This window comes from Mesocricetus auratus, unplaced genomic scaffold (genome assembly GCF_017639785.1).
Source record: "Mesocricetus auratus isolate SY011 unplaced genomic scaffold, BCM_Maur_2.0 Super-Scaffold_100025, whole genome shotgun sequence".
In the NCBI taxonomy this organism is placed as follows: domain Eukaryota; kingdom Metazoa; phylum Chordata; class Mammalia; order Rodentia; family Cricetidae; genus Mesocricetus; species Mesocricetus auratus.
In genome coordinates this window covers 10,658,660-10,935,000 of record NW_024429206.1, presented here as the reverse complement: position 1 = coordinate 10,935,000, position 276,341 = coordinate 10,658,660, and the positions used below count along the sequence as shown (strand labels likewise).

The 276,341-nt window shown below is 47.8% G+C and overlaps 1 protein-coding gene and 3 long non-coding RNA genes across 9 annotated transcripts; 2 read left to right on the top strand and 2 right to left on the bottom strand.

Annotated features, from left to right (window-relative positions):
• Positions 1-44,144: 44,144 nt before the first annotated feature.
• Tbx3 (T-box transcription factor 3) lies at positions 44,145-57,189 on the bottom strand. 2 transcript variants are annotated; one of them, XM_040731151.1, is made up of 8 exons: positions 55,520-57,189; positions 53,621-53,888; positions 52,662-52,721; positions 52,211-52,357; positions 50,091-50,167; positions 49,642-49,799; positions 47,674-48,344; positions 44,145-46,175 (listed from the first exon to the last, which is right to left on the bottom strand). In XM_040731151.1, the coding sequence occupies exons 1-8, from the start codon at positions 55,906-55,908 to the stop codon at positions 45,714-45,716; spliced, it is 2,232 nt and encodes a 743-aa protein (XP_040587085.1). In that variant the 5' UTR covers positions 55,909-57,189; the 3' UTR covers positions 44,145-45,713. The 2 variants fall into 2 exon arrangements, with proteins under 2 accessions (XP_040587085.1, XP_040587086.1); XM_040731152.1 differs by lacking the exon at positions 52,662-52,721 and having other exon boundaries at positions 55,520-57,181.
• On the top strand, positions 56,539-146,870 carry LOC121133924. Of its 5 annotated transcripts, none has more exons than XR_005870937.1 (5): positions 56,539-56,668; positions 113,039-113,153; positions 132,505-132,561; positions 138,115-138,567; positions 146,668-146,870. It is a non-coding gene; the product is annotated as an uncharacterized LOC121133924 (long non-coding RNA). The 5 variants fall into 5 exon arrangements; XR_005870938.1 differs by lacking the exon at positions 146,668-146,870 and having other exon boundaries at positions 138,115-138,184; positions 138,344-138,598; XR_005870936.1 differs by lacking the exon at positions 146,668-146,870 and having other exon boundaries at positions 138,115-138,215; positions 138,344-138,598.
• LOC110342594 lies at positions 75,558-85,912 on the bottom strand. The gene is made up of 3 exons (XR_002384714.2): positions 85,765-85,912; positions 78,404-78,557; positions 75,558-75,607 (listed from the first exon to the last, which is right to left on the bottom strand). It is a non-coding gene; the product is annotated as an uncharacterized LOC110342594 (long non-coding RNA).
• Positions 146,871-263,442: 116,572 nt separating the features above from the next.
• On the top strand, positions 263,443-272,655 carry LOC121134039. Its single transcript, XR_005871048.1, has 5 exons — positions 263,443-263,587; positions 265,187-265,397; positions 268,383-268,481; positions 270,112-270,204; positions 271,811-272,655. It is a non-coding gene; the product is annotated as an uncharacterized LOC121134039 (long non-coding RNA).
• Positions 272,656-276,341: the final 3,686 nt, after the last annotated feature.

Below are 276,341 nucleotides of genomic sequence, written 5' to 3'. Positions count from 1 at the left end.
GTCACCAACCTAGTGAGAGACCCTGTCTCAAGGGAGTAAAGTGCAGGGCGATGGGGGCAGGACACACAGCGCCATCCTCTGGCCTCCATAAAACAGTCCTTGGCCCACCCCGCCACACCCACACACAGGTACAGAGACTCACAAACACCAGTCAATCAACAAAATAATTTGAAACAATGGCCTGGAACACTGAAGCTACGTGTGTGTGTCTTAAGCCTTTGTGTTTTGTTTTTGTTTTTGTTTTTTGCTTGTTTGTTTGTTTGTTTTTTGGAACCAATAGCTCCTAACTAGTAAGCACCCATTTTATTACGTTTACGATTGAATTATTTTATTTGGCTTTCAAAGAGTACCAATGTTCCTTTCATTAAAGTTTTCTGTTACCAAATATTTATATAAAGCAGAGTTCATTTAACTTACAATCTAACTATATGATCATTTCCTATTTGTAATAACAAACTGTGTGTATATTTTATGTTTTTAAAGAAGTACTGTGGGGCTGGAGAGATGGCTCAGTGCTTAAGAGCACTGACTGCTCTTCCAGGGGTCCTGAGTTCAAGTCCCAGCACCCACATGGTGACTCACGACCATCTATAATGAGATCTGGTGCCCTCGTCTGGAAAGTAGGCAGAACACTATATGCATAATAAATAAATAAATCTTTTTTAAAAAAAGTAATGTGACCCTGACACCAAAGCAGAGTTCCTTTAACATATAATCTCAATATGTGATCTGCTTGTGTTTATGGAAATGAACTGCACATATTATATCTATATTAAAATCATTCTGAAATATTGACTGGCATCCTGTTATAGAAACATTGTTTAACTTTTAGTCAATCAAGTCACTTAGTTACACAAATTTTCTCTCTTAGCTGACTCAGAAATGGCCTTTTTTAAAAATTAATTGATTTTTATTACAGATACAGTGATCTGCCTGCATATACACCTGCGTGCCAGAAGAGGGCACAAGACCTCACTATAGATGGCTGGGAGCCACCATGTGGTTGCTGGGAATTGAACTCAGGACCTCTGGAAGAGCAGCCAGTGTTTTTAACCTCTGAGCCATCCCTCCAGGCCCCAAAAACTTTTGTAAGTGACCACATGAAACTAGCTTACATATATATATATTGGCCTGTGCTAAATGCAAGGGAGTTTCTGTCTAGACTGTGAGCAGCTTCCACAGGCATGAGATAAATGCATTTATTAATATATATTAATTGCCTGAAACAATAGCTTTCATTGTGTCATTTTCAGACACATATTATTTTCATGAGACCAGGTCTCCCTGTGTAGCCCTGGCTGTCCTGGAACTCCTTCTGTTAGAAGAGGCTGGCCTTGGACTCATAGAGATCTGCCTGCTTCTGCCTCCTGAGTGCTGGGATTAAAGACCTGTGCCACACCCAGACTACATGAGGTACTTGTCCCTCTTGTCTTCACTGTCCACACTTACCGCCCTCACTTCCTAGAAGTCCCTTCTGTCCCCTAATAGTCCTTTCTTCTTCCTCATGCCAACCGCTCCCCAATTCTGCACCAAGAGAAAACACGACATTTCTGTTGTTACAGATCTGGTTTGTTATACTCAGCAGCTCAGTGGTCTGCAGCTCCGCCCATTTCCCTACAGATGATGTCATTTCTCTCTCCATTGTGGCTGGTAAACCCCCCCTTGCATGTATTTTCCTCCGTGTTTTCTCTGTCCTTTCTCCTGATGATGGTGGCTAGGTCGATTCTGTAACATGGCTGTAGAAAACGGTGCGGCAATGATTGTGGGTGTGCAGGTGTCCACGAGGTGTATGAGCTCGGTTTCCTTCCGGTGAGCAAGGTGGCCTGCTGCAGCAGGTCATGAGGTAACTCCTGTGTTTAGCTTTTTGACAAACCTCTACATTGATTTCCATAGCAGTTGCACTAATTCACACTCCCACCATCGGTGAATGAGAACTCCTCCTTTCCCACCTCCTCGCCAGCATCTGTTGGTTGTTTTATTTTTATTTTTTAAGAATTTATTTTAAGTGTACAGGTATTTTCCCCACCTATATGTAAGCGCAGCAAAATTCTGTAGTACCCACAGAGGCCAGAAGAGGGCACTAGATCCCCTGTAATTGGAGTTACAGTTGGTTGTGAGTGCTGGGAATTGAACCCAGGTTCCCTGCAAAAGCAGACAGTGCTCTTAACTGCCCAGCCATCTCTCCAGCCCTTGTTCGCTTTCTTGGTGATCACTATTCTGACTGGACTGCGAGAATATAGATGTAGCATAATTTGGTTTTTCTGACAGCTAAAGACGCTGAACATTTTTCTTATGAACTAACTGGCAATTCTTATTTGAGAAAAAGAAATCTGCTCAGTGCATTTGGCCATTACTGGATTATTTGTTCATTTTTTGAAATGTATTTATTGGGACACTTACACACGCATTTCAAAGCTTGTGTGTGGAAGTCACAGGATAACTTACAGGAGTCAGTTCTCTCCTTCCACTATGTAGGTCCCGAGGCCTGAACTCAGGTCCTTTTAGTAACAAGAACCTTTACCCACCGAACTATCATCTTCTGGGTAAACCAAGCTGGCCTCAAACTCACAGAGCTCCTCCTGCCCCTGCCTCCAAGTGCTAGGATTAGGTCATGTGCCCCCATGAGTGGCTCTTTCATTTTCTTCCCTTTTTTAACATTAAAATCCTAGATGTTTATTATTAATTACAAAGGTTAAACCCTGATCCTTGAGATGGGTTTATCAGTAGGACTTCTGGTATCGAGCACGGGCTCCAGGACCTTATCCACATACTTCTGGTAATAAGCCACCAGGGCTTTAGAGACGGACTGTCGGATAGCATAAATCTGGGCCACGTGACCACCACCACCCTTCACACTGACCCTGATATCCACACCAGTAAATTGCTCCTTGCGGAGAAGCAGAACAGGCTCCAGTAACTTGTACTGCAGCGTGCACGGCTCGATCATCTCCAGGGGACGTCCACTCACCTTGATGAGCCTGTTTCCCGTTTGCAGCGCCTCACAGCTGTGGCCGTCTCCTTGCCTCAAAGACCTGCACAGACTGCAGTAGACCCTTGGACCACATAGCTGTGAGTATGAACAGGAGCTCCTCACCTGGTTCTGCGCCACCATCAGAAAAGGCGGCTCCTTCATTTTCTGTGTTCTAGATATTATTCCCCTGTCAGCTGACTAGCTGGAAAAGATCTCCCATTCTGCAGCTGCCTCTTTGCTCTGTATTTCCTGGACCATACAGCTCTTCAGTTTGCTGCGAACTCACTGAGCAGCTCTTGTTGACATTTCCTTGTTGTGGAATATTTGTCGAAGTTAGGACACGTTTGTTTATGCTGTGGAATATTTGTTTAAGGATGCAAAGATGTGTTGCGTTCTTCGGCGTTGAGTTTGTTTAACTCCGTGAAGCTGTGTTGCTTTGCCTGTCTCAAACACCTGATTGGTCTAATGAAGAGGTGAATGGCCAATAGCCAGGCAGGAGAAAGAATAGGAGGGGCTGGTAGGCAGAGAGAAATCTGGTAAGAGGAGATCGAGGAATGAGGAAAAGAGGAGGACACCAGGGGCCAGCCACCCAGCCACACAGCAAGTCATGGAGTAAGAAATAAAGACGTATAGAATGAGAGAAAGATAGAAGCCCAGATGCAAGAGGTAGATGGGGTAATTTAAGTTAAGAAAAGCTGGCTGAAAATAAGCCAAGCTGAGGCCATGCATTCATAAGAATATGCTATTGTGCGATTTATTTGGGAGCTGGGTGAAGAGGAATGAGAGAGAGAGAGAGAGAGAGAGAGAGAGAGAGAGAGAGGGAGGGAGGGAGGGAGGGAGGGAGGGAGGGAGGGAGGGAGGGAGGGAGGGAGGGAGGAGAAACAGCAAATCAAACAAATAAAAAACCCAACATTCCCTGATCTGCTGGAGTCTTAGCTGAGCCCAGTGCTATGTCCTTTCCTTGCACCCCTGGGGCAGTAGTGATGTCTCTGCTTCTCATGAAGCTGTCTCTACAGGAATTATGTTGCCGTGAGAGTCCTCATTTTGCTGCACCTCTGCACGTCCATTGGAAGGAGGAGGTGGGAGGAGGGGCAGAGAAAATGGCCCCGGCAAAGAACTGGAGTGCGCTGAGGAAGAGGTGTGCAGAAACGTGAGCAGATGGTTTTGCTAGCCCGCCCCCACCTCTTTTTTCCTCCCTAAGATTGATTTGGGAGGGGGGGATTCAAGACGGGGTTTCTCTGTGTAACAGCCCTAGCTGTCCTGGACCTCACTGCGTAGACCAGGCTGGCCTTGCTTGAACTCATAGAGATCTGCCTGCCTCTGCCTCCCCAGTGCTGGGATTAAGAGCTACCAATGCCTGGCTCTCCCTAAAATTGATTTAATTTTTAATTACGTGCATGTGTCTGTGTGGGTTTGTGCATGTAAGTACAATGCCCACGCAGGCCAGAAGAGGACCCTGGATCTCCCAGAGATGGGGTTACAGATGATCAAGAGCCCCAATGTGAGTGTTGGGAATTGAACCCAGGTCCTCTGGAAGAGCAACCACTGCTCTTAACGTCTGAGCCAGCTCTCTAGTCCCAAATACAATTTGAAATCCTGTCTTCCTTAGAACAACTAAATACAATGATGATTAAAAGTATAAAAGACGGAGCCTGTGAAATGGCTCCGCAGAGTAAGGCACTCGCCGCCAGATCTGGCAAGCCGGGTTTGCATCCTCTGGGCCCACATAGTGGAGGGAGCGAACTGATTCCTGAAAGGTCTCCGATTACCTCCACACGTGTGCCATGGCACACGGGCACCCACATATACACACATACAAACAAATGGGTATAATAGCTAATAACCAACCAACTAAATAAAGCATAGACTAGAAAGTCAGGCTTGGTGGTGCACACCTGGAATCCTAGCACTCAGGAGGCTGAGGCAGGAGGGTGGCAAGTTCCAGGCTAGTTTAGGGGACATACGCTCCCTTGTGCCTTTGTGCACTGAACTTCACGGCAGCAGCATCAACGCGGTGTGAGTCTTGCTCTATGGCAGCTGTGATGTCCTTAGTCATGTCACAGCTCCTGGGATGGCTAATCATGGGCAACTTGACAGTCAGTAGAGTCACCTGGGAGACACTGCGAGGCCCACATCCAGGAATGTCTGTGAGGACAGAAAGGATTGGCTGAGTGTGGAGGGGACGTCCCACCCTTGGTGTGGCTGTCTTCCTTTCTGTTGCTGTGATAAACACTATGACCAAACGCAACTTAAGGGAGAAGAGGGTTCTTTGTAGCTCACAGGTCACAGCCCACAAGTCGGGCAGAAGCTTGAAGCAGAGGAGGCCGGGAGAGTCAGCTCAGTGGTTAAGAGTACATGTCTGCTCTTCCACAGTATTGGGGGGCTGTCCCCAGCACCTACATGGTGGCTCACAACCGTCTGAAACTCTGGATTGAGTGCATTCGACACCTCCTTCTGGCCTCTCTTAGCACCAGGCATACATGTGGTACACAGACATATGTGCAGATGAAACACCTATGCATGTAAAATAAAAATAAATAAATCTAAAAGCAAAAAAAGAAAGAGTGGGACATGGTGGGTCACGCCTTTATCCCAGCACTCTGGAGGCAGAGGAAGGTGGATCTCTGTGAGTTCAAGGTCAGCCTGGTCTATAGAGTGAGTTTCAGGACAGTCAGGACTACACAGAGAAACCCTGTCTCAAAACAGACCCACAAAGGAGTGCAGACCCTTGCACTCTGGCTCACATCCAGTCTTCTTTTTATTTATTTATTTATTTATTTTGGTTTTTCAAGACAGGGTTTCTCTGTGTTGTTTTGGAGCCTGTCCTGGAACCCGCTCTGTAGTCCAGGCTGGTCTCGAACTCACAGAGATCCGCCTGCCTCTGCCTCCCGAGTGCTGGGATTAAAGGCGTGAGCCACCAAAGCACGGCCAGTCTTCTTTCTTATACAACTCCAGACTATGTATCCGCCCATGAATGGTCCCATCCACAGTGGGCCGGGACATCTACATTAATCATCAATCAAGACAATTCCACACAGACACGCCCACAGGACAGACTGATGGAGGCAATTCCCCAGCTTAGGTCTCCTCTTCTCAGATGACTCTAGGTTGTGTCAATTTGATGATAAAAACTTACCAGCACAGGTGTCACCCCAATGGCCTGGAAGCGTGGGCAGGACTGAGGGAACAACAGAAAAGCTGTGGGGTTCTGGCCAGCCTCTCTCTCTGCTTCCTGGGTCAGTGGCACTTGATACGACTCCCCCATGTCCTCCAGCTGCCTTGCGATGGAGATCTGCCCACACCACCTGTGCTGCAACAGACCCCGATCTTCAAACACCATGAGCCAAATTAGCCCCCTCCTCCTGATGGCTATCTTCTAAGATACTTGACTCCACCATAATCTCCTGGATATATTGACCCCACCTGCCTGCCACTGATTGTGGTGCCGTTAGGTAGCTTGGGACTACATCACTATCCTATGCACTTGCAAGACATTAGAACAGAGAGATGATGTCATTATGCAGAGGTAAACGTCAGTCTGTGGTCCTGTCATTGATACCCACACGGTCAGGGCCCGCTGAGAGGACATTCCTCACTTGTGTACATGAATGTAACGGAAGTGAGCATATTTTTTAAATATTTTATTTAAATTTTATTTATTTATTGTGTACACAGTCTTCTGCCTGCATGCCAGCAGAGGGCACCAGAACTCATTCAAGGTGGTTGTGAGCCACCATGTGGTTGCCGGGAATTGAACTCAGGACTTCTGGAAGAACAGTCAGTGCTCTTAACCGCTGAGCCATCTCTCCAGCCCCAAGTGTGCATATTTTTAAAGTTATATTTATTATTGTGTGAGTGTATGTCCGTGTACTACTGAGCCCACAAAGAGGCCAAAGGACGGTTTTCAGAGATTGATTCTCCATTTCTGCCACGAGGGTCCCGGAGATGGAACTCGGTGTTTGACAGCAGGTGCCCTTACCTGCTGAGCCATCTCACTGGGCACCGCGTGTGTAAGTCTGCTGTTGTTGTTTGCTTGTTTTGCTTTTTGTTTTTCAAGGAAGGGCTTCTTTGTGTAGCGCTGCCTGTCCTGGAACTCACTCTATAGACCAGGCTGGCCTTGAACTCAGAGATCCTCCTGCCTCTGCCTTCCGAGTGCTGCTGAGATTAGAGGCCTGCGCTGCCACCACCCTGTGTGTGTATCTTTTAAAAGCCGCTCTGGTGCTAGCTGAGGCCTCAGTAAAGTGACGTATGGATTTGACACTCAGCAACTCTGCTGACACCCCGTGTTTCTCTTTTCATCTCCGCTGAAGGAATTTAATTTTCTCAGACATGTCCCTTTTTGCCACCAGGAAACCACGAGGTGACAGAACTTTGGCAGAGCTGCCTGAAGGCTCCAGTAGCTGGGACTGGGTTCAGCCTGATACCACAGAGGGCAGGGGAGTCCTGAAAGTCAGGTACGGCAGACATCCGATGCTGGCATGGTGCCAAAGCTCCTTGTCGAGGCTCAGGGCCCTGTGGCTGACTCTCACCTGCTCCCGTCTTCCTCCCAGCTTCACCCCGATATCCATCATCCCTCCTGTCATTTTCTGCCTCTCCCTGTTCATAGCATTCTTACCTAGGTGTCTGTTCTAAACACACCCACTCCGCCACCACCCAAATCAATTATTCCATAACTACATAATCCATGGCCATCAGAGGAGTTCAGGGCTCTCTGTCAGCACTGTCAGGAAACCTCAGACTTTCTGCTGTTCCGTGATGGTCTTCTTGAACCATCAGGCTGGCCTGTGGGCAGTCCCGGGCTATAAACCCTGAGATCCTGCTGTGAGATGGGACACAGCCACAGAGATGAGACTCTAGAAGCCTTGGGCCAGCTAGTGTGGCATTCACAGCAGGAAATAACAATGACCCTGTCTCAGACAAGGTGGAATGGGAGGGCTCACATTGGAGTTGTCCTCTTACCTCTACATGGACACTTAGGCATTCAAATGTACTCTGTCTGTCTTTCTGTCTCTCTCTGCCCACACATACACACACACACACACACACACACACACACACACACACAGAGGAGCTATGGCTCAGTTGATAAGGGGTTTGCCTAGCCCATACAAAGTCCTGGTTTTCCATCCCCAGCATCACATTCAGGCATGAAGAAACCTGTGATCCCGGCACTCAGGAGGTGGAGGCAGGAAGATCAGGAGATCAAGGTCATCCTTGAATGCAAATGGAATTCAAAGTTAGCCTGGGCTATGTGAGCTCCTGATCCAAGGAGCGTCTTGGCTCCTAGCCACTAGAAGTAATGTTGGTGGGTAGCCCTCTCTCTTTAGAGTGGGTTCACCTACTATCTCCACACTAAAACAAACTGTACGAAAATTGCTGCTTCTGTAGGTTAAAAATATTCAAACATCAACAATTTCAGACAGCTTGTCCTAAATGGACTTTTTACTGGTTGGGAGGAAGTAGTAGAAGACTTGAGAAAAGACAAACCGAGTGTCTTGAAAGCTGGGGGAAGTTGTTTTGCTATGAATACTTTGCTCAGAGTCTGCAGTCCACCAGCTTCCCTATACCCCCTGTGCAGCTGCAGAAAACCCAACATTCAAACCCAAGGGAGGAAAGACGTGGGCCTTTAGGAGTGTCACAACATGGTTTTATGTGGCCATAACCAACACTGAGCCAATGGCAGAGTTTGGTTGGTGATCTGCACTGAATCTTGCTTTTAAAGCATCACACAGTGTGTGAGTTCTGGCTATGTAGCCCTGGAAGTCCCTATGTAGACTAAGCTGGCTCCAAACTGCCTGCTGAGTGATGGGATTAAAGGTGTGTGCCACTCAGTCATTTTATATAATATGGATATAGAACAATATCATCTCTGTACCGCCTATGAACCTTTACTTTCTCTTTTACATCATAGGCTGAAAACTTGGAGGCCCACCATGGGCTGTTGAGAGGACTCACCAAGTTAATGAATGGAATCGTTAGTAGGAAATGCTCGGTATAAAGTGTTTCATCATACACCCATCTGCTCTATTGGGAGCCATAATCCAAACTTCACATATAAACATATATCTGCCAGCTACTCCATAAAACATAAAGGCACTCTCTCTCTCTGTCTCTCTTACCCTGTCTTTCTTTGTGTATCTGTCTGTCTCTGCGTATCTCTCTCTCTGTCTGTCTCTGTCTCTGTCTCTCAGTCTCTCTGTCTCTCTCTCTCTCTCTCTCTCTCTCTCTCTCTCTGCTCTATGTGAAAACATTACATTCAGAAAGGTTAAGTCACCTGCCTGGCATCCCACAGCAAGAAGAGGACCAGGTAGTCTTTGACTAGTAGGTGAGGATGTGACCTAATTAGGAGATCAGTATTAACTACATTCATCTCATTGTCTTTGTGACTCTGGGTGCCAGCCCAGGGACACCTGCACAGTTTCTCCTGTCTGGACACACTGCCAGGTTTCCTGTTAGATGGACACAAGACAATAATCAGGCCTTACTTTTCTCACTTTTGTGGGAGGGCTGTGAGGTCACCTCAGATCCTTACACATGTGACAAGGCTCTGCAGCTTGAGCTCTGGTTCAAACCCTTCCAACTTTGTATTTTTATCACTTTCTCTGACCGATGAGTAAACATTTTTAAAAAGAAGACAACACCTGAATGAAAAGAAGTATGAAGGATGCCTCCATGTGTTCCTATAGCCCCATGATAAAGCTTCTAGAATGTTCTAGGAAGGAGGATTGTTTTTAGTAGCCGTTGCCACCCACTTGCTCTCTACGGAAAGAAAAGAAAAACTCTCTTGCCTGTTGGAGAAAGTTCTAAGTCTTTAATTAGTTCACTTTTATAAAACTACTTTCCAGAGGTGTTGGCTTGACCCAAGTGAGGTTACTCCTGACTCCGGTGTGCAAACTTAGAGGACTAGGACAGTCGTTAACGGAGCCTGCTTTGCCCACTTTGCCCACTGAAAGTACTAAAACAGGCAGAGAGATACACAAGCAAGCCTCCTACCTCAACCCCCCACATACCCTCTACTTCTCACACCTATAAAATTACAACCAGGAACCATGGACTCTTAAACTACCCACACACCAAACCAGTTTCTCATGCCTACTTGTTGGACGGCCACCTCTGGCTCTCCCACCTCTCTGTCACCTTCCTGCAGGGACAGAACGGACTTCCTTTCAGCCATCTCATTGCAAGATGTACCCTGTAGCATTAGAAAGGAAATCTAGTCTCCTGCTATAAAAACCTTGTAGTCAGAAGAATGCCACATTGCCAGTTTTATATGTAGGTTTTTTTTTTATAAAAAACTTCCTTTGCTGCATATTTTTATGGAGTCAGGGTCTGGTTATATACACATCTGTGTGTATGTATATGCACATATATAGAATTCACTGCAGTTATATGTGTGTCTGTAACTTTAATTGACATTATTATATTTTTAGACATACAGTATAATAATCTGATACCCTGTACAGCATGTAAGGGTAGAGTGCTGTGGGGTGCACAGGGGTTCTTTGTATTATGATTTCCTCTTTTCTGGTTATTTAGTGATTTGTGACAAACTATTTTAAGTTTAACACAGCAGTTCAAACCTGTAATTCCAACAACTGGGAGCCTGAGGCAGGGGGATTGTGAGTTTAAAGGACCAAATAAATAGATAAATAATAAAACTGAAAAGTAAATCAAGGAGAGTTTTGTTTCGTTGTTGTTGTTTGGGTTTTTTCTTTTTCTTTTTGTTTATTTGTTTTTAGATATGATCTCTGTACACAGCTCTGGCCATCCTAGAACTCACTTAGTAGACCAGGCTGGCTTCGACCTCACAGGGATCCACCTGCCTCTACCTCCTGAGTGCTTGGATTAAAGGTGTGCGCCATCACTCCTGCCTGGGGAGTTCTTATTTAAAACTTCCATTTTGTAACAAAAGATGCTGTAGGCACCATCCCCCTGTAACTGATAATATACAAATTCTGTCCAGCCACCATTGGCAACAACTAGCAAACTGGTTCCATGAAAACTTGAAGGTGAGCTTTGTCACGGAATCAGACCTTTGAGGGACAGCAAGATGGCACAGTGAGTGGGTCAAGGTCCTTGCCTCCAAGTCTAGTGGCCTGAGTTCCACCTCTGGGACCCACAGGGTAAAGAGGAAAGAGGAAAGAGGCAACCCTTCCAAATTGTCCTCTGATCCCCATGAGCATGCCTCACCACACATGAGTATTCCTGCATCCCCCTACACATACAAACAAATAGACAAATGCAATTCAAATATATTTTTAAAAAAAACAGACTGAAGATATGGCTCGGTGGTTAAGAGCACTCTAGAGGACCAAGGTTCCCAGCACCCACATTTCAACTCACAACCATCCATTACTCTAATTCTAGGGGCTCTGATGATCTCTTCAAGCCTCCACAGGCATGCAAACAGCACACAGACAAACATGAAGCAAAAATGCCTATACACATGAGATAAAAGCAAATACATTAAAAATCTAAATCCAAAACAAAACAAACACATCTTTGGCTGGGTGTAGTGGCACATGCTTGTCATCATACCATGTGGAAGGCAGAGGCAGACTGATCTCTAGGTTCCAGGTCAGTCAGGGCTACATAGTGAGACCCTGTCTCAAAGCTAGTGTACTGGAGATACGGCTTACAGAAGATCAGAGGACATGGGTTTGATTCCTAACGCCCATCTGATGGTTCACAACTTCCTGCAACTCCAGCTCCAGGGAATCCCATGCCCTCTACTGTAGTCTGAAGGCACTGCACTCATATGGCTCACACACACACACACACACTCACACACACACACTCACACACACACACACATACACACACAGGAATACAGATAGAGATAGATAGATAGATAGATAGATAGATAGATAGATAGATAGATAGATGAGAACTTTTATGCAAACTAACTCAGACACGTGCAGCAACAGTTAGTCCATGTTAGCGGAAGGGTGGAAGTAGGAGCAGTTTGCAGTGGGTCCCAGGCAGCTGATGACCTGAGGAAGGACAGGAGGAATAAATGGGTAGTGAGAATGGACTGTGACCCATTTAATAATGGGACAGCTCTTAAGTATATCATCTTCCTCAAGGACACATGAGAAAATCAAATTCAAGGATGCTTTGTATGGAAGGAAAAGACTCTCCTGGGGAGGAGCATGTATGTGCATGCATATGTATGTGCGTGAACATGTATGCATATCAACATGTACATGTATGCACGTGCCTTTACATGCACGGAAGCCTGATGGGAACATCAGGTGTCCTGTTCCATCCCTTGTTACTTTGAGACAGGGCCACTCATGATCCTGGAGCTACACCAGCAAGCTTCAGTGACCACCCACAGCACTGGGGTTGCCAACGGCACCATAGATGCTTTTACATGGGTACCTGGATCCAAACTCAGGCCGTTATGGTTGGGTAGCAAGCAGACTCTAAGCCACTGAGCCATCTCTTCTCCCCTTGAGGGATTCCCGGTGGTGATAGTGGTGCATATTAGGACGGAACTATCTCACCATGAGGGCATAAACCATGGGGACTAAGAGTGTGCAACTGAACTGCCCTTAGGAGACTATGCCTGCCGGGCCCTGAAATAGCCTCAGCTATGCCCAGTGGCATCTGCGGTGATTCTCACCTCATTCCCACCTCCCCAACCTGACTCAAGGAGCCACCAGACAGGACATCCACCCACTGAAATCGTCCACCCACCTGCCTTTCTCTTGGCTTTATCCCTTGCCGTCCCTCTGCTGTGGCTTGGCTTTGGCACTGGTGAGAATGAATCCTGTATTTACGCAAACCTGTCATCGGACACTGCCTACTTTGATAGGCACCTGGGAGATGGTGGCTATTGAAGGTCGCAGAGAAAAATATGAGGTTTCGGGATATGGTGGGAGTTTCTGGGCATCATGATGGGTGAGGCTCATTCCTGGGCAGTGAACACAGGGGGGTGGATGGAGTGTTTATTTAAAGGGAGTCCTTTCTTTTTCAGACTCGAAGTTTACACAGCCTCAGAGAACTATTTAGAAGGAAATAAGACTGGCTGCCTGCTGTGCCCACAGCCTTACGCAGCTCCCTTAGCTCTGCCCAGCTATGAAAACCAGAAAGGGTGCCCACCTCCTTGATGCACCCGCCCCCACCAGAACCAACAACCACCTTCCCATCTCCCTAGTAAAAGTAAAACCTGCACAAAGGCAATTGTGTTGCAAAGGGCTCTGCATTGCTGGCTCACACCACCCCACTAAAAGGTTAAAGGCTGACTTTCAGAGGTGTGGACCAGTCTGAGAAGCCAGGGAGTCTGGCAGTAAGGCTGGGGCCATACGCTGCAGGCTGCTAAGGTGGAAGACACCTCATCTGCCCGGTGTCCCTCACCTGCAATGTGATGACGACCCTCAGTCTCCCCATTCACAAATAGAACAGTCACCAAGATTCCTCCCAACTCTATCCCTGAATTTCAGGAAATAAAATGCAACAGGGAAGGGACAGCAACATGGTTTGATGAGTAAAGGAGCCTGCGGCCAAGCCTAAGGATCCAAGTTCTGTGCCTTTGACCCATGTAGAAGAAGGAGAGAGCTGACTTTTAAAACTTTTTGTCTAACCTCTACCCATTCAACATGCTAACACACACACACACATACGTGCACACATGCACACACATGCACGTGTACACACTCATGAATGAACACACATTCATGGACACACGTTCACACATACATATGCATGCTCACACACACACTCACTTTCACACATGCACATGCATGCAGACACACACGGACTAATAAACACATAAAAACAAAAAACAAAATGAAGAGATTACCCCAACCCATGGAACGCTGTTGCTTACATTTAAGGTGGATCTTCAATGAACCTAATCTAGAAAATTCCTCACAGACACAGCCAGAGACTGGTTTCCAAGGTGAGTCCAGCTCCAGTCATGTTTAGTGTTAGCCCATGACAAGCCATGTTCTGGCTTTAATGTGAAAAACCCACCCCTCACCCAGGCTCATGTGTTTGCACTGGGAAGCTGTAGAACCTTCCAGAGTTGGGGCAGTGCTGGAGGAAGGGGTTCACTGGAAGCCAAACTGGCATTGCTTCTTCACTGCCTGGTTCCTCTGTTTCGCAATCCACTAAGATACCCCAGCTCCAAGATTCAGCCCCTTGGGACTGCCGCCTCAAACCCTGGACCAGAGTAAACCCTTCCTTCTCTAAGCTGTTTTCTTCCAGGAATGTGTATTGCAACAAAAAGAGTAAGCCGTATTAGGTAGGGCAACATCTATTACATCGGCTGTATTAGGCAGGATGGCACTGCTATCAGCTGTTTTGGGCTGGATGGCATGGGCATTGGCCATATTAGGAGGATGGTGCCGGTATCAACAGCCTCCATGTTCCTGATTGTGAGTTGAAGTTGACAGTACATGAATAGGGGCATTGATAGAGACACCCAGGAACCTAGCTGCTCTTGCAGAGGATCTGAGCTCTGTCCTCAACACCCACTGGCAGCTCGGGTGGTCTGCCTTGATTCCTGGAGCACAGAGACCACCAACTGCGACTCTAACTTTACTCTCCAAATTGTCCCTCCATCCCAGGACACCCACTCTGCCTTCACATGCAGCCTTCTTCTTATCTGGCATCTCCAAGAGACCAAACTTGGCTTATTTTCCTGTTCACTTTTATCTGCGATGACTATTTTGATTGCGCAAGTACATACTTGTCACGGATGAGACAGAAAATCGTCAAGAAAGAGAGTGGGGGGAGATGACTCCTGGTCAGGTGTGGCACATGCCACAGGCCTTGTCATCCCAGAGGCTGAGAAAGGCCACTGTTGGGAATTTCAGGCCAGCCTGGACTACATGGTGAGAGCCTGTCAGGTGCGGGGAGAACATCAGGATGTGCATTGTTTTTAGAGTTCAAACATCAGAATCCTTCAAAACCCATGCAATGGCACAACCTGCAATCTCTGTACTTGGGAGGTAGAGGCAAGAGAATCGGAGCCTCAAGTTTGGGGCCAGCCTGAGCTACATGAGACCATGTCTATCGAAAGAAAACTCAAATCCCACACTCAGAGGTTTTGATAATAACATACGTAAATCTGAATATGCCATGTGATCCTTAGTGAAGTGTGCTGCTCTCTTCATACCACAGTGTGTTACTGCTGGCATCAAACTTGGGGCGAGCCTCCTGCCTCTGCCTCCAGGGTACTGAGACAACAAACCAGGACACAATATTTGCCTTTGTTTGTTTGTTTGTTTGTTTGTTTGTTTTGTTTGTTTGTTTGCTTTTCGAGACAGGGTTTCTCTGTGGCTTTGGAGACTGTCCTGGAACTAGCTCTTGTAGACCAGGCTGGCCTCGAACTCACAGAGATCCGCCTGCTCTCTGCCTCCCGAGTGCTGGGATTAAAGGCGAGGGCCACCACCGCCCGGCCCAATACTTGCCTTTTGCTAAAGATTTCCTAGCTTAGAATATTCCGACTGTATCTGTAGGTCAGTAATTCAGCTGCACACAAATTTTTTTTTCCAGTCAGTATTTCTTCTAAACAGACCCTGATAGCTCCACTTGTCCCCACCTGCTGGGTGTCCTGTTAGCATCAGGTACCCTGTCTTAAGAAACCTGTGAATTCCCTTACCCTGCTCCTGCTGGGGTCCTGAAGGTCAGACAGGGTGGTAGGGTGACAGGGCCTCTGTGGATGTTTATTTAATGCCTAAGACTTTGCTTCTGGTCCCAATTCTTGCTTGGGGGACATTCTCACCTACTCTTTGTAAACACAGGAGGTCAGGAAAGGGTCACAAGAAAGCCTGCCCTGATGATCCTGTTGGGGCTGGCTGGCCTTTTTAGTAAAGAGAAGGGGTCATTAGTCACCAATAACCTACCATTTCCTGGCGATTCCCGGCAAGCCGAAGAAAAGGCCCCGGTAGTTAATATAATGAAGAGCCTGGTGTGCTCTGTGCATGGCTCATGCAGGAAGTAAACAAATAAAGCCAGGAAAGGGAGCTTTGCCCCGGTGCTCCAACGCCCCCCTCACCCCGGCACCCCCCACTCCCATTTTCCTCTCATTTGCCAAGAAAGTGAGTGCCTGGATGCCTCACCAGCCTCCCCTCCACCCAAGGAGCTGTGTACCACCCCGGCTCCTGGACGCTCTGACACACTTCTCATGGCGCAGCCGGGACGGGAAGTAGAAATCAGTCCACACGGTATCCACTGAGGATACCCAGAGAAGCCTTATGCTTCCCACCCTGTGTGACGCAGGCAGGGCCCCCTAGAGGAAACAGAGAATGTCAAGCCCCTGCCATCAGTGAGTCGACAATGGATTTTTAACCCTGAGTGGCAGTGGCTGACCTGTACGTGTGTGCGTGTGTGTGTGTGTGTGTGTGTGTGTGTGTGTGTGTGTGTAAGGTGTGTGTGTAAGGACAGCTTTCAGGAGTCATTTTTTGCCATCTTCCACCATGGCAGTCCTGGGAATTGAACTCAGGTCATTGATTTAGTGGTAGGTGCCTTTACCCACTGAGACATCTCCCTGGCCCCTGATTTTTGTTTGTTTTGGTGTTTGAAACAGGATCTCACATGGCTCAGACTGACCTTGATCTCCCAATGAAACCAAGGACTATGGCCTTGAACTTCTGATCGTCTTGCCTCTGCCCCAGTAGTGTTGGGATTATAGATGAGTTGCCTTTGTGCTCTGTTTATATGGGAGGGGGGTGAACCCAGGACCTCCTGCATTCTGTGCAAGCTCTGCATCAACTGAGCCACGTCCCCAGGTCTCAAACATGGCTTTGGAGCCGATGGAGGATTATATCTGCAGGACAAGGTGGCCGTGTCGGAAGTACGAAAGCAGAGGGAGGAAGGGAGCGCTGGCCGGAAGTACCCGGAGGTGTGACCACAGTTGCTGATAGCTTCCGTGTTGGGTGGCCCCTGCCCAGAAGATATGACATGCGAGGAACTGTCGGTGACTAAGCCCTGGTGATGGGGAAAGCCGTGGGCCTCACACGGTGCTGCCAGGAGCATCCGCCAGCTCCAGTGCTCATTTTTGTCCTTTTGAATGTGTGGCAAAGTGGAACGAGACTGGGGCCAACAAGATGGCTCAGTGGATGGGGGTGCTTGCTGCTAAGCCTGATGACTTAAGTTCAATCCCTGACGACCGCAGGGCAGAGACAGAGAACCAACTCCCTCCTCAAAGTTATCATCTAACCTCCTGTGAGTATGTAACATGGGGGGAGGGGGAGGGACCCACATACAGGCGGCTGTGTGAGTGCGTGCATATGTATGTGTATGTGCCTGTGTGATGTATGTGTATATGTGTGAGTGTGTGTATATGTATGTGTGTATGTGAGCATATGTGTATGTGTGTGTGAGTATGTGTGTGAATGTGTGCATGTAGGTATGTGTGATGTATGTGTACTGTGTGAGTGTGTATGTGAACATGTATATGTGTGTAGGTGTATATGTGTATGTGAGCATGTGTGTATTTATGTGTCTGTGTGTGTGTGATTTTTAAACTTGGATATTCATTCACTTTACTGACTCCTAGCCATGCGGCATTCCAGTGAGACCTCTGGGAACGCTGACCTCACCAGGCCTCAGTGACCTCTGCCCTCTGCCCTTTGCTTCTTTCTCCCTCAGAGCGGACATCTCAGACCTTTCCACAGGGACTTGGCAAACAGCCTCTTCCTAGCACAGGTCACCCAGCTCTGGTCCCTGGTCACTCTGCAGAGGGGTAGATGTCAGCCCCCAACAGTAAATTCACACAGAATAAATAAATTAATGGAAAAAACGATCAAGTCTCAATGAGTAAAAGCCTGCCCGTGTGTTTATGATCTGAGGGTGGTAGGCACAGCGGTGTCCTCCTTGGATCTGGAACTCTGTGAGGACAGACTTCGATGGGACATTCTTCCAGAAGGATTCTCAGCAAGCAGGGAACAGTAAATACTGAGAAACCCACAGGACTGCCAGAGAGAGAGCTCATCTGCCTGCCTATATCACTGAGAGTTCACGGAGACAATGGACATACGTGAGAAACTGTCTTCACAAACTGTCCTACTAACCTGTCATTCAGAAATACACCTTAGTCTCACCACTCAAGGCAGACTCAGAGGCAGACCAATCTCTGTGAGTTCCAGGCCAGCCTGATCTACAGAGCGAGTTCCAGGAGAGGCTCCAAAGCTAAACAGAGAAACGCCATCGCAAACAGACTAACAAAACAAACACACAAACAAAACAAAAAAGAAAGAAAAGGAGGGAGAGGAAGGAAGGAAAGAAGGAAGGAAGGAAAGAAGGAAGGAAGAAAGGGAAGAAAGAAAGGAAGGGAAGAAAGAGAGAAAGGGAAGAAAGAGTTACATTTTGGTTTTGTTTATTTAAGGCAGACCCCCATGCAGCCCAAACTGTCCTCAGACTCACGAGGTTATGTAGCCATTGACTAACGTGGACTCCTGATCCTCCTGCCTCCACCTTCACCCAAGTGCTGGGGTGGCAGGTGTTGGTCACCACACCTGGCTTATGTTGTTTTGGGGATGTGGCCCAAGGAAGGCTTGCTTCATGCTGGGCAAAGCTTTCTACTCACTGAGCTGTCTCCCTGGTCCACACAGAATTGTTTATAGACAATAACAGAAAAGGGACGCATCTCCACTTCCATCAGCTAGAGGCTTGTGAAATCAACTTTGGCATGGTCATGCTGGAAGACACTTTCTAGGGAAAGATGGATGTTGTACACTGTATGTTAAAAAACACAATTTACAGAAAAACTTTTGAGAAAGTAAAATTATGTGATGTTTCCTATTTCTTTTTTAAAGATTGTTTATATATGTATATATGTTTATATATGTGTGTATGTATATGTATATGTATATGTATATGCTGCTTAACCTCTCTGAACCATCTACAAGACACAGAAGGCCATGCTGGGAGCTTCCCATGGTCCTGAGGATGAGCTGCAGGTATATCCCCCCAAACCATTTAGTGACCAATTCATGTATTCCAGAAACTTCTCATAGATGACTTGTAACTTTCTAGTTTTACTGTGAAACAGGCATTGTTTTATTCTTGTCTTTGGGATCAGGAAATATATGAATGGTAAAATACATGGTATATGCCTGAGTCTCCACACTTGGGAAAGCTGTGGGAGGAAGACTGTAAATTGGAGGCTAGCCTGGGCTACATGGTGAGACTGTTGAACAGAAAAATAAAAAGGGAACTAGCAGGATGGGGGAGTGGAGAGGGAGGGAAATAGAGAGGGGGGCATTAAAATAAACAAAAAGAGAGAGATGTGCTGTCTTTGTCTTTGTTTGGCTTTTATTAAAAGAAACATTTTTTTCCTAAATGGATATACATCACTGTGATCCAGAAGCAAGGAAAACATAGGAAAGTGTTGAGACAGGATATGTATGCCTCCAACACACACCTCACCCCAGCTAGGTCCTGTCACCCACCGACAGCCAAGTCCCTAGGCCATCATGTCATGAACCAACCCGGGGACAACTCCCTTTCAAGTCAGACCACACACACACACACACACACACACACACACACACACACTGAATCATCTCCAGATGTGACATCCTGACACACCCAGGGGTATCCTCAGCTAATTCCCTAGGAACTTCTCAACCGGACAAAACTGAGTGGCCCAAGCTAGATTAGCCATGGCAGGCAGAGTTCCTGCCTTACCTTCTCAGACGAGGAGGAGGAGCTACCAAGGAGATGGCGAAAAAAAAAATTCGGGAGAAAACCAGTTTACAAGGACAAAAGGTTTATTCCAAAGGGTTCCTGATCACAATCAGGTGGTATCCTTCGTTGCTTCAGGAAAGAGCTCCTGCTGTGGGAAAGCTGGTCACCCCATCCTGAGCCTGGACACAAAGGACAGTAAAGAGGGACAGAGACCCATAATCATCCTCTGTGTGTGCGTGTGTGTGTGTATGTGTGTGTGTGTGTGTGTGCGCGCGCGCGCGCGTGCAGATGCATGCATACGTGGTGTATGTGTGTGTACATCACATGGGGGCCAGAAGTCAATCTTGGGAGCCCTTCCTCAGGCGTAGCTCCCCTCATAACCGTGGCCACTGAAGGGGAATCCTCAAGATGGAGTCTACAGACTTAAGTCTTTCCCCTTTATCGGGACTCATCTTCCCAGTTTCTGGTCAATGGCGGAGCATCTTGGAGTCGCCCTACACAGTGGGACTCATTTTGGTTCCCTCACACTACCGGATTCCTATTCCTTGGAGAGGTCTAAGATTGTGGGAACCAGCCTTGTTGAGTGTGGGAAGACTGGAGTCCTAAGGGCTTATGGGGATTCTGTCCTCTCTGGGGACACACAGCAGTGCCCTGAGCCCCTGATATCCATGCTGCTTAACCTAGAGAAAGGTTCATGATGGGAAAATTCAACCCCAGGCATTTCCTTCTCCAGGCCACCTCCTCTCCTGAACCTTGACCATGACCCTAAAGATACTAGGGCAAAGAAAAAAAATAGCCTGTGAGATAAAACCCATCCACTAGTACTGAGAACCTGACCTGCCCCAGGACTTAACCGAGTCATGTCAACATTCGTATCCTGGGTGCTTGGTCTGCCTGTTTTAGGCTTGGGGAAACAGAGGTTCTGAGGCACACGTGGTTTAATCTGAAGAGACATCTGCTCTATGAGTTAAGAGCCTCTTTTTTGGGTCACTATAAAACTGGCTGCCTGGAGGTAAACCAGGTGGAGAAACAAAGGCAGAGAGAGATAAAGCCAAGGTGGACCAGACTTTACCAATCTAAAGGTAAAAGCCACCAGGACAGAGGAGCTGTGGTGGCCCATGCCTGTCACACCAGCGCTCTTCAGAGTCAGAGGCAGGAGGATGGGGAGTTCAGGGTTATCCTTGCCCACTTAGGAAAAGTCAGCCCAGCCTGGGTTACACGAAACCTTGTCACAAACGAAGCACAGTGAAACACAAGGTTGGAACGCAGACATGGTGGTGATGATGCAGAATGCATTCATTAAACCAGGTGTGCTCGTACACTCAGGGCCGGCCTGGGCTACACAGTGAAACCCTGTCACATAGATGTAGGGGAAGGAGGAGGAGAAGGAGGAGGAAGAAAAAAAAGATACCAAATGACAACCATTGTAAAAATTCACAATTACTATTATCTTCCTTCCTTCCTTCTTTTTCTCTCTCTTTCTCTCTTTCTTTCTCTTTTTCTTTCTTTCTTTCTTTCCTTCGTTTTTTGAGACGGGGTTTCTTTGTGTAACAGTGGTGGCTGTCCTGGAACTCTATCTGTAGACCAGGCTGGCCTCGAACTCACAGAGATCCATCTGCCTCTGCCTCCCAAGTGCTGGGATTAAAGGTGTACACCACCAACGCCCGGCCAGGCTGGTCTCAAACTCACTGAGATCCACCTGCCTTTGCCTCCCAAATTCTGGGATTAAAAGCGTGCACCACCACCACCCACTTAAAAATCCATGATTATTAATATTATGATTTTGCTATATAATTATTAATATTCTATCTCTGTGTATGGTTTGCATGCACACCAGCGAAGACCAGTGTTTGTAAGAGAATAACAAATGAACAAAAGCCCAACTGAAACAGTCTGGGAATGGATGGGGCCTCCCTGGTCTGGGTCCAGGCATCTCTGGAGTCTCTATCATTCACCATTGTTCTTCCTCACTGTCTGCCTCATTTTGATCTTTAGCTGAACTTCTCTCCGTCACAACATGGTGACATCACTGTAGCACCCCCCAACTAAGAGAAGGCAGTATTTCCCTCCAGGACCTAGGGACACAGTCCCTTGGGTGTGAGGGTCTTCCTGGAGCCAATCACAGAAGCCAGCCACAGAAAGCTTTCGATTGGAGCCTGCAAGATGGCTCAACAGGGAAAGGGTCTTGATGACACAGTTATTTCTTTTTCTTCCTTCCCGGAGCGTGCAGACTGACGTGGCCACGCGTGGCCACCAGGGGACAGCAGAGTCCCAGAGGCGTCTGCCCTCCTTGGCTGTTGGTGGCCGCCTGTCCTCCAAGGCAGGAAATTGCAGGCGCCTCTTGGTTTAAGCAAAGCTAATTGTTCAAGAGTCCCAGACCTTTCTGGGATCAGATAAAGCTGGCTGTGTGACTTTGAACAACTCATTAACCTTTCTAAGCCCGAGCCTCCTCATCTTAAAACTATAGATAATGGCCAGTGCCTACGCCAATGGCATTGTCATAAAAGTTAAAGTGCTGCAGGCAGAGAGAGGATCAAGAGGAAACAGTGGTGAGGACCAAGGACTTGATGTTTTTCACAACAAGTTTATAAAACTTAAAAAAACTTAGTGCTTGCTCAGAGACTTAAGGAAAGTCCTTCGTGAGAAATGAAAATGAAAACTGAACCCAATATAACGGGGAGACACCAACCAAATGGGGGGCTGTTTACACTAACGGGTTTGCATGCCCAGGAAGGCAAACAAAGGAAGCTGGGAAGCCCTGATGTACAAATGTGAATACGCTTGATGCACAGTGCGATGTGTGCATGTACATGCACGCGCGTGTGTGTGTGTATGTGTGCGCACGCATGTGCGTGTGTGCATTAATGTAATGTATATTCATTCATGTGTACATGTGCGTTCCTGTATGCTCATGCATGTGTGTGCATGTGCGCTCATGTGTGAGTATGTGCATGTGTGCACACGTGTGTGCATTTGAGATTGCACATGTGCCTGTGTGTGTGCCCGCACGCACAGGTGTGTGTACTCCTCTGTGTGTGTGTGCGCGCGTGCGCGCGCGCATGCTTCACACTGGCCAACAACAGAAAAGCCCTACTTCAAACAAGGTGAGATAGAGTCTGCTATGTACCCAGGCTGGCCCCAAACTCACAGTGCTCCTTCTCTGGCCTCCTGAATGTGCAGGATCACAGGTGGTCACCTCCAAGCCTGGCTATGGAGGCTACTTTGAAAAACTATTAGGAAGTAGATTGATACCTTCCAAGGTGGGCACACCTATGATCCCAGGAAGAAGTTAAAGTAGGAAGCACAAAAGATGCAAGTAACCAAAACAGTGTAAGCAGAAAGATCACTGCTGGGTCCTAATGTGGGATCTCAAATTATACTACACAGTTAGAGCAGCAAAAGCAGCTTGATTTATAGGGGACTTGTCCTAATGTATGTACGCAGTGCGCATGGGAGCCAGCGGAGAGCATCGGGTCTCCTGAAACTAGAGCTACAGATGGTTGTGAGCTGCCATGCGGGTGCTGGGAACTGAACCCAGGTCCTCTGGAAAAGCAGCCAGTGCTCTAAACCCCTGAGCCATCTCCCCAGCCCTCCCCCCTTCTGTTGTTTGCTTGTTTGCCATTGTTTTCTTGTTGTTTGCAAGAGGGTCTCATTTTGTTGCCCTGACAGGCTTGAATCTCACTGCTATATAAAACAGGTTAGTTTCAACCGCACAGAGATCCAACTGCCTCTGCCTAGACAGTGCTGGAATTAAAATGTGTGTCACCCTTTTTCTGGCCTCCCCCAACACCAGGCACCCATGCAGGCAGAAGACCCACACACATAAAATAAAATAATAATTTGTAAAAATTGAAGGAAAAAAGACAGTAAAACAAGTGAGGTGTGGAGGCTGAGGCAGGAGGATTGCAAGACTGAGCACAGCCTGGGATATACAGGAAAGGAGATGGGAGCTAGTTAGGAAGCAAGACGATCTGAGTTCCAGTCCCAGCACCCACGTAAAAGCGCTGGGAGTCAGAGCCAGGCAGATGGGTCCCAGGAACTCAATGCCCATCCAGCCTAGGCAAAGGCAAGCCTCAAGTTCAAGGAGAGACCCAGGCTCAAAGCATACAAAGAAGCACGATAGAGAAAGACACCTGGCTTGTGCACATACACACACACATACAAAACACATTGTTTAACCGCTCTGTCCCACTGTAAGTGGCAAAGGAAAAATTCATTCTATCCTAGCTGATTTTACTCATCATCATTGTGAAGATTAAAAAATTAAAATAAAATAAAAATTCTGGTCCTGGGGACTTTGCGCTTGCTCACGGGTGTTCTATCGCGGGGACACGCCTACAACCTGGGACTCGGGTGGTCATGGGCTCGAGACTCTAAATTCAGTTGCCACCCCAACTCTAGTCAGCAGGTTCCCTGGGCACCTGGACCCTGCGCAGCCATTCTAAGTCCTAGGAAACCAAAGCAGAGGGGGAGGACGGTTGGGAAGGAGTCTCCGGGAGGTAGAAACTGGGGCGGGGGGGGATTGGGGAGGGCCCGCGGTTCACGATCAGCTGCTTTTCAGCCAGACTTTGGAGAAGAAACTGAAGCTGAGAAGAGAAAGTGCTGAAGGCCGGAGACCCCGAGGCTGGAGAGGTCACCTTCCAGCCCTGCAGGAAAAGGAATTTGCTCGCCTCTCTAAGACCCGCAGGCCAACCGGGAACTGTTACAGTCAAGTGCTCGGAAATCACGCCAGGTGTCTTCGCTTGTTATGCAAACAAACAAGATTAGTATACAAAAGCCTCAGTTTCCCTGTTGAAGCAGTCCTGACCCTGGTGGACCAACTGGAAATCCCTAACTCACTGACATTCCTGGTTTCACCTCCTGCTCCCTGTGTGACTAGGAACAAGTTGTCTATTCTCTCTGTGCCTCTGTTTCCTCAGGCTTAAAATAGGTCACATTGTAATGCTTATTTTATAAACTTGTGAGCAAGAATTTAAAATAGCCGGACTGGCCGAGCGTTGGTAGCGTGTGCCTTTAATCCCAGCAGAGGCAGGTGGCAGAGGCAGGTGGATCTTTGAGTTCGAGGCCAGCCTGGTCTACCGAGCAAGTTCCAGGACAGGCTCCAAAAAATACAGAGAAACCCTGTCTCCAAAAAACAGGAAGCAAAAATTAGCCGGGCTGTGGTGGTGCAAGCCTTTAATCCCAGTCTTCAGGAGGCAGAGGCTGGATGATCTCTGTGAGTTGGAGGCCAGCCTGGTCTGCAGCCTAAGATCCAGGACAGTCAGGACTACACAGAAAAACCTTGTCTGAAAACAAACAAAAAGGAATTTAAAATACTGTGGACAGTACTTTATTGAGCACTTAACAGCTGTGTCAATCACCACTGGAATCTGGTTCAGCCATAGAGCATTTCTCTGGAATCCTCCAGAGGTCTGGGTCTGAATTTCAGGGGCAGAACACTGGCCTAGAATTCAGCAGTGAGGCTGTGGAGTTAGGGGAATCTGATGCCCTCTTCTTGGCCTACACAGGCACATTGGAGCATACACACACTATATTATACTGGGGAATAGTCAATTATGTTAGAATCGTAAGTTTTAATTTTTTAAGATACGTATGAAATCTACCTGGAGACAAGGGAAAGCACACATTATTGAGCAATAACCAGAACAACTGACAAGTAAGTTTCAGAATACATCTCTAGGACCATGGCTGGGCAATGGTATGCAAATATAAATGTACAGAAGAGGGACCAGGGTGTAGAAACAAAGAGGCTTTTGCAACATGTAACTATATACCATCAGATCACCTGGTAGAGTGCCCCGATTGCTGTATGTGTAACTATATGGTAGAAGTAGCTCTGTGTGTGTCTCTCTGGCCACACTGAACTCTGAGCAAACGCTAGTGACAGCACACTCTCTGGGCAAATGCTTAAGGAAGGGCTTCCTCTTGTTTTTGTGAAACTAGACCCCTTGAGGATCCAGGAAGACCTGCCATTCTCCTTCCAGGGATAAGTAAAATCCTCAAAGGTAGTGGCACCCGGTTCAAGGACTAGACCTTCCACCTCAAACCCAGAGGCTGATCCCCTGGGACACACAGGCTAGGAACCCCAGTGCTGTCATTGAAGAGTGTCTTCCTCCCTAGGCTAGCCTGAGCTACACAGTGCGAGCATGTCTTTCCCTCCCTGCTGCCTGTATTTGTAAGGAACATACTGTGAGCCAGTACACAGAGGACTAAGTTCTGGGTCATCCTAGGAAGGTGTCAATATGCCCCTGCTAGCAGCCTCTTGCTCACTCACTTCCTGTCTCTGTTTCTGTTCTCTAGTGAAGGGAGCAGGAGAGAGCGAACCATGTCTACCCAGACAGGTGGTGCCCATAGGGAGAGACTGTTCTGGGATCAATAGTGTGAACCTGTGAGGTCTGCCTCTCAGAGATTTACAAACCCAGTGATTTTACAAAGGTGAGCGTCCACTTAGGATGGGGAGACAAAGGGAATGGGGTGTGTGGGGGGTGACGGACGACTATTCATCTCTAAGCTATGGAGACAAAATTCTGGACCAGGGGTTTGGAAACACACAGATCACATGGGATTCTAAGAGAACTTAATCTCTAGGTGGGAAAGACCAGGCAGGGTTTGAACTCAGACTCCAGGAAATGCTGTGCACTCTTGGTGCAGACCTCTCTGCACCAGCATTTCCTTCTGCAAGTACACAAAGAGGAGTCATAAGGGCTTGGTAACAGAAACAATAGAACAAATAAGAAAGGAGGGTGTTCGTCCACCTCACACCAGTGCCGGGAGGGGGTGAAGAGGTCGCCCTTTCCACGCTGGCTATGGAAGGACTTAGCCTGTCACTGGCAGAGCGAGGGCTCAGAGAAAGACATCACGCCATGATGAAAGGGAGGGGGGTAGGACCTCCTTCCTTTAATGTGGGTTTTCTTTTTCTTTTTTCTTTTTTGCCTTCACTAGCGGGTGGGCTGGCTCGTGACACTCCCACCTTTAACCCCTGGGGTCCGACAGCCATTGTCTTAAGCATTCTGGGGGGGGGGGATGGCTTTGCTTGGTCAAGGTGTCATTTTACATATCTAAAACCAGGTGATCTAAACCCAAGGCACAAAAGATGCCGTTCCTCAGGTGACTTATTGGCCTGGGGAACTTGCCTGACCTAAGGTCAACAAAGTGCAGTTTTTTCATCCAAATGCAACTATAGCTTGGAGAGGCAGTCCCCACCTGATAGAAAGTTGGGGGCCAGCCTGGGCTACAGAATAAAACTCTGTGTCAAAACAACACAAGCAAACCATAGTTGGTGCATCTTAAGACAAGGGAGAGGGGGTCTCCAAAATCAGAATAATTAGGCAGACATAATACTCGGTGTGTGTGTGTGTGTGTATGTGTGTGTGAGTGTGTGTGTGTATGCCTGTGTGTATGTGTGTATTGCCTAAAAATCATGATAATTGTGAAGTTGACTGATAGGCACTGGGTGGGGACATGTCATTATATTTGGACTTTTATGGTCCCAGTTCCAGGCTGTCTTGCATTCTTTGAAGGGGCTTGAATTCCGGGTTTGAAGACTTCCCTCCCAGTCACTTCCTCAGACGGCTCGATCTTGAGGTGGCTCGAGATCTTTGCAGACAATCTGAAGAATGAGTAAACAAATGTTTGTTTTCGCCTCTTTTAAAATTCCTGAAGGCACGAGGCAGCCAAGGAAGATGTGAACAAGCCTTTGGCCCCGGTGGCCCCAAAGCGGCTGCTGACTCCAGCAGCCTCTGCTCTTTGTTTTCCTAAGACTCTGGGCTGTTGTCCCCACCGGTTAAAAAGCCATCCCTGGCCCTACTTTCAAAGACAGCCGGTTGCATTTCAATGTCCCCTTCCCGGGCGGGGATTCCCCGACACGGTGGCGTCTAGCAGTCCTGAAAAAGACGCGAAATCATTAGCCCTAATTAAGTCCTCCCGGGCTGGCTGGCTGGGTCGGCGACTGCATTCCCAGCCTCCCCAGAATGAAAGGGGTCGGGTGGGGGGCTGGAGAAAGGGCTCCCCAGCTTTCTCCTTCGGAGTTAGTCGAGAAGATGGGAAAGGCGATTTGGGGACCAGAGTCCTAACCTTTAAAACAGGCTTGTGTCCTGTCTATGCAGTCTTAGGAGAGGAGATAACCCTAAGATGGGGGAACAGGACTGAGGGGACTGGTGAAAATTAAACATCCATTCATCAGCAGGGGCGAAGGAGCCACACAAGGCAATATTTTGCCAGACTTTACAGATTTTTTAAAAATAGGTCAAGGAGGGCATTGTAGATATAAGGACATGAAAGAAAGGGATCGAGTTAACATTATAAATAAAAATTCAATTACAAAATGATGAGCAGTATTTTTTAAGAGAGGCTAGCCCGTACCCCCAGGCTAGCCCTGAATGCCAATATAGCTAAGGATGGCCTTGAACTTCTGATCTTCCTGTCTCTACCACCAGAGTGCTGGGATTGTAGGTGTGGAACACGATACCTAGTTTTAATATTTTTTAAGATTTATTTATTTATTTATTTTGTATACAGTGTTCTGCACACATGTATGCCTGCGCACCAGAAGAGGGCGCCAGATCTCACTATAGATGGTTGTGAGCCACCATGTGATTGCTGGGAATTGAACCCAGGTCCTCTGGGAAAGCAGCCAGTTCTCTTAGCCATTGAGCCAACTCTCTAGTCATGTGTTCTATATTTTATTTTATTTTTATTTTATTTTATTTTATTTTATTTTATTTTGGTTTTTTCGAGACAGGGTTTCCCTGTGGCTTTGGAGGCTGTCCTGGAACTCGCTCGGTAGACCAGGCTGGTCTCGAACTCACAGTGATCCGCCTGCCTCTGCCTCCCGAGTGCTGGGATTACAGGCGTGCGCCACCAACGCCCGGCTTATTTTATTTTTAAAAATGAAGGCATACAGTGTTCTGCTTGCATGTATGCCTGTACACCAGAAGAGGGCATTGGATCCTTTGAGTTACCAATTGGGTGCTGGGAATTGAACTCGGGGCCTCTGGAAGAACAGCCAGTGCTCTTAACTGCTACTGAGCCATCTCTCCAGCCCATGTTCTGTATTTTAAATAGCAGGTAACAAAGTCTGCGTGGGTGTGGTAGCACACACCTGCAATCACAATTCCTGTGTGACTGAGATAGGTGATCACTGTCAACTTGAGGCCAACCAGGACTGGAGTGAGTGAGTTAGTGACCAGGAGAGTGAAGGGCTATTAGTACCAGATGGTAGCTGGTCTAAGTAGGGGTGAGAGTGCTTTAACCAGCACTAAAGATGAGTAACAACGCACACCCTTTATCCCAGGACTAGCCTGGAAGCAGAGGCAGGAGAATCTCTGTGAATTTGAGGTCAGCTTGGTGAGTTCCAGGATAGCCAAACCTACACAGATAAAACCTGTCTTGGAAAACCAAAAGAATAAAAAAAGAAAGAAAACAAAAGAAAAGAAAACCAAGGTAAATAAATAGATACATTTTAAAAGTAATTAAAACTGAGTATAGTGGCCCACACATTTAAGCCCAGCATTTGGGAGGTAGAAGCAGGCAGATCAAGGTCAGGGTCGCCTACATAAAGTTCCAGGGCAGCCAGGACTACACAGTGAGGCCCTGTCTCAAATAAATAGATAAAGAAAGAAATAGATAAATAAAATTGCTTAAAAAGAAAGAGTTTGAACAGAGGTACCCTGTATGGGTGAGCAATGTTATTTCCAGACGACATGGGCTATTAAGCAAAAATCCCAGTGCCAGGCAGGGGACACCTCCATTTGTTACTGGTCAGGGAGCCTCTAGAAGCCCCACAAACAGCACAGGCTGCTGTCATTGCCCTGGGTTGCACACCATAACTATAGAGTAAGACCCTGTTGCTGAAGATATCACACATTTCGGTTACAAGACAGAGAAGGCAGGTTAGAACTGACCCGGAAGTTTCCTCCCTGCTGACTGGCTTTGATAGTGCTGGGAGGCGCTATGCAGTCGCTAGGAGAGCAAAGCCACCAGCGGTCTTGCTCAGAGCTGGATCCTGCATGATGCAATACAGATCAGCCAGGCAAGGTTTGCCCACTGGCATGAGTGTTCTGTGAGTAACCAGCCACTTTCTGGTGGCATTTGCGCCCTGCTGCACAGGTGGGAATTCACGCCTGTTGTATGAACCTGTCTGAAAATCCATGGCTGGGAAGGTCACAGACCCTGGGAGGACCCCGCCATAGATGTGTTGCTACAAGGTCAAGCTGTTCAGTTGCCCTTCTAAACATTTGTGTTCATCCCCCAGGGATTAGTGCTGTGCTCAAGTCTGGTCCCGGAAACGGTGTCTGCTGAGGGCAGCAGTTAACGCTGAGAGTCATAACTGGTCCCAGGGCTGAGGACAAGTGACTGTGAGTGCTCAGCCCTGGATGGAGCATCCACCCCTCACCAAGGCTTAGGGATCACTGGGGAGACGGAGGAAAGAATGTAAGAACCAGAGAATGGGGAGGGGGCTTGCGAAATATTGTCTTCTAGATGTGACAAGGCCAGGTGGCATTCATGAACGCTCAACAGCTGAGGTGACACACCCAAGATCAAGCCAGTGAGATTTTCAGGAGGAATAGGGTGGGTGGGTGGGTAGGTACATGCATGCACTCAGAAAGCTTGGCCCCTAACAAGGAAGCTACGGACAGTTGATGGCTCTGGGAAGGGAAAGTCATGTTTTCCTCGTGGATATGGTTGGCTGTCCATGTTCCAGCGAATGTCCCCACACCCATGTGCATGGAGGGAGTTGGACTCTGTGAGTTGTAAAAAAAAAAAGAGGGATGGGGTGCTGAAGAGACGGCTCAACGGTTAAGAACACTGGCTGCTCTTGCAGAGGACCCAGGTTCGATTCCAAGCACCAACATGGCAGCTCACAACTGTCTGTGACTGAGGTTCCAGAGGATCCAACACTCTCATCTAGTCTCTGTGGGGGCTACACACAAACATGAGAGCCGGCAAAACCTTTGACATAAAAGGAGTAAGATTTATTTTCTTTACACAATCTTCGCTTGACTGAGAGCGTATACTCCAAACTGCTCCCTTCACAAACTGTCCACTGCCACTTATGCTTCTGCTCATCTAGTTTGAGGGTCCAAGGAGAGCTACTGTGTCCACCCTCCCATAATCAATGGCTCCCAAAAGGTGTTAGGTCTAGTGACATCGTCTGTATTTCTGCCCACACAGCCCAGTTTGACATCCTACCAGTCATTCATCGTGTCTTGAGATGATGGAAGCGGGGAGAACACATCTTCAAACAAAGTTGATGTTTTTATTTATTTAATTACTGATTCTTCTTGCTTTCCTGGCCTTACTGGCAGCCAGGGTCTGAGTGCAATGTTGCCCGCTTTCCGCTTACTTCAATTAATCCCCAGAATGCAGGGTCTGTCTGAAGTAGTCCACGGGCATTGACAGGGGTCCACTTGAGCCTCCCAGCATGCACAATGGCCCTGCATTCTTAAACCTGTTTCTGCTGGCTGGGGGCCTCTTCTGACCCTCAGGAAAGGGTGCCATAGATAACAAGTTTTACTGGAGGACTCTGCCTTTGTGGTCTCCCACAGTCGGGAGAGATTTGTCCCCACCTCCTGCCCAGCTCTCGGATACTTCCTCTCAACTGCATGGACTGATGTCAGTTCCAGAAAGTTTAGAGGAGTTCAGAGTATATGGTACGAGCCCCTGGGTCAGAGAGGAAGAGCCCAAGGGACGGAAACCCATTAAGCTCCCATCTCAAGCCCTATCGGGACTCTGCTCCCAGCTCCAACTGTTCAAGAACAAAGTGGAGTGAGGCATCTGCTGTCCGTTCTGAGCTCGTAAAATGAATCCTAGCATGGGAAGGAAGTGGAAGGCCCATGCGTTTTAAAACTCAGGAGGAAGAACAAGTGGGGTCCTTTGGCTATAAATGGACACTTGTTTTTCTTGGAGGACCCCATGGCTCTCAGATGTAGTTCAAGCAGTGGGCATGCTAGCCATGCGACATCTTCTAAAAAGAACAATGGATGCTGTTGCCAAGGGCCTTGATGACGACACTGGGTCAAAGAGAAAATAGAGACCCCCAGGTCAGGGCCAATTGTGAAGTATCACTATTCTGGAAGGTCTTGAACTCAGAGATCTACCCTCCTCTGCCTCTGTTGAGGTCACAAACATTCATAGCCATACCCACCGGAAGTGACTCTAGTGCCTCATTCATGCTAGGCAATCACTGTACCACTGAGGTACAGTACCAGCTCATGTCTTAGCTTTTATTTTGAGATGGGATTTTACTAACTAATGCAAGCTGGCCTTGAACTTGCTATGCTTGAGTTGCTGCATTAAGAGGCCTACACCACTAGCCCTGGATACTTTGTCCATTTTCTTATAAAGAGTCTTTCCTCCTAGCAGGGTATGATGGCATACACCTTTAATCCCAGCGGGTGGATCTCTGAGTTCAAGACCAGTCTGGTCTACAAAGCTAAATCCCAGGCCAGCTAGGGTTAGTTAGTAAACTAACTCAAAAAATACAAATCATAACAACAACAATAAGAATGAATAAATATTCTTTCTTCCTGAGACTGGGAACTCCATGAGCTCAAGCATGTACCTGCTTTGAATATGGTTGTGTTTGAGGTTCTGGGAGTGGAACCTAGTGCCTCTCACTAGTATTAAACTCTCTACCACTGAGCTACATCTCTAGGCCCACCTCTGTGCTCTTTTTTTTTTCCCCTTTCTTCCTTCTTCTTATTTTTTGAGACAGTGTTTCATATAGTCTAGGCTGGCCTGAAACCCAAAGTGTGTGTGTCTGTGTGTGTGTGTGTGTGTGTGTGTGTGTGTGTGTGTGTGTGTGTCCACATGTATATCCAAGGACAGCCTTTAACTTTGGAACCTCTTGCTTCCACCTCCCGGTACCAGGAATACAGTTTATTTGGAGCTGGGGATCAAACCCAGGATCTCGTGCAAGCTAGATAAGCACTCTACCAACTCAGTGCAGGGTTAGCACAGAAGAGAAAGTGGTTTAGTGTCAGTCAACAATGCGGGGCTGGAGATGGAGCTTGGAGGGGCAGCCAGTGATCAGCCTGTGCATTTCTCTCCCCCTTTCTGCCTCGGGTTTCATCCTAGGAATGCTGGGATCACAGAGGCAGGTTCCTGCAGCTGGCTTTTCTGCATAGGTTGAGGGGCCCACACTGAGATCACCAGGCTAGTGCAGCTTGTGCCTTTTCATGGGGACAAGAAGAAGTCAAAATGCTCAGCTTCAGGATATTCCTTTACACCGTGTGAATATACATCATTGTGATTGGTTTGATAAAGCTGACTGGCAATAGCTAAACAGAATGTTAGGCGGGAGAGCCAAACTGAGATGGCTGGGGGGGGGGGGGAGAAGGACAGAGTCTGAGGAGTCTTGAACAGATGCAGAGAGAAGCAAGATGGATATGCCGTATTGGGAAAAGGTACCAAGACACATGGCGAATCATAGGTAAGAAATACAGGAGCTGGAGAGATGGCTCAGTGGTTAAGAGCACTGGTTGCTTTCCCAGAGGTCCTGAGTTCAATTCCCAGCACCCACATGGTGGCTCACAACCATCTACAATGAGATCTGGTGCCCTCTTCTGGCCTGTAAGCAGACATGCAGGCAGAACACGGTACACATTAAAAAAAAAAAAGAGTTAGCTAGTAACAAGCCTGAGCTATTGGCTGAACATTTGTAATTCATATTAAGTCTCTGTGTTGGTTATTTGAGAACTAGCAGGTGGGAAAGAAATGCCTGCCTACACCCAGTTCCTGAAGTTCCTCCCTCCCAAACTCTGAGTCAACAGGTCTGGGTGGAGCCCAGGCAGGAACCCTTGGAGCCTCTCCAAATGAATCTGAGGTGAAACAGGATTTAGAACGCCTCACACATCTTCTATTTTTTTTTCATTTTGGTTTTTCGAGACAGGGTTTCTCTGTGGCTTTGGAGGTTGTCCTGGAACTCGCTCTGTAGACCAGGCTGGCCTCGAACTCACAGAGATCCGCCTGCCTCTGCCTCCCGAGTGCTGGGATTAAAGGCGTGCGCCACCAACGCCCGGCACGGCTCACACATCTTCTGCTCCCTCGTCCTCTTCTCTTTTAAGACCCACTGTCGCATTTCCCAGGCTGACCTTGCCTTCATGGTCCTCCTGACTCCACATTCTGCGTACTGGGATTCCATGCCCAGCTTGAGGGTGGCAGTACAAGACGGAGTCTGTGCACCAAACCACTGCGGCACTGCGCCTGTCTGAAAGCCACCATCCCTTTGGATTTGTGCTCTGCCTTCTAGCTGGCCGAGGTGGCCTTCCCCCTCCCCCTCCCCGCAGAATGCTGAGCTCCCCGGCCTGGAAATGGTTCTGCTAGCGTTCCATGTCATTCCATGTCCTAGTCTTTGCCATGAACAAGCCTGCCAACTGGGAGTGATGATCATAAATAAACAAAATGAGGACATGAGTGTGTGCACGTTGGGGCTCCTGGCTCAATTTGTTGTCATCAGATGTCACCAGCATGTTGCTTTTGAGCGAGTGTCTATAGAATCTGCAATCGTGGACTGACCATCGTTCTTGTGGTTGTGGGGACACCAGCTTTTTTGCTTCCCCACAGTGTGCTGCCCAGGAAAGAAATGAGGTGGAGGGCAAGGGGGTGGTGGCCTGACTGTTTCTGGGTGGCATGTGACCATTTTAAACAGACAAAGACTCAGGCCCACAACTACAACAATAACAGCTTGCGTCAGACTCCCTGGATACCCATCCCAGGACTGTGGGCTCTATCCAGGTCATCCCTCTGCACCCCTATAAAGCGAAGATGGTTTTATTAATTTCTCCTGCCAGTGTTAGAGATTAACCCCAGGTGTTTGTTCAGGCCAGGCAAGCTCTCTGCCCCTGAGCTACACCCCAACTTGGGCAGTCTTGTTTTAAGAGGAGAGGATAGAAGGTTCTAGAGAGTTTAAGCACTTTCCAGGGTTACACAAATCAAAGCCAAACTGGGGTTGCTTCCACCCAGTATCTGACTCCAAGGAGACTTGACAGTGTAGTTATAACCCCAGCCTCAGGGAAGCAGCGGGAAGGGGCTAGAGAGGTCTAGGCTAGCCTGGGTTACATAGGGAGACTCTGGCTTCAACAAGGCAAATTCAGACAACCTGAATCTCCCCCCCCCTAATTTTATTCTCTTCTGCTGAGAAGTCTCAGAAAGAAGGCTTTTTCAGATTCCAGTCTTAGCATAGTTCTGCTTAGTTTTATCTTTGCATACACATGCGCCAGTGATGGCTTTGATATTTTGCATGTCAGGCATAGTTTCGAAGAGCTGACCGTGGGGCTGAGTGAACCCCCTGGATGGGGTTTGTGGAAGCACAAAGGTTAATGACCTGCAACACAAATTGTCTGGCTGGAGTCGGCCGCCTCTCTGCCCCTGGGGCTTTGTTCTTTCTTGCCTTCTCTCCTTAGCTACAAGACCTTGTTCCGTGGGGACAAAACAAACAGGGGCTGTCAGGACCGAATTGGTCTCTTCAGCCACACAATGAGAAGCGGGAGTGGAAACAATTACTCCCAACACAGCCCCGAGGTTTACCTAAATTATCTGGGTAATTGCCTCCATTTTCAGCTTGGATTTGGGCTCTGAAAATCCTGTAGCTTCAAAATGATAAATAATGAGGTTCTCATTGAGGCCAAAGTCGAGAGGGAGCCAGGGGCACAGAGGGATGGAGGGGCGGGCTGGGGGAACTTGGGATGAGGTCATGCTTGGGTGGGAAGGTTTGGATGATTCATGAAGAGGCTTCTAGCCTCAGTTTCCTGGGATGGCCCTCAAAGGGATGGCTGTTATTTGGGAAAGGGGAGGGGAGAGGAAGAAGGTGGGGAGGGGAGGAAGGAGCGGTGCCAGGGAGGAGAAAAGGAGACAAGAAGGAATGGAGAGAGTGGAGGAAGGAGGAAAGAGGGAACAGGGGAGAGACAGGGAATGAGAGAGAAAGGAACACAAAAGCTCTTTGTGTGCTGTGACTTTGTGCAGGATGAATCATAAACTTCAGAAGGGAACAAGCACAGCTTCCTGTCTCCTCCACTGGGCCCAAAGAAAGTGCTTGCCCCTCTCGTGAAACACACACACACACACACACACACACACACACACACACACACACACACCAGGAGCTTCAGCCTTTGTCTCCAAGCTGTAGGCTAAACTAACCACTTCCCTTCATTTTTCTTCCATGTCTCATACTCTTTTATTAACCTTTGGCTGTATTTACTATAAAAGGAACAATATGCAAATGTACGGGTGTGGTCAGGTCTTATTTAAACTTGATAAAAGAGTACTAAAATGGTGGTACATACCTTTAATACCTGAATTTGGAAGGCAGATGGCAGAGGATCTCTCTGAATTTGAGGCCAACCTGGTCTACACAGGTAGTCCAGGACTACATAGAGAGACCTTGTCTTGCAAAGGCAAAACAAAATATAATTCCCCAGTCCGTTTGAAAGATTAAAGATGAGGGTGCTGATTGAGAGCTGGGAGTTCAAGGCCAGATGGGCAGTATAGCAAGATCCAGTCTCCAAAATAAAAACTGCTAGGGCACAGTGTCAACTTGATCTACAATCCCCAAATAAAAATAGAACAGTAAGAGAAGGACGGGGACTTGGTTAGTAGAGTACCTGCCTCGCCCGGCATACACAAAGCCCTGGGTTCCATCCCCCGCATCATGGCATGGAAACAAATGTCTCTCATCCTATCACTGGAGACAAGGAAGCAGGAAGATTTAGAGTTCAAGGTCATCCCCAGGCTCAAATCTGAGGCCAACCTAAAACTATGGGAAACCTTGCCTTTAAAACAACCAAGCAACTAACCAACCAGCCAACCAGCCAACCAGCCAGTCAACCAAATATAACCTTCCTTATCGGATGTGAAAGCCAGTGGTGGGTACCCTTGGCTTGTAGGTCATATTCTGTCTATCCTGTCAATGCCTCCTTGCACCCATAGGGAAGACAGCAGAGAGTGCTGGAGAGACAAGTGAAAAGGTTTCGAATGACCTGATGTTTTGAAGCAAAAGAGATACATTGGGGACAGATGTGGAGGGCAGCCTTCCCGCATAGCATACACTCCTGCAGGAAGCCTTTGCTTTTACCCCATCATGAGCAAGGAATCTCAGCTCAGTCCTGAGGTTCAACAAAAGCTTTCTGAATGAAGTGACATTGATGTCCCTAAGGGGAGGTGCTTGAGGGACACAGACTAAGGCACGGGTTCTTAACCAGAGCTGATGCCACTGACATGGTTCATGGCAACATCTGGAGAATCTTAGGTTGTCTCCTGTGGCAAAGATGCTACAGGCCGCTAGTGGGCGGATGCCAGAGATAAAGGGTGCTACCCCTCCCCAAATGCACAGGACAGCCCTGAACTCACAGAACCAGCCAGTTGACAATGTCACCAGTGCCCAAGTTTCAAAGCCTAGGCTGAGGGAGCATCATCGTGGGGAGTTGGGAGAAGGAAGGTGGCAATTTGGCCAATATAGTTCGCTCTTGAAGACTCAGAGGAAGCGTGGTTAGTAAAGAAGGGGAAGCCTGCCCAGGGAGGCTGTGGAAGGTGACACTGTTCTGTGACCACAGGAGTTTTTTGATACATGCTTTTGGCCAGGTCTTTGGGATCAGTCCCACTGCTGGATAACTGGTAGGTTTGAGGTAAGGCAGGTGATGAATTTAGGGAGCTCCAAAGACAAGGATTATGAAAGATGAGGCTTTGGGGATGATGGCTTAGGGCCATCCATGGGTGCCTTTTGGTCCAAGGAAGAACCTAGAGGTGACGAGGAGGGAGCCACCTGCACGCACATCATTCATCCTCCAAGACCCATGGTCGGACCCCAGGCTGGCAGATCTGTGAGATTCGGGTAGTTCTGTAGCCTGTCCCCACGCCCCATCTCCCCAAAGCAGTGCTGTGACTGCAGACGCATGCCGCCTCATCTGGCTTTTTAAAACATGTCATCTGGGGTCAAACTCAGGTTGCCAGGCTTGCTCTGCCTGTACTTTACATGCTCCTCCACCTCGTGGCCCAAGAGAAATTATGCAACTCACTCAAGGTACCAGGAGCATGAATTAACCAGGACTATGGTCCTCCATATGGTATTTTTTTGCCTTGGCACCATACTTCCTCCTTCCCTTACTTTATTTTTGAGGAACTGGGCACAGAATCTAGGGCCTGACTCATGCTAGGCAAGTCCTGTTCCATATACTTCCAGCCCTTTCCTTTCCAGAGGTCCAGGCATTCGAAAAACTCCATGCACTTCTCAAATGCAACCAGCAGATGGCAGCAAAGGAGCGGCCTGGAGATGCCGAGGGCCCCTGCCTGGCTCAGGCTGGCTGCAGCTAGCTCTCTTAGTTTTTCTTTTTTCTTTTTCCCCCCAGGGGAGGAACCCAGATACAGGGCAGGTAGAGTGAGGATCTCAGGCTCTGATTTGACCTGAAGACGCCAGGAGGCAGTCACTCCTGATTCCAGCCATTTCGAAAGTGATCCCGTTAAAAGACTGAGCAAAGGCCGCCTGCCCTCAGCTTCCAGGGAGGCAGACATCCATTCTTGTAAGACTTGCCTTCGAGAAAATCCTGAGGGCAGGCTTGGAGTGGACTAGAGGTTGGTGTGGAATTTGTCTTGAGGGGCTGGAATGGGGGTGTCTGGTAGCAAGCTGGAGACTCCCATCAAGGAGGCAGCTTACTGTTTCACGGATGGCCTTGTTTGGAATAAATCTTGTGGCTGAGCAGGACCCAGTAGGGTTCACTGAGTCTGGGCTCATTTTCAGGGTAATAGAGGAGCCTCCCAAGTTACTAGTATTCATAAGGAAATAAAGACAAATGAACGAGGTCCTCTTTGTTTCTTGATCCTTCCTCACTGCCTAAGGTGTTTCAAGTAGGGATTGCTTGGATGAAAAGTGAAAAATACACAGTAAAGGAGAAAACAACATACCCAGGGCAATCTCTGACTTCCAAAGGAAAGGAGTCCCCGGACATGTATAGACTAGGCCCATGCACAGGTCTGGGGCAGGTGCCTGCTTAGTTTCTAGCCAACGAGGTGGAAAGAATTGCATTGAAAGGGACCCTAGTTTTTTCCTTCTCCTCTTTGCACCGAATTTTGCGCAGGTGTCCCCCAGGCGCCAAGGTAACCCACCCCCAACATGCACACAGCCATTCCCCAAAAGCCAAACCCAGTGCTTGTTTTAGTGGCAAAAGTTTGGAGTCCCAGAACTCTAACACAAGAGGATTGAGATGTTGGGGTCCACCTAGGCTACAGAGGGAGAGGCTGTCACCAACAAGATAATGTCAAACACAAAATTTGAATTTCCTGAGGACAAAAAAAAAAAGGGGCAGAAGAAACTTGGCTATCCCCAATCTTGTCACCGTGATGTCCACAGAAGCAAGTCCCCACCCCAGATGGGACCCCAATAGCTCCCCCCAATCAAGAAGACCTCCCCTGTAGTTCCCTATTCCCTCCCTCCATCCTGGCATCTAGCGAGAAGTAATTTTGTTTTATGAAAAGTAGTTGCCTTTTATTGCCTGTGATCGCTCAGGGATGGTGACCCTCCCAACAGGAAATTAACACAGAACTCATTGGGGGTGATAATGATTGCTCATAATCATTTGGCTGATAAGTTAATATAATTGATTAATCAACTAATTATACAGTGCCTGAACACACTCACTCCCCCAGCCTTAGTTTCAAAATAAGCAGGGGAGTTGGAGGAGGAGGGGGAGGGAGTATTCTAAAGTATTAAATTCAACCTAGACAAAACCAGAATCATTGCTTATTGTCCCGGAGCAGTGAGTGGGTCTTTGGTCAGACTCATGCATCTCTGAAATTCTGAAATTCTAGTATCCTTCTGAAAAGCTGTGCACATCTGTAAAATACATTTTGTGTGTGATTTTAGGGGATCCTTGATGGGTCCCCCTAGACAATGGCCAGTGAGCTCAGCACAACTGACCCTGGGAAGAGTGGGAGGGGCTGGGAGGATAGGGGGTTGTTTTGCCTGTGCGGTGGCACCTGAGCTATTTGGACATGAAACTGTGGTCACTGGCCTTCCAAATCTACTCTCCCCGTGGCTCTCTGCCAGGCTGGGAGGATTGGGAGACAGCTACAGCTAGCTACTTCGGGGACTTAGAATGCCTCTTCGAGGCACAAAGAGGGCCTGAGATAAATGACAGTCTGTGAAGGTGACAGGAAGGAGGGTCCCTCCCAAGTGTCAGCTCAGTGCCCGAAGTGTCCTTGACACTTGGGGACCTTGGAGAGGGCAGAAAAACTCTGGTGTGAAGAAACACAAGTCTAGGGGTTGGCTCTGCCGGGCTGGGGAAGCCAAATCAAACTGCTGCTTTGCAATCCGAAACCAGAGGCTGGGTCATTAGCAGGAAACCGAAGTGCTGGGGGATCGCATTTCTAAAGCGTCAATTCTGCACTGGGGTAACTGGGTGCAGGGGGGTGGGTGCTGAAAGCAGGACTGAGCCATCCCCGGTTCTGAGGACACTTTCCAGGGCCCCTGTTTTTGTCTCCTATTCTCAAAGCTAAACCAAAGCTGGGAGACCCAAGATTAACAAGTCCTCAGTTTGGGTGCCCAGCACCTTATGCTCAGGGCTCAAGGCTGTATCCCCCAGGCAGGCAGTTAGTTGATTTACAGAGCTAGCCAGGCTGTGGCTCGGTGTGTGTGTGGAACCCTGGCCTCTACTCCCTTTCCACCACTTCTACTTCTAACTGGAGTCACATAGATGCAAATAGAAGACCCGAAAAGGCCAGCCTTTGCAGAGGTTTCTAGAAAAAGAAGAGGATGAGCCAGCAGAGAGCAGACACTACGCTCTCAGAACCCCCCCCGCAGATCTATCCAGTCCTAGGCGTTTGGTCCTGGCTAGAGAGAGCAATTGTAGACACCAGGGATTCTAGGGGAGCTGGGACTGGGAGCCTGGGACACTCAGCTGGTTCCCGGACCTGGCAGAAGGAAGCTAGGCTGTGAGCGCTGCGCCTGCTCAGATAACCGCTCCAGTGTTTGACTGAGGGTGGATTAAGTGCCTGTGGGAGTCCATTCACATGGAAACACAGGCCCTCACCCTAAAGTCTTCACCTGGAGGGAAGTAGACTTTCTAAATCAAAGCCGCTTTGGCGTCACACCACGGATTCACACCAAAATCACAGCCCTCTCTCAAGAACGAAAACGGGCCAATCCCAAACACACCCACGATTTCTCTGCATCCGAGACCGCAGGTAGCGACACCCGAATTAGAAATGAAGGTTGCTTAGGTTGGTTGACGTTTGGGTTCCATCCACCCACCCGAGCTCCGGCAATGACTTAGTCATTTGGTGATGTGTCTGCTTTGCGCCGCGGGGTTGAGAATTGAACGCACTTTACAGGGTTAATTGTGAGAGCGACTAAGGTCACTTCGTGGGGTACTTCCCCCCCAGGGCCAGGGCCTAGCGCCCCCCACCTCCAGCGCACACGCGCGCGCCCCTTGCACGCCATCGATTTCTATCGTGGTTATTATGTGTGCTTTGAACGCCCACATCTGTAACATATATTTCTTGATTATACGCATCTTGATTATAAAACAAGCAAGTGCATTTTACATCCGGAACTGTCTTGCGAATGAAACTCCTAAATCCAAATTGGAAGAGACACCCACAGATGGAGCACACACAAACACACGCAAACACACACATGGCTTCCTAGCACCTGCGGCTCCTGGCCTCAGAGTATCAGCGCCCACAGCTCCTTGTAGGTGCAAAGGTAGCTACATCTAGAAGACCTAAGCCACCACTGTGGGGGGGAGCAAATACTACCCCCCCTCCACATAACCATTTTCTTGGCTGGCTGCCAAGAGGCCAAATTCAGAAACCAGCGAGGCAGAAAGTGTACTGATGGGAAGGTAACAAGCCTCTTGTGGAGCGCCCCAAGGAGCCTGTCTGTTGGCTTAGGGGAAAGGTCAGAACTAGGGTTTTCCTTGAATGGAATTTTTCGAAAGGCCTACACGTATTTCGGGAACTTTCACGCACGTATGAAAGGGTGAGTCTCAGGACAGTTTGGGCCCAGAGACAGACTCCGTGTCAGCCTACACACTCACCATTTACATACGCCCCTCGCTACTTCAGGACAACCTAGACACGGGAGTAGGGAGGAGGCGTACCGCAAGGTCGCGACCCCTGCCTGTGCCCAAGCGCGCCCTTCGGCCCCTGCAATTAGACCCGGGAGGTCAGGAAGAACTCGGACGCCTCTACCCGCAGCTCAAAGACCAGCAAAGGTGACCCCGGGCCCCTCCCGTCGGGTCTCAGACGCCAGCGCAGCCTGGAGCGGGCGGGCGCCCGGAGGGCTCTGGCCAGTACCCGCATTCAACGCCACATACCCACCAATCTGCAAGCCGCTCGGCCCTGCAGGCCGCAGCAGCTGACCACTGCCGGGGGCCAAGAAGGCCTGGTGCTTCCAGAAATTCTGGCCTTCCTTTGTCCCCTCAGACGCGGCCAGAACAACAACAACAAAAAAAAAGAGTTTATATAGTACAAAGAGCGAACATCTAGGAAGAGGGAAGTTGGCTCCAGTTGCGTCTACGTGGGTAGAGTTTGATGGGAGGGGGTCTCTTTTTATCTGCAACTCCTCCATCCAGGTTACTGCCTCCTGTACGGAACCACGGTCCGCTCATTGGATTTCCAAAAATCCCTTGGAAATCTCATCTGAGGCCCAAACAGGAATGAAAGGGGTGAGGTGAGGTGGGGTGGGGCAGGGTGTCCGTGGGGAGGTCAGGGCAGGTGAAGGGTGATTCCATGAGAAGGGGTGCTAAGTTCCGGACACCCAAAGACTCTGGACTATTTATTCAGTTAGCTGCTGTTAGGCAGGGCGCATTCGTGGGTCAGACAGATAGGTGGCACTCGAAGCCTGGGAGAGGGAAAAAAAAAAAAAGACCCAGGCGCCGGCCCCTAGTGGCCTCGGCAGCCGCCGCCACCACCACCATAAAGCCCGCGGCGAGATTGCGACCGGCGCCAGGTGAGTAATAGGCACAGAAATCCAGAGAGATTGTGAGCGGGTCACCCCCGGTCCATCAGCGCCACAAGAGTTATACATTAACAGCACTATATATAAATAAGATACAGAGGAGATTATAAAGACGAAAGGAAAGAAAAGAAGGAAGGGAGGAAGACCTAGGAGGGGCCGGGGACAGGTTTGGGCACTGTCTCCAAATTTGGGGGATGGAGAAGGGAATAGAAGAGGAAATCTGCCTGAGACAGCCGAGCAGATTCTGTTTGGTTTGGTTCAGTTTCTGCTTTCTCCGCATTTGAAACCGAGCTATTTTCTCCCCAATTCGGGAGCTCGCGCAGCGGGAGGCCTTGAGCCAACTACCACCTTCCCCAGGCGGAGAGCGAGCGTTTTGGTCCCGGGGAGGACGGGCCTCTCGGGCCCCCTGGTCCCCTAAGCACTTTCCAGTCTCGTCTTTCTAGTTGTTTTCTCCTCCTCCCTAGACAACTGAGAGGAGGGGCAGTGGGGGTCCCCACGTGTCTGGGCTCGAAGAGGGGGTTTGCCCACCCCTCCAAAGGTCTAGAGCTGGGTTCTCTTCCAAACCCAGGAGGAGGGAGGGGAGTGGCCCCCCTCATGACCCGCCGTTCAAGAGGCCTGAAGGTGACAGGGACGTAAGGCCCGGCAGGCGGGCTCCGAGATGGGGGTTGGGGACAGTCAGTCGCCAGGCAGGCTCCGGCTAGGTCTTTGAGTCAAGGCCCCCAGGGCTAGAAGTCCTAAGGGCTAACTTTAGAGAAAGTATGTTTGCCCACCCCCAGAGGAGCCTGGAGGGTGGGGAGACCAAAAGACTGACAGAGGCTCCACCATTTTTCTTTCTTTTTTTGTATTGGAAGATTCAAAGATAAACTGAACTTCAAAAGATAACTTGCCTACCTCGGGACGGGTTAAGGGAAGTGTGTGTGTGTGTGTGGGGGGGGGTGATGCCAGCTTCCTGGGCGACTTTTGCCTTGGAGGTTCCATGTGGGCTCCCGAATTACCTTCCCTCTCATGAACAAACTTGGTGTACACACTGCAGGGTGGGGTGAGAGTACCCTCCCTGGCCTTGTCACAACCCTGAATGTCAGTGGGCAAGGGACACAAGGCTTAGCTTCCCCCCCCCTGCCAGAATCTCGGGAGTAGGGAGGATTTATTTTGTGATCCAAGTCAGAAAAGGGAAAGAAGAATTAAAAACGAAAACCCTTCTCAGCGCTCCCAGGTTATTTCTGGTTGGATTCCTAGGGGTGGGGGGGCGGGGGGGGGAGCCGACTTTGAACACAGGGTAAATCTTCCCCTATTAAAACTGAAGTATATGAAGTTCCTATTTACGAAATTTAATCAGTCCCCTTTCCCCTCTGGTTCCCTAAATTAAAGGGAAAATATTTTCAGATCTATTTGGCCCCCTTCACAGGAGCAAGGGACTTTTGTTTTCAGCTTTGTAATTTGAGTGACATCTCATTTTGGTTTGCTGGGGGGGTGGGGTGGTCTTAATTATTATTTAAAGACAAAGGAAGATCATCCCCTTCTAATTTTCCAACTTCGAGAGAGACACTCTTGAAGAAATCATTAACACGACTTCAAAACTCATTTCAATAAAAATTTATTGAAATTTCACTGATGTTTTTAAGGAGAATTACAGAAAACTCATCAAGGACTAAACACAAAATATGCCTTCATGGATTTTTTTTAGTTTTTTCTTTTTTAGTTTGTTTTGCCTTTCATGGTTGTGTGAGTCCCGCTGTGCACCAATCCAAAACACCGTCAAGATGAACAATCGCAAGAAAACCTCACTTGAGTTAGAAGATGCCAGAGCCGACTGAGTATGAACACTTAGGAGGGTTTTAAATGGTGGCCTCAGCTCCCACAAAATCTTATCCCCTCCCAGGGTGTCAGAGTTTAGGACATTTCAAGAGGAGCCTGGAAGGGCCAGTAGCTCCCCAGTTTTGGTGAAAATAGGAAACAGTATTCCCAACCCCGCCCCCCTCCACCAGCTTTCGGACATTTAAAAAAACTGCAGCCAGCTCTGCTTGACAGAATATAGATGCTCGTTAGTGTGCGTTAGCCATCTCTCTGACCTGGAAATAAAAACCAAAAGGCAAAACAAGAATAAAACCTGACAGACACACTCGTATTTACATCCAGCTATGTACAATTCAATAAATTAAAGTTTAACTTTCTGAGCGGTCATATTCCACCTATTTACAAGAGATATCAAATAATTACATAAATACTTTGTCCAATAGTCGTGTTTCCTCTTTATTATTTCTTTTAAAACCTTGTTATTGCATATACAGTTAAGAGAACTAATGGTCCGACAGGCACACGAAGCCCTCTACATCGAGCGCTTAGATAAAATAAACTCAATTGATTTCATTCCCATTGCTTCCCTTTCATCCCCACCCCGCCCCGCCCCCCCACTTCCTCGGGGTTGCCGATTGGAGCAGGGTTAAGGCTGACAGAGTTTTTGTTTTTCCGTAAAAGCCAAAAAAAAAAAAAAAATCCAAAAATAAAACCCAGAAAACTGTAACATGCGAAAAAGGCCGGTATCCTCCTTTAAAACGTCACGATATTAAAAAGACACAGGATTTCTCTAATATAGACCAGGCAAGGGCAAGGCCTCCTCCCTTCCCCAGCAACTGATTGAATTTTCAGTCTTAAGAGACAGTTCCACGGGGACCTCATTTGTCCCCGGTTGGGGTTTGTTTGTTAGCTTAGGGGAAAAATTATTTGTGTTTCCACTTGACACACGAAATGGGAAAGAAAGAGATTTGGGCACAGTCTCTCAAACACCCTCTCTCCTGGCCGGCCTGGCTACCTTGTTCTTCAGTCCCAACTGAAGTTCCACAGCAGCCTCCACAGAAGTCATTCTAGACACAAAAGCCAGTTTGCCACCCCCCCTAACCCGGCCCCACCCTGCGTCTTAACGCAACAGCAGCCTGTTTCCACAGCTCAGGAAGACAAGGCCTGTGGTTCTTTGGAAGGAGCATGGGGCTCCTTCCCAGACAAAACTCAAAGGATGGGTTATCACCCTGCGTGGAAGGCCTGTGGTTTATTTTTCCGTCCAACAAAGTGCACTGGCAGATTTGACCGATCTGGAATGGAGAGACCTTGGGGGGGGGGGGGGAGCGTTTGTTTGTTTGTTTTTGTTTGTTTTTAAGGGGACCCGCTGCAGGACCTGTCGGGCTTGGCTTCCAAGCCACTGACCAGCCGCTGGATGCTCTGCAGTTCGCTGGTAGCCGCCTCCTTCTCTGAGCAGAGTTTGGGTGACAAGGACACTGAGCTGGAGGATAGCGTGGAGGAGCGGCTGTTCAGTTCCGACCCGGAGTCCACCGCCACCGAGGCCGGGCTGGCTGCCAGAGCGGCTGCCTTGACGTCTAGGGGCCCTGCGGCGGAAGCCATGGATGGCAACGCAGTGGCCAGCAGGCTGCTGCTGTCAGGTACTGGAACCGGGATGGAATACGGACTGTAGCGCAGCCTGGGGCGCATGCTGTTCAAGTTGAGGAACGGATGGCGGTGCACCGAGCTGGAGGCGGCCGCTGAGGAAGCCGCGGCTGCAGCTGCCATGTATGTGTAGGGGTAAGGAAAGAGGCTCCCAAAAGGCGACATGGCCAAGCCCTGGGGAAGGAAGAGAAGAAACACAGGGAGTCAGAGGGTGGGCCACCCCTCTCACCCACCTCCTGCTATCTGGGGCAAACCAGCTTTCTTGGAGGAGTTGGGTGCAATACTTTCCACTCTGCTCCCTCGCCCTAGGCCACAGATCCCTTGTATGCTAAACCAAGGAGTTAACATACTGGGAACTTCGTGGCTATTAAATCTTCTGCAATATGTCATCCATGATGCCTGACCCTCGGGGCTATTAGCAAGTTCCCATGAGGGCTAACAACTGCACCTGTTGAGTGGACTCAGGGAGGGCCTTCACCAAAGGGGCTAGAGTTAAATTCTGGTGCACACATCATAAAATCTTCAATTTTATCCTTTTAGATCTTTCCCAAGTAGGAAAATGTAAGAATGATATGGAAGGAAATGGGGGAGGGGTGAAAAGGTGTTAATCATTAATTAAGACAGACAACACCCAGCCTCTAAGGCTTGTGTCTCCAGTGGGAGACTGAGGCAGATCAGGGAATGGGACAGGAACCCATACAGAAGCAGAATTTGCATGCAAGAACCCAGGGTGTGTCCTCTGCCTGGAGTTGTCTAGACTTGTCTGTTCTGGCTGACCCTCCTCCACCTGTCACCTGCCTGTCTGGGGGAGACCAGCGTGAGGTAGGAGGGTTGGAAGCCGGTTAGAACCTAGCCTGTTGTCTCATCTTCCTCTTCCCTCACGGGGGAGGGCTATGTGCCTTTTGGCTCAGGCAAGGGAGACGAATGTGCTCAGACAAAACAAAAGGTCAGAATAGGGCGAAAAACTCCAGAGAGGCTTCCCACCGGGTTCAGAGCTTTCTCTTCAGCCCCTCAGTGCCGGGGCACAGCTGTCTGAACCACACACACAGGCCCCGCCACAGCCAGGCCCCCTCTCCTTTGACATTTCCCACGTGTGCAAAACCCATTAACCCTTTGGAGATAGGCTGGGCGGCTGGCCTGTTTGGGGGATGGGGGTGGGGAGGAAAAGCTTTGAACTAGGTGAAAGGCTGGCTGACTCCAGACCAAATTCTCACCCAGGGAGTCAGTCACTTCTCCCCACACCTCAGTCCCTTCCTGGGGGAGTAGTGGCTAGGAGCCTCCAGAGAAACTTGTTGGCTCAAAGAAGAAATCAAAGAGGCCCCGTGAGTCAGACAGGCTCAAGCTCCACCGGGGACCAGCTGTGTGACCTGAGCCAAGGGATTCAACATCTCTGGGCCAGAGACGATACATCAAATGATTCCAACTTGTCACAAAGTTAAGTAGTGTGGAACTTAGCCATGCCCAGACTAACATACAGGAAGCAGTTTAAGAGGGACTTTAGGGGGTGGGGTGGTCACGATGGCTCAACGAGATAGCTGTGACACCCTGCAAAGGGTCAATAAAATATTCTAATGGTTACTAGAATGAATCACTGTCTAACGGTCCTAGGCAAGAGACTGGGTCTGAGAAGAGACTGGAGTGAGCGTAAGGATGGGAGGTCAGGCAGGAATACCTGGGAGGCCAGAACATGTTGCTGAAGATGGAAGGGCAGGGTCGCAGCCGAAGCCCCGGACAGTCCCTGCGCTGCGGCAGCGGAGGCCATGGCTGTGGAATCCAGGCCCGAGACGCCGGTGGATGCCCCGGATACTGTGGCCAGCAGGGGCCCCATGCCCGCAGCCATGCTGGAGAAGGCGCCGCCCATGGCGAACTGACTGGGGTGCAAGAAGAGAGGGTGCCCGTTGAAGAACTGCTGGCCGGCTAAGCCTGGGGCAAAACCCAAGCCCGGAAGGGGCCCCTGCGCCAGGTGCGCGGCGGCGTCGGTCTGCACTGACAGTGGCGCAAAGGCGTCCTTGGAGGGCAGTGGGCGCGCCTCATCCACCTTGACTGCGCCTGGACCTTCGCGTCCAGGGCTCCTGCGCTCGTCGGCTCCCGGGACGCGCGTGCTGGATGAGATGGTGGCCGGGCTGTGGCGCGAATCTGGCGATGCCTTGTCCAGGCGCGCGGTGTCTCGGGCCCGCCCGGGTTCCGCGGGGAACAGCTGCGCCCTGGTGGACGGGCTGCCCTTGTCTCGGCCAGGCTCCTCGGCGGTGGTGGTGGAAATCTTAGCTGCGTCGCAGGCCTCGGGGCCGTGCTCCTCCTTGCTTTCGGCCTCGGCGTCACTTTCGGCTTCGCTGGGACACAGATCTTGGGGGAAGAGAGGAAAACGCCAGGGGAACCGGCGGTCAATCTTGTTTTCTAATTTAAACTCCACCTCCTAGCCTGGCACGGTGGCGCAACTCCTGGCATGACAACACGGAGGCATCGGACGGAGACAGACAACCTGGAGTGAGACTATCTCAAAAACAAGATTCCCAACGGGCCGCTTATTGGCTGTATAACCCCGACTCAAACCACTCCTAGTCTCCGTTTTTCCTCTCTGCAAAATGGGAATGATGTAGCGCTTTTACAGTTAAATTCAAGAAACATCATAAGTGTTAAGACACGGTTCAACCTCCTCCAGGCAGGCCCTCAACGGGCAGCTTTTCTTATTGTAATGATTCTCCATTAAAACAAAACAAAACCAGAAACAAAGCTACTACAAACTTTCTCTTGCATTTCTCCCTTTGGATTGCAAATTCGCTTTTTAAAGATGAGACCTCAGAACTCGGCTGGAATACATTCCTGTCACCTTCAGGGTCTTTGGCTGGGAGAGCAAGGGAGGTCAGGCGCTTCCACAAATTTGTGAACATTTTGGATTTTTTTTTTTTGGAAAGAATCCTTACATCTAAATGGGCCCAGGCAGAAACTAACACCCCCCCACACCCCGGCCATCTATGTTCCCTCAGTTCCTACAAAGATGGGTGGTGGACAATCAGTCCACCACACCCTCCTCTGTGGGTGTCCTACCAGACAAAAAAGAAAAACGAACCCCACTTTATGTTAAAAGCTTAAGTGGATTGAAGACATAAAAAACTTTCCATTTTATTTCACTTTAAAAACAGGTTTCTTCCCGTTGAGAGCTGTCTTTCTAAATAACTGCTACTTGCTCTTTAAACAGAAAACTGGCTCAAGATTCAAACCACTTTTTCTACCCCTACCCCCACCTCCCTAAGGGCTTTGCCTCCTCCCCCAGATCAGCTGTGGCTTCCCTGTACCAGGTGACTGAGAATCCCTGGCCTTCTCCCTGCCCAACACTTTCTCACTCAGCATTCAATTGGAGGTTGACCAGCACCACCTGGATACTGTTGATTGGAAAGAGAAGACAGGAGTAGAGAATGAAGGACAGACAAAGCTTCAGGTGCTTTGTGCAACTGCCCTTGCCAAGAGGAGACAGGACACACACACACACACACACACACACACACACACACACACGGCGGTGTTCTGAGTTCTCCTCTTGTCTGCAGACTCCAAAGTGAGTCTACTGGCTCAGGACCTTTCCTAACTTCCAAGGCCAAGAAAACCTGGAGTCTATAGTCATCACAGAGGATGCCAGGCTTACCTTTGAGGTTGGATGTCCCCACAGTGGACACAGCCGGAGAGGAGGCCTGTGCGAAGCAGTTGAAGGCTGCCTGCTCACTGGAGGACTCGTCTGAAGTCCCTGTCTCCTTCTTGTGTCTCTCGTCGAACACCCTCATGGACTGCAGGGTGAGCTGCTTTCTGAGACAGAGGCACACACCCATCGTTAGAGAATGCCACATAACTTCCCTTCTCCCCCTCTCCGGAGTGGTACACACCTCACCCCACTGCCCAATGTGAAGTCTGTGAAATGTGCTGTGACCACACAACACAGACCCCGGCATTGTTCTTGACTGTGTAACTGGGAGGGGGCCTATGCATTAGGAAAGAACTTGGCCTGGGAAATCTTGTTTAAAATCTTGGGACAGAGGCTACAGTTGTCCAGGGACAGGGACACGACTGATTATCCCCCAAATTAAAGTTTCAGCTCACCTTTTTTCTCTCCTGCCATTTCCAGTGTCCCGAAAACCTTTTGCAAAAGGATTGTTGTCTATTTTTAACTGAGTTATCTAGAGAAAACACACAAGCAAGACAGGCATTAGCTTCACTTTCTAGAATGTTCTAAACGTACTCACACCCACACACCAACTCCTTATTCTTTCCTAGAAATATGACTGCCCAAGTAATCACAGGGATGGACCAAGTCAAAGTGAGAGGGAAGACGATGGCAGGGAGATGGGAAGGGGTTGAAGCATCAAAAGAGATTGCAGCCTGGCGGTGATAGCGCACCACTTGGGAGGCAGAGGCAGGCGGATCTCTGTGAGTTCAAGACCAGCCTGGTCTACAAGAGCTAGTTCCAGGACAGCCTCCAAAGCCACAGAGAAACCCTGTCTCGAAAACAACAACAAAAAAGATTGAATTAACATTTAATGTTTTGGGGAGCCAAGCAAGGATTCCACACTGAGATTATCTAAAGAAATTCCTTCCTTTGGATGGTTTAGGTTTAGAAATGAGACTGTCCCAATGTGGCCAAAAGGCACAGTCTATGGATCTGAGTTAGTAGGCTTCTGTTTTAATTTTTTATATAGCACAATTAATTATGAAGTTTGTTAAAATGCTATTTCCTGCTGTTTTCCAACCACAGTCATATACACGTGTGTATGTGTGCACATTCGCACATGCATGCGCGCGCACGCGCACAACACACACCATATACACAAAAACCTTTTCTGTGAATCTAATAAAATTAATTATGGGGCTTCACTACCTTGTAGTAGAATGACTCCCCCCCCACACACACACAAGAGTGGAGGTCAAGGAATTATAACACTGAAGACTTAGAGATTTAAAAGGAATGGCCACCGTAGCATGTTTTCATTTGTGAACTGTTGACGGTTATACCTGGCCTCTAGACCTTGTCTCTGTCTCTGTCTCTCTGTCTCTGTCTCTCTGTCTCTCTCTCCCCCCCCCCCCCAATTAGGAAGAGAAGGCCCTCAGCCTCTGATTTATTTAAAGCCATTAAAGTAACAATGTAACTTTCACAGGATTCTGGGTCTAGAAGAGTCAGTCTGCTTGAAGATTGTTATCTTTCAACTCTAGTCTGATAGAGAAAATATGTATCCAGTGACTAAGAGGTGGAAACCTGGGCTTTGGTTTGAGGTTCTGTTATTTAAAGGATGTCAGACATCGGGTTTACATGAAGCAAGAACAGCTGGTGGTGACTTAACATTCACACTAGGAAATGTGAGGATCAGTGTCCACAGGGACCAGGGACTGACCACGAGTTCAAAGTACAAGGTGTTGCCGGGTGAAGTGGCCTCTCCCTGAGGTCCAGAGCTCAAGTGAGGAACCACAGGGGTCCTCAACCTCTCCCCACCCACCCACAGCTGCCAAAGCTCCATACTGGTGAACCATCTATAGACACTCTTTTCTGGGCCTGAGTTCAGTTTCCCTGGCTTTACAGCTAGAACTGCAGACTCCAGGTGTGAACCCTTTTTAATCCCCAGCTTCAGGCCCAGGGAAGAAAAACTTTAAGCTAGTGACTATGAGGCAGTGACTATTCCCACCTCTAAGTGGGGAGCCTCAGACAGTTCAATCAACATAACCCTGCACTGGGGTGCAGTTTTACACACCACTACCATTATCAACAGCAGCATAAAAAGTCATTAAAGCAAATTATGTATTCAGGACTTTTGACTATGAAAGGACCGCCCATCTCTACTCAGTCTCCAGTCAGGGTCCCAGACTTTTTTTCACCTTAAATTGCTACCTGTTCCTTCCAGTACTGGTTCTCTCTCTCTCTCTCTCTCTCTCTCTCTCTCTCTCTCTCTCTCTCTCTCTCTCTCTCTCTCTCTCTGATCCTTCCTCCTGAAGAGGATGGACTAGGAAACACCTGGAGACAAGCCCCTGGGCCAGGGCAGTGACTAGAATAGCAGTTTTCAACAAGCATCAGATTCCCAGCTGGGGGGAGTGTTTTGTCGTGCCCCCCCCACAAGGAATCAGTCTTCTCCCTAGAAGGTTAAATCACACGGGACTTTTTGTCCAATGTCCTAATAGCTTTCTCACTGCTAGCAAGCAAACTTAAAGGTAGAGAGAAATGCCCTGTGGGTTACCTTGTCATTTTGGTAGGCAGTCACGGCAATGAATTCTGTTTCCGGGAACAGGTATGTGCGAAACGTACTATAAGGCAGTTTCAAAATATCATTGGCTCTGACGATGTGGAACCGGGGCTGGTACTTATGCATAGAGTTGAGTATGGTCTGTAGAAGCAGGGAGGGGGAACACACATCAAAACAGAGAGAGAGAGAGAGAGAGAGAGAGAGAGAGAGAGAGAGAGAGAGAGAGAGAGAGAATGGCTTAATAAGACATATTAGATCTTAGGTCCCCTGCCAAGCTGACATTGTCCCCACTACTGGGTCCAAAGACCGCCTCCATGGGGGTACATTTCACGCCACAGTATGTTATCTTCTGGAGACTTCCAAATTGTTCCTCAGCTTCTAAAGCGTGCCCCCCACCCCACCCTCACCATCTGCATATTCATTCGTACCCTGAACCCTAGCCTACCTGGGTCCCAAAACTATAATTCCCCTGCCAGGTTGCGTGATCGCTTGGGAAGGCCAAAGTCTTGAAAGATAGAGAAAAACATGCATTTTAATTTACAAAATGATTCAGTACTTTAAGCGCCCACTAATTGACAAGCCCAATCCACTTAAGGCCTTGAGAGGCCGCGCTCTAGAGAGGAATATTTATGCCCTAATCAAATCAAGGGCTTCAAATGCAATCCCTGTCCGCTTTAGATATTTCCGAGCCATTCACGTCTTCCTGGGCCTAATCTTTCTGCTTATTCCTCGCTTATCACTTTGTTTATTCTATTGAAATGCTGAGGAGGGGCAGGGAACAGGCAAAGGTCCCCCTGCCTCACTTTCACAGGCAATGCAAGTCTCCATAAAGTCACTAAGAACACTCACGGAACCCACATGTACTCCCCAGTGCACATGCACCACTTTCTTTTCAACACCAAAGGTTGAAGCTTGTTCCTATTACACCTGAGTTTCCCTCAAGCCCAAATCACTTTTAGCAAGAGAAGATACACTTTCAAAAATGTAGCCACAGCCTTGAGCCAACCCAGTAAAAGCTTCGAACATTCAAACTCATCCAAGATATGACAGGGCTGATTTCAACGAAATAAAATAATTATTTCTAAGCAAAACAAACCCTGTCCAACTACAAAACTTTAAAAATCGACATATAACTTTTTTGTTGTTAGTATTACTCTACAACATCCAGGTCCAGCACCTACCCAGGACCTTTGATTTCTATTCCGGTAAATTCTTCTAGAATGTCAGACCTTCCATTATCCGGGGAGTAAGATTCACCACCCCCCCATTCACTCTACAACTAGGTTGCAAACTGAACAAAGTTGGCTCATGTGACAACCAGCAGCCAGAGAGGAGCCTGGGCCCAATTCAGTTTACCAGTAAGCCATACCTCCCAGAGTCTTAATGATAGTCAAGGAAACTTACAAATCCGTGTTTATCCGATATGTTGTTGGTGAGTTTCAGTTTGTGGAAAGTGACGACTTTGGACATCCACTGCTCCCCCGTAGCGGGGCTGTCCGGGTGTATGTACATTCTCTTTGGCATTTCGGGGTCTGCCTTACCGGCCACCATCCATCGAGAATTGTGAAATTTATATCGACAGTCATCAGCAGCTATAATATCCATCAATAGGATATACTTGGCCTTTTTATCCAGCCCAGAGCACCTCACTTTAAATGGGGGGAACATTCTCCTACAAGAGCAGAGCACAGAAAAGGGAAATAGATAAATAAGATGGGGTACAGGGCTCAGGACCTCCGATTTGGCACCATCTAAAAGCATAAGGCTTTTGCCCAGACCAGGGAGTCTACAGGGTGGCTGTGAGTAAAATTGTTTACCTCCACACTGACATTAAAAATGCTCTATTTCCCATTGTTTTCCTATCCCAAGCCTCAAATCAAACCAATTACAGCAACCTCTTGTTTCTAAAAGGACCTACTATTGCTTTAAAAAACAAAACAAAAACAGCCCCCCCAAGAAAACCATGTTTGTCTGTGTAGCTGTTTAGATTGATTGCTCTCTGTAAAGACTAGTGAATTTTTGCCTAAGTTTTGTCTTTCTTTCTTTTTCTGAATGCATTTAGTTTGAAACAGTTAGAAGTAGGGTTCTAAGAAACAGTGGTTAATAAAGGTTAGGATTTTCCGCCCTCCCATTGATGAGAAAACATTAAAGCTTATCGAGGAAAAAAAATGCCCAGTTGTAAGCCTGAGGTTGGCGAAGTTCTCAGAATGGAGGCTGGAGGCAGACAAGCGACCGGCCTGGTAACCCATCCGTGATCTAAGCTATAAACCGCATTCCTCTAGTCTGTAGGCCACTGCAAAATCCTGCTGCTTAATTTCACAGAAGTGCTGGCTTTCCGTACTTTTGACTTAAAAGGAAGTACTCAGTTATGAAAACCGACTAAATGTCTTGTGGGTTGGAGAAAGATCTGATGCCAAACTTTGGCCTCAAGTAGTTTGCAGGGAGACAGATAAGTGGGGGTTTTATTTTCGTGCCCTTTCAACTGGTATCCTGATAAACCTCAATGCTACAGACATTTCTTTTTTCTTAAATCAGTGGTTTTAAATGTTGGTCCCAGAGTCCTCTCTTACAAGCTTGTTTGGTCAGTTAAGGACACTAAATGTTATGTAAAGTAATAATATTTTAGCACAAAAGCAGGGTTCCTCGGGTCTACACACATATCCTTAATTATCAAGAGTGCCTGCTCCGTTCTCCCTGGGCTTGCAGACATGCAAGATGGCCATGGGAAAAGAAACTCAAACGTCCTTCGCTTCTTCTTCGCCTTCCCATTGATTTCTCTCTGTCCCAGACCAGTCAGGCTTAGGCGGCCTTCAGCCCCAGAGACTAAGCTGAAAGACAGAGAGGACCGCAGGAATCCCCACCGGTCTCCCACTACCGTACAATAGGGGTTTTAAGTGTCTACCCTGGGAAATAAAACCAAACAGACAAAAACAAACAGAAATAAAGATATTTCACAATGGCTTTACAAACGGCCTTTCTGCAACAGGGTGCTTTACCAATAGCTGCACAAGTCAGTGTGTGTCTCTTTCAATGGAAAACACCTTCTATTCTGTACGGAACGGAACGCGGGATGCAGGTCCCAAAGAACCCCGCAGCGGGCCCAGGTAAACTGACATTTCGTGACCCTCGGACTGGGCCCAGGAGTCTACATTTTTGTGTGTGTGTGGTGGTGGGGAACTTTTCGTCCCAAACGTAACATACAGGCAGAATCTACTGTTTTAAGAGACAAAAAAAAAAAAAAAAGGATACGACACGAAAAACTTCAGATGGTTTGAGGGGGAGGAGTCCCCACTAATTTCTTACCTTCCCGACTTGGTAATGACCATCTCCGTACCCCGCTTGTGAAACTGGTCCCAAAGTTCCTTGGACTCCAGGTGCACCTTGGGGTCGTCTTCCACATCCTCTTCGGGTTCCATGGTCTTCAGAGGCCTCAGATGCGCCTGGGGTCCCAGGGATGAGAATGGAATGCCGGTCTCAGCGGCTCCCACCAACTGATCCATGATGGGCTTGGCCAGGGCTCCCGGCAGCGAAAGCGCCGCGGCGCCGTTGGGAGGCAGCGTTAGCGCGGGGAAGAAAGGCGGCTGGTGGCCCAGCACCGCGCTCATGGCGAAGTCCGGCGCCCGGTGAGGTAAGAACGGATGATAGGCCATGCTTGTCCCAGGAATAACCGGATCTCTCATGGAGAGGCTCATCCACTCCGGATAGGGAACCAGTCCGCAGCTGCTGGCTTGACTCCGCTTTTGTTTTTGCTTCTCAAAAAATCAATTAAAAAATTCAACAGCAACACATAGTTCTGTTTTGTTTAAAATAAAAGAGGAACAAATTACAACTAAAGTCTTTGAAAGGGAAGAGTAAAGTGTCTTTGGGGGAAGAGAATGAGGCTTTTAAAGAGGGTACGGCGACAGATCAGGAGACATAGCCTCTGCAGGGGCTGTCCTGGTGCGTGGAGTGTGTTTGAAAAGCCGCTCCTGGAAGTAGGTTGCAGTAGGGCGAGCAGCAAGCAGGGGCTCGACTGGCGCCCGAGCCCTGTGGCTTAGCTGGAAATAGACACAGCCTTTTCCCGGGGTGGCTCCCCGGCTCCCACGCTCTTTGTTGCCAAAGCGCAAGGTTCTCCGAGACTTTTTTTTTTTAACCTTTTTTCGTCTCCTTCCCCCGCCCCCTAGCTCTTCTCTGGCTTTCTCGCAGGAGGCGTCTTAGTTGAGCTAGATAGACTCTGGCTTTCACAGGGAGCGAGATCAAGGGGGAAGGAAAAGTCTCTCTTAAAAAAAAAAAACTGATTCAAGCCCCTTTCCAGCGACGTTATCAAAACTCGTAACTGCGAAGCTGGCTTCAGTTCGCGCTCCTCGTCTTCTCTCTGGCTCCGAACTGCGCGCAGTGTCTGGGTGGCGATCCGAATGGTGCCTGCGATCTTCTACCTCGGGGACTCGGCTGTCTTCCTTGTGCTAAAAAAACGTGAGCGAAATCGCTTTCCTAAAAATAATAAATTTAAAAAAATCAGCGTCCGGGAGCGCAGGGCGAGGGAGGATCGAGAAAACGGGTGCAAAAAAAAAAATAGGAAAGGAGGAAGAGACGGGAGTGATTGGGAGCTGGAGTAGGCGAGTAGAGGGAGGGAGAGAGAAAGAGAGCGAGCGAGCACCTCGCCACCCTCCTCCGCCTCTAGAATTCCCCGGGCGTCTGCTCGGCGGCTCTGGACGGTCGGGCTGCGCTGTGGGCTGCAGAAGCCCGAGGCTTGTTGATTGGCTCTTTGACGCTTTCGGACCAATTGTGTGGCTGCATAGGCGTGGTTTTCACAGGTCGAGTGCTGGGGGAATAGAGCCGAGTTATAAAAAGAAGGTGTCGGAAACTGGAACGTCGCTGCGCCGCGCGGTACTACGGCCTGTCCTGCGTTTATGTCAACATGATCAGAGGGGAGGGCGGGGAGCCACCAGGGCGCCGCGCGCGCACCAAAGTCGCCTCTAGGTGGCTGATCCTGAAGAGAGTTCTCAGCAGCCAGAGGAGCTCGCCCCGGCTCCTTCTCAGCTCAGCCTTAGTCTGAAAGGCCTCAGCCATCCAAGCCCCGGGGATCCGGGGAGGAGGCAGGGCCAGGGAGGAAGGGGGAGGGAGTGAGGGCGGGAGCCAGGCAGCCTGCCCGGCAACCGAGGCGCCGGGCAGGGGCGCTCGCCTCTCGCGCGCTCTGAGTGCTGCAGCTCTAGCCCGCAGCCGCTTCTCTGTGCAGATCTGCAGCTTCTTCCCTTTGCCGGCCCCGGGCTAACCAAGCCGGCCGCCGAGCCTCCCATTCGGCCAGTGAGCGTGAACAAAAGCTCCCCGCTTGCGTAGCTATGCAGCCCCACGTGGAGACGCCCAGCCGCCTCTAAGTCAAATCCTTTAGCTTGTGCGCCTGGGTGCCCCGGCTTCCCGAGCCACCGGCGCGTGGGATCTCACAAGTCTTTCTCTCCCCGGTGCGTGCTCCCCACCCGCAGCCACGTGCAAAGACCCAAACGCCCCCTGGGTATCTACCCGAAAGCGCGCCAACACACTGGGACCGAGCCCCACGCGGAAAAATACGCGAACACGTACAAGGCCTGAGCGCCCGCCCAATCTAAAGTCGCTCTGCGATACGGACTCAGTTTTTGTTTGTTTTGGTTTTTTTTTAAATGCATTTACTGACCCTTTTGAGCCCAGTTCCTCTTCCATTCGGATTGCGGATACCGGTGTTCCCCCCATGGGGGTGTGGGTGTAGAGAAAACGAAGCCTCTGGAACAAGTGAGTGCAGCGACTGTGGGCCTGGCTCCGGCTAGCCCCTGCCCTCACCTCCGGGCCCGCTAGCCGGGGAACTGCAGATCTGGTCTGGGAGAGCTGGTTGGGGGAGGTGCACCAGCCTGGTATCTTCGTCAGGCATCGCACTTATCTCTTGGTGCCTCAGCTCCTTCTCCACCCCGGGGACTTATCTTGGCAGAAGTCGGGGTGAATTTGTAAAACACACCGTGAAACGCACCCCTCTACCCCAGAAGTCGGGAGACTCTGTCGCTGTTCGTCCCAGGGTGGGGAGGAAGGCAAACTGATGAGACTTGGATCTGGTAACCCTGTTCCTGCTGGGGTCAGAGAACTTCCCCAACCCACAGTCCTTGTTTGAGGGTGGAGGATCTGGGCCACCCCAGTTTAAGTGGAGGGCAATCTTAGCAAAGTTTTTCGTTTTCCTGGGACAAGACCTTCTTTGCTAGGAGAGGGAACAGAAAAAGGGGCTGGTTTCCTGGCCTAGAGATTAAGCTTTGGGTGTTTCCGTGTGGACACTTTGTGCCTAGAGTTTTCCCTTGACGATACCCCCAACCCCGCAACTCCTCTCCAACCGCAGGTCCGAACTGGCAGCTTCTGGGTGAATGGGCAGTTCCCTCTTCCAGATAGGAAAGAACATTTGAGGCCACGAGCTTTTCCAGTTTCGCATGTTTTGATGCACAAGGCTAAGAGCGTTCGGCGCCAGTCCTGAGCTTTCCTGATGAGGCCAATGAGAATAGAGTCGTTCTGTGAACTTGGTCTGACTTGCTATCTCGCCCCTTTCTTTCCCGGCCTTACTCTTCTGTCTCCGTGTGTACACAGTTGAGAAGGAAGGAAAAGAGGAGGTGATGCCCACAGCGGTGGCTTATAACACCCCTTTCCCCGTGCTAGATCGCCGAGGGAGCAAGAGGCCGCAAGCACGGGCCACCGAGGTCACCGTTGAGTCTCTGCAAGCAGAAGGCTCCCCTCCCCCTCCGCGCCTTGCCATTTTAGCCAGAGCAGCCCCTAGAACACAGAGATCCGCTTTGCCAGCGTTGGAGGGTTAAACTCTGTGCGCCCTCGTGGAGTGCAGGAAAATAGTTGTGGAACTGCGGTGTGTTTGACCCCCCCCCCGGTCACCCACGCAATGCCCTAAGGGTCCACGGGCTAGCCGGAGAGACCTTGGCAACGGTTACTCAGCATTTTGACCTCGGGGTCTGCTCTGCAAACGCGAGGCGAGCTCGCTGAGTTTGCATGCAAATATCTGGCCTTGTTTTTTGGCTCCAGCACGGACCGAGAGCAATTTGTGACCCTCGTGTCACCCCCCACACAAACACCCTTCAGTCGCCTATTTTTGACTGTAGCTCTAACTTAACCCTGGGGTCACCCCAGTTTGCCACTTCTGGCTTCCACCCCTCACTCCAATGCGCTAGGGAAAGGGGGGGGTGTGGAGGAAAGTTTGCGGGATTCTGAATCGAAATGTCTACATGTTGCTAATGGTCTACAAACTTCCGCCAATTACGACTGACCTCCCAGACGCTGCCCCTGGAGGCTCGTGTTCTGTAAGGGAGGCCGCGGCAATGCTAGGATCAAAAGCGGGAAGGTGCGAACTCCTCTCCGTCTTAGCGTGCCCGCCGCGCCCCCCTCCTAGTGGGTGATAAACCCACTCTGGCGCCGGCCGTGCGCTGGGTGATTAATTTGCGAACAAACAAAAGGGGCCTGGTGGCCACTGCATTAGGGTTAAACATTGGCCAGCGCCTTCCTCAGGCTTATGACAGGCCTGGCCTCCCGGAGAAGCCACAAGGTTAGCACCTCGAGCTGCCTCTAACCCCTCATAAGCCTCCAGCTGCTCGGTGCCGGGCTGCTTTCTAGACTCTTTGATTGAATTTAACCAGTCTTTCCGACAGACTCGAGAACTGGAAGAAAGCTTTGAATCCGGTGTCCCTAGAAGAAATGTCCTACCTTTTGCAATTGAAGGATTTTTTCTCCCTTTGCACTATAGGGACCGGGATTTTGAACAAGATAAAAACCTTGTGATGCCTGAAGCTTCTGAGGCAAAAGAGGAGCCTCCGGCTTCCAAGTGGGAGGGGGAACGGGAGGGATCACGGGCCTCAGCCAACTGTCTCAGCGGGCATCTGCAATACTCCATTTTCCCAATGCACCTCCTCCTCACACTCTAAAGGGACAGATACACTGGCCCTTAGTGACCTAATGGTATTTATCTGAAATTTACCAAAAAAAAAAAAAAGGCACGGAGAGGGAACGGACATGGTGTGGGTGGGGTGGCTGGCTTTGGCAAATCTGCTTCACTTGCCTTGGGTGAGGTCTCCGTGAGAGACACTGTTATACTCTTATGCCCTCAGCCCACCATACAGCTTTATTCCGTCCGAGGTGTCGCTATATTGGACGTCTTGTTGACAGGAGGGCATGGAGGGTCTGAGGCCTGATTATGAAACTGAGAGAAATCGAGATATGAACTTTACTGGGAAAGAGTTCTTGGTAGTCTGGCAGGGTGGAAATGGCTCTTTGGGCCTGATGCCCTGGCTGGTTTCATCCTGGGATCTCAGCCCCTTTGACGCTGACGTACTTAGAAACTGCCTAGAGCAGAATATGGGGTTCTCAGCCTCCTTCTCCCTTGAGAGGCAGGGCTTCCTTATGGTAAGCTCCAACACTCTTGCTCACCTGGACGACCTTAACCCTTCGGGTCTCCTCCCCACCAACACCACTCCTACGCATTTAAGGGCTCCTGTCTACCTCAGTGGCACACCTTTCATCCTAGAGGAAGCCTGAATTCAGGGTCTCCCTTACCTCTGGTTCCCCAAAACTTGATGGGAAAGCTTGGCTGTCTCTGGACTGGGTGCTTGGTCCCTTTGAGAAGATGTTTCTTAGTTTGCTTGGCTTGTTGCTGAGGCAGGAAACGCCTCTTTTCTTTCCCTCCCTCGAGTTTCTCTCTCTCTTTCCACCTTCCCTTCTTTCCTGTCTCCCTCTCTATCTATGTCTCTGTTCCTGGCCACTCAGAGTTATTTGAATGCATGGGCCTGAGCTTTCTCTAGGTTTCCTCGCCTGTCCATTTTCCTCATCCTCGGGAGTCTCATGTTCCCTTTCTCTCTACCACCCAGCCCTTGCTTCTCTCGTTCCTTCGTGGTGGTTTTTAGTTTTTAATTCACTATCTTGTCTACCATTTCTTTCTCTGTGTTTTCCCTGGCTGTCTTGGCTCTTTCTAGATTCCTCCCTGTCATTCTAACTCACCCTCCCCGCTGCCATATACACAAACACTTTTCCAGTTACCTTGACAGACTAGAGGTGCTTCTTCCCTGGGGTCCTAACAAACACCTTTGCCTCCTTGCTTGGATGGGAGAGATAAAACAAACAAACAACACTTTGACTTGGCCCATTTGTCTGCATGTTTCTCCTTCTCTTCTTAACTTTTTGAAAGTCACCTTTTTCTTGATTTGGCCAGTATCCCTGATCCCTATGACTCGGGATTCCCTCCCCACTCTTTAGGGCAGGCTGGGCTCCAAAACAGAGCTCCTAGCCCCTGCCTTGCTCCAGCAGGACGTGTCTTTCCTGTAAGGTGCTTTTTTCCTCTGTCTTCTGACATCCTTTTACATTATTGATCAGGGCAATCCAGTTCAAGAGTCTGAGGCAGTGAGCGAGATAGACAGTGGTCAGCATTCTCCAGGCTTGCCTGGGTGCCAGTTACCTTGTGCTGTTTCTAGGGTGTCATTCTTTATGTATTTACTCTGCGTTTATCATACCCCCTGCTAATGTAAATATGATTCTGGAAGAGGGAAAATGTAGAGATTTCACCTTCCACATTGTTCTTATTAGCACTCAGCTCTCATCAAAGAGGACCACCTCTGACAAAATGGTGAATTTGTACACAGCTAGTAATTCAGATAAGTTGTACTGGAGGCAGTATGGAAGGAGAAATGAAGGTAGCTGGAGAAGGTGATACTTTTTATACATCTTCCAATGCCCTCCCCCCAGGAACTGACCTTGGTTTCCTAATTCCAAGCCCACCAGCATCTTCTAGATTTGTGTGTGTGTGTGTTACCCAATTTAAAATAAAAAAGGGTAACACAATGGATATTACTCTATCAGAAATGAATTCGCAAGGAAAGAGCTGGAATTTTTCCTCCTCCTCCTCCTCCCCCCTCCTCCTCCTCCCCCCTCCTCCACCCTCCTTCCCCCTCCTCCCCCCCTCCTCCTCCCTCTTCTTCTTCTTCTTCTTCTTCTTCTTCTTCTTCTTCTTCTTCTTCTTCTTCTTCTTCTTCTTCTTCTTCTTCTTCTTCTTCTTCTTCTTCTTCTACCTAGAATCCACAAGATACTGGCCAGAGTTAACTCCTACCCCAGGTGTTTTTGACCACCCCACACCTCTCTTTCTTCAATACCATCTTTCCAGATTAGGATATAAACAGCTCCTCAGTGATCCATGCCAGTGCGTGTGTGTGTGTGTGTGTGTGTGTGTGTGTGTGTGTGTGTGTGTGTGGCCTTTTAAGAGAATGAAAGGAAAAACAGCACATGCTCCACTTCACCTGAAGAAAGACAACAGAGCTCACTTTTTCTCTGTTCTTCTGGTGTTGCTTCTGTCATTAAATACCAGGGCTGTGGAGATCTCTGAATCTTAGCCCTTGGGAGCAGATGGGGCAGAGGGGACAAGAGAAGACTGTAAGGGAGAGAGCATGGCAAATTCAATGGCTGCTACTGTCAGGAAGGTTGACAGGCTGAAGAAAGATGGGTGCCTCCAAATCTGCTGAACTAACTGTCCCCTGGCTGCCCAGGACACGTTTTCTTAATCTGAACACAATATCCATTACTGTGCTCCCCCCTTTACTGGGTTTCAATTATACAGGGCCAGAGCCCAGAGTTCATGGGTGCCTGGTGCTGCCTCATTTATCTCTAAGGAAGACACAAATGAAAGCAGCAGAGGACACGGACGTTGTCCTTGTGTTTTTGAGGGGTCTCCCTCTCTCCCTTCCATGTCCTCCTTGTAACTTTCCCCTAGCTCCTTGTTACCACCCAGCTTGCCCATGGACCCAAAGGTAAGGACTGTGTGCCTCTCAAAGGTGGTTAGCATGACCAGAGAGGGAGCTCCCCCAAAGATGGAGCTGTCCTAGGTTAATCACAGCTTCAGAGATGGGATGGACACAGTCATCTGAAGGGTCCCACTGAAGAGCCATCTGGTCTTTCTCCCCTTGCATTTTCCTATGGAAATTAAAATCATCATCATCATCATCATCATCATCATCATCATCACCTTTTCCAAAGTTATCCTTTTGTAGTCCTAAGGCAAATCGTTGTGAGCCCTGGTTTGCTGATATGCCTGGCAGGTAGGAGCCTGGGAATATGGCTGCCTGCTCTTAGATTCAAGATCCTTATTCCAGGCTTGCTTTGTCCAGAAACAACTCTCCCAAAGCCAGGCAAACTGGCCATCTTTAGTCCTCACTAACATGGAATCAAGCAGCAGCCCCTAGGGCCACCTCTGCCTTCTATGCCAATGGACACTGTTCAGCAAGGGGAGAGTTACATACAGATCTTGGGTGAGACTTACCTCCCTAACAATCTTTTTCACCCCCCCCAGCAGGGATCCTCTACAATGTGTTGTTATTTCTACCCAACCACCCCATCTTACCATGCTTTAGCTGCCCTACATTTTTGTGTGGTATGGAAGGAGTGACCATGGAGGCCTTAGACAAGATCCTAGCATCCCTTAAAGGTTCTGGCTGGATTGAGGTTTGAATACACACAGCCCCGGAGAACTTTATTTCTTCCGTCTTGGGGGAGGCACACAGCACTCGGTGTGTGTGTGTGTGTGTGTGTGTGTGTGTGTGTGTGTGTGTGTGTGTGTGTGTGTGATATTTATCTTTTAGAGGAAGGAGAGGAAAACGGACCTAAGAGAATACTGGGGGTTATGAGGGCTTTGCTCAGAGTTCCTTTCTCAGACTCCGTACATCCCGGCTCCGGCAAGAGAGGAACCTGCGTTCTTTCCTTCTCCTCCTTAAGAAGGGGAGGGTGAAGAGCAGCCGAGGCACCCCAGAAGCGACTTTCAGTAGTTTCGTCGAGGGTGGGGCCTTCACCGGATGTCTTCCCCATCCTTACCCATGCTTCAAGCTCGCTCGGAAGGTACACCGGTTTCGGTGCAGAACCGGGCCTTGTTGAACGCGGTCCCAGAAAACAATCTTTGCCTAGGATTCCAACTGCACCCGAGGGTGGAGCAGGGGTCCTTGGACTCTCCTCAAAAACTATTCTGGTGCATAGAGGGACCATAGCACCCAGCTGCCCTTCCCCGGTGCTTCCAGTCGATCGGGACTGGAGAGGTCCTCTTGGGTCCAGGAACCCGCGCAGGTGAAGGACTGTGCAGGTTACCTGCTTGGTCTTTTCAGCAGCCGGCCTGAGCGACACAAGCCCTCACCAGCCGGATAAACTGGTCTCGTTTTTTTTTTTTTTTTTAAATCTTTGGCAACAAAAAGCGACATTGCAGTGATGCAGTTAGGAAACCTCCCCAAAGACTGCCACCATTTTAAAAAATCATTTATTTCAATATTTTTTCCCTTTTCATGTTTAACTCCAGCCTCCGCTTGCAAAGAACAAGTCGGGGTTGAGTGGAGGAAACCTTGTAGGGTGGGGAAGTGCGAAAAATGAGAGAAAATATTGGGAGAAATACAGGCGTGGATCTCCAGTCTCTCAGTGTTAGACAAACAACCGTGCTGTTGTTTGGGGAGAGAGTCAGATGGACCGCAGAATGGGGGCAAGTGGGACGCGGGGAGGATGCGGTGGAAGGAGCGTCTTTGCCGGCTGCTGCCGGGTGCTTTTACTGTTAATTCTTTTTGTGTTTTTGGAGGCCGCTAATTCTAGAAATAAGCCAACCTTACAGCTGGAAGCCCAAGCGTTACTGTATTGACGTCCCTGGATTCCTGCTTCCCCCACCCCAACCACAAACCAAAGGTGCACGGAGAGAAGGGGAGAAAGAGCCGGCGCCCTACTTTGGCTTGGCTTTGGAAACATCTCGTGGTCTTCGGAGGTCTCCACGTGTCTGCTGGTGCCTCTAGCTTGGTTTGGGGAGGGGGCAGGGATGGCTGCTCTAATTACCTCTGAGCTGGGTGGGGGTGGAGCAGGGGGATTGTCTCTTTTCAGCTAGGCCTTGATGGGGGTGCCCAGGACACATTATTAAACCCAGACGCACGGGGTCCAGGAGTTGGGACCATGAGGAAAAGATTTACAATTAAACCAATTGGGGCCGAATACAAGCATCCAAAGTTCGCAGGTGTAAATATCGCATCGTTTTTTTTCTTTTCATTCCAAGCGGCTTGCCCCCCCTCGCCCCCACCTCTACCCCCACCCCCGCATACACTGTAGTTCTTTTGAAAACAGGAGGAAAAGGAGGAAACACGGTCCAGTGGAGTTAAGATTTTTCTATTAGACAAGTTAAAATATGACGGGTTTTGTTCACTTTTATGTTCGTGCATTCATGCCCCGAATAACCCCAACAGGCTTCTCTGTTTCATTTCTCCATCTAGAATCTAAGAATTGTTGAAGTGGGTGAAAGGCCTTTTGACTGTAGGCTATGGTGTTTTTGAAGGACTGGAATAGATTTTTATATAACAGATATTAGAGTGAAAAACAAACTTTTGAAAATGTGTTTATCCATTTATTTTTGTGGCAGAAACGGGTGGGTGAGAATGTAGCCTTCCTGGCAGGAATAAAGGGACTGGGAATTGGGAATCAAGAGAATTCTCCTTGGTTGGGATATCAGACGACGGCTTCAGATTCAAATCTGGAGCAGTGGATCTGGCTTTTGGAGTCTGGATCCTTCTAGAACTTCAGCATAGATATGCCTAATTCATGCGAAGTTTACTAAGATGCGCGTCGGTGCAACTTGTGGTTTGTGTTCCATTGCGCTATTTAAACGTCACATCTGTATTTCTCAAATGTTCTTTGTGGGTACAAGTGTATACATATGGGCTTTCTAAGTAGCTCAGAATATGAAATTAAATCTCTGATTAAAAAACTCATTGCAATCTCACCCCACGGGCACACGCCTATTTGATCCATCTAGACAGAGTTAAATTAACGCTGTAACTACACACTTACTCTCTCTTGGAGCAATAAAGCCTGTCTGTTACAAATTACCAGGGAATTGGAGAATATGCCCTCCTCGCCGACCGTTCGATGTTTTTAAGTCTCCCACTAACCCGCTCAATAATATATGTAATGTGTGTGTGCCTAGGCACGTTTCCAAAAAAATTAGCGATAACATCCCTCATGTATGAAAGTAGTGTTTTTCCGCCTTTGCTTTTGGGATTAGGTTCAGGAAGAAGCTGCCTTTCGGGAAGCGCTGGAGCAGGGGGATGAAGTTTTCCCAGTCTCCATTACTTGTAAGGGCAGGACATCTAGGCGCCCGACTCCAACCAGTATAAGGTCATAGGTGTTACAATTAGGAAGACAGGACTTAACTTGTCCGCGTGCTGGGAGCTGCAAGCTTCAGGCAGCTCAAGCTGAATCCCCCAGCTGCCACAGGGAAGTCTCCAGGGAGTGGTGTTGCAAACACTACCACCCCCTCTTTTGAAACATTCTCTGTTCTATACGTTTTGCATAGATAATGGGGGGTGCTTGAACACACTCTGAACCCCTAGGCACAACAAGGACAAAAGTACCTTACTTTAGGGGAGAAGAGAGGGGGAAGGAACCGGTGCTCACTGGGGTACCATCTCCCCTTTTTGCTCTTGGAGAAGCGCTAAGGACCTCACTTTTGAGCCTCCCCGTGACTGTTCCAGAGGCCAAAGCCAGGAGGGCCAGGGAGGAAGAGGGTCATCTAATGAGTGACAAATCTGGAGAGTAAATCCGCTGGGCTGGGATGCACAGAATGGGGGTAGCGGAAATATGCCTCCCTCTTTGAGAGACTACCTGCTCTGGTGGTGAGGAAGAATCCCCAAGCGCAAAAGGCACTTGGTTTCCCGGTCCCCAGAACACCGCAAGCCTTTTTGCAAAGTTTGGTTCCCTCAGCCCCTCCTCACTCCTCACCTCTGGGCAGAAGTGAGGGATCTGCATGAGGTATGGCAGGAAAGTGGAGGGGCCAGGAGGAACGGAGGGGGGGATGCTGTACTGGATGTATCCACTCCAGACTAAGGATTCCTCCTGAGGGATCTAGGATGTCTTGGGGTCTGGAAACTGTGGGTTGCTAGATGGCTTCAGTGTTCCTAGGAAAGGGACTCCATCAAAGTGATTAAAACTTTACACACTGGAGAGGTGGTTCAGTGGCAAACAGCACTCATTGCTCTTGAAAAGGACTCGGGTTTAGTTCCCAGCACCCACATGATGGCTCACAATGATCCCATTCTAGGGGATCTGTCCTTACATACATGCAGGCGAAGTATTCATTAATAAATAAGTAAATAAGTAATATTAAAATGTAAACCTCTGGCTAAGCTAAGAATGGCTCTTGTAATCCCAACACTCAGGAAGCAGGGTCAGGAGATTCCTTACAAGGTCTGGTTCAGTCTAGTCCACCCAGGGATTTTAAAACCAGCCAGGGCTACACATCAAGATGCTGTCACAAAATCGTGGCTGCTTCACTCAAAGAGGGAAGCTTGATCTACCTCACTGGGAAGCCTTCCTGAGCATGTACAGCGAGCATCCAGTACTCTCTTGGACTTGAAGTCAAACGGGACTCAGGAGAGCAGGGAGAGACAATCCACCCTCACTACAAGCAACTATCAGTTTCCTGTGGTCTGAATAGAGACCTACCTGTTTTTCCTATTTCAATGGTTCCATCGGAACTGGGTCTCAGAACTGGCACTTGTTAAATATTTAGTAAGTGGCCATTTGGTGCTGGGGTGAAAGTCAAAGGAGAAAGAGAGGAGGGAGAGAGGCTAAAGAGGGAATTCTCCTTTGGGTTGCTCATGGTGCTACATGCTACTGAGGCAGGAGGATTACAGCAAGTTGGAAGCCTGCTTTGCTACAGAGCAAGGTCCATTCTCATAAATAAATAAACAAATAAATAGCAGCATCAGCAATGAAAACAGCAAAGGGCGGCGATGTCTAGTTCCAAAATGAACTTTAATGGAATTAGTACTAAAATATTAGGCATCTCTCCAAACGGATTCTAACATACAAAGCGAGACTAGAGAAAGCAGACCAATTCTAAGACGGTAAAGAGAAATGAAGAAGCTCGGTATATGGGATGGAAAAACCCACTTGAACATTCCACAAGTGTGCGTATACTGAGCAGATTCTAAGTAAGTCCCAGACATTGCACAGCACACGGTTGTTCTGGAAGTTCTCGGGAGCAAGTGCTCCTAAGGAGAATGCCATCCTGAGCTTTGTTTGCTGAGGTTAAACAAACAAACAAACAAAAAACCATCTTAGTCCATTTTGAATTAAGATCTAGGAAGCACAGAGGTGGGAGGACACTTCCCATCCAAGGTCTTAAAAACTAGAAAAGCATCGCTAAACTGTGGAGAGGTAAGTCTGGGTGATTTTCATTCCTGGAGAAGGTAGCTCCTGGGAACTTCAGAAACTGGGTCCAAAAGCCAAGTAGGTCCCTAACGAGTACAGGGCATTAGCAGATGTCACAGTCTAGACTCTCCCAGAGTTGTTTGCCCCCAGATTTGAGCTCTAAATGTCCTTGCGACTCTTCCACACAGCATGGGCACTTTTCTTACACAGTAGCTTTTCATAAGTGGATTGAGACCTTCTTCTAGATGTCTAAGGAGGTTCACTCCACAGCAAAGGGATTCCCATACCCCTCTCCCCACTCCCCATCCATGCCCCAATGCTTTAGCGCAACCTCTAGCACCGATAATTGTCGATAGACTGGATAGACAATTTTTTCTTTAACTTTTGTTTTTGAAAACAGATGAGAATGTAAAAACCGAATGAATAAGAGTGGATTTGGTGGTTAGGGAAGACATAGCTTTGATACCTTCAGGTAGCTGAGCAGGATGACGCTCACTTCCCAACAGCTTTGGGAAGCAAGGCATTTTGACTTCCTTTGTCTATATTTTTGTCCTAGACTTCGTTAGGATGATGGATGAAGGAGACAGGACCACCCCACTGTGAGGTCAACCTAATAGACTGGGACCTTCTCGCTCCACTGAGAAACTGATAGATCTTCCTCGTGGCTGCCTGCCGAGTTCCACCCAAAGGGTGGCTTTTCAAGTCTAGCTCCCTGGGTAGCTAAATGTTTAGCCCCATTCTGGCGAACCTTCAGGCAGCAGGTGATGGGAAATCACAGGCCCCCGCTTCCATCCTGGGCAAAGGGCTTCAAGGTACCACCCAGTCCTGAGGCCTCCCAAGCATCCCGGTATATTCCCTTCTTGACTCTCAGACCCTGGACCATCCGTTGGCACCTCAGCTCCCAGTGGCTCATCCCAGAAGTCAGTTTGCAAGCGACAACTATTTGAGCAATCCTCATGGGGATTTTCTCATACCCCTGTCACATTTGTGGGTCATTGGAGGAGGCAGGCAGGTGACTTCACAGTGAAGCTCATTTGTCCCAGGTGACCAAATGGACATAATGGGGCACCCAGATAAATCCCAGCCCCTATCTGCACAGCCAATCTCTTTCCAGACCCCTCCCACTCCCCCCAATGACTTTTGCTTATTTGATAATGATTGGACATTCCCCCCAGTGGCCTTAGAATCACACACTATGCAGCACCCTTGAGCTTCTGATTCTTCTGCCTCCACTCTATCTCCCCAGTTCTGGAGAGCAAATCTAGGGCCCCCTGAATACTAGGCAAGCGCTCTATCAATGGAACTACACCCCAATCCTATCTCAGTAGCTTTGTGTACCACCCAATAAGATGATAGAATTGGCTGGGGTCAGGCACGTGACAGAAGGACAGATCCTAAATTTTGGAAATGGAGATCTTCCAAGTTTTATTTTTAATGGAAAGAAAAGTGTGTGTGTGTGTGTGTGTGTGTGTGTGTGTGTGTCCCGCGCGCGATCAATATAGCCCAGACAACCCTTCACAAAGGGGCTCCAGGCGGCGCCTCCTCAACCCAGCCTCTCCCCACCGCCTGCGGCGAATTAATTGAGCCCTGAAAGAAGGGACTACGGAGCTTCAGATAATTAGTCAAGAAATGAATCAAGCCCCAGCGGTCGGACCAGGACTCCTGGGGCGCTGGTTTTGTGCAAGCCGAATGGGTCAATGGGTCGGTGGGGAGCTGGTCTTGGGCCGGGTGGGGCGCGGCGGGAAGCTCGGCTTGGACGCTTGGGCCTGGCGCCCTGCGCGCAGCACTCCACCTTCCGTCTGTCTGTTTCGGTCTGTTTCTCCCCTGGCTTCTTTCTTCCTCTCTGATCTTGGCCATCGCCACCACTCTGTCCTTTCCGGCTCTCTAGTTCCCTGGACTCCATCGGGATTATCTTCTTCCCCTGCTCCCTTTTCCAAACAACTCTCTCTGAGCCCTCGCCTTAGCCCAGAGACACCTGGGGTTCGAGATCCGATCCGAACGCTGGGGATCGTCCGAAGTCCCTGAGAAGGATACGGTGGTAACGCCCCCCTCCTCCTCCACCATCGGCTGCCTGAAGGCGGCCAGAGCCTGCTGTAAGTCCCTGGATGGAGTTCTTCAATGAGAGAGATTTTGAAGGTGCTTGATCACACTGGCCTGTGTCCTCCCTGTTAAGACGTCAAGACCTATGCACAACGCAGTATTATTTACCAAGGGCCTACTGGATCCCCATTGGACAAGCTCCTCAAACAACTTCAGTGGAGATCTAGGTATTCCAGTCTGAAGCAGATTCCTTGGGGAGTAGGACCAGGGGACACACAAGGCCCAAACCTCCTTGCTCCCAGAGAAGTGAGATCATTTTCCTGGAGTCACACATTAAAAGAGAGGAAAGGCTGAGTGTCCCACTATCTACCTATGCCCTTTCTTCTGGCATTGGTTTCATCAGGGACTTAAGACTGCAGTGTACTCCTGCCTTAGTCCGATACCAAATGTGTTTAGGGCCAAGAAGAGTGTCCCCAGAATCGCCTTCACTTCTTCAGCTAAGGACCTAATCTCTCTGTCTCTGTCTCTCTGTGTCTCTGTGTTTCTGTCTCTGTCTCTGTCTCTCTCTGTCTGTGTCTCTCTGTCTCTCTCTCTCTCTCTGTCTCTCTCCCTCCCCTCTCTTAAGTCTGTATCTCCCATGCAATTGCCTTTTCAACTGTTTTCCCCAAATGCACAATTTCTGATTCAAAAGCCAAGGTCAGAGTCCCTGCTGCTTCCTTCGGCCCATCCTCCATCTCCCGGGATATGCTCAGTTACCCACTTCCCATCCTGGTGGCAGAAGCATCCTTGGCCTCAGAGGGCAGCCCGAGCCAGGTCATTTTTTTCCTTTGTTGGTTTGGCTCAATGTTCCAAGGCACTTACACGGAATGGAAAGTGGAACTGGAACTTTGTGCACACTATTCAGGCGCTCTCCTCTGGGCTCTCCTCTCAGCTCTTGGGCATGGTAGACAGTTAGATCGCTTTGCTTGCCTTCTTTCCAACCCCCCTTTTCTCTTTCTTTTTGTTAGACTTCAGGACATCTGATTATATGTAATGATGAGATATTTTGTGGATGGGACCCAGGTCTAAAAATAAAATGTATTCATATGCATGTGTAGGCCAAAGGTAATTTGGATAGGTTTGGATTTTGCTTTTTTGTTTGCTTTTTGAGACATAGTCTCATGGTGCGGCTCATGTTAGAATGAATTCACTATGTAGCCCAGACTGGCTGGTGCTGAACTCAAGGCCCTCCTACATCGGCCTATTTGGAAATAATTTTTTATTAAATTTTTGGTATACTCCCAACACATGAGGTCAGGGGGGACTCTGCCATGTATGGTGTCATGTTTGTGTAGACTGTGTGTGTATGAGGGGGGGTCTCACTCTGTAGCTCAGGCTGGTCTAGAATTTCCTGTGTAGCTCAGACTGGCTTCAAACTCACACAATCCTTCACACTCAACTTTCCTTTACATATTGATATTTCTCTGATTGAACATCATCTTGCAATGTCTTTTAATTTTAGCGGGCTGCACGGTGTTGGATGCCTGTCATCCCAGGATGTGGGAGGTAGAGGTAGAAGGATTTCAGGTGTTAGGTGGGCCTAGGCTACAGAGTAAGACCCTGTCTTAGTAGGATATATTACATAAATAAATCCACTCATTGCTCTGAGGAAGCATCCACGGAGATCACCATGTCTGCCCATGTTGTCCGTGTCTGGAAAAGGCAGGTAGGCATCCAAAAGACCCTGGGCTCTGTCCTAGCATCCAAATACCAATTTTAGTACACATGAGGATATTGGAGACTTTGGTATCTGAAAAGAGTATTGGAAACCAGCTTGCCACGATATCCAGGAAAAATTGCCCAATACTTTCATCGTCAACCAACCATGTACTTTGATAAAGGGAGTTGGTCGTTTAAGTATGCGCAGAAGCTACAGAGATGGCTCAGTGGTTAAGAGCACTGGCTGCTCTTCCAGGGGCCCTAGTTAGGATACCAGCACCTATATGGACCAGTTCACAGCTGTTATATGTATATTCAGCTGCAAGGGATCTTACACCCTCTCTGACTTCTATGGGCATTCACGCATGTAGCATACACACAGACAAACACACATTTGAAAAGTAAATATTTTTTTTCTTTCTTCTTTTAGTGTGCTGGGCAATTGAGACATCCATGGTGTGCACATTAAAGTCCTTCCACAGACCTCCCATCTTACCGATGAGTCAGTGGAGGTCGGACCAGCATCCTTCTCTGATCCCAGCAAAGTATTAGGTCTCCCGCTGTGTCCTCTCTGGTATCTGGACAGTTTGTAATCTGGCCCCTCTCAGCCGTCCTAGACCTCTATGGGGCCTGGGACAGAGAGTCGGGGACTCAGAGTCCCCAATGCAGGTGTCAAACATCCCTTCTGAGTGCCCTGGCTCCAGGGTCCCCATCCTGAAGGGTTTCGCTGAGTGGGGCTTTCAACAGCCTCTGAGAGGTGGCAACAAGTTTCAGGCAGGGTAGTGCTGCCCAGGCTTCAACTCCTGCAGGCCAGCAGTGTGTGGGGACCAGGAGTAGGATTCCAGGGACATCTGGGTATTGTCAGCCACTCATTTGTCTAGACGGTAGGCCAGGGTGGCCGATGGCTGGAGTGGGGCCAGACCCAGCTCCTGGGGAAATAGAAGAGTGTCCCAGGAGCTGGCTGTTAGTCCTGCATAGAGCCCAGCCCTCAGTGCAAGGGAAAGTCAGTGCTGATAGGAGAGGGTTGGGTAGGTAGCTAGGCTGCCTGTATAGTGGGAGGCTCAGCTCTGGGGACCCTCATGGGGGAGGCAGACAGGTACAGGGAGGGCATGGGGGCTGGGCTGAGCTTACCCTCCTACCCACTTGAAGATTCTTGCTTCAAAACTCCCGCTGATGGCTTCCAGACAAGTCGGCACCAAGGGTCATTTCTGGAGGGCCGTAAGCGGCATCATAGTAGCTGCCCTCACATTCCTCCCCATCCCCGCCCAACTGTCTGTACCTGAAGCAGGTCCTTGTTTATTACCTGCTGGAGAGGCCTGGACACACACACACACACACACACACACACACACACACACACACACACAGGGCTAGTGCTTATCTGCCTACCCTGTAGGCGCCCCTCCCTGCGTGTTCTTTTAAAACAAACTATCAACTGTTTGTTAAAGCAAAACAAACATAAGTGTTTAGGAGAGAAAGAGAAAAGGATGAGAGAGAGAGAGAAGAGAAATGAAGGAATCTTTTAATTTGCTACCTTTAAAATCCCTCATTTAAAATAGTTCTCTTGGGGCCCAGTTAAAGACATTTGCAGTCAAACCTGATGACCTCTGTTCCTTCCCTGGGACCCATGCAGTGGAAGGAGAGAACTAACTCCTAAAGGTTAGCCTACATACATGCACAAAAATAAACAATGTAATTTTTAAAAATTAAATAAACAGAATAACTTTTCTTGGACCTATGAATTGACTCAGCAGATAAAGGGGCTTGCCACACAAGCCGGAAGATTTGAGTTCAATCCCTAGGACCCATGTAAATGTGGAAGGAGAGAACTTATTACACAAAGTCATCTCTGACCTCCAGAGGTGTGCTGTGGTACCCTGCCCCCAACACACACACACACACACACACACACACACACACCAATGAATAAATAAATACTTTAAATCATAAAATACTTTCTTAGGACACAGAAGTGGAGAATGGGACAAGGCCCAGCTCTCCACCATTTCACCCCATCACTCTAAAAGAAGCCTCTGGGGGGTTGGGCATCCCCTCCCCAACTGGCCAAGTGCACTCTGGGAGAAAACTAGGGGAGAGCCCTCTTCTGAGCCATCCAAATGCCCCCAGCAGCACTGCCTGCACCATAGGAGGAGAGTAACTTCAGTGAGGCCAGCCACAAAGGGAAACTGGCTTTCCTGCCCAAAGGCGGGCCACATACTGCTCGACCCTCTACCCCAAAGGCCAGCTTGGACGTACCAGGAAGTCCCCCACCACCACGTCCCCAGAGTCAACTCACACCAAACCCTTTCTAAGTTGCTAGCATTAGATTCTGTTGATGGTTTTGGAAGCCATGTCTCCCAAGGCTGGAGGCTGCTTTGGGAATCTGTCTGCTTGTTTGGGCAGCTCAACTGTGCTTTCACAGAGGGGTTTACACCCTACTATATAATCTTATACCTACATCCGAGTATGGGGCCTGCATCCTACTGCCCATTTGCCCCCTGCCCCTGTCCTGGCCTATTTCTTTCTTCCCACTGCCATCCTTGACTGACCTGCCTCACTATCTCTTTCTTCCTTGTCTCCATCCCTCTCTTCTCTCTGCCCTGACCCCAGGTCTCTCCTAGTCTCCTAGATGTCTAGAGTTCTTCTTCCTGGATGGATCTGACAGTCGGCTCCTTCTTACCCTGAGGGACTGGAGAAGATATGGGCATAACAGGGGTGGGGGGAGCAGAGAAGGCATCAAGTTGGACTTGAAATCAAACATCAGGACTCAAAAACCAATAGGGGCATTGACTCCGGGGCAAGGAGAGAAAGGGATGCCTTATCTCTGACTCGCCTACAGTTTTTGAGGTCATAGGATTCTGGTAGAGAAGGTTTTAATATATGCCGGGGAGGGGGGATTCCTTTGAGAGATAGAGAAAGACCCAGAGAGTGATTATAGAGATAGAGAGACGGCTCAGTGGTTAAGGGTGTTTACTGGTCTTTCAGAGGACATGGTTTACCTGCACCTGCACCAAGTGACTCACAAATGCTTGTAAGTCCAGCTCCAGGGGGAATCTGATACATCCGGACCTCAGACTCCCACAAAAATGCTCACATGCACACACACACACACACACACACACACACAGTTGAAAATAACAAAAATCGGGGCTGCAGAGATGGCCCAGTGGTTAGAGCATTGTCTGCTTTCCCACGTGGCAGCTCACGACTGTCTCTAACTCCAGCTCCAGGGGATTCAACACCCTCACACAGACACACGTGCCAGCAGAGCACTAATGCACAGAAAATACAAATAAATTAATCATTAAAAAGAAAAATAGGTATTTTTTTATTTACTTAGTTTTTTCAAGACAGGGTTTCTCTATGTAGCTTTGGATGTTCTAGAACTCCATCTGTAGACGGGGCAGTCCTTGAGCTGACAGAGATCTGCCTCCTGAGTGCTGGGAGTAAACGCATGTGCCACTGCTGCCCAGAAAAAAAAATTGTTTTTCAATACAAAGTTTCCCTGTAAAACAGTCCTGGTTGTTCTGGAACTCATTTTGTAAACCAGGCTGCCCTCGAACTCACTGAGATCTGCCTGCCTTGGACTCCCAAATGCTGGAATTAAAGGCATGCATCTTTAAAAAAGAAAAGAAAATAGAAGCAGAAGTATAAAATACAGTGTGTATTGACCAGAACAAACAAGAGCACACACACAGAAACAAAATGCCCCAAAAGCAAGAAAATGAAAAAAAAAAATAGGGCTAAGGGTATAGTTCTGTGGTAGATGCAATCTATAAGTTCACCCAGCACTGGAAAAGAATGCAATATGTCCAGATAATCTACATATGAAACAGGAGCAGGGCTGGAGGTGTAGTTCAGTTCATAAAGAGTATGCCTAGTAGGCAGGAAGCCCTGGGTTCCATCCCCAGAGCCACATAAATTGGATACAGAGGTCACACCTGTAACCCCAGAATTCAGAAGACAGAAGCAGGAGGCCATCCTCAGCTACATATCAAGACTAGCCTGGACTACATGAAACCCAGTCTCAAACAAACCCAAATAAAACAAACTGGGAGCTGGAGATGGCTCAGGCATCCAGAGAACTTGCTGTTCTTGAAGACGACCTATGTTCAGTTCCCAGCATCCACAAGGCTGTTCACAGCCATCTGTAACCCCAGCTCAGGGGGATTTCAGCGCTGTTGGCCTCCTTAAGCAGCACCAGAACTCACGTGCATATGAGCGTGTGCACACACACACACAGAGTTCAAAATAACGCTTTAGATCCAGATAACATGGTAGTGTACTCTTCCAAAGCAAGCGCTTGAGAGACTGAGGCAGGAGGATGGCCAGTTTGAGACCAGCCTGGGGATGTACAGCAAGACTCTGCCTCAAAAGAAAAGGTAACATAACATAAAAATTCCACCCCAGCTGCACCTGTGAAGTGAGATCTGAGCGTCCCTTCTGAATCTTTAATTTTCTGTCTTTATACAAGGCTAGCTTAGCTTCCCCTCCCCCACCAGACACCTTTCCAGAGCTTTTTGCCCCAAAGGATCTGCAGACAAGTCTTGCCTTAGCTCAGGGTAATCCCTTCACAAAGACTAGGGTCTGGCTAAGCCTTCTCCAAGGCCAAACTCAGTGCTTAGCCAAAAGCCTTTTCTGTACAGAGGGTTGCAAATGGCCCCGGGACAGCAATCTTAACTTTCAGTGAGAGGTAGCAGTTTAAACAACCTGGGAGGGGGGGCAATGGGGGCCTTGGGAGGTTGGTTTAAAGGATCACCAGAACTTAGAAGGAGGGAAAGTGTGAGAACACCCACAGGTAAATGGGGGGGCGGAGGTGGGGGGTGGTGGGATGGGGTGGAGGGGGGGGCCGTGCTCCAGTGTTAGCAGGGCAGCCTCAGGGGACTGGAGGTCCCAGCAAAGTGGAAGAGAGGCACCTGAGGAAAAGCTACTCCTTGCATGCCCTGGCTTCATCCTCTTGTTTATTTCCATGATGGAGATGGAACCGGGGCCGGGTGTGGAAGGATAAATTCTCTACCACTGAGTCACACCCTCCTCCTCCCCTTTTCTCCCCTCTCCTCTCCCCTTCCCTCCCCTTCCTGCCTTTTCTCTCCACTCCTCTCCTCTCCTCTACACCCTCTTTTTTTCTTTCAAGTCAGGGTCTCAATATGTAGCCCAGACTGGCCTCAGATGCAGATCATCTTGCCTTCACCTCCTCAATATATGTGTATCACTGTGCCCAGCCACGCTGTGATTGTATGCCTGGGTGCACAGTGTGTGTGTGTGTGTGTAGAGAGAGAGAGAGAGAGAGAGAGAGAGAGAGAGAGAGAGAGAGAGAGAGAGAGAGAGAGAGAGGACAACTTGTGGGAGCCAGATCTCTCCTTCCACTATGAGGGTCCTAGGAATCAAATTCAGGTCCTCAAACTTAGCGGCAAGCACCCTTACCTGCTGAGCCATCCAACCAGCTCTCTGCCTTATTTTTTTTAAACAGGGTCTCTCATTGAACCTGGAGCTCACAGATTTTGTTAGACTGTCTGACTCGTGAGCCTCAGAGACTCCCCTGTCTCGGCCCTTCCCCGGTGTTGGAGTTACAGTCAGGTGTTACCAGGCCCTTTTCATACAGGTTCTGGGGGTCAAACTCAAGTCTCCCTGATTTGTGTGGCAAGCATTTTACCAACTGAGCATCTCCCTAGCTTCAGGTTTCCTGTCTTTCTTTCTTCCTTCCTTCCTTCCTTCCTTCCTTTCCCTTCCTTCTTCCTTTTTTTAATTTTTATTTTATTTTATGTGAATTGGTGTTTTGTCTGCATTCATGTCTGGGTAAGGATGTTGAATACCCTAGAACTGGAGTTGCAGACAGTGATGAGCTGTCATGTGGGTGGGGAGTATTGAACCCAGGTCCTCTGGAAGAGCAGCCAGTGCTCTTAACCACTCTCTCCAGTCCCTCCTCCTCCCTTCCTTCCTTCCTTCATTCCTTCCTTCCTTCCTTCCTTTCTCCTTCCTTCCTTTCCCTCTCTCTCTCCACCCCCTCTCTTTCTCTCTTTCTCTTTGTCTCTTCAAGGCAGAGTTTTGCTATGTAACTTTTTTTGGAGCCTGTCCTGTAACTCCCTCTGGAGACCAGTCTGACCTCGAACTCACAGCTATCTGCCTGCCTCTGCCCCCCCTTTTTTAATGCAGTGTTTACAACATGAAAAAGTAGAGTGATTAGGAGAATGAACTCCTATATACTTACATGAAATCTACCTATGTACTACATGAAAGTTACCAACGCATCCCGTAGCTGACCTTGTGTCATTGGTATCTCTCCCCGATGGGTTGCAGTGATGTAAAGTCACACAGGTGTCATTTTATCTGAGATCCTTCAGTGAACATCTTCAGATGAGGAGGACGATGACGATGAGTGGACAGAACAAACCCAGCCACAGGAATCACAGGCCACCTGGACAATAGTGATTGTATGAAATTCCCCCAAGTACATCCACTTCCCATCCCCCCAGACCCAGTCTAGATCCAAGAGACATTCTGCAGCTCCTGCATCCACCTGCCTCCACCCACCTCCCCCAGTCCCTCTGCCCTGTGCTGAAGTCAATAAGCACTCTGCTGCTGAGCTACTTTAACACCCTTCCCTCTTTTCTCTTTTTGAAAACAGAAAAACAAACAAAAAACAAACAAACTCTGGTCATTTGTATCCCTAAGGGTCACCTGTGCTGTGCCTTGGTTGTTGAGCAATCAAGTCCCATGCCCACCTGGGCCACATAGCAAGCCCGTATCTAAAACCACCACTAAAAGCAAAACCCAAGATGGATATTAAGAAGGATAACATTCAAAAATAAATGTTCGCCGGGCGTTGGTGGCGCACGCCTTTAATCCCAGCACTCGAGAGGCAGAGGCAGGCGGATCTCTGTGAGTTCGAGGCCAGCCTGGTCTACAAAGTGAGTTCCAGGACAGCCTCCAAAGCTACAGAGAAACCCTGTCTCAAAAAAAACCAAAAATAAAAACAAAAAACAAAAATAAATGTTCAAGGTGGGCATGGCCTGTTTCTGTTCATCAGCACTTGGGAGGTGGAGACAAGAGGGTCAGGAGTTCAAGACCAGCCTGGGAAAGCCAGAAGAGTTTGTTTAAATTTAAAAAAGTCTGAGGGGGTGATGATGTAGCTGAGTTGGTACAGTGAGTGCTGAATTTGATCGATCCCCAGAACTGCACAAAACAGTTACACTCCTGTAATTCCAGTACTTGGGGCTTGGAGGCAAGGGGATGAGAGACGGTCGAGGCTGTCTTTAACCTCATAGCAAGTTCGAGGCCAGCCTGAACCACATGAGATATAGTTTCACAAAACAAAACAAAGGGCTGCAGAGTTGACTCAACCCTTAAGAACACTGGCTGCAGCTGGGCATTAGTGGAGTGTGCCTTTAATTCCAGCACTTGGGAGGCTGAGGCAAGCAGATCTCAGTGAGTTCGAAGCCAGCCTGGTCTACAAAGTGAGTTCCAGGACAGCCAGGACTGTTACACAGAGAAACACTGTATCAAAAAACCAAACCAACCAAACAAACGAAGAAAAACAAAAACACTGGTTGCTCTTCCAGAGGAACCCCATAACCTGGTGGCTCACAACCCTGAGTAAATTGGTTCTGAGGGACCTGACACCCTCTTCTGGCCTCTTCAGTCTTCAGGAACACCCAAGATGCACAGACATACCTGTAGGCAAAGCATTCATAAACATTAAATAAATTTTTTTTTTGGTTTTTTTCGAGACAGGGTTTCTCTGTGGCTTTGGAGGCTGTCCTGGAACTAGCTTTTGTAGACCAGGCTGGCCTCGAACTCACAGAGATCCGCCTGCCTCTGCCTCCCAAGTGCTGGGATTAAAGGCGTGCGCCACCAACGCCCGGCTAAATAAATCTTTTTAAAAAAGAAAAAGAAATTAACCCGGTGTTAGTGGCACACGCCTTTAATCCCAGCACTAGGGAGGCAGAAGCAGGTGGATCTCTATGAGTTCGAGGTCAGCCTGGTCTACAGATCAAGTTCCAGGACAGCCTCCAAAGCAATACAGAGAATCCCTGTCTCTAAAAACAAGCAAACAAAACAGAAAAAAATTTTTTTGGCTTTTTTCCCCTTGGTTTTTCTGAGACAGGGTTTCTCTGTATAGCTTTGGAGCTTGTCCTGGAATTAGATCTGAAGACCAGGCTGACCTCGAACTCACAGAGATCCACCTAGTGGCACCACCACACGGTCAAAAAATGTTTTAAATGAATCAATAAATACATAAGTAAGCATATATAGTCTCCCTGTATCTGGCCTGCCCATAAAGTGTCTAGGGCTGGTGAGGCCCTCACTATCACATTCTAACTCTATGCAAAAGCAACCCCTGCAGTTCTGTAATGCTGTCTCCTTGTCCCTCCCCATTCTGCTCTTCACGGGTCCTGCAAAAATCAAAGGCAGACTCCCCTGCCCCAGCCCCCCCACCTCTGTCCATTTGGGGGATCCAAAGTGATGATATGTACAAACCGGAAACTGCCCTAGGGAAGGGGGACATTCTTCTTCTGTTCACTTTCTTAGTTTTCAAGTCCCCACTCCCTGAGAGCAAACGGCAGGCTCGAGCAATGGCTCATCCAGAGACTTTAAACAAACCACATTGCCCGCAGCTCTGCCTCCTGAAGAAGGGGATTTACTTCTTATGCCTGCGCCCGAGGAGTGTTAACAGCAGAATTAAAGCTGGGGGATCTGGCAGGGGCTTGCTTTCTGCAGGGGAGGTGTGCCTGCACCTCATGGAAAGGTATTAATGGCCTGTTTGTACAGTAGAAAGAAATCACGTTGCACACCTGGGAAGAAGACTGTGTGGACTTCTCAGAATGCGGTGGTGCCATCCAACGCCTCCCATTCGAACTACCCCAGCTCTCCTAGACCTATGTGGGGTGAAGGCAGACCTCAGGAGGGCAGGGCTGCCATGGGGACATCTCCTGATTCCTCCTTTTATTTTAGTTAGCGGTGCTGGGGACAGAGCCTGTAGTCTATTGAACTACAACAAGCTGAACAATTTTCTTTGGTTATCTGAAGCATGCTTTTCATGCCAAAGGGTACAGTTTTTAATTGATTTCTTTCTTGTTTCTGCTTGTTTGTTTGGATTTTTGGCACAAGGTCTCTCTATGTAGCTTTGGCCGTCCTACAACTTGCTATGTAGACCAGCTTGTCCTTGAACTCATATAGCTCCACCTGCCTCTGTCTCTTGAGTGCTAGGATTAAAGGTGTTGGCCACCATACCTGGCTGATTTTATTAATCTTTTTTAAAAGTTTTTTTTAATTTGGTGGGTGTGATGTGTTGTACTGAAGTACACAAATTTGTCAGTGTGGGTATGTGTGTACATGTATGTGCCTGTCAATATTGTCTTTTCTCCGTTGCTCTCCACTATTTATTATTATTATTTAAAGGAAACAAAACAAAAACAGGGTTTCACTTTGTAGGCCAGGTTGCTCTTGAACTCAGAGATCTGAGTGGCTCTGCCTTGTGTGCTGGGATTAAAGGTGTGGGCCAACACCACCCGCTATTTCAGATGCCTTTTAATTGTTGGTTTTGATTCTAAGGTAGTTTTTCTCTTTTTTTCTTTTCTTTATTTCTTTTTTTCTTTCCTCTTCCTCCTCTTCCTCTCCCCCCTCCTCTCCTTTTTCTTTAGGCAGTTACAGGTTGGCCTCACTCTGTATCCCCAGCTGGCTTTGAACCCGTGGTAATCCTGCTGCCTTTTCCTCCCTGATGTAGGGATTACAGTTGTGAGCCACCGTGCCCCGCAGACGGCAGCTTTATTTGTTAAAAAGAGAGACCAAGTTAGACAACGTGGGCAGTCTAGAGGGTGATGGTAGCCAGCAGGCAGCTGCTAGAGCTAATTACAAATATTTACTGCATAAACAGTGGTGCTACTCAGATTTGAGCTAGTTTCCCCCCCCCTCCATCTTCATCAATAATAAATGAGGTACCCCATCAATCCAGACGTCTTCCTGCACTGAAAACAGAACTTGCTAAATGGACAGAAAGGGCTGGGCTGACCAAGAGCTACTGAGAACATTTTACATCTTAAAACCCTCAGCAATTTGGCCATGTGTTTAATAGCGTTGGCCTCCGAAGGTTCCAGCCCAATCCTTCTTCTCTGGCCAAGAACTCCACTTTACTGTATCCATGATACTGGATGGGTCTCTTAAAAAAAAAAAAGAGAGAGAGAGAGAGCCTTCTATGGCCCCTCCGTGGCCAGCACAGCCGGCTACCCTACTGTCTCAAATCCATTTGAAATGGCTGTAAAATACTTCAGGCTGAGCCTGGCAGTAAATCTTCCCCCTTTCATTCAGAAAGACTGACAAAAAGTGACTGCAAGATCTCTCCAGCTTGCAGGTTTCCACTCCTGCTGGGGCCAGCCTGACTTCTCTGACTTGTTCACCACATATATTTCCTACCCCGTTTCTCCCTGACCAGAGAAAACTTGAGGCATGTAGTCTGATGTGCGGTGTCTCGTCGGAGATGGAGAAACAATACGAGGCTGTAGGAGGCTGTACTTACTACTCCTGGCTCCCGGGGGAGGGGGGTGGGTTCGTGGTTTTTTTAAACCACTCAAGTGCCACTCTTTCTGTGGTGTCTTGGTGGAAAATAGTGAGATTCAGCTGGAAAACAGGTTTTTCTGGCTGATTAGGCTTAAGATGGATGTTTCTCTCGACAGAGGGGAAGCCAGGGACTGTCAGGAATGTTTCCAGGCAGGAAGGGCCGGGAGGATTCGATTGTGCTCCTGAACCCACCAGCTCTGAGGACAGTCGTCTCCCCACCTGGGCAAGAATTCTAAAAGACCAGCACATCCCTTAGGCTTATTGATTGGAACTTCATGGTCAAGGCAGAGGGACAAGCTGGCAGGAAAAATGAGCTCTGAGTTCAGAGTGAAAACAGCCAGCTTCAGACTCATCTATTCTGATAGAGTGAGCAAAGCCAGCCAGACGCTCTCCCAGTCCTCAGCGCCCAGCAACCGAGACCAAAGCTCCCAGCTCTCCCTGGGAGTGGGGCTTGGAGAAAACCCTTGGTTTGCTTGAAACTGTAGGAGATTTAGAAGCTGTTGTTCTCCAGTGGTGGTTATGACAATGAGGGAGACACCTCTTGGGAGTGAAATTAATTGGCATTGGCAGAATGTAGAAAGTATCTCTCCTCCTCTCCAGGCATCGTGGATAAGCAGAGAGTTTTTGAGATGAGGCAAGAGAATGGGTTGTGCTGGTTCCAGTAGATGCTAGATAAGCTGCTCTTCTGGGGGTGCTGAGAGACAGATTTAGGGGTCCCAGCCATTCCCCAGGAAAGAGTCAACCTTGGAAATGGGGAGGATACAACAGTGAACTCACACACACTCAAGCAGCCTCAGAACCCATGTGTGGCATTGCCATTCTTTCTCTGATGTGTTTCTGCACAATAACTATGGATTGTTTTAAAAGCTCAGATTGAAGCATCATCTACCACCCCAGCACTACTGGGAGGAAGACTTTACGTATAATAATTATTAGACTGGGCCCTCATAGCGCACAGCTTTAATCCCAGCGTTAGGAGGGAGCAAGCTCCAGGACAGACAGAGCTACACAGAGAAATCCTGTCTTGAAAAACAAGGGGAGTCAACAATTCAAATTACCAAAGGGTGAAAGTGTGTGTTGTGGGGGGAGACAGATAATGAGATTAATTGATGGGAAGAAGGAAATAATAAGATTTTGTAGGGCCTCCCAAATCTGATAACTTATTATTATTATTGTTATTATTATTATTATTAGTGTGTGTGTTGTTTTTCTTTTTCTTTTTTTTTCCAAGACAGGGAGACAGGGTTTCTCTGTGGCTTTGGAGGCTGTCCTGGAACTAGTTCTTGTAGACCAGGCTGGCCTCGAACTCACAGAGATCCGCCTGCCTCTACCTCTCGAGTGCTGGGACTGAAGGTGTGTACCACCATTGCCTGGCTACAAGATGTATTTTCTTTTCTTCTTCCTATTTATCATGGGTTGTCTGCCATGGGACAAAGGATAGTGTCTGGGGGATCCTCCCTCTTTTTTTGCTTGAGTGACTTTGTTTCATCCTTTGAATCTTAGCTCATAGCTTCTGCTATCAAACTAGGCGGGAGCCCTCCATCACATACCTTTTGAAGCATGCCTCAGTTTTGTAGAACTGATGAGAGTTATTGCATCATTGTGAGACCATTCCCTTGAGTCCTCCCTAAAGGTCTAGGCTAAGACCCTTCTGTCTGCTTTGTGTTAATAATGTTTTTAGCAACAAGTTCTTTTTGGTTGTTTTTGTTTTGCTTTGCTTTCCCAAGACAGGGATTCTCTGTGTAGTCCTGGCTATCCTGGAACTCACTCTGTAGACCAGGTTGAACTTGAACTCAGAGATCTGCCTGCCTCTGCCTCTGATGCTTCCGGCTTCTTGGGCATCTGTATTCTCATGCACAGATTCACACTCTCATTCATATAATTAAAAAAGAAATCTTAAGAAAAAGAAAAGGTCCCACAATAGATGGCAATCACTTGGTAGCTCGAACTAGGGGAGGTGAAGGAAGGTACAAAGGTCCCCACCTGATGCTGCATTGGCAAACAGTGATGTTGCATTTTGCTTGTTGCTTTGAGACAGGTTCTCACTATGTAGACCAGGCTGGTCTTGAACTCATAGATATCAGCCTATCTCTGACTCCTGAGTACTAAGATTAAAGGGGTTTGTCAGCATCCTTCACCCCATTTTTTCCCCGATTGAGTTTCTTGTAGCTCAGGCTGGCCTGAAACTCCCGATCCTCTTGCCTTCCTCTCCCAAGCCCTGGGACTACAGGTAATGAGTGAACCACTATATCTGGCCCAAATGTTCCTCTACTGTCACCGTTACCATGTCAGATACTTGATTCACAGTTGAGTGCCATTCCAGCCTTACATCCACCACCAAACACATCTTAGGGGTTTGTTTTTATTTTTACAGACAAGGAAATTTAAAAAACAGGCAGATTGAGTCCCTAACCCCAAGTAACAGATCAAAGAAGTCGTAGGGTCAGGATTGGTCAGTGTGGGATCCTCAGTGACTGACTATCTCTGTCAAGAGACCATGTCACCTGGGACCTACTGGTCCCTGGGCTCAGAGTCAAGACTCTGATCTTGAGCAATGTCATGCTGGGGAGATGTTTGCATGGGGGAGCAGGGTAGCTGGGCTGTGGAAGCCACAGGACCTGGGTGTGGGACGGTCATCTGAGGCACGAAATGGCTTAGAGCGAAAGAACAGACTTGGGTTCCCAGGGGTGATGAGTCACCCAATGGAGAGGTCAATTTAGCAAGCACCCCAGAGGCTCTGTTCAGTTCTCAGAAGTGGAGAGGAGATTGGCAGCTTGTGGGAGAAGCTGAGAGATGCTCAGCCAGAGATAAGCGGGACTAAGCAAAGGTCTCTGCAGCTCAGACCTCAGGGCTAATGGGAAAACACCCAACTCAGGGTTACAGCACATAAGTGGGGAGAAGGAGATGAGAGATACAGGCAGTGGAAGTGGGGGCTAATGGAAGACTTAAAAAGGCAATAAATCAGGCTTGCCTAGCTGGTTTCTACCCAGGAATTCTGCAGTGGGTGGTTAGCTCTTAACAACTGGATGGGGTCTCACCAGGCTCCCAGCAGGGGCAAATGGACTTACCTTGAGGGGATGTACTCCCAGGACAGGCTTGGCTCTGGGCTGGGAGGGGCCCTGGGGACACTTTGGAACCCCAACAAGTAGGAGTTTGGACTGGTGGTGGAGGCTGTCTCACCTCAGTCACTGGGGAACATTCTCCGCAAGAGTTAATCAGCCCACAGGGTGAAGAGACCACAGGACATTGTTTATTTACCTACTTCTAACAAAACCCTTCCCAGAAGGCCCGGGTGGTGATTCTCTGTAATTATATCTCTAGTGAGGTTCTGCAGGTTCCCTGGCGTGTTAACTCATTAGTGCCCGAGGTGCACCTGGAAGAAGGAAGGGCTGGGAATCAGAGCCATGCCCAGCTTCCACCTGTCACCTGGAGGGAAACTGAGGCACTTCTCTGGCTCCTACAGCTTCTCTTGCGTTCTAAGAGCTCAGGGACACAGAAGTTGAAGGTGTGTTTTCCCATGTATTAAGTGTTGAAAGGAAAATGAAGACTACCAGGCATCTAGGCGCGATTCAATTACTTTACTACCCAGGTATGCTGTGTGACATTGAAGAAAGTCACTCAACTCTTATGAACTTCAGTTTGATGGACAAGTGAAGAGCAGCGGATATGATGGGATGCATGCACTTCCCTCTGAGCTATAGAGAAATGTCAAGCTCCTTGTGACAACAAGAGTGGACTTAGGTTGAACTGTGGGCCGAACTTCACATTGTCCATAGCTGTGAGAGAACTAGGATTAGACTCTCAAGCACAGTGGGTAAACTGAGCCAAGAGTCCCACTTTCTTAACTCATACTGTGTTGCCAGTCCAGTCAGCCACAGGAAGTAACCTTGGTGGCTTCAAGAATGGTAGCAGAAGCTGGGCGTTGGTGGCGCACGCCTTTAATCCCAGCACTTGGGAGGCAGAGGCAGGCGGATCTCTGTGAGTTCGAGGCCAGCCTGGTCTACAGAGCGAGTTCCAGGACAGCCTCTAAAAGAATACAGAGAAACCCTGTCTCAAAAAACCAAAAAAAAAATGGTAGCAGAAATTCCCAGTATGTTCTTCTGCACTGAACTTCTGGCTCCCATTAAGGGCTGCAGTCTGTTTCCCTTTTCCTTGAATTTGGATAGATCCTGGAACCTGGTTGTACCAAAAGGACGTAATGCAGATATTGCCTGAAGTAGAGTATGGAGGGAACTTTCAGTTGGGACTGTGGCTCAGTGGATAAAGAACTTGCCTAGCTTACATGAAGTCCTGAGTTCAATTCCCAACACTACACACACCAGCAGTCCCAGTCCTGGGGAGGTGGAGGCAGGAGGATTAGAAATTCAAGGTCATCCTCAGCTACATGGGGAGTTCAAAATGAGTCTGAGCTTTATGAGACCCTGTCTCAGTGAAAAATAAATAAAATGAGCCAGGGTGTAGCTCAACGGTAGAATGCTACCTAGCATGCAAGATACCCTGGGTCCCTCCTCAGCATCTTTCCATTTTAGTTGCAATTCTCACTTAGGGCTTAGATTGGAGGAAAGAAACAACCCCTCCCCATCATCCATTCAGCTTGGATGTAATGCAAGGTTGCTTTTCTGAAGCTAGCAATCCCTCACCCTTGGACATCAGGTGCTTGATAGTAGGATGTTTGGATATACTTGTGAGCTGGGTCCAGAGATGCTGGGCTGCCCAGTGTGGAGCCCAGGTGGCTCACAACCCCTCTGGGGAGATGGTAGGACATGGATGCCCAGCTCCACTTCTCCTTAATCTACCCTCTTTCCTTGCCATCACCATCAATACTTCAAATAAACTGAGACCTGCAAGAAGCTGGAAGCCAGGTAGGTGGATTTCTGTGAGTTCGAGGTCAGTCTGGTCTACAGAACTATTTCAAGGCTACACGAAGAAACCCTGTCTCATAAAACCAAGAAGGAGAAGGAGAGGTAGAGGAAGAGGAAGAAGAAGAGGAGGAGGAGTCATCAGCTGGCAGCCAGGGTCTACAAGGAGTATCCTCATCATGACCCCCAGGGCAAATAGTAGAGAGAATGGAATTTGCATGGGGTCTGGGAACTAGACTGTCCCCCTGCCCTCTTGGAGGCTCCTATTGGAGTCATGGGTCTTGACTGTGACCTTGGAACTGATTTCTCAAATAAAGAGAACTTGGGCACATTTCAGGAGGTGCACAGGGAATTTCCTGGAACAGAGGCATGATTACCAAGCCTCGCACCAGACACTCTTTGCACTGTCAGCACCAAGATAGGCTCAAGTGTGCCGCTGTGGCACTTGGAGAAGAATTCAGAGCGTGTGTCTCCCAGCCACTCTCCCGGCCCTTCCCCCTACCACAGTCTTACTTTAAAGGAAGCATTAATTTTCTTAGTTGATTTTTATTATTTCCCAGCTTGGGTTTGGGGTGTGGGACAAGGGGATCTCTTTGCGTTTTCCTTTTCCTTGTGTGTAAACTACAAGATTGCTGTCCCAGTTTGCTTCCCTGTTGCTTTGATGAACACCGTGATTCAAGCAACGTGGAGAGGAAAGGGTTTAATTGGCTCACACATCCAGGTCACAGTCCATCACTGAGGAAACAGGGTAGGAACTCAAGCAAGAACAGAGTCATGAAAGATGGCTGCTTGGCAGTTGGTTTTTCCTGCCTTGTGCTCAGCTCCCTTTCTTACACAACTTAAGACCACCTGCCAAGGGGTGGGCTGGGCCCTCCTACATCAACCATCAATCAAGACAATGCCCCACAGACATGGCTACTGGCCCATCTGATCTGGGCCATCCCTCAGTTGAGATTCCCTGTTCCCAGGTGACTCTTAGCTGTGTCAAGTTGTCGATAAAAACCATCCTTACAATTGTCAATGGAATTAAGAATGTCCACACAGGGCTTGGGGTGAAGCTCAGCTGATATGTGTGCACACCTAGTACTCCTGAAACCCGGGTTCCATCCCCAGCACCACAAAGAACAGGCACAGTGGTTCTTGTCTGTGACTGGAGAGATGAAGGCTGGAGGATCATACATTCAAGATCATCCTTGGCTACCTAGGGAGCTTGAAGCCAGCCTAGGTTACCAGAGATCCTGTCTTAAAACAACAACATCGGCATGCCTGTGCTTAAATTGCTTAGGCTACTATCTACACACACGACTGATGGCTCTCTGTGTCTTCTTCATCTTCCTTTTTCTTGGTCCTGGAGAATAAACCTTGTCATTTCCACAGAAGAAAAGGGGGTTGGGGGAGGCCTGTCGGGTTTCTATTGCTGTGATAAAGACCACAGCCAAAGGTGACTTGGGGAGGAAAGGCTCTATTTGGTTTATGCAGCCAAATCACAGCCATTGAGGGAAGCCAAGACAGGAACCCAGAGGAATGCTGACCGCTGGCTTGCTCTCCATGGTTTGCTTAGCTTGTATTTTTATACAACCCAGGATCACCTGCCTGCAGTGGCACCGTCCAGAGTGGGCTGGATGCTCCCACATTAACTAGTCACTAATTAAGAACATTCCCCACAGGCAACCCTGGCTTGTGTCAAAAGACTAAACAGCGCAAGACTTTAGTGTGGAGATTCCTTTCCAAAAGCCAAAACAAACCTTTCCTTAGATTGCTTCTGTCCCATAGCCTGTCTCCGCAGCAGAAAAGAAACTAAGACATGCAGAAACCAGGGGTAGCTTGGCACGGCTGCAGAGTCTTGGTGGTGATGGAGGGAGGAGGTGAGGGCTTTGATGTCTCTTTGGATGTGTGGTCTTCTCTTTTAGAAACACAGAACACTTTACAAAATGTTATAGACGTGTGGTTAAGACAACACGTATTTCTTTTCCCATAGTCTAGAGTCCAGAAATCCAAGAACAAGGTCCTGAGAGGGTTGTTTCTGGTGGGGCTCTTCTCCTTGGTTGACAGACAGGTGTCCCCTGGTCACATCCAGTGCCTCTGCCTCCAGAGGGCTGGGATTGAGGGCACCCCTTGAGGAACCTGGCTTCACCTGAGTTTCTTTCCACACACGTCTACTTTGCTTTACTGTCCCCCACTCCTCCACCCCAGATAATAGCTGTCTGTGCATGTCTCTCTGTCTCTCTGAACCCAGGGCCTCCAAACACTCTACTGCTAATGATGCATGTCCCCGTTAAAATAAAACCTTTTACGAAAACAACCAAAATTCCTTAAACTAGGCATCATGGCTGACCCCTGCAGTCCCAGTAGTTAGGACTGTGTCAGGAGGATTGGGAGGTCAGTCTAAGCCACAGAGATCCTACCAAAAAACAAAACAAATGCAAAAAAAATTACCATGAATGGTGGTACTTTAATCCAGCACTCAGGAGGCAGAGGCAGATGAATCTCTCACTTTGAGGCTAGCCTGGTCTACAGACCTAATTCCAGGATGGCCTGGGTTATACAGAAAGACCATGTCTTGAAACCTATAATCCCACACCGATAAACGGAAGGAACAAGAAAGTATTTCCTGCATTGGAGGAGCAGGAAGCTGTTTGCAGAGCTGCGGGTTTCCCGCCTTGCCCACACAGTCCCTCCGTTGATAGGACAGCCCTAGAAAGGGATCTCATCACCGGTGGAGGAGGTATCGAGAGGTCATGTCACTTCTCTTGAGAGAAAGTGGCAGAGCTGGGCTCTACATCACTCCCTAGAGAGAGAGGCTGTGCCTCTAACCACTGCCTACCCCTCCTTTCATAAGACTAATGACATGCCAGTGCAGGAACACAGTGGACCCTGGGCCAGGCGGGCTACCGGGCATAGTGGCTGAGTTCTCTGATCCCTGTGCCCATTCGAGGGATAAAATTCTGTATCTTAGGCCAAGAATCCTTAAAGTACTTGTGACCTGGGTATCTGTGGCCTCCTCTAAGGGCCTTGAAGTGACAGCTGAGACCTGTCTAGTGATACAACATCGGGAGAATTTGAGGTTGGGTGGGTGGTGGTAATCACTGGCTTCCAGCCTGACAGGGAGGATGGATGAGATAGGGTATGGAAAGGAGCTGGCCCAGGGCCGGGCACTCTGAAGACCGGCTGTGTGGAACTTGTGGCTGGATACTGCTTACATGCTTTGAGGCTAGCTGATGGGATTGCTGTAAGACTGTGGATGGACAGAGCACTCCCTGAAACTGGGGGCTTTGGATGCACAGCACCCTACAGCCTTTGTAGAACACACCAGGGATCACCTCACCCATGGGTCCAGGTGAAGAACTTGAAGTTCTGAGTTGACCTGGTTGAGGTCACCTAGAATGAGCAGTGGAAAGAAGTTACAGTGTTAGCTGGGCGTTGGTGGCGCATGTCTTTAATCCCAGCACTTGGGAGGCAGAGGCAGGTGGATCTCTGTGAGTTTGAGGCCAGCCTGGTCTACAAAGTGAGTTCCAGGATAGCCTCCAAAATAATACAGAGAAACCCTGTCTCAAAAAAACCAAAAAAAAAAAAAAAGAAATTACAGTGTTTTACTCATGGTGGTGTACCCTCAGAGTGTTCCATGATGGAGGCTGAATGTAGGGTTGGCCTAGAGCGCACAAGATTCTAAGTTTAATCCCTCAGATTCACTAGGTATGGTATTCACTGTGGTATTCATATACTAATGTGTATGGGCGTTTTGACTGTAAGTAAGGCTATACACCAAGTATATACCTGGTACTCACATGGACTAGACTAAAAAGGGCCATTGGGTCCCCTGAAACTGGAGTCAAAGATGCCTCAAAACAACAAGCAAACAAAGAAAGAATCACAGGGCCTTGGAAGTGATTTCACACATCCATTTTCCTCTGCCTAGAACCCACTCTCCTTTTACTTTTATTCATTAGGTTTTTTTTGTTTGTTTTGTTTTGTTTTTAGTTTTTCAAGACAGGGTTTCTCTGTATTGTTTTGGAGGCTGTCCTGGAACTCGCTCTGTAGACCAGGCTATCCTCAAACTCACAGAGATCAGCCTGTTTCTGTGTCCTGAGTGCTGGGATTAAAGGCGTGCGCCACCAATGTCCAGCTTCATTAGTTTTTCATTATTACTTTTTTGTTTGGTTTTTGGAGACAGGGTTTCTCTGTGTAGCTCTGACTGTCCTGGAACTCACTCTGTAGACCAGGCTGGCCTGAAACTCAGAGATCTGCCTACCTCTGCCTCCTTAGTGCTGGGAGGAGAGCTTTTAAAGCCCCAGTCAGAGCAGCAGACAGGCCCCTCCCCTCCACCAAACCCTCCTGTGGCTCCCATCTCCCTTGTAGCAAGTTGTAGAGCCCTCACAGCAGTCCCTGACTTTCACATCCTCTTCCCTGCTCTCTGCCTCTGTCAACTTGACAAGCTTGCAGATTCCTTTTTGACAGGTGTACTCTCACCTCTGCCAAGCTCTTCCCTCAGGCTACATAGCATGCTTCTACCTGAGGGTGGTGTCTATGCCTCGGTGGCTCTTTTCTCCCAGGCCCCTGTAGTGCACAGCATTCTTTTTGTTTTGTTTTGTTTTGTTTTTTGAGACAGGGTTTCTCTGTATTGTTTTGGAGGCTGTCTTGGAACTCGCTCTGTAGACCAGGGTGGCCTCGAACTCTCAGAGATCCACCTGCCTCTGCCTCCCGAGTGCTGGGATTAAAGGCGTGCGCCACCACCACCCAGTGCACAGCATTCTGAACTGGAAACTTTCTCTCTCCTCACTCTGCTTGCCTCCTTGTGCCCCCCCTTCGGTTCTAACACTTACTGCCTTTCAACAAGCTATTTAGGCTGAGCATGGTGGTGCATGCCTGTCGTCCCACCACCTGGGAGGCTGAGACAGGAGCATTGAGAGTTCTAGACTAGCCTGGGTTACAAGAGTAAGATCTTGTCTACAAATAAACAAACTCTAATCTTCCCCCACTCCTTTCTCTCTTTCCTTCCTTCGTTCCTTCCTTTCTCTCTCTCTCTCTCTCTTTCTTTCTCATGTAGCCCAGTCTGGACTTGTATTCACTAATTAGCTAAAGATGACCTTACACTCCTGACCCTCCTGCCTCCATCCATCTCCCTGGTGATGAGACTAAGGGTATGCATCATCAGGCTTGTTTTATGTGGTGCTGAGGTTCAAACTCAGCAAGCACTCTACCACCTGAGCCACATGCCCAGTCCCAAATGGAATCTTTAAATCTGTTAGAGGCAATTTCTTTTCAGGACTCAGTGCACCTGGTCATATAATCTCAGGTAGCTGGATCATGGATGGGGCTGAAGAGGTCCTTGCATCTTGAGATCAGAGACAGGGTCTCCCCTCTGGATAGAGGAGGGGCCAGGGACCATGATGACATTGCTTCAATTGTATATCCTGGCTAATTAAAGCGCCTGACCAATGGGAGGTGTCCTTACACGGCAGCATCCACTGGGGGTTGGGGCAACCCCAGAGGGCCACACACAGACACAGACAAACAGAGGGCTTTCTGAAATGGACGTTAATTGTCTCCAGGCCAAGGAGACCTGCAGAATGAGAGTTTTCCGGGCTGGCCCAGGGGACAGGGAGGTAGAGACCCTGCCTCTACCCCCTGGTCACTCTCATTTCCTTACTGGCTTTCCAGAAATCCAGGTTGTTTTCAAAGCCAGGGGGCTGCAGTCTATCGCCAGAGCATGGGGTCGCTTCCGGGGTCACCAGTTGGACAAGCAGGTCAATTTTAGCAGGAAACCGATATTTAAGTGGGGCTGGTGGAGCCAGGGCTCGGAAATGTGGCCCTGACCTTTCAGAAAGCCGGGTCTTTCCACCTCAGTGTATACCTGGGGGGCACAGGCTTCCTAAAATTCGAACTTAACTAAATTAAATACTCCTGTGTACCAGGCGTGGGGGAGGAGCCTTCAAAGGAGTCATTTGAAAATCTTTCCAGTTCGGTGAGAGAGGCTCACACTCCTCAATTCTCATTTCACAGATGATAACACTGAGCCTGGGAGGCACTAAGATGCTTGCTCAGGACCCTCTACTTGGGTGCCAATACTGAAGCTTAATTCTCCTCTGTCCTGGTGCCCCACCCCCTTTTCATTTTAGCCTTGAACCTCTGACCTCCAGAGCTGAAGGAAGGTCCCTAGGAAGAACTGAGAGACAAAATCAGGACAAGCTGACTGTTGGTCCCCTCCCTTATCTGGTTTGCTGCTCTGCGGAGGAGGAGGGAGAGGCCTCTCTCCGACCCACCCAACCACCCACCCGAGGTGCCATTAAAGTTAATTGTTTTTACTGCCAGTTTTACATAGTCTTGTAAATCTTTTTACGATGTGGCCCTGGAACAGCGGGCTGCATGCAGAACTCCAGGAGACTGAAGGTAGCTGGGATACAGGGTGCTCTGGGCCCCTGCTACCCCAAGGTTGTAAAGGGTAGGGAGCAAGGGGACTCCCCGAGACATCTTGCCCCCTATCACATGATAGCAAAGCTTCATCTGGGTCATAGGCTTCTCTCAAGTAAGGCTACAACCACCCATAACTCCAGGATACCCTACCAGTCCAATATATGAAGAGGTCCTCCCTCTTGAGCCTCTAGGATCTGAGATGCCCAGGAACAGGGTTGAGATTCAATCTACAGCCTTTGGGAAGTTAGGAACAATGCCAGGAAGAAAACTGGGTACAGTGAGCTATGGGTCCCTTCCAGCTTGGGTGTACGGGCCACACTGGCCACAGTGTCAAGGCAAGCAAGCCCGCACACGGGAAGGGATGTTCATTCCACAGTGAAAGGAACCCTTCAGCGGCAAATTACCTGCTGACACCCTCCTGCCTTCTTGACTCTGTCACCTACCACAAAACGGGGGTCATCTCTTGATGCCTCAGGTTATGGGAGGATTGATGGGCGCGACAGGGGTTACTGAACATTAGGATTTCCTAAGTCTCTTCTCTCCCTCCCCGCTAGCCCCATCCACAGCCTCCATTTTGTTTGACGTAATAGGGAAACCTTAGCTTTCAAGGTTGTCTCTAGCTGCTCAAGCGCCCAGGGAAGCACTAGGTATACCCAACATCTGCATCTACAGTTAGTTCTGTCTTCTCCTTCTCCTTCTTCTCCTTCTCCTTCTCCTTCTCCTCCTCCTCCTCTTCTTCCTCCTCCTCCTCTTCTTCTGGACATTGTCTTACTATGTAGCCCAAGCTAGCCCCCTATTGGCCGTCTTCCTGCCTCAACCTTCCATATGCATCCCCATGTCTGACTTTGTAATCATTCTTATTTTGAGACAGGGTTTTTCTGGGTAATAGTTGTGGCTGCCCTGGAACTTGATTTGTCAATCAGGCTGGCCTTGAAATTGCAGAGATCCACCTGCCTTTGCCTCAGGAGTTGTGGGATTAAAGGCGTGCACCACTGCCCACCGCTAAGCATAGTATTTATAATCAAGCCAAATATCTATGGGGCAGTCAGAGTGTGAGGTGTGCTCACCTTGGGGTGGCTTACCCGGTTGGTAGTATCAACAGACATTACCAGAATTGGAAACATAGGACAGCAAGGCAATAAGCTGAATAGTTGCAGGTCCCCCTCCCCCCAAATGTTTTCAGTAGGCATGGTCAACACTCTACTCCATTCGTTGAAATGCAGATTTTGAAAGAGAACCCCTGGGCCTGGTGCCTGAAATAATAGACAAACAGTGGGCCAACACTAAACCCCATCTCATAGACCTGCTAGTGATTTTTTTCATGCTCACCTAGGATCAGGAACCTTCTATAGTAATTGTAGGCAGAGACACGGTGAGGCACGTGAGGCGGTTCTAAGCCCTTGCAACTATGCTAATGACTTTAGCCAAGAAGCGTTAAGAAGTTCAATTGAGCCAGAATGGGCAGAGAGATGAGGGAGCTGGGATGTCGAGTTCAACTCCTGGAGACTGGTGGGGGTAGGACAGGGGATGAGGGAGGTGGGAATGGGGAAACAGCCTTCTTTCCCGCAGCACACACTGTGTTGGAGAATTTTTCAACAGAGAAGAAAATGCAAAGGTAGCCAGAGCCATGCAAACTCACTCTGAGACCAGCTCCGAATGCCAAACTTCCCCAGTCGCCGTGTCCCCCATCTTGAGGGGTAGGGTGGAGTGGGGGGTGACCAAGGGGGGCTAGAGGCAGCAGAGAGGACCTTGGAAGCTAGAGTCTTGCTTCACGCTGGTCAGTGGGTCGGCGGCTTATAGAAGGAGACCAACTGGAGCTGGCACATGCTGGAGAGGGGCTGCCGGGATCCGGTAGCTGGCACAGCCCTTCTGTTCCGAGAAGGCTGCGCTTGCGGTGGCACCCGGCAGCGCGCGCGGGCCGGGAGGTTAATGACCAGGCTTTTCTCTACGCGTCCGGGAATTGAGACCATGTCTGTGAGACTAATGAATTGAACCAGGAGGGTTAGAGTGAGGGACCTGGGCCAGAGGCCCGGGTCCCGAGGTTCCCCAGAGAGGCCGAGGAGCGCACTCCCCGACCTGGTCCCTTCCGCACCACCGAAAAAGTGATAAAAGAATTGGGAAGGGGTTCTGTGGAGGCCTGTGAGCGTTCTTCTCTGGAAACTTCAGTCAGGTTGTGTCACGGCACTATAATTAGCTTTCCAAGTGATTTTTAATCTTTCAATTTGGGGAGGGATGGGGGAGACAGGGTCTCATGTAGTCCAGGCTAGCCTTAAACTCACTCAGTAGCCTAGAATGGCCTCGAACTCCCGATCCTCCCTCCCCCCACTTCTCAAGTGCTGGGATTACCGACGACTCGCACCCGGTTTATGGGGTGCTGGGGATGGAATCCAGGTCTTCGTGCATGCCAGACAAACACTCTACGCCACTACACCACAGTCCCAGCGCCAGCATGTCTTTGATAGGACTCCTGTTCTTATTCAAAGAGGCCTAGATCGCTTGTCCGTTACAGCATTCTTTGAATCAAGTCCCATCAAAACGCAGTCTTCAAGGAACGAGTGATACGGTCCTTTTAGCTTTTCCCGGGTCCCTCCCACGACCTCCATCCCCCTTGGGGTCATCCTCCTTCAGGCATCGCAGGTCTGCTTTTTGGTCCAGACTTCCCTTCCCAGCGACCGCTGCAGGGTCTGCTGCAGCATCTGGGGAACCAACTTGCCTTCCCACACCTGCGCCTCTCCTCCTTGTCCTGCAGCACGTCCCTAGTCCCTAAGCTTTTCCACCTCGCTTCAGCAGGCCGCCTGTTCTTCCTATTCACCCCCCCCTTTTTTTTTACGAGCTTCAGTGCTGATCCCAACGTTCCTCCCTCCGTGCAATTTCAATTTGAGCTCTCCCTGAAGCGGCCTTTCCTCTCTTGTGGCCTGCCAAGTCGTTTGAAGACTGCGCAAACATTCTTCCAGCCTCTGGTCCCCCGGAGTCTCCGTCTACACACGTGAGGGAAGCTGGGGACGGCTCCCGAGCCAGATCCAGGGACCCATCAGGGGGAACGGAAGAGGAACTGCCCCCCAGGACCTTTGGGTCTCTAGGATTGTGGGGTGGGGGTGTGCCGGTGTAGGCTTATGGGAACATTCCCCAGACCCCTTTAAAAGCCTCAGGCCGGAGGATGGCTGTGGCCTAAGCAAGCTGGAGTTGAGGATGGTTCCGTGGCTTTGCTCCATTCTCAGCCTCTTTTCGAAGCTAGGAGAATGTTCATTCCATTTTACAGATGAGGGAAACTGAGGCTGAGCCTTGAGGTCTGTTTCTTTTTTTAAAAAAATATTTAACTTTATTTTTATGTGCATTGGTATGAAGGTGTTAGATACCCTGGAACTGGAGTTACACACAGTTGTGAGCTGCCATGTGGTTGCTGGGGATTGAACCTGGGACTTCTGAAAGATCAGCCAGTGCTCTCAACCACTGAGCCATCTGTTCAGTCCTTCTCCCCCTCCCCCTCCCCCACAAGGTCTGTTTCTAAACCATACAACTGGGGTTCAATGGTTTAGTAACTGTTCTTCAGAACCCCTATTTTCAGATGGTGGGGCGATTCCAAACCAACACTCTGGAGGCAGAGGCAGGAGGATGGCTACAAGTTCAATGCTAGCCTGGTCTGAGCAATAAGTTCCAGGCCAGTCAGGGCTATACAGTAAGGTCTTACCCCAGAACAAAAAACAAGTTCCAAATATTATCATTACATTGTGTGACATGTTATAACAATATTAAATGTTTAATTAACTCCTCTGTGTTAAGCCCCACTATGACCTGTGATGTGCTAAGTCAGCCATTTATTTATTTTCTCACAATGTCTTTACATATTAGTACTTTCTACAGGATAGATAAGAAAACGAGGCACAGAGAAGGCAAGTAACCTACCTAAAGACAATGGGGTGGGTTGTAGGATTAGGGCTCAGGTACCTGTGGCCCTCCATCTCTGTCTTTCTGCTACCCCAATTCTCCCTTGAGTCACATGGAAGAAACCCTATCCATCTACAGCAGCTAGGCGGTGCAGCTTTCCTCCCTAAGGTTACTCTGGGGACATGTGAAAAGAGGGGAGGGGACAAGGGGGTTGCATAAGGCGGGTGACTTCAAAGGCGGCCTCCACTGGAGTGCATAGCCTTGGCTCTGGGCAGTTAGCCAAAGGAGCCACTAGGCAAGCTGAGGGCTATCCACCCCCATCTCCTCACTCCAATGACAGGTCAGGAGGTGATGGGGGAACCACAACACCTGGATGGGAGAGTTTGGAATGAGAGAAGGGAGGAGAGAGGCATCCACTGGAGGAGAATAAGAAGTTACATCAGCCAGCACTTACTGTTTGCTGAGCATGACGCTAAACTCTTCTCTAGCATTATCAAACAATAGACAAGGAGTTTCCGCTATTCCATGTTTGAAAAGGCCCAGAGAGGGTTAAGTCATTCCTTTAGAGTCAGTCACACAGCCTTGGAAGTAGGTGGTAACTTTGCAGGAACTGGGTGAATTCTGGTGGATTGTGGCTTGATGGGCTTCAGGTGAGGAAACTGAGGCTTAGTGAGGTGTGTGTGGGGGGGGTTAATGAAAGCGGATACCACATGGTCTGAGGCCTACACTTTTCTACTAGGTCAGGGTATTTTCATGCAAGAGGTACCTACAGGCATAGCTTCAGGATGGCCCTGGAGTTTCCTTCTGTAACCTACTTACTATGTGACTTTGTGACTATGTGACTCTACCTCTCTGGGCCTTGAGTTTCTCAGTGGTAAAATCAAGGCCTTATATGGGGCTAAGTTAGTTGTTTACTTGCTAATTCTCTTGCCGATCTTGACACTTGAAGACACTCAAGAAGGCACAGCCAAGTACAGGCACAGGACCAGGCACAGTCAGTGCCTAATCCCAGGGCCTCTGGGGCACCAGGCTTCCCAGACTTCCGGAGCGGGTGGCACAAGGCTCATTGAGTCTCTTTGGCAGGCATTCACAAGGCCTTTGGGTCCCAGTGGATCTAGATCAGAGAATAGGATTATAGCCCCACCCCAGGGTCTGATTGTGGCCTTCCTTTCCGAAGACCCCAGGGCTCACCTTTGAGATTGATGGGCTGGAATGATGAAGTCCTAGAGGACTTTAAGACCCTCCATCTTTCTGTTAAATGCCTTTGGGTATGTCTGATAAACAAGAAAACCTCCTCTGTTTGCAATGGTTCTAGATTCGGGGAGACATGGCTCTCTGCACCCCACTCTGTGCGATGCTCTGCTGTTCCCTGCTGTGAGCCAGTAACACGGGAGGTTCAGAAAGGCAAAGTTACCTGGGCAAAGTGCACAGCCTGGAGCAAGAGAGAGACTGATGACCACATAGACAGTAGGGGGGGCATAGAGATTTTGTGGTGGAAAGGGACATTGGGTCCCCTTGCATCCCTGTCCTCAATATGGTATTAAACTGGACATCCTTGTCAGGGTCACAGATGCCGGAAAGTCCCAGGAAGTGGATCATTCATTCCTGCAGTGATTGTGATCCGTCCATTTTTACAAAAAGTGGATGTCTGCTTTGGTATTGATTTATCCAGATAGTTCCATTCCTTGTCATTCAGTTAGGGAGCTGACCTCTGCCACATACTTTATGAAGTGAGAGAGCTAAAAGATGCTGAGGCTGCAGGGGCAGCTGGGACCAGCCTCCCTCTCCTCTCTCTCTCTCTCTCTCTCTCTCTCTCTCTCTCTCTCTCTCTCTCTCTCTCTCTCTCTCTCTCTCTCTCTTGCTTGTCTATGCTGTGCTAGGATGTGGTAAAGAGTTCAAGCCTGTACCCCTAATCTTCAGGGTCAGGCATCCTACCGGAAGTGGGGAGATACCCTGTGGTCTGAGGAGACAGTAGACAGCATTGTACTGACTGTGACCAGAAGTGACTTGGCTGCCACCACTCCTAAGTCAAGTCACTGATGGTGTCCAACCTTAGCTTCTTATGGTATGAGTGACTTTGATTCTCTGTGCTGCCTGCAGGCTGGGAGAGATTCTGGGGTGGAAGGAACGGGGATTGAGGAGTGACCCAACTCTGAACCTGGTCCTTATCCTCTACCTCTCCTCCTCCCAGCACTCCTGGGAAAAGACCAATGCCCGTTTCTCTGTACTGTAGGCTGGGAGAGGCTCCGAGGTCCCTCTGGCTGCTGGGCTAGGGAAGCAGGAAGGGACAACAGAGCATGTGGTATAGCTAGGTGGAGGTGGAAGGGCTGGGGACTGCAAACAAAGGGGCCTGGCCTGGGATCAGTCCCCAGGCCAGACTGAGAGACCCATAGGAGTGTAACAGAGAAACAGATCCAGTGAACACACACACACACACACACACACACACACACACACACACACACACACAGGTTGCTATGGCCACCATCTTTGGAAGCCCAAACTCTAGGTCAGTGGTTCTCAACCTGTGGGTCGCAACCCCGTTAAGGGTCACATGTTGGATACTTACATCATGGTTTGTAACAGTAGCAAAATGACGGTTGTGAAGGAGCAATGAAAATAACTTTATGGTGGGGGGGTCCCCACAGCATGAGGAGAGGTGGCAGCACTAGCAAGGTTGAGAAGCACTCTGTAGATCATGAGGGAGACGAGCACCTGCCTCTGGGAAGCTGAGTTGGGATACATCTAGGGCCACTCTGAGAATAGCTGTGGCCCCTTCTTTTCCACCCTTCAATGCCCCCACTGACTTGAGCAACCAGAGATCCTGCCTCTCCACGCCCTGCTATTAAATTTCAATCAGTGGATAGAGTCCTCGCTCAGCAAATGGGAAGCCCTGGGTTCCATTCCCTGTGCCATGCAAGTGGGGCGTGCTGGCTCATGCCTACAGTCCTAGCACAGAGGAAGTGGGGACAGGACAGTCAGAAGTTCAAGGGTATCCTTGGGTACACAGTGAGTTCCAGGTCAGCCTGGGATCAAAGCAACACCCCACATCTGTCTCTTTGGGCATCAGTCATGGGAGCCTGCCTATGTTTTATTCCCCAAATTGTTCCAGCGAGGGGGAAGGATTGAGCTAACTGATTTTAGTACTTGCTCTAGCCTCTGAGGGAGGGGGCAAATTTCTTTGGGGGTTGCAAAATGATAACCACATTTCCATTTCTGGTCCTTGAGCTTCGTGTCAAGTAGTCTTTGATTGCTGTGACAGCCACCGTTTATGGAGCACACAACATGCTTGGGATGTCACTAAAACTCTCTGGAAATGCTGCCCCATAAAATACTAAGAAGGGCTCTGCACCTTGGGACTCTCTATGTCCATTGTTGAGAGGAAGGGTTTTTTTTTCCTTTCAGGACAGGGTTGGTTTCTCTGTGTAACATCTGTCCTGGAACTCACTTTGTATACTAGGCTGGCCTCAGACTCATAGAGATCTGCCTGCCCCTACCTACCCCCACCAAGTGCTGGGACTAAAGGAGTGTGCCACCACTGCCTGGCTCTTTTAAGGCCCATTTTATAGATGGAGACACTGAGATCCTGGAAGTGGAGGGCATTTGCCCAAGTTTATGTGACTAGACATGCTGACTCCAAGGGTTAAGCTTTGAAGTAACAATCTTGAGTTGGCCTGTCATCCCAGCAATTCAGGAGGCTGAGTCAGGAGAATGACAAGTTTGAGGCTTACCTGGGCTCCAGCAAAGTGAGTTCAAAGCCAGGCTGGGCAACTTAGTGAGACTTTGTCTCGAAATAAGAAAAGAGTGAGCCTGCTGTAGTGGGACATTGATGTAATGTGCCACCAAATGCCATTCAAGTGCATTAGACTCAGGAATATGTCCTTTGAGATGATGGCTAAAAATGCATGTTCCAGAACCAGCACTCCGAGTTGCTGCAAAGAAGACATAAATGTATTAATGTGCAATAAAGTGGAGGCAAGAGCTTCAAGAGTTCAAGGTCATCCTCACAGCCAGGGTTGCTGAGACCTTTCCTTAAACAAACAAAAGGATAAGATGTGGTGGTGGAGTGTGTGTGTGTGTGTGTGTGTGTGTGCGCGCGCGTGTGCACAGGCTCGTGCATGGGTACATGTTCAGGAGTGTGTATTCACATCTGCATAGTGTTGAGGGTGGTGTCTGTTCCTGGAGTCAGTCAGCCAGGAACTACACTGGTATTAAAAACAACACAGGCCTTCGCCAGGAGAAGAGGGAACTTTCCAGAAGAGAAGCCGCTTCCTCTGACTGCAAAGGGGGTCTGGGCCAAGCCCACCAGCTCATTTAGCTTCACTTTCCAGCCATTGCAGGCTCCTCGCCCAGCCCGCCTGCCGTGTAACCGGATAGTTTATCTTACCCCGCCAAGCAGAAATAAAACTACCGAGTCAAACATTGCAAACAGATGCCACTGTGGCCAGAGCTCAGGGTGCAGGGGCCAGATGCTCTTGTGAGCACCTAAGGCTGGTGGAAGCCAGGATCCTGGTCCCTCCAGACCCTGTGGGTTTGGAGAGTCAGCTGTTCCTGAGATTGAAACCTTGGGGTCACTAAGGGACTTCCACAAACAGAGGAGGGAGGGAATAACAGCCTGGTAGGGGCCTCTTCTCCCCACACACATTTGTGCTTGCCAGTTCTCAATGGTAACAGCTCTCCCTTCCACAAAGAGGGGACATTTAGGAAGGGTTGAATTTAGCCTACTTGAACTCCTCAGGAGTTCGCCAGGATAACAAAGGCTAAATCCCCTAAGCTTCCTTTCAATGAGTGTCTGCATCTAAGCTCATGGGGAGATCTGGAGCCCCACATGGCTCTTAAATGGTCTCTCCTTACTCCTTTCCCATAAATCCTCTAGATGCTGCAGGCTCTGTTTTGGATTCATGCTATTTTAAAGTGTGTGTGTGTGTGTGTGTGCGTGTGTGTGTGCGTGTGTGTGCATGCGTGTGCATGCGTGTGTGTGCGTGTGTGCATGCGTGTGTGCGTGTGTGCATGCGTGTGTGTGCATGCGTGTGTGTGCGCGCGTGTGTGTGCATGTGTGTGTGTGCGCGTGTGTGTATGCGTGTGTGTGCATGCGTGTGTGTGCGCGCGTGTGTGCATGCGTGTGTGTGCATGCGTGTGTGTGCGCGTGTGTGCATGCGTGCCCTGGGAGAAGAGAGGCATTGGATGCTCTGGAGCTAGAGTTGCAGGCAGTTGTTAAGCCCCTGACCTGGGTGCTAGGAACCAAACTCTGGTCCTCTGTAAGAGCAGGGAAGTACTTGTAACCTCTGAGCTGGTTCTTCTTCAAACAAGAGTGGAGAAAACCACGCCTTTCCTTCAGTTCCGAGTAACCACATCAGGCAGCTCGCAACTGCTTGTAATTCCAGCTCCAAGGGATCGGATGCCTTTGGCCTCTGGGGATACCTGTACTCTCTCTCACACACACACATAATTAAAACTATAAATTTATCATTGCCTTTATTGATTTGTGGTGCATGTGGGTGTGTGCAACTGCGCATGAGCATCTGCACGTGCATGTGTGGACATGCCCTGGCACGTCTGTGGAGGTCAGAGTACCACGTATGTGAATTGGTTCTCTCCTGCCATATCATAGGTCCTTGAGATCCAACCCAGGGAGGGCATCAGGCTTGGCAGCAAGAGCTGTTATATGCTGAGCCATCTCACCGGTCCTCTCTTGTTTCTCTGGTCTATCTCTAAGTCCCAATGCTACTAGAGAAGAAATGCCTTCAATCCTGTTTTGTGATTCCCCACATCAGAGCAGAGTCACCCCTGTGTGGCTTCATCCTGTGGCTCACACACTTCCTAACTAGGCCTTCTCAAGATGCCTTCCCAGGATGGTGAACGCCACTGCCCACAGAGGGCCACATTCTGCCTGGGCTACATGAGACCCAGATGGGGGTGGGGAGAAGCTGAGGTAGCCAGATGGCTCAGCAGGTAAGGACACTTGCAGCCAAGCCAGACACTCTAAATTCAGTCCTCAGGGCTCCAGGTGTCAGCTCACATGGGAGCCGTGGAGTACGCTTATGCACATGTATGCATGTATGTATACAAATAAATGTTGTTGAAAGTAAAAGGAGAAAATGCAGATCCCTAATCGGGAACCTAGAGCTTTGATCAACTTCCTAAAAGCCCAGGGTAGGTGTGCCTCTGGCACTCTGGCAATAGGGGTTGAATGAATGAAAAGGGACAATGGGAGATGAAAGGGGAGAGAAAGAACACAAAGGAAAATGGGAAAGAGGGGAGACAGTTCATCAGAAGGTAGAAGGCTTGGCTATAATATAAAGCCCTGGGGCGGGGTGAGGGGTGGGGGTGGGGTAGAAAAAGACTAAGGAGAAGGAAATGGACCATTGTTTTCATAAACGTCACAGGTGATTTGAGTGGGATAGGAAGAATGCACACCTGTGTGTGCACATGCGCTTGTACACGTGTGCAGAGTCAAAACAGCTTCCGTTAACACGCCTTTCTTCTCTTTCCAAACCCACTTCTTCCTCTGTACACAAACATGCAACACACACGCACACGCGCAGGATCCTTTCTCCCAAATGCCTGTGTGCACAGGGCCCCAGTCAAGCGTTTGCTCTGAGACTTGGCGGCACCAGCGCCCATCTCCGGATATTCCTTCTTTCCCAGCCTCTTATGTCTGGTCTCTATCTCAGGCCTGCTTGTGACAGACAGGCCAGGCCAGGCACCCTAGAGGCCACTCCTCTTCCTCAGCCTTGGAGTGTGTGGGGGTGTTGTCCCCTCTGAAACTGATCCACAATCCAGTGTCTTTGGAACTAATTTGTTTCTCTGTCTGCCGGGGGTGGGGTGGGGTGAGGTGGATGAGGGGTGGGGTAGGGGGGTCTTGCCAGGAGACTCGGTGCTCACAGGTGACATTAATCATGTCTACATCCTCTGAGAGAGGGACAGGGATAAGGGATAGGATATCAGAGAGGTGACCAAGCATTGCCACATGAGTCAAATCACCTCAGCACTGATGGAGTTCACCCTGAGTTTCAGGATCTCCACAACTGGTTTCCTCCTTCATGTAACATCAACGGGCCCTTAAAGGGGCAGGATCCATTTACACCAGGCATGGGGTGTATTAGCTGGGCCCTCTCCCATTAAATGTTAACTGCTAGATTTGTCTTAGACAAATTCCATTTACTGAAGACCTTTTTCAAAGGTAGTGAGTTAATTAGCTGTCCCCATCTCTTCCTCTGGGCAGGGGTGAAAGTTGGGGTTACTTTCTTGGTTTGGCCCCAGTCTCTGACCTGAAGGATAAGGGGCTGTGTGGGTTGACAAAGACGGCCCTGGGTGGGGTTTGATGGGAAAAACCCACATGGTTGTTTCAAGAAGACATAGTTTCTGAAAGTGTAACGAGGCAGAAAAGGAATTGTCTTCCACAGTCAGAATGACCACAATGCTTCCTGCCCTGGAGTGGGAGGGAAGACAGTATCCCAAGCCCCCCAAACCCAGTTTTCTATAGAGAAGATTGCAGAAAGTGACAGCACATACCCAGTTTGTTGAAAAGAACACTCAGGTCCTGTCCCAAGACAGTTGGGGTTACAGGTGTACACTACCTAGTTCAACTTCAAAACCCAGCTGGAGAGCAAACCAGAGTGAGAGGGGAGGGCCACGGGCAGATATAACTGAACTCAAGCTGATTCTCTAAGTGGTTTCCCTACATGGAAGGTGGAGATTAGCCAGTACCCACCATGTGGCCACAGGTTTGGAAAAGCTACATAATGCAGATCTCAGGCTTCCGGTTTCTAATTGTGGGACTCACAGTGTTCACTTGTCACCTGGGATGGTAAAGAAATCTTAGTTCGCCGGGTGTTGGTGGCGCACACCTTTAATCCCAGCACTCGGGAGGCAGAAGCAAGTGGATCTCTGCGAGTTTGAGGCCAGCCTGGTCTACAGAGCGAGTTCCAGGACAGCCTCCAAAGCAATACAGGGAAACCCTGTCTCAAACAAACAAACAAACAATAATAATAATACTTGATAAGTATATATGTGCTAGATTGGGGGTTCTGCTCTAGCAGAACCCAGTGTGTGAGGCTGCTTGCTTTGAAAACTTTAAGAACATCCAGGAACTCCAGAGGGATTACTGGGACACAGGAAAACTTTGAGTCAATTTGCAGCATGGTGGTGAACAGTTGTAAACCCAGTACCACCCAGGAAGCCAAGCTGGAGAACCACAAGTTTGAGGCAGTCTTGTTTCAGAATAAAAACAATGAGGTGTGTGACTCCAGCGTAGTTGCTTGCCCAGTATGCAGGAGGTCCTGGGTTCTATGCTGGGAGCGCAAGACTAGACTAAGCTACCTACAAAACAACATCTCAAACATGTAGTGTTTCTTAAGATGGGCATGATGTGTATATTTGTAATCCCAGACTTAGGAAGCAGAGGCAGGACTGCACAACTACACGGTGAGACACCCCTCAATAAAACAAAATAAAAATGTAAAGGGCTGGAGATATAGTTCAGGGGGTAGAGTGTTTATCTGCCTAGCATGCTTGGAGACCTCTGCTTCCCAGATCCACATAGTCAGGTGTATAGGTGCGGGCCTGCGATCCCAGCATCCAAGAGGAGAATCCAGGAAGATCAGGAATTCAAAGTCACCTTCAACCACAGTTAGTTAGTTCAAGACCAACCTGGGCTGCATGAGACCCTGTCTCAAAAAGTAAAAAGTAATGGTGATTTTGGACTATAATGAACAAGAAAACAGGAGAAAATGAGAGGAAAAGAGAGAAAAAAAAACGAGAAGGAGGGCAATCCCAAGTTTTGACAGCACATATATTTACAGAGAAAGAGAGCAAAGAGCCCAGAGGACAGACAGAAGGAGGTGACACGGAGAAGCCAAGCCACCATGAAATGTGAATGCGAGGTCCCCGGCTGGGTGCACCATCTCTCCCACCACCACTAGACCACAGCCCTGCCCCCAGAACGTGGAATCTCTATCAACTTCAGCAGACCTCAAGTCCCTCTGCTAGTCTGGCGCCCTTGGGGACACTGTGGGGATATCACAAATTAGACATCAGGCCTGCAAGGCGGATTACATCAGGGAGGGCTGGACTGTGGGGAAGATCAAAGACCCGCCTGGCAGGGCTCCCAGTGGGGCCCCCAGGCCTGAATTCCTGGCCGAACCCCTAGGAAACATTCTGATGTACAGATAGAAGGCCTACAGTCCCGGCAGACTGCCGCCTCCTCCTCCCTCCCTCTGCGACTAGTCCTCTTCCCCTGTGGACTTCCCTGGCCATCCCACAGGCTGGAAGGGATACTCAGAGGAATAGCAGAGCATAGCCAGGCATGGTGGCACATGCCTGTGGCCTCAGTACTTCAGAGACTGAGGCAGAAGGATCTTGAATTCCAGGTTAGCCTGGGCTACATATTGAGATCTTGTTTCAAAGAAAACAACAACACAACACAAAATAAAGACAATGAAATGAAAAAAAGGAACTAAACTAGGCCTGGCAAAGTGACACCTGTAACCCCAGCACCTGGGAGATAGAGGAAGGAAGATTAGGAGTTCAAGGCTAGCCTCAGCTACATAGCAAGTTTCCAAGCCAGCCTGGGCCACCCGAGACCCTGTCTCAAAACCAAAAACGAAAAAAACAAAACAAAACAAAACACACACACACACACACAAACCTTAGTAATAGTAAGCCTAGTAAGCCATGTCGTCTTAGGTCTCAGCTTTGTGCCAGAGGAACATTAGGAACATTATTCTAACAACAGTAGACAGTTCCTGCTTGCAGAGTTGCGAATATTCCCTGGGATAAATACATAGATTTATTTATTCTGGAGCCTTAGTCTCCTGGGTGTAAAACAGAGCGTGTAAACGCCTCTCTCGCCACATTGCTCCTGGCTTTAAATGTGATCACACGCAGAGCACTGAGCCCGGATCCTGGCATGCAGTAGAACCCTCGGCACATGGCACACCACCGTGTTCGCAAGACACAAGCCAGATTGCCATCGCAGACAGGGCCTAATATATGGCATCTTGCTCTGGCTGGGAATTGGAACATTGTGATTAGAAGCAAGAAGAGAAGGGACAAAAAGAACCTGTCCTCAAGTGCACAGTGACAGACCACAGACGCTCCTGGCAGCCCGAGGGGCTGAGGAAGGACAGAGCAGATCATATTAATAACAATAAATTATATCTACACCGTGATTCATGCTTCTCATTACGCTATCTTACAGTACCGCAGGAAGGGTGTAGCAGCCTTATTGTTTGTCTCGGGTATGTTAACGTCCTGTGGTTATTTGAGATGATACCATTCTTCACGCTATTGGATGCCATTTCCCTTCATGTCCAAACTGGGAAAGCAGAGTCTTGGAGAAAGCTAGTGGTTTGCCCAAGGAAAAAGTTGGAGCCAAGACGCACATCTGGGAGTTGGTGAGATGGCTCAGTGGGTAAGGGTGTTTGTGGCCAAGCCTGATGACCTGAGTTTGATTCCCCAGGACACATATGGTAGAAGGAGAAAACACATTCCTGAAAGTTGTCCTTTGACATCCCCACATGCCATGAAACAATGAAACACACACACACACACTAAATGTTTAAAACAACCAGCAACAACAAAAGAATCCAAGCTATGTTTTCTAGTCCAGTATTCCCATCACCACCCACCTCAGATCCTTAGTCTAATGTGAAGCGTCTCCTTTTCCACTCTGCCAGTCTGTAACTCCCCATGGGCTGGGTATTGGGGGTGGAGGGGTCTTAGGTTTCTTTCTTCCGTGATGGATGAATCCACTTCTGTCTCCTTGTCAGCTAAGGGTAAAAGAATCAAGGATCCCTCCTGTGTCTGCACCTGGAGATGAAGGCCTATAATTGCAGCTTCTCAGGAGGATGAGGCAGGAGGATTGTGAGTTCCAGGCCACTCTGGGCAACTTAGAGACTCTCAAAAACAAGAGACGTGAAAAGGAATGAAAACTACAAGAGAGTCACAGTACAGAGGAAGATGGGCTGCTTAGTGTAGGTGGGTCGCATCCCTAGCACTCCAGATAGGCAGGCAAAACAAATCCCCTAACCTTCCTCTGCCTCTGTTTCCACCCCCACCCCCACCCAGAGTTCCAGGGCCACCGAAGAACCCCCTGATCCTCAGGCAATTGTCCTTTGCACTGTGGGTAGAATAGGGTGGGGACAACCCCAATTTGGATTTGAACTTTCCCCCCCTCCCCACACCTTTGAAGCCGGCATCAGACAAGTTGGCATTATCCACTGGCTCTCTCCTCTCCCAAAACCTCTCAGGACCCACTTGATTCAGAGTTCAGGTTCAGTTGGGCGTTGGTGGCGCATGCCTTTAATCCCAGCACTCGGGAGGCAGAGGCAGGCGGATCTCTGTGAGTTCGAGGCCAACCTGGTCTACAGAGTGAGTTCCAGGACAGCCTCCAAAACAATACAGAGAAACCCTGTCTCGAAAAAACAAAAACAAAAACAAAAAAAAAACAGAGTTCAGGTTCATGTGTTTTCGAGTGAGTTCTGTTAGGGAAATGAGTGTTGCCAGTGGGCAAGAGACTAGCTGGACTTCTGGGCCGGTGTGGGATGGGGGACAGGGTGTAAATGAGCCCCCTCTGCCCTTCCCCATCCCATGATTTCCTTTGTCTCCTGTCCCATTCCCGCCCTTCCTCCCCCAGCATAAGAGCCTGGAGGCTTCCCAATAAAACAGCATTGTAACTTTATCTAAGGCGAGTGCAGTCTGTGTAGAATGGATAAGGTGTAATTAATAACAGAAAATAATGCTGCCCCCTCCTGATCTTTGACCCTCATATAAACGTCTTAAGTTTTATGACAGCTGAGCACAAAATTAGTGCGTGCAGGCGTGCGTGCATGTGTGAGCGTGCTAGCATCAGGACTGCACCAATACCCTTGTCTGGTGAGTGTTCTTGTAGTACTGGCTGGAACTGGTTTGTGTTTCTGAGGAGAATGGCCTCTCGCTGAACCCAAGGGCTGCCTGAGAGTCATCTGAGATCTGAGAGTGAGGATTCTGCCCGGGTCTCCGAGGACCCTGTGTCTACGGACGTATGTGATTGACTTTCAATGAGGGTTATGTGTGTGCATCCCAGCCCTCCAGAGGTGAAGCAGGCAGACTCGGAGCTACAGGCCAGCTTGGACTACATAGGCAGACCTTGTCTCCAAAGAAAATGGCTTGCTGTGGTGGTGCACATCTATAATCCCAGTACTCAGGAGGTAGAGGCAGGTGGATCTGAGTTTGAGGATAGCCTGATTTACATAGCCAGGGATTCATAGAGAGAAACCCTGTCTCAAAAAAAAATTATCTTATAGGCAATAACACATACACACACACACACACACCACACACACACACACACACACACACTCTCTCTCTCTCTTTCTCTCTCCTTTTAGCTCATTGTTATATTTCCAAGTTCTAAAGGATTCTGGAGATGATCACCAGTATCTCTCTGTGTCCCTAGCAGTGAGCTTTTATTTGGTTTGATGCTATAGTCCTTTGGATCTCAGAATTTCATGGTAAAAAACACTCCCAGAAGCCATAGCAAGGCACTTACTCCAGTGACTAGTCAGTCACTATGGCTGTTTAGCTAAGATAAATGAAAGCAATGTGTTTAGCCAGTTATTACAGCCACACAGGCCTGTAATCCTGCACTCAGAAGGCTAAAGTAGGAAGATTTTGAGTTTGAGGCTAGCTTGAGTTACATAGCATGACCCTGTCCCAATGAAAAAGGAAAGGAAGGAAGAAATGAAGAGAAATGATCAATGTGGTGGGGAGCTGGACAACCAGAGTCGCCACAGACTACCGTCTCCCTGGAGTTGAAGGAGAAGGGAGTAAATGGAGCCGCTGTCTCTGGAAGCTGAAGGATGCTGTAACTGGTGCTGTTTATTTTAATGGCTCCCACTCTGTTCGTTTAAAGTAGTATTATCTTGCTTTAAAGGTCACTGTGCTGGCCGGAGCTATTGTATTCCCATGATTCATTCCGAGGGGATGTTCAACTTCTTTTTGTGGCGTCCTCAGCACCAACCTCTGGGTTAATGGAAGCCACACCAGCCACGAAGTCAGTAGCTTTGAATCCTCCAGGCCCGAGGAGGCCTGGGCAGGGTGGACCAGCCGCCTCCTTTTGATCAGCAGTGCCGAGTGAACCAGAGGTCATGAATGTCTGGGGCCTGTGCTTTCGCTCCTACCAGACAGCAGCAACTGTGCCCTGTCCTGTTCCCTCCCACCACAACCCTGGGAGTTGAGTTTCCTAAGCTTGCCCATCTCTGGGTAGACAGTCCCAGGACCCCAGGGCAACAGAGGGACTTTCTTATGGAAGATCCCAACCCTAAATCACTAGAGGAGACGCCTTCGCCCAACCCTAAGCCTCCCTCCCCCACTCCCCCTCCAACTTTGGCTCCTGCAGACATGGATAAACCGATTCCTCCTTCCCCGGGGGAATTCCTTCTCTTGGATGTCAGGTGACAGGCAAATTTGGAAGGAGATCTCTTTCTCTAGGGGAGTCACTGGGTTGGTGAGTTCTTTTATAGGCATGCCTGAACTCTGGAGGGCCCCCAAGCTGACAACCACCTCTGCCTGCTAAATTGATCATATATTTTCCTGCCATTATGTCACCCTTTGACAAATGTGTTTGTTGGTCATATTTTTATGGTACTTCTTCCAAGGGGGTGGGGGTGGGGGTGATTTATCTAGGAGAGGTAAGGGGATTGCTTATCCCTGGCATCAGAGGTGGGATTTCCCTATCGCCAACCTCGCTCTTTTGTTTGGGGGCTGAAAGACAGTTTCAGGTGGTCTGATTAAGGAGTTTGGGAAGTTCTGAGGGTCTGAAGGCGTAGAGCCTCATAAAGCTGACACTGGCCAGGACATGGGGGGCTCGGCTACCTCTTCATTTGACATTCTCCTAGGTACTTCACATTCCAGTAGATGGGTCCTGGAATTTGTTGGGAGGACAAGAAGGTCTTGGTTGGTGTAAGGTATTCCCCGATAGAGGGTTGAGGTTTGGTCATGGGATGAGTCGGAGAAGCTCCTAAACAATGATGCTTCGAAATAATTTGATAAATATTCATTAGGGAAAGAGTAAAAAAGGCAGAAAGAGAAGAATGTGAATATCACCTGTTATTCCATAGAAGGGGCTAGCCATTCAGATCATTCTAGACCTTTGTGTGTGGTTTATATATTCCCCCACCTCATATCCACCCAGTGCTGGGAATGGAAATACATACATACATGCATACGGCTTTTTGAGACGTTTCTCTGTAACTTTGCAGCCTGTCCTGGAACTCACAAAATTTACCATGCTGGCCTTGAACTCACTGAGATTCACCTGTCTCTGTCTCCTGAGTGCTAGGATTAAAGATGTGCTCCCCATGAAGCTGGGCAGGTGTGGCGTGCACCTTTGATCCCACCACTTAGGAGGCAGAAGCAGGTGGAGCTCTGTGGATTTGAGGCCAGCCTGGTCTACAGAGTGAATTCCAAGATAGCCATTGCTACACAGAGAAACCATTTCTCAACAATCCATCAAACAAAAAGCAGGGTTTATGATTGGTGCATTATATAACAAATAGACTGTGACCTGAGCCCATGGCTACAGAATAGAGAACAGAATCTGAGCTGGGGACATGACTGAGTGTGTAGAGAGTACTTAGTAGAGAGGACTGGGCTTGATCCCAGCACCGAATAAAACCAGGTGTAGTGGTGCACATCTGTCACCCCAGCACTCAAGAAGTAGAGGATCAGAAGTTCAAGGCCGTTCTCAGGTACATAGTGAGTTTGAGGCTGGCCTGGGATATATAATAAGACCCCTGTCTAAAACCCAACCCAAACCAAAACCAAAACAGGGCTGGAATGGTATTGCAGCCCGTGAAGTGTTTGCCTGGCAAGCATGAGGACCTGAGTTTGATTCCTAGAACCCCCAGTAAAACAAGCGGGCATGGTGGGAAGTGTTTGCCATCCCAGACATAGAGAGACAAGGAAGGTGAGTCCCAGGAGAGACTCTGTGTGTGGATGGTGCTTGAGAAATGACATCTTCGTGCAGGTGCATGCGCGCGCGCGCGCACGCGCACACACACACACACACACACACACACACACACACATAAATTTGAAACAATTAAGTACTCTTTCTGTACTTTAAGGACAGAGCATGCAGCTTTAACTTCATCCCCCCCCAACCCTCACCCCAGTGTCCATTATACATTTGTCATTTGCACAGTGTTTGCTGAGTGAATGCAAGACCTTCATGTGCTGCCTGACGGTGATGCCAGAGCAGGCCTGCCTCTCTCCAGCAGACAGCAGACACCAGACACCAGGAAGTGTACAGCTTGACGGTAAGAAGCCCCTCTTGCCCACTGCTTACAAAATGAAGCAAACTTCACAACATAAAGAAAGTCCCAGATCCCATGTGGCTCCTCTGTGGAAAAGGATGAAGTTTCTGGTCCTGGCGGCCCTGTCCCCACCCTCAGCTGCTGCAGACACAAAGGGCACAGGGGAGGGAAAGGTGAAAGCCATCATGAAGGCAACAATGAATTCAGTTGGTATGTGTGAGCAGGGCTCTGAAAATACAATTAAAACCCTGTCAGGCTCCTGAAAACTGCATTACTGCCCTTGAATCGAGCTAGTGAGCACATGTGATGCAGGCAGCCCCCTTGGGGATACTTCTTCCAAGGGCACTTATCTTCCAAGCCAACTGCAGCAGAGCCATCTCAAAGATGGGATTCCTGGTGGAGGAAGGACCTAGGGACTATCTGGTGTGTGTGTGTGTGTGTGTGTGTGTGTGTGTGTGTGTGTGTGTGTTCATGTGAGTGTTCATATGAGCCACAGTCATCCATGGAGGTCAGAGGTCAGTCTCTAGTGTCAATTCATCTCCAATCTGTTTGAGAGAGGGTGTCTTGTTTGCCACGGCATATTACATTCAGGTCTTCATCTTGTGCTGTGGCAAGTGATACCCACTGAGCCAGTTCCCTGCCTTTTGTGTTTTCCTTTCCCTTCCTTTCCTTTCCTTTCCTCCTTTCCTTTCCTTTCCTTTCCTTTCCCTTCTTTTCTTTTCTTCACCCCCTTCTCTTTTTCTCCCTCCTCCTCCTCCTCCTCCTCCTTTGGTTTTTCAAGACAGGGTCTCTCTGTGTAGCCCTGGCAGTCCTGGAACTCGGCTCTGTAGACCAGGCTGGCCTCAAACTCACAGAGATCTGCCTGCCTCTGCGTCCCGAGTGCTGGGATTAAAGGCGTGCGCCACCACGCCAGGCTCCCTTGTGTGTTTTTAACTCTTGATGTTTGTGAATGCTGAAGAGGATGGTCTGGCTGAGCCATCCTGACATCCACTGAATGGAAGTGGCTCACTCATCCAATCAGCAAACATTTCGTTTGAGGCCTGTTTCTGCGAGCCCAACACCTTCACCTTCTACAGCGGAGACTCATTCAGATCCTTTTAGCCGTCGGGAGTTGGGGTCTGAGTTGTTTGTAGAAGCTCAAAAATGCAGCTAAGATATGTTGTGACACGTGGGATGGTCCCTAGGTGGTCATCATATTTTCACTGTTGTGGTAGAATATTTTAAGCAAATTAAGAGTCCAGGGAGCCTAATGGTAAAGCACTTGCCAAGCAAGCATGAGGACCTGCATTCAGGTTCTTAGAAACCACGTGCAGCTGGGCTTCATACTGTCTGTACCCAAGGCTCCCGTGGTGTGACAGGAGGCAGAGGCAGGGGAGTTCGCTAAAAGCCTTGGGTCAGCTAGCCTGGCGTACGAAGTGGCTAACAAGAGGCTCTGCCTCAAACCAGGTGGAGGAGTGAGGATGGGCCCTAGGTTGCCCTTGCCATTCCCACTTTGATGCGTGCTCCCACGCACACGCACAAGGGTAAGAAAACAGTGATAGCAAAATTAAGGGGTAGCACACCCTTGTAATCACAGAACTTGGGAGGCTGAGGCAGGATGATTGTAGTGATCTTTGAGGCCAACCTGGGCTACATTGTAATACCCTGTCCTTTTTGTTTGTTTGTTTGTTTTTGGTTTTTGGAGACAGGGTTTCTCTGTATTGCTTTGGAGGCTGTCCTGGAACTCGCTCTGTAGACCAGGCTGGCCTCTGCCTCCCTCCCGAGTGCTGGGATTAAAGGCGTGCACCACCAAAACCTGGCTGTAATACCCTATCTTAAAACAACAAAAATAGGCCAGGTGGTGGTGGCACACGCCTTTAATCCCAGCACTTCAGAAGCAGAGACAGATGAATCTCTGTGAGCTGGAGGCTAGCCTGGTCTACAGTGTATGTGCCAAGGCAGGACCTTGAACTCCTGATCCTCCTGCTTCTGTTTTCTGGTGTTTAGATCATAGACTTTCGAGGCCACTCTCAGGTGTTCCTCACAAAGTTCTGTCTGCCCCTTCCTCCTGAGTGCTGGGGTTAAAGGTGCATTCCACCACACCTGGCTATTGTTTTCCAAGACAGGTTCTCACTTTGTAACCTTGTAACCCTGAGTATCCTGGAACTCCATATGCAAACCAAAATGGCCTTGAACTCACAGTGATCCTGGGTACTGAAATCTATGCCTGCGCCTCTGTATCTTGCTGAGAAGTATCTAACATTTTGTCTTGACTTCTGGGTTCAATTCTTCCCTGTGTGTTACTTTGGGTCAGCAGGGAGGGCGAGAAGACATGGTGGAGCAGAATCCCTCACAGTAGCTAGGAAGCGGCAACCAGAAGGCAGGGGACAAGATCCATCTTTCCTGGGCATGGAAAACTCAGGAGCATCTCCCTCCATCAAGGCATCCACCTTCTAACAGTATTCCCAGAGCCGACTGGCTAACAGCCAGTCCTTTTTTTTTTTTCCCGAGGCAGGATTTCCCTGTGGCTTTGGAGGCTGTCCTGGAACTAGCTCTTGTAGACCAGGCTGGTCTCGAACTCACAGAGATCCTCCTGCCTCTGCCTCCCGAGTGCTGGGATTAAAGGCGTGCGCCACCACTGCCAGGCTGACAGCCAGTCCTTTAACACAGGAACGTGGTTGGCTTAGGGGCAGTCCATGGCAAACCGTGACACCCCATGACAAAGAATTAGCAGTGGGGCTAAGTGTGATGATCCCTGGCTGTCAGCACAAAGAATGTGATTGTGACTAAGACAGATGACAAATACATTCATGGTCCTGGCTGGGCTCCTTGAAGTTGGCTATCTTTGTCTTCTCTTCTCCCTTCTTCTCCTCTCTACTCTGCACTCCTCCCCTCCCCTTTCTCATCTTTCTTTCTCAGGGTCTCGTGTAGCCTGGTCTCAAACTCGCTATGTAGCTGAGCTTGACCTTGAACTCTGATCTTCCTGTCTCTACCTCCAGAGTACTAAAGGTGGCATGCACCGCAACACCAGCTTATGTGTTGTTAAGGATGGGATCCAGTGCCCGGTATGCACTGGGAAAGCACTCTACCAAGGAGGATGAACCATACTGTCAGCACCATCTTAGACATTCCTTTAAGTGGTGGGGCCTGGAGAAGGGTCCCTGGAAGGATGCCACGGGTCTTCCTCTTGTCTCTCATTCAGCCTTGACCTGCTGAGCCTGCTGCTGCTGAGCTTGTATATGTACGAGTGCCTGTGCGTGTGTCTTCAGAGTGGCGAGGGCCGTGTGTTTGGACTCATGTGGTCATCTGTTTATGTCTGTGTGCCTCGGCGTGGCTCTGTTCACAAGAACTCTACAGTCATTTCCTTCCCTCTCTTGCCAAAGAAACACATGTGGCTGGCTGAGGACTTGACTTCATCAGCGGAGGAGATTAAGGAATGGGTAGGGTTGACCTTTCTTTGTTGGTTTCCTCTCTTCCTTGTCCCCATTCCAATTCCTCTGACTGTCTTCCCTGCCCCCATCTTGGTCATAAAAGCAGAGGTCCATAAACTTCTTGCTGCAAGAAAGCTTCAAGTTTTAAACTTTGAAGTCTAGTTTAGGCCAACTTTGCTGTTGGAGCAGAAGTCTGCAGGAAGCATGAAACCCCTGCTTCAGGGCCAGTGAGTTAGCTTAACGGGTAAAGGTGTTGCCACCAAGCCTACCAACCTGAATTCAGTCCCCCCAGGACCTACACAGTGAAAGGAGTGAGACTGACTCCCCCCAGAATTGTTCTGTGACCTCCACACACATGTTGAGCCACAAGCACACCCAGAAACCTACACACGCATATTTTAAAATCGGGCTTCAAAGGACACCATAGCTGAGCCGGGTGGTGTTGGGGGAGGTGATCTCATGGGGATTCTCATTCCCAGTGTTATGGATATTTGGGTCCAATCATTCTTTGTATCAGGGACTTTCCTGTGCAGCAAACGATGCTGTGGTACCTTGGCCGGCACCCAGTCGACATGCCCTGATTATGACAACCCAAAGTGTCTCTAGACAGTCTTGCTTCAAACCCCCCAAGGCAGTCCATAAGTCCCGTTTGAAAGTCATTGGTAAGAATGGATGTCTGCAGTGCCATCACTAGGAATGTGGAGACAGGAAGTTGGTGAGTTCAAGATCATTCCCTGCTTTGTAGACACTGCAGCCTAGTCTGGACTACCTGAGATCATTTCAAAACAAAACCAACCACAAAGCAGACAGGCTAGAGTGTGCTAGTCCATGATTCCACCTTTGTTTCTGTTGCTCGAGATGGGGTTTCTCTGTGAATCCCTGGCTGTCCTGGAACTCACTCTGTAGATCAGGCTGACCTCAAACTCAGATCCATCTGACTCTGCCTCCTGAATGCTGGGAGTACAGGTGTGCCACATCACTACCTGGCTCAGTGGTTTTGTTTTTTATTTAGTTTTTGTTTGTTTAGATACAGGGCCTCACTTTGTAGTTCAGGGTAGCCTGGAACAATCCTGCCTCAGTCTTCTGAGTCCTAGGGTTATAGGTGTGAGCGATCACACCCAGGCTTATCTGAAGCATTTGTGAGCGTGCGCTACGTTGTACAAACCTTCTATAATTAATAAAGGTATTTTAGTTTTAGAAACACTTGAAAAACGGCCTGGTGGTAGTGGCGTACGCCTTTAATCCCAGCACTCAGGAGGCAGATCTCTGTGAGTTTGAGGCCAGTCTGGTCTACAGATCGAGTTCCAGGTCAGTCAAGGCTACACAGAGAAATCTTCTCTTGAAAAAACAAGAAAAAATAAAAAAGGAAAAGAAATAAGAAATATTTGGAAAAATTACATTGATTCTGTGTCTGTGTGCTTTGCTCTTGTGCTTCACAGACTGTGCGTACATGAGTATGTACCAGAGCCCGCAGAAGACAACTTGAAAAGTTTGTTCTCTCCTACCATGGGTGGTGCGATCTAGGGGTCATCCTGGGCTCTGCAGCAAGTGTCTTCATCCACTGAGTTATCTTGGCAGCCCAATTTGAGCATTTTTAGGCAGGGTTTTCATGTAGTTTTGTGTAGTCAAGGAAGAACCTGAACTCTTCCTGTTCATCCTGCCTTCACCTCCTGAGTGCTGGGATGACAAAGGCAAACCACCTCATTCAGCATCTGTATTTTCTGTAAAATCTTGGGGATGGGGGCAGCAGGAGACTGAGGAAGTGTTCATCCCGGAGACCTCGTAGCTTTGGTGTTTGGAAGAAGCTGTGTGGATGCTTAAGGCATCTTCCTCTCCAGCTAGCCCAGTATTTACAAACTGGAGCACATCTGCTCTTGACAGTCAACATGGAGAAGGGGAGGGGTCAGTGAGACAGAAAACCCTCAACACTAGGAGGGACCCCACCCAACGCCAAGAGTCCTAAGTCAGAGCCTGGTAGTAGAAGGGTTGAGGTGATTCACCAAGATGCCACTTCTTGGCTGTACAGCAATGCACACCTGTGATTCATCACTCAGGAGACCGAAGCAGGGGGATGGCTGTGAGTTTGAAAGCAGCCTTGGCTACAGAGTGAGTTCAGGGCTAACCTGAGCTACAGAATGAGACCCTGCTTCCCCATCCCCTCTTGACCACCTGGCCTCCTCCTCTTCTTCTCTCCTGAGATTCCAGCTGTCTTAAGACTTACAGCTTATTTCACCCTGTGAACCCCAGATTGCACTTGGGTGATGAGCTGAGGGCTTTACAGAGAGGCTACTGGTTGGAAAAACTATAAAGTAAAACGAACACAGCCTATTTCCAAGTACTCTGCCACACTTAGTGCCCTGTTCATAGGAGCCCCGGAAAATCCATACCCATGTACTCATGGACACCCTCCCCAGACCCGTGCACACATGCTCACAAATGGGCAAAAGACCCCCAGACATGCAGATGCTTGCCCATAGAACAGCAGGCCGTAGCAACAGAGAAACACTGAGACAGATGGAAACCATTTCTAACTGCAGACTCATGGGGTTGTACACCCCAACACACACACACACACATTAAAATTAATAAGGTTGGAAGGGCCCCATCCAGGTTCCCCCTTTTGTCAAATTTCCTTGCATTAAAAAGTCTCAGATGGCTAGGAATCTGGGGCCACAAACTGCATTCAACTCCTGCTTTTGGTAGGAGACCCTGGGAAAGGGACCCACTGAGTTCTCAGCCAGGGAATGGCTCTGCATGGTTCGGGTAACATCTTTGTGTGCGCCTCTGCAGTGGCTGCAGTCATTTCCCGGAGGAGGCTTGACCTTGCAAGGGGATTTCTCAGAGAGGCAAGCAAAATTTGTTGCACAGAATGATGGCCTAAGGATGCCAGATGAGTAAGACCCTTGATGACCAGGACAAGGGGTGACATGGGGACCCCCGGAGAGACAAAATAAAAAACTGGCCCCAGAATTCTTCCAACCCCTCTCTCCAAGGTCTAATTACAGATGTCTTGACATTCCTCCTGCATTGAATTTCCTTAAAACAGTTGCCAAGAAGAAACATTTGGGAACTGTGTTTTGGGTTCAATCCTGTCTGGGAGTCACCCTTACTTGCTTTGTCCTTGGATGACAAAACACTTAATTACAACAGGCGCAGTACACACCACAATGCCACACTGAATCCGCGCCCCACATCACATACCCGGGCCCGACAGTGGCCTTTTCTAAAAACCAATGTCTCTGATCTTGCATTAATTACTACACAAATATACTCATTGTGGGTACCAGGCTCATAGGATGGAGTCCTCTTGACACATGTTCACAATAAAAACACATTTTTTCCAGCTCCCTTCCTCTGACCCTAAGTGCAGGGAGGGGACAGTGGGGGGAAGGGGGCGGTGGGGCCGTGCAGGGACAGATGAACATTTTTCAAGATGCATTCCCTGTTTATTCCTTCCCGCTTTTTATTAAAGAACCCCTTAAACCCAGCATTCCTGGCTCCTAACGGCTTTCTTTACTTTTGCTTTTATGCCCTGGGAGAGACAGATTAGATTAAAGACCAAGAGACACCTCCTGAAATTCATCCCATCTAGGCCATTTGGCTGATAGGGCCAAGGGGGTGGGGATAGGGCGGTAGAGGGTGGTCTGTGCGTCTGTGTGCCTGCCGCTCTGTGACTTACTGGTGGTCTCTTACCGAATACTTTGTTCTGGTTGCTATGGCTGCATTTACGCCTTTCCCTCCCCTCTTCAGAGGTATATATATAGTCTTTGGGGGTCAGGTAGATGGCTCAGTGGGTAAAGTGCTTGCTACTAAGCCTGATGACGTGAGTTCGAACCCTGGGACCCATGTGGTGGAAGGAGAGGACTGTCTATAGTCTATAAGTTGTCCTCTGACTTTCACATGCTATGTGCCATGGCACCCGTGAGCACCTATCCCCTGTAGACAACAAATAAAGTAAAAAGAACAGATTAATGGCCTCTGATTGCGGTCTGATTTTATGGCCAGCGACATGTTTTAGAGGGTCCTAAGTCTTCCCTTTTAACCTCTCAACAAAGGGAACAGCAAAGGACAACAGCTCTCTTTCTCTCTCTCTCTCTCTGTGCCCCCCACCCAGGTTGGTCTCATGATGTCATGGCAGTAACCAAGGCAACACACTGTGACATCACAGCTCAAAGAGTACCCCTGACCTTGGCCTGGAATTCAAAGGAAAAGCAGCCCATAAAGTTCTGAAGCTAGCTAGCGGGAGATATATATCCTTAGTCATAAAAGAACAAACGAAGTTTGGGGTGAGGGGCCCAGGGGGAAGCATACTGTAAAAGTCTGTGCCAGATTTTCCAGGAAGTGCCAGCGGCCATTCTTGATGTCGAATTGAGGCTTTCAGAACGAACGGGAGAGAGCAAACTGGCCAGAGCGAGCGCTTGCCCGCGAATCTAGAAATAGAAATCATAATCTTTAAAATGGGAGCTGAGGGGTGATACCAGCTGAGTAGAGCAAAAGTCAACGGCTCTTGGAGTGAGCAGGGACCTGTGATGGAGAGGGAGGGAGAGCCCCTCCCCCCCGTTGCCCATGCCAGGCTGGGCCCGGGAACAGAGAGATGGTGACGCGCACACGCATAAATTCTGGGAGTTTGGCTAAGGAAAGGATGTGACAGTGTTGGGATTTTTGCTTTTTTTCCTTTTCTTTGATAGGGTTTTACTGTACAGACCAGGCTGGCCTGGCACTCACAGGGATCTCACTGCTTCTGTTGAGGTTTAGGACACACTGCACGGGACATGCAGTTGGCTTTAGGGTCTCTCTGTTGCTCAGGCTGGCCCTGAATGGTCAGCCATCGTTGTTGCAGCCTCCCAAGTTGCTGGGGTTACAGATGTGAGCCACCAATCCTTGACTGGCTTCTTAGTGATTTGTCTGACGGTAGGGGCACCCTGGGCACAGAAGCACAAGGCCTTTCTGTGGTGATTATGTAGCTTTTACTGTCACTCTAAAATTACTGTGGAAATTGAGGTAGGAAAATGTCAAGGTCAAGGATAGCCTGGAATACTTGTTGAGAACCTGATTTTTTTGTTTGTTTGTTTTTTGTTTCTGTTTTTTTTTTTGTTGTTGTTGTTGTTGCTGGTTTGTTTTTATTTTTTATTTATTTTTATTTTTTTAGACCTGGGTAGCACTTGTCTGGCATGTATAAGGCCCCAAGTTCAAGTCCTAATACAGTGGGGAGAGGATTGTATTAAAAAAGATTGGTGAATGCCTTTTAATCCCAGCACCCAGAAAGCAGAGGCAAGAGGATCTCTGAGAGTTCGAGGCCAGTCTGGTCTATAAAGAGAGTTCCAGGACAGTCAAAGCTACACAGAGAACAAAAAAAAAATTGCTTGAGCTCAAGAGTCTAAGTCTGCCATGTGGTGGTGTTGGTAGCAGTGGCGGCGGCGGTGCAAGCCATTAATTCCAGCACTCGGGAGATAGAGGGGGATCTCTGTGAGTTTGAGACCAGCCTGGTCTACAAGAACTAGTTCCTGAACAGCCTCCAAAGCCACAGAGAAACCCTGTCTAGAAAAAACAAAAGAGAGAGAGAGAGAGACAGAGAGAGAGAGAGAGATCAGCCTGGGTGACATAGACCTTGCCCTCTTTTTAGGATAAGCATGGTGGTACACACCTCTACATAGTGAGTTCCAAGACAACCAGGCCTACACAGTGAGACCATATCTGAAGCAGGGAGGGGTTGAGTTAGGTGTGGTGGCTCATGCCAGGAGGCAAGAAACAGGAGGATAGCTGCAAATTCAAGGACAGCTTGGTCCACATAGTGAGTTCTGGGTCAGTCAGGCCTACATAGCAAGTCCAGACCTCAAGCCAACAACTGAAAAGAAAGACATTATTGCCAAAACATTCATTTGTAAAAAGGGAAAAGTGAATTAGCATCTCCCATCTCTTGGGTGAAGGGCCTGCATCCTTTATAGTTTAGGTCTGTGAGCTGGATGTATGTGTAGGAGACAAGAGAGACCCAAAGTTGATTCTGGGCAACTTAGGAAAGGAAGCAGTATCTAGGAGTGGTGGTACATGCCTGTAATTCCAGCTTTTGGGATGGGGAAAGATGACCAGGAGTTCAAGGCTATCCTTGGCTACTTAGTTTGAAGCCCAACCTGGATTACAGGAAAGGGAGAAAAAGAAAGGAAGTGTTTGGGCCTCTGGGGCAACCCTGAGGCTCAGCATCATGGATTTTGTGTTTTAGGGCCTTCCAAGAATCACCTGATCTCGTGTTACAAGGCTCATTAGACATCCTGGGTATAGGTTGGCCACACAACCTGAGGAGTTGGGCTAGAGAATTCCAACACTGTCCCTGCTATCAGGGTGACTTGCATATGCCAAAACTGGAGGGCTTGAAAGATCACACCGGAAAACAGAGCTCTTATAGGGTCTTAGACTACCTGGAACCCAGTGCTGAGGAACAATTAGGAGTGTTGGTGATCTATTAGCAATGTCTGCCGAAGACGTGGGGACGAATGGACAGGCATCTAGCACTCCACGTCCCATTCCTGAGCGGGATTCTGATTCTGGATTTCTGCCCTGGATGTGTGGTGGTGACGTTCACACATGCAGACAGGAAACCCTGTGCGCGTCCCTGACATTTGGCGGGGAGGGACAACACACGCTGCTCTGTGCTCAAGGTTGTAATGACAGGTATAGCCTTGGAGTACTGAGCAGGGGGAACTGACGCACAAGAGAGGACAGGCAAGATGGACTTCCTGAAGGAAGTTGTATCTAGCTAGATCCTAAAGGATGAACAGGTATTTCCTTGGGGAGGGGGCCGGACACCATGAGAATGGAATTTGGCTGGGTTTGGATCTGACAGATTGCCTTGTTGTGAAATCTGATAAGTTTGGGGAGAGTAATAGGGAGATGGCGAGGAATTTTATGCAAGGGAGCATCATTATCAACAGAAATGGTTATTTTGAAAGCCAGGTGTGGCAGTGCATGCCTGTGGTCCCAGCACCTGGGAAGCTGAGGGAGGAGAATTGGATTTTCAAGGCTAGCACTGGTGAGATAGCAAGTTTGAGACTAGCCTAGCTAGAGGAGGTTATCTCGAAACAAAATGGTCTAGGGATGTATCTTAGTCAGTAGAGGCTGAGCAGCCTAGTCAGCCTGCACAGATTCTGAGCACATGGTTTTGATTCCCAGTGCCATATAGATTACACATTTGTAATTCCAGGATTTGGGAGGCCAAGGCAGGAAGAGTACAAGGTCATCCTTGGCTACCCTGTTGAATGAAAATACAATAAAACAAAAGAAAGAACCATTTAGCAGATGATAAGACAGAGGCATGAAGATTGGGAAGTGGATTGAACGCCACCACCCATCAAGTCAGCAACAGAACCAAGATTTCAACGCCAATCTCCAGAGTTCTTAGGCTGGTGTTGTTTTCTTCCTATGTCATCCTCATCCAGGAAAATAAAGTGTCTGTACTGGGTTGAGTATGTGTGTGGTGTGTGATGTGGTGTGTGTATGTGTGCCTGTGTTTATTGGAACACGCACACTGCCAATGTGACCTTAGATGGAAATAGGAACTTTGTAGATACTGCAGCCCAGAGAGGAAGTCAGCATGTTTGTGTGGGCTCAAATTTAATTATTAGTCCCCCTATAAGAAGAGGAGGGGCCGGGCGTTGGTGGTGCACGCCTTTAATCCCAGCACTCAGGAGGCAGAGGCAGGCGGATCTCTGTGAGTTCCAGGACAGCCTCCAAGACAATACAGAGAAACCCCGTCTCCAAAAACCAAAAGAAAAAGAAAAAAAAAAAAAAAAGAAGAAGAAGAGGAGCTAGGCAGTGGTGGCACATACCTTTAGTTCTAGCACTCGGGAGGCAGAGGCAGGTGGATCTCTGTGAGTCTGAGACCGGCCTGGTCTACTAGAGCTAGTTCTAGGACAGCCTCCAAAGCCACAGAGAAACTGTCTTGAAAACCCACCCCCACAAAAAAAGAGGAGGGTAAGCAAGATGACTCAGTAGGTAAAAGATCTTGTCGCCAAGCCTGGGGACCTGAGTTCAATCCCTGGGACTCACATAGTGGAAGGAGAGAGCTGACTCCCACAAGTTGCTTTCTGACTGCCATACCAAAGCCATACTGCTCTCTCTCTCTCTCTCTCTCTCTCTCTCTCTCTCTCTCTCTCTCTCTCTCTCTCTCTCTCTCTCTCTCTCTCTCTCTCTCTCTCTCTCCTCTCTCTCTCAATAAGTAATACAGCCAGGAGTGTTGTCGTATAGTTAGAGCTATACAGAGAAAGCCCGTCCTCTGGTGTGTGTGTGTGTGTGTGTGTGTGTGTGTGTGTGTGTGTATGTGTGTGTGTTCAAGTGCGTGTGCAGGCATGGGTGTGAATAAAAGAAACAAAAGTGAACAAATAAATGACAGGAAACACAGACCTACAGAAGACCCCATGAACACAGAGGTGGGGGTCGCAATGACACACCGACAAAAGCTAACAATCTTTAAAGTCCCAGTATCAGACTGGAAAATTAAACCAACTTGCCAAGCCAAGTGGCTTAGGCCTGTGTGAACCTAGCATGGGGAAGGCTGAAGGAGGTTTGAGGCGAGAGGGAGTGTGCTGGGTAAAAAGCGCTCCTGGGAGCTGGAGCAAATATGAAAGGTGACTGCCGTTGTCACCTTGGCATGTGACCTGGCTTCCTGAGAGAATGCGTCAGCTCTCGGGGCTGTGCAGCCGGAAGATGAAGCCTTTGTTCCCTTTGATTGACCTTTGAGGATGACTAGGCTGCCCAACAACCTCAAGAACACGCATGTCACCTTCTACTCCCGGCCATTTGATGGAGTCACCAGGATCCCCCACTTAGAAGAGTTCAGTAGCTTGCATCTCTGTTCCCATCCTTGGGGGCTCATTTTCCCCCCAACATGTGTTTTCTTCACTTTCTTTCCTTCCTTCTTTCTTTCTTTCTGTTTTGAGCTAAAGAGCCCAGGTTGGTCTTGAACTCAAGGTTATGTTCCTGCCTTCATTTCTCTGGGGGCTGAGATGATAAGTTCATACTTTGAACTTCTGATCTCCCTGCCTCAACTTCTCAAGTGCTTGGGTTATAGGTGTGCTCCACCACCAGGCTTGGGGGTGTGGGGGGATCAAACGCTTTATGCATGTGAGGAATAATGATTGATTGGTCAGTTAGCTTTAAGACAGTGTGAGTCTGTAGGCACGGCTGGCTTGAAACTCACTGTATGATTGAAGGTGAACTCAAATTCTGGGCAATCCTCCTGCCTCAGCCTTTTTTTTTTTTTTTTTAAGATAGGGTTTCTCTGTATTGTTTTGGAGGCTGTCCTGGAACTAACTCTGTAGACCAGGCTGGCCTCGAACTCACAGAGATCCACCTGCCTCTGCCTCCTGAGTGCTGGGATTAAAGGCATGTGACACCAATGCCCGGCTTGCCTCAGACTCTTGAGTGCTGGGGTTGCAGATGTAAACTATCGTGTTGGGCTCAAATGTCAATATGTTGCTTTTTCCTGTGGAGATAGATCTCTTTTGGGATAAATATGTAAGAATATAACTGATGAGCTGTACAAATGTGTGGTGAGTGTATATCTAACTTGTAATTCAACCTAAACTACTTGAGTTATGACTGAACATAACAGCAATCACAGTATAACCCTCCACAGAAAAATAACTTAGGCTGTCTTTGTGAACTTAGGCTAGAGAAAGATTACTAGGTTAGAACACAAAAAGCATATACCATAAAACAAAAAATAAATAAATTACTTAAAAAAATAAAGATTTAAAAATCATCCCCTCTGAAAGACGCTGTTAAGAAAATGGAAAAAAAATCAGGAAATGGTGTGGTGTGTGTGTGTGTGTGTGTTATTTGTAAATCATTTGTCTGACAAGGAATCATGGATCTAGAATATTACAGAAGTCTTTGACGTCAGTCATCAGAAGACAAATGACCCAATTAAAACCTGGGCAGAAGTTCTTTTTTTTTTTTTTTTGTTATTGTTTGTTTTTTAATGGATACTCCACAGAAGAACACACAGCAGTAACTGCTTGGTCTCAGTAGCCATTAGAACACTACTGGGAACTATCAGTTCATGGTCACTCCCTTCCTTGCCTGGGTATCAGGTTCCATGTCAGCTTGGGCTATGTAAGACCTTGTCTCGAAACCAAACCAAACCAGGGAAGGGGCGGCAAGACTGCCCAGTGGTACAGATTCCCTGCTGTCAAACTTGATGAGTTTGGTCTCCTGGTACCTACAAGGTGGAAAGAGAGAACCAACTTCCTCCAGTTGCCTTCTGACCTCCACACGTGCAATACCCACCCAAAACCTACCCATAGAGTCTTGCTTGCTTTCAAGATGAGTGGAAGCCATCATGGCGCCAGCAAGCGGTAGATCTAGGAGCCGAAGCCCCTAGGGGAGTTATCTCTGAACCCAGTTGGCTGCAGAAAGGGCTCCTAGGTTATTTAAGCACTTGGGATATGTCTGGACTTGCAGGTGCTATTGACTCCAAGAAGCCCTTGATTCCAAGGAGAAAGTTCCTCAAGATGCCTTGATACAACTAGTAACTTTATCTCCAGAACAATACGGCTTTCCTCCAGGGCCCAGGGAGGGACACAGGAATCTTTGGCTTGTGAGCCACACGCCCCTTTTCTTTAATCTCATCTGCTGTGTGTCTGGGAGATAGGCCAGAGTGATGCTAATGTCCCCAGGATCTTAGGGAGAATGATCAGCTGCTGGCTTCAAAACACTTCAGTCAGCTTGAGAGGCAGAGGTGGGATCAGAGTAATCTCCAGGGCTAGAAGTAGCCAGGAATGGGAGATAGCAAGGGAGACATCTAGGTGTTCATCAAAACAGCTTAGAGAGTAGCTAGGGGCACTGGGTCTGCTCAGCTGTCTTGGTCACCTGAGAGGGCTTCCAGCAGCAGCAGTGTGGCTCTCCTACCTGGGGTGGGGGAGGGCCGGGGGCTTGGGGTAGCAAGGGCTTGGGTTTCTTCTCAGAGAGAGAGAGAGAGAGAGAGAGAGAGAGAGAGAGAGAGAGAGAGAGAGAGAGAGAGAGAGAGAGAGAGAGAGAGAGAGAGAGAGAGAGAGAGAGAGAGAGAGAGAGAGAGAGAGAGAGAGAGAGAGAGAGAGAGAGAGAGAGAGAGAGAGAGAGAGAGAGAGAGAGAGAGAGAGAGAGAGAGAGAGAGAGAGAGAGAGAGAGAGAGAGAGAGAGAGAGAGAGAGAGAGAGAGAGAGAGAGAGAGAGAGAGAGAGAGAGAGAGAGAGAGAGAGAGAGAGAGAGAGAGAGAGAGAGAGAGAGAGAGAGAGAGAGAGAGAGAGAGAGAGAGAGAGAGAGAGAGAGAGAGAGAGAGAGAGAGAGAGAGAGAGAGAGAGAGAGAGAGAGAGAGAGAGAGAGAGAGAGAGAGAGAGAGAGAGAGAGAGAGAGAGAGAGAGAGAGAGAGAGAGAGAGAGAGAGAGAGAGAGAGAGAGAGAGAGAGAGAGAGAGAGAGAGAGAGAGAGAGAGAGAGAGAGAGAGAGAGAGAGAGAGAGAGAGAGAGAGAGAGAGAGAGAGAGAGAGAGAGAGAGAGAGAGAGAGAGAGAGAGAGAGAGAGAGAGAGAGAGAGAGAGAGAGAGAGAGAGAGAGAGAGAGTGAACCGGGAAAGTGAAAGAGAATTCATCAAAGAGAGTCAGGAAGGAAGAAGGAAGCTGAGTACTTAGTGAAGTTCCAACAGTGTTCTCCCCCAGGCCCTGGGAGGTGGGACTAAAGTTCCCATTTGGCAGATAAGGACACAGACCTTCTGGGAGGTTAAACCTCTTGCCCTCAGGCCATAAGCTGTAAAGATAAGAAATCAAAGTTGGACTTTTCCATTCCATTCCCTCTGTCCACACTCATTTAAGTGATGTCATTTATGGGGTTGGTTGGTTAGTTACCTAGTCATCCCCAGCCCCCCAACCCAGTACAGTCTTGCTAGGTAGCCCCGGCTGGTCTGGAAGTCTCAGTGTCCCAGGTGTAGGATTACAAGTGTGCACCCGCCACCGCTCCGGGCTTCCCTTCTCATTTGGATCTGACATCTGCTGTGTGGCTCTCCCCGGGCCTCCAAGCTTCTTTGAGCTGTCCCTGTTACCACTGTAGCTGGTCTTGCCCTTTCTGTTTCCTCCTGCTCCCTGCACCTTCCACCCCTCCCCTCCCTCCATCAGACAAGTTTTTCCCAGTTTGACTGTCTTCCAGACTCTCACACGGAAGGAAGCTCTTTCCTCCTCCAGTCTTTAATCCTCTCCCAGAGGCAGGTGGGTCACTGTGAGTTCGAGGCCAGCCTGGTCTGTGGAGCGAGACCCAGTCTCAACACATGGAGCAGGAGTCAAACCAACAGAAACCACAGACTGTATTGTCCGTGGACCGGTGGGGATGGAGCGGATTAAAGCACACTCAAGCAAGCAAGAAGAGGTGGGAACTGGGGAGCCTCCAGCATCCTGCCTCCCCCACCTTGTCCCAGCTGCCTGGAGTCCAGGCAAAGGTGAAGGGCATGATACTCTACAGACTACTGCTGTGCAGTGAGCATGTATTTTGTGGGCCTAGTATTTACATCTTGTCCTTTGAAGGCTGCTTGGGAAAAGCAACAGTTCTGGAAGGAGGCACCAAACATATTGTCTTCTCTTCTCCAGCCAAGAGAAATTTTAATCACCCTGTAGAGTAATGGGCTCAGAATAGCATAATAGAAACAGTGCTTAAAATACTTTCTTGGGTGGATAAACACAGCATGGGGAGAAAGGAAAAAAACAAAACAAAACTGGGAGACTGTCTCATCCTTTACACCAGCTTGTACAACCAGAGGAAAGAGAAGCTCCTTGCCTAGCTGAGGAGGAATGATAAATAATGAGGGTGCATGCATTTTAAAACGACCTCCCCCTCCTGAAGGGGGAGCATCCATCCTGAGAGTACCCCAGCTGGCCACTCCCCATTTTGAAACTATCACAAAGTCAAGAGAAGCATGTCTGATGTGACTAACTTCTAGGTTTTTGGATAGGGTCTTTCTTTTTCCTTTTCCCTCCTTCCCTCCCTCTCTCTCTCTTTCTTTCTTGTTTTTTTGAGACAGGGTTTCTCCATGTAGTCCTTGCTGTCCTGGAACTCCATCTGTAGACCAGGTTGTCCTTGAATTCACTGAGATCCTCGTGCCTCTACCTCCTGAGCACTGGGATTAAAGGTATATGCCACCACCACCCTGCTATAGGGTCTTTCTTTAGCAATCTTTATCTGAGGCAGGGTCTCACTCTGTATCTCTATAGTCCTGGTGTCCTGGAACTCACTCTGTAGACCCACTTTGCCTGGAACTCACACAGATCCTCCTGCCCTCTGCCTCCCAAGCATTGGGATTACAGTTGTGAACCACCATACTCCTATTACTTTTATTTTAAGACAGGGATTTGCTAAATTGTCCAGGCTGACTTTGAACTTGAAACTTTCCTGTTTCACACCCCCCACAATGTAGCTGGGAATATAGGTCTGTGTCACCACGCTTGGCAATTCCCCACCCCCTTTCTCCTTCTCTTCATCTCCAGTGTCTTTTTGTGTAGCCCAGGCTGGGCAGAAATGCATGACCTTTCCACCTTTGTCTCCCAAGTGCTGAGATTACAGGCATGTGCCACCATGCCTGCTTTTCAGATAGCTTTACAGGTAGAGCCCTGAAGGCAGAGGTGAATGAATTTGCTGGGATAGGGTATGACTTGTGAATATGCAAGCTTGCAAGCTCATAAAATGGGCGTAAGTTGATTTCAGTTAAAGACAAACCCAGAAAGAAAATGCCAAAGCTCAGAATTATGACATTCAAGATGCAGGCCGGAGCCAGCAAGATGGCTCACAGGGGAAAGAGACTTGCTAACAAGCTTGATGACCTGAGTTCGATTCCTAAAACCTCCACGAGTATGCTATGGTGTATCCCCCTCCAAAATAAAGACATTCAATATTTTTTTTTTAATTCAAAATGTGGAGGCTGGAGATGTGTTCCAGTTGGTTGAGTGTTTCGAATACACAAAGCCTTTGGTTTGATTCCTGGCACCACAGAAACCAGCTATTGTGGCACAGGCCTTTAATCCAAGCACCAGGAGGCAGAGACAGACAGATCTCTATGAGTTTGAGGTCAGCCTGGTCTACAGAGTGACTTCCAGGACAGTCAGTGCTATATAGTGAAACACTGTTTTAGAAACAAGAACAACAAAGCCAAAAAAACAAACAGAAAAAAAAAAAGCAAGCTGTGTTCTCTTGGCAAAGTTATTTGCTGTCTTTGAGTTTTATGTACTACTGTCTGTCTATAATGTGAGAGGGAGGGAGACACTTCCTTCAAGTGAGGTGGTCCTTTCCTTGTTCAGAACACTGAACCCCACTGGCCTAGAAATCAGAATTTTTCAAGAAGCACTAAGGAGTAGAGAGAAAGGAAGAAGGCCTGAATCTCTCCTCTGTGGGAGATTCTATCCTGACAACTATGATGGACATTTCTTTCATTTTTTCTCTGTTTTTTGCAATATTGGCCATTCCAAGAGGTCCAATTATCTGAACTCTTCAGTTAGGGCCAGTGAAACTCAGACTGTTCAAGTAGCTTGCCCAAGGTCACACAGCACTGGACCCAGCTCTCAGGGCACATCCGCTGCTATTTTGACAACTGAAGGAGGTGCAGAAGAACCAGACAATTAAAAAAGATAAAGTGATTTCTCCAAAAGCAAGAGTCAAGGCCAGAAATCCAATCCACTCTCTTCTTTTTTCTTTTAATACCAAATTCCAGGATCTTCTCAGTTTGCCACAGGGCAGACAACTGAATATCCAAGCAGGATGTGAATGTGTCCCTTGTCACCTTCAGGTCCTAAGTGCAGACACATAGCCTGGGGTACAGTTGGGTGTGGTGGCACATGCCTACAATTCCAGCGCCAGAGAGTCTCAGGCTGGAGAATACTGAGTTTGAAGTGAATTTGGGCTAGGTAGAGAAATTCTATCTCAAAGTCAAGCCAAAACAAACAAAAATTAAACTAAGCCCCAGATGCAAGAAGCTTTGGGCCGGTGGGATTCTCAATCTTGGGATCGCCAAGGACTCTTGGTAGCTGTGGTTTCCAATCTTCGACTTGGACTGCATTCTTGGGCTTCCAGTAATCAGCTAGAGGACCTCCTGCTCCATGGAATATGTGACCTTCAAAATGACCTATGCCTTCAGCAACCACCTTTCTGGCGCTTGCCCCTCACACACAGGCTTCTTTAGTTGACCATGAACTAACAGCATCCGTGTCATGAACATATCAACCTGCTCACCTGGGTAAACATACCACTGTCCACTGTGGAGTCTTGGTGATGTGACCCCACATGCTGAAAATGATGGCTGGGAGGTGGGTGAGAAAGGTCAGGAGTTCAAGGTCATCTTGGGCTCCATGAGACCTTCTCTAAAAAGAAAGGAGGGAGGGAAGGAGGGAGGGAGGGAGGGAGGAAAGAAAAGAGGGAGGGAGGGAGAAAGGAAAGAAGGAAGGAAGGAAGGAAGGAAGGAAGGAAGGAAGGAAAGAAGGAAAAGCAAAGCAAGGTGGGAATGTGGCTATGTCCCCGTTGGCAGCGGCCTTGCCTAGCAAGAGCAAAGCTCCCTCAGCACTGCGTTGTGGTGCGCACCTGGATTCCCAGCATTTGAAAGTGGAAGCAGGAGACAGAAATTCAAGGTCATCCTTGGTATAGATTTAACGCCACCCTGGACTATTGGAGCAGGAGCCTGGCAAGATGGCGTTTGCTACCACGTCAGACTATGTGAATTCTCAGGACCCACATGGTAGGAGAGAATCAATTCCTGCAAATTGTTCTCTGACTTCTACCCAGGCATACACACGGGCACATGCACATCACACATGCATACCATATACACACTCAGACACACCACACCACACAGGCACACACCCTACATACAGAAACACACACACTCACACACACACACACACAAATTAAACACAACCATGAGCTGTTGCTGTCCATGCTCTTGTCTTCCAGATGTCATCCTAGGCAAAGACATACTGGGAGAGAGCAAGCAAGCCAGTCCTTGTCTTGGTAAGTAGGGGTGAGGCATTGTACCCAAGGAAAATGGGGGTGAGATGACAGAGGGCCTGGTGTTCACAAAGAGGCGATTTTGGAGCCAAGGCCTGAAGATGACAGGGAGTTGGTAACTATCTTAGGAGAAGGAAGCAGCATAGGTCCTGAGGTTCAAACATACTCCATGCATTTGAAGAGCCCAATGGGAGCCCTTGGCTGAAAGAGTGACGGAAGGAACACAGGGAGATGAAGACAGAGACTTAGGGGTGTGTGAACCCAGGACTGTAGAGTTCCTACAGTTATTCTAAGAATTGTGGCTTTGCATCCAGATGAAAGGGCAATCCCAGCCTGAGGCAGAAGAATCGAAATCTGAAGGCCTGTGGAGTGAGTTCAAGGCTGACTTTGAAAACTTACTGAGATCCTGTCTTATAATAAAAAGTATGTGTCTGTGTCTGTGATAATGGCATTTGAGAGGCTGAGGCAGGAGGATGGCTGTGAGCCTCAGGCTAGCCTGGGCTATATATAGCAAGAAATTGTAAAACAAAAATCCTGAAAGAGGGCTGGGGATTTAGCTCAGTGGTAGTGAGAGCCTTTGCCTAGCTTAAATTAGGCACTACAAAACAAACAGGACAAAAAAAACAAAAAAAAAAAAAAACAAAACAAAAAAAACCTCACAAAACAAAACCAAGAAATAAAACTGGCAAAATAACAGGGAAAGTGTTTTTATTTATTTTTATTTTTATTTTTTGAGATAGGCTTTTTCTGTGTAACCCTGGCTGTTCTGGAACTCACCCCAAACTCACATTAGCTCTCCTGCCTCCACCTCTCAGGTGCTGTGATTTAAAGGTATGTGCCACCATGACTGGCCTTTGGAAAGCATTTTAAAGGAGTGACCTGTTTTTATGATCTACTCATCCTAAGACTGTATTATAAAACTTCCTGTAACCCCATCTACTTGGGAGGCAGAAGGATATCACGAATTTGAGGTCAGCCCTGGCAACCTAACAAATCTCTTTATTATGTCCGAAACTACCACAGTAATGACCCCCTCTTCCATCCTCAAATTCAAAAAACCTGAAGGGTGGTGGTGGAGCACACCTTTAATTCCAGCACTTAGGTGTCTGTGAGTCTGAGGCCAGCCTGGTCTACCTAATGAGTTCCAGGGCAGCCAGGACTGTTACATATAGAAACCCTGTCTCTGAAAACCAAACCAAACCAACAAAAGTGAAGGGGCTGGAGCGATGGCTCAGGGTTTAAGAGCACTTTGTACTCTTCCCAGGGATACAGGTTCCTAGCACCCACATGGCAGCTCACAACTGTCTCTAACTCCAGTTCCAAGGGATCTAATGCTCTTTTCTGGCTTCTGAGGCACACATGTGGTGCATAAACATACACACGCAGACAAAATGCTCACACACATAAAATTAAATAAATCTTCAAAAAAATTGAAAAAGTGTTGCCCGGGCAAGACTGGGCCTGTTACTTGTCAGTCATGGACTGAGGAACAGTGAATGGGGCCTGGGCTCCTTGCTGAACTGTAGGTGACTGACTGATGAATGCAGTTATAGTCTTCAGCTGAGGACCCCCATGTGAACTCACTGGCCCCCAAGGAATAGTGCCAACCCCATGGCCACACACGCAAAACAATGAAACATAAACGTGGGAGAAGGATTGGCAAGAGGGGGGTGACAAAGGGTAGGAGAGTGATTGTGGCCAGAATCTAGAATTATATACATGAATATAATTATACATCATTATATACATGGATAAATTATCAAGAAACAAAGTTAGTGAGTTCAAAGTGTATGTACTTGTATGTATGTGAGAAGATAAATTGTGGGTCAACCAGATGGCTCAGTGAGTAAAAGGTGCTTGTGCCCAAGCTTGATGTGCTGACTTGGATCCCCAGGACCCACAGGGTAGAAGGAGAGGGCCAACTCCAGCAGGTTGTCCTCTGATCTCCCCTTGTGTGCCAGTGGCACAAGCTACCTTTCCAATCAATAGAAGTTATAATAAAAAACAAAACAAGCAAATTGCACTGTGGCCACTCATTCATCCATAATGTAGATCCCTCACATTCTTTGTCAGCTGCATGTGGCTTTAATCACCCACGAATTTATCAGTTCAGTGTTTTCTTGCATTTCAGTCCGTTGGGAGAGTCTGCTTCCTCATTCCCCAGGACTACAGCGGTGTACATCACCAGCTAGAGTTCAAGGTTTGCTTGTTTTTGAGAGAAAATTTACACACAGTGAAGCGCTTTAAGCTTAAAGGCACCCTTCTCTAAATATTGACAAGTGCACACAGCGCTGTAGCTAGAGCCCTTATCAGGAGAGATAACATTCTCGCCTCCCTTGCCTCCCTTCCTCCTGCCCCTAAGCAACCACAGATGTCTGTCTGCCCATCCTGTCAGGTTTGCCTATTCTCAAACCTGGGCGGAAATGAAATCACAAGTAGCCCCGTGCTTTCACTTTGTTTCAGGGTCACCCAAGATAAAACTTGTATCTATGTTTTCTTTGCTTTATTACAGTGAAGTACTAGTTCTTTATGGACGAGACCCAAAGCGATAGAACCCAAGATTTGCATGCAAGCCGGGCAAGTGCTCTACCACAGAGCCACACCCCTCGCCCTGCCTTCTGCTTGGCTGCAATAATAAACCAGGTAGACTCTGGGTTGTGATTGTTTCAGAAAGAGATAAAGACAGAGGTGGGGTGTTTTGGTTCCTGCATTAAGAGCTTTGTGTGCATTATCTCCATCTTTAGGATTTAGAAAACTCCCTTCCCCTGGAGATAAACTGACACGGGCTTCAGGAAAAACAAGATTGTTAAGCCATTTGATTCCAAGTGCCTGCATATTTCACGTTTTGGTTCAATCTCTGCTGTTTCATATTGGCAAAGAGGCACCTTGGAACTGTGCTGTGTCTGCAGAGGTGTCCCAGAGGGTGTGGCAGGACTTCTCCTAGGAGTGGCCTACAATCTGAAACTCCAGATTAGAGATTAGCAGTGCTAAGCATCTTGTGACCCCAGCAGGACCACTGTCAGGTGGGACCTGCCGGAAATTTCTAATCATAGCAACTATTGGTTTCCGAACACAGTCTGGCTCCAGATTGCTCAATTTATGGCTTCCTTGTTTCCAATCAAATGATGTTGCTACCATCAAGTATGAGCTGTAAAAATGGGGCTTTGCCCTTCATAATCCAGGCTGGACTCTATCTGAATTGCTAAGTAGCCAGCCGGCACTGACCTTCAACTCCTGGTCCTGCCTCCACCTCTCAAGCACTGGGATTACAGTCATGAGTCACTACACCTAACTTTTTAATTTTTAGTATTTGATATGAGTGTTGCTATAAGGCTGGATGGTGGTGCACACCTTTAATCTCAACACTCTGGAGGCTGAGGCAGGCAGATCTCTGAGCTCCAGGCCAGCATGGTCTGCAGAGTGAGTTCCAGGACAGTCAAGGCTACACAGAGAAACCTTGTCTCAAAAACCAAGAAAAAAAAAAAGTCTTGCTGTGCAGCTCTAACAGAATTAGAATTACTTGCTGTGTAGCCCAGACGTGCCTTGAACTCACAGAAATTCTCCTGCCTCAGCCTCCCAATTGTTGGAATTATAGACATGTGCCACCACACCTACCTTGCTTTGAGTTTTTGTTTGTGATCTTTCTGGCCTAAGGTTAGGGAGCCACTCTCCCAGAGCTTGATGATCTGGGGGACAGTTGCCGAATTGAGAAAGGCTTATGAACACGTCACTTTAGTCTCAGATCTGTCCTAGACACATTGTGTATGCCACTCACACTTCCAGGCTATGTCCTCTCTCATTTTCTGGAGGTTGGCATTTAACTGATCAGGAAGGCAAGATGGAGAGACCCACCTTTTAAGGTCCCAGCATAGAGGGGTCCCATCCATCCACTCTGTCAGAAACCCAGGGTATCTCTAAGAGTCAGCTCTCTGTGGACAAAGTCTCCACAGACTGGGACAATAAGACAGACTCTTGAGGTCCAAGGAAGAAGAGACCCTTCATTCTTCTTCTTCTTCTTCTTCCTCTTCCTTTTCTTCTTCCTCTTCCTCCTCCTCTTCCTCCTCCTCCTCCTCCTCTTCTCCTTCTCCTTCTCCTTCTCCTTCTCCTTCTCCTTCTCCTTCTCCTTCTCCTTCTCCTTCTCCTTCTCCTTCTCCTTCTCCTTCTCCTTCTCCTTCTCCTTCTCCTTCTTCTTCTTCTTCTTCTTCTTCTTCTTCTTCTTCTTCGTAGTTTTTTTTTTTTTTTGAGACAGGGTTTCTTAAGACAGGGTTTCTCTGTATTGTTTTGGAGGCTGTCCTGTAACTCGATCTGTTCAACCAGGCTGGCCTTGAACTCACAGAGATCCACCTGCTTCTACCTCCCAAGTGTCGTTATTAAAGGCATGCACCACCACTGCCCAACGGGAGTCCTGAAAGAGTTTGTTATGTCTTCATAGTCTTTGGCCATATATCATTTTTTTTTTTTTTTGGTTTTTCGAGACAGGGTTTCTCTGTGGCTTTGGAGGCTGTCCTGGAACTAGCTCTTGTAGACCAGGCTGGCCTCGAACTCACAGAGATCCTCCTGCCTCTGCCTCCCGAGTGCTGGGATTAAAGGCGTGCGCCACCAACGCCCGGCCCATATATCATTATTTATTTTTATTTTTATTTTTTGCAATTGCTGGCTAATGTCAGTTGGACCACACACTGCTTCCAGAATTAAATGATGGCGTCACTTTGCCTGGGTGATCAGGAACCCTTGTCACTGAACATTGGCAAAAGGATGAGAAATGGGCTCTGCAAGGGACATCAACATGAGGTTAAAACTTCAGATTGGAACCTGATTAATAGAATAGCCCTACCCTTCCCCTCCCCTCCCTTCCCTTCCTTTCCCTTCTCTTCCCTTCCCCTCCCTTCCCTTTCCTCACATTTTCTAATAAGATAGCACGTTGTGCCTCAAAATCTCTATGTAGCCAAGGATGGCCTTGAACTCCTGGGATTACAGATGTGTGCCATCATATCTGGTTCTCCTAGGCCCCAATCAACAGACTGTGCTGCCTTCTGGGGCCTGTGGAGGTCATGGAAGGATTTATACTGGCCTTTCTGGGTTCAGGCCCGCCAAGATCTGACAGGATCAGAAGAAGAGTTCTTGCAGGAAAAGGGAGAGCAAAAGGGGACTGCAGAGCCAAACCTCACACAGCCAGATGCCTGGCAGGGTGAATTAAGAGGAAACAACTGGATCAAATCGGACAGCAACCAACACACAGGCTTTTGCATGGCCATTTTGTTTGCATGGATGTGCAGCGTAGTTCAAATTGTTAAAAACTACATTAGTTTATCTGCGAGCGCGAGTGTGTGTGTGTGTGTGTGTGTGTGTGTGCGCGTGCATGTTTGTGGGTCTGCATGTGCCACTGCAAATGTGGGCGTCAGAGGACAATCTGTGGGAGTCACTTCTCTCCTTCCACCACAGAGGTCTCAGGTCTCAAGCTCAGGTTGTCAGTCTTAGTGGCAAGCTCTTTCAACCCCTAAGCCTTCTAGCCACCAGCCCCTCCCAGAGCTTTTAACAGATGTGTTTTGCAACCAGTGCATGCAGTGCCCTTGGAGGCCAGAAGAGGGTGTGAGATCCCCGGAGTTACAGATGCATGTACTGCCATGTGAGTGCTGGGAATTGAAGTTGGGTCCTCTGTAAGTGAGTATATGCTCCTAACCACGGAGCCATCTCTTCAGACCCTGATTCTGTTTTGTTTGGATACACTGTCTTTGGTAGCCAAGGGTGACCTTGACTTCTGATCTTTCTGCCTCTTCCTTTTCAGTGCCGGAGATCAAGCCCCAAACATTCAACATCATGCCCTCCTTCCTCTCAGGAAGAACTACCTACAGTGGGTGTGTTTGAAACTGTCCAGCTGGGGGCACAGCTGGAAGAGACCAGCGGCTGTTTCTCCCAGCTGCAAATTAAAGGGTCAACACCTCAGGGGGAAAACAAACCACTGTCCAGGCAGCAGCTGGGGAAAGGGCCCCGGGGCTGGAAGGACTGAAAGTAAGCAGGAGACAGGATTGTTTTCATTGGTGTCTGCGCCTGCATTGACTCTTCCTTTCAGAGGTTAGAGCTGTGAACCAGGCAGGTGCAAGTGTAAGTGTGTGAGTGTGCATGAGTGTATGCATGTGCAAGCAGGTGTGTGTATGCGTGCATATGTGTCCGTACATGTATGCATGTGAGATTTCGTGCATGTGTGTCTGTACATGTGTGCATGTGAGAGTACGTGCCGGGCGTTGGTGGCGCACGCCTTTAATCCCAGCACTTGGGAGGAAGAGGCAGGCGGATTGCTGTGAGTTTGAGGCCAGCCTGGTCTTCAGTGAGAGTTCTAGGACAGCCCCCAAAACAATACAGAGAAACCCTGTCTCAAAAAGTCAAACCAAACCGACCAACCAATCAAACAAAAAACAAAAAGAAATGAAGAGATGTGTGTGTGTGTGTGTGTGTGTGTGTGTGTGTGAGAGAGAGAGAGAGAGAGAGAGAGAGAGAGAGAGAGAGAGAGAGAGAGAGAGAGAGAGAGAGAGAGATCAGGGACAGAGGTGACCTGGTATCACTCTTTGTCTGTCTGGCCTGTAGAGAATAGTGGAGTGTGGTGGTGCAGGCCTATAATCCAGTGCTTGGGAAGTGGAGGCAGAAGGATCAGGGATATAGCATCAGCCTTGGCTATAATAGTGGGCCAGGAGGCTAGCCTGGCCTACACCGGACTCTGTTTCAGTCCACCCCTCCAGAAAAGCAGGGATGGAGAGATGGCTAGTGCCATGCTGACTATGCTACCAGGAGGCCCCGTGTTCTGTCCCCGGAACCCACATTAAAGGTTGTCATGTGCTGTAATCTTTTCCTGTAGCATTGGGGTTAGCCTAGTCTAGTGGGAGAAAGGCCTGCCTCCAAAAACTCCTGAGAAATTACTGCTGACCTCTCCACACCTGCACATGTCTGGAACCCCCACCTTCCCCAACACGGAAATGTTACAGGGATGAGAAGAAAGAGTAATTTTTGGTGTTTGTTTTTCTGAGATGGAGTTTCTCTGAGTAACAGCTCGAGCTGTCCTGGAACTCCCTTTGTAGACCAGGCTGGCCTTGAACTCACAGAGATCTGCCTGCCTCTCCCTCCGAAGCACCAGGACTGAAGGCATGTGCCTCCATGCCTGACTGTTTTTTAGTTTTTAAGTACATTTCTTTATATTTTGCGTGCGTGCATCCTGAAGTAGTTTCGCTCTGCTCTCTCCCCAACTTGGATCCAGAAGATCTAACTTGGGTCAAGCCCCTTTACCCATGGAACCATTCCTCCCGCCCCTGGAGAAGACAGATTTTTAGTGTGCATTGTGCAGGTATCTGTGAAAATAGCAACTTAAGAATGAAAAAGGTGAGAGCGAGTTGAAAGAACGGGACCCTCATATGGTGCATAGAGTCCCTGGGTCCATTTGGAGCCGCTTGGCATGAACGGCAGCCTCGGCCACGCGCTGTCTCTCCTGCCTGTCCAGAAATAGTTTCCCGGAACCATGGTGTTTCCCCGCCAGCCAGCGGGGAGATAAAGCTGTGTCGCTTGTCTTGGCTGCCTCTCAGTTGACACCTCTGACAGGCCGCTTTGATCTCGGGTTATCAAGGCCTAACCCCGTGCCTAGCCTGCTCTGCCAGCACCCCCTCCCGGCTCGCTCGCTCGCTCGCTCAGGGGAAAAGGGCATTTCAGAAGGTCAGTTCGGGGAGGGACAGGCCTCTCCCTGTGCCCAGCTGGCCTTGAAGCATGGGTGCTGGATGCAGCAGGGTGCCCGATTTTACTCCGCAGCAGTGATGGGTGGGGGATGGGCAAGAGTTCACGGTGTGGGGTGGTGGTGGTCCTGGCTGAGAAATGAGCTGTCCAAGTTGTGCCTGTAGCTTGGAGGGTATGTCCTCATGGGGCCTGGGCCTTGATCACAGATAAAGAGTGGTGAAAACCAGAACTCCCCTGTTCTTGTCTCAAAACTGCTGCTGAGTCATTGGCCAGCCCCTGGTGAAAGCCTGCATGCCTTCTTCTACTTCAGACGGTTTCCACCCCTCATCTGGTAAAATATAGAGGATTTAATAGCTATGGATGCCTCTTCCAAACAAACCTTCATGTAGAGATCCAGCATGCAAGCTGGATGGAAGCAGAGAGGGGCCTGGCTGGAGAGAGGGCACCCAGGGGTTTGATGTATCAGTTCGTTCCTAGTCATGTATCATTATTATCACCCCTGTGTTTGAGACATTGTCTCAGTGCAGGCCAGACTCACCTCCAACCAACCAATCAGCCTCAGTCTCGTGTGTGCTGAAGGCCCCGCATACTTCACCACCCACCAGGCTCTGGTTCAGTAAGGTTAGTGTGATCTAGGTTCACTGTAGCAAAAGCTCACAGACTGGGTGATGAAGAATAATAAAGGTGTTGGGAGTGGGTGAGAAGGTTCAGCACCTGCCACCAAGTCTGAGGAGTTCCATCCCTGGGACCCGGTGTGGTAGAATGAGAAGACTGCCTCCCGTAGGTTGTCCGCAGATCTCCGCATGCACTAACTGACATACATACCCCTGCTCCACAAAAAATAAATGAAATGTAATAGGTCTTAAGAGAAGGAAAAGAACACAGCAGAGGTGCATAGCTATGCAGCTTTGGAGGCTGCAGTGTGAGGCGAAGGTGGGAGCAGGCTCTGAGGCTTTAGGGGAAGTCGGAACCTTGTTTGCATCTAGGGGCAGAGTGTCTTTTTCCACCTAGCGTTTATTTTTCTTTTATACAGTGTTTATCTGTGCATGTGTATGTGTACCACATGTGTGCAGTGCCCAAGAAGGCCAGCAGAAGGCATCAGATCTCTAAGAACTAGAGTTGAAGACTGTTGAGAGCCACTATGTGGGTGCTGGGAACTGTACCCAAGTCCTCTGAAAGAGCAGGCAGCTCTCTTAACTACTGAGCCATTTCTCCAGTTCCAGCTTCTGGGGATCTTTGAAGTCCTGTTTGGATGTAAAACTCTGCCACTTTCAGGAGGTACAACTTCGGGTCACCTTCCTTCTCCAAACTTCTACATCCTGATCTGTTAGAAGTAACTGAATGCTGGGCTGCAGAGATGGCTCAGAGGTTAAGAGCACTGGCTGATCTTTCAGAGGTCCTGAGTTTAATTTCTAGCACCCATATGGTGGCTCACAACCATCTATGATGAGATCTGGTGCCCTCTTCTGGTGTGCAGACATACACACAGGCAGAACACTAAGTATATAATAAATAAATAAATAAATAAATAAATAAATAAATACATCTTTTAAAAAGATGACTGAATGCCTGGACAGTGGTGGCTCACACACCTTTAATCCCAGCACTCGGGAGGCAGAGGCAGGTGGATCTCTGAGTTCAACTTCAGCCTGGTCTACAGAGTGAGTTCCAGGACAGCCAGGGCTACACAGAGAAACCCTGTCTCAAAACAGCAGCAGCAGCAGCAGCAGCAGCAACAACAACAAAATGACTGAATGCCTGGGCATGGTGACACATACGTTCATCCCAGCACTTGGGAGACAGAGTCAGGAGGATCTCTTTGATTCAGAAGGAACCTAGTCCTCATAGTGAGTTCCAGGACAGTCAAGACTACATAGAGAGATCGTGTCTCAGAAAACAAAAACAGTAGCAACAACAACAACAACAAAACTCCAGACCAAGCAAACAAACAGGGCTGGCTGGCAGCAAAACCCATAGACAAGATATAACTGTGGCCCGACTCACCTGGAGGGGCAGTTTGGGTCCTGGAAAAGGCCTGGCAACTGTATGCAAATGCATTTGCCTGGGTATATTTTGTGACCCTTTCATGGTGTTTGGGTTTCCCTAGGCAAACGCTGGGATGCTCACTTGCTTACATGTTATGGAAATGATGCTTTGGACCTGTGCCCATGTGGTGAGCAGATGAGCCTGGTCCAGTTGGTGTTGGTCTTGGTCTGTTTTGACGAAAGAAGAGCATCTCAGAGGTGGGCTGCTTCTGCATGGGAGATGCTTTCTTGGAGTTTATATCTGGCTACTCCAAGTGTGATTCAGGGACCCGCAGCATTGGCCAGGAAGCTTGGGTCCTGCTGCTCCAGGTTCTACTGGCATTACTGAGGGGTTGTAAATATGTGCTTTCATTTCTTTTCCCTTCCTTTTCTTCCTTTCTCTCCTTCCTTTGTTCCTCCCTTTCTTCATTCTTTTGTTCGTTCATTTGTCCTTTTGTTTGTTACTTCCTTCTGTTTTATGCGTATGGATTTTTCCCCCTGCATTTACTGCATGCATGTATATAATACTCATGAAGGCCAGAAGAGGGCATCAGGTCCCCCAGAACTGGAGTCACAGATGCTTGTGAGCTGTCCTGTGGGTGCTGAGAATAAAACCCAGGTCCTCTGCAAGAGCATCCGGTGCTCTTATCTGCTGAGCCATCTCTCCAGCCCCAAAGGGTACTTTCTTGAGAGTAAACCCTAATCAACGTGTGATATTTTCAGTCATGAGATGGCTGTGTTGATAGGATTCTGAAGCTTAGGGGGGAAAAAAAACCCATTGTCACTCCTTAGCCACGTCTGCTGTGGATAGAATCAGGGATAGGGTGGGGTGCTGGCTATTCCCGGGCTTTCTGAAATGTCTTTATAACTCTTTTATGAAAATGGAGATGAAGAACGATGGTCATGGTGAGATACACCTGCAATCCCAGCACTTGAGAGGCGGAGGAAAGGGGGTCAGAAGTTGAAGGTCATCTGAGGTTGCATAGTGAATTTGGGCTATATTGGATGCTGTTTTTTTTTTTTTTTTAAGAAGAGAGAAAGAGAAAGAGTTAGCAAGAGAAGAAGGAGAGGGAGGGACAGAGGGAGGAGAGTGTGGAGATGGATGGGGATGCGTTCCTCAGGGTGGAGAAGAACTGAAAGGCAAGTTCAGGGTCAGATAACACATCTCTGGAGTTCCATGTGTGTTCTTTTTTTGAGGGGCGTGGTTTCGAGACAGGGTTTCTCTGTGGTTTTGGAGGCTATCCTGGAACTCACTTTTTTTTTTTTTTTTTGAGACAGGGTTTCTCTGTGGCTTTGGCTTTGGAGGCTGTCCTGGAACTTGCTTGGTAGTCCAGGCTGGTCTCGAACTTACAGAGATCCGCCTGCCTCTGCCTCCTGAGTGCTGGGATTAAAGGCGTGTGCCACCAACGACCGGTGGAACTCGCTCTTATAGACCAGGCTGGTCTGGAATTCACAGAGATCCGCCTGCCTCTGCCTCCCAAGTGCTGGGACTAAAGGCATGAGCCACCACCACCCGGTCCATGTGTATTCTTGCCAGATTCAGTGGCACATTCCTGGGGACACTGTCTCAAAACCAGGACCAACAAAACCAACCAGACCCACCAAAACTGTGGCCTTTCTGAATATCTGAGATAAAGGACACCGGCCAAGCAGAAGAAGCCTGAAACCCAAGAGTTCAGTTTCAACTCAACTTTTTCCTTTTCCTTGGGACCACGGAGCACACAGGTCCTTTCTGTATGTTTTGCAGTAAGGTCTTGCTTTCTATGCAGCCCAGGCAGGACTTGAGCCTGAGACACACCTCTCTCTGTCTCCCCAGAACTGAGATCATAGGTGTACATTGTGACACTGCTACACACTAGGTTTTTAAAAAATTGTTTTAGAGTTTATAGTTCTCTCAGACATTCAGACTATGAAATGGTTCCTGTTGAAGAAGGGAGAAGATGAAGCAGAAAGTAGAATAAAAAATTGTTAGCAGCCCATGGATGAGCCAATCCTTTAACTCCTGAGGCATTCCAAGGAGTGGAGAGCTGGGCAAAATAAAATAAAATAGTGAACGTTCAGGAGGGACCTTGGTGGTGGTGGGTGATGGGAAATAAGCACCCGAGATCTCAATCCACGGATTTCCTCTCTCTTCTCCCGCAGACCTAGGCTGTGTATAAACTCTATGCAAATGTGTTTACTTTGTATTTTGTTTCTTTTGGAGTCACTCAGCTGTCAGGGCCTATATCAACATGTCAGTCGCTTGAACAAACAAGCGTTGCGAGTGGAAATATTTCAGATAAACAGACATGATGTTATGACATATCAACCCCAACCCAACGGGGGCGGGGGCAGAGACAGAGGAGAAGAGGGAGGGAAATAGAGCCACAGTAAGATCTGTTTTCCATGGCTGAGGCCCCGCAGGGTCAATTGTAAATAAAATGGAGTTTTGATTACTTGTGGTGTGTGTGTGTGTGTGTGTGTGTGTGTGTGTGTGTGTGTGTGTGTGTGTCTGTGTCTGTGTCTGTGTGTAGGGGTGGGGGTGCATGGTAGGGGGTTCTCCTGCTCCCTGGTGTTAATGTGTTTTGTCAGCTGAAGAGGCCTGCTTGGCAGGTACCCTGAGATTCTCCATGGTGTCCCTGTTGAGTCCCAAAGGGGAAATGAGGCCAGCAAAGAGAACACAAACCCACCAGATTAATTTAATTGGTGGTGTGCTGTGTGACAGCCAACTGCAAAGACCTCCTCCTCCTCCTCTTCTTCCTCTTCCTCCTCCTCCTCACTCCTTGCTTGGGCTCTTTATAAACTGCCTTTAGAAAAGGCATAAAGAGATGTTTGCATTCTGGGTGGGGACAATATGGGGAAGAAATGCTCTTTTTCTCGACAGGATTTCTCTGTATTGTTTTGAAGCCTGACCTGGAACTCGCTCTGTAGACCAGGCTGACCTCAAACTCACAGAGATCCACCTGCCTCTGCCTCCTGAGTGCTGGGATTAAAGGCGTGCGCCACCACCGTCTGGCAGAGCTAATTCTCTTATGTGATGTATTTTAACTTCATTTAATGTGTGTGTGTGTGTGTGTATGTGTGTGTGTGTGTTTTGAATGTGGAGGTCAGAGAACAACTTGAGGGTGGTTGATTCCCTTCCCATCATGTGGGTCCTGGGGACCCAACCTGGGTTGTTTGGTGGCAGGTGGCTTTACCCACTGAGCCTTCTCTCCAGCCTGATTACTCTGAAATTTTCAGACAGATTCTTAATGTGTAGCCTCTGCGGGCCTTGAACTCATGATCCCCTGCCTCAATCTCCTAAGTAATCTCAAAACCAGCCCCGGGCTACATGAGACACTGACGACATTAACAAACAACAAACAAACAAACAACAGTTTTAAGCATAAGTAATACCAGTGCTAGTCTAATAAGGAAGATGTGTCTGGAGCACCGGGAGAGATGCCTAGCAGTTAAGAACAGGGACTGCTCTTGCAGAGGACCCAGGTTCAGTTCCCAGCACCCACGACAGGTCATTCACACCTCTCTATAACTGCAGCTGCAGATGATCCAACGCCCTCTCCTGGCCTCCCCAGGCACCTGCACTCCTGCACACATCCCTTCCCGAGCACATTAAGAATAATAAAAAGTGAATCTTCGAGAAAACTGTATCTGGATAGATGCCCTTTTCTCCCTCAGTTTACTGTCCCCCCCATTTTCTCATTCCCACACATGTGTAGATGTTGTGTTAGGCTGCGTACAAAAGACAACACACGGCGTTAAAATGTTACTTGCTGGGAGAGTTTGTGCTTGCTGGCAATCCCAGTTCTCAGGAGGCAGAGTCTGACCTCGGCTTTCCTACACGCACCCAGATATTGTTTCAGAAGACTTACGCCTGGAGATGAGGTTCAGCATGTCCCAGGTCCGGAGTTAGGTCCCCAGCAGCAGAAACAACAAACCAAACAAACAGCCCGGAGAGGTGGTTCATGTGGTAGAGTGCCTGCCTAGCATGCCTGAAGCCTGGGTTCAATTCCCAGCACCGTAGCAAAGTGAGTGGTGGCTCACGTCTGCCTTCTCAGCACCACGGAACTCGCAGGAAAGAGAATCACAGAACTGGAAGTCAGGGCACACTCCTGTCCAGCCAGGAGACGGGGGACCCTGTCTCTGAAAAGGGACTAGAGAGATGGCTTAGCTTTTTTTTTTCTTTTTTCTTCTCTCTTTTTTTGTTTCCTGAGACAGGGTTTGTCTGTGGCTTTGGAGGCTGTCCTGGAACTAGCTCTTGTAGATCAGGCTGGTCTCGAACTCACAGAGATCTGCCTGCCTCTGCCTCCCGAGTGCTGGGATTAAAGGCTTGCGCCACTACCACCTGGCTGATGGGTAAGTTCTTAATAGTACTGACTGCTCTCTCTTTCAGAGGACCTGGGTTCAATTCCGAGAACCCCACATGGTGGCTCACAAACATCTGTGACTCCAGTTCCAGGGGACATGACGCCCCCTTTTGGCCTCCTTGGGAACTGCACTCAACTGGAGTATAGACATGTAGACAAAACAACCATATACATAAAATATGAATACATAATCTTAAAAAACATAAAACAATAAATAATTTAAAAGTAATTTGCTGCTTCTCCAGTCTGTTAAGCACTGCCTACTATGTGTCATGTCTGTTCCCAGAGAGAACCCTGTCAGGCTGGAGTTAACCACTTATTGAGGATAAGAGGCTTGAGTGAAACCCAGAGAGGTTTAGAGGCATGCCCTCAGCAACAGCACAGCTGGCAAACATGACAGCTGGCCTCAGTCTCAGCTGTCTGGTTCCAGACTCAGTCTTCCAGATGATGCAGTGGGCGTTCGAACCTGAGGGAGAGTGCGTGGCAGTGTGGCTTTGGGAGATCTTGGGGACCATTAGCCAGCTCTGTGGGACTGAACTTGGCTGCCCCCGAAATGAATTTGCTCAGATAAAAAACGGTGTGCTTGTCCAAATGAAGGACTGGGCAGCTGCCTCGGGGGTGTGCTTGGAAGATGTTGCCAGGTCCTTGGCTCCCAGAAATGTCTCCCCCCGGACACCTGTCACACGGCCTCAAATTCCACCAACATCAGAGTATGCCACTGAGCTTCCATTATGGAGTGTTTTGGGGACATGGTTTAAATGTGGACAGTATGAGGTCACAGCTACACCCTCCTTCAGAGCCCTTTCACAGTCAGGCACCTAGCTTTGGCGGGTGGACTCAGTGCAGGACACAGAGGATGTTGGGAAGCCAGCAGGCCCAGACAAAGCCTTGGATCCACAGTTGTGCTGGAGACAGCAACCTCCGTGTTCCCCAGAGACCCGGCCTCAGAAGGCCCCACCTGTCCCTCTGCCAATTGTGACTGGTGTGTTTTAGGCTAGACCCCTAAATAGCCATGATAGGAGAGGGGGAGCTGCCTGCTTGTCATAAGACTGTTGAATGTGCCAGCTGCCATTCGGCAAGAACCTCACGTAGTCACGTACCTCCTTAACTCCCTTTCCCATGATTACCCCACCTGCGGGATTATTCACTTAACATCTTTCCCGAAACCGACACACTTCAGAGGGAAACAAACATCTATTTTAAGTCTGGCCGTCTTGAATTTTCTTCACCTAGAAAGTGTGGTGAGCTTGAATTTCCTTCACCAAGAAGGTTCGGTAAGACCCTTTTTTTGTGTGTGTGTGTGTGCTTTTCTTTCACCTTTTCTTAGTGAAACAACAACAAAAATAAAAGGAACCCAAATGTCAATGACAAGTTTTATATTTTTTACTATTTTAACTTTTTACATCAACTTAATTGTTTACAGTGTGTGTGTGTGTGTGTGTGTGTGAGAGAGAGAGAGAGAAAGAGAGAAAGAGAGAGAGATGGTGCCCATGTGAATGTCAGAGGAATCCATTGGAATCAGTTGTTCCCTCCCACCATGTTGGTCTGAGGTGGAACTCAGGCTTGGTGACAAGTGCCTTTACCTGTTGAACCATCATACACACACACACACACACACACACACACACACACACACACACACACACTCGAGACAGGATCCCTCTACATAGCCCCAGCTAAGGCTCTCCTTGAACCTAGAGATCCATGTGCCTCTGCCCCTCCCCTCTCCCCAGAGCTGGGACTAAAGGCTTATGTTCCTTTTCTAAGCCCCATGCAGCCCTGTATGAATATATTTTGACACTTATCTTCCCCATTGTTTCTTCTCATCCTTCTCCCAACCAAGCAGTCCCCTGCCCAAGTGCCCTCCTTCCAAACTTTGTCTTATGTAACTTCAGAGGTCCAGGTGAGACATGATCCCAGTTTGGAGTTACGAGGAACACTAATTTTTATTCTCACAGCCGTTTGATCCAAAGATGCGCTGGGAACAGGTACAATGACCCTGCCAAGCTTTCAACAATAGACTAAATGGTATGTGGGCAACTGCTTCCTTTTTAAAAGTGCCATGCTCAATGTGGTGGTACATGTCTGTGTCTCAGAACTTTGGAGGCTGAGACAGGAGGGTTAAGTCGAAAGCCAGACTGGGCTGCATAGCAAGAGTGTATCTCCAACTACCAACACAGGATAAGGAATCTGCAGACACTGACTCTGCCTCCAGAGCCGTGGCTAGAGGCCACTTCTTATTCTTCTAAGGGTCTCCAGTTCCCCACCCTTGAAAGAAGAGCATAAGTCCTGAGGTTCCTACAAAGTCGGCAACTGGAGATGGAGTCAGAGCCTCACACATGCCAGGCTAGCACTCTGCTGCAGAGCTAAACCCTCAGCAATCCACTTACTGTTTATTTTGAGACAGTGTCCAATCTGATCTTGAACTTGCTCTATGGTCCAGGCAGGGTTAGGACTTGTGATCCTCCTGCCTCAGCCTCTCAAGTAGCTGGGACAACAGGCCTACAACACCAGCCTCACTGGACCCTTCTTCTGGAGTAGTGGACCAGAGATAGAGCTGTGGTTCCAGGCCTCAGAGTTTCTTCTCCCGTTGAGGTGAGAACCTGACCCAGAGTTGCCCGTTTTAAAGCTAATGTTTCAGTGGCATTCCTACATTCTCAGACAATGTAGCCACACCACCACCTAATTCCAACAAACCCATTCTCATTCCTCAAAACTTCACCTTCTCCAGCCCGTGGGGATCACAGACTGCTTTTTGCGTGGATTTATCTGTTTCAGATGGTTGGGATAGATGGAATTGTATACTGTGGTCCCACTGTGTGAGTGGTGTCTTTGATTTAGCACAAAACCTCTTTGAATTTTCTCTTTGTTGACACTTGTTCCGTTTTTTTGATGGCCAAGGCATGTTCTATGGTGTGGCTACTACATATTTTGTTTATCCATTTATTTGCTGTTTCCAGATTTTGACTGTTATCAATAAATCTGCTTATGAACATTCATGAAAAAATACTTTTTAAAAAAGTTTATACTACTATTTTATAATTTATTTTATTTTATGTGTATTGGTGTGAGGATGTTGGATCCACTGGAACTGGAGTTACAGACAGTTGTGAGCTGTCCTGTGGGTGCTGGGAACTGAATCCAGGCCCTCTGGAAGAGCAGTCAGTGCTCTAAACCACTGAGCCATCTCTCCAGCCATGGAAAAATTCTGATTTTGTCTCTTTTCTCCCTCTTCTCTCTCTATCTTTTTGATAGGATTTTTCTGTGTAGCTCAGGCTGTCTTTGAATTTATGTGCGTGAGCTAGTGTGTGTGTGTGCATGTGTGTATACATGGTGTGTATGGAGGTCAGAGGTTGACATTGGCAAGTCTTCCTCAATTGCTCTTTTTTTTGGACAGGGTTTCTCTGTGTTTCTCTGGCTGTCCTGGTACTTGATCTGTAGACCAGGCTGGCCTCAAACTCAGAGATCTGCCTGTCTCTGCATCCTGACTAAAGGCATGTACCACCACCACCAGGCTTGCTCTTTTTTTTTAACGTAAAAATAATTTTGATTATACTGCAAACACAACATTTCATCCTTGCCTTTCCTCCCTCCCAACCATATACCCCTCCTCACTCTCCTTCAAATTCATGCTCTCCTTTTTCACTAATTGCTATTACATGCATGCATAGGTATATACATATACATATCCATTTATAAATATAACCCACTCACTACATAGTGTGTAAACTTGTGTGTATGTCTTCAGGGATGATCATTTGTCCCTGGACAACCAGTTGGTGTATTCTTCCCCGGGGAACCTACCTACCTCTTCTGCTCCCAGCATTCCTTAGCTGCCTGTAGTTCTTTGTAAGGCTGTGGGCTCCTTTCTGTCCACTTGACATGTCCATTGTTCAGCTCACATTTGAGCCATCATGCTGGTGAGACTTGGGTGTAGCTTCTGACACTACTAGGAGACACAACCTAACAGCAAATGACACGATCTTGTGTCTCATGATTTTTTTCTTCCTGTTTTTTTTTTTCTTCTACAATGTTCCTTGAGCTTTAGATGCCAGAGTGCTTTGTAGATGGGACGGGGCTCTACAACCCTGCATTTTGATTGCTTGTGGGTTTCTGTTGTACCACTTCACGTTTTGAGACAGGGGTGTCTCACAGAATCTGGAGCTCACGATTTAAGCTGGATTGGCTGGTCAGGGAGCTCCAGGAACCCCTGTCTCCACCCGCATTCCCCATTACTTGGGTTACAGGTATAACCACAGCACCTGACTTTGTCCTAAGTCCTAAGGATTCAAACTCAAGTCCTCAGGATTGGGCACTTCCCCCGCTGCGAGTCCCAACTGATAGAAACCCAGGTTGTCACTACCGCACCTGCCTCCTGTCGGGCTTTTCATTTTTCCTGGGAAGATACTGAGTCCCCGGCTGATGGATCACATAGTAACTATGTTTAACTCGGTGACCATTGTCCCTGAAGGTCCTCCCACAAGTGTGGAGGTGTGTATATAGAAGGAGATGGCCCCAAGATTTCAATCAGAATCCCAGGAGGCTTATCAAAGGGCTGGGGATGTAGTCTGTTGCTGGAGTGCTTGTCTAGCATGAACGAGGTGTTAGGTTCCATCTCCAGCAACTCTAATCCCAGCACTTAAGAGGTGGAGGCAGAAGATCAGGAGTTTAACCCCTCTTCAGTACATAGTCTGAGGCCAGCCTGGGCTACATGAGACTCAGTCCCAAGAGAAGAAGGGACAGCAGAATGCTTAGCAACTCTCTCTCCTGGCTGGAGGGTCCTCTGATTCTTCAGCAGGCAGAAGCAGGCTATGCAGGATACAAGTAGGATTGCTTCTGTCCCCAGTGGTGGAGGCAGAGGAGAAATGGTTGGGGCCAGGCAGGGATTCCTGAGCAGAGGGACCCTGGTTGAGTCTTGAAGGTGGCCCGTGCTTCCCAGATTCTCTTGGCAGGGTTGGGCTGGCTGAGCCGCCTCTTCCCCTAGAAGCGCTCGTGCTTGGCAAGGCTTGCCTGGGGCCCCCACACCCTTTAGGCAGCAGATGCGCTTCATTGCTCTGTTTACTGCAAAAAGCGGTGGCCAGGGCCCAGGGCACGTCCAAGGATCACTCAGGGCGCAGGGAAAGCGGGGGAGTCTGCACACAACCCGCAGGGTCAGCCTCCACACAACCCAGGAGCAGGTGCTCTGCGAACTTCCCTCACAGGCCTGCCAAAACCGTCCACCCGCGAGGCAGCACGCATGCAGCCCAGTTATTTCATCTTGAGGCCTCTCGGGCAGCAGCTGGCAGGGGCAGCTGGGGGCATGTGCAGTGGCCGGTGGGATGTGGGCTGCGGGCTCTGATTGACCCAAGGCTCTTCGTCTCCGTACTTCTGCCCGTGTGCCCGGTTGTAGATTTTCCGGGCACCTTCTTGGGAGAGAGGGCAGGCAGGATCTGGTTTCATGGCCTATTCAGAGAGCAGAGCTCTGCCACTGGGGCATTCCTGGCCTCAGCATCACTCGTAGTTAGTGTGTTATTTATGGCGCCCTCCTGACTCCTGTAGCTATTAGGCCTCTGGGTGGGGCACCATGCGCTCATCCATCGATCAATCAGCCTACTCCTGAAGAGGGTATCTGGTTCTCTTGCAGCAGGGCCCCAGCATTGCTCTGGAAACGGCAGAAAGAGGGCTGGGACTATGGCTCAGTGATGAAACACTTCCCAAATGCGCACAAAGCCTGAGATTCAATTCCCAGAGTTTCCTGCCCCGCCCCCCCCCCCCCGCAAACAAAACACTGCAAAATGGATTGATCTATGTAGCTATCCACATTTCTCTCTTCCTTTTAACTTTAAATTTTATTTGTTTATTGTGTGTGTGGGGTAGGTTCTCCCCTTCCATCGTGTGGGTCCTAGGGATTGAACACAGGTCGTCAGACTTGGCAGAAAGCATCTTTACCCACTGAGCCATCTTACCGACCCAATCTTCCAGCCCCCTTCCCCACATTTGGAGATAGAGTTTTGTTTTTTTTTTGTTTTTTGTTTTGTTTTTCAAGAGAGGGTTTCTCTGTATTGTTTTGGAGCCTGCCCTGGAACTCACTCTGTAGACCAGGCTGGCCTCGAACTCACAGAGATCTGCCTGCCTCTGCCTCCTGAGTGCTGGGATTAAAGGCGTGTGCCACCAATGCCCATCAAGACAGAGTCTTTTGACATAGCCCTGTTTAGCCAGATACTCACTGTGTAGAACAGGCTGGCTTCAAACTCACAGAGACACTCTTGCCTCTGCCTCCCTCGTGCTGGGATTAAGAATTTGTGAGCCACCATGGTCAGCAGTGCTTATTTTTTTAAGTGTAATGGCAATGTTAAATTTCTTCTCCTTCTTTAAAGTGGGTCTCAGAGAGCCTGGCTGTTGGAACAAGGAGTGGAACTACAACAGTCCTCAGAGCTGCTTGTGTGTGTCAAGGACAAGCAACAAGGACAAAAAGGACCTGATCTGAAAACAAGACAGAAAGTAAGGAGAGTGACATTCGAAGCTGTTCTTTGACCTCAGTAGACGCATATCCCCCACCCCCACATATACACAGACTGAAAAAAAGATAATGTGATTTTATGCAGTAGTAGACCTTCGCTTTGCTTTGAAATGTCTGGGGGGAGTCAAAGCTCATGTTCTCAGGAAGCGTGTGTGTGTGTGTGTGTGTGTGTGTGTGTGTGTGTGTGTGTGTGTGTGTGTGTATGTAGGAAATCAGAGAGATTGTTACATGGGGTATGGTGCAGGATGTTCGTGCATGCTCAGTGAACTGAGGCAGCAGGCTGACTGTGGAACACTTACTCTTCTGTGGCCATACTGTGGGATGCAGCCCTCTGCATCAGTCCATGTTTTTTTTGTTTTTGTTTTTGTTTTTTTTTTTTGTGCACAAACTCAGGCAAATGGGCACAACACTTGGTTGTACTCAAAAGGGTCCCTAGTAGATGGGATAATTGGAACAAACCTATGTTTGTTCTCTCTCTCTCTCTCTCTCTCTCTCTCTCTCTCTCTCTCTCTCTCTCTCTGTTTCTTTTTTGAGACAGGGGTTCTCTATGTAACAGCATTGGCTATCCTGGAACTCACTTTGTTTTTTTGTTTTTTGAGACAGGGTTTCTCTGTGGCTTTGGAGGCTGTCCTGGAACTCGCTTGGTAGTCCAGGCTGGTCTCGAACTCACAGAGATCCGCCTGCCTCTGCCTCCCGAGTGCTGGGATTAAAGGCATGCGCCACCACCGCCCAGCAGAACTCACTTTGTAGATCAGGCTGGGCTGGAACTCTGGAGATCCACCTTCCTCTGTCTCACAGCGGCATGAAAGGATACTCTCTCTCTCTCTCTCTCTCTCTCTCTCTCTCTCTCTCTCTCACACACACACACACACACACACACACACACACACACGCACACAGAGGGAGGGAGAGAGAGAGAAATGGTATAGTTTTGGTATCTCTCTCTCTCTCACACACACACACACACATGCACGCACACAGAGGGAGGGAGAGAGAGAGAAATGGTAGTTTTGGTATTAGGATTGTTGTATTGATTGACTCCTACCATATATTCTACAACATGTTTTATTTATTTCATTTTATTCTGGTTACCAATATTCCTACAAGAGTTTTCTTATTAGTACTACAGTACATCATTTACTAGTACATTGTTTTTTTTGCCTATGCTGTACAGCATTCCATTGAATGAATATACCTCACTTATTTGTTGTTCCCCAATGGATGGACATACATATTATTAGCTCTAGTTATTCATTATCATATACAGATTTAAAAAATTAAATTGTGTGTATATGTTTGTATCTGAGTATGGGTATGTGCATGTGAATACAGGTCCCTGTGGAGGTCGGAAGAGGGTGTTAGATCCCCGGAACTATAGTTACAGCTGTGAGCTGTCATTTGGATGCTGGGAATTGAACTTGGGTTCTCTGGAAGAGCAGCCTGTGCTCTTAACCACTGAGCCACCTCTCCAGCCCTGATGTTATTATTTTATTTGTGTGTGTTTGCATGCATGTGCAGTGTGTACATGTGTGTGCATGAGTATGTATTTGTGTACAAGTGTGCTCATGTGTGTGCAGGTGCCCAAGGATCCTCCCGTCTTCAACTCCCTTGGGGATTGAACTCAGGTCCTCATACTTTTGCAGCAAGTACTTTGCCCATTGGGACGTCTCTCCTGCCTGAAGCATTTGTTATTATTGTTGTTATTATCACTATTTGTAGGATATCACTTCGTAGCACAGGCTGATTTTGAACTCATGCTCTCCTGCCTCAACCTTCTACGTACTAGATTCAGAAGCGCACACCTTGCCCACCCTGAGGCTGTTATTAACCTGTGATATTTAACCTGTGAGGTTACCCTGTTCCTGCAAGTGCAGGTGTCACATGACACACACACTGTGGATCTCATAACCTGGATGCTTCCTCCTCGGTGCGACTTCCACCCACAGAATTCTGACAGTTTTTTCTTAGATGGGGTCCTGGTCCCTCCCTGTTCACACTCTGTCCCACACCAACGCTCACATCAAGCTGGAGGCTCCCGGAGGTGACCCATTTCCAGCCTCGGTTGGTGCCAGCCTGCCCGCTGGGGCCGCCTGTTGTAGTTCTCGTGGGACCACAAGGATTGAGGTCATGGAGCAGATGGTAATAACTTTCAGTTGGGAGCTGCCAGGCTACACTGGAACAAGTGACCCGGACATAAAAGCACACACATCGTCATTGCCTCTCGACATTTGGCCCATCACTCTGGGATCCGTGCCCTTCCCATGCTTGTGTGGCTTCTTCTCAGAGGATGTCTGGCTTTCCACGTATCTTAGGCTCCTAGGAGCAGGAAGGAAACGAGCATCTCACAGGCAGAAAGTGCAGTCTCAGCCCACGGTCCCTGCCCCACCCTTTAGAGAGTGCTCACGACATCTTGGAGTCCTCAGATCATTAGTGGATACTATTCTCGGGGTATCATTGATGCCATTTTATAGATGGAGAAATGGAGGGGGGGGATGGCCCAGGGACTCATAATGCCTGTGGGCCAGAAGGCTTTATGCAGCCCCCCTAACACAGAGATAACGAGTGGGAACACAGGCCATGTCAAGTTAATTAAAGTTCAAAAACAACAACAAAAGCAAAGTGCTGCCTCAAGGTATGTTAACTAGCCCAACTTTGTGTCAATATTTTGTGCTTAAACCTCTAGAAATAATTCGTAAAAAGTTTCCACATTCGTTAATATATCATTATATGGATGACATATTACTGTCTGATTCAAATAAGGACACTTTGGAAAAGATGTTTGAAGCAGTAAAGGACTGGCAAGATGGTTCACTGGGTAAAGGAGCTTGCCACCAAGCCTGGTAATCTGAGTTCAGTCCCTGGAACCACATGGTAGGAGGTGATAAATTCCTTCTGGATGTCCTCTGATTTCCACATAGGCACCATGCCACTCCCATCCATGAATACACACACACACACACACACACACACACACACACACACACACACACACTACACACCACACATACACACACACAGCACACACACGGAGTAAATACATTTAATAAAAAATGCTGCTCTTGGCCAGGCGTTGGTGGCACACACCTTTAATCCCAGCACTCAGGAGGCAGAGGCAGGCGGATCTCTGTGAATTCGAGGCCAGCCTGGTCTACAGAGTGAGTTCCAGGACAGGTTCCAAAACAATACAGAGAAACCCTGTCTCGAAAAACCAAAAATAAGAAAAAAAGAGAGAGAAAAAAAGAAAGAAAATGTTGCTCTTAGAACACCCCCAGGCAATTACGTGTAACATCACATTATAGTCCTGACTCAAAGTTTGCTTCACAGATCTCTCAAAGACAAAACAAAACAAAATCCAGAAGGAGCCTATTGAACCTAAATGCATACATATGTGTATATATGTGTGCCTGTGCCACAGGGTATGGAGCAATTTCAATAACCACTTACTGAATGAATGAATGAATGAATGAGTAAATGAATGAAGACAGAAGTCAGTATCGTCCTGTCTAAGATCTAGCTTGATACAATCATAAAGAGTGAAATTCAAGGAGGAAGATCACTGTTTTATCACATTCTTAATTGTGAGGAAATCAATTGTGTCCATTCTACAGGTGGGTAGACTAAGGCAGAATTCTCAAGGTCTAGAAGGACTTATATACAATCTCAGGTAGCATGGCTCTTATCAAGGAGTGCTCCCAATAGACTTGGCAACATGTGATAGGTAGGTATGTAGCTCAGAGTTAAGGGCTATCGAGATGACTCAGTGGACAAAGGGGCTTGCCTTCAAGCCTGATGACTTGAGTTTAACCCCCGGGACCTAAATGGCCAAAGGAGAGAGCCAGTTCCCATGGGCTGTCCTCTGACCTCCACATGCACACCCTCTTATATCCCCCAGTAACAAATAAATGAAAAAAAAAAGACATTTAAAGATGGAAGAAAACCCTTTCTCCCCACCCCCTTTTCTGTTTTCGTTTTTGTTTGTTTGTTTGTTTTGATTTGATTTTTGTTTTTTGTTTTTTCCAAGACAAGGTTTCTGTGTAGCTTTGGACCCTGTCCTGGAACCCACGCTGTAGACCAGGCTGGTCTCGATCTCACAGAGATCCGCCTGCCTCTGTCCCCCGAGTGCTGGGATTTAAGGCGTGCGCCACCACTGTTTGGCGCAGTTTTTCTTGAATTTATGCAAAGACGCTTCTTTCTGGCTCTGTGTCCATCTGAGCGTTGGGAAATCCTTCTGCGAGATGCCCTTGGGCCCCCTTTCCAGCACGTAGAGACACAAAGGTCCCAGGAGGCTACCGAACTTTAGAAGATGTGCTAGTTACCTCATCGCTGCTGAGACAAAAAAAGCTGGCAAAAGCAACTTAGGTCAGGGAAGGGTCTGCCTTGCATTGGGGGTTTGAGGCTTGGACCCGTCATCACGGGGAAGGAAAGGAGGCAGGAGTGTGAGGGAGCTGTCACGTGGCATCTGCAATCAGGAAGCAGAGAGAGGAGCGCTGGCGTTCAGCGCGCCTTGGGATTTTCAAAGCACGGAGACGCCCACAGTTACGGTGGGAGCTCCTGCCTCAGCTAATCCGATCTAGAGCCTGCCAAGGGGTCTATTTCTATGGCGATTTTTAACCCAGTCACAGAATCGGGGGGGGGAGTTTATTATTTCTTTATTTTAATTATGTGTAGAGATGTGGGTGTGTGAACAAGAGTGCAGGTGCCCACGGGAGCCAGCGGCATCGAATCCCCTGGAGTTGGAGCTACAGGTGGGTGTGCGTCACCTGGCATGGGCCTCCGCAATGGGGATTGACCTTGGGGTCCTTTGCAAGAGCACCAAGTGCTCTTAGCCACCGAGTTGTCTCTTCAGCCGAGGAAGGCATGTGCGAGGTCAAGATTCCTAGGTGGTGCATTTCCTTTCCTTCTTTTTACCCCATTTGCTTCCCAGTATCTGCTGCCAGGTCACGTTCTGCAGCTGGGAAAGCCCCCGACCTTGATATTGGAAGATCTGCGGTTGGCATCTGTCTTCGGCCGGCAGTTGCCTCATCACCCTGAGTCCCAGTTTCTTAAGCTTTAAAGTAGGTGGTCTTGAGCTGGACCCTTGAGGCCGTTGCTACAACAGTCTGTTAGGCACCACGGGTGGGATGCACTTTGGTATGTTGTGGGCGCTTAGCTCCTGGGGGAGAAGCCCCACAGTGAACAGAACAGGAGCTAGGAGCCAGGACATTGGTCCTTGTGTCCATGGGATCCTTCTCAGGTCACAGCACTGAGCGTTTTCTTCCTGGTAGAAGGCCAGAAACTGGTGATTGGAGGTTAATGACAGTGCCGGTGTGTCCCAGCTTGCCTCTGTAGCGGCTCTTTCATGAACAGTGCTCCTGAGGCCTTCTCCAGCCCCTGGCTGAAGCCAGGACCAGACCCAGCTCAACCCTAATGGTACTAATCCTTCCATAAAAGGCCTTTCATCCCCGCATCAGGCAGAACTTAATAACCACTCAGCCTCACTCCACCCAGCCCTCCATTTATCAGCTGAGTTATTAGCCTTGATATTTTCTGCCCTGGGGAGGAGCTGTGGCACCGGGGGGGGAGGTGGTGGCTTAGAAACATGGTTCAGGCTCTGCCACAAGCCAGACCCAGAGTCTGGTCCCCAAATCAACATGCACCACCCCCTCCATGCCGGGAAGGTGAAGGATGTGTTTTTTAATTTGTTATTTATTTCCTTGATTGATGGAGTGATTAAGACAGCGTCTCATGTAGCCCAGGTTAGCCTTGGACTCACTATGAGGCCGAGGATGACCTAGAATATTTGATCCATGTGTCTCCAATTCCCAAGCATTAGCATGGGATCCCTATGTCCTGTTTATATGACCCTGGGGACCAAACCCTGAGCTTCCTGCAAGTCAGGCAAACACTCTACCGACAGCTGTATTTCCAGCCCCTGTCTGTTTACTTTTGTTTTTGAGGTAGGGTCTTGTTGTGTAGTCCAGGCTGGCCTTGAACATACAATTCAGTGTTATCTCTCTGAGTATAAGCATTAAAGAGGTCATCTACTCCTTCATAAATGCAGGATCTCGTTAAATGTCCCCTTGTGGCTGTCACCGTGTTGGTGCCTCAAGGACAGGGACCAACAGGGAAGCCCATGGACTTCAGTGTGTATCAGACAACAGCAAAATAAAAAAATGGGTAAGTGGTTAAATAGGCTACATCAAAAAAAAAATCTTGCAATCATGGGTGTCTATAAAGCAGAATCCAGCCATTTCAAGCTGTGGGGACTGAGGCAAGGGGGATGGTGAGTTTGAGGCCTGGGATCCATAGCAAGAATGTCTTAGAACCAACAGCTTAAACCAGGTATGGTATGTGCCTGTAATCCTCAAACCTGGGAGATAGACAGGAGGGTCAGGAGTTCAAGGTCATCCTCAGAAATTTGAAGCCATGTTGGAATACATGAGGCTCTTGCTTTTGTTTTGTTTTTGTTTTTGTTTTGTTTTGGTTTTTGAGCAGGGTTTCTCTGTGGCTTTGGAGGCTGTCCTGGAATTAGCTCTTGTAGACCAGGCTGGTCTCGAACACATATCGATCCGCCTGCCTCTGCCTCCTGAGTGCTGGGACTAAAGGTGTGCGCCACCAACGCCTGGCTTTGCTTTTGTTTTTCAGATCAACAACAAAATTTTATTTGTATCTAAAATATTTGAAGAAATCACAGAGACCAGTCAACTCATTATCTTTCCTATCTTTCCTATCTAGGGACAGACAGAACTGGATGGTGACAGAACTCTGAAACTCTAGGGGACCTTGGTTTTTGTGACACTCAGAATTTGCTTTAAAATTGTCTTTGTTCTTGAGCAGGCCGTGGCCGGCGCACAGAACATCAGAAGTGTCTGCACCAGGAAATGGGGTTAGCTGGGGAAAGGGTCTCAGCACTTTCTCAGGAACTTCTGCAAGTGCTGAGGACCAAGAAGGGCGAGGCTGTCCCTTCCCCCTTCAGTGTCCACTTCCTAGACTACCCTGACCTCTCTTCATTCTCAGATCCTCTTAGGAAACAGTCACCTCCCATGAGCTTGAGGGTACCACTTTCCAACATGGCGGCTTCTCAGCAGGGCCCCTCTCCATCCCCATTATGCTCACATTGTTCTGACATAGGACCACTGCTTCCATCTCAGAAACTCAAGCTGGGGCTGTTATAGGAAAAACAATTCCATGGTGAGTATGTTGGAATGAGAGAAAATCGGGTTTTGTTTCTTTTACCTGCATTTTACCGCTCAATGCTTTAGAGAAACAACGTCTACTATAAATAGTAGTGACCGAGTAGGAGGGCAGGCAAGACCTAAGTGTTGTTCCTGGGTCCAGTATCCTGAACAATCGTATTTTACCTCCGTTAGAGGTAGTTAGGTTGCAACCAAGAACCCTGATGACTTCTGTTAAAACTTCCACCCAACCCGGTATTGTGGCTTATGTCTGTAAGTCCATCTTTTGCGAGACTGATGCAGTGGGTTGGTCATGAGTTTGAGACCATCCTAAGTTATGTAGTGGCTTCCAGGAAAAATTGAAAACAAAACCAGAACTCTCCTCCCTCAAATCCATCCATCCATTCACCCACCCATTTGTATATCCATCTACCCATCCATCACCTGGCCATCCATCTGTCTATCCACACATCCATCCATCCATCCATCCATCCATCCATCCATCCATCCATCTACCCACCCACCACCTGGCCATCCATCCATCTATCCACATATCTATCCATCCATCCACCAGCCTATCTCTTCATCCAACCTTCTATCTACCTACCCACTCACTTACCTATCTATGCACGTACATGTCCATCTGTCCTCCACCAGTGCCTCCATGTCCAGTCAGGTGAATGTCCACGCCCACCATTACCCATCTTGCCTCACTTCTTCATTCTCTTAATTTTCTTCACCGCAGACTTACTGGACTCCATGCTCCTCTCTGAATAAGTTTTGCTTCGGGTCCATCACCCATCCCCACCCCCACCAAGCTCTATCCTTGTATACACCCTTGTGGCTTCCTCTTCCTCTCTCCATGTTTTCATTCAAATGTTCTTTTGTCTGATTACCCTTCACCAGATTGGACTTTCTCTTATATTTCATTTGCTCTCTCTCTTTCAACAGGGTCTCTCTATTATCTATTTACCTATCAATCTATGTATGTATGTATGTATGTATGTATGTGTGTATGTATGTATCAATCATCTATCTATCTATCTATCTATCTATCTATCATCTATCCATCTATCTATCTGCTATCTACATCCTATATTCCTGGTTGGCCTTAAATTCCTGGCAATCTTACTGCCTCAGGCTCTCAGCACTGGGATTCAGGCATGCACCACCACACCTGGCCGTATCTCCTACCTGCCCTTCTCGGATTCATGGCCTCACCATGCCTCACTAGCCCATGTGTTACATGTGTGCGGTGAAACTTGTCTTTCTTGTTTATTGTATGTACTCTGCTGACTCTCCAGCAGACTGTGAATTCTATGTTGGAGGACATTTCTGTTTTCTTTGCTGATATGTCACAGGAGATGTGACAGATACTCACTGGAGGCCAGGAAGAAGTCAGGCCAACATCTCAGTGCAAGCTTCCAACTTGTTACTGGGGAATCTGACCAGTTTTCTTTTATCTGGAGCCTGCACAGCTGACTCGAGGAGACTCAATACAGTTCTGTGCCCTTAAGAAATGCCCTGAACTTTCCATGCAAGGTGTGGATTTGGCTGTTGCAGGCTCCTTGTCCAGCTCAGGAAAACCCGAGGGCAAGGAAGGAAAAAAGTGAGCACTTCACACATTCATCTTCAAAGCACTTAATAAACGCTCAAGTAATTAATTCCCCCTGCTCCCTGGGAAGTGCGTTTTATTGTTGTGCTGGCAACAGGGAAATGAGTGTGGTGTTGAGGCTCCATGTTTTCCCAGGCCTGTGGAGTGAGCTACGATCAGTGCCAGCATTGTCTTGGCACCCGTGGAGTTCCTGGGCAGGAGGCCTGCTAGCTGCCTGTTGGTGGGCAGAAGCATGGAGTCAGATGGAAAAGGGTTTTAGACAGCTTGGAATGAAGCTGTCTTCCACGCGCTGAGAGCTGGATGCTCATGAAACCATGGAGACAGGAACTTCCCTATATAGGACTTGCTTCTCCCCATTTCCAGGTTTAAGTTGGGGCTTTTTGGTGTAGCCAAGAGTTCACAGGAATAAAGTGGCTCTATTCTTCCGGAGTGATCAGGACACCTTTCTAACCCTAACATCTATGTTCTAGAATTTTCTTACACTTAGTTTTCACAACTGGGTGGTGGTGGTGGTGGCACACACTTTTAATCCCAGGACTTGGGAGGCGGAGGCAGGCAGATCTCTGTGAATTTGAGACCAGCTTGGTCTACAAAACTACACATATAAACCCTGACTTGAAAAATCCCCCCCAAAAGTTTTCATGTTTGTTCATGTGTGTGTACTCGTGTGCATGCATGCATGCGTGCGAGCGTACGTGTGTTTGTGTGTGTGTGTGTGTGTGTGTGTGTGTGTGTGTTCACCACGGGGAAAATATAGTGGTCAGATCAAAATTTGAGGAGTCAGTTCTCTCCTTCCACCATGTGGACTTGAAGTCAGGTGGGTCAGGTTTGGCAGCTGAGCCCTCTTACCCACTTGCCTTCACCTTTTTTTTCTGGAACACATGCATATTTGGAGCCTGATGTGCTGGTGCATGTCTGGGAGCCTGGTGTGGTGGTGCATGTGCAATCCCAGCAGCTGGGAAGGGGAGATAGGATGATTGTGAGTTAAAGGCCAGCCTGAACGTATGATATGCTGTCTCAAAAAAAACAAAACAAAACAAAACAAAAAAACCAAGCAGGTTAGACTAAGAAGAAAAACATTTCAATTTCTTTTCCTGATGATGTCCAATTTTCTCAGACAAGGGCCATCAAATTGTTATCAGAGGTGATGAAAGGAACTAATGTTCTTTTTAAAAATTACTTTCATTCTCTCTGTGTGTGTGTGTGTGTGTGTGTGTGTGTGTCTGTGTATGTGTGTGTACATCTTTAATCCCAGCACTTGGGAGGTGGAGGCAGGAGAATCTCTGTGAGATTGAGGTTATTCTGGAATACATGGTTAATTCCAATCCAACCAGGACTATACAGAAAGACCTTGCCTCAAAGGAAAACAACAAGACAAAAAGAATAAGCTCAACATTGCTCTAGACAGTCCTATCCAATCCAGGAATCCTCATCTATAAATAGCTTAGTACTTAGTACCTTCAGAAGGATGTGACTAGCAACAAGTACCTCAACCATCTTTCACACATCCAACCAAAAATTGTAAGTATGATGGCAAAAGGACCAAGTGGCTGGAGACCAAGAGAAAGCAAAACACATTTGAACCCAGACCTACAAGTTGTTAAGATAGTGTTTTCAGATGAGAGCATACCATCCAGTGGATGGGATGGGGGTGTCTGACAGTGATCCTAATAATTAATACGTTTTCAAGATTATTAAAAAGTTAGAGAGCTTGGTGTGCTGACTCACACCTGGAATCTGAGCACTTGGAGATAGAGGCAAAGGACCAGCTGCCACTCCATAGTGATTTCAAGGCTCATAATCCAAGCTTCATGAAACTGCCTCAAAAACCAACCAACCAACCAACCAACCAACCAACCAACCAACCAAACCCAGAGTAAAATAAGGATGCAGAGATCCAAAGAAGAAATAAAATCCAGTTTTAAAAAGTTAAAACAGAAATTCTAAACCTAAAAAATATTTTTTCTTTTCCTTTTTTACTTTCTTCTTTCTCTTCCTCTTCTTCAAGACGTGGTCTCACTATATAGCCATGGCTGGCCTAGAACTCTCTAGGCAAACCAGGCTCGCCTCAGACTTATACAGCAAGCACTTTACCGACTGTGTCTGCTCGTTCCTCAGGTCAGAACCCTGGTTTTGAATGAAGTGAGACATGGGATCAGAGAAGGCTGGGATCACCAGTTTTTCAGTAGAGCTGCCCCATGGCAGTAGGGGGCAATGGGATGCAATTTGGCTTTGGTAGGGATTCGGAAATGGTGGCTGATGGAGAGAAGAGTACGGATAAGGTCATGGTCAGCCATCATTTGGCCTCAATTTGAATAAACTAGCCCTAGAGTCATTCCATAGCCCATTCTGGAGGCTGGTATTGGGATCTGAGTGGTCCTCACTCCTCAGAGATTTTCTGATCAATACCCCAGCTTCATAAGCACATATACGTTCCATCCATTTTTATACCAACAGAAAATGCTTTCCAGATGTATGTTGGAGGTGACAGACTCCGTATTGCTGAATTTTTTATTTTCTGTTAGGCTTCATCCCAGCCAGGCAGAGAGCCTATTGTTTTTACATAAAAAGGACCAGTCTTACCTGCTTAATAAGCGGGAGGAATTTGCAGCGACTAGGGGAAGTGAAGGAATGTGGTTTTCAGACCCGATGATGAGAGAGATGTGGCCAGGTCCCCAGGGCTCTCAGGTTTTAGCCTCCTCAACCTACAATGTCACCCATTGTCTTCTGAGGCTGTGTGCTAAACAGTTCATGTTTGCGTGTTCCCTCTGCCCCAAGCCTGCGTGCACAGTCCCAGAGCACACCACTGACGGGGCTGTTTGGAAAGTCTCTGTGGGTGCTTATTGACCTCAAAGGAGCAGGAAGACGGTAGCTCCAGGTCCCCACTTCATTCAGGGAACTGTTTGCATGACTGGCAGGTAACAGACAGGCACAACTGTGAGCTTGGTGTGTGTGGCACAGTGTACTTGAGGAGGTTAGAGGACACTTTCTGGGACTCAGTTCCCTCTTTCCACCCTGTGGACCTCAGCGATTGAACTCACTTCATCAGGCTTGATGCAAAGTGTCTTTATCCACTGAGCCGTTTCCTTTGTTGTTTGAGACAGGGTCTCCCGTAGTACAAGCTAGCCCTGAACTCCTTGTTGTCCTACTTCCACTGCCCAAATGCTGGGGTCACAGGTGTGTGACACCATGCTGTGTTTGTTACTTCTGTGATTCAATCAATTGAAGGTTGAAAATGTTTGCGTTAAAACTGACTTTGTTTGAACAGGTACAGATTCTATCACCTTCTTTCATAATTTCTTGAGCAATACATTGGAGTGGACACTGGGCCATCTAGAGGCGTGTGTGTGTGTGTGTGTGTGTGTGTGTGTGTGTGTGTGTGTGTGTGTGTGTGTGTGTTCGCAGACAAGGCTTCTCTGAGGCTTTGGAGCTGTCCTGGAACTCGCTTTGTAGACCAGGCTGGCCTCGAACTCACTAAGATGCACCTGCCTCTGCTTCCCAGTGTTGGGATTAAAGGTGTGTGCCACCACCATCCTGCTCGCTTCTCCTCTTCTTTTTATCCCAGATAATGGAACATCGAAGTATTTACACTTTCCAGGTATGTTTTGCTCTGTCTAGATTGTGATTGTGTCCTGTTTCTTTCCTCCTTAAATTTTTGTTTAAAATTCTTGTTTTTACATACCAACTAAAGCTTTCCCTCCCTTCCCTTTTCCCAGTTCCCCCATCCTGTTTTCTCCCCTTCCCCCATCCAATCCTCCTCCATTGTTTCTCTTCAGATACAGGGAGGCATCCCAAGGATATCAGTCAGCCATCATATATCAAGCTGCAGTGAGACCAGACACCCCCTCCTCCACCCCGGTGTTCTTAAAGGATGCCCATGGAAGGACACTCTTGTGTTCTCTTATGAAATACAGATGTTGGGATTCATCCAAGGGACCATGATGAGGCATGGTAGACCCAGATGTGGATCTGCAGAGTCTGATGCAAGAGATCTTGCAGTGCCCCCTTGCTATAGAGCCTGCCCGGCTCAGTTGCCAAAATGTTGCAGCCTTGAGTGGGCCTCTGTGTTGTAGTTGCCAGGGGTCTGTATACATACATGTGCAGGCAAGATGCTTACCCACATAGAATAAATACAAATTTAAATTTTTTCTTTCATTTTTATTCATGTGTATGTGGGTGTGAGTTCAGTGCCTGAGAAGGCCAGAAGAGGGTGTAGGAGTCCCCTGGAGCTGGAGTTACAGGTGGTTGTGAACCTCCAGATGTTGACGCTTGAAATCAGACGCTGGTCCTCTGGAAGATCAGCCAGTTCTCTTAACCACTGGGCTGTCTCTCCAGCCCCAGCTATCTCTCTAGCCCGCCACCTCACCTTTTAAAAGAAAAAGTCAAAAGTCAATTGTCAGACCCAATTAGGAAAGAGATCTATTCAATCTCCTTCAACGAGGCCATCTTTATCAATTACCCATGAGTCTCTAGTCCAAGTGGATCACCATTGGCTCCACATCCTTTGTTTGAGTTTTTTTTTTGACAAGCATGACTAAAAAAAATTATAGACAATAAACATATTATTAGGAGGTACCCATATTTCTACTTTGACCCCATCTTTGGTTCTCCAGAGTTTACAAATGTAGATCTCTGGACTAGAGGAGAGGAGGAATCCAGGAAACAAGAGGTGCATCTTATACGATGGGTCTCATCACCTTGGTTGGTCTCCACAGTCATCATCCAGGCTGTGTAGCAGAGAACGACTCTTGTCATCCAGCCTCTCCTCCTTCACTTCACCTCAGTTACCCGGCCCCTTTGCACTTGCGAGTGAGGAAGTCCTTTGTATGTAGTGGACTGCTCCCAACTCCCCCATCTTACCCTGCCCCTCCCTTCACCAGCCCTCTCCAGCTATAGCATCTCTCCTTGCCATCCAACCTTGGTACTGTGTGACTCAGTCTTATGACCCTGTATCGGGAGCCACTCAGCATCTGAATCCTCAAATGTTTAATCAACAAACGGGGATACTGGTGGTCCTTGCATTCTAGATCTGAAAACTAAATGCCATCAGAGGTGAGTGGCTGGTGCAGTTAATAAAGGCAATATGTCTCTTTTCTTTTCTGGAAGGAGGACTTGGAAGGAATAGTCATGGTTTCTGGAGTTGCTTGCAAGTCCTAACCGGACTGGTGTCTCCCATCATGGTCTGGCTTGATGGATATTTCTTTGATGTGTGCCACTGTTGTGTGGGTCCCCATGGTGACTGTATCTCAAGGAGCCTTCTCTCAACCCCTTGCTTGCTGTTTTTCTCTCCACTGTCCCTTTCTAACACCAGGTCCTCTGATAATCTCAGCTGAGATGCCACATTCTCCGAGGCCCTTAATCTGTTCGTGCTGCCCCATGTCTTTGTAGCTGCCACACTGTATAGTACTTTCTCATTTTCTTACCTACAAATTCCTTTCCCTTACACAAACAAACAAAAAATCCCTCCTTTCACAAGACAGGACTTCACAAGTAGATAGACCAGGCTCCCTGAGTGCTGAATTCCAAGGGCAGCCTAGGTCTGTACCCAGTTTCTTCCTCGCTTTTACGAATCTGTTCAGTGTCCAAGTTGCTAGCAGAGTGGCTGCTCTAGAATGTCCCTAGTAGATGTTTGGATACATTCCTTTGACGAATATTGATTGAGCAGCCCCTGTGTGTTGGATGCCATCCTCACATCTAAGAGGACCCCTACTCTCCGTCTAATTCCTACAGTGAGAGTGCAATAGCATGCCACTTTCTAGACTGATAATCTGCTTCGGTCAAACTTCTCAGAGTTGGGAAGACCCAAGCTCTCACCTGTATGTGTTTGCAAGCATGAGGCTTGACTAGACCACCTCAAGGATGGACTAGAATACAGTGAGGATGGACTAGAGCCCCGTGAAGATGAACTAGAACCCTGTAAAGATGAACTAGAGCCCCGTGAAGATGGACTAGAACCCCGTGAAGATGAACTAGAACCCTGTGAAGATGAACTAGAACCCTGTGAAGATGAACTAGAACCCCGTGAAGATGGACTAGAACACCAAGAAGATGGGCTAGAATGCCATGGCTGAACTAGAATGCCATTTCTCCCATGTCTGTTTAATCCTACCATTAGGCTGGTATCTGTGATTGCTGCATACTTTGGAAATTCCTAGTAGGGAGGATTTTGCTAGCATGGGTGCTCTGTGGAATGTGGGTTCCCAGGGAAGTCTAAAGAATGCTCTGTGCTTGACCTAGGCTGCTATAAGACCCAGGCTGGGATTGTGCACTGAATAAGCCCATAGCAAACACATGCTGAAATCAATGTACCACAGGACGCCCCCCCCCCCCAATGCTGTGTTTGGTTGAGGGAGGATTTGGTGTCTTCTCTGCCTATTGTACCCTCCCGATTTCATCCCTCACTTGAAGGTGTGATTAGTTCATAGAAACTGGGGATGCAATCTGGCCTAGGCCAATAGGATCATCTCTAGAATGACCATGTGACCTGGCTGGCCTCTGGGGCCACGGCTGCTGACTAACCTATCACATACTCTGTTTATTAACAACATTGACTTTTTGTTTTCTGTTAATAGAGCCCATTTCTTTCCCACATGGAGAATGTTTAAATTCAGCTCTGTCAAGAAACACACATTTACCCAGCAGATGCACAGCTGCGCTAATCTGGAGGCAGAGGTCTTTGCAGGAGGCTAGGTGGGATGCAGAGACGGGTGTTGGGTAGGGAAATGGAATAGCCCAGAGATGCACGAGCTTGCTCTCCTAGGCAGTGGTGAGAGGAGAGCCCCGCTGGCGGGCATGCTCACTGAGACACAAAGGCCAACTGCCTGCTTGACTTCAATGACCGATGTTACACTCAGCATTCATTCTGGAACTTCTCTTCCTTCCCTTTCCCTTCCCTACTCTGCCCTCCCTCCCTTCCCCATCTCTCTCCCCTCCTCTCCTCCCCTCCCCTCCCCTCCCCTTCCCTTCTCTTCCTCCTCTTCCCTTTGCTTTCTCTTCTCACAGGGTCTTGCAATGTAGGCCAGTCTGGCTTCAAATTCACCCTCCTACCTCAGCCTCCTGTGACCCGAGGGTCTAGGCATTCGAGCCCAACAACAGTGTCCTCTTCCTCACTCCACAGCACCGCTCAACCTAAGGACCTGGTTTTAAAAACGACTTCTTTTAAAAAGTTCCTTGAGGCCATGGGCCAAACAAAGCAGCCTGGGGCCTGGGGCCAGCTCCTCTCCTGAAGTGGCCTTTTAAAGGGGAGTCCCCAGAGATGAAAATAAAGCATCCTTGACTTCAGACATCAGTGATAGGAGAAGGGTGAGGGAGGGAGATGTTTAGTGGGCAGTTCGGGTGGGAGCAAGTGAGGGTGGCTTTGTAGAGGACCTGACACAGACCTACAGAGAGCAAAGGGCAAAGGTCTAACGTCACAAGCACGAACAAGAATCATGAGAAAAGAAGCATATCTGTAATCCCAGCACTCGGGAGGCTGAGGCCGGAAGATGGAGATTTCAAAGCTAGCCTGAGCTACACAGTCGGTTTGAGTGGTCTTGTTTTGTCTCAAATAAACAAGAAGCTAGGCATGGTGGCACACACTTGTCATCCCAGCATTTGGGAGGCAGGAGGATCTGGAGTTCAGTCAATCCTGGCTACATAGGGAGTTTGATCCTCGCTTGGATGGACCACAGGAGGCACTGTCTGAATACCACGAAAATAAATAGGTGGCCATAGTGTGAATTCTGTACCAAGGCTCTCTGGAGTTTTACTTTTTTTTTTTTTTTTCGAGACAGGGTTTCTCTGTATTGTTTTGGAGGCTGTCCTGAAACTCGCTTTGTAGACCAGGCTGGCCTCGAACTCACAGAGATCCACCTGCCTTTGCCTTCCGAGTGCTGGGATTAAAGGCGAGCGCCACCAATGCCCGGCGGAGTTCTACTTCTTAATAATCCTTGGGCAGAAGGGAAGGGTGTTGCCAGCATGGAAGCAGCACATAAATGAGAGGGGTTAGCCTCATCGCACAGCCCTGTGCTGTGACACACCCCGAGACTGTCCCACCTTGCCCAAGCGCTATTGCGAGCTCCCTGCTCCTTCCCTCAAAAAGAGTCAAGATGAGCATCTGCAGACTTGCCGACTTCTTGAATGAATTCCCACATTCAGAGCAGAGCAGGCCGCACGGAACCCGCCTCCCCAGCACACATCTGCCACACACATTGGCACCGTGTACTCGGCTTGTTCAACAGTGAGCAGAATTAGTTCCTCTCATTACTCCCCATGTTGCTTTCAAACCGCACTCGGAAAAATAAAACCGCTGGCTGAAGGGGTCTCTGCAGACCTGGAGGTTCTGGCTCCAGCTTCCTGAATGCAGGGGTTGGGGGTGGCAGGGAGAGGGGGGTGTTGGGGTTCAGAGATTAGCTTCATGGCGGGAGACAGAGCTGTAACCTGGACAGATTCCTACTGTCAACTCTGTGTGTGTGTGTGTGTGTGTGTGATTGCATATGTCTATACATGTCTGTCAGAGCCTTTGGTACTTTTCTGTTAGATGTCTATTTTATGGGTTTGTCTGTCTCAGCATGCCTGTGTGCTGTGTGTGATTTATTTAATCCATTAATTATTTGTTCTATTTGATTTTGTTGCTGGAGATCGAACCTAGGGCCTCATGCAGGCTAAATCAGTGCCTTGTCACTGAGCTGCAGTCCCGGCCACTGGTTAGGTAAAACTGTTCCGCTGTGTGGTCCAGGCCTTCTCATTTTGACTTAAGACAGGGTCTCACTACATAACCCCAGCTGGCCTGGGACTTACTATGTGTAGACAAGGCTAGTCCAGAACTCACAAGAGATCCTCTGCCTCAGCCTTTGCCTCTCTGGTGTACAGGTTCCCCCAGTGCCCTGGGGAGCCGTGAAGCATATTCAAACAATGGGGTCTGGGTGAGAACGCCCTATTCTCACAGTACAGACTGGGAAACCCATACATGTTATTTTCAGGAGACAGGAACTGGGGCAGGGGGTGGGCTGTGTGCTCACAGAACTGGGGATGGGTAAGAGTTTGCGCCCCAAGCTATAATTCAAGAGAACTGTGGATGCTATGGTTAGCTGGGCCCTTTTGCAAAGAACAATTCCAGAGCAGGTGAAAGGGGGGCCATGACTGAAGCACCCCATGAAAGCCTCTGTGGCCATTTCTGAGGGTTTTCCCTTCCTGAGACACACACTTTATATCTTGCATATCATGTGCATATCACCCCTCCAAATGGCTGGTGAGAACCCACCAGGTAAGAGCCCTGACCTTCTGTTTTTGCAGGCTCATGGCATAAGATTGCTGAAGACTCAAGCTCGGCAAATCTCCACTGGGGGCTTGAACCCTACGCAACCATACCAGGGACTGTACATCCTTGGGAGTACACATACAATGACTGACCTCAAGAGGAGACTGAGCCACGCAGGGAAAAGCAGGGTGACTTGGAAAGCACGAAGGTTTGTTGGCTCTCCTGAGGCCAGCTCACACAGGGAATCATGAATATTTCCACAGCAAGCAGTTAGTCTTAGGTGAAAGTGCCAAAGATGAGATGCTCATGTCTTGGCCTGAGCTATTCATCTCTGAGGTAGGTGATACTGAAGCCATTTTATGAATGGGTAAATTGAGGATCGGGAGTAGGTTGCAGGTGTGACATGTGAATGCAGGCCTCTCTGGCTTCAGGACAGGACTCCAAAGGTCTTAACTAAGGCTTTATTTTCCCATCTTTAAAATGGGGCTAACCACTGACCCTACTTTATGTGGCCCACATAATTGAATGAGATATTTGTGTGTTTGTGTATGGCAAGTGTCAGTGCAAACATCATGGAGGGAACTTCACTGATGCACTCTCTCTCTCTCTCTCTCTCTCTCTCTCTCTCTCTCTCTCTCTCTCATGTATTCAGCAGGTACTCAAGGAAGGCTAATTAAATGGCTAACCAGGGGAGTCAGCAGGGTCCAGTCGTTCAGACTTGCAATTCTGGCCACTGGAGAGGCTGAGGCAGGAGGATTGCCAATTCAAGACCTAACTGGAGGTGTAGAGTATACTCAAGGTCAGCTTTGGGTGCTTATCAAGATCCTACATCAAAAGCTGGATGTGGTGGCACACGCCTTTAATCCCAGCACTCAGGAGGCAGAAGCAGGTGATCTCTGTGAGTTTGAGACTAGTCTGGTCTACAGAATGAGTTCTAGAATAGCCAGGGCTACACAGAGAAACCCTGTCTCAACAAACAAACAAACACACCGAAAAAAAGACCTTGTGTCAAAACACAAGGGTTGGGGATGTGGCTTGATGGCTTGATGGTAGTGTGCTTGCCTGGCATGCATGAGACTCCAGGATCAAACCTCAGTATCCTGTGCGTGCGTGTGTGTGTGTGTGTGTGCGCGCGTGCGCATGCGTGCACGCGCGCGCATGTGTGTGCGCAAAGGCAGAGAGCTTGCTTAGCACGATCAAGACTCTTGTTTCAGCCCTCCGGTGACGCAAAGCTAAGCAGCCAATCAGGCACCCAACTGTGTAGACAAAGAAAAAGATCCCTAAGGAGCTGGGGATGGGTCCAGTTTGGTAGCATGCTTGCCCCAGCGTGGACATTCAATCCTTAGCACCCCATAGCCAGGGCATGGTAGTTAGTACACACCTGCAATCCTAGCACATGGGAGTAGAGGCAGGAGGATCATGGGTGTTTTAGACTGTCCTCAGCTACACGAAAACTTGTCTTAAAAAAGCAAAATAGGGTAGGTGGGGAGGCTCTGCAGGCAGAATTGCTTGCCATACAAACCTGTTGCCCTTGATGCATGACAGAGGGAGAGAATTAGAATAAAAGCCAAAATTTAGAAACAAGGCAAAGTCTGCTGACTTGAAAAAAACAAAACAAAACAACAAAACAAAAAACCCACAGCCCCAGTTTGATCCCTGGAACCATGTAAAGATGGGACAGGAGGACCAGTTCCACAAAGTTGTCTTCTGACATTCACATGTGAACTGTGGCATGTACCCTGTCCACTCATCCTGCACATGTGCACACAACAATACAAAACACAAATTTAAAATGCAAAAAAAGGACAACAACCAAAACCCCCCAAAACCAAATCCTCCTATTGCCGGAAACCTTCCTCCTCCTACCCCAGGGACATCAGTACAGACAGAGAAATAAATTCGAGACTAGCACATCTCCCCTCTCGCTTTTCATGAAGTCTTCCCATGAGGTCACGGCTGGATGAAACCCAAAGCCAGGGTGATGGCTGGGACTTGATTTTTATCAGAATCGGCTTTTCCCAAGCAGACTGCACATGCCATTGATATACAATACAGTGTTATTTATGACTTGTTGAAGACCCACAGTCTGCTTGGCCCTTTACAAGAGATAAAGAAGATAAGCCCCGAACCCCTGGGAGGCTTGCAACGTGAGTTGCTCAGACTCCAGAGCGGCACTAGTTGAAGTTTGGATGCTCACAGCATGTCGGCCCCCTGACTGGTTTATTCCTCTCATAAAGGGACCACAGAGGACAAAGGCTCAGCTTGGATCTGTGAAGACCTGGCCCTCAGTACAGAAAAAGCAATAACAACATATGGTACTAAAATTAATTAAAAATTAAGAAGTCTTTCAAAATTCCAAACATGAATAGTGAGGTTTTCATTTCCTCCCCAACCCCTGCACATCTACCAGTTTGAAACTATTTAATCTCTGAGGGGCAGGAGAGGAAGGCAAAAGGCAAAGAGATCTACAAACAGATCTTGCTTTGCCTGGAAGGTTGGTACCACTAGGAACTTGAGATCTTCTTCTGTTTTTGTCAGTCCAGAAGGTTCTGGTAAACCTAGTTCTTCCATGCTTGGAGGACATTGCTTGTTACCCAGTCTGCCTCAAGAGAGAGGACAGACACTATGGAGCCAGCTAAAGAAGGGTCTGGGTATTGTTAGCTCCACAGTAAACTTGGCCCTTCACTGGTGCTCTCTGACGGAAGATGCTGAGACGAGGAACTGGGTGCGTAGGAGCCACCACCAGACTCATCCATCCCTTCATGCTCCAGCATTGGCTTTCACACAAACCAAAGGCACTGAACAGTTGTCCCAGGATCCTCATGAACAGACTGTCTTGTTTCCATCAAACCGTAGTTCTCTATTTCCTATGCAGGGGTTGGTCCATTTTTTTGGCTGTCTGTCTGTCTGTCTGTCTGTCTGTCTGTCTGTCTGTCTGTCTGTCTACTAAGTCTAGCCACCATTCCCTTCCACCCAGAAGGCCAGAACAATGGTTGTCTTGATTGTCCCCTGCCCCTTGTCACTTGCTTTTCTAGTATAGTCCATCTTTACCATGAATCCATAGTATATGCCTTTTGACATGGGGGGGGGTCTCACTCTTTAGCCCTAGCTGGCTTAGAACTTGCTACTTAGACCAAATTGGCTACAAACTCACAGAGATCCTCCTGTTTTTGCCTCACAAGTGCTGGGGATAAAAACGTGAGCCACCACCACCTGGCTCATCTTAGGAGTTCTGAAGTATTACCCTCTGTCTCCTTTCCCCATGTGTTCCTATTCTCTATTTTATTTTTTACTTTACGATATAAAATCTCCCTTCATAGCCTAGGCTAGTCCCTATCTCATGATCTTCCTGCCTCAGCCTCTGGAGCGCAGGGCTGGCTCCTGCTTGTAGTGTTTTGGTGCTGGTGTATTCAGGCAGCTCTTGAGGGCCACAGAATAAATTTCATTGTGTGGAAGAAAATTACCATCCCATTTTAATAGACTGCTCTCACTCCAACCCCATCTGAGTAGGGAAACCATACAGGAACTGTCAAAGACATTCGGACACCTAACAGTAAGGGGATTTTAAAGCTATGAGTTGTCTGTGCCTCATGTGATTTCTTAATTTTGCTTAAAAACCATCTAAGACACAATTCAGTGAGATCATCATTCCTAGACCCCTAATCTGGAAAAGTGCAGGCGAGACTGTAGCCTGCTGTCTGCCCTCGTGCAAAGAGAGCACCAAAGCAAGGCCAACACTTTCAAAAGCAAAGTTTCATTGGTTTGCTAACCCCAGAATAGGCTTGAGGAAAGCCAGTGTTTGCTCAGCCCAGTCTGCGCATGCGTCTGAGACGGCCTTGGCTGCCTCGTGTTGCAAGCTTCAGGAATATTTGCAAAGTCAAAGTTCCTGATTCAGCCTCGGTCCAAGAGAACTCTATGTTTTTCATTCTAATTGGAGTCGATTGGATTTGTATTTACCCTGTGAGTTCAGGGTGAGCTGGATCTAACATCGATTCATCTGATCTTCCGCGAAGGATTTTCTGATCTTTCCTTGGGGACCCCGCCATTTCGCATCCTTCTCTGGTGGCTGCTACCTGTGCTCAGTGGGAGAAGCTTTCCAGCAGGGTCAGCCTGAGTGTGTCGGTTAAGAGCTGTTGCTTTTGCCGTCTTCAATACTAGCAGCGTGCACAAATGAAAGTCTTTTTTAAAAGTTTCTAGGGACCACCATTGGGGTAAAAGTGCCAGCTGCACAAGCCCCCCCCCCCACCGCTTCCAAGTTGTCCTCTAACCTCTACAGTACTGCATTCATATACATGTACTAGTAATAATGATTAAGGCAAACTTTCTCAGGGCTGGAGAGGTGGCTGAATGTAAGTGGAAAGACCTAGGTTTGATTTTTTTTTTCTTTTTGGATTTTTTTCCCGAGACAGGGTTTCTCTATGTAGCTCTGGCTGTCCTGGGACTCGCTCTGTAGACCAGGCTAGCTTGAACTCAGAGATTTGTCTGCTTCTGTCTCTTGAGTGCTGGAATTAAAGTCATACACAACCACTCTAGAGCAATACCTCGATTTGAATCTCCAGCACCTACCTAAAAGGCTGGCATGATGGAGACAGATGGAGCCCAGGAGCTCATTGGCCAGGCGGCCTCACTGGAACTGTAGACTTTAGATTTAATGTGAGATTCTGTTGCAAATGGGGTAAAGGGTCCTAGAGGAAGACATCCAATAGTCCAATGATCTGTGGGCGATGGACATAAATATTTAGAGGACAATTAGAATGCTTGACAACATGACCTTTTAACAAAATAACAATAACAGGCTCCTCCTTAGGACCTGTGACCTTTTGACCAGATTACAGTATCAGCCATGAATTCCCACCTGTGGAGCAGGGCACAAATATCGCCAGAAGGTGATTGGTTACTGGAATAACACTCATGCCACTACTGCATTAGTGGGCAAACCTTGCCTGGCTGATCTGTATTGCATCATGCAGGATCCAGCTCTGAGCAAGACCACTGATGGCTTTGCTCTCCTAGTGACTGCATAGCGCCTCCCAGCACTATCAAAGCCAGTCAGCAGGGAGGAAACTTCTGGGTCAGTCTTCTCTGTTTGTAACTGGTGTGGGGTGTCTTCAACAGGAGAGTAGCCTGTGATTGTTGGGGGACTATGGGACCTTTTAGTGGAGTTTTGAGGCCCCATATCATAAGAGTCATTTCTCTGCAGATTACTTTTGAGGTTTGCTATGATAAACTTGAATGTGCATACAACAAATATTAGATGCTACAGGGAGCATCTAATGGTCCCGACGAAAAAGCTTGGTTACAATGTGGTGCTGAAGACACAATCCAGGGCTTTGTGCACTCTAGGCAAGCACTTTACCAAATGAACCACACCCTTTGCTCTTTGCTGGCGCTGTTTGAGTTCTTCCTGCCTCTGCCTCTCAAGCAGAGATTCTAACTGTGCATCCACCCTGGCTGGGGCAGTTCTGTTGCTCATGTGGTCAGGGGCATCTGGAGGCTAACAGACAATATCCTTCCCTGTGCTTTCCACAGATGAATACTATCAATTATAAAAATGTCTTATTCCTTAGGTAAAAGGAAAGATAAGTCACCATTGTTGTCTTTAAAAGGCAAGTTTTAAAAACTATATAATTCACATACAATAAAAAACATTTGCCCTTTTAAGGATGCGGTCTGATGATGTTTGCACATGTGCATCTCTCCAGACAAGAGGATATTGCAGCCTCTCACAAAGACTTCCCTGAGCTCCCCAGGAGTCCATCTCCTCCTCCCATCTCTTACACCCAGGTACTGCTGATCTGCTCTCTATTCTTTTAGACTTAATGTTTTCAGGATGTCGCCAGAATGGAAATTCTACAATGTGGTCTTTGGTGCCTGACTTCTTTCACTCTGCATAACAAATGCTTTGAGATTCGTTTGTATTTCTGCAAGACCTTCTGTTTGATATTTTTATTGCTGTATAATATTCCATTATATAAACATATCACAATGTATTTCTGCAGTCAGCAGGTAATGAGCATTTGTGTCCCTTCAATAGATCAACATGTTATGAATAATGATGCTATAAATACTCAGACTCAGGCTTTTGTGAGGACACATGTTTTTATTTCTGCTGGATATATACCCAGTAATGGAATTTCTGGGTTAAACTATCTGTGTTCAGTTAACATTATGAAGAGTAGCAAATATTTCCATCAAGTATTCTAACATCTTCTCCCAAGGAATCGGCCATAGTGGAACCTCTCATCCAGTTGACCTCACTTTAGCATGTTCATCTCTTTAGAGAGGCTGTCTCCAAATGGAAGCATGCTGAGAGTCAGGACTGCAGCATGCAGATCGTTTTGGAGGGAGACATGGTTGGCTTTGTCCTCTGTCTGGACAGGATGTGAGAGATTCAGTCACGCCACATCTTTGTCCTCTCTAGCTATGGTTGATCTGTTTACTACTGACCTTTCTGGCAGTCTGAAAAACTCACTGTGTTTCTATGAACTCATTTTCACCTATCTGAGTCAAGAAGATTCTGGGATTTTGTAAGTTCACACACTGCTGTTGCTGAAAAAGTCGAAGTTGTGCTAGCCATTACTAAAGGACATGTGACTGTTAAGAGTCCAAGAAAATAGGGCTGGATCCACTCAAACTGCACTGTGGCCTCTGCCTTGCTGGTGAAAAATGAGGAGAGGTGTGTACTTAAACCACAGGCAGCAGCCACTCAGAGAGCCAAGTGCTCTTGCTTCCTCAAGAACCAGGGAAGGACTGGGGGAACAGCAGTAAGGTAGCAAAGGATGGGGCGAGAGGGTGAGAGCCAACACATGAACAAGAAAAGCCTTTCATGGGGAGGAGGTAGGATGACCACCTGTTGGGCTCTGTGACCCAGGTAGCTTCACCCAGCATAGGTGAGGCTGGAGATAAAATTGGATTTTGTCCTGAGATACAATGTCAAATAATGAGCCAAGTGACTGACAGGTCTCTCTTAATAATTCTTCTGTCTGTCTCTCTATCTATCCATCTATCTATCTTCTATCTGTCCTTCATCTATCTATCTATCTATCTATCTATCTATCTATCTATCTATCATTTATCTTGCAATGAAACTTCTTGTTTTCAGTAGCTGCTTGCATTTCAGACTCAATACACAAGAATTCCATTCCTCTTCTCCCCTCCTCCAGCTGCCCCTAAAGCAAAGCCCACAAAAGTGACTCTGACAGCTGTAGAGTGATATTGCAATTGATTGGCCTGCCATGATGGCGTGAGCGTGTTTTGTTGTTAGCAAGGAGACTGAAAGGGGCCAGCTAATAGAATGATCTGGCCTACAAGACAGGCCTAGCCTGATGAACAATACGACACAAATGTCAATAACAATTGAATTGTCTGTAAACTACAGTCACTTAGGGCCCCCGGAGCCTGCCCACAGAGCCGGGACTGAAACCCTCAGCCTTGTGAAGGCCAAATCAGGTTTGGCATTGGGAATGAAAAGCCATCAGAAGTAATAGTGTTAGGAGGCTGTTGGTCAAAGAAGTGAAAAGGGCTGTGAATAATTCTTGGGCTCTGTGTGTCACAGGGCAGGGATGGTCACAGGGAACAGAGATGAGTGGAAAGAAAAGGGAGGGGTTGCAGAGCCCTAAGTACACGGGAGGACAAGTGGCGTGAGGTTACAACCATGGCAATGGACTATGGGGCTCCGAGTCTTGGCTCTGTCATGCCTATGTTGTGTGACTTTGGACAACTGTCCTTTCTGTGTCTAGATTTCCTCCTGATGAAATGCAATGACTTGAGACCCCCAAAGGAGGTCACATGATGTCACAGAGCTCTGTGCTGAGTACTCAGAGAAAATGAGAGAGTAGTGAGCTGTTGTTCAGCGCCTGCTACAGCTTTGAAACCCAGAATACAGGGTAGGCAAGAGGGATCAGGAAAGATGCTTGCAGCCAAGCCCAAAAGTCTGAGTTCAATCCCCAGAACACACTTGATAAAAGAAGAGAACTAATATCTGTAAGTTGCCCTCTGATCTTCAATGTGCAGACCCTGGCATCCACATGAACACACACAGAACAAACATGTAAATGCACACAATAAAATGCTCTTAAAAACACACAGCACAAGCTGGTGTGATGGTTAATTTTGGTTGTCAGTTTGTCAGATCTGGGATAAACTAACATCCAGTTCCCTGGGCCAGTTTGCAAGAACATTTCCTGGAAGATCTAACTGAGGGGAAAGACCCTCCCCTGTGGCAGCCCAGATGTAAAAAGGGGTGAGCAAGGCTGTGACCCACCTTTGCTTCTTGCTGGTGAGTGTGCCTGTCCTGCTGCCCATGCCACCCTCGTTACATCACACACCACAACTTATTTCTTTGACCTTTCAATGTGAACTGAAAACGAGCAGCCCTTTAGGAATCCTCCAGGTTTGCAGAATCATATTGGGACTGCAGTGCTACCCAGTCTTGTCTGGACTGACTTCTGGGCTCTCAGTCTCTCTGTCTCTCTAACGTGCAGACAGCCATCATCGGCTACCCAGCCCCTATCATGTAAATCAATCTAATAAATCACTTCTGCAATATATATTCATTCTCTTGATTCTATTGCTTTAAAGAAATCCAGCTAATTCAGCCAGGGATACAGCTCAGTGGTATGGTAGAGTGCTTTCACAGCATGCATGAGGGAGGTTCAAACCACAATAACACGTGTATGTGCACACACACACACACACACACACACGGGGGGGTCAGAGAAAGAGAGCAATAGACGCTCAGAGTATCCACATGGCCTCACTTTGAGGTTGAATAGATAGATGATCATGTACACTAAGTGGCATTTATATTTTCCTGGAGGCTAGAGACCCTCAGCAAAGTAAAAATGAGATAGAAATGTTTCACAAAACACCACGAAACTTCCATTATTCTCAGCTCATAATCTTGGGGAGGTTCCGGCTTTCTTGGAAAATGGTGAAGGAAAAGAAACTGCACAAAATAAAGTGTCTCTGGTTTGGTGAGACTTTTACCCAGTGTCTCAGGAAAAATCATCTTGAATATGCAGGGGTCCGAGAGGGCTAGCAGGAAGGGAGAAGGGAGGAGGGAGTGGGGGTTCAAATCAGAAGTCCCCTTCATAGACTGGGATATAACTCAGCAGCAATTTCCTAGCACACATGAAGTCCTGGGTTCCGTTCCTAGCACCACATAACCTGAGTATGGTGGCACACACCTGTACTCCCTGAATTTAGGAGATAGAAGCAGGAGGATAAGGAGTTCAAGGTCGTCTCTGGCTATAAAGCAAGCTTAAGGCCAGTGTAGTCTACATGAGACACTGTCTCAAAAAGCCATTCCCCAAAACAAAACAACAGTGAAAAACAGAGCAAAGAACAATGGGTTACGGCACAAATGCCAGGACTCAGGTCACTTTCTCCACTAGTATACAGTCCAGGACCTGATGCCTGGAGAATGGTGCCACTCACAGTGGGCGTGTCCTCCCGCCTTAATTACTTTAATCATAACAACCCCCACAGATATATCCACAGGCAAACTCAACATAGAAGACACAGACAATCCCTCACTGAACTTCCCTCTCCAGGCAGTTCTAGATTGTGTCAAGTTGACAGCTAAAGCTGATCAGGTAAGGTACCTACCCAGGAGAGGCATAAGCAGGTCATATGGTTATTCCATTCTTTGTTCTTTGAAGGACTTTAGTGCTGACCACCATAGTGGCTGGACTGAAATAAGCATTTCCAATGATCCCACCCCCTCCCTCAGCAGCTCAGAGACAGCCTGTGTGGGGAGCAGAACTTGCAAAAACATTTGCTGACATCAAGAGAAGCCAGAGTCGCTAGGATGGTAGAGTTGAACCATTGAATAGATGGATAAACCGAGGCCGGGGAACACATAGAGTCTCACCAAAGGCATGTGGAAGATGAATACATCTCCAGAGGACTTTGGGCTCTGGTGAGTTACTGAGACGTGACATTTTGGGGCCAGGGATTTAGTGGCAGAAGGTCTGAGAAGACATCTGAGGCTCTATAAGTCAGTAATTCTCAAATTTAATTTATTCATTTGCTTCTTTAACGTTTTTGTTATTGTTTTTAAGGGTTTGAGTAACATCTGCACTTAATTCACTGTCTCTCTTTTTTCTTTAACTGGGCCCACTTATTTCCACTGATAGATTTATCTCCCTCCCACGTCATCACAGAAGCAGGCTCGCATCTGCTGATGGGGACTTGTGCTGGGCCTGCCACGCCCAGCACACAGAAGCTAGCTATACAGCTCCACTAAGCTGGCTTGTGTGGTGCCTACACCTACTGTGTGCACGGTGCTCTCTTTATGTATCAGGCAAGGCCAGTGACGTCACTGACACGCAGATAATGTGTGTTCAACATGAAAATGGGCCTCTCACTCACATTCCTCACTTTTCTAGATGTTGGGATGGAAGTCACTTAGAGAAGGAACAGACTGTGTCCTTCAGTTGAGGGAACACACTCCACCATGGTGTCTGGGGCTCCATAAGAGGTGGCGGTTGCTTGTAACCTTGCTATATTAACATCTCCGCAGATGACAGTGTGGAAGTGGGCATGCCATAACCCTCTAGGCTTCTCCCATAGTGACCGACCCATTTCCCCATAAGCTAGGACCTATCACCTCCTAAAGTTTCCATAACTCCCCAAACAGCAGCACCAGCTGGTGTCTGAGTGTTCAAGCTACATATTTAACCCATCACACCGTGAATAATGGACTCAAGGAGGTGACTGGAAATCATTCAAGCCAGCCCTGGGCCCTTCTGATTTCAAGGCTCTGCAACTGTGTGGCTCTCACACCCGGGATACCAGGCCTGGTACAGGCTTTGGGAAACGCTGCTTTAAGTAGAGTTGATTTACTGGCCCATCTGAGGTCCCCTCACCTTGCAGGGGTGGCCAAGCACTCAAACTTCCCATGTGAGAGTTGAAGACTTCCCAGAGCCAGAAGAAAGCCTGTGGTGGACTGAAAACTGATGGTCCAGCGAGTGAAGAGCTTGCTAGGAGGGCCTGGGTTCAGACCCCCAGCATATGTGTAAAAGTCATGTGTGGTAGTATGAGCCTGTAACCCCAGTGCTGGGGAGGTGGGGACAGTAACATTCTGGGGTCCCAACTTGTCTAGCAGAAACAGCAAGTACCAGATCCAGAGAGAGAAAGAGAGGGGGAGGGGGAGGGAGAGAGGGACAGACAGACAGACACTCTATCTCTGTGAAGAGTGCAAAGGAAGATACTTGGTGTTGACCTCTGCTTTGTACACATGGGCTGACACAGCCAAATTCAACACACACACACACACAAGCACGCGCGCGTGTGCGTGCACACGAGGCAGGGATGATTCCTAAATAGGAGTTGGAAATGCTGTTCTCATCTGGATATCCATTTGATGATGCATTCTTGGTGGATGATGAATATTTACCATTCATAACTATAGATTGGGGAAAATGGGGATAGAAAAAAATGAGGGAAGAGGGTGGAGGCTTGAGATGAGAGATAGGGTGGATCCAAAAGAAAAGGAAAGGAAAACAGGAGAGAAAAACTTAAAAATCACTTAGAAAATCTCCAAATAGTTCTAGTGGTTGTTTTGGCTTGCCTCCTTTAGGAGGCTGCCAAGTTTTAAATAAATAAATAAATAAATAAATAAATAAATAAAGAAAGAAAGAAAGAAAGAAAGAAGGAAAGAAAGTGAGAACAAGGAGTGATGCTCCTGACTTCAAATACTGAGCACACCATGTCTACAGCAAAGCCTCCCAGCCAGTCATATTTGGGTTTTGTGTTCTCGGGCTTGGGTGACAGTTTTAGAACCAAGGGCTGTTTGGGTGGGTCGTTACTTCTCACTCCTTGTTAAGTAGTGACAGGCCAGCTCTGAGCGTTGCAATACCCCACGCAGGGCCCAGGCCTCCTCAGAGGGCAGAGAAGAGCGCTTGGGAACAATGGCTTCTGCTGCTTGGAATGAAACCAGTAAAGCCGTTTTCAATTCAGCAAGGCAGTTCCGCAGGGAAATTATGTTGTGTTGTAATGGACATTCACTCTTAGAAAAATCCTGCTCTCTCCTTCTCTGTCTTTCTTCCTTGCTCTCCAAGACTTGAGCCCAAACAAGCAAATAAATGGAATTTCTAGTTTTCAAAGATTCAAGTTATGTGGCCCTGTGGGAGGGAAGTGGGACATTTTTAGCAACAGCACAAAGTAGGGCTTGACATAGATGCCACTGTCATGGCATCTCAGCAACCCAATGTCATTCTAGAACAAGGATTCCTAATCCAGCCTGAACCCAAGACTTGTGCCCTGGTGCTGTTTCTCTTTTCAACCTTTGTTCTACCCCATCTCTCTGTCTCTCTGTGTCTCTGTCTCTGTCTCTGCCTATGTCTCTGCCTGTCTCTCTCTGTCTCTCTCTCTGTCTCTCTCTGTCTCTGTCTCTGTCTCTGTCTCTCTCTCTCTCTCTCTCTGTGTGTGTGTGTGTGTGTGTGTGTGTGTGTGTGTGAGCTAATTCTAGTGTTCCACCTTTGACAAAAGTAATTGGTCCAAGCATGAGCATGTGACTCAGGCCTGGTCAATCAAATTGTTCTACTGAGATTCCCCGCCCCCCAACTCCTCCAGTCGATAGAGATTGTTCAGGATTGACACACTTCTTGCTTTGGGCGGCAACTGGCCTGGGAGAATCCAATAACATCAAAAGAAGAATGGATAGTGACAGAGAAGAGATGGGGACTATGAGCATTGATTCCATGGCTACCAGCATCCCCAGAGGCATTTCCTCCTGCCCTTTCTGTGTCCAGGGAAGGCTTACTGTGTGTCCTTTCCATGTTGTTCCCACCCCCAGCCCCTATGATAAATTTTAGTTGAAAGCTTTCTGCCACACCCAAAGGGTTATGACTGCATTTTCTCGGGGACCATTGTGACAAATAAGGAAGATGCAAAACGTAGAGCTAGAGCTGGACACCCACGACTATGAGGTGTCAGGTCCCAGGTTCACTGCTTGTGCACAGGGTAGTAGTTCTAGGAAGTAACTCTGCTGCTGGTGTCCCCAGTAGAAGGTCTGACGTCACTATGGCCAGGAGCTCTGAGAGATAAATATCTTAACCAGACATCCCACTATTGGGCAAGTTAACTAACCTCTCCAAAGTCAGTACCACTACAGAGAAAAGCAAAAGGCACCAAAATCCTTGAGTGGAGAAGTATCTAGAAAGGTTCTTTGGGACGGTCATTTCTTGCCCGCTATTCACTATGTGTTCATTCTGGGGCACTGACTGTAAGTACAGTTGGGACCTGACTTCAATAGCTCAAACTCTATTGACTTGATTTAAAGACATCTGAACTTGACAACAGTACAAAGGTCACTTACATTCAGTACAAACCTTACTTCAGATTTCAAATTTTGAACTAGCCACGCTTGGTACAATCAATATCTTCTGGGAAACCCTAGCGGGGCAGTGAGCCACACTGCTCGCCATCAGCCATGTGATCACAGCGGTAAAAGAACTAAGACCCGAGGCAGGCGGATCTCTGTGAGTTCGAGGCCAGCCTGGTCTACAGACTGAGTTCCAGGACAGCCTCCAAAACAATACAGAGAAACCCTGTCTCGAAAAACCAAAAAAAAAAAAAAAAAAAAAAAAAAAAAGAACTAAGACCCAGTGAGGCATGATGATGCAAACTTCCACTCCTAGATGACTTACTGAGAAGCCGAGGCAAGACGTTCATGTGTTCAAGGCCAGCCTGGGCTACATAGTAAGACATGGTGTTGAAATATGAAGGACAGAAGATGTAGCAGAGTGGCTGTCTAGGACGTGCAAGGCTGAGGGTTCTATCCTTAGGATGGCAAAAGAGAGCAGGGGCTTCAGCCCCACACTGTGCTGGTAGCCACTCTGCATCTAGGCGTTCAATAAAGTACACGAGACATTCCACCTGTGACTCTCAAATAGTCTTTGCATGAGATGATGCGGCCCAGCTGCAGACTAATATAAGTGTCTGAAGATGCTTAAGATGGCTTTGAGGTCCAGTACATTTATTTACTCAGTTTTATTTTTATTTATTGATTTGTCATGGGTGTGTGTGCATGTATGAGTATGTGTGTGTGTGTGCATACTCTTGGACATATGTACACAAGGGCATGAGTACGAGTAGAGACCAGAGGTTGATATCAGGCACCATCCTTGACCACTCCCCAACTTATTTTTTGAGACAGGGTGTCTCCTTGAACCTAGGATCCCCCTCCCCCTTCATCTAGGATGGCTGGTCACTGAGCTTGAGGAAACCCCTGCCTCTGCCTCCCCAGTGCTGGGTGACAGGCATATCGTCATGTTTGGAGCTCTCACATGGGTTTTTAGGGTCCAGTTAAGGGCCACATGCCTATATGGTATGCACAGAGCCATTTTTCTAGCTCCAGTAGGATTATTCTTGAAGGTACCAATCTCCTATTTTCCTGGTAGGAAAATTAAGTTCCTTAGACAAAATCCAGTTTGCCTAAAAAGCTACAGAGATGACAAAGGAAAGGATAGAGGTCAGCACTGTGACCTTCAGACCTCAGGCTAGTTTTGGGAGGACTCTTTTCTTTTGGGGTACTCTTACCCCAGGCCCCTTTGAAGCTCTTCTGAACTCAGGCAAGCCTCCGATTCCTCACATTCACGTAGCCACGCTGTCTCAGGAAGCTCCCAATAAAAAAAAATTTTTTGAGAGGCAACGCCTTGCTCCCATCTCTGCAAAACAATGTATTTATTATTGCTAAGCCATTTCCATCTTTGAGGAGAAAATATATACCACATGACTCCCCAAAGCAGAGTGGTCCCAGCTTACAAATACAGTACGTTAATAGCTTTGTAAACATTTATTCAGGGTGACAGCTGAAGGGAACATGTGGCATTAATTAGAAGGCTTAGAGACGAGGCCTGTTAGGAGCAAGGGTAAATCGGAATTCATTGGCTTTGCTGAGGAAAGAGGTCCTTGGGGGGGCTTGTTCTAGCATGTTCTGACTCTGTTGATGTGGGGTGTGTTGGGTACAGTGGGCTCTTGGCTTTGGGTGGGGAGAAGGCTGAATCTTCACAGAGTGGACCTGACTTATAGGGCTATAACATGGCCATGGGTGACTTTCTCTGGGTAATTACTGTAACAAGAACTTCAAACTTAAGACACATTTTAAAGAGAAGTAAAATAAAATCTGACAGGGTTGGCCTCCCCAGGACTGGTGGATTTTAGGGGAGCAGCTCCCTGGGATGGGAGGAGCTTCTTCCTACATTATATTCCTCTTCTCTCTGTGTGTGTGTGCTGTGTGTGTGTGTATGTGTACATGTGTGTACATATGTGAAGGACAGAGGACAGCCTCTCATGCAATGAGAGCATATTCTACATTTATTTATTTGCTTATTTATTTATTTATGACAGGGTTTCTCTGTGTAGCCCTGGATTTCCTGGAACTCACTCTGTAGACCAGGCTGGCCTCAACTCACAGAGATCTTCCTGTCTCTGCCTCCTGAGTGCTGGGATTAAAGGTGTACACCACCACTGCTGGGCCTATGTATTTATTTTCATTTTAGAGATACGGTTTCTTTCTTTGTCTTTGTTTTTCTTTCAGGTTTTCAAGACAAGGTGTTGCCGTTTAGCTATGGCTGTCCTGGAACTTACTTTGTAGACCCGGCTGGCCTCAAACTCACAGAGATCTGCCTGCCTCTGCCTCCCAAGTCACAGAATTTTACTTGCCTGGGACTCACTGGTTTTGGCTAGGCTAGCAGGCCTGCAAGCCCCAGGAAACCTCCCATCTCTACCCCTCTAACACTGAGATGACAAGCGTGAACCCGTATGCCTGGCTTTTTTTTTTAAACACGGATGGTGGGAATCAAACCCAGGACCTTGAGCTTGTGAGAGATGAGAAGAGCACTTTCCTGAGTGAGCCATCTCTCCAGCAAGGCTGTTGCTACCTGTCTTCTTCGCCTCTCAAGTGATGGGGAGCCAGCTAATTCTACAAGGCCATCTGCATCATGTGTCCTCCTCCTCCAGAAAGGTGTGGCTCAAAGTCTTTGCAGGTGAAGCTATTTGATCTTAGCCTTGTATCCCTGGAGAGCTTTGAGTTTAGATGTTTAGGTTTATTTTCATGTGATTATACACCCAACAGAAATCTCCCAGCAGTCTGGAGAGGGATACCATTTGTCACTTGACTCTAAACTGGTATTCTATATTGGAACGTATCCTTTAAGGTATCTACACATACATGTGCCTCCATGCTTCGCATTCATGGCTTTGGAACCACCATTCTTACTCTTGAGGTGGCCTCCAGTGTGTTCATTGGTTGTATGGACATGAAATGATGCCTTGGTGGGTGTGTGGTTGGTTTTGACATCTTCATTTGGGAACATTCTCAGGAAAATACAGAAAGATGCCTACCAGATCAGAATTTTCTTTGTTCCCAAGACTCAGTCTGGTGGTCCATGAAACTGTGTTGGGTGTCTACTTGAAGAGAGAGGGGACTCAAGTTTATCATATGCACAGGGGGATGGTGTGGAGGGAAAGAGGGCCGACAAGGAGAGGGCTGAAGATGCTGGGACGTGGCAGAGAGCTGGAGATGTCAGGTCTGCTCCCTTGGCTCTGTTTGAAGGACCGTCTGATCCCTCCAGCCTGGGAGCATCTCTCATCTTTCTCCTCCTCAGCGCCTAGGTGAGCCACTCTCCTATCTTCACACTGCTCAGACCAAGCTCTACTTGATGTTGGACCTGGAAACAGATCCAGGCCTCCTTCCTACATACAAACTACTCACTTTCCTCCTTCCTGTCTGTCTCCGCACACCAGACAGACCTCCAACACTGCAAGGCATATTCTCACTCAATGGTTTTCAAATGTTGTTTCCCCCCAAGCAAAGTCACAATGCATCATCTAAAATAGACCATATGGGAACTTCTGTGGGCGAAGTTGGAGTGGGAGGTCTTTCCTTTCTGCCTGGAATGTTCTAGAACTCTTTGCAAAAAAGTGTGATTGAATCAATGCCGTTTCAAATAGATGGAGAAGCTACTGTTCAAGAAGGACAGTGGCCATCATGGCTGGGAAGGGGGCAGGGTTGGGGGCTCAAGATCCATCCTGTCTTATGTAAGAGTGTGAAGGAGCTGCAGGTGACTGAATGCTGAGAGAACGAGACAGTGGACAGTGTACCTTCTGGGAACCATATAGCCTTAGGGGAGCTGTCTTGTGTCTCTGGTTCTCAATGGTCAAGCATGGCACAGGAACCCATCAGGTAGAAAGGGCTCAAGAAATGACAGTTTCCTTGTGATTGGTGTATCCAGAGGAGGGCAGGAGAAATATATTTCAGCTCCTGGGCTCCGGAATGGTGACCAGATGCCTCATGCTCTTGTTAACCCCCACCCTCCCACCAGGAGGGGTTGAATCCTCCAACTGTGAGTCAAAAAAGACCCCTCCTTCCTCAAGTTGCCTTTGTTTGGTATCTAAAACGATATTTATTTTTATTTTATAAGTATGGGTGCTTGGCCAGCATGTATGTCTGTATAATGCTGGAGGAAGCCAGAAAGGGGTTGAGACAGTCTCATATGTCCCAGGATGGCCTCCAACTCACCATGTAGTAGAAGATGAGCTCGGATTCTGGCCCAAGATCCTACCTCTCCCTTCTGATTGCTGGGATTAGAGACTCCAGTCGCCATGCTTGGATTGTATGGTGCTGCAGATGGAATCCAAGGCCTTGTGCATGCCAGATGAGCACACTGCAAGCTGAGCCCCCTCCCCCAAGTCTGATTCTTGTTTGCTGTGCTCGTTTTACATTTCCTCTACTCCTTATAATTTTTCATCTGTAAAATCAAGGTCATGGTACCTGGCTAATCCAATTCCTTGTAGCCATCATGTACCTTAGATCCGAGGCATGGCATCCACCAGAGCTCCGAAAGCTTGTGCTACCAAAGACTCTCCAGGCATTTGCTGGCCCATGGCATTATACACTAGACCCTCTATGGTTCAGGTAAGAAGGTGGCTTGCCGGGATCTTCCTCCATGTTCCTCCTTCCCCTTCGCTTCCTTTTCTTCTTTTTTGAGACAGGGTCTTCTATTGTAGCCCAAATATTGCCTTGAACTCTTGGTCTCCCCGTCCCCACTTCTTGAACACTAGGTTGACAGACATATGCCACACACTTTATCTATCTATCTATCTATCTATCTATCTATCTATCTATCTATCTATCTATCATCTATCTATCTTCGGGTAGGTTCTTCAGGGTGGAGACCACACTTGATATTTAGCTTGAGTTTCGGAGTCTGTGGCTCCCGGAAGGTTGCCTGGCTGCATGGAGTGGGAGACCTAGGCAGGGCAGGGAAAGTAAGAGCTGTGCACAAAGGCAGCTTGCCTGGCCTTTTCAGAGCCAGCGCTGGGGTGCAGGTGCACTGTCTAACAAAAGCCCCAGTTCTGAGTGGGGAGGGCTGGTTCTGGCCTTTCAGGTGAAGATAATGAATGGTAGGTGAATGCAGGGGAGAGAAGCCAAAGAATGGGGACAAGGCCGGCAGAACTTCAGGGAAACAGTAGCAACTAATGGGCATGGCTCTGAAAGGCTGCCTTTTTGAGCCTGCCAGAGAGAGGAAGCAGCCTTTTGCTGGCCTTTTTTTCTTCTTGCTTCCCTCCCTTCTTTCCCCTTTTCCTTTCTTTCTTTCTTTTTTGTTTCTAATGCAGGGAGGAGGAAAAGGCTTTTTATCTACTCCCAGTATTTAGGCATTTCCTGTGATGCTGGCTGGATGCCCACGGCTGTGTCCTCCCTACCTCAACTCCTCCCTGCGCTCCTGGGAGCCTGGCCGGTGAGGGTTACCACCAGGACACACTTACACACCCCAGGAACCAGGGGTGCTTCCAGGAGCTGTGCTCAACTCCCATGCCAGATCTGACACCTTCCAGCCTCAGGTTTTAGCCAGAGTCTCAGGGTAGCACATCGAGTGTGTGATGAGTGTTTCACAGTCAGCCCCTGGAGTGGGGATGTGATCTGTCCCATCTGTCCCATGTGTCCTGCCTTCTGGGCCTGTGGCTGGGATGGAGAAATAAACTAAAGACACTATTCGAGAGGAAGAGGGCTGGGGATGTAGCTCGGTGGGAGAGTGCTCGCCTAACACTGGAAAGGCCCAGGGTTATAGTCACAGTCCATGAGGAAAACAAAGGAACAAACAACCAACAAAAAAGCCAAAAGGCAAGGAGAGCATTTGACTCTGGCCACTCCTGGGGTTGGTGGGTGATCAGAAGAGCTGCCTGTCTCCTCCATCTTCTTTACCGGTGTTTGGCTTTTCAAAGTCTGCTTGCAGCACATCTGGCTTTCCCCCTAAGTGTGGAGGAGGGTCTGGAGTATATGCTTGTAGCAAGGGAAACACCAGCCTGTCCCCAACCCCCACCTTGCTACAGTGTGATGAGCGGCCTCATCGGTCCATCCCCATACCTCTGATTTATTTTTTTGTGGTCTGGAAATAATATAGTTTCTCCTACCTGGAAAAATCTAAGAGGCTAGCCGCAAGCATTTTAGTGTGGCCAAGTTATCAGCTCGTCATGTTTACATGTTTATTTGTTATCCTTTTTTTTGCCCCTAGTCATTTTCAATCCAAAATCCCAAACCTGTAACATCATGGAACTTAATGCATAAAATCATGAATTAAATATTATTTAAAACAGTTTCCTGTACGAGGTTATATGGGACAACAATACAGTTTGTGTTTGGCCTTGGGTCCCATCCCTAAGATAGCCCATTCTGTCTGCATAAATATTCCCCAAACTGGAAAATTCTAAAATCCTAAACACTTCTGATTCTGAGAATTTCAAATAAGTATGATCAGGGTGTCTGCAGAAGGGTCTTGCCATTTTCTGCAAGGAGTAGGTTCAGGGAATGGGAACCCAAAAGTCCTGGCTGTGGGAAGAAGTCTTGGAACAATGATGGTAGAGAAGCATGGATTCTCTGCTCCCTCACAGCTCAGCCTGGGTTCATGGCCAAGTTCAAGGCTGGGTTCATAGCCAGGTTCATGGCCATGGTTCTGAAGTTGCCTCCCTCCACCCCCATTTTGTGCCTTTAAAAAAGAAATCATTATTGTAGCTGCCAAATCGATATTAAAACCAGGGACTTATGAGAGGGCCTGGCAGGCAGCTCTGGGAATCTTTTTACACTTTTTAATATTGGGGATGGGGGGGAACCTCTCACCTGGGAAGGTCTGAGGACAGCTGAGAGGATTCTCTATAGGACAATGAGCTTATGAAATATTTCAGAGGATTTAAGGAAGAGTAGCAAGAGCCACACCCTGACGTCCCAGATGGAAAAGATGCTCATGGGATGATGGAGTGGAAGGAGAGAGCCTTCTAGAAGCCAGCATTGCTCAGGAAACTGGTCCCTGATGCTGTGGTGCAGGAGGTCTGGCTTTGCTTGCGAGGGTGAGGGAAGCCCAACACTGTGAACATTACTGATCAATTTTCAGTTAAAAACATGTGCGCTACTTCCTCCAAAAGTCCCGATGCAGTGTTTATCCCCAGAGTAATGGGAGAGGACCACGGAGGACAAAGCCAGTTCCTGCAGTGTCAATGGGGCATCGAGGCCTGAAAATGACCCAAATGTCAGGGAACTAAGACTGGCCATGAAATAAAGCCATATGCCAATGCTGGGCACTTAAGATACAGTCATGAGCTGGGCGGTGGTGGCGCACACCTTTAATCCTAGCACTTGGGAGGCAGAGGCAGGCAGATCTCTGGATTTGAAGCCAGCCTTGTCTACAGAGTGAGTTCCAGGACAGCTAAGGGCTACACAATGAGACCCTGTCTTGAAAAAAACCAAACCAAACCAAACCAAACCAAAAAAGCCTGCTATTGTGATCACTTTTTCCTGCTGTCTCCCCTTCCCTTCCCCCCTCTTCCCTTTCCCTTCCTCCTCCCTTTCTTCGTCTCCCCCATCTTTCTACAAATATTTGCTAAGTGTCCCTGTTCTGTGGGTATTGTGGACCACGATGTGCTGTTGTCAATATTTATGATGTAAGAAGTAATAAAGGTACAATAAAATAAAAGCTTTAAAAGCCAGTTTCGGGGATCTATTATATGATTCCATTCTTGTAAACGCGTGTTTATTTATTCATATACTCTGAAAAGGCAGTAAAGCATTTAAAAGGTCAGGCACCAAGATGCCACTGGTTGGCCCTCTCTTGGTGACAGGATTGTAGGTGACTCTACGTGCTTCAATTTCTTCCTTTACCTACACTGCCTGAGTCACCCTCGCTAAGTCTGTGTGTCTTGTATAACTTCACAGTTGCAAAGCCAAGAACTCCCTCCCCGTTGGGCTTTGAGTTTTCCTCTTTGTTTCCTGTCACTATTGGCCTGGTTGAATGCTCCCTCCTCCCCCCCTCTGTGAGAAGGCCCCACACCAACTTAATCAAAATCGAATATGCCCCATACCTCATATCCTGCCTTCCTAGCACTTGCAATTCTGAAATTATCTTGACCCTTCTATACCTGTTCAAGGTTTCCTCTTTGCCTGAACATGAGTGTGTGTACTCAGGAACCTTGTGTTCTTGGCACCTGGAACCAAACCTGGCACACAACAAGAAATCAGCAAATATTTGTTGGATGAACAAATTCTGGGGGAATAAATATTTTTAAAAAAGAGTTTTTTTTTTTTTTTGCCTTAGACACCTGTTTTTCCTGCGGGGTGGGGACCGGTCTGGAATGGGCAGCTTCCAGCGAAAGGCCCTTCGTCCACTCTTTCTTGGCCAGTCTTCCCCTTGTGACCTCGCCAGTGACCCTGAGTGGGTGTCCAGCTCACCAGTCCTCAGACTGCAGAGTGCAGAGTGAGACACGGCCGTGGGTTGCGTAGGAGTTTGGTTGGTCTGTGGCCCGGGTGCTGTGTGATAGCTGCCAGACCACTTCAGCTTTCTGGGCAGGGGTTTTTGCTGCTGCTCAGGGAGGGAGGCCCTTTCTATTTTCCCTTCTAGCCCCACAGGCCAGCACCACACCCCACAGGCTCTGCTCACATCTGTCTTCCTCACCGACATCAGGAGCCATGTTTGAAGGCTTTTTGGACCAGGTTGGGGCAGGAGGAATGGAACTGAGGCAGGGTCAAACACCCGTTTCAAGGTCAGATCTGTAATACCAGAAGACTCAAGATCTGTAATACCAGAAGACTCACGACATTCCGATGAACTCGAGGTGAGCATGAAGGCAGTCTATACCCCTGGCTGCTGCACTCAGCCCTAAACGGCCTTTAAGTTACAAGGCAGCAAAATTACTTACTTCTTCCATTTTTTTCTCCCCTCATCACCTCCTGCTTCCCACCTCTTCTCCCCACCCCCTTATCCCTCTTCCTCTTTTTCCTTTTTCTGTTTCTAATTTAGAGTCTCACTTTGTAGCCCTGACTGGACTTGAACTTGGGAACTTCCTGCTTCAGCCTCCATGTGCTGCTGGGATTGCAAGCACGGTGATGCTGGTCTCAGAATTCTGGATGGATACTCATTTCATCATCTGTCTTATCAAGTGGCTCAGATTCTGAGACACTGGGAAGTGACTGACGGATTAGCTCAAACCATCTGCCAAGTTATTTTCCCAAGGGACACCGAAGGTTAAGATTTGCTCTCTCTCTCTCTCTCTCTCTCTCTCTCTCTCTCTCTCTCTCTCTCTCTCTCTCTCTCTCTCTGTGCGTGCGTGCATGCGTGTGTGTGTGTGTGTGTGTGTGTGTGTGTGTGTGTGTGTGTGTGTGTGTGTGTGTGCCCTCAGACCCTGAGAGTTACAGGTGGCTGTGAGCAGCTGTGTGGGTGCTGGGGACCAAACTCAGGTTCTCTGCAAAAGCAGAGTGTGCTGTTAACTGCTGAGCTCCCTCTCCAGCTCCAACAGGGAAGTTTGGAATTTCTTCCTCCTTGATCAGCATGCTGGAAAGACTCTGTCAGCTCTTGCTCAAAGCTATGGTAACCACCAGGTGTGCTACCTGAAATCCCAGCACTTGGGAGACAGAGGCAGGTGGATTTCTGTGAGTTCAAAGCCAGCTTGGTCGGGTATCCAGTTCCAGGCCAGTGAAATCCTGTCTCAAAACAAACAAACAAACAAACAAACAAACACAACGATTCTAGCACACAAACAGTTCTTCAGGTTACAAGAATATTCCACACCTGGAGCTGGGCGTGGTGGTGCATTCCTTTAATCCCAGCACTCGAGAGGCAAAGGCAGGTGGATCTCTATGAGTTCAAGACCAGCCTGGTCTACAAGGGCTAGTTCCAGGACAGTCTTCAAAGCCACAGAGAAACCCTGTCTTGAAAACAAACAAACAAAAAAAGAATATTCCACACCCGGAACTCCCTTCCTTCCTCCCTCCCTTCCTCTTTCCCTCCTCCCTTTTTCTTCTCAGACAAGGTTTCTCTGTATAGCTCTGGGCTGTCCTGGCACTCATATAGTTCAAGACCAACTTGGTCATAGATCCACCTGTCTCTGCCTCCCAAGTGCTGAGATTAAATGTGTGTGCCACCACCATCTGGCTCATGGAGTCCTTTCAATCATTCATAACTTTCTCTCTCATATGGGAACAATACCATGTTTTTAACATGCTGTAATTACTCACGTTGATATAACCACATGTGAAAACACACACAGCATCATCCACCTGGTCAATGTATATACAATACACAATTTTTTCACCTTGGATTTTGCCCCATATATTTTTATGGTCATATTATACAGCCTCGCTTACAGAGACAATGGATGGAAACTGCAGCATGATTCTGGATTTTTCTCCTTGCTTCCATCTTTTCCACAAGTTTCAAACTCCTGGTACCAGAAAGACAAAAGTTTTACAGACTAAGGTCTCCCTCAACAGCCCCTATCCTCACCCCAGTGTCATGGTGTCACAGAGTCCTTGGGCAGCCTGAGGAAGCACCGTTCCCTGCTACTACCGGGACATGGAGGGCAGCTTCTGGGAGCAGCCTTCCTGGGAAGTCAGTGCCATATCTGTGTGTTTTGATTGTGTTATTTTGAGAAGTAGCAGAGTATAATGATAAGGCCTGAGACTGACATGGAGATGTGTGGAGTCAAAATCCTGGGTTGTAACGCCCAAGGATGCAGAACCTGGCATGAATCAGGCTTTTTGGCTCAGGCCCTTTGACTCAGCTTACTTTTCCGTTTGTGGACAGTGTGTACAAGTGTGTGTAGGTGTGTGCAACCTGGCATGGGTGTGCCTGGTGTGCCTTATCACTCTACTTTATTCCTGGAGACGGAATCTCTCCTGGAGTCTGGGATTTGCCACTTTTCAGTTAGACTGGCTGGCCAGCAAGACTCTTGAGAGTCCCATCTCTGTTGTCCCACTGTGGAGTCACAGGCAGGCATGGATTTTCTATGGGTGCTGGGAATCAAACCCAGTTTCTGCAGTGAGTGCTTTTATCCATAGAGACATCACTCCAGCCCTATTGTCATTGTGCTTAGTGCATGTTAACTGAATAAGAGGTGGATTTCATCATGAAATTTTCACCATGAATATTTATAAGTATAATGTGCTTTGACCATTTTCAATAACTCCCGACACACCCCATCCCATGACCCTCTCTCATCTCCCTAGTGCCCCTCCATGGGTTTTGTTCATTACAAAGATGACTCTGGGTCATGTCTCTATTTTGGATGAAGCCCTAGAAATGTTTAGTAATTTTCTCTCCTTTTGATTGCTTGAACCAGAGACTCTCTATATAGCCCAGGCTAATGTCTCTACTGCAGGACACAAGGATGCATGCACCATGACTGAATTAGTGCACTCTACGTTAAACCAACACTTTAGTTTGACATCAAGGCTTCCCTATATCTGGGACCAATGGAAATTCCTTTTTCATAGTAAGGTTCACAAAGCTGGTCCTGGGGGTGCTAGACTTAGTGCCCCATCTCCTTGCTATAATAGCCTGTACTCCCTGCCTCTGATGACATGAAAACTGGTTCTCATCTCAGACTGTGTTAACAGTGGCACATGGGGTAAAGGTCACCACACACAGTAAGCCAAGTCAGCCACCATCCCCTCCCCTCCTTTATCACGCAGAATAGACTTCCAGTGGGAACTGTTTTCAGAAACTGAAGTTCAGGATGGGACAATGGCATTCTGTCAAGGACTGGCTCACCATTGCCAACAGTTTTCAAAGGTTTTAGGGTCTGCAGAGCCCCTGAAGAATTTTGGCTTGAAGTATTTTTCTCCTTCGTTTCTGAATCCAATGGTAGATTAGGCGAAATGGAATCCGTATGGTTCTGATTCATTTACACTTAACTCATCAAAATGTTCCTTTTTATGAGCTATTTGATGTCCAGAAAGCCTTTTGAGTAGATTTTATAAGCCTTTTAAAGACTTTTCTCTTAGAAACAGGCGGTTGCATTTTGCCAAGAATAAACAAACTTGAACCTCAGAAGTACATTGCTTGCCAAGGATCCTGGGGCCAGAGGACAAGCTTACTAAGGCACTCCGTCCTCCCTCCTCCTTCCACCCCTCCCCATGCCTTCCAGTTCTGGGCCTCTCTTCCCTTCACAGTCTCTTTGCAGAGGTCGTTATTCCCTTTGCAGACTTTAACACCTCCCCCCAGCACTCCCCAGTGGAGTTGCTCTCAACAGCAAGGACAGCCATGGATGGAGTTTTCTCCTCTGTTGCCCTTCTGTGCCTTGCCTGGGAACAAATGAACGTCAAAGAGATGCAGGCAGAGTCCTTGTGGCTGGAGCTGAACACGCTCACCTGGCAGTGTGTAGAAGCTCCCACTGTCCCTGGTGTCTTGTGCATGATCAGGCAGGCAAGAGGTTCTGATGCTAATGTTCTGTTTAAGGAAACTGAGGCTGGAAGCTCTATGTGATAACCTAAGACCATCTTGCTCAATGGCTGTGAATTCCAATGACATTTGCTTCATTTTTCTTTTCTTATGTTGCTTCCTAAGAATGGCCAAGAAGACTACCCATGGATGCATATTTTGAGCTAAGATATTTCACCTAAAGGAAAACTTGGGAACCAAATCAAGGTTACATATGTGATTCTCATCTTATTACCACATTAAGGCTCAGCAGTGATATTTCCAGTAGTTGAGAAAGCTAAGCCGAGAACCCAAAATCATTTGCATCCAGATGCTGAGGTAGGCCACTGAAACCAGGCATAGGATGTAAGGAGGGTGTGTGTGGGGAGTGTGGCCCAGTGGGCAGAGTGCTTGCATGAGGTCTTGAGTTGTACCCCCAGCATAGCATATACTACTACTATTATACACACACACACACACACACACACACACACACACACACAGGAGAGAGAGAGAGACAGAGACAGAGACAGAGAAGGAGGGAGGAAGGGAGAGAGGGAAGGAGGGGAAGAGGAAGAGGGGAGGGAGATGAGAGAAACCTAGAATATCCAGTGAGTTTCAAGACTTGATGCACGGAGGGTCTGAGCAACCTTGCTAACTACCTTTTTTTTTTTTGAGGCAAGAGTCACATTGTGTAGCCCTGGCTGGCCTGGAACTCACTGTCAAGACCAGAACTCACAGAGGTCTGCCTGTCTCTGCCCATGAGTGCTGAGATGCCTTCATTCCTGGTTTACTTACTATTTCATTCATGTTTGGTACCATTGCCTTCCCATAATCCACATTTAAAAAGGCAATTTACTATATTTTTTATTTTATGGGTATTGGTGTTTTGCCTACATGTATGTCTGTATAAAGGTACCATATCCCTGGAACTGGAGTTATAGACTTCTGTGAGCTGCCATGTGGGTACTGGGAATTGAACCTGGGTCCTTGGGAAGAGTAGCCAGTGGTCTTAACCTCTGAGTCATCTCTCCAGCCCTGCATAATTCAGTTTTAATCCAGTTTTGCTGACTGATGCTTAGAGACACAAGGGGATATTTGTGTTTATAGGTATGGTGGCATATGCTTGCAATTTCGTCTCTCTAGAAGCAGTAGGATAAGAAGTTCCAGGCCATCCTTGACTCCATAAGCAAGTTCAAGGCCAGCCTGGGCTACATGAGATCTTGCCTCAATCAATATCAATCAATCAATCAATCAATCATCAACAAGAACCACAGTCTCTTCATCCTCCCCAATGGGCACTGTCAAAGTACCTGCTTCTGAGAGTCTCTACAGAGGTAGATGAAGTGACACACACACAGCCCCTGCCTGGGTCTAGGAGGTAACAAGACCTCCAAAAAAGCCTGGCCCCTTAGGAACGTGTGCATGCATGTGGCATTTCCTCTTGCAGAAGAGGAGCATTTTGCCTTCTTGAGAACTAACAGAAAAATTGTAATGAGTGGCAGAAAAACTAGACTGTCAGTTCCTCCACCCCACCCCCACCCCCACTGTGAAGAATCAGTTCCACTGCTCATGAGCGCGCAGACCCCGGAGGAAAAGCAGGGAAGAGACGTGAAACCAGAGCAGAGGGCTGGCCCTGGGAAAGCACCATCTCCTTCTTGGCACGGGCGGAGGGAAATGCATGAACTGTGGAACAGTTATCATAAATACAGTCATTTGTAACGTCAAAGCAACAATGGCAGCCGCGGCGCCCATCTCTTTCATTTCTTTCATTCCCCTCCTCTTGAAATGCCTTGTCCCTGAGCGGAAAAAAATCACAGGAAGATGTGAATAACGTTTTCATTCACTGGGGTTCCTGGCGATGTACGAGCGCGGCCTGCGCCCTGCATTCTTCCGAACGGGTTTCTCTGCAAGAATGTCAATTCCTTTTTTGGGTTGAGAGGCATGGATCGGCTCTTTCATTTAAAAGCATGTTTTTTCCCTTTTAAATAAAGAATGAGGCACTGGAGTGTATATCTTGACACACCATCAAATGGCATTCACCACCCCCCTTCCCCTTCGTGGGCCACTTGGTCTGGGAACCTACTGTCCCCACCCAGGAAGCAGGCTGGGGGGTGAAACGAGAACCCCCAGAGGCAAAGAGTTATCAAAGCTGCTCTGAAAAGAATAAAGTGTGTGGGGGGCGAACTTTGCCCTCTTTAATTGTCTTTTTCTCAACACACATATGTGCTGGCACAGGCACACATGTATCCAAAGACACTTGCACAAATACATATACATACACATATACATAAATGTCTACACACTCACACACATAAGCATGCCTATACACACGCATACACTTGCATACACCCACATATGACACCTTTACACACCCCTCAGCCCCCCCAGCTTACCTTGCCGTCATGACCCAGGTACACTTGAAAGGCTATTTTCCTTCACATTATGGTGACAAGATCCCATTGTCTAAGTGCAGTTCAGGGGCCACCCCCTCTATGACCCCCTACAAAAGTCTGTGACTACCCTCCCTTACTCAATTTAATATTAATATATTTGCTTCCCGCCACTGAATCTGTATTGGATTTTATTCTAAAATGAAGCAGCTTGTATTTTTTTTTTCTAATTTCAAAATTTTCTCTTGTCCTGGGGACAGGACCCTAACAAATTAACTTAAGATTTGGAAGGGGATTGATTTCTCTTAACGTTTTCATTTCAACTGTTTAAGACCAGAAGTGAAAATGTTGTGTTTATGGACAGAGAGCAGAGGGAGACGGTGGGAATTTTATGTGTGGGTTGGTGGGAAGGATGACTTTGGATAAAATTAAGTGTGTGTGTGTGAGGGGGGGGAGGGAGAGGGAGAGGGAAAGGGAGAGAGGTGGGGTTTGTGTGAGCCTGGGGTGTGTGTGTCTGTGTATTTGGTGTGTGTGTAAGATGTGGGGTGTGTAGGGGCATGTGATGTCTGTATTTAGTGTGTGTGTGTGTGTGTGTGTGTGTGTGTGTAGGATGTGGAGCATGTAGGGGTGTGTGGTATGTGTCTGTGTATTTGGTGTGTGTGTAAGATGTGTGGTGTGCAGGGTATGTATCTCTGTGTGTCTGTGGTGTATTCATGTGTGTAGCGGCTGGCACACCCACGTGCTCATGTGTAGAGGTCAAGAAGGCCTCTCTTGTTCTCTGCTTTGTTCCCTTGAGACAGGGTGTCTCACCTGACCTGAAGTGTGCTGCTTCAGACACAGCTGGGCAGCGAGTCGCTGGGGTCTGCTTCCCGAGGCGGGGGAGGCAGGTGTGTGCAACCATATTGGGACTTCATACTGTCTCAGGTTTGCATCACGAATACTCTTGGCAAGGGAACTATCTCTCCAGTCCCCGAATTAACTTCCAGTATGAAAGTAGTTCAGCTTAAAACAGAAAAAAGAGACTTTTCCCTGCCTTTTATAATTCCTTCTCTATCTACCCAAATCTTGCCTCTGTGATGAGAGAGAGGCACACACTTGAGGTGTATGAAAATTGGAAAAATTGGTAAAATGCGGTGGAAACAATGTCTGTTGTGTGACATCATAGAGGTGAACACGGCTAAATATTTGGCTTTGTTTTCTTTAGGTTGAGATATTGCCTTAGCTACAACTGGGAGTCATCTTTCATACTGTGTCACATCACAAGCATCTTCTTGTACCATTAAATATTCATTAGAGCCTTATTTTAAAGCGATGTTGATATATTTGATTATACCCCAATTTTACTGCATCATTTTTAATTGATGGATATTTAGCTTTAGGGGGGAAAAACCTTTGTAATAAACACCAGTGTGACGAACTCTTTAATGCATGAATCATTGACCTCAGGTCACATTCAGAGATCAAAGAGTTGGATTGGTTGGTACAGAGAGGAGATGAGGATGGATATGGAGGCAAATAGGAGCTCTTGCGAGCCCCTGCATGTCAGACGAAGGGTTTGGGGTTTTTATCCAAATAATTAAAACTTGTAATGATGATGATGGGTCTGATAACAGCTAACATTCATCAAACTTTACTGTTTACTAGACATCCTTCCAAAGACATCTTAAAATTAATTTTTTGAGTCTTTGTGCTAACCCTGAGCTATAGACATAATGTGTAAACCCAAAGAGAATTTGAACCACACAGCCTTGGTCCTTAGGCTCCATCGGACTCCAGACTTAGAGCACTGCACACACGTCTCCATTTTGGTCCATTATATTGTCGAAATATGGAAGCCCAAGATGGTTTTGGATGAATGGATTTGCATGTGTAAAAGGTTCACTGTCTGCAATGAGAAGAGACAGCGCACAAGGACCAACTCCAGGAGAAGGATGGAGGGTTAAGTGCTGGGAGATGGAGGGTGGAGATTGGATGAAGAGAAAGTGGTTGAGGAGATAAAGAGACATGGTTCCTAGGATGCCCTTGCAGGTTGGGCAGCTGGTAGATGGAGGCCCGTTGAAATCCCACTCAAGGCTACTAGATCCTTTCCTGTTACTGTGACAAAAGTCTGCCAGAGCATCAAGATGGTGGGAGCTATTAGGAGAAGCATCCTCACCTAGTGATGGACAAGGTATGTGTGTGTGTGGCAGGTAAGTCAGGGCATGACGTTTGTAAGATCTCACTCTCAGCGACCTATGTCCACCAGCTAAGCCTGTATTCTGAAGTTTGTAGAACCTCTCAAAGTAACATTATGAATTGGGGACATAGCATTGAACATATGAGCCTGTGTGTGTGTGTAGGGGGTGTTTTGTACTCAGTTCAATTAAATACAAGAGATAGAGCATTGCCATTTCAAGAAAGCCATCTGTGACCTAGAGAGGCAAGATACTGAGCCTGAGCACACTGTCAGTCTGTCCAGGCGATCAGCATCCATGTAAAACACGTGACAAGACTCTGTGTGGGTGAGTGAAGGAGACGGGAGGACAGAAGGAGTCACTGTTTCCATTACCTCAGCCCAGGAAACCTCTCAAACAGGGACAGACCCACTCCATGTAGAGAGTGATGTGACAAAGGCTTGGAGGTGTGTTTATTTCAGCAAGTCGGGTACCAGACACAGAAGTTAGGAGCTTTTAAACATGAATCCAGGTGAGAAACTTTTCAGGGTTTATTTTAAACCAGAGAGGTAGGGGATAGAAATATGGGTTTATGTGTGTCGGGGGACATTCTAAGTTAGAATGACAGTGTTTTCTTTGTCATGTATGAATGATGTTGGTGCTGGTTAACTCCTCTGAACATAAGCATAAGTGGGAAACTGATTATTCAAGACCAATAATATGTATATAATTTAATATATATGTGTGTTTTCCTCTCGGTATTCCCTAATTTGAAAACTTAGATTCTGTTCTTAGTGATCCTAAAATTGTGTTTGTGGTTCCTCAATGGAGGTTTGATTTCTAGCAGGCTGATGGGTTATCTAATATGTGAGTGTAGTGTGTGTGTGTGTGTGTGTGTGTGTGTGTGTGTGTGTATTGTGATAGTGTCTAGTTATATAGCCAGAGGGGGGGCCTTGTTGGTCCCTACACTTAACTTTTATGCTCTTAAAAATTCACAAAGCACTTCCTGCAAGTGTATCCACTGAACACTCCCCCATCATAGCTCGGTGAGCTTGGGGTTAAGAACATTCCCATTTCACAGGTGAGGAAGCAGAGTCTCAGACAAGCAAAATGACCCACGTGGGCTCCAGAAGGGGTTGCATGAGCAGCTCGGCTTTCAGCTGTCAAGCTTTGGTTCAGTGTTCTTCCTCCCTTTTAACACCCCCGTCCCCACACCAGTGGTGCGGATTAAACCTACAACCTCGTGTAAGCTAGGCAAGCTCCCTACCAAGTGAGCCTACATCTCTTATTCTTTCTATTATTATCTTTTATCACTGATAGAAAAATGGGCCCTGACCCTGCTATGCAAACTTGCCTTCGTTTAAAAGTTAAATTGATCCTGCCTCCTTCTGCTTCCTTTTTTTTTTTTTTTTTGAGATAGGGTTTCTCTGTACTGCTTTGGAGGTTGTCCTGGAACTTGATATGTAGACCAGGCTGGTCTCGATCTTACAGAGATCCACCTGCCTCTGCCCCCGAGTGCTGGGATTAAAGGCGTGCGCCACCAACGCCCGGCCCCTCTTTCTTTTTGACAGGCTTTCCTTATGTAGGCCAGACTGGCCTTGAACTTGCAACTTCCTACCTCAGCTTCTCCTTTTGCTGGGTCTGTAGGTAAGCACACCCTACCTAGAGAAAGCCTTGCTTCCTACTGCAGTTCCCTTCTGGCTGTAGAGTAGATTATTCTGACCACAGCCTTGTCTTTCTATCTTAGAACATGTCGGCCATGCTGGTTATGTCACTCAGAGCTCTGAGATGCCACCTCTAGCATCTTCGCTCTAGGAGTGAAGTCTACTGCTTCCCTGGTTTGCAGCTCTGCTTGTGGTCACAGTCCTCGCCCTCCAGGAGTGTTTCAGCATTCCAGCCTCAGAGACAGTGCATGGTGCTATCATATAGAATAGGCAGGGACCAAAGTGGCCTCTGAGACAGAGCAGGTGCCACTGAAAACAAAAACCACTGGTCTCAGGAAAGCAGTACATCCCAACCTGTCCCAAACAGACAAATGAGTGACCTATGTGAACAGAAGAGCTAGGATTGGTGCCACCGCACTTCCGAGTTATGAGTCTGAGCTCTGGTGTGATCTTATGGATCACAAATGATCTTACAAGTCTTTATGTGGCTTTGTATAAAAGTCACTCCTGAGACTCTCTTTCCCATTTCCACTGACTTGGAACCTTCTTTCAGTTCCCTTCTGCTTCTGCTGCCCACTCCCATTGCCAAGAACAGTGGCCGTCACATAGCAGCATCTCCGAAAGGATCTACCCAATGCACGGTTGCCATCAGACAGTTAGCAGCCCGTTCCTCTCAGGGATGCTGTGGGCATGGGACACGGTGAGACTTGGTCCACCCGCTTTGTGAGTGTGACTAATGGTGGAGGCGGGATTACTCGGGTCTGTGAAATGGTGTCACGATGCTCCCTGTGGAGGTGCTCTGTTGACAGTCACTCTGGGAAGGGAGGTAAGTCCCCACTAATGAGCAGACGGCAGTGGTCTTACTACAATCAAGTGTTTGCATGTGTGTTGTGGGGAATGTACATGCATGCTGCTGTGTATCCAGAGAACAGCTTGCAGGATCCGGTTCTCCACATCTTCCACATGGGTCCTGGGGATTGAACTCAGGCTATTGGGGTTCGCTGTGGGCTTCTTTAGCCTCTGAACCAGCCCCAGAGAACAACACTCTTGTCAAGGAGTGTACCAAGGCCTACAGCATTCCTGACTGGTTCCATGTCTCCCTAAGTCCTAGTAAGCTTAGGAAACTATTTGAAGTACTGTTTGACTGGAAGTTCTGTGTGGTGAGTCTTTTTCTTTTCTTTCCTTTCCTTTCCTTTTTTTTTTTTGGTACTTACATTGCTCCCCCCCCCGTGGCATTTGTTAAAGTTTATTTAATTTTTACTTTATGTGCATTGGTGTGAGGGTGTCAGAGTCTCTGGTCTGGAACTGGAGTTGCAAACAGTTGTGAGCTGCCATGTGGGTGCTGGGAACTAGACCCTGGTCTTTTGGAAGGGTAGCCAGTGCTCTTACCTGCTGAACCATTTCATCTCTCTAGCCCCAAAACAGCCTTTTTCAAGGAGAGAAACAGGAAAATGCAAGAATTAAAGACCCCATTGTTCTGTGCAGAAGAGTACCAGGAGATAGGCACGGAGGCTTTGATGACCTGTTTGTCCTCCGATCTGTTTCAGGAGACCGAATCCCATCATCAGCTTCTGTGTAGAGGGAGGTGTGTGGCAACAGAGAGGGGGAGGTCAGTGTCAGTGTCTAACAAAATCAGCATCTCACTGCTTACGTCGCCCAACTCAGCAAGCGACATCCCTGAAGAAGCCCAGCCGCTTCATCCCAGCATGTCTTACAAAAGAGTAACAAGTCACCAGGCACCAGGGATGCAACTGTGACAACACAGGCTGCCACACCAGTCTGTCACTGTGACGCCCACACATCCTACAGTGTCTCCCAGGCTGTGGTACTCAGTTCTGCCACCTTGATACAATCTGCCTGGGAGAAGAGTCTCAGATCAGTGGCCTGTGGGCACTTCTCTGAGGGATTATCTTGATTTCATTCATTGAAGCAAGAAGACCTGTCCACTGTGGGTGGCACTATCCCCTAGGTTTGGGTCCTGAATTGTGTAAGAGTAGAGAATGCTAGCCAAGCACTGAGCACGCGTGAGTTTATTTCTCTCTGCTCTTGACTGTCAGTGTGATTTGACAAGCTGCTTCAAGCTCCCTCCTGTCACTACGAGTTCCCTCCAGTGATGGACTGGAGCCTAGACTCATAAACCAGATAAACTCTTTCTCTCCTGAGTTGCTTATTGTCATGCTATCTTAACACATGAACAGAAATGAAACCATGTTCTCCAGATAAGTCACTTTAGGCTTACTATGGCTCAACCCACCCCATGCCAAGTCAGTGCTGACTCAGCAGGCACAACTGGCTTAAAGCAATGGAAACACACAAGTAGGCAGAAAAAGGCTTTGGAAAACCCGGTGTCTTTCAGAACCAAATGCTGTGGTTGTGTGTGACTGGGTTTTTCCCAGCCTCGGTGGAATGAAGAAACCCTACATCTAGCCCTTTGGCTGTGCAAACCAGCCCTATTTCTTCCAGCTTTCTTCACTGATCCATTTCTCCTCTTTTTCTGCCTCAGCCACCTGTGGTGGTTCCAGCTTGGGCCTTGGAAGTGCCGGGGTGGGGCGGGGGAGGACGAGCAGTGTAGGGAAGGTACCAAGGTTGGGGAGGTGTGTAGAGGGATTCTCAGCAAGGGCAGCTTGGTGTGGTCCGCCTGTCCATCTAAGACAAACCTCAGAGCCAACACTTACTTTGGCAGAGGAAGAGAAACACAGAACAAAGTTTGTCCCCCACCTCCGACCCCGCCCAAACCTCCCCAAGAAGTGGACCCAGGGATCTACTCCTGGTCTTTTTCCTTTTCAAACAAACCGCTTGGCTTTTAAGGCCTTCAAAAATGCCATTAAAGGCTTTTTACCCCCTCATATATTGGAGGCGTTTGATGAAAGAGGGTGTGTGTGGGGGGGAAAGATAATGGGGCCTCCAAGAACAGAGAGCAGAGGCCTTAATTTCGCCTGTCTCCCCTGGCCGTAATGGTGCTGGATATAAACACGGCCCTGGTGAATGTTGGAACAGTGATTATAGGACAGCCCTGGAAGGGGAAGTGCTTGCAAGCCGCAAGGAAGACTGTCGCCCTTTGAAGGAGTTTGGCCTTTCTTTCCGCCCCCTTGGCTGTCCCCCCACCACAAGCTCAGCCCTCCTACTTCTCTTCTCTGAGTTCCCTGTACTGTAAACACGGTGACAGAAATTAGACCTGGGCAAATCTGTTAAACATTTTAAGTCAAAGTGGGGTTAGTAGTTGTCTCACTTGGAGGGATATGCGAGACGAAACTAATAACTCAGTAATGGGCCTTTTGTTTTTGTCTGGGGTCTGGTGGGAGGGAGGCCGGGGCCAGGGGTGAAGAGCAGGGATCCAGGATGGGAGGCAGGGCCTAGACGGCTGTTAGAAGGCTGAAATCAATGTTCGGGGGCCAAGCCTCTCTGGGGAGGTCTCCACCACCAGAGTGTCCGGAAGAACCGCCAGTGACCACCCCATCAACACGCCATTCGCCCTCCTGTTCGGGCACCATTGGTCCTTGGTCTTCTGGTCACAAAGTGTTTCTTGACAGCTTCAGGCTGCAGACTAGGCTGCCCCTCTCCATTTGTTCCATCCGTGAAGTTCCCAGTGACGTCAATGGACTTCCAGATGGGGAACACGTGCAAGCTGTGGGGACCAGAGAGCAAACCCAGGGAGCCCAGCCTAGGCATGGAGGAGTCCACACTGACATGTTTTGTAGTCTGGAAACTTCTGCCTGGGATGGAGTGCCTCTTTATAATTCTGGTCAGATGATTGGAACCAGGGATGAGGAGCCGCACCACGGGGAGCTCCTTGAAGCGGCCAACTAACATCTAATCATCCAGCTAACATCTAGTCATCCAACTAACATCCAGAGAGAGCTGGCTATGTGGTCAGGGGAGCTACATGGACGTGACATCACTAAGACAGGCCTGACCTTTGTCCTCTGGGGATGCTTCGGTTTGGTGCATTGTATATTAGATAATAAATTAACTAATTCCATGGTCATGGTGTCAACATTTCCTGTTATGCGTCCTAAGGCAAGAATAAAGGGCATAAAATGGGTTAGCTTTTAAGAAATAGACTCTTTTATTTATTCTCTAACAATTGCATACATGTAAGCAACGTGTCTTGATGGTACTCACCCCTCAATCGTCTCCTCATCCTCCCCCCCTTTTTTTTTGTAAGCCACTGAATTCAATTGGTGCCCGCTGTGTTCACCCATCTTATAGGCTCCATCGAGTGCAGCTGGTCTGCGGTGGGTTCATGAGTGCACTGGGGGTGTGTTCTGAGGATGGCACCTCACAGCTTTCCTTCCCAACCTCCAGGCTTGTCCACTCTTTCCACCCCCTTTTCCGTGATGTTCTAGGTGGGCCGGATTAGTTTTTAGCTCTGTGAACTTCTTTTGTGTATCCACTGTCCTTTTTATTTATTTATTTGCCATCCGAGGAAGACTGTGTGTAGAGGTACTGTCACACGCTAGCTGGACAGCATTGCCCCATGAGTGAGAGATCTTGTATAAATTCCGTTTCCCCAGGTCTTCTCTTCTACCTCATACTCTGTAGATCAGAGATTACATAGAGTGGTCATTTCTGCCAAGGGGCCATTTCTTTTGATCCCTGCCAAATAATGGACTTGGGAGCCAAATAAATGACTTGCTGTCTTAAGTCAGTCTGTGTCAGGTGGTGGCTACAGAGCAGTAGGTAGTGAGTTCAGAAATCTCTCATCCTGTGGGGCTGATTGATGGTGCTCGTCCTGTTGCCTTCAGCTCCCAAGTGCTGAGTTTAAAGGTGTATACCACTGTGCCCAGTGAGATTAGGAAAAAAAATACCCTGGTAGAAGAAATATATGAAATGACCATAGTTAGTGTTTGTTACGTGACCCATGGCGGTGTGAGACACAAGGTTCACAGACAGGTGGATGCTACAGGGAGGTGAGCATTGTGCCCATTGCTGAAATACAGGCGCTCGTCTAGTTACACAATTCTGTTAGCGGTATGAATGTCTCCATTTCACAGATGAGTAAAACCAAGGGAGAGACAAACAAGGAAACTGCTAGGAAGCCACGTGGGGAGTCACACCAACGAGCATTCCTCTCAATCCCAACGTGATTGGTTGCGGCCTCCTTCACTGAATAGCAAGTAATACAGGTTCTCATACTGTAGCCCAGGCTGGCCTACAATTCACTATATAGCACAGGCTATCCTCTTGCCTCAGCTTCCTGAGTGCTGGGATTTCACACCCTGCTGTGAGGCTCATGCTGCAGGGCCAGGGTCACTGGGAGAGTGAAAAAATTTCGAGGATTCACAGACAGATCAGATTTACTTTATTTGCTTCAGAGGAAGCACACAAGCCGACAGACAGACAGACAGACAGACAGACAGACAGACAGAGGCAGGCTGGTGAAAGCAGGAAGCTGAGCTCTTAGGCCTTTCACTTCCAGGCCATATTTATACAGAATCACACAAAAGTGGCATTCTGCCAGAAATAGTTCTATAAGAGATTTTATCACTTTTTACCTCTGGGGTTCCATGGACGTGCCAAGTCAGCCATTTTGTGCTGACTTCTGTTGGGTATTCATATCAGCCATGTTGTCCAGCAGCTGCCTGGTCCCTACCCCTGTGGTCCTCCATAGTTTAGTTAGATAAGGAAGGAGCTCATGAACAGATTCACTGTGGCTTTATTAAAGCTTGAAACAACAGGTACCGGAGAGGAGGCAGAAGGGGACGAAGGAGAAAATAATCACTTTTGCAGTGGGAACTGGTAAAATTAAGCATCAACATGGATCCTTAGCCGTCCGGGAAATGCAAATCAAAACAACTCTGAGATACCATCTCACCCCTGTCAGAATGGCTAAAATAAAAAACACCAATGACAATTTATGCTGGAGAGGTTGTGGTGAAAGGGGAACACTCCTCCATTACTGGTGGGAATGCCAACTTGTTCAGCCACTTTGGAAATCAGTATGGAGATTCCTCAGAAAAATGGGAATAAACCTACCACAAGACCCAGCAACTCCACTCTTAGGCATATATCCAAAAGATGCCCATTCATACAACAAAGATGTCTGTTCCACTATGTTCATAGCAGCATTATTTGTAATAGCCGGAACTTGGAAGCAACCTAGATGCCCCTCAACCGAAGAGTGGATAGAGAAAATGTGGTATATTTACACAGTGGAGTACTATTCAGCAGAAAAAAAACAATGGAATCCTGAGATTTGCAGGCAAATGGATGACACTAGAAGAAACCATCCTGAGTGAGGTAACCCAGTCACAAAAAGAGAAACATGGCATGTACTCTCTCATATATGGATTTTAGACATAGATCTGGGGAGTGCCAGCCTACAATCCCATGGCCAGAGAGTCTGGGAAACAGAAACTTCATTCAGTGGCTGATGGAAGAAGAGGCAGACTCCCACGGCTAATCACTGAACTGAACTCAAGAAAGCCAGTAACAGAGAGGGAGGACTGATGACCAAAGGGATTAAGACTGGGCTGGTTTAACCCCTAGAAACAACTGACCTGACAAAGGTTAACTTTTGAATCCCAGGCATCAGCCTGGGAATCCAGCATGGGACTGATCAAGACCCCCTGAATGTGGGTGTCAGTGAGGAGGCCTAGGTAATTTATTGAGGCTTGGGCAGTAGATCAGTACTCATCCAGAGTATACACACGGACTTTGGACTCCCATCCAACAATGTGAGATGCACTCTCACCCTGAACTCTTGGGGGAGGGTCTAGGCCCTGCCCTGGATGAAATGACAGACTATGAACACCCCCATGGAGGGCCTCACCCTCCCTGGGGAAATGAGGGGATAATGGGGGGATTGGGGGGAGGGCACGGGAGGAGGGGAGGGAAAGGGAGAGGGACCTGGAACTGACTTGTGAAGCAACCTTGTTTCTAATCTAAATTTAAACTTAAAAATAAATAATAAAAAAAGGAAAACAAAAAAATTAAGCATCAAAAACAAAACAAAAAACCAAAATACTCACTGCATCGTTGCTCTTGCTGATCACACACAGGAGAGCTAAGATGCTCCAGGTGAAGATGGGATGGAAGTAGTGGAAGAAATGGTGGAGGAAAACCAGGATTCTGAGCTTGCCTCTCAGCACAATCGAGCTTTCGGGAATGTCTACACACACTCTGGAGCCAGAGCCATCACCCTGAGCCAGTCCCTGGTTTGGCTGGCTCCAGCCCCATCACGGTTAGCAGGGTTTCCTGTGACTCCTGACTCCCCAACGCACATCATTTATTTCCTGTGAGTGCGGACTCTTCCTCTTCGTCAAATATGCTCAGGGTTACGGCTTTCTCTGCTTCCTGGGGGAATCACCCACTCCACACAGTCATTACTCACCCTGCTGAAGCTGTCTCCTCACACTTCCTCTCAGACCTTTCCCCATTCCCTTTTTGCAAGCCACTGGCTGGAGGCCAATTGCCGCCATCTTGGATGGCTTCTGAAGATGGCCGTCCCCAGGGAAGACTCCATTTTTTTTTCCTAGCCAACGAGTATCATTTGTTTTATGCCTTCTCATCTCTTTTCTACAAACCCAACCAGGAAACATAAACCTGGTGTTATGCCCATGTCTTGCGATGCTGAAATGGGTTAGGGGTGATAAATTAATGACAGGTACAATTTCATTGACCATCTTTAGAGGCTGTTCCTCTAATCTGTGAAATGAGTTGGGTCTTGCTCAGTTCCTTGTTTTTTTAAGTCACAGTGAGACCGTTGGGTTGAACACACATGCAAGCATATCTCACGTGTTATAAAATGTAATTACTAAGCATCAGTAGTCATGATTCATGAGAGCAGTAGCAAAATAGGTAACAATAATGGAGTTGCCAATGAGAAAGACTGGCTAGGTAAGAGGCATGCCTGGGTTGAAATGTCATCCACTTTGTTCATAACTGTGTGAGTCTGGGCAAGCTGTCTAACATCTCTGTGCCTCAGTTTCCCAAGCTGTAAAAAGATAACAGTATCCTCTTCAAAGAGCTGTCATAAAAATTAAATGGATACAGAAGTTCTCAGAGTAACACCTGCCCATTGTAATTGCTGCATAAATGTTTTACTATTATTATTATTTACAACTTGTTTCTGTACGTGCCTCTTCACTCTTCCCTACCCTTCCTTCCCCTCCCCTTCTTTTCCTTCCCCCTCCCTTTTCATCCCTTCCTTCCTTTTTCTCCCCTTTCCTTCCCGCCTCTCTGCTTCCTTCCTTCTCTTTTTTCCCTAATGCTGACCTGGAAGGTAAGGACTCAAGAATACTAGGCAAGCACCTTACTACCGAGGTGCACCTTTAGCTCCCATGTGGAAAAGTTGACTTCCTCTCCTCTTTATTTATCTTTTATTTTATTTCCTCTTTTTGAAAAGGTCTTGCTATGCTGCTGAGACTGGCCTGGAACTTATGATTCTCCTACTTCAGCTTCCCAGTGCTAGGATTCACCAATGTGCATCACTACACATGGCTTGATTTCTTTTAAAAGTTTATTTTCAATTACTACTATTTTATGTGTTTGGGTGTGAAGCCTTTGTGCTTGTTTGTGAACCACATGTGTGCTTCATGCCCATAGAGGCCAGAAAAGGGAATCAGATACCCTGGGAATGTTGTTACAGATAGCTGTGAGCCACTGTGTGGGTGCTGGGAACCGAACCTGGTTCCTCTGGAAGAGCAGCCAGTGCTCTTAACTGCTGAGCCATCTTTCCCACCCCCTGGCTGCCTTGAATACAAACACCTCTCCACTTTCAACATCTACCAATCTATCATTTGTTCATGTTAGTGTTAAAAAACTTGCCATGACAAAAACTTGGTAGTGAGGGGGAACTGTCACCTTTAAAAGAGGTGTTAGCAATAAAAATGGAGTTTTCACTGATGATGGCCACGACCTTGGATTGCCTTGGCTCTCAGGGCTCTGGGAACCCAGCCTCATCCCACTGAGGCCTCTGAGGGGTTGGGATGAAACCTGTTTTCTAAACAACCCCATGATGCTGTCCCTAAGCGGCTGTTAAATACTTGCTGAAACCAGAATGATGAAGTTGTACTGTGTGTGTGTGTGTGTGTGTGTGAGAGAGAGAGACAGACAGACAGACAGACAGACAGACAGACAGACAGACAGACAGAGGAGAGAGAGCATGCTCTGGCAGGTGGGTGCTTGTGTGTCTGTGTCTCTCTGTGTGTATCATGTGTGAATTCTGGCATGTGTGTGTGTGAGAGAGAGAGGGAGACAGAGAGGAGAGAGAGCATGCATGCTCTGGCAGGTGGGTGCTTGTGTGTGTGTGTGTGTGTGTCTGTCTGTCTGTCTCTGAGTGTATGTCATGTGTGAACTCTGGCATGTGTGTGTGTGTCTGTGTATGTGTGTGTCTGTGTCTGTGTTTGTGTCTCTGTGTGTATGTCATGTGTGAGCTCTGGCAGGTGTGTGTGTGTGTCTGTGTATGTGTGTGTCTGTGTCTGTGTTTGTGTCTCTGTGTGTATGTCATGTGTGAACTCTGGCATGTGTGTGTGTGTGTCTGTGTATGTGTGTGTCTGTGTCTGTGTTTGTGTCTCTGTGTGTATGTCATGTGTGAGCTCTGGCAGGTGGGTGTTTGTGTGCGCTGCTGTCAGAAGTCAACCTTTCTGGCATGGTTTTTTAGCTTCCACTTACCTCTTTTCAGGGTGGCTGGGAGGGGTCACCTAGTAGGCTAGGCTGTCCTGATGGTTTACCTGGGGATTCTCCTGCCTCTGCCTCTCCAGTTCTAGAACTACAAGCATTCTCCACCACACCTGGCTTTCTGTGTGGGTGCTGGGACTTGAATTCAGCCCTTCACGTTTGTTGGAAGAACATTTTATCGACTGCAGTCTCCCCAGATCCAGGTCTAATCCTTGGGATTTTGTCAGTAATTCCTCTGACAAACCCATCTGATAAGGCTGGGGCCTGGCCTCCTCATGAACCAACACCACCTCTCGGGAACTCTGGCTTTGTTTTTGGCTAGGATGTACATAACTGTCACTTACTATTCACCCTGGGAATGATAAAAGTTACCAAAAAAGGGGTAGATGTATGAAAAAGATTAAGGCCTCGGAATGAAAACTATTTTTATGGGCCGTTTGGCCTAGACTTTGAAGTTCAATGGCAAGTGAGGTATTATGATCAGCTTGGATTTCACACCTACTCAGTTCTGCAACCTGGTTATGATGCACAGTCTCCTCTGGGGAAGAAAGAATGAAGCTAAATTAAGGCAGGCTGAGAGCTGGCCAGCGGCTGCCATTTCCTCTGTTAAGGTTGGCCAGGCTCTGTTTACACTTCTTTTTCTCCCAGTAGATTGGAAGATGGTGTGATGATATTGAAAATATTTCACACAAAAAATGTTACTTATAATTCTAGCAAAAATATTTCTAATTCTTTTTTACATGCTATCAGTTAGTTCTCCTGAGAACATGATCACTGAGATGTTTGCAGAATTTACTGAAAATTAAAATATATATTTTATTATAGTGTGTGTATGTGTGTGTGTGAGAGAGAGACAGACAGACAGATAGGAAGTGGGTGGGGGGAGAGACAGAGACACACAGAGAGCGTTTGTGTGGGCATATATGAGATGGTGCATATGTGATGGTCAGAGAATATGTTGGTGGAGCCGACTGTCTCTCTCCACCCTTACATGACTTCTGAAGATGGACCTGAGGTCACCAGACTCACAAGGAAAGCTCCTTTACCCACTGAGTCATCTCTATGACCCAAGAATTTTATTTTAAACATCTTTCAGGGCTGGAGCTATGACTCAGCAGTTATGAGAGCTCCTTGTTCTTCCAGAGGGATGGTTAGCTTCCCAGCACCCGCAGTGCAGCTCACAACCCCCTATAACTTCATCTCCAGGGCATCTGACATCCATGGGCACCTGCACTCACATGTTCAAATCCACACTGACACAGACACAGAAAAAGAAAACTGAAAAAATTCTTCAATCTTTTAAAAGTAATTAAAATTCTTTTTTTAATAAATTGTTGCTATTAGCACGTGTTCATTGTACACAGTGATGGGTTCTGCTATGATACATTTTAACATGTTTGTCGTGTGTTGTGTCCATATTCAAACCATGTCTTCCATGGCTATTTGTCCCCTTCCTCCTCTCCCACTGTTTCTTTCCTTTTCCCAACAGGTCCTTCTACTTTTGTGTCATCTGCCTGTGTTTAAGGCCAGATTCTGCACATGAGAGAAAACATGCCATGTTTGTTCTACAGAATCTGGCTCATTTCACTTAACATGATGCTCTGATGATCTCCAGCTCCACCTGTTTCCTGTAATCATCATCGTTTCTCTCTTCGTGGCTGAAGAGTAAGTAGTCTGTTATATAGATGTACACAATTGCTGTTGGGGTTGGCTACATGTCATTCTACAGCAAACACCATTAATTTTGACCCCCGAGTCTGTGCAGAAGACTGCTTGTGTCCAAGATCAGAATTATTAACGTGCCTTCAGGTACTAAGGCTAGTCACAGCTGGGCTTCCAGATCCAAAATCCAGCAGAGGTACCCAGGATCCAAGTCAAGGTTGCTATGGAAACAAGGCAGTTGCTTCAGCATCTCAATTTCACCTCCTTCTTCCAGCCAAGTCTTAGGTGGAGAAATCAAGAGTTGCTGAGGAGAAATATGGTGCTTCTGAAGGCTCTTAAGGAAGCCTAGTCATCATGGAACTTGAAGCCTGATGATACACACAAGGGTGCACTGGATCATGTGTGCATCGTGTGTGTGTGTGTGTGTGTGTGTGTGTGTACACATGCATGCAAGTATATGTGCACGTATGTGACTGTATACAGCACGAGTGTGGATGTGTCAATGAGTGAGTCGTGTGTGACTGTAAGGGTGTGTCATGTGTATCTGAGTGAGTTTACATGTATGTGAGCCTGTTTTGAGTGTGTGTGCATGAGTGTGTGTGGCTGAGTGTGTGTATGAGTAAGCAAATAAGTGTGTATGTGTGTATAAATGTGTGAGTGTGTGAGCTTAAATATGTAAGTGTATAAATGTTTGTATTTGTTTGAGCATGTGTGTGTGTGTGTGTGTGTGTGTGTGTGTAACAAGGAGTGACTCTTAAGTCACTTTTGCTTGGTGACTGTCTCAAGGACTTCTCTCAGCAGGACAGAAACAAGGACTGAGCATGGTCAGGAGAAGGGGTTTCACTTTGTCATGGAACAAACCATCTACACAGGATAGCCTGAAGAATGGGTCCCTACCAGAGAAAAAGGCCCATACTAGTTTAGTTGTAGCTGCTGGACCTAACTGAATCACACACAGGTGTTTGTACTGGTGGGCCAGAGGTCGGGATCAGAGAAGAACCTCCACCCCTGTTGGATATATTCTTATGTCCTCCATGTCTCTGCCAATGGCCAAGGCCCCATTAGGCCTCACTGACCTCCTCGAAACTCTGTGCTTCATCTGTCTCCCCACCCAGTGTTACGAGCAGGGATCTTCAGCCCCTCAGCTGCTCCCTATGAGCTCCAGTGAGGCTCCAAGGCAATAACCTCCAATAGGAATCCAGTTCACGCTGGTCCTCAAAGCCATGCTTTGTAAGACATGCTATTCTACATCTTACAAGTGGGGCAAACTGAGGCACAGGGAATCTATGCTACTTTCCCATGGTACAGAGCCAAGCTATAAACACTAAGCTCCATTGTACCTGACCCAAGTTTTCTCCATGGCCTATATTCAGTTCTGTCCAATGCCAGGAGCTAGTGACAGGGCCTGAGCGCCAGCTGCTGTCCCAATTGGCTTTTGTTTCCCCTCTCCTGGTAGCCGGCAATTGGGTTTGAGGATTGGAGCCATTGCACAACCTACATGGCTTCATGTTTGTTTCTTCGTCTGTAAAATGGGCTTAATAATAGCAGGGGTGTTGTGGGCCAGATTAATTAACGTTTGGACAAGTTCTTTGAGATGCTTGGGATGAAAGGCGTGACGGACAGCCAAGAGTCATTACGGCAGAGGTGTTCGCAGTACTAATTTAGGGTTCCCCAGATTTCCCACTTGGCAGCCTCTACTGACATCGCTGACTCAGGAAATAAGAAAGCAGAAACTATCCCTGCAGGAGGCTCGGCTGCCTCAGCAGAGGGAGCAGGATTCTCCCACATTCGTCTTTGGAAGTCTTTCTGTCCTGTCCTTCCTGGTCAGCACTACTCAAGCTGTGATCCTCTGACTTGTGCTCCGGCTTTGAGAGAGGAGCAGGGGTGATAATGGGGGTGATCCAGGACCCTACAGCATGCTGTCCCCCTCCCTTGCCTCAATACAACTTCTGCCTCTGTGGGAGAGACCGCACAATCGAAGCCCTGGGTCTCCGAAGGGCCTGGAAATAAAGATGGGCAGAACATGAGCTTGAGATGTGGCTCAGTGGGTAGAGGCTTGCTTACCTAGTGTGTCTGTAAGGACTCAGGCATTATGCTGGCCTGCCCCTGTCACCTGGCAGAATACACTCAGGAAGTATTCTGGTCAGCCCAGCCTTCCGTGAGTACTAGTCTGCACGCAGGTGCGGTACAAAGGACCCCTTTAAAGAAAAACCCCGCCTACTTATGCTCTGTTTTCTATTCTCCCCCACCCCCGCCCCAACTCGCTGCTCCCCTGGAGCAGATAGGACTTCTGTCTTCCTCTTCTGTCCTCTCTCTGCGTCTCTTTACCTCTTTTCTCTTTCCTTCCCCCTCCCCTTTCTAATAAACTTCTCACTTAAGCTCTGTGTGTTTGTCATGATGTCTCCCGTGCCCCTCCCTCCCCTCCGTCCCAATGTCCCTCGTCCCCCGTCACTCTCGCCTGCCATGGAATCCATCATGGTCTCCCATGGTCTTCCCTTCAAGCTTTATCATAACAGTGTCTGCTTCATGTAAATTGTATAAACCCAGCACGGTGGGGACATGTGTGAAATCCCAGCACTCCGGAGGAGGAGGCAGGAGGATCTCCTTGGTTATGAGGTGAGTTAGAGACTAGTCTGGGCAACGTGAAAGAGTCTCAAAAAAAAAGGAAGGGGGAGGAAAAGGAGGAGGAGGAAGAGGAAGAGGAGGAGGAGGAGGAAAATGACAGAAAAAGAAAAATCATTTGGACCTGAAACTGATGGCTATGAGCGGGATAGTGGCTACAAGACATGGGGGGAAAAACAAACAAACAAATAAAAAACCAAAAATGTTTCCTCATTCTTGCTTTCATTGTGCTTTTACTTATTATATATATATATATATATATATATATGTTTAGTCCTGATTGGTCTGGAACTCACTCTGTAGAGCAGGCTGGCTTTAAACTCACAGAGATCTCTCTGCCTCTGCCTCTGGAGTGCTAATCAAGGGTGTGTGCCACCATGCCTGACCCTTTTACTGTGTTTTCACTGACGGTCGGGTGTATTCTAGTAGAAGCTTTCATTCCTGTGGACTCCTACACGGCCACCCATGTCTCCTGTGTGACTTCAGCATCTTAGGGACTAGATGTCATGTTTGGCTCAATGAATGAATCGGCGTTTACACACAATTTAAGCCAACGACCACACTTTGTACACATGTGTACTCCTGTGTGTTTAGAGGTCAGAGTGCAACCTCGGGTGTGCTCCTCGGGCACCATCTATTTTGTTGTTGCTGTTGTTTTTCTAGGCAGGGTCTCTCATTGGCTGGGAACTTGCCTAGTAGAGGAAGCTGTCTGGCCATGGAGCCCCAGGGATTCACTTGTTCCCACTACTCAGTGTTGAGATTACAGTTGTGAGCCACTAGTCCCAGTTTTTTGTCTTTTTAATGTGAATTCTAACTCAGGTCCCTGTCCTTACATGATAAACACTTTACTACCTCAGGTTTGGGTTATCCTTCCGGTCCTAAATCTCACCCACTGTGCATTTGGATTTCCTTACTTTCCCCAGGTGACATTAGGGACACCATGCTGTGAGTGCCTCATGGCACCTTTGCTCTTAGCTGTGACAGTTTCTCAGTCTCTCCTTGTATTCGATGGTTTTATGGTTTAAGGAAGCATTGGTCATCATTCACAGACCATCCATTGTCTTTGTCTTGCTGACAAATTTCTCATGGTTAGCCTGGGGAGAAAGGCCATTGAGGAGAACTGCTGTCCTCTCAGTGAAGACACACACTGTCCTTGTCAGCTTTTGTCCCCCAGACTCAACCTCAGTGTCTGTGGCAGCTGGGCAGTTTCCTGGTTTATTTTTGTGTCATGAAACATCCCAAACCAGCAGAAAAATGTGCAGCCCCATCATGCCATCGACCTCTGTTTCGAGCACCGTGAGCTCTTGCTCTTGTTTCTTTCTCACCCATGTGAAGTGTCTCTGTGCTCCTGCAGGGACAAATGGAAGAGGAAATGGGTCTTGGTTAGAAAAAAAGTCAATAAACAAAACTTAAAAGAGTTTAGGAAAAGCGAATGCAGAGAAACAAGTGGATGGATGGATGGATGGATGGATGGATGAGTGAGTGAGTGAGTGAGTGAATGAAAGATGTCTCCAACATACCTACAAGAAAGATGAACGGCAGTAAAACAGTTCTGAAATGTTGGTAAGAATGTATGTACGTATGTATGTATATACATATATATTTAGTAAATATATATATATGTATATAGATATATATTTGTATATATATGTTGGTAAATATATATTTTTTAAATTTTATTTATTTTTGCAAATGTGTGTTATTGTGTGTGCGTGCGTGCATGCCTGAACATAGTACCTGAGAAGGCCAAAAGAGGGACTCCATCTTCCCCGAGAGTTGGAGTTACAGACCATCCTGAGCTGGTCTTTGTGGGTGCTGGGAACTGAACTTGGGTCCACTGCAACAAAAGTATACACTCTTAACCTGGAGCCATCTCTCCAGCCCAGTGAAGAATATTGGTCCCTATAGCAGAGGTGATTGTCACAGCTGGCTCCCCCCCTGCTTTTGCTTCTGTTCATTGAACTCCTTCACTGTTATATTTCTTGTGTGTTTTTTCTTTCTTTATTTTTTTTTTTTTTTACGAGACAGGGTTTTTCTGTAGTGTTTTGGAGGCTGTCGGTCCAGCCTGGCCTTGAACTCACAGAGTTCTGGGATTAAAGGCGTGTGCCACCAACGCTCGGCCTTGTGTGTTTTTTCTAATTGTTGTTTATTTACTTTTTTTTGAGATAGGATCTTACTATGTAGCCCAGGTTGGCCTCAAACTTGAGACCCTCTTGCCTCAGCCTCTGGTATGCTGGGGTTACAAGGATGTTCCACCAAGCCAGGTTCCCTTGTTCCATTTCCTCAGGGATTGAGGTTGAAGGCTTGCTGAGGGTGAGCCAACTGGCCCCGTGGGAGGCTTTGCTTGAGTAAATCACCCAGGATGGGGATGACAAGATTGGTCACTGTAGGTCTGCTTTTCACCAGTTAGTTATGAATTGCATGTTGATGGAGTGCCTTGTGTGATACACGCAGTGCTGGTCCCTGAGTTTTACTGCCTAAGATAGACATAGCCTCATCCCTAAGGCGCTCACAGGCTACAGAAGTTCCTCATGGCCTTCGCAGGCTGTATAGCCTACTAGATGGAGGTTGTCTTGATCGGGGCTCTCTAGAGGAACAGACCGACGAGAGAGATGTGAGAAGGACATTTATTTGACTGGCTTACACGACATGGCTAGGTGGGCCAACAGTGCCTGTGACCACAGAGAAGAGACTGAAGCAGCATCTGTTCAGTCCATGAAGATGAATGCTCAGAAGTTTCACTTCAATGCTGCCTGTGTGGGTGAGCTCCTGAATTCCACCTCAAACACTGAAAAATAAAAAAAATAAAAGCCCGACTTTGTAGACTCTATACAAGGTAAATTTACATATAAATTGCAGAGTCACTTAAGATAGTGAAAAAAATCTTTGAAGGATCATGAGTGCTGCCACAACCCTGGCTTTATATTTTTCCTTTCCTTTTCTCTACCCATCCCCCACATCATAAACTTGTGTGTGTCATATCTATGTTATATGTGTGCACACATGGAAGCTAGAGTTTGGTGCTGGGTGTCTCCCTCAACTGCATTTCATCTTATTTTTGGACACAGGATCTATCACTGAACCGGGAGCTTGCTGCTTAGGCTAGTCTCACTGGTTAGGGAGCCACAGGGACTCTGCTGTGTCTGCTGCCTAGCTTTGGGGTTACAGATATCCACTGCTAGACTTGGCTTTTCACATAGGTGCTGGGAATCTGAACCCAGGACCTCATGCTTATGAAGTTGAGCCATGGTCCCCATACCCACAATTTTGGTTTGCATCTCCAGTCTTTTGGAGCATAGCATGTTGTAATTCTTGTTGGCTGAGTGAATAAATGGGTGAACAGAAATGAGTGGCCTGGTGAACAAATGGATGAAGCAGTGGATGGACAAATGAATAATGGACAGAACAAATGATGGAGAGGTCAATGAATAAATGGGAGGACAGATGGATGTGTGATAGATCGGAGGAAAGATGGATGAGCAAATGGATGGAAGGATGGATGTAGATGGAAGGTTGGATGGATGGAAGGATGGATGGATGGAAGACTAGGTGTTAGATGGAGAGATGAAAGGATGAAAAGAGGGATGAAAGATAGATAGAAGGTCATATGGAAGGAACAGTGGTAGACATATGGGAGGATGGATAGATGGATGGAAGAGTGGACTGCAGATAAGTAGAAGAATGTACGTGAAAGGATGGATGGATGGTTAGATGGAAGGATGGACAGATGAATTGCTGATAAACCAATAGGAGTTAATCAGGGTCCTACAAATGGCTCCTTTCTTTCTGGTCCCTTGTGATGAGAGAGAGGCAATCACCCCAACTTTGGCTCCTGCCTTACAACTGTTTTGTGGCTTTGAACCAACCAACTCACCTCTTAGTTTCCTTGCTTATAAAAGGTGCTAATGACACCTTCCTTGGGGGCAGCTGGTGTAGTGGGTGTTGAGAAAATTAATTGTGCGGTGGCTGGTAGCACCGTGAGCCGCAGATGAAAGGAGCCGTGAGGGAGCTGTCATTATCTTCATTACCCTGGGCTTCCTCTCACTGCCTCTGCCCTCCTGGGGCTAGCTTCTCTCAGCCTCCCAGGCACTCAAGGTGCCCCAGAAGCGAGTTCTGCTTAGAGCAGGAGCCTGTCTTTTGTGGCACTGACTCTTCCCTGGGGTCATTTGGCAGGAGGTTTTCAAAGAGGGGTGCACTTTTGGGAACTTGGCTAACCCACCGCATTTCCTTCTTGGGGGTTGATTAGCCCAAGTGCCAATCAGACCCACAGTGTCAAAGTGAGGAAAAAACCAGGTGGTCCCTCCAGATGCTTCCATTGGTGGAACCTAAAAAATACTGGAGTTCACTTCTCATCACTCAAGGATCACAACCTCCTTCATTTCCCATAATTCAGTTGATGTGCCTCTAACCGAGGAAAGGGGTCACTGGCTCTAGGGCTAGAAGACAGGATCTCCTCCTGTGTGTCCTTGGGAAAATCATGTAACTTCTCTGATACCCACTTTTTACATCTGTTTAGTGGGTGCCAGCCACAGTCTCTGGAGCTGTGGAAAGAGGTACACGAGTTTGAGTCCCTTCTTCCCACCCCTTCCTGCTTCCAGCTTCTTCCAGGATTGTTTTTACCCATTGGGCATCTTGCTCTGACTCTTCTATTTCCCACCCTAGTTATAACCAAGTTCCTGAGAGGTGGGTTCAGATCTGACTGCTTTTTTTAAAAAATTTTGTCCTCCAGAAAGAGTGGGTGACATGGTTACTTTTTCTCTCTTTCCCCTGACCTCTACCGACCCCCTATCTCATCCCCTTTCTGCTCCCCAGGGAGGGTGAGGTCTTCCATGGGAGATCTTCAAAGTCTGTCATATCATTTGGAGCAGGGCCTAGGCCCTCCCCCATGTGTCTAGGCTGAGAGAGCATCCTTCTATGTTGAATGGGGTTCCCAAAGTTCATTCATATACTAGGGATTAATACTGATCCACTACCAGAGGCCCCATAGATTTCCCAGGTCTCCTAACTGACACCCACGTTCAGGGGGTCTGGGTCGGTCCTATGCTGGCTTCCCAGCTATCAGTCTGGGTCCATGAGCTCCCCCTTGTTCAGGTCAGCTGTTTCTGTGGATTTCTCCAGCCTGGTCTTGACCTCTTTGCTGATCACTCCTCCCTCTCTGCAACTGGATTCCAGGAGTTCAGCTCAGTGTTTAGCTGTGCCCTCCCCCGCACCCCTCTCCAGGTCAGGGTTTCTCTGTATTGTTTTGGAGGCTGTCCCAGAACTTGCACTATAGACCAGGTTGGCCTTGAACTCACAGAGCTTTCGTCACCACCACTAGACCTTGACTGCATTTTTGATCTCACCTCAAGCGCTTGTCTGAGGACATGTTTTTTTTTCACACTTTCTCAGTTGCTCCCATCTTGCCTCTTTCCCTCCAGATGACAGCAGCAGCCTCCTGTCTTCGCTGTACCTCCATCAGCGTCCCTTCTCATGGACGACCAGCTCTTACATCATCCCCGTCCTGTCCCACCTTGGAACCTTCCAGCTTCTTCTCGAAGCAGGCAGATATTGCTGGTGGCTCCACATCACTTCTCTCCCACTCTCTCCACTATAATCTTCCAGGGAAGACTCTGGTTCCAGCTCTGCCCCTAGTTACCTTAGCCAAGTTCCTCTTCTTTTCTGAGCTACTTGCCTTAAAGTGAATCAATAAGACTTATGGCCCACTGTTTGGTTTTGTAAATAAAGTTTTATTGGGACACTGTCCCACCCATTTATTTGCTTAAGCATCATCTATGACTACTTGAGCACTGCCGTGGCCACTGAATGACTGGAGGTTGTTCAGGTGGGTCCAACCAAAGCGTTTCCCATTTTGTGTTTTGCTTACCAGAGTAGACGGCTTCTTCAGAGTCCTTCAGTTGGAATATTCACGCTTGATATTTAGTTAGTTCTACACTTGGGGCTTGTTACGACTTGGATGTGAAGTGTCCCTTGCAAAGACTCACACACTGAAGTCTTGATCCCCAGCTGGAGGATCCAGTCACTGAGAGGCTCAGGACTAATCAATGCACTGATCTGTTGTTGATAGATTCATAATTTGATGGTGTTACTGGGAGGTGTCAGGAACTTTTGGAAGCGGGGCCTTGATGGAGGAAGTAGTTCCTGGAGCATGTCCTTGGGGCTGTGTCTTTTTTGGGCCCTTCCTTGACTCCCCATCTGCATCCTGACTGGAGTGAGGTGAGTACCTCTTTCCTTCGCTGTGTCCTGCCACTATGAATTCCTGAGTCACCATCTCACACCCATCATAGCGGGGTCAGCTGTTCATGGACTGGAAACTCTAACAATATGAGCCAAAATAAACATTTCTTTGAAATTGCTTCCTTTGAGCATGTCCAACAGTGATGGAAGTCTGATCAGCACAGAGTTTGAGTTTCTGCACTTGGTTGCAGGGGTTCGGTGCTTGTCACCCAGCAGTCCTAAAATACCATCCCGAGAGAGTCACTGCCCCCTTCCTCAACCTCCCTACCTCCCCCCTCACTGCCGCTGAACATTTTTTTCTTTTCTGACAGGGTCGCATATATTCTAGACTTGCCGCAAGCTTACTGTGCAACCAAGACAACCTTGAACTTCAGCTCCTCCTGCTTCTGGCTCTGGAGTGCTGGAGTTGTAGGCCTGCAGCACTAGGTCCATTTCATGCAGTGCTGGGGATCGATCCCAGGGCTTTGTGTAGGCTAGGCAAGCTTTCTACCCACTGAGCTATATCCTCAATATACCTGCCCTCTGCCCTTTCCCTTCTGTGTTGGAGACCAAACTCAGGGCCTCACATACACACGTAACAGAAAGTGCCCTGGTCACCACTGAGCCACATCCCAGCCCAAGGTCTCTTTTTCTCATTCAGCACTTCCCACTGTATCTAGGAGAGAGACTCACAGACAGTGGTTGTCAAAAACCGCTCCTTCCAGAATATTTCTTCAGGCGTGCCACACACAGGCGTGCCACACATGCCACCATATCCAAGTGGAATTTCACCAGGCTTGCTTCACCCCCAGCACACAAGTTCAAAAATCCCTCATGCAGCATCTCCGAATCCCAAATTCTCCGCAGACAGGGTTATTTCTGCAAATCATTTGATCGCCATGTCTAACTTGGATAGGCATGTGATTATTCACAGCCTTTTAAAGATCTGTTTTCACGAGGCTGTGAACAAGTCATACCAGAAAGCCATCAGTGCATCTTATCAGAAGTGCATGGCAGAAGGCATGGGTTATGAATTGCTCTCCAAAGCCAAGGATTCTGGAAACTGTCTGCTCTGGAGGTGGGGGATGAGTTAGGGCTCATGGATCTCAGTCTCGATCTTTGACACTTCCTATTTATGGTAAGTATTTAAAAATGTATATACAGTCAATTCAAAAGAAGTCTTGAAGTTGTGCTGGAGAGATGGCTCAGCAGTTAAGAGCATGTACTGCTTTTATACAGGATTCAGATTCAGTTCTTGGCACCCGTGGTGAATGACTCACAACTGCCTGTAACCCCAGTCTTGGGGTGAGGGGTGTCTAAAGCCCTCTTCTGACCTCCTTGGGTACTGCATTCATATACATGTGTGCAAACACACACACACACACAGACACACACACCACACACACACACACACCATAATAATATACAGACATGCATACGCAACACACATACATACATACATACATACACATACCACACACACAAACATACACACACAGACATATGTATACATAACACATATACATACATATACATACCACACACACACAGACGTATGCATACACTACACACATACATACATAGATATAACACACACATACACACATACACACACAGACATATGCATACACCACACACATAATACAAACACACCCATACACACACACTAAATAAAAAATATAAAGACATTCAAAATATTAGGGTGCTGAGATCCATCTGACCTCTATCAGAGGCTGGAACTCGGGGACATCTGTCCTGCAGAGAGCTCTCCATCCCTTCCTAACCCTCGACCCTTCTTCCTTATTTTCTCATATCACCTGTGGCTTCCAGGTTACCCTAATGCCTACATACTCACACACTTACACACACACACACATGCACCACACACACACACACACACACACACACACACACACACACACCACAGTGTCTTTGTGTGTGACTGTTCCTTAGTGAACAGACCTGTTATGCCTGGGGGATGATGTGTGGTTCCCAAGACCCACTTGATATTCTGTGCTTTTAGACAGTGATTTCAAGGTCATCCAGGATTCGATTGGGAGAGGCACAGGCTTTCTTGAGAAATGGGGCCATGCAGAAATAGGGTATCTCAGGGTTCTGCATCCTGGCATGATTAGGGGGGAAGGTTAAGGCCTCAAGGCAGACTCACTGGGCTGAGTGCTGTGTTCTGGAAGGTTGGAGAGCCTTGGCTTGAGGAAGTTCTTAAAACCCAAACAACATTAGCTCACACAAATGAGGGAGGCTTAAGCCTAAAACCTGATTAGCCAAGAGTGGTGGGGCCGCCAAGGTACTCTTAAAGAAACGAGGTTATTATGTGCGAGGGGCGCCATTAAAACTCTGTTTACAAACCGATGTGCCAGAGAATGGGCCAGGGAAAGAATTATTAGTGACGGGGCCATTTGATCTCTTTTATGATTCAGTGAGTCAGATCTCTCTGTGCTTGTGAAGGTGAATAATGGAATCTTCAAGCCTGCTGGTTTATAAACAGACCCAGAATTCCATGTTCTGTAACCTCAGATGCCCCCCTTGAGTGTGACTTGCCCTGAGTCAAATGCTACATCAGACACCACTGGGATCACCCCTCCTCCTGGCAATTGAAGAGATGATTGTCATCTGGGATGAGCCCCTGTTCAACATGATGGCTAGCTGAGAGCAGGGGTCAGCAGCTGGGCCTCTGTATCTCCTCTCTGCTGGGTCTCAGGCTCCCAGACTGCCCTTAGTTCCCGAATGCCAGCATTTTGAGAAAAGGGCAGTTCGGGGTCGATGACAGGGCTTTTGATTTTCACAGCCACAGACTCTGAAGGGGTCATAAAATACAAGGAGCATTTGAGTTTGGACTTGAACTTCTCCATGATGAAGCATAGCCTTGACAAAATGACATATGGTCACTAAGTTTCAGTTTACGTATATGTAAAATGACCTGGGTATGTTTTTCAGCCTTGCTTTGGGTGGAAGTAATGGTGGATTGCTACATGCTTGCTGTGTGCCAACTTAGGGACAGTCACATGACAGAATAGATTAACTGCAGGCAGCAAGACCTCATGGCAGAGGGTCTTCTTAAGATTTTCTGCATATTCATTGAACCCCCATGGCCACACTGGGGTAGTATTCATGAGATGAAGTTCCTCTAGGCACAGATGGGACTGGTGCCTAAGTGATTATTGAGGCAGGAGATCCCAAGAGGAGTCTCCAAGGAATTGGAAAAAGAAGATAAAAAAGTTAAGTCATAGTTTTTGTTACTTACCATCAACATCTCTCCTTTGGGTACCTGGGATGCAGTTGCCATGGTAACTTTTTAAAAGAAGACTGTGCCCCAAAGCGGTCTCACAGAGGAGGAGGAACTTTGCATAGTTAGGACCAAGTTGTGATAACAAATATTGATTGACAGCTTAATGGGACTTAGAATGACCAAAGAGTCAAAGCTCTGGGCATTTCTATGAGAGAGTTTCTACATGAGGCTGAGGTGGGAAGATGCACCCTAAGGATGGGAAGCGTCATCTTATGGGTGGTGTCCTGGACTGAATAGAAGGTGAAAGTGAGCTGAGCATCAGCATCCATCTCTTTAAGCTTCCCAACTGCAGATGTGATGTGACCAGCCACCCTAGTGTTCCTGATGCCTGTTGTGATGGACTGTGCACCCTCAAACGGCTCCTTCTGCCACGATCTGCCCTGCCATAATGGACTATACACCCTTGAACTTCTCCTGCTGCCATGATCTGCCCTGCCATGGCAGACTCTGAACCCTTGAACTGTAAGCCAAACAAACCTTTCCTTTCCTCAGTTGCTTTTGTCACAGCCATGGAAAAAGGGAGCCAATATAATTCCGCTGACCATAGCGGAAGACTCCTCTAGGAGTCTAGACCTGACGTTCCAAGCCCATCTCATGCACAGACTGAAAAATACCTCAAGCTAAGAATCGGCAGTGTTTGCAATTAGCTGCAATTAGGCTGGCCTGTCAGTGATTGTGTGGTGAGGCCATTGACATGGCTCATAGAAAATGATAAAAATGAGCTATGAAGATGATGCTATAACGATAAACGGCACACTTACTGAAAGTAAAACTAAGTATTTATTGTAGAAATTACTCACAAGATACCAAACAAATAACCCAGATGAGCCCAGTAGTTTTCCGCCGCCGAACTGGAAGCCGAAAGCCGGAAAAAGAGACCAAGACTTCTGTTGTTCAGTCTTTTATGCCTTTCCCCATAACGCCCCCTAGCCATGCCCAAAAGTGGGCCTGGCTAGTGACATAGTTCACCGCCTACGTACGTATACATCTTTACGTCCTTCAGTATACGTCTTTAGTCATGCCTAAAGTGGGTGTGGTTAGCGGTGTGGTAAACCGCTCTTTTATTTCCTCATCTGTATGTGCCTCTAGTAAGTCACATGGTTAATGGCGGCATTGTTTTTCTCCTACATGAAGAGTTAAAAGTTTCCCTAAGAACTCTCAACTTGCAAACTGGGAGCAGGTTTTATGCATGGTCTGACATTAGGGCTGCTAAGTCTTTCTGGAAGGTTCCATCCTAGTCTGTTTTCTGTGGTTGTAAGAAGATGTCTGAGACAGGGCCATTTAAGAAGAAATGTGGTGTGTGGTGGTGGCTCAGAACCTTTAGTCCCAGCACTTGGGAGGCAGAGGCAGGTGGATCTCTGTGAGTTTTGAGGCCAGCCTGGTCTACAGAGTGAGTTCCAGGACAGCCAGGACTGTTACACAGAGACAGTCTGCTTGAAAAAAAACAAACAAACAAGAAGAGGAGGAAGAGGAAGTAGCTCATGTTTCTGGACAGTGGGAAGCCCAAGAACTTCCTTCTCCTCCTCCTCCTCCTCTTCCTCTTCTTCCTCCTCCTCCTCCTCCCCTCCTCCTCCTCCTCCCCATTGGAAGGTCCCCAAAGCTGTCCTGAGTCATAGCAGGACCCTCACATCTCAAAGTGGATGTTGAGGCTACAGGCACAGCAGAAGTTTTGTGTGTTTCAATTCCCCAGTCTGTCCTTAGGGCTGTCAGGAGTAGACCCCATTTGTGAGGGTCAAGCCTGTTTTCCCATCCACCTGAAACACTCTCATGGGTTGGAGCGTGACCCTGCTTCCTCCAGCATTCTGAGCTCCAGTCCCAGCCTAGCCACTCAGCTCCAGTCCCAGCCTAGCCCCTCAGCTCCTTATTTTTATTTTGTTTTGAGACAGGGTCTCTGTAGCCCAGGCTTGACCTCTCTGTGTAGCAGAGGATTACCTTGAACTTCTGATCTTCCCGCCTCCAGCTCCCAAGTGTTAGGATTATAGGTGAGCACTACCGCTCCTGGTTTATGCGGTGCTAGAGTTCAAACTTGGGGCTCCATGCATGCTAGGTGACACTCTACCAACTGAGCTACATCCCCACTAACTTTCTTATTTTTCCCATCTCCTGTGGTCACTAGGGCCTTCTTTCAGGTTGGAAACATAAAAAAAAAAGTACTTATCTTAGAAGTGGGTGGTTCCAAAGGCTTTAATTATACATGCTAAAGTGAATTCACAGTGACTTTCACTTAGGGGCCTGTCCTTCTTTGCTGTCCCTGCACACAGAGATGCATCTAGTTGAAGTGGATAACAAATGTCCCCAGAGGAGAGGGTGGAGAAAGGCCTGCAGAAATCTAACAATGTTCACAACTGCTCTGGGAGTGTTCTGGCTTGCCAGGTCACTTTGCTGCACCATCCCCAACACAGTCGCTGACATCAGAGTCCTTTGTCAGGGTACCTACACTTCACATCACACCAGAGGCAGCCCATAACCTTGAAGAAGCAACCACCTGACCCTTTCCATGCAAAATCAGCAGAAACACACAGCCCAACAGGTTGAAGAATGGCTGACTCGCAGGCCTCCTTGCTTCTTGCAGAAGTAGTAGACAACAATGTGATTGAGGGCACCTGAACCTAGGGATGAGAGACAAGAAGTACCTTGGAAGCCTGGGCTGAGATGCCCTGATTACAGGCTCCTCTCTTCCCTGCCTGCCACAGAGACCTGGTTATTCATTTCTCATTAGTGGTGTCTCCATTTGACTTGGGTCATCGTGCTGAGAAATCCAAGGGGTCCATGGTGAACGCCCCGTCTCTCCCTCTCCCCTTCTTTTCTTCCTCTCATCCTTCTTGATACTGAGTCTTGATATCCAAGTCAGGCTGGCCCTGAACACATGCTCCTTCTGCCTCTTCCTTGAAAGTACCAAAGCCACAGAGTAGTTTATAAAGTCCACGAGGGCAGAAATGGTCATCTTGTTTACTTATACATTACCAGTGTCTGGCACAGGGGATTAAGGGCTGGAGCCTGCAGCAGACACTCAATAAATGTTTGTTGAATGAATAAATAAAATATCAGGCACAGCTAATGGTAAACATGAGAAAAGGAAAACGCCAAGAAAGACTCTGTTTGGGTCAAAGTACCCTTTTAAAATATGGGGACTTCCCCCCTTTTCCTTATCCATCCAATCAAGAGACGGATAATGGATAAGTTGGGATGTATCACATCACCTTCATTGATTCTGCACAGCAAGGTCAAGCAAGCCCTTCCTATATCCCAGACTCCAGAAGAACCATGCAACTTGGGTTGGGGAGATGCTTCATTTAGCAAGGAACTTGCTGTGTAAGAAGGAAAGCCTGGGTTTGAGCCTCAGAACCTGTGTAAAAAAAGCCAGCTGCGGTAGTTTGTGCTTGTAATCCCAATGCAGAGAACACCGAGAAAGGCAGATTCCTGGGGTTCTCTGGCCAGCCCGAGTAGTTCAATCAGTGAGCTCCAGGTTCAGCGAGAGACTCTGTCTCAAAAACACAAGGTGATGACTTGCACACACATGCAGATGCACCTGCAGACATGAACACACACATCTGTGCATGCACAGTCCTGTGACTAGGCACACCCTCCTTTGTGTGATTGTGCAGGTGGCTGCATTATCTCATCCTGCTTTGTCATACAGAGCCCCGAGTTGTGCAGGTACCCGAGTTCTTCAGTGCCTCAGTAGTAGCTTGCTGTGGGTTCTCAGTGAGACTTCTGCTGCCCCTGGCCTGGTGAAGGTCTTCTCCTTCACTGCACAGATCAGGCCTAGGGAACCGATAGGATGTTGTGGAAGTAACCCCATGTGACCTTGAAAATTTCATCATAAAACCAACCTAACTTCCCCCTTGCTCTCTCTTGTTGGGGGTCAGGGTCTGTCCTGTGGAGAGGCCCATGCAGGGAGAAACTGAAGCCTCCTGCTGAGACTGTGGGAGTGATTCCTTCATTCCCCACTCACGTATTCAGATGAACTGTTGACACGGGTGACATTCTGATGGTGTCTCAAGAGCCTCCCTGAACGCAGCTATGTCATTCCTGAGTTACTGCCTCCCCAAATGAGTTAATAAGCAGCTTATTATTTTTGTTTTATGTACACATGTGCGTACTTGCATGAGTTTATGTGTGCCATGTGCAGGTGGGTGCCTGAGACCAGAGGGTATCAGGTCTCCTAGGCCAAAAGTTACAGGTGGTTGCGCACTGATTATAATAGGTGCTGGAGCCAGACTCCAGCAAGGGCAACAAGTGTTCTTAGCCCCTGAGCCTTCTCTCCAGTCCCCACAAACATTTTCTTACCTACTCACTGTCCTGCAGTGGATTGAACCCAGGGTCTCGTTCAAGTCAAATGTAAATTCATTTATTATGTAGCCCAAGCTGGCTTCAAACTTGGGATTCTTTTGCCTCAGCTTCCAGGGTACTGCAACTTCAGGTGTATGCTCCCACGCCTGGTTTTATGTTTGTTTAAGTTGCTAATTTTTGAGGTAATTAGCTAAGGAGGCATAAATTTGAACACTATGCTTTTTGGGACAGCCCAGGAAACTAATGAGTGTATGAAGTCCTGGTCTGTAGATTTAGTGCTAGATTTTAGTCCAGTAGGATCTTCTGTCTCTGGGCCTTAGTTTCCCCATCTGTAAAGTGGGCAATTGTAGATGGGTTTTTCTTCGGGCTGCCAGCTCACAAATAATGACATGGAAACTTACTACCGATTATGAAAGCTCAGCCTGAGCTTAGGCTTGTTCCTAACTAGTTCTTGTAACTTAAACTAACCCGTGTCTTTTATTCTACATTCTTTTACATGGCTTGGAGACCTCCACTCTGTACACAGCCCATCCTGTTTCCTCTGTGTCTGGTTGGAGACTCTGCCGTTCTTCTTCCCCAAGACCTCTCTGTCCCCAGAAGTCCCACCTAACCTCTTCCTGCTTAGCTAATGGCCATTCAACTCTACTAAACCCGTCTCAGCTGACACATCTTCCCAGTGCAAAGGAATATTCCGCAACAGGAAATGACAGCTGTGTGTTACTACTGTTGTTACAGAGGGGATTAAACCAGAGCTGGAAGCTATGAGGAAGGGGTCAGTGGGGGGAACACAGCAAGGCACGGGCCAGCGTTTGGTAGGGTCACAATGGAATACTATCACAGACAGTGCGGAAATGTCACAGTGGGCCACAGGGATTGCTCCCGGGAGAAGGCAGTTGCTGTCAAAGTCATGGGTGCCAGGTCAAAGGCTAACAGCCTTGGTGCTGCAGGAACCTATTTCAGTGTGAGAGACAATCAGATGTCGGTACTAGAGGGCGGCCAGGTGCAAAATGAAGGCTAGCCCTGCAATGGGCTAGGGGAGACCCCACACGATGGCAGCGGATTTAGGAAAGTCCCTCACCTCATCAGCTTCTTGATACCCAGCTGCTTACTTCCTTTCTCTTCCCCTCCCCCCACTTCCTTTCTTATTTGGCAGAGTGGCTCATGCAATCCAGGTTGACCTCAACCTTGCATGGATGACCTTGAACTCTTGGTCCTCCTGCCTCCATCTTCTTGGTGCTAGAATTACAGACATGCATCACTACGCCAGGTTTATGCTGGGGGTGGGGATCGAACCCAGGACTTTGTATGTGCTAGACGGTCACCCTACCAGTTGAGCCACATACCCAGCCACAGGCCACTCTTTAGAGTAGATGTTTGTGGCCTCTGTTCTCGCTGGAGTTAAGAAATCAGTCTTGAGTTAAATGAGAAATCCTACCCTATCCTTCCTTTGCATATAACCTTGAACACATGGCTTTGTCTGAGGCTCAGGATTCCTGCCTGTTAAAAAGGAATCATTCCCATTCTTAACCGGCTTTTAGCACTCCAGAAAGACAGAGCTTGGTCCTAAATCTGACACTAGCACGCACTTTCTGGGTGCCATGCGAGTAACCATGGTTACCCACTTTTATGATTTGAGGCTCTGAGTAGCTCCTCTCTTCTGGAAAGGTTCTGTTCCCATGGAAAAGATGGCTCCGGAGAGATGAATCCAAGTTTCCCTTCCCACACATCCCCAACACGGGGCCCTCCTGGACTTCAAAGGGAAGCGCCACCAGGAAGCTGGACACACTGTTAAGTTCAGCAGGGGAGAGATGGGAGCTGGCTTCAAGGACTGTCGAGCAGCTGTTTGACATCACACCAGGGTGGCCGAGGCTTTGGGGCCGAGCCTGTTTACTCCTTGTAGATAACATCTCGAGTGGACCATGGGGAAGGATGGGGAGGATGCTCGGGGTCAACTTCCACCTTTGTAGTTGTTTAAATATCGATAATAAGGCATGCGAGGCGGCCTGGCCGGGTTGAGGAGCCAGCGATGTGTTTGGAGATATCCCCACACGATCGCTGGGCAGCTTCAGTCTGTGTATGAGTGTGTGGGGGTGGGGTGGGGTGGGGAGCGTGTCTGCAATCTCTTAGCAGAGCTGTCGAAGCTCAGCCATCATTCTTCTACTTGAGAAGGAGCTTGGTACCTCCTCATTAACAACCCTCCTTGCTCCAAAGGCTCTCTGACACACCAGAATGGGGCTCCATCTGCATCGAATAAGACAGAGTTTACCAGGAGGCACCGCTTTCTAACCAGGCACGCGATGAGAACAAGATGCTAATTGGCTTTCAGGAAACAAGGCTTTTCACGGACGAAGATGTTATGGAAACAACTGGGGGAAAGCAGCAAACCAGAACAACGACTTCCCTTCATGGCAGGTTCTCCCAGAGTGTATTATAGGCTTATGTGCATTTCAATTTGTTCTCCCCGAGAAGGTTCCAGAAGGCCACATGTCTGCTAACTCTTTTGAACCACAGTTTGTGGAGTGCAGTGTGAGGGTAGCCATATTAGGGATGGTACAGGCTGTCTAGGGAATAAAGTAAGGGAGGACCCTTGTCAATGCACACAGCTTGTGGTAAATCTGGCACAGGGTCTGTGGGCTCTCTAGCAGCACAGAAGGGACTGAACTTCAAAGTCATCTCCAAGTCTAGAAATGGATGCTTCTTGGCTGCTGCTGTGTTTTCTTTAATTGATGGCTCTTATTAGCAAATACTAACTATACACAGCAATGAGTTTCATTATGAGATTTTTACACATGTACATAATGTATTTTGATCATCTTCATACCCTTACCTTGTGACATCCCCTGTTTGATCCCCCTCTTCCTGGTTGGTTTGCCTTTGATTAACAAGCAGTGACGTGCGAGTGTTGTGCCTGTGTGTGTGTGTGTGTGTCTGTGTGTGTGTGTGTCTGTTTGTCTGTCCGAATGAGTTTCATTAAGGTTGCTTATAGAGGTGTGAGTGACAATCTGTTTCCAGAAGCATGGACACCTTGCCAGGGACTACACCATTGAAGACAATGTCTCTCTCCCATCAACTTAAATTACCTGCTTACAAACCCTCAGGAAGCTGTGGCACCCAAAGATCCCCTCCCACTTCCCACATGGCAGGGTGCTGATGGGCCCAATCTTGTGGGAAATGCTATTTAAATTCAGTTTTTAAGGGTTAATGTACAAAGCAATGAGTTCTCCTTGAAAACATCATTACATGCTTCCTTACACTTTGTTCTTATTTGCTTGGTATCTGTGGCTCTTGTTCAAATCTTGTCCCTTGTTGACTTGGAAGAAATGAATAAAAGACAAAAAAAGAAGGAAAAGAAATCTCAAGTCCACAAAGATTCATTTCCTAACACACAGCAAAGCCGTCTTCATTTGCCTTCCCTTCCTGCTCCCAGACACAACCCTAGGAAGCCACAGGATGCCCAAGAAATCCCAGGATGTATGGTTTTGTCTGTGGGAGGAAGATTCTGTTTGGATGGGACCAGTGTTCTACCTTGGACATGCAGTCGTCGCCATGACCTCACTGCATCGAGAGCTGGATCTATAACCATCAATCATTTAGAGTGTGTTCTACTGAAAAGTCACGGCTTTTCTCAGAGTCACATCCATTTCTAGGCCGTGCTTAGCAGCTTGACAGAATGGTCCAGAGATGTCAGGGCTTAAGGACCGGCAAGTCAAGAGGGCACATTCAGCTTCAAGGAGAAAGCTCAGTCTCTCTCATGTTTAGGCTTAGTTCTTTGCAACAAAAACTCATCAGTCTAAATTGGAAGACCGACTCTTAGTGACTCATTACCTCCTCCTCCTTCCTCTCTCTCTTTCTCTCTCTAACAAAACAGCAATGTAATCAGACTCTGGAATGTGTGTCCCCACCAGGCATAAACTCAAGCATCTTGGTTGATTCATTGTTTCCATGAGAGACAGCTCTTGGGGCCAAACAGATATTTACAAACATCCTGAGTTCTCAGCAGCCCAACACACTGACAGGGCTGTTTAGATGTAAGTGGATGTCCACATCCCCACACCCTCTCCCCCTTCCCAACCTCATCCATCCTGTTCTGAGCCAGTTTAAAATCCTGCAAGTAGAAGTCTCTAGAACAGCAGTTCTCAACCTTTCTAACGGTGTGACCCTTTAATACAGTTCCTCATGTTGTGGTGACCCTCAACCATAAAATTATTTTCATTGCTACTGTAATTTTGCTACTGTTATGAATTGTAATGTAAATATCTGCATTTTCCAGTAGTCTTAGGTATGGACCAAAGTTCATCACCCTAGTGAACTAGACAGGAAACAGAACCTAGAAGGATGAAGGATTTGATGGAGAGTCTTGGAGAGCAAGCAAGCATCCCATTAGGAGCATATCCAGTCTCCTAGATACTCAGAGAGACAGAGGACCCAGTGTTTATAGATTGTCTTCTTGCTATGGGTACCCACAGACTCAAGTACCTGTACCTTGAATCTCTCGCACATACATGGCAATGCATTTGATAGTGAGTTGTCATTTCTTTTAACCTGTCAATGTCTGGACAGAAAATAAACATTACAAAGGGGTAAAAAGAAGCCTCCATCGTCAGAAAAAAAAAAGCCTCCATCATCAGAGTCATGCTGCCAAAGTCAAGTGTTGTCTAGACTCTACAGTAGTTATTGCTACAACCAAAGCTGGATAAGTGGACAGAGGGGGGAAGACTCCAGTTGCTTCCCCTCCCTCCCTCCCTCCTTCCCTCCCTCCCTTCCTCTTTCACCTCTGCCTCCTATTGGCTGAGCCTGCAGGAAGACAGAAGGCACAGCCACCTTGGAAAAGTAGAACCTTGTGATATAGAAGAGAACACAGCAGAAAGATGGTCCAGAGCCTGGGAGTACCAGGCTGGCAAGGGTGCTACATGGAGTGCTGCTGTCTGCTCTCCTGGGGAGATCCTGCTGTGGGTACGGCCTACTGCCAGAATCTCGATTCCCACCCTGCAATATTTCATCTCATGAATTCAACTTGTTGCACTGACATCTGGCTACATTTAAAAGGTAAAACAAGGTAGAGGGGGTGGTGAACCATGCTTTTAATTCCAGTACACGGGAGGCAGAAGCAAGTGAAGTTCTGTGAATTCAAGACCAGCCTGGTCTCTACTGAAATAAGTTCCAGGCCAGTTAGAACTGCATAGCGAGACCCTGCCTAAAAATAAATAAACAGTAACTAAGACAACAGTAAAACAAAAGCCTGAACCAGCCAACCAAACAGTCGACTGACAAAACAACCAACTGACCAAACAAACAAAAGCACCTATAAATAGATCCTTAGGATCTTGTATAACGAATGGGTCAGCATCACTCAGAACCCCAGGAAGCTTGTGGAAGATAGCGATGAAAAAGCAAGGTCAGGGATGCTAAGAAGACACTCCTTTCCCCAAACCCTTCCGGGATCTAAAGAGTGAGAAATAATGACCTCCTTTATTTCATTTTTATTTATCTTCATTTTTTAAATCTTCTAAGGTTTTGGGAATAAGAGGGGAAAGAATTCACATTTGTGAAGGAAATCAACACAAGCAGATATGACAAAAGTTGCAGGAACAAGTTTCCAATATCATCTCCCCAGTTTGAGGACTGCAAATTAAATTCATCAGTGGTGTGTTTTCTGGTGTCTGCTTTGTGAGTCCTCTGAAATGATAATTATCCAGCATTTGAGATGTTCTGATCCACGAACTGAGGTGGTCTCCTGCGTTTTTATTAAACCTTAGCTTGATGCTATGTGGGTCACTCTATTACACTCAGTATATAGATTTTGAATACAAAGCTTAGATGGGTTAGTGGCTTTCATGTATTCTATTTCCAGGAAGTGGTAGACCTGTAGTCACAGGGAGTCAACTGGAAGTCAGAAGTCAGGTCTTAGCCACTCTTTACTCCAGCTTTCTATTCCTTTGTTTTGCAGAGGGGAGGTTTTCGCCTCATGAGAATGTGGTCTGTGTAAGACAAGAGGAGACCGGCCCCCTCTGAGGTGGGATGTGGTTCGGCCACCAGAGGGTCAACCCCAGACAACTGTAGCGTAGGGAGGCTGATGGTCCTTTCGTGCCCCAGGATTGGGCTGGGGTAGTAGTCTTGCCTTTGGAGTTCTCAGGGGCTTGGACTTCTAGAATATTGTCCTTGACATCTTTCTAGGTACTTCACCACCAAATGTATATTCCAGTCAATGGAAAAAGGAAAACGACGGTGGGAAAGACAATCCCCTTCATGCTAAGAATCTGAACTGGAAATTATTAACATTTTCTCTATCCCATTGGCCAGAATTTTATTATACTTTCCCACCCAGCTGCAAAGAAGCCAGAACACAGACAGCTAAAATTCAATCACTCTATCAATGTAATACAAAAATGAAAGGAGATATTAGGGATTTTTTCTATGATGTCACTTAAAGATAACCTTCCAAATTGCTAATTGGAAAGATTTTTTTCCCCATCCTATCCCTCCAACATTTGAGTGTACAATTTGAGATAATTTTGTCATCAGTTCATATTGCCACTGAGGATAAGGAAGGTGAAGTAATTTTTCTAGGTCACCAAATGAGTCAATTACACAGGATACGAGGTTGGACTGGGTATTAACTTCATAAGTGGCCATTTAATTATGAATATTTTGACATTCAGATGGCTATGGTAGCTAATAGATTCTCACATAATGGAGACTCCATATATATACATAGCCTCTGTTCAGTGTTCAGTGATGTTTCATAACCTGGAAAGGATTTTAGCAATAATACCCAATTTTGGACATTAGCACGGTTCTAACAAGTATAAACAGAATAATTCATGTGACACAATAAGAAGAAACTTTGAGGGCTCTATAGTTTCTGGAGGGTGAGTAAAACAACATCAACAACAAAACAACAACTGTTCTTTCACAGGCAAAGACTGTCAAGTGAAGTCAAAAGGAACTACCTGTGTGGCAGACAGCAGAGGATAGTCATTAAAGAACAAGAAAGAGTGTTTGTGCTGGGAGGCTCCGGATTCTGGAGTCTAGAAAATCTGAGGGCAAGGTGTTACAGCAATGCATGGTGGAGGATATTCCCTGGTAATACAGAGCAAGGGTACTAGCTTCCTGTGTTAAGTTATGCTTAGCATCGTGGGCGGACCCATCTTTGTCCCATATTTAATGGTAATTACTTTCAGCAATTGGGGAGACCATTCAGTGTGTAAATTACTGCCATGCTAGCATGAAGCCCTGAGTCTGGATCCCTAGCACCCAAAGAAAAATCTAGGCACTGCAGTGTGTGCCTAGAATAACGGCACTGGGGAGGCAGAGATGGAATAATTCCTGGAGTTTAGTGACCAACATGCTAGCCAATCAATGATCTCCAGGCCCAATGAGATTCACTGTCTCAAACACTAAGATAGAAAATCAACTGAGAAAAAAATCCTTATAGACCTTTGGCCTCCACATGTGTGTGTACTCGCATATGCACAATCTCCTATGCACAAGCACACACACACACACACACACACACACACACACACACACACACACACACACACACACACCTTCCCTACTGCCAGGAATGTTAGAACTACCCAGCAGGGTACCAATACCCTTGTGGGATTCTTCCCTGAAGACTGCCAGATGCTGTGGGCATCCGATTGCACCATGCAAACACGGAGCAGATGGGTTGCAATGAGGAACTGCAGATCTCACAGAAGTGGTAGTGTTTCAGAAAAGGATGGAAATGTTGCCGGAGAAGGTTCTAATCACAGGCAAAGCTTCGGAGGGGTGATAGGGTGGATGGGAGGTGGCAGGTCCATTTAAAGGCAGATGCTTCAAAGGGGAAATGATTTGTGTATGAAAGGATTAAGAGACACCCTTAGGAAAATTGAGGGGACCTTCCAACGCTTTGTAGAACTTGCCTCTCCCTTAATCCCACGGCAGAAAGTCAAACGTGAGGGAAAATGTGTCACATCATATAATTTATGTAAGAAGGTATTCTGGACGACTTGTCAAAACTCGATAAGCTTTGTTCACTGCAAGAATTAGTGCGCTGTTGACATGATACCCCGGCTGTAGTTAGGTATGAAAAAATAACTTTAAAAAATCATTTCATTTTGAAAAATTTCAACCCCCTGGCGCCTCTTGGATGTTTTATTAGTTTGTGAATCTTACTGAACATTCATTCTTCCAAGGGATGTTGAAGGTCTTGACTTGTCTGTTAAGAGTCTCAGCTACAGCTGGCTGCAAGAAACGGTGGAGGAAGGGGAGATGTGATGGCCAGCGTTCAGATTTGTCAGCCTCTCTGTGCAGCGAGGTTGTGAGGACACTGTTCTTGTTTAGGCGGCGAGTGACATGAATTGGGGTTTTGTTGTTTACAGGCATAGTACAATTCCTGTAAGTCATCCAGTCTCAAAAGACCCTAGAATGTATTAATGGTTTCTACATCACCCCTCTCCAATAACAATTGGCTATACTGACATTGAACACAGTTGTGATGAAGGGTAACTACTTTGTCCTTTGAAATACTTAAGACTTAATTCCTTTCTCAGGTGGAAAAAAACAAAGTTATTAAAAGTTTTAAATATGCATTTAACACATTTGTACTCAGTTTATTTTTCTGTCTGATATCTTTTTACTGATTATTACTGAGCCACAGCCTCAGACTACTCTAAAGACATTGCCTGAGTCTATTTGCAACAAAAAATAACTGGAACCATGATTTGAGTTTTGCAGATAGCAAACCTGAGGCCTGTGGTGGCGCAGCGCATTAAGACCAGAAATTCTGTCAGATTCAGGTCGTGAGACCCTGAAAGCATTCCCTACCCTCCTGGTGTTCCCTGAGTTTTTAATCCTTTTCCGTTGTCTTCACAGAGGGGCACCAAGACCCGGCAAAGGTCACAGGTGTCATGATAAACTGCAGAGAGAACCAGGACTGAAACCCAGTGTCCCTCTAGTTCCTGGGGGTGTTCCCTGTATTCCCCTCAGCCTGGCCTGTGGACACCGGGCTGTCAGGCTGCCTGTACCTTTGCGAGCTCAATGGCTCCACTGTTGATGGTTCCCTTATGTATGGTCCAGGCATGGCAAATGCAGTTACTGGTGACATCGTGCCCAGGGCTGAACTTATTTACAGTAACTACGCCCACTTCTCCAGTGAGGCGCACCTGGGTAATTGAGTGGACCAGGCAGGAATTAGATCTGGGCCCATGATCTATACAGCCTGCCCGTAGCTTAATCTATGTCAATTATCTCCAACTATCATGCTTCTGCTGCAAGAGCCTACCATGTGGCTTTCAGAAGGCCAACACAAGGGGCAGCATCAGATCCACTCAGAAGGGGACCATGGGATCCGTGCAGCATGTCACTCCCGAAGCTAGAACTTTTTGGGTGGTCTCAGGTGTTATTTCCATGAGTCCAGAATGCCCTTCACCCTCAGTTTGATCTCCCACCCCTACTCTTCCCAGAGAAGCCCCCTTCCTACTCGCAGTCCCCATCATGCATCCTCAATGTCTTCATGGATTCTCTAACTCTCTACCACTGCACAGGTGACTGTGTCTGACTCATCTCTCTGCCAGGCGCGTGGTTCTTTGTGCCTGGCACAGGGGAGACTTGGAAAGACCAAAGCTGCCACACTGGAATCAAGAAAAAAAATCAAGAAAGACAGTCAGCCCAGTTCCCCCAGTACCACATCCTGTGTCACTCTCTGCCTCTGTTTTTGCTCATGCTAAGGAAGGGTGCAATGTGGTTTGTTCTGGAGTTTGCCTGGAAGCAAGGTCTCTGTGCTTAGAAAACAAAACAAAACAGAAACAAAACTTGTGTCTAATGAGACTATTCTTTTATTCTTTGGGGAAGTCTAATTGTGTGATCAGTGGGTTCAAAGCTTTAGCTATTTGGTAATGAGAAGAATTTTGTTTCAATTTTGAAACCACTTTACAGAGGTGGATACTTAAGAGTCCACGTGTGTTTCACGTACACATCTTTGTGAGCTCAGGAAAAATGTGTCTGCCCATGAGACCACCATTCCTAGTCCAGGAACATGTTCCCATCTTCTAGAACTCCCTCTACCTGCTCCATCATCCAGTTATTATTGTTATTGTAAGAATATGTAGTATAAAATTTGTCTACTCAGCAACTTTTCAGTATATAGAATTTTTCACCATTATGTAAGATTTGAGCATTTCAATAACTGCACATGTTGTATTTTGATCATCTCTAATGCTACTCCTCAACTTCAACTCCTCCTGGACTTTCCTTCCCACAATCATATACCCCTTCCAAGTTAACTTGCTTTTTGAACTCACCAAGTCCTATTAGTGCTATGTATATGCTCATTGGGGGGGGGTCTCACCACTGAGAAAGCTGACTCTCCCACCTGCAGCTGCCATCAGTTGCCGGTAGCCCCTCCTCTGGGGGCGGGGCCTATGCTGTGTGGTATACCTCCAGAGTTACTTATCATGCTGACTAACACTTTGCACCTCGAACTCAACTAAGATTCACTGCCTCTACTTCTTTAGTGCTGGGATTAAAGGCATGTGCTTCTATACCCAGCCTCATATTTTGTTTTTAAATGACTTTACTTATTTTTAAAGTAGATAAACATGAGGTAATAGACATGTTAAAGGGTATATAGTATATACTATGTATAAGTAAAGTATTTAATAATTATATATATATAATTATAAATACACATTAACATATCAATATGCTAATTGGTTTGATTTAGGCATTCTACAATGTATACATATACTAGAACCTCACACCATGTACCATAGCTACAAGTATATATTATAGCATGTTTTTTTTACCCATTCACCTATCCACCCATCTTTGGACATGAAGGTGGTTACCATGTCTTGGCCTTTGTGAATAACCATAACTGATAGGCAAGTGTGAACAGCTCTCTGAGGGTCCGATTTCAATTCCTTTCTTCCAGTTTACTGTAGAAGTGGAGTAGATCATGTGACAGTTAGAACTTTTAATCTTTGAATTAAAGTTAGGGGGAGGGTTGTTAAGGTTAGTCCTATGCTGTTTTCTGTATTATCAATGCATAGCCCACTGGAAATGTTAGTGTGAGAGTTAGGTTTGGGTTTTTGAGTTAGGGTTAGGATTGGGTTGAGTTGGGTTGGGATGAGTTAGGGTTAGGTTTAGGGTTCAGTTGGGTTGGGTTAGGGTTGGTTGAGCTAGGGTTCGAGTTTGGGTTCAGGTTGAGTTGAGTTTGGGTTAGAGTTAGTGGTAAGGTTAAGATTGGGTTGAGTTGGGTTGGGATGAGTTAGGATTAGGGTTAGGGTTCAGTTGGGTTGGGTTAGGGTTAGGTTGGGCTGGGTTGGGTTAGGGTTGGTTGAGTTAGGGTTCGAGTTTGGGTTCAGGTTGAGTTGAGTTTGGGTTAGAGTTAGTGGTAAGGTTATGATTAGGGTTTAATAGACTTTGTTAGATTGAGTTGGCTTAGTATTAGGGTTGGGTTGGGTTACATTAAGATTAGGGTTAGAAGTTAGGTTTGTGTTGTATTAGGATCGGGATGGGTTAGGTTGTGGTTATTGATAAGGTTATGACTAAGGTTGAGTGAGTTGTGTTGGGTTGCATTGGGGTTGGGTTTGGTTAAAGTTATTGGTAAGATTAGGGTTAGGGTTGAGTGATTTGGGTTGGGTTGAATTGGTTTTGGTTTATGGTTGAATTGGGTTACACTAAGATTAAGGTTGGGATTGTTTGCATTGGCTCGGATTAAGTTGGATTACAGTTAAGGTTGTGTTGGGGGAGCATGCTTCTCTCTCCATATCCTTATTCATGTTTGCTCTTTCTGTCACTTTTAAGTAATCATGCCTGCTAAGAACTCACAGTGGATTGTAATTAGTTTTGACATCAGGTATGGCCAGTCCTCCAGCTTTGCTCTTTCTCTTTAAGATTTCTCTGTCTATTTGGGGTCTCCTGTGTTCCACATGAACCTTAGGAATGTTCTTTTCCATTTCTGTGAAAAATGATGTCAGAATTTTGATATGGATTGCACATAAACCACTAAATCACATTGGGCAGTATGGACATTTTAACAATATTAATAACACACACACATACACATTATGTCTACTTTAATTTGAGTTCTAGTGTTTTACATTTTCAGTGTAAAAAGGATTTTTATTGAGTCAATGTTTTACTAATAATTTTTGATGGAATTATTCTTCTCATATAACTTTTTGGAGGGTGCTATTGGAAGTGTCATCCTGTGCATTTTCATCTGATGGGGTGTGACAGGGATGCTGGGGTTGGGATTTGTCTTACTCAGAGACTATTATTGTTCTCTTGCTAAGAATGCAATTTGCCTCCTTGTGGGGGTCTTTGGTAGGAGTAGCCCACACTCTACTGTGAGTGTTGTGGTTGCAAGGGACTGAAACAGGGATGAATTAAGGGGAAACATCCTTTAAAGTAATTTATTGGGTTATCTAAGAAACTTGGAGATGATTCTGTTTCTCAAGAGTGCAAGGACTCTGAGAAATAAACCTTATCTTGCTCCTTTTCCTCGCTGTCTGTTTTCTCATCTGGTTCTCCTTCTGTCCATCTTCAGCTCTGTTCTGCCCTCTGTGTTAGTAAGAATTCTCAGGACTGCAAACATGCTCCCTCATTCTCGGGTATGGGGGTGTGGGGGTGTGGAGGTGTGTGGTGGTGGTGTTGGAGGTGGAGGGGTATGATGGGGATGGAGGGGTGTGGTGGGGTGGAGGGGTGGGTGGAGATGGAGGGGCATGATGGGGGTGGAGGGGTGTGATGGGGGTGGAGGGGTGTGGTGGGGTGGAGGGGTATGATGGGGGTGGAGGGGTGTGATGGGGGTGGAGGGGTGTGATGGGGGTGGAGGGGTGTGATGGGGGTGGAGGGGTGTGATGGGGGTGGAGGGGTATGGTGGGGATGGAGAGGTGTGGTGGGGGTGGAGAGGTGTGGTGGGGGTGGAGGGGTATGATGGAGGTGGAGGGGTGTGGTGGGGGTGGAGGGGTGTGGTGGGGGTAAAGAATGAGAAGGTCTTTGTCAAAAGCATCCCCGGCTTGTATTGACCTCTTATGTAGACCTCAGAATGTAACACTTTTCTTTCTTTCCTTTTTGGTAACTTTGTGAAGATACCCAGGCAGGTATCTTGACTGGTCAGTTTGTGTAATGCCCCTCCAGATCTCTGGTTACCAGTTTTGGTAGTGGAGTGCGGCTCCTTGGTTGCCAGTTAGGATGCAGAGCTTCCATGAATGCACAGACAGGGAAGTGTGCATTTTTATCATCAGCCCCTCAGTGCCTCTTGGAGTGATTGAAGAATAGACTTTTCAGCAAGAGATGCTGTTTTTAGGGGAAATAGGCACAAGGCAGACAAAATTAATTTACTCTATTTATTGTGTGGATACGTGTGTGCTACAGTATTTGTGGCGGTCAGAAAACAGACTGCAGTAGACAATTCTTTCCTCCCATCATGTGGAACCTGGGGATTGAACTCAGATCTCAGGCTTAGATGCAGTCACCCATACCTGAGAAGCCATCTCACTGGCCCAGAGTCAACACTTCTTAAAGCCTAATCATCTCTGTGCTGGCTTGAAAGGAAATGGCTCCCAAAGGGAATGGCACTATTAGAGGGTGTGGCCTTGTTGGAGGAACTGTGTCACTGAGGAGGCGGGCTTTGAGATCTCACATGTGCTCAAACCCAGCTCAGTGAGACAGACCATTTCCTATTGCCTTCAAGTCAAGATGTAGGACTCTCGGCTACATCTCCAGCACCATGTCTGCCTGCATGCTACCTACCATTTTGCACCATGACACTAATGGATTAAACCTCTGAAAATGTAAGCCACACCAACTAAATGTAAGAGTTGCCATGGTCGCCGGGCGGTGGTGGCGCACGCCTTTAATTCCAGCACTCGGGAGGCAGAGGCAGGCAGATCTCTGTGAGTTCGAGGCCGGGCTGGACCGATAGCCTCCGAAACAATACAGAGAAACCCTGTCTCGTAAAAACCAAAAAAAAAAAAAAGAGTTGCCATGGTCATGGTGCCTCTTCACAGCAATAGAAACCCTAACTAAGGCAATCTTCTAGGGTTGCTTTGCCTTTATAGTGCTGGGGTTTCAAAGCCAGAAGCTTGTGCATGCTAGGTCATCTCAGAGAAGAACAAAAGTGTGCCAAAGGTACTGCAGGACCCTAACAAGCCATTTGACCCTTCATTTCTGGGCCAGAAGGTGCACTTTTGTTTTTGCTGAAATGCTACTTGGTAGGTTCACTAGCAGCTTACTACTAGTAACTACTACTACTACTACTAGTTCACATCCGAGCCTGTTCAGTGTGGGTCTCAGCTAGTTCTCCTTTGCACCGTTGCCTCTGGGAGTGTCCAGTGATTTGTATTTGCACTGGAGCACATGTGGGCAACTGCTTCCACCATGGATCTCTGAGTTCTGAGGCATATCTGTTCACCCACATAAGACCAAGGTAAGTAGAATATTCTTGAAATATTATTGCCAGTGATAGAGAATTAAAAAGAAATCTTTGTGTTTGTTTGGTGCCCGCGCGTGAGTGTGTGTGTGTGTGAGCACACATGCACACACATGTCATAACATGCATGTGGACATCAGAGGACAACCTCGGATATCAGTTCTTGACTTCTACCTTGTTTGAGACAGCTCTTTTCATTGCTATCCCCCCTCCCATATTAGCCGCTCCTCGGTCTCTGGGGATTGTCTTGTCTCTGCCTTCACTCTCATCATAGGATACTGGGATTATAGATACACACCCTCGCACCTGGCTCTATGTGGGTTCTGGGAATTAGAACTCAGGGCCTCATGCTTTCGTGGTGAGTGTTTTATTAACTGAACCATTTCCTAGCCCCCATATTAAAGAATAGCTATCATAGCAATTGCTATCATCATTATTATTAAGAAGGGTGGGTCTTGGGAACCAAAGGCAGGATGGAGATTGGAGTGGAGAACTTTGGAGTTAAACCATCACCACCCTTTCTCCTACATAGAGGGCTGCAGTCTTTCCACGCTTTAACTCTCTCTGAAGTAGGCTCTTTCCCTTGGTCATGTTCTCATTAGGACTAACAGTGACTGTAGCCCATGATCTCATGACTGAATTGGTCAGCCTTGCATGGTAGTGACCAAAACTCCTTGGGAGGAACAGCCTTATCTGTCTCAGCTCATAATTTGAGAAGGTTCAGCCCATTGATTATTGGTTCCATGCACACGGGCAGAATGTCTTGGCATTGCCAAGTGTAAGATGGAAGAGAGCTGTCCATTTCATGGCTGACAGGGAAACAGAGCATGAGGAAGGAGACAGGAAAAAGGCCCCAAAGGCCCACCCCCCAGTGACCTACTTCCTCCAGCTACACCCCGCCCCCTAAAGTTTCCATAATGTCTTGAAATAGCAGCACAGGCTGGGAACCAAACATTCAAAACATAAACCTGCAGGAGACATTTCAGAATCAGTCCCTTAACAGCGACTTCTTGCTTCCTGTGACCCTTACCAACTGGTACTTAGTTTCCCAATCCTAAAGTTCTCAGGGTAGGATTTATGGTGTGAGTCATTTCTCAGGGGACAATGTCCTACAAGACTCACTTGGGTGACTGGCCAGCGGACAGATGGTCTCCTGTGAGTCAGCTTTCCTCCCCTGGAGTTTTCTGAGAATGGAGCCACATGACTCGCTGCCTGTCTACACTGTGGGAGCTGAGGGCTGGGAACCAAGGGTGGCTGGTTGGCTGCTTGTCACTCCAGTGTGTAAGAAGATGTTGTAGTGTGGCGGGTATGTTTAACAAACAAGATGTGAGTCTGGAGTTTGGCCGCCCGGGGTATAGTTGCTCATGTAGCATGAACTTTGAATAATTCCAAGACTAGTCCAAGGTCACTCTTTCCTCTTTCTAAAACTTCCAAGTTCTGTCACCATCTGTGGAAGCCATCACAGAACATTTTCATCAACATGCTCAAGGGAATTGCTTCTTACAGTCATTCAACTAGTCAACACCTTGGGCATTTTCTTTACGTATGTGTGTGGTGTGTGCCTATTTTTGTGCACACCAGTGTGCAAGTGAGTGCATAAGAGGGTTCCAGGTTGATGTCAGGGGTCCTCCTTGGCTGCTCTTCTACCTCATTCACCAAGGCAGGCTCTCTCAATCCAACCCAGATCTTAATGATTTGGTTAGTCTTGCTATCCAGCTTGCTGTGGGGAATTGCCTGTCTCTACTTTCTGAGGCTCATCCACCTGGCATTTACCATGGATTCTGTGGTCCTGAACTCTTGTCCTCATGCTGTGTGACAAGCATTTCACCTGCTGAGAGTCCCATCACTTACCACAATGACCAGGAAGGATAGGGGTGCATGCAAGATCCACCCCACGTTATTATAGGACCATTCAAAGGTCTACGTGTCAGAAAAGTACATGATGTTGGACCCTCATGTCAGTTCTATCCTTCTTAACCCAGAAAGTGTCATTGGCTTTAAGTGGGACTTCACATTAATTAAGGCCTAAATAAATAGCACCTCACTTTCCCAAGTCAGGTGCTAAAGATTTGGCTACTGGATGGAGTTGGTCTAGGAAGACAGCTCATCAAGTAAGAGCACTTGCTGTGCAGATATGAGGACCAGAATACAGATACCCAGAACCTTTGAGAAAACCTGGGTGTGTTCACACACACCTATAATCCCAGCAGACAGGGATTGCTGGAGCTTGTTGGCCACCAGCATAGTACCAGGTTCAGTGAGAGATCCTGCGTCAAGGGGAGAAAGACAAACATGATAGAGGACTTCTGATATCCACCTTTGATTCCTGTATGTGCTGAAGTGAGGGCACAGGTATGTGTATTTACATACATACTTACACATACACATACATACACACACACATAAAATTGTCCTCCTCATTTTTTGGGAGGAAATATTTATTTTGGTTTATGGTTTAAGAGGGAATATAGTTCATCATGATGGGGAAAGCATGTGGCAATGAGTTTACAACAGACCACACAAGAAGTAAGAGTGAGAAGGTATCCCTGGGCATGGACCATCTCCATGAGCTCTGGTTGGGATGAGTGGATGGAGCCCATGTTTAAAGCAAGCTTGGAGCTGCTGCATTTTTGAGAGAGAGCTATGTGATTTGGATTTGGAATGACCTGCTTCCGGGCACTATTCTAAAATAGTGGAACCTTTAGGAGGTGGGGCCTAGAGAGGAAGTTTTGTCATTGGGGTGCATTCTTGCAAAGGATCCTGGATCCCTGGTCCCTTCTCCACTCTGTCTTGGCTTCCATGAGGTTATAAAGTGAACAGGCATGCTCAACATGGCCATACCATGATACACTTTTCATCCCAAACAACAGGGCCAAGCAGTCATAGATCACTCTGAAACCATAGGCCAAAATAACCCTTTCCTCCTTTAAGTGGATTTCATCTGGTATTTTGTTACAATGGAATGTTGACTAGCAGAGGGAATGATCACATAGACTTGATTTTTCTGACAGTCTATCCTAATGAAACCAGGTAGTGTTTCTCTCATTTGCAAAATGCATGCACAGCACATCTGTGTTAACAACTTAGTTGGGTGTACATGCACAATCATGTCTGTATGCCTGTTGACACTTCAACTTCTCTTATCCAGGGTTTCTCAGCTTCCCCATCATCAACACTTGAGGGTGGGTAAGTCTTTGGTTTTAGGAATCGGCCTAGGCATTGGGGGATGCTTAGCATCATTCCTGGCCTCCACATACAGCGGATCGGAAAACAAAAACTATCCATAGATATTGTCAAATGTCTGATGAGTAAAACCGCCACCTCCATTGGAACCTACCATTTCAGAGCAAGCAGCACATAACAAGCAGAACTTGTTTTGACTAAGATGCTAAGACCACTGATGGCAAAGAGTTTCTTTGCACATCAAAGAAGGTGAAACTCACCTAGACCTTCAGGCTTCAAAGGACATGGCTGAAACCAGAACATGGCTGTCCTAGTGGCCTTGACCAAAGAGAGACCGAAGAGACAACTCTAGGGCAGTAATCCTGTAGAGATGCCACAAGGCAAGTCGCCTTGTCCCCCACTTATATCTGGAGTCCTGACTCCTTCCCTGATTTCTTCATCCCATTTATTTATGGCCCTTCCAGGAAGGAGCTGGCAGCATCCATGGATCACTCATTCATCACCCCAGTCACTTTGTTTTGTATTCCACCAGTCACCCTGTCCCTATCTAATCAGGGGGCTGCTTCCTGTTTTTGTCTGCCATCATTTGTCCCACTAGAGTGATTTTTATCATCAAACAGTATGAAAATAGAATCTAGGAATTGGCACCTCTCTTCTGCAGAGAGCCCATGAGACCGACCAGTTGGCTTGGGCAGGAGAGACGGAAACAGCCCAGGACCCAAGTTCACATTGTCTTCAGGACAAACAGTCAGGCATGCCTCCCATCTCTCCACATGGGCTCCCCTCAAAAATACAAATGTTGATGTGATTTGTTTAAACCTGAGGACATGTATTTACAAGCACTTGGTGGCCATTCTTCCTGGAGAGTGGAGGGAAGTGTCCCAACTTGATGAATGGGTTCCTTTAGCAATGGACTAAGACTTGGGCATTCCCATTCAAGGACAGCTCTAGGTTTCCTCTTTAGATCAATGTTTGCAGCCCAGAAGGCTCTGAGGGTTGCAGAAGAACTGGGGTGTGTGGGAAAGGAACCATTGACTCTGGGTCTCTAAGAGCAGAAAAGCATCAATAATGTGGCCGCTTCGCCATGGTGTGCCCTTCAGTTAGCAACTAGACTGAGGTCAAAATCTGTTTTTTCTTGTTTCCTTTTCTTTCCTTCTGAGACAAGGGCTCACTACATAGCCCAGGCTGGCCCAAAATCTCAGACTGGTTTCCTACTCACAGTCCTCCTGCCTCAGCTTCTTGAATGCAGGGGTGTGTGTTTATGCATATGTGTGTGTGTGTGTCTACACAAATATGTACATTTGTCTGCATTTTCAAATGTGTGGGGTATATGTACATGCGCATGTGTGTGCATGTGGAGGCCAAAAGTCAACCTCAGGTGTCATTCCTCTGCCGATACTCACCTGATTTTTGGGAGACATCATTTCTCCCTAGCTTGGACTTTGTCAACTAGGCTAGGCTGACAGACCAGCAAGATGCAGTGATCTGCTCATCTCCATCTTTCCAAGGCTGTGATGACAAATGAATGTCACTGTGTCAATTTTTTTGTTGTTTTTCCTCAGGTGGACTCTGGGGACAGAGCTCTGGTCTTTATGCTTGTCAAGACCAGTACAACTTTCTGCTCAGCCTCAGCACTGAGTGATTCTTCAGTCACCCATGGGTGATTACATATGATGCAACCTTGCCGTTGACCTAAGGAGGGGCTCTGGCTCTGGGTAAGCACTGGTCTTTTCATAAGACCAAGGATGCTCCTGTTATTGTATTTCTGGACAATAGTCCACCCAGCTCACCTAGCTGCAGTTGTCATCTGTGTCCCAGGCAGACGCTAAGCAAGAAGTGTATTTGAAGGCCTTCCATTTTGGTCTTATGATGTTTCCTTGACAAGTCCCACAGCCCTACAAAGCGGTAAGTCCCTAAGACTCAGAAAGGCATCTCATTGCAGATACAATTAGAGAGATTGGTTCCTAGGCCCCCAGGCCTAGTGGGCCAGGGTCCCTTGTGAACCATTTTCCGGCTTTCATTTCTCAGGAGTTGCTTTAGCAGGTGGCCTCGAGCAGGTAGTCAATAGGGACCTTCTGGCTGAGGGCTGGAGGCTCTTTGTAGAGGTCAAATCCAGAGGCCAGAGGGTATGCTTGAAAGGTCACGAGGTCAGGACCCATCACTGTGACAGATGATTCTAGGCAAGTCTCTCTCCCTTTCTCTGGAAACAGGGCCAAGCCTCTTGAGACAAGAGAGGTGGGGGGGGGAGGGTGTTGGGGGCTCACAAAGAAAGGCGAGTCTGGTGTCTGGCTGGCACCTCTCAACTGGTCTTCATTAGGGGAGCCCAGCAGCTCTGTCTTCTGCCGCCCTCTGTCCCCGCTGACGGGGCGCTGTCTCCAGACCTCTCAACTGCTCCTCATTACGTAGAACACTGGCCTTTTGTCCCACATGAAGCCTTCTTTGTTCCGCCAGCCTGGCCAAGCTCGAAAGCCAGAAACTGATACAAAACAATGCGACTCTATCTTGAGGGGACCCTCACTCTCTGCCCCCCTCCTCCCGTGGCTGGATAAGGAAGAACGGATTCTGCCCTCTGAGTCACATCCCCGGACATCTAGCTGAGGATGTCTTCCTAGGAACACAGGAAACAGGTCAAACATAGATGAGTGGCTTCCTGAACTTGGCTGAATGTTGGAGACACCTAGACAGCTTCCAAATGTGCCTAGACCTGCCATCCTCTCCTATAGACTCTCCGATTGATTGGCCTGGGCGGGCAGATCAACCACCAGGACTTACACTGTAACGAGCAGCAAAGCTTGGGTACTGTCAGCACAGAAGGGATGTGTTTCGGAATGGCCTGTCGCACCTGTCTGCCTTCCCAAGCTTTCAAATGCCCTCCCTGGAGACCTGCAGAGCTAGCAGAGTCTATGCCTGCCTGGCAAGCAGGAGGAAATATTCATGCATGCCAGGAGACCAGCACTGTCTGGGAAAACCAGGGAGAGGGCTGGGGGAATCACAACAGAGCAGATACACAGCATTTCAACCTTGGTTCTCTGTTACAGTTCCCAGTGGGCATCAGGATGCTTAGGTCCCTGGGCATTGTAAGGGGGTGGGTCTCTTTTTTCATCTTTGGCCTTTCCAATAGAGAAAAAAAAATTCCATGTCCACAGAGATAGAGCTGGTGACAGGGAGGTTTGGCTAGCTAGAGACAGGTTGTCTGCTAGCTGTCCCTCGAAAGGAGTGATTTATCCTGAAGTTACTGAGCACTGAGGTGTCTTGGGGCCTGCTTCTTGTCTGAGACTAAGCAGGAAGATGAGGTGTAACTTGAGGACAAAGGAAGTCTCTCTTCTTCCATCCCAGCAGACCCCAGACTGGCTCCCCCCCCCCCAGATCTCCTAGTAAAAGTCTCAGCTCTCTGTCGTCTCAGCTGAAACTGCAGTATTACAGATGTATAACTCAGTTCCCCCCAACCTCCAGCATTACAGACGTCATAACTTGGATCCCCACAGATATCCAGTTGCAGTGATTCTGTAAGGGAAACCACAAGACTCCTAGTTCGATGTTAATCTCAGGTGACTGAACAAGAATGTTCAAGACTATCACTATCACAATGATGAGTATTTGTTTTGAATCTTAGTCTGTTCTTTGAGATGTCTTCTGAGGGTCGTGCTCACTCTCAAACTTTTCATCTCAACCTGAACTGGGGGTGCTGGACCTGGTCTGAAGGCAGAGGTTTGCCGGATGGTACAAACGGTTCAACGTTTTTCTTCCTTTGCTCAGCTGGCCGATCTCTGGACTCTGGAACCAGGTTTCCCATGGGATGAGGAGGTGGTAATTTTTACTTTGGTGTTTTAGTGGTGCCAGGAGTTACATTTTCATCCCTTTATACTCTCTCTCTCTGTATACTTGTGTGTGCATGTGTGCCAATGTGTGTACATATGCACATATATGCATGTGTGTGCATGTGGAAGCCAAACTTTGATATGGGATGTCTTCTTCAATCACTCTCCATCTGACACACACACACACACACACACACACACACACACACACACACACACACACACTCCAGACTTTGGAGCTGGGAAGATGCTCCATCAATAAAGTGTCCACCTTGATGGCATGAAGACCGGGGTTGCATGGCCAGAATTGGTGTGGAAAAAAAAAGCCAGATGTGGTTGCATTTGCTCATAATCCCGGTGCTGGAAGGTAGAGCTGGGGTGACTGAGAGACCCTGTCTCAAAAAGTTGGATGGTGCCCAGGGTTGACATACAATGTTGTCCTCTGGCCTGCACATCCACCCTCCACTTCTATCTACCTACCCCAAGTCAACAATCATCTATATAAATAATAATACATAATCATCTGTATTATATACATACTAATCAATGATACCTATACATGGTTTAAGCTAATCAATGCATTTGAATAAATTGTACTTTCTTTCAAACAGGATCAGGGATTTTCCATCTGTCATCCCTGCCTGTAACAGACTAGCCCCAAGCTTAGGGCTAAACACAGCAAACATTTATTCTCTCATAGTTTCTGTGAGTCAGGAACTTTGAAGCAGCTGAGCTGGGAGTTGAGGGAATCCAAGTTCAAGATGGAACACTAATGTGGCTGTTGGCATGAGGCCCCAGGTCCTCACTCAATGGGTTTCTCCCAAGATGCTTCAGTGTCCCCATAACACAGAGGCTGGTTTTTACTGGAATCAACTGAGAGGAAGAGCTAGGAGGAGCTGTGTTACCTGCTATGATGAAGTCTTAGAAACACATTCCATAGTAGCTGATTGGCTATGCAAAACAGCCCTATGCAACATAGGAGAGTATGAATGTACAGGAATGCCCACAGACAAGGATGCTTGGGGCTATCTCAGTGTCTGCCAAGAAGTGACCTTGTTTGTTCTTACCCAGGCGATGATTTGTGAATCTCCTGGACACTTCCTCTCTGCACTTCTGCTGGTGTGGATCATATAAAAGCTGGGTCTCCTCATCATTCCTCTCCTTCTACTGTATCAAGGGCGTGTCTGTTTGGTCAGAGACTTAACACGCACGGCTGGATATGTAGCGGGGAACAGAAAGTGCGAATGAGCAGAGACTCTTTTCTCTGTTCAGCCTCCAGGATCTGCCATTCACATGCCCTAATTTAAGGAAACCTTACATCTGTAACAAGAGGAGGTAGGATAAGTTGTCTGTTTTGGGAGTAACACATATGCACCCCAGGAAACTCTAATTTATTATTATTTTTTTAACATTATTAGCTAGGAACAAGATAGAGGCAGCTGGTGGTATCTATGGGCTATTCATGTGTGCTGGGTCCTCAAGGAAGGGTTTGCTCCGTATCATATTGTGTTTATATTTCAAAAATACTCTGGCAGAGGGGCTGGGGAGATGACTCAGTGGGAAAAGTGCTTGCTATGCGAGTGCAGGGATCTAGGTTCAGAGCCCTAATGCTGATGGGAAAAGCTGAGTGAAGGGGCACAGGCCTGTAGTTTCAGCACTGAGACACGAGACTGGAGGAAACCAACTGGCCGGGCCGTCCGGCTGACATGGGGAGCTCTGGGTTCCAGTAAGAGAACCTGTCTCAAAAGTTAAATAAGGTAGTGATAGAAGTGTCCAGTGCCTGTGCAAACCACCCCTAGCCATACATTCACTATTCTCTGTCTCTGTCTCTGTGTCTGTCTGTCTGTTCTCTTTCTCTCTCTGTCTCTGTCTCTCTCTCTTTCTCTCTCTCTCCACCCCTTACCCCTGGGTAGCAGTGTCATTACTACCTTACATATAGTAAATGATATTTATGTAAAGGCAAAACCTTGATCACACTTGTGTGACTTCTAAGAGTTGGACTAGGTAGTTTTGAGGTCTTGCCATAGCTTCAGCTGTCAGCATGATACACCTAGAAGAGGGGACTTTGGTTGAAGCATTGCCTCCATCTAATTGGCCTGCGACCATACCTGTGGGACATTTTCTTGATTGGTAATTGATGCAGGAGGGTTCATCCCACTGGGGGAAGTGCCATTCCTTAGGCAGGTGGGCCTGGCCTGTATAAGAAAGGTTAGCTGAGTGTGAATCTGGGAGCTAGCCAGTAGGCAGTTCCTCCCAGGCCTCTGCTTCAGTCTCTGCCTCCAGATTCCTGCCTTGGCTGTCCTTAGTGATTGACAGTGACCTGTGAGTCGCATAAACCTCTTCTTCCCCAGGTCGCTGTTGGTTATGGTGTTCATCCCAGAAATAGAAAGTAAATTGGGACAAGTCTGACCTTACAAGCGTGATGACAAATGAAACTGTATAAGGCTTGGGGGAGAAGCCAAGGCAGATGCCCTCAGCATTGCTGTGTGCTTTGGTGACCCCTGGCTGTGTTTTGCCAGTGGGAATATCTGGACATTGACTCTGAAGTGCAGATTAGCATTCGGAGCATTTTTCAGGGGGAGGGAGAGCTCTTGAGACAATGTCTACAGAAGGGAAAAGGGAGGGTCAGGCAGAGGTGGAGGGTAAGCTGGGATGCAGTCCCAGAGGTGGCCTCAGCCATTGTACAAGGCACTGGGGATCAAGGACGGCCCTTCAGAGGTGACAGCCCTTCAAGAGGTATCTCTAGTTGGGGTAAGGAGAATGACCTGGTCTCTTCATGCTGATTAGTCACCGTGGTCTCCACAGAAAGGAGACAGAGGAACACTGTCTCAACAGTAGCCCCAACAGAGTGAGGGATATGCTAGTCACTGGCAAAGGGAAACCAGAACATCATCATCTGTTTCTCACATACCTGAGAAACTCACACGTATCCTCAGACTCACAGATGTCCATGTGACAGACAGACAGATAGACACATTACCAGATGGCCTTCAGGGGTAAATTCTGTCATGAGCTCCCACCTGAGTGTCAGAGAAAGGGAGACACACATCTGAGAAGTTCACAGATCTCTCCTCCTGAACTACCCCTGATCGTCCTTGTTTAATGCTTCTACCTTCGTCCTCCATGCGCTGCGACCAACCCACAATGATGCAACGATTCACAACACACGATCCATCACACACCTTCACACAGGAACAACCCACGCACCAACACGCCCCAGCATGCGTACACAGTACCCGCGCATGCCTGTTCACATACGTACAGCACATATATTCAGCAGGCCCTCATACATATGCAAACTTGCAGGCTCTGGAGTAAGTCTCAAGTCAGTGAGAAAATATGATAAGAATGGGATCATTTTTGAGATTCTATTAAATTTCCACATGGGGAACTAGACAAGTTATGTGAACAGAGGCACGTCTTAAATTGTTTACCCTCCTCGGCAGGTGATGCTTATTGAATTAGAGTTGGGGGGATAGGGTGGGGCTTCTGTGAGTTACCATTTTTGTCTCTTTCTCTCTCTCGGTATTTAAGTTGGTGTTAGATTCATGGCCACAAGATACTTGTCTGGAGTCTCATGTTACCAGTTCATACCCCTCCTCCAGGCCCCAAATAAAACAACGGAAGAGGATTCCAGTAAAGATGGAAGCCAAGGGTTTCTCCCTTTTCTCTTTGACTTTTTCTTTTTAAATTTTAATTATTGTTGTTGATGTGCATGGGTGCCTGCAAGCATGAGTGTTTGGCCCAGTGTGCATATAGAGTTCAGAGGATGACTTGCCCGAGTCGGTTCTCTCCTTCCGTCATGGGTCCCAAGGATCAAGCTTGGGCTGTTAGGGTTGTGGGGCAGCACTTGGAATGGTTGAGCCATCTCATCTGCCTGGCTTTGGCTTCTTTTTTTCCCCTGGTCTCAAGCCACTAGCTCAATGGAGAAGACCCTGCTAGCCAAGGAACAGATGCTCCTGCATTTACACCATTTTCATGTTGCTTACCAAGGCTCCAAACTGGTTGTTTGACGAGAGGGGATTGTGAGTGGAGAGTCCTGCTGTCATTAATCAGTGTCTTGACTCCAAAGGACACAAAACTGCTGCTCTAACCTTCTGCACAAGAGAGGCAGTATTTTCCTTCCTTAAATAATCTTTCCCCACTCCCTAAACTATCTCCCCCCATCTTTCTTTCACACACAATCCCATCTAGTGTGTGTGTGTGTGTGTGTGTGTGTGTGTGTGTGTGTGAGGCAGACTTTGCTCTGACCACGTGACCATATGCTCTCTCGGGAAGACCCATCCATGCTTTGGGCTTCCCATTTTCGAGTTCCGCTTCATTTTTGACCCCAGGCCTCCTTCTCTCCAGAGTTTCTTCTGCTCTCCTGCAGCCCATAACTCTTGGGCTGGGGGATTAACATCATGATTTATCTATGAAATTCCTTGAGTGAGGGATGAGGAGGGAGGAAGTCTGAGAGAGACCTTTGTCCCAGGATACGACGTGGCTATTCCCCATGCTTTAAAAAAAATGATAAAACAAACTCCAGGAGCTTGGGAAGGGGGGAAGGTGACTGAATTCTTTGGATCCGGTAATGCCATTCTAGAAAGTTCCAAGATTTCCTCTCCTTCTTCTTTTCAACCCAGACAAATAGCAGAGCCTTTATTTGTTAGAAATCTTACTCTCAGATGTATTCAGTATACATCAGAGACTGTCTGCCTTCGTGATGGCATCTGGTGGTCCTGTTGGTAACTGCTTGACCCAGCTCAGGGGGGAACACTGAACAGATCACCAGAGAAATGTCTTCCCCTCTCAACACCAAAAAGGCAGGAGGCTGAAAGCAGGAAAATGCTATGGAGACAGAAAGTGCAATCAGAATCTTTTTCCTGCCTGAGGTTTGCAAGGACAGTTTGAGATGAACGTCCGGACGATATTTCCACCAGCAAGCCATGCACAGCCCTCAGCAAGCACATTGGTGGCTTCTAGTATAGTAGTCACCTTTTCTGTGGGTGGGTCCTGCTAGATGAGCAATACACACCCTCTCCTGAGTGTTAGAGAGTCTGTCTGCAGATGTAGGCCAGTCAGCCTGCACCCAGGGTTTGCTGGGTTGTCGGTTAGATCAGAGACTAAGTCATATTGTCTCATTTGTGTCCTGCCCCCTGGTTTTGGTCTGTTGAGGGCTCCAGGATGTTGGAGAGGAGGGAGGTGGTGGTGTCTCTTGGCTATGATGAAAGTGCATAGTAGGTGATTACAGGAAGTCTCTGAGCAGTATTCGAAATGATTGGTCTAGCCACAATTGAGACACAGACTAGGGATGCCCTAAGAAAATTTGGGACTGGTTGCTTCTGGTCCATCCTGAAGTGGGATGAGCAGGGGAAGCTGAAGTCACGAGAGAATAAAGACAAATAATTGGAGAGCAGAGAAAACAGTCGTATGGTGATGGAGATGAAAGCTCTTCCCTCTACCTCCCAGCTGACAGCTCAAAGGACTGGGGGTGACATCCAAGGCGTGGCTTAGAGTTCATCAGAGTCCTTGATTCAAGTTATTTAATCCCCCATGGTTTCACTCTGCACACTTCAGCGTGGCCCCCTGCCCTGCAATGCCCTTTATTGCACATGTTTCAGAAGGGCGCCAACAGCTATCTGCGATCAATACACATTAGCCCATCTGTTTTCACTTCGAGGTGCTATACGCAGCATATGGCCTGCCTGGCCCTCTGATTGATTGCTGGCAGTGCTGCCATCTTGGTTTTGAACTGGATTTCTCCTTCCTTATCTCTAGTGGTCATTATACTTATAGGCAGCCCTGCTTTGCCTAACTTGGTCAAATCAGAGAAGCAGCTAGCACGCTCAACCCGAAGGCATCACCAGAGATATGTCCTCCAGGGCCCCCAACCTTGTATGGTGAATTTTGCACAGACTTGCTTAATGCAAAACCATCTACTTATGCGAAATTTTATTACTTCTTATTTATTGACTTATATTGTGTATGTGTCACAGCATTCATGTGGAAGCCAGAGGACAGCTTGCAGGAGTCAGGGCTTTCCTTTCATCACGTGGGTCCTAGGAATTGAACTCAGGTCGTCAGCCTTGGTTGCAGTCACCTTACCTGCTGAGCCATCCCACTGGACTTCAAGATTCTATAGTACTGTCTTATGTTCGTCAGGGAGCCAGATGCCAGCGCAAGAAGTGCATGCGATGAACCAAGACACAGTGCCACCAGGAAGAGGCTCATTCAGTCTGTGGTTTTCCCTAATGCATGAAGTCATAACCCAGAGCCCCGCCAACAACTGCATGCTAAGAATCAATCCTATATGTAGGAATTATGATCACAGTGAGGATTGTCCCTCATGCTCCTGTTATTAATTCTTGTCTAGGAAAGATGTGGGCTCACAGAGTCGGGGTTTGGAATATCTTTAAGGTTGAGTTTGTGGGTACAGAAGTACAAATTAGGGAAGGCTGTCCAAAAACCACGAGATGAGACTTCTAATTATCCATGCCACCAGTGGCATCTTAGATAAGATACTGAGAAGATGAACACACAAGGTGCCATTTATCTCGACTGGGGCTGTGTTTTCAGCCTGCTCTTTCCCATCGTATTTTCTGTAGTCGATGTTGCTACTATCTGTCATGGTCGTTAAGAGTGGTTTTCTAGACCATTACCCATGCTGCAAAGTTGCAGGGCTGTGGGGATCGGTAACATTGGTTAGGTGCATAATTTTCAAATATTTCAGTGAGGCTCCGGGTTCAGCAGGGGAGGCTTGGGGAGAAGGGGAAAGCAGTAGGAGCATGGGTTACAATCCATCCCCATCACATAGGTTGCAGAATTGAGTCCCAGGGTGGGGATAACTGCCAGGCTGTTATTTTCATAGTTTGCACTGGGACCCTTGTTTTCCAGTTCATAGATAAAGTGCATGTCTACAGTTTCAAAATGCAACAAAGACTGTGAAAGTGAAGACCAATTTCAAAAGCTTAGCAGCAGGATGCAGGATGCACAGAGCTACTTGGATTTTTGTTTTTGCAACATTGCAGTGTCAAATCCAGGACCTTAAATGAATAAATACTCCACTACTGAGCTAGAGCTCCAGCTGGAACCTATAGGTTAAAAAGGTTTGGTTCAAGAATTGCACCTAAGATTTTTTAATAATAAAACTTTATTTTTATTATTAGTTACACGTATATGTGCATTTCTGTGTGTGGGTATGTCCACATGTGCAATCTGTATGCCCATATTGGATATGTATGTGTGGCATGACTGTGATGCATGTTTATGTGTGATGCGTGTTTTTGGACTGTGTGAATATGTGACAGTGTGTGTGTGTGTGTGTGTGTGTGTGTGTGTGTTTACATGGTGCATGTATACATAGTGTCTGTGTGAATGTGATATCTTGGCTTGAAGATGACAGGATACACTTATGTTTGTATATGTGTGTTCATCATAGACATTGTGTATATGCTTGTGCAACTGCGTGTGATGTGGGGGTCCTGATGTGGGTGGGAGGGTGTCTGACAGGAATAAAAAGACAGAAAGACACATTTGAAGTCATTGTGACTTAGAGAGGGGATGGATTAGAGAGGGAAATTAAGATCTTATTTTCACAAAGCAGACCCATGACATCATTGCTTCCATTAAATCTTCAAACCATCCAAGGATGTTTGATTGAACATCCCCATGTTGCCGATGTGGAATATGGGACTTGAAGCTTCCTACCTAATGTGACACAACCAGAAAGCAGCAGAGTTGACAACATGTTGCTTGTGCCAACCCAAGAGGTCAATCTTTCCAGCCAACATCATAGAAAAAAAAACTAGGAAAGAAGGTAAAGATGGTGGCACCTGGCAAATAGGATATTCAGGACCTGGTCCCCTAGGCTGGTTGCAAAGTCTATGTAGCAGCCCTCCGGGGTGGATCGCTTGGTTCTCCTCATCTTCTCTACAGACCAGTGGAAGACCCCAGCACAGACAAAGTTCAAAGGCACGATGTCCACATTTTCCAGCCAAAGATTGCAAAGACCCTTAAATCCTTGTGTCCCGGTTTGGCTGTGGCATGGCTGCAGAAGGATGAATGCGGTGCTTGGCTCCTTCCTAGTGGGATGGTGCCACTTGTCACTTGAGGACAGAGGTCTTTGTGTTTGTCACTCTGAATGGTGGCTCTGACCTTGCTTGATCATTTCCCATATCCCACCTACTCATGGAGCCGTTGCTTCTTTTGTGGCTTGGTTTTATAATGTGAAGCCATAAGGATGAACTATGCAATCTCTAAATTCACTTCGACGTCTACAAGTTCAAGTCTGTGTCCTATAACGTGAAGCATCACCTGAAACAAAGGAAACTTCCAAACGGACTCTGACGTGTAATGACAGCAAACTGGGTGAACTTCCAATACCATCCATGACCTCTAACACCCATGTCCTTAAGGAACGTGATAGGGAGAGTTTCAAAAGATCCCCTCTGCAGTGCTGTCCTGTCTTAGAGGACTGAGGTGATCTGACATGTGAATATGTTTCAGAGGCTAGTTTGGAAGAAAGATAGAGAGAGGGGGAGGAAGGGAGGAAAAGAGGAAGGAGAGGAGAGGAAGAGGCAGAGGGGGAGGAAGAAGGGGAAGAGGGAAGAGTAGAGGGAGAAGGAGAGAGAGAGGGGGGGGGGAGAGAAGCCAAATAGGCACCTCTGGATGTGTGAACATTGACTGATTAAACATACGATTGGATGGATGGGTGGATGAAGAAGTCATCTCTGGCTGGGAGATGCTTCCATTTCCACATGGTCCTCAACAAAGACATAGCCTCTGCTAAATGGGATGAGCACAGTAGGTGGTACATGAACCTGAAGTTGCTCTGGAATCAAATTCTGCCATCTCCCGACGCACCTGCAGGCGCCAAAGGATTTGATCAGTTTGAGTAACCTTCAACTTTCAGATTCCCTATGATATTTTCTGTGAGAATGCAAAGAGGCAACGTGGGTGAGGGACACCGCTCTGCAGTGCAAGCTGGGAGAAATCCGACCTTAGGAAAAGAACACTTGCCTAGAGATGATATGGCAAAATCCCAGTACTCTGGGTTGGGAGAGATGGGGTCTTTGACATGATTAAGTCACAAGGGAGGACTTCATGAAGGAGGCCTGATGGGGTTCACTTGTGCTTTCCCCAAAAGAGGGACATCTATGGAGCAAGAAGAAGACATTGTCTAGACCTGGACTCGGCCATCCTGATCCTGGCCTCCCTAGCTCTCAGAAGCACAGGGATACATTCCTGGGACGTATACATCACCAGTTACAGCTGGTTGTCCTCATAGTCCAAGCCTGACTAAAACAGACTTCTTCACCTACTGCCGGACCACTAACTGGTTAGCTTGATTAAAAACTTAACCATGAATGAGGGCAGCCCATTCATTTTTTGTTCAAAATAGCATACACTCTTGCTTTAATCCTGTCTGTCTCTTTCAATTTTTTAATCCGCACCGTTTATTTGGGGCGGATGCACTTCCTAAACCCAGGCAGTCTTCCTTCCCATCTCTGCCTGCTCAACCGTGATTCTTACCTTCCTCAGGCTTTCACTTAGAGGTTGCTCCTTTCTTAAGGTCCCTTCCTTCTTCCAGAGTCTGGAGATTTTCACCCCTCTCCTCCTCTTCCTCATCCCCCCTTCCTCTCCCTCATCCCTTCCTCCTCTCCCTCATCCCCTCCTCCTCTCCCTCATCCCTTCCTCCTCTCCTTCATCCCCTCCTCCTCTTCCTCTGCCTTCTGCTTATTCATTGTGCAGTCTTCACCTGCACACACACGTATGCCACAGTGTGCATGCCACATGCGTATCAGGAATTGAGTCTCTCCTCCCACCACGTAGGTTCAGGGGTTTGAATTCAAGTTGTCAGGTTTGACAGCCAGCCCTTTACCTGCTGGGACATCTCACAGGCCACTGATCTCACCCCTCTGACCTCTTGCCCCCTTCCCGCACCCTCCTCAGAGCACATCAATTCAGTGTCTCATTACTTGTCGTATGCCTTGCTTAGTGACCCTCAAGATCTAGAAAAAAGAGCTTGGGTGTCTTTTGCTAGTGGATTCCCATGATCAGCTCAGTTTTGGGACCCATGGTCTACAAATATCTGCTAATTAAATGACAGATGTGAAGAGGGACAGAAATTCTCAAAAGATCTGAAGGGCCAATTCCAACGTGATGGCTACAGATCGGGAGATGTCCTATTGACCTGTTGCTGGCCTCCATCCTCTCTGTGGTGGTCCTTCTAGAACCTTGATGCTAAGCCGAGTGGAGAAGGCCCCTCCCTGATTCATACAAAGCATGCTTTCCCAGCTTTAACTCCTTGTCTGGGGTCTTAGATCCATGTTCCAGTCTGAGGCCCTGTCTGCATTTGGAGTCAGGGTGGGGAGGGCGGGGGCTGTCTGCACCTTCTGAGGAGACAGAACAAGGGAGCATGACCACTCACCCTGGCCCCAACCCTGAGCGTCATTGATGTTGGCTGAGGATCAAAGCTGCCGTTCCATTTTTAACCTCCGCCAGGCCCCACCTCACCCTGAGCATGTGTTCTCAACATTTCATTGTGTGCCAGGGGGATAAACAAAACCCACCCCCTGAGTGTAGGAAGGATGCCTTCGGGGGAGCTCTGAACTCAGCTAAGGCAGATAAGTGGTTATTTTTCCCCCACCGAGGGCCCCCTGTTGCTGCGGGTTTCCTGAGCTTGCATGACACCACAGTAAGGCAGGTGGGCAGTTCTATCTTTGTGCAGAGCAAATCTACACACGGTGACCCTCAGCCAAAAAGGAAGATAAAAATTGGGCATGGAAGTGGGGACGAGGAGATGGGGGAGCCTGTTTGGCTGGCCTTTAGTCCCATCTCTTCCAAGTGTTAGCATCCTCGTCTGTGGTGCTGGGCGATATTGATGGAAGGCTGTTTTGTTTTTGGATGATTGTTTATCAAGGTTAAAATAAGTATAAATGTGGACTCTTAGGACATTTAGACAATTAAACAAGGGCCAGGGAAGGAAGGCGGGGTGTAGTACAAAGCAGAAGTCTGTAAATATTTCTCAGAGGAAGGAAGGGAAAGAAAACTCCCCGAGACCCACTGCTGGTGATATTTTGATAAATAAGATTCTAAATATGTATGCATAATTTAAACTGTATACGAAGGATCCTAGCATAGGAGAGACGTCATATGCAGAATGAGTCCAGTTCTGTAATTACAATGTGTACACACAGCACACTCCCCCTGTGAGCACGTGCACTGCGTCCAGTCTCTACCAAACTCCTCCGTGCTAAAGCTTTTAGGGTAGGTAAGAGCTGTGGGCTGGGTACTGATCAGCTATCAAAAGGTTGGGAGAGAAGTTTGGGTCCTCAAGCCATCAACTTACTAAGTCCTGCCCCAGCCCAGCCTTGACTACAACTTCCCCCAGGGAACATCGCTGCATGCCAAGGTACCTTATTACTCTCACTTCCTAAGTGTGGAAATCAAGGCTCAGGGAGGTTAAGCAACTTGCCTGAGGCCAGACAGCTGGCAAGTGACTCAACACTCTCACTTAAGTGGGGCTGCTTCCTCTGCAAGGGCACCCTGGGCTTCCACTAGTCTAGCCTCAGGCATTAGGAACATCTTCCTTGATGAGAGATAGCTGAACTTCCCTAAATACCCATTGACACTATGTGGTGTGTCATTGTTACAGAAGTGTCAGGGGAGGTGAATAGATAGCACTGAAGGGTCACTGTCTTGGTCTGCCATTGTCATTCTTTACCTGGTCAACCGTGATTGTTATCTTCCAGGACTTATTTAGGTCCTTTGACATTTCTTGAAGAAGCTTCTCTCTTCCAGTAAGCCTGGTGATTACCCCCCTCCTCCCCCTCCCCTTCCTGCCCATTCTTCCCTCCTCTCCATCCTCCTCCCTCTCCTCCTCTCCTCTCCCTCCTCCCCTCTTCCTCCTCCTCCCCCTCCTCTTTCTCTGCCTCTCCTTCCTTCTTTTCATTCTTTTTTAGTAGAATGGCCTGTCACCAGATAGTTTCTCCATCTTGAGGTTTTCTGTTTTGTTGTTTGCTGTGTATGTGTGTGTACATTTTGTGTATGTACATATGTGTGCCAGTGTATATTTGTGCATGTGCATAGGAGTGTGCAGTCCCACATGCATGCGTACACATGTGTATGTAGACGACAGAGGTTTACAGAAGGCATTTTCTTCAGTGGTCTCCTACCTTAGTTTTTAGTTTCTGAGGCAGGGTCTCCCACGGAACCTAGAGCTCACCAGTTTCACTAGACTGGCTGGTTAGCAAGTGCTGTGGGTCTGACTGGTCTCCATCTTCCCTGTGCTAGGTTTATAGGCATGCATATGGCCAGCCATGCCCAGCCCTTCACATGGTCCTGGGTATCAAACTCAGGTCCTCATGTTTGCAGAGCAAGTCCTTGACCGGCTAAGTCATCTTACCAGCTCTCAGGATTTCTACGTATAGTCTTAATTCTTGTCATGGCTGGAGTAACCTCTCATCAAGGCTGTAACAACTCTAGGAAGTGTATGTACGTGAACTCTGCCTCCCAAACTCCCAGATTTTAGATTAGTAGATGTTTTTACCTAGGTGTTTCCAAGAGCTTTGAAACATGAGCCCCATTTAGTTCTAAGTCCTGAGTAACCACATGACAAAGATGATGCAATCAGAGCCCTGCCATGTAACATCTGGATGCAAGCAATCTTGAAGACACAGAGGGATGGCCAGCTTGCAGGGTTTAAATGAACATTTTGGGTGGGTGGTTGTACCAATAGACATGAAGTTCAATACCATGGTTGTGTAATGAATCAGTGGTCACATTCAGACACATTAAAGGCATCCCAGATTCTGTCTTGTTACTGCTAATTGTCTACTAAGGGTTTTAATAACCACATCCAAAAATGTAGAGCTCTTCTATCCCTCTATGGTTTTAGCTGTTCTCTGGCCTCTGTGCGGCCCAGAAAAATAGCGTCTGGAGGATAATCCTGGAAAACAACCAAAAACAACAGAAAAGTGTGACAAACTAAGACACATGTGGTCTGCCCTAGGATGTCCCATGGCTCCCGGGGTGAAAGAACCAGGATTGTATGCTTGCTGTAAGATGGATCCAACACAAGGACAACAATTGCTTCCTCGAGACTGGAGGACTCAGAGAGTGCCCTGAAGTTGAGGAATGAACCCTCTGTGTCAGCGGCTGGCTTTGGACAAGCCTTCTTTCCCCAAGCCTCAGTTTCTCCTGATTGAACTGCTTCTTTCTCAGTAAGTGCCCTCTCCACTCTCGTGTGTGTGTGTGTGTGTGTGTGTGTGTGTGTGTGTGTGTATAATCCACTTAGTTTAATTTGAGTTTCCTGTCTGGGTATGGACATGAGGTTATTTTCTGGAGAATGGGCAATTTATCAGCAGATACAGCACTGAAGAAAAGTGATACCCCCTCCCTCAACAACCCTACCTGGCAATCAATAGTCTCTCGGGGAGGGGGTGGGGGGCAGATAGGCCCACCCCTACCCACAATGCAATGTTGATAGACCCAATCATTTCTTAAAATTGATTTTCATCTCAGGGGTTGAATTCAGAACCTTGCTACCCGCCAGGCTTCCTCAGGTGTGCATATGTATGTGAAGCCTAACAAAGGTGTGAGAGACACCAAATAGGCCAACCAATGGCCCCTTCTCATCTCAGCAATCTTGGAGTGATTTAAGGGCCAGGTATTTAGGTTCCCCGTTCTTTGTTGGAAGAGACACATTCCTTTTGCTGGGGTCTTCTCTTTACGTGGTTCATTGATAATGTGGTTCCCTCATAATTTCTTCCAGCCTCCCTGGCTTTGCCCAGAACACAGTGAGCATCTCAAAGGGAAGCAGAAAAGCCTGGCTGTTCCCACCCTGAGGATGTTTATGAGCCTGAGCAAAACAGCCTCCAGGGCTCAGTTTTCCCATCTGTGCAAATGGGTTGGCTGACAAGATTCCTAAACTCATTGCAGTCCTTCCCTCATCTATGAAACTTGTGCTGGGGGACTCTATAGGCGCCAAGTTTTCAACCCCATGAAGAAACAAACTCGGCCCCACTTCCATACACAACAACATAGAGTATTCTTTTCAGTCTCCCCATTCCAGGATGCCTCTGTTGCCAGGCACCATGGTGCAGACCTACCAGGCCAGCACTCAGGAAGCTGAGGCATGAGGACTGAAGGTTCAAGGCCAGCCTGGGCTACATAGTCAGACCTCTGCTTCAAAACTAACCCCATTTTACTTTGGAGAGAAATTGGGGCACATGGAGACTGTCAGAATTATTTGCTAGTAAACACAGGAGCTATGACAGCAAGCCCAGATTACAAAGCAGCTTTTTTATGTAAAATGGGCTAGGCCATGCATTGTCTAGAGAAATCCAGCAGGTGCAGACTCCAGCCCTTAATTCCCCTCTCCTAAGAAGTGTCACCAGACAAAATAAACAGAACTTGGAATGGTTGACTGTGGGCCTGGCCCGGCCATCTCACACGTCCGGTCTGTGGCGTCGCACCTGGCAGCTGCTCCCGACACTAAAGGGATCCGAGGACATTAGCAGTGGGATTTTTTTTATTTTAATCTATATAATTATAGAAATGGATTGTTTAGACGGAACCCAGCCATAACACAGAATAATGGTGACAGGTTGAGAGAGATTTTGCCAGGCCCAGAAAGGCCCGATTTCACGAGGACTTTGGCGATTCTGCTCCCCCCTCGTCCCCCAGCATTTAACACGGCGTGGAGATTTATGGAGCCGTGGGAATGAAGTAGGCTCTCCAGATTCTTGGCTTCTATAGACAACTCCCCAAGAATGCATACTGAATTTGCTTAGCAGCTCCGTAGGGCACAAAGATGGAAAAGGAAACGGCACAATGTGCAGGATTCTTGTTCTCTGTGTCATTGAGGACCTCTGCTATTCTACCACCGGAGTCTCAGCTTACCAGTTTGTGTAATGGGTTGGTGGAAGTGTCAGTGTCTCAAACTCACTTTCAGCTCTGTGACTCTTCTCTGCCCAGCCTCTCAGGGCAGCTCCTCATTACCAAGCTTTTTGTTGCGGGTCTGGGGGACAGAGAGATGGTCAGGAATACCCTTTGTACCTTTGGTGGGAATGTGAGTTCCTGTTTTTATCACTGTGATAGAATAAACGACCTGAGGGAGGGGAGTTTATTCCAGCTCACAGTGCAGAAGAGCCTTTCTGTCACGGTGGAGGAGGCATGATGACTGGGACATGTGGAGACTGGTTACATCACTGAAGGGGTCAGGAAGCTGAGCTCAGGCAGGAACTGAAGTCCTGTCCCTTAAAGGCACCTCCCAACAACCTACCTCTCCAGCTAGGCCCCACCTCCTAAATGTTCCTCAGCTTCCCAAACAGCACCACCAACTGGGGACAGAATGTTCAAACACATGGGCCCTGAGGAGCACTTCACGTCAGTACTGATTAACTTTTGCCAATTTGACACTAACTGGAATCAGTTGGGAAAAGGGAGCCTCTGTCGAGAGAATGCCTCTATCAGATGGGCCTGTGGACAAGCCTGTGGTACATTTTCTTAATTAGTGATTGATGAGGGAGAGCCCAGCCCATTATGGGTGGAGCCATTCCTGGCCTGGTGATCTGGGTTCTATAAGAAACAGGCTGAGCAAGTCACAGGGAGCAAGCCAGTGAGCAGCTCCCTCCATGGCCTCTGCTCCAGTTCCTGCCTCTAAATTCTGTCTTAGTTTCCCCTGATGATGGGCTGTAAGATACAACATAGTCATGGTGTTCCTCATAGCAACAGAGGGTAGACTAGGGCAATATCCACCCCCCACTTCTGTTTGTTTTGCCTCTCTTCTCTCTTTTCTCTCTGTTGTATGTTGCACATACATGTGAGTGCATGTATGTATTATGTGTGCGTGGAGACCAGAGGTCTACTTTGGGAGGGTATCAATTCCCGAGGAGATCCCCACCTTGACTTTATCATCATCATCATCATCATCATCGTCATCACCATCACCATCATCTGGCCTTTTGTCTCTATTTTTTTTTTTTGCTTTGGTTTCAGACAGGATCTCTCTGGGACGAGGGCTTCTCCATTTAAATAAGGATGGCTGGCTAGTGAGCTCCTGGGATCCTCTCATCAGAGCTGGGACCTCAGGCCTGTCAGCACTCGCAGCTTTTCTTGTGAATGTTGGAGACCTGAACTCGTGGTCATGTATGAGCACTTTAGTTGATTAAGGCATCTTTCCAGTCTTGCTCTTTCTTTTAAAGCTGCCACGTGTCCTGCCACTGGGGCCCCATGTGCATAGACAACACCACGAATAGGGTGCTGGAATGGCGCAGCAGAGAGCTCCACAGCCACCACGTAACGTAAGCCCCACTTTCCCCAATACTTCATTTAACTCTGAGCTCCCATCTCCAACATTCTGCACAACTTCTCTGTGCCATCTGTCATCCCTGGGGAATGGAGCCATGGTTTCCTTCATGCAGCCACTACAGGGCTACACAGAATGGACTGAAAGTTATCTCTGCCCTTTCACCTTCCTGTATTTATTTATTTGTTTGTTTGTTTTGGGGGGGAAGTGATACCAACCTTTTTATTCCACTTAACTATTGCTGTATTAAAAATTGTCTAAAATTTTAGGACTTAACACAAAACATTTTATGCTAAGCCATAATGTTGCAGGTTAAGGATTTGAACACGGCTCACTTAGTTGGGTGAGTCTTCTGTTCCATGTAGCTTAACAGAGGTCAGTCAGGTCCAGTTGGGTTGGTCAAGACCAGAGGTCAGCAAGCTATATCCTTCAGGCCAATATCAGCCCAGCAACTTTTTACCAATAAAGTTTTATTGGGACACTCATTCATTTACCTACTGTTTATAGTGGCTTTAAAAGTCTAAGCCATTACCATAGAAATGATATGACTCACAAAGCCTCAACATTTACTGTCTGTCCTTTTACAGAGAAAATGATCTAACCCCTGATCTGAGAAGTCTACAGTGGTTCACATATTTCTCTGGTCCCTCCTAGGGTCTACCTGAAGCTGGTTAGATAGAATGGGCTGCCTACAGCTAGCTTTCTAGTGTCGAGAGCCTGGTGCATTTCAGTGTGGTGGTCTTTATTTCCTCTTCTCCTTGTCCTCCTCATGTTCTTTCCTCTCTTTTTCCTCCCTTTCTTCCTCCCCATCTTCTTCCTCTCATCTTCTATTTTTCTTCCTCTTTCTCCCCCTTTTTCTCTCCTTCTCTTCTTTGAAGACACAGATTCAATAAGTTGTCCAGGTGGATCTGGAACTTGTGATCCTCCTGTCTCAACTTCCTGAATTCTGAGATTGTAGGTAGGTATGCCCCTCCGTGACAAGCTTACTTGAGCTTTGTCAAACTCAAGATTCATGGGAAGAGCTTTCCAGGAGGGGCTGAGGATAGGGCTCAGTCTGCAGATCCTGCTCGATGTTCAAGGAGTCCTAGCTTCCATCTCTAGCATAGCATAAGTTAGCATGAAGGAGGCGAGACGGGAGGATCATAACTTCAAGGTCATCCTTTACTCCATAGTGGGAAAGTGAGTCTGAGGCCAGCCTGGGCTACATGAGACTCTCCCTCAAAAACAAAATTCCTGAGGAAAACAAATAGAATTGCCTTTCTTAGTGCGGTTAAGAGAAAAGATCTTTTATCTACGACACCACATGGTGACCAAACCTTTCTGAAGCAGTTGAATGTCTTCCAGCTCGGCTAATGATAATGTCCCCAGAAGTCTTTCTGTGATGCCCTTTGGGGGTCAGAATTCATTCAGGTGCCCTGTCCCACCCTCTTCCTGAGTTCTGTGCTCAGCCAGGGTTCCAGAAGGCAGCATTGAACAGCAAAACACAGCACCCCACCCCGGGAGGCTCACAGTCCAGTTAATGTAAATTCAAGACACTTGTACATGGGGTTGAAATGGCAGGAGGATGAAGGTGTGTCCCTGACTACCCTTTCACCTGAATTTGTCTTTATATTATTATTTTTCAGGCCATCCCTTTTCCTGAAAGAGACAGGATGATTCCAGCTAATAAAAGGTTCCAGACAATCAGGAATTAGGCTAAGCATCTCTTCCTACTGTCTGTGAGTAGAGGTGTTTGGTCCCTCAAGGACTGTACAATTTCTGTCCATTTCATTCTTACTGGCAATTGTGTCTAGTGAGTTCTAAGCCCCTGAGGTGACTCCAGGCTCCCATTTTGCTCCTTTTCTAAGACTTTGCCATTGCATTGGTTCAGCACACCCTGCGGCATTGCCATGGCTGACAGTAAAAGTCATTTTGGGAATCTGGACTAAGGAACCCCATCAGCGCTCTGTAGCTGTCTGTGTCACAGCCTCTGCCACCGAAGGCTCTCCCTGTTCCCCAGGCCCACAGGTATTTCTGGTCCTGAGCAGCTGGCCTGCTGGGAGCTGACATATTCCCACTTCACATCCTAATGGTTCAGTGCCTGTGGGAAGGACAGGGGGTTCTATAGTCTTTTCTCACACCTATCACATTCCATCAACTCGCTCTCTCCCTGGATGTTTAGACCTTGGTTATCAATGGTTTCATTGTACGGGTAAACTCTTGAATTTTCTAATTATCCCTCTCTGCTCACCTCCCTTTTATCCCTTTACTCTGAGAGAAGGGAGGAGGCACCCCCCCCACCGTGTATGTGTGTGTGTGTGTGTGTGTGTGTGTGTGTGTGTGTAGGTAGATAGTTAATGCCAGAGTTCACACATTTGCAAGAGGGTCCACTGACAGCAAGTTATGTATTACCTCTAAAGGGTACCTCTTGCCTTTTCTTTGTTCTGTTCCATTACTGTCTTTGAGTGTAAACAATCCTTTATAGAGCAGCTGGAGAGATGGTGCAGAGGTGAGGAGGGCATGATGCTCTCCAGAGGATGAGAATTAAGTTCCCAGTACTGTGTGGGTGTCTCACAACCACCTGTAGCTCCAGCTTGAAGGGAAACACCTTCTTCTGGCTTCTCTGAGTGCCTGCACCCATGTGCCTAGACTCACACGCATGTACAGAAATACACATAACTTGCTAAAAAAGAATATTTAATATAGTGCTTGTTCTTGGCAAAATTTAGAGATGGAACACTGTTGCTGGCCACAGGTATGGCACTGTGCGCTGGCCCTTGGGACCGAAACTTCCTGTCCTGTGACCATCACCTCCCCATCTCCCCCTCACACCATCTCAGCCAGCTGCCCTTGGGCACCCTGTTTCGTGACTGTTACGTTAGATCCCCCACTTTTTGCACTTAGCCACGTATCTCCCGGGCCCATCCATGTTGTCCAGACAGAAGACGTCCTATAAGACTGTCAACAACAGGTTGTTGCCTGTTCACCTATTGGCATGGATCCAGGTTGCTTTCGTGTTCCGGCTATCGGGAGGGCTGCTGTGATGGACAGAAGTGCAGATAACCTTTCCGCATCCTGACTTCAGCGCTTTGTGTTCCGTAGCTGGAACGGGACTGCACGGTTGTACGGCGCTTCTGTCTTGGTGCCGTGGAAGGCGGTCCTGTTTCCCTTCCCTGTCTCCTTCTCCCATCCTCCTCCTCCCACCCTCCTCTTCCACTCCTCTCTCTTCCTTCCCCCTTCCTTTTCTGCCCCCTGCTCTTCTTCTCCTCCCTCCCCCTCCCTTCCTCACTTTACTTCCTGTCATGGGTCTTGGCTTCCTTCCTGAAGACCTTTGCTCTGTTTCAGTTCTGGTAAATGCAGCAAAACTCACACAAGTGGACTGAAGAGGCCCCGCAATTGCAATCAAGAAGCGCTTCACAGATGTCCTCTACTTGCAAGAAGCACCAGAATCAAAACAGATAACAACTCTTGGCCAGGATTTCTCAAGACTTGGAAGGTATCCACGCTCCTGAAGAATCCGAATGGAGCAGCTCCATCATTCCCAACCACAAGCATAGCCCCTGCCACAGCTTCTGCCTGGCCTGGGGATTCTCTCTGGATTCGCAGCATACATTCATCTGAGGGTGGGAAGTGAGGACATCTCTACTCACAGCACTTGACCGCAGAGGTTTTGAGAGGTATAAATGATTAGCAGGGTTGGTTACAAACAACTGTGGATCACCAGCTTCATTTGGAGTGGCCTGACATGGCATGGGAAGTGCTGACTTGAGCAACCCTGACCTCCATTTTGGAAGCATTGCATTACATGGGGCATGTATGTGGGGAAAGCCCACAATTTCAGTCTCACTTGGGACTTACAGTTTTGTCCCTACCCCTGAATTTTTCTTGCTTACCACCTTGTTGGTTCTCACAACATGGGGTTGTGATCAGTGCCCTGCTAAAGGAGGAAAACCCACGTCCAAGGACATAATGTCTTAAAGTCTTGCAAAACAAGAACACAGAACGCCCTTCCTATAGAGTCCTAGTCATCAGTTTGCTGATGTAGAGCTCTCCTCAGACTGTGGCTGCATTGCAACGACCACCTTGTCATGTGACAAGTCTGAGAGGCCTTGTAAAGCCAGCAGCCATAGCCTGGCAGTAGTGTAACTTCATGCCCTTGAACTTGCTTAAATTAAAAAAAAACAATACTACTATTATTTTGTGTATATTCACGAGGATATTCATGTGTCCCTGTATATGTGGCAGTCAGAAGACAGCCTTCGGGAGTCAATTATCTCCTTCTACTTTTTGTTCCAGGTATTGAACTCAGGTCTTTAGTTTTGGTAGCAGTCACTTTTACCTGCTGTCATCACAACAACCCTTGGGTAATTAATCCCTTTCTCTGATCCTCAGTTCTACAGTGCTAGAGATGGAACCCAACCCTTTGTGCATGGTAGGCAAACAGTCTACACACTGAGCCGCATTTCCCCAACCCAGTGGTGTTTGTTTGTCTGCTTGTTCCCTGCCTGGGCACAGAACCCAGGGCCTCACACATGCTAGGCAAGCCCTCTACCAAAGACCTACATTCTCGTCTTAAGGGATCCAGTTCTCAGCTCCAGGATTAAAAACAACAAAAACAAAAACCTGAACTCAAACACAGAAAACCTTCAGTTCCCAAAACATGCTAATAATGAAACTCGGTGTGAGATTTTGGAACACTGCCTACTTGGTTTTATAAAGAATAACACAGACGAGCTGAGGGCTAAAAAAAATATGCTTTCCCGTGTGTGAAAAATTCTAACGTAATTGGCTTGATGTACCTGGCTGTAGTAAAGAGTCTAAAGCCTGGACCCAGTGTCTTGTGAAGCCAATGAGGAGTTGCTTAATGGCATACTCCTTCCATGATGGTTTCCACACACACACACCAGGAAACACTCCCGCAGACATCAAACAGTTGCTCCTAAAACACAGGATGGAAAAAAAAAAGTGCACGGCACCATTCCCTGTTTCAGCCACAACAAACAGCAGTTTATAAGAGGCCGCAGCAGATCCAAGAGACACAGCCACATTCTTGAGTGTCTAAGACCGGTTGACAATCAGCAGGGGGACCACAATAAACACCAGCCACAGACGTGGCAGAGCAGCTACAAACCCACACCACATGGCGAGCAGTCCTTGTCAACTGGCCAGCAGACTACCACTGTCCCTTTGACGTCACACAGCAATGGCCGAGGCTGGCAAGCATGGAGGCTTCTCACTCAGGTGAGAAGGCCTTTGTTCCGTGCCAGTCACAAACCTCATCATTATTCCTCTAGGACACCTAAAACACTATATCAAACCAAGTTCTACCACACACTATATCCAAGAGACAGGTCATGGTGACCTTGCTCTGTCGGTGGAGGAGATGACTGGAAGTCTGGATTGGTGACTTGAATTAGAAACTTGACACAACTCAGAATCACCTGAGAAGAGTGTCTCAGAGTCTCTATTTCAGGTTGTTGGGGGGGTCGTCTTGATTAAATTAACTGGTGTGGGATCTGGAGTTTTTTTTTAATATTTTTTTAATTTTATTTTTTACATTCCAATCCCAGTTCTCCCTCCCTCCCCTCCTCCTCCTTCCCCTCCCCCCTCCTCCCCTCTGCTCCACAGAGAGGGCAAGGCCTCCTCTAGGAAGTCTACTAAGTCTGTCCCATCTTCTAGTTGAGGCAGGACCAAGGCACCTCCCCACCCCCCCACACCCCTGTGTCTGGGCTGGGCAAGGTATCTCTCCATATAGAATGGGCTCCACTAAGTCAGTTTGTGCATTAGAGTTAGATCTTAGACCCACTGCCAGTGGCCTCATATATTGTCCCAGTCACACTATTGTCACCTGTATTAAGGGAGTCTAGTACCATCTTAGGTAGGTCCCCCATTTTCCAGAACAGAGTCAGTAATCTCTCACTAGCTTGGGTCAGCTGATTCTGTGGGTTTCCCCATCATGGAATTGACTCTTTTGTTCATATTATTGCTCCTCCCTTACTTCCGATTGTACTTCAGGAGCTTGGCCCATTGGTTAGTTGTGGATTTCTGCATCTGTTTCCATCTGTCTCTGGAAGAGGGTACTAGCTTCTCTGATGTTATGGATTGTAGGCTGGGTATCTTTTGCTTTTTGTCTGGTATTCACTCAATGAGTGAATACATACTATATTTGTCTTTCTGTTTTTTGGGTTACCTGACTCAGGATGGTTTTCTACTAGCTCTGTGAGATGGCTCAGTCTTTAAAGAATAGGCTCACAACCAAAAATATGAATTAACTGATGTGTGAAGAGTCAGCCCACTGTGGGCGGCACTATGCCCTTGGCACAGGGTCCTGAAATGCCAAGCACAAATGAGGAAGTATGCATGCATCCATGTCTCTCTGCTCTTAACTGTGCATGTGATGTAACTGACTGTCTCAAACTTTTGCTGCTGTGGAAGTGACAGGTGGCAACCTGGAAGTGTAAGCTGAGTCCTACCTACTGCCCACTGCTCTCACATGGAGATTTTTACTCACTGGCCATGCCTCTGAGGCTCTTCTCAGCTTGCTGGTCTTGACAGGCTCTTGGATTTGCAGAAGCAGGAATGGCAAGATCAGAGTGGAGGCCCTGTCTCTCTAAGGAAAGGCCTAGGAAGAACATCCCAGCTTCTTACAAAAAAAAATTACTAACGAAAGTGTAGTCTTTTAAAAATATTCATGAATTTATTTGATTTTGTGTATGTATGTGAGTTCAGTTATGCACATGCTACAGTGCACATGTGGGACCCAGAGGGCAGCTTTTGAGGGTGAGAGTTCCCACCTGTGATTTGTTGAGACTGTGTCACCTTGGCTGTTTCTGTTGCTGCCCCATGTCCTGCAAAGCATGCTGGGATTGCAGATGTACTCTACTGCACCTAGCTTTTTACATGGGTACACAGGACTTGGGGTATCAGGCTTGCATGGCAAGCAGTTTGGCCCAGTGAGCCGTCTCTCAGTCTTAGGGTCCTCTTAGATCTAACAAGGCCGAAGGAATTAGGTTTTTAGCCTGAAAAAATGATGAACTTTCAAGTTGAGACACTAACAAGAAAGAGAAGAGATGATGGGGGGGGGCACCCAGCATCCTGAAGTCCCAACACAATCCAATTCTCACACAATGTGAGACCCAAGAATGGGCAATAGTGGACATTGCTGACCTGACTGGGCACTGGGCACTGTGGCAAACACTGCTTCTATTATTTCATGGTCCTCATAATAATTCTTTGCCCAGGTGTGGTAGTGTACACCTGTAATCCCAGCACTTACTGAGGTAAGAGGATTTCAAATTTATAGTCAGTCTGGGTTACATAGCAAGACTCTCTGTCTAAAACAAAACAAAACAAAACAAAAAAACAGAGAAACTAATACACCAACCAACTGATGGACCAACCAACCCAACTGACAGACAAACTGACCCACTCTTTGAATTTAATATTCTCATTTTACACAGGAGGAAACAGAGCCTCGGACACAGGAAGTCATTTACTCAAGAATAAACAGAAAAGTGTAGAAAAAGATTGAGTTTTGTAAACTAAAATGCTTTCTACCTGAACAACTCTCTCTCTCTCTCTCTCTCCCTCTGTCTCTCTTATACACACACACACACACACACACACACACACACACACACACACACACACACACACCACACACAGAGAGAGAGAGAGAGACAGAGACAGGGACAGAGAGAGAGGGGGGGAGAGGGAGAGAGAAGGAGGGGAGTTTTTAATTAAGAACCCCCCTGCTGGTCCCCGCACCCCCAGGACTTTCATGAATTACTCTCATGTCTCCCATGTCCCGTCTTTCCCTTTTCTTCCAGGTAAGATTTGGAAAATCCAGTTAAACAATTTGTAATGTTCTCTTCAT

Coding starts and splice junctions, on each gene's coding strand:
- Tbx3 (XM_040731151.1), bottom strand. CDS start 55,908: ATGAGCCTCTCCATGAGAGATCCGGTTATTCCTGGGACAAGCATGGCC. Junction 50,168..52,210: donor CTGCCTACCAAAATGACAAG/GTAACCCACAGG, acceptor TGTTTTCTCTAG/ATAACTCAGTTAAAAATAGA. Junction 48,345..49,641: donor GGGGACATCCAACCTCAAAG/GTAAGCCTGGCA, acceptor TCTTCCCCCAAG/ATCTGTGTCCCAGCGAAGCC.